At 50.2% G+C, this 285,833-nt stretch overlaps 3 protein-coding genes across 6 annotated transcripts; 2 read left to right on the plus strand and 1 right to left on the minus strand.

Moving 5' to 3' along the window:
• Positions 1-8,886: 8,886 nt before the first annotated feature.
• On the plus strand, positions 8,887-162,111 carry ADCY1 (adenylate cyclase 1). Of its 4 annotated transcripts, XM_058534764.1 has the most exons (20): positions 8,887-9,606; positions 35,520-35,669; positions 54,464-54,582; positions 61,453-61,564; positions 81,202-81,329; positions 89,867-90,025; positions 94,373-94,514; positions 96,344-96,499; positions 113,552-113,743; positions 113,949-114,046; positions 114,986-115,070; positions 122,692-122,781; positions 123,618-123,874; positions 124,162-124,288; positions 139,181-139,297; positions 140,084-140,230; positions 140,843-140,941; positions 146,490-146,604; positions 148,115-148,239; positions 157,162-162,111. In XM_058534764.1, exons 1-20 carry the CDS (start codon positions 8,941-8,943, stop codon positions 157,498-157,500), a joined length of 3,423 nt encoding a protein of 1,140 aa, XP_058390747.1. In that variant the 5' UTR covers positions 8,887-8,940; the 3' UTR covers positions 157,501-162,111. The 4 variants fall into 4 exon arrangements, with proteins under 4 accessions (XP_058390747.1, XP_058390748.1, XP_058390751.1 ...); XM_058534765.1 differs by lacking the exon at positions 89,867-90,025 and having other exon boundaries at positions 8,890-9,606; XM_058534768.1 differs by lacking the exons at positions 148,115-148,239; positions 157,162-162,111 and having other exon boundaries at positions 8,890-9,606; positions 140,824-140,941; positions 146,490-146,543.
• A 29,783-nt stretch (positions 162,112-191,894) lies between these two features.
• IGFBP1 (insulin like growth factor binding protein 1) lies at positions 191,895-196,336 on the plus strand. The gene is made up of 4 exons (XM_058534842.1): positions 191,895-192,252; positions 193,758-193,924; positions 195,124-195,252; positions 196,133-196,336. Exons 1-4 carry the CDS (start codon positions 191,895-191,897, stop codon positions 196,262-196,264), a joined length of 786 nt encoding a protein of 261 aa, XP_058390825.1. The 3' UTR covers positions 196,265-196,336.
• Positions 196,337-204,141: 7,805 nt separating this feature from the next.
• On the minus strand, positions 204,142-212,349 carry IGFBP3 (insulin like growth factor binding protein 3). Its single transcript, XM_058534769.1, has 5 exons — positions 211,857-212,349; positions 208,297-208,526; positions 207,676-207,795; positions 206,416-206,553; positions 204,142-205,536 (listed from the first exon to the last, which is right to left on the minus strand). Exons 1-4 carry the CDS (start codon positions 212,263-212,265, stop codon positions 206,428-206,430), a joined length of 885 nt encoding a protein of 294 aa, XP_058390752.1. The 5' UTR covers positions 212,266-212,349; the 3' UTR covers positions 204,142-205,536; positions 206,416-206,427.
• Positions 212,350-285,833: the final 73,484 nt, after the last annotated feature.

Here is a 285,833-nt window from a genome sequence, read left to right on the forward strand (position 1 = left end):
GCACATGGTCCTGGCAGGGCCAGGAAGGCTCTTGGCAGAGATTCCAAGGAAATGCTGAGACTTTTCACCCTTTCAATGATAAATTTAGAGTAGGCAGGCTAGGGGGTGCTGGGCATCGTCCCTGCCGTGTGACCTGGGAATGACCCAAGGCACAGGGTGACACCCTCCCTTTGTTTTGTTGCTCCTGCTGGTGTCTAGCAAACATGATTGGGGCCTCAGGACCATCAAAAACGTCCATGAACCAACCCTGCTGCTCTGGATCCCACTCCAGTTGCTACTGGAAGGTTTCTGGCTAATGCAATGGATGAGACTCTGCAAGGCAGAGGAGAGTTTTGGAGAGTGCCCAGACATGCAGGGATGGCAGAGAACAGAGAAAGGATCACTAGTGGGAGTTGGGGCGACCAGCACACAGGTGTGTGGGGGGAGGGGCTGGAGTGGGGCTGGAAAGCCAAGGGCTGGGGTGCTGGCCTGCCCAGCCCTGCCCAGAGCACACATGGTACATGTGTTCTGCTAGGCATTCCAAGGTCAAGTTCGTTGAAAGGCTGCATTAAACTAAAATAAGTGGGGTTCTTGCCTGCAGCATCTCTCCAATGCATTCAGACACAGCATCTCTTTTCTTAGGGTTTTCCTCAGCACATGTGCTGTAAAAACATGCTTTGGGGGATGCTCTGAGGCAATAGGAAGCAGCTTTTTTTAGAGCAAGGAATGGATAAGACCCTCTTTACATTTCATGGAAAATGTGCTGGTGACTGAGTGACAGGAGGGTGTGCAGTTCCAGTGGTCCTGGCAGGAAGCGGCGAAGACCTGAATGGAGGCTGCTGCAGTGGGTGTGAGTGGAGAAGCTAGGGAGGAAGCTATTTCAGGCAGATCCTTACGACTTGGAGACAGATTGGAGGGATGTGGAGTGAGGAAGGGAGGTGTGGAGGAGGCGGGGGCAGGCGACGCCTGGAGATCTAGGGAATCCAGTGGGCTGGGGTGGGGTCTGCTCACATTTCCCATGGGCTGATCTGAGCGTTGTCATGAAGAGTGTGACCCAGAGCTGCCACCCCGTTCCCAGCTCTTCAGCACTAGGAAGTGTGGGCTTAGCTGAACCACAGCGGGAAGTGCGGGCCTGTGGGCAGCGCGGATCTGCACCAGCCTCTGCCCTGCGCAAGTGCCGGCTGGGAGCCCCTCTTTCAGGTGCCTTTGTGCCATGGCTGCATGCACAGCAAAGTCCCTTCCCCTCACAGGAGACTCAAAATGCATTTGAAAATCCTTCTGGAGTTTTGGTCTTCCTTTTAATCCCAGATGGCTTTTTCAGCCTCTGGCACCTATATTTAACCTATTTAATGAGATTTCTTTTGCAGTAATTCCTGAAACTGGTAATCTCTAATTGGGTCAGATTCTCTACCCACAAGCCAGCGATTCTATTTTTAGCGCAAATCCTCAGGCTGAAGCTTCCCTGCCTCTCGGGCACAGCTGTCAGAGCCGACTTTCCGCCGAGCTCGCTCACTCTCCCCGGCAGACCGTATTTTCCGTCTTCCCCGGTACGTTTCAGGGGAGCCTGTGAGTCCGGCCCTCTCGCCTCCCCCATCTTCAGCTCCGACCCCCCAGGAGGGTTTACACAAGTCTATTTAATGCTGGTCAGCTCAGGTCCCCTGTGTCACTGTGAATCACAGAGTCGGTTGCCGGCTTTGGGGCGGCACTAGTGCATGCCTCTCCTGCAGCCTTTTGTCCCCATTGTGGACGGTCCCCCAGGGAGAACGGACACTGAGAGCATTGTTTCATGAGTGCAAAGACCCTGAATGTCACCAGGGAATTCATAGAGAATCCCGCCCTTGTCCTCATTTAGCCGGGGGACCACACTCCGCCTCAGCAGACACAGGCACCACTTCCTGCCACTGCCCTCCTGCCGCCTTCAGGTGGGATCCCTTTGTCCACACTGACCCCGGTCCTCTCCAGTGGCGGAGCTGACTGCCTGGACACTGCCTGTGTCCCTGCCTTTCTCCAGCTGGACTGTGAGCTCCTGGTGGGCAGGGTGGGGCCTTTGTCACTGCTGCATCTCTGGAACCCAGCCCCAAGTGTCTCCTAAGGTGGCCCTGCCTGCAGGGGCCTGACCAGATCCCCTGATTGAAGTGCCTGCATCTCTGTTTTGCAGGGCGTGGGAGCTGCTGCTGGGAAGAGGCCCCAGCCATCTCTGGTGTGGATGTGTGTGTCACTGGAGTCCATCCTGCTCATCAGGTCATCATGGACACCCACAGCCAGGAAAGGCTGAGCCCCGTGTCCTTAAAAGCAGGGGAGCTGGGAGAGGGAGACAGGCTCATGGTGGAGACAGAGCAGTGTCTTGGGATTCTTGCTCCTGTCCCCCGATTGCCCTGTCTACTTCTCAGTGGTCTCTGCCAAGCTGCTGTCTTCCTCTGGGCCTCTTCTGAAAGGTTCTGCTGTCTTCCCACCTCCCAGGAACACTCAAGAGGAGGACAGTCAGCCAACGCTCCTCTTCCCCTACCATTCTCAGGTCTGGATGGAGAGGTCATTCCTAAACTCAAACAATTTCCCATTGACAGGCCTTGGTCTGGTTTTGGTCTGGAAAATCGGGACACCCTCTCTGGTTCCTTTCAAGCCCAGCTCCCATATCCAGCTGATTCCAAATATGACCACCAGTGTCCTTACTGAGAAACCATGTTGACGTGGTTCCAAATCAACCAAGAGGTGCTCAGAGGAGCATCAGAGTTGAAGCTGTGTCCTAAACATGCTCTTGGGTGATGCTCCGTCAGGGCGAGGGGCCCGGACACCAGTGCTTCTCTCTCCTGACTCCACATCCCCAGCACCTTCCAGCATCCGTGCCATGGCCGCCAGGGATCGCTGCCCCCTGAAGACACACCCAGGCCAGGACATGTGGTGGAGACTGGCACTATTTGTGAAGTCATTCATTATCCCAGGGACAAGTGAAACCTGTCCAGGGAAACCATACAGTGACTGATATCCCTGAGGGTGAGCCACGCCCTCCTCAGCATGGCACAGACTGGATAGACCTCAGAATCGGGAACCAGCAAAGTCCTGCATGAGACTGACGTCCCTGAGCCCTGGGACATGTGCAGGGCCCGGAAGCCCAGCAAGGACAGAGAGCCACTCCTGAGCATGGCACACAGACTTCAAACGTCCACTGCCGGATGAGAGCTCCCTTCCTTCTCGGAAAATACCCAAGCACACCTGCCCAGAATCTAATTGCTTTTGAATTTAGTAGAAATAAATTGCAGTTTAGAGAGAATAGGAAGGGGATGCACTTGCTTTGGCTTACTGAGGGAGGTGGGGTTACATTCGAGAAGACGGTTCTTCCCTAGAACACCTGAGAGGGTATGGATGGGCTTGAACGAGCTGCTGTCTCCACCAGAGCACATCCACCACGTCCTCTCTCCCAGGGTCATCTGGATCCTTCTACTTGGCCCATGGCCAGCATCCACTCCTTGTGAGGCCGCTTGTCCCACCAGGACAACACAGAACCCTCACAGGGACCCTGGCTCTGTGCAGGGGAGGAGGTCAGCCCCCCACCCACCCCATGTCTGCATCCTTGTCTGGGCACCACAGTGTGCTCTGAGCCTCGAGAGCTTGGGGCACTAGGTCTGCCTGCTGCTGCCAGTAGCCCACCCTCATTGGGGCTCAGGGGCTACCTGCAGAGCCCAGTGTGGCCTGACTCCTCTCCCCCCAACCAGGCGGCTCGCCTGGGGACACATCCTGTGGCTGCATTCTTTGGGAACACTTGCCATGGTGTGGTCACATATTTATCTGTGTGATTACTGGGCTGGCCCTGGCCTCTCCCACCAGCCAGGAGTCCTGCTCTGCTTGATGTTGAATCCTAAGTGACAAAGGCACAAGTGAAAACGGAAAGTGCCTGTCACACAAACCTCCCCCTGCCAGCTGGGTCTTCCTGCAAACCAGGCACAAAGTCAAACCTTATCTGATGCCTGTGACCCTAGGCCACCTGAGACCTGAGCCCAGAGGTCAGGACGCCAAGTCCCCCAGGACTCATGAGCCCATGGTCATGCAGAGAGGAGCGGCAGAGCTGGCTCTGAAGCCCCACTTAGCATTCTCCCCGGCCCACACGGTGCAGGAATAGTGATGCGTTAAGGGGCTGAACCTGGGACCCCAGTTCCTTTGCCTCTGCTGTGTGGCCCAGTGGGTGACATGCTGGTTGTCTGCTCACTGGTCATCCATCCACTCGTCCAGCTCGGCCCCTGCTTTAGCTTGAGCACCCTCTTACCCTCGGTTCCAGCCATCTGGGCCACGCCCCACAGTTCCAGGGGTGGACACCTCCCTCCCGTGGCCTCGGCCAGGCCGGTCAGGGTGCAGCCTCGCCAGGCCTCCGAGCTGTGGGCTAAGACCATAGCCATTCGCTGCTGAGCGTGGTCCTGAGTCAGCTGTCCAGGCTTTCAGTCAGGAGAGTGAACACAGATTAAGGTATTTGGGGTTGGAGTCTTCTGTCCTCGTCTGTATGGAGGGGTCCTAAACAGATCCCCATGACCATTTCTAATCACTGTCCACAAATCGTGTTCCTGGGCCCCGCACTCCCCAAATGACAAGTCCACCAGGAAATATCTGAGAAAGGCTCAGGAAGCGTGCCCACGTAGTGCACCAGAGGAACACTGTGTCGGCCCTAGTGATGGGAGGAGGCTGAGCCCCACATGTCAACTGACTTCAGGCTTTCTCCACTTTAATGGCTAATCGAGCCCGTTGTGTGGGTCATCTGATTACCTAGAAATGGCTGTGACCAAATTAACTTTACTGAATGTAGTTCCCTATTGAGTGTCCACTGCCTCTTTCCTGACCAACCTGCATTTCCACGAGCTGCTCAGAGTCAATCCACCAGAGGTGGGTCTCTTCCCTATAAACCCACAGGCGAAATTCTGTCCCAAAATACAGCGTGGGAGTGGAATAAGAAACACTTGTCTAGAAGCCACATCTCTGGCCAAGTCTGAGGAACTTGGCGCGCTCTCCCCTGAGAGAAGCTGTCTTCGAGCAACTTCCCTGGCTATTGTGGTCTCTGTCCCGAATGCCTGAAATTCATACATTTAGCTCAAAGAGTTTGAATGACGCTTGCCCACTCCTGTGTGCCCAGACGCTGACTTGTTAGAGGCAAAAGCTGTCTGTACTGTGTGCTTATGAAATGCAGGCTCTTTGTGCATTTAGGCCTCTCTTCCCAGTATTACCTTCTGAACCAGCGACTATTACATCCCTAGTCCAGGGAGGAGATGAGGCACAGAGGGATTGAGTATCCTGCCCAGAGTCACTCAGCTGGGAGAGAGGCGCTGGGACACCAGCCTGGCAAGGAGACTCAGGGTCCACACCCTTACCCATGATACCACCCGGCCCCCTGTGGTGGCCATGGTGCTGGACCTGGCTCCAGACTGGGCCCACCCTCCACCACCCCACCCACGATCCAGGGAAATTGGTTTAGTTTCTCCAAGCCAGGGCCCTCAGGCCTGGTGTGAGGTTCAAATGCCAAGATACACACAGTCTTCATAAAGGGTGAAAAGTCAGAGGGAGGCCCAGCGGCGTTACTGCTGCAAGAAGTGCTACGTTTCTGTCTCAGGAGTGGCACCAGCCCTCCGTCCTGAGGTGGGGAGAGGACTGTGAGCCGCACAGGACCGGGGGGCCAGTTATCACGCGTATTTGTTTTATTGAGAGGAAGGCATATGCTTGGTTACCAGGACATAACTGAATGCCTGTCCTCCCAGACCAGCAGGACACAACGTGACTGACTCTGGTGCTCCCCATCTGCCCCCCTCTGACGGGGAGGGGGAGCTCCCCAGAGCAGCAGAATTTCTGGCTGTGACCTGTGCAGGCCCTTTGCTGCTGGTCAATATTTACACTCTCACCATGGAACATTATCCAGGGTAGACCGTATGCTAGGCGTGTTAGTCTGCCAGGGCTGCCGTCACAAAGTACCGCAGACAGGGTCTTAAACAACAGAAATGTATTCTCTCACAGCTGTGGGGGCCAGAAGTCCGAGATGAAGGTGTGGGCAGGGCCACGTCCCTCTGAAGGCGCTGGGGAAGGATCTGTTTCCGGCCTCTCTCCTGCCTTCTGGTGGTTCCGTGGCTTGTGGTAGCATCACTCCAGTCTTCAGGTGTTCTCCCTATGTGTGTCCAAATGTCCCCTTTGCAGAAGGACACCAGTCATATTGGATTAGGACCCACCCTACTCCAGTATAGGCTCATCTTAACTATTTACGTCTGTAATGACCTTGTTTCCAAGTAAGGTCACATTCTGAGGTACTAGGGGTTAGGGCTTCAGCATATGAATTTTGGGGGGACACAATTCAACCAATGACACCCACCGAGAACATGGCGTACGTGCACTTCCCTGTCTCTCAGATAACTTCCCCGTTATCCTTGCCTGCAAACTGCCCATCTGAGGCCTTCTCCTTGCAACCCGGCAAATGGGAAGAGAGAAGATTAACCCATCAGCAGTACAAAGTCCACACGGTGACAGGTGACAGTAACTACCCCTCCCATGGGGTTGGTGTGAGAAAGCCTGAGCTCCCACCGGGCTCTGGCTTGTCCTGTCTCTGTGACTCAGGCAGCGCACAGGCATCTCTAGGCCTCTGCTTCCTCGTCAACAGAATGAGGTGGGTGGTAAACCTTCTTTCCGGGATGCCACAAGGAGCAAATGGGATGATGGACATGAGAGTGACCTGTGAACTGTACCACGAAGCCCTGGATGCTTTGTTAGGACGAGCATGGGTGGCAGTAAGCAAGAGCATTGTGCCCACGTGTGAACGCTTCCCATCAACCCTGATAAAAATTCTCACAGGCTCTTGAGAAAGCAGGTGGGGCCAATCCTGCCTGTCACATTCGTTGGGTGAGAGAAGAGGGCACTATTGACTTGTGAACTTTGCACCCAGATCACTTTATCGTAATTCTTTCATTCTCACGTAGTTTGATCAATTTTTGGATATTATTCAGGTTTCCTTCCATAAAATCATTAGGACATAAAAATACACTGCACTATTTAAAAAGAGAATCTACTGTTGACACTTGAAAAGAAAAATCCTGCAGACTTTGCCAGCATTTGGGGACAGGCAGAGGGCTAGATGACGGAAGGTGGGCACTTCGCCAAGTCATCAAGAACAGTGGGGTCAGGCCATCTTTCCGGGGCCCTCACTGTTCCAGGGGCTACCAGTTCCAAGAGGGGAGGGAGACAGACGACCAGATGACCAGATAAAGTGAGGAGCATGAACTTTAGTGGAGGGGTCATGGAGGCTCCACAGAGGAGGTGCCCTGCATGGGGAGGCAGTTCCAGGAGGAGGGACCCGGTTGCCACCAAGTATTTCCTGATGTGAGCTGCTGGGGTCATGAAAGAGCCTCCGGCCTAAGCAAAGACTGTGAGGCCCCAACCCCACAACGGTCAGAGCTGATACCTGACCACTTGGGACCCTTCACAAAAATGGCAACTTCATACGGCTCAACTAATACTGATTCCAGAAAAACTACAACCCCTTAAATTCTAATCCTTAGGCCCATATAATTTACCCCCATATAACGCAACGTGGTGCCGGGTCTCTCATCCCTAGAGCCCCCTGGAATCCCTGCACCTGGACCACACCAATTACACTGGGTGTCTGGAAGTGGGCCTGGGAAGGACTGCTTGCAGGCCGGCTAGCCTCTTGGTGTCTGTGATTTTCTGGGACGCCAGTTCCTGGTCCACCCATATCGAGCAGTGGCTGAGAAGCAGCGCGGGAGAGTGGCGGGGGTCAGGGGTTCAGCTGGGAGTCCTGACTCCTCTCCATGCCTCCTGGAGCCAGCTGCTTAGTCTGGGATCCTCCTTTGGAAACGGGGACAGAGGCACCGACCGACCCCGGAGGCCATCGTGAGCACCAGTGGAGATAATGCAGGGGAAGCGCCAGCACAAAGCCCCTTCCCTTAGAGTGAATGAGTGCAAGCGGTGGGACGCGAGTCGCTGGGTGGACCCACAGGCCTGTACAACCTTCCCTACATTCGTCCTGCTGGAAGAAAACATCTCCGCCATCACTTCGGTTTCCAGCTTAGGGAAAACTGAGCGCCCCTTCTCCTTTTGTCTCCCACTCCATCCCAGCACAAACAGCCTTACACCTTCTTCCCTAGACGTATCACCGCCAGGACTCCAACCTGGCTCGTTAGGCACCCAGGAAGCTCAGCCCCATGCCCCGCGGCCTCGGCCCCCGGGTGGGGCTCTGCTTGTCGTACCTCACCACCTCGCCACAGCTCCTGCGCCCCCGCACTCGCTCACAGGGTTTGGAGAAGCCAGGGCAGGACTTGCGCACAGCCCGCCGCGTGGAGGGTCCCTCGTGCAGAGAGGCCGGGGGAGGGCAGGCCGCCACCTTCCTCCTGACCCTCGGGATCCTCCGGCATTGCTTCACCTTGCAGGGCCCTGGCCCTGGGTCCACAGTCGAGTGCGGGCCCTACTGAGGGCTTGAATTGGGAGGCTGGTTTTATTGAGGGGGCACACATTGGCAGGGTTAAGCCCCCTCACCCCCACGGGGAATCGCGCAAGATTTCAGCATTTTTAATGCTCCAAGAGACCGCCCAAGAGACGGCATAGTGGGTCGCACTGTGCACTGGTGGGGAAACTGAGGCTCGGACGAGCAAGGCGGGCCCGCAAGGTCACGCGGCCTCCGGGGCGGCGGGGGGCGCGAGTTTCAGAGTTGGGGCGCGGGCCGGGGCGCGCGCGTGGGCGGTGCGCGCCCAGGCCAGCGGCTCGGGGCTCGGCTGTCGCAGCGCGGCCGCCGGAGGGCCGCAGCCGGGCGCGGGCGGCGCCAGTGCGCAGGCGCGGCGGGCAGGAGGGGACGCGCTCGGGGCGCGCGCGCGGGGCAGCCGGCGCCCCATCTCGGCCCGCCGCGCCCCAGCGCCTCGCCGCCCGCCGCCGCCCCGGCGCCCCGGCCGGCGAGGGGCGCGCCCGCGGCCGCGGCCGCTGCATGGCGCTGGGATGGCGGGGGCGCCGCGCGGCCGAGGCGGCGGCGGAGGCGGAGGGGGCGCAAGCGAAGGCGGAGGGGGCGCGGGCGAGCCCGGGGGCGCTGAGCGGGCGGCCCGGCCGGGCGGCCGGCGCAGGCTGCGGGCGTGCGACGAGGAGTTCGCGTGCCCCGAGCTGGAGGCGCTGTTCCGCGGCTACACGCTGCGGCTGGAGCAGGCGGCCACGCTGAAGGCGCTGGCGGTGCTCAGCCTGCTGGCGGGCGCGCTGGCGCTGGCCGAGCTGCTGGGCGCGCCGGGGCCCGCGCCCGGCCTGGCCAAGGGCTCGCACCCCGTGCACTGCGTGCTCTTCCTGGCGCTGCTCGTGGTCACTAACGTCCGCTCGCTGCAGGCGCCCCAGCTGCAGCAGGTCGGCCAGCTCGCGCTGCTCTTTAGCCTCACCTTCGCGCTGCTCTGCTGCCCCTTCGCGCTCGGCGGCCCCGCCGGGGCGCACGCCGGGGCGGCGACGGTGCCGGTGACTGCCGACCAGGGTGTTTGGCAGCTCCTTTTGGTCACCTTCGTGTCCTATGCCCTGCTTCCTGTGCGCAGCCTGCTGGCCATCGGCTTCGGGCTCCTGGTGGCCGCCTCGCACTTGCTGGTCACCGCCACCTTGGTCCCCGCCAAGCGCCCACGTCTCTGGAGGACGGTAAGTGCCGCCGCGCGCCTCCGATCCGGTCTGGGACGCACCTGCCCGGGAGGGAGTGGGGCGCTGGGAGCCAGGCGCAAACCTACCGATTGGGTAGGTGGGGAAACTGAGGCTTCGAATGGGGGTGGACGTTCAAGGTCACTCAGCGAGTTGGGAATGTACTGGCGGCTGGCACCCTGGGGTCGGGCTCTCTTCCGAGTTACAGTCCACATAGTGGCCCTGGATGTGGAGTATGGAGACGGGAGATCGTGGAGAGGGCAAAGATTGGCCCAAGGTCAGGCAGCTGGTGAGCGGTCAAGCGGGGCCAGAGCCGGGTTTCGCCGCTCTTTGGCTGCACCCATCCCCGCAGGAGGGACGGAAAGTGGGCGCGGGGAGCGGCCCCGGGTGGGCAGGGTTCCTCGCCGGCTTGCGCACAGCCCTGGTCTCCTCTCGTTTGCGCCTGGAGCGGGTGCGGGGCTCTCGAGTCCCCCTCCCAGCCCTCCAGCCCCAGGGGATGTGAGGAGGGGGAAAAGACTTTGGTCCCCTCTAGTCGCCCTGGCATCCGTTGTGGACCTGCCTTGGGTCCAGAAGGACAGAGTTTGCCAAGGTCGCACAGGGCTCTGGTCTCTACCGCCCCCGCTCCGCCGCGGCCCTGACCCCAGCTCGCAGCGCCCGAACTTTGTCACTGTCTTGCGGGCCGGGTGGGCGAGACGGTGGCGAGGACAAGGACCAGGCGCTTCCCGCGGCTCCTCCCCGGAGCCTGGAGGCGGATGTCTTTGCCGCGTGGGGCTTTCCGAGCTTCTCGCGCAGCGCAGCCCAGTCCACCCGGCTTGGAGGGCGCTGAGAGAGGGTTTTGTTTCTGCCTCTGGCTGCATTTTGGCAGGAGGGTGGCGGACCCGGATCGGGGAGCGCGGGGGAAGGGAAGGCGGCAGATGAAGGAGATGGGGGCGACAAAGGGAAACTGGACAACTGGGGGGGGTGATGGAAGTAAGACAGCTGGGGTGTGAGGGGACCGAGGGCCCCCACCCAAGGACCGAGGGGCGTACCCCCAGATGGTCATGCCCTGGATGCACATGGTCACAGGGGCCATGGGACACACAGGCCAGAGCCATGGCTAGAGCTGCCTTTTAGGGCCCAGAAAGGCCAGCATGTGCTGGGGGCTGGGAGAGGTGGAGGAAGGAGTGTGTGGAGAGGAGCCAGAGAGGGGCGGCAGAAGAGAGGAAGAGGAGTAGGAGTGAAGGCCAGAGACAGAGATGGACTAGGCAGAGATAAAGGCGGAGAGACAGGGAAAAGGGCCAGCCGGCTGCATGCCCAGGGAGGGGGGCTCACAGGGAAGGGAAGACAGAGGGGGAGGGGAGGGGTCTCTAGCAGGCCTCCTGCTTTGCATCCTGTGAGGGCAGGTGGGCCTTGCTTGACCTTCTGGGTGAGGGGGGGGGGGCCGCTCCTGTACCTCTCCCCCTACAGCCCTCCCATCTGTTGTGTGTTTGGCCCCCACAGCTGGGTCCTCACAGCCAGGACCACCTCCCTACCAGGACCAGTAGGCAGGCCCAGATACCAGGTCAGCTCTGGATGAGAGGGGCCTGAGCTGACCTGGACAGGCTGGGGCGCAGGCAACACTGAGTTCTGGTGTGCCGCGAGTTCAGCTGGTTCAGTGAAAGGCTGTACTATCCTCTTCTTTTTAAATAATGAATGTTGTATGATAGCCTCCAGTTATTCCTTTTAAAGAATTAAAAGATTTAGGGCCGGCCCCATGGCTTAGCGGTTAGGTGCGCGCGCTCCGATGCTGGCGGCCTGGGTTCCGACCCCGGGCGCGCACCGACGTGCCGCTTCTCCGGCCATGCTGAGGCCGCGTCCCACATGCATCAACTGGAAGGATATGCAGCTATGACACAAAACTATCTACTGGGGCTTTGGGGGGAAAAAAAAAAAAGAATTAAAAGATTTAAAGAGAGAGAGGAGAGAGTCTGTACAGGTGCCTTGGGCACAGAGAGCTCGGTCCCCCCCACCCCAGGATAAGATGAGCCCCTGTATTCTAGCGGGAGGGAGCCCATCCTGGGAGAACAGATTCTTAGGGAGCTGATATCTGGGGTTCACTGCTACTAGCTGTGACTCCCTGGGCAATGCAGACCCTTCCCTTGCTGAGCCTCAGTTTCCCCGCCTGAATAAAGGGGGGAAGTGGTGTGGTGAAGATGAAAAGTTCATATGGGAAAAGCACATACTTGAAATCTCCTGCCACTTCTAAATCATTTTGACTTCTTCAGAATGTTCGAATTCAAGTCCACCTGTCGCTATGGGTGGTGGCGATATTGACAGATAGATGGGGATGGATGCAGAGAAACATATGGTGAGGGGACTGGACGACACCTCAGGGATTCTCCCTCTCAATTAGAAAATTCTGGGAGTCTGTGACCCTGTCTTTAATGAGCTCTGCAACTTGGTACTTGACACGAGTGGGGAAGATGGCACCCACATTCACAAAGCATGTCCATTGCTGCCCACTGTTTCACCATCTCCCTGCCTTCCTGCAGTGCAGTCACCTGCTGACAGCGCCAATTCCTCGGGATCCAGTTTGGGGCAGGCAGAAGCTGGTGCAGGGTATGGGGTAGATGCCCAGGAGACACTCAAGGACTGGATGCATGAGGCAGTCTGTGCAGGGGCGTTGCCTTTGCTGCATACGTGCTGTGTGTCATGGGCCCGCTGGAGAAAGCGTGCTCTGGAGGACTGAGACTGGGGTTCGAGTGTGGGCTCCCAGGGCCTCTGCCCCTCCGCAGGGAGGCTCTTGAGGTTTCCTGCATCAATCCCATGCGGCCCTGGTGTGTGGGGTGCTGGGGATGCGGTCCATGTGCTTTGGGGCTCTGTCGCTGGGGCCTGAGAGCACGCAGAAAGCCAGGTGCATGACTGACTGCACGGTTGACATTCAGGAGGTAATGCTCTGCCCTTCCCCAGGAGGGAGAGTGTGCCTGATGCTGTTCTCCTCTAGGGTAGAAAGGGTTTAGGGGAAATGGCCCTATTCCCACCCAGCCCAGCACTGAGGAGCAGCCCCACAAATATAGACCAGACTAGGTCTCCCCTTCCCAGTCCCTTGCTCTCGGTCCACTGGCTGTACCTAAACTAAATACAATAACTCATTTTTATTTAACTGATGTGTCAGAACTGAAGGCATCATGTTCAAGAACACCCAGGCCTGCTCAGAGGCAGCAGCAGGGGGAAGGCCAGGCCAGGGTGGGCCCGAGAGCGTGGTGAGCGCTGCAGCCTGGGGGGCCTGGGGTATGAGATGGGGAGGCAGGAGGGGGAGACGCCAGATACAGGACCTGAGCTCTCTTGTGGTGGCACTCACCGATTTACAGAGCCTTCAGGAGCCCAGCTTGGGGAGCAGGGCACAGGCTCAGGGACTGGGGGCAGTGGTGGGGAAGTAGAGTTGGGGTGCTCATGCGAAGGGAGTGAAGGTCCTTGCTGGGAGTGCTGGTGGAGGAGGGCATCTCTGGAGAAGGGCCACCTGGGCAGCTCACCTGCTGGCTCAGGGTGCCAGCCCACAGGGTGACCCCTCCTGCCCTGCCGCTCGTGTGCCTGGGGTGTGCGGCCTCCGCCAGCCCAGAGCTTCCCCGCTGTGGGGCCTCTCTCCTCACAGCCCCAGATGCCCACTTCTTGGCCAGGGGGGTCAGGATCCCTGTATTTGGACGTAGCAAGGGTCCACTGCAGTGTGTTTCCAATTTGGTTGCCTATCAACGTCAGTGAAATATGTTCCGTTCCTGGAAGTTTGAACCACAGGCAGCATAACAGAAATCACGACTGTTGGGAGGAGTGAGAGCTGCCTGGAATTCCCTGCCCTCCCCCCCCCCCCCCTTGTCTGAGCTCCTGCTGGGAACCCAGCGCTGGCAGGCTGAGAGCAATGTAACCGCTCTCAGAACCACCGGCCAGCTGACGTGCGCCCAGAGCGGGCCCAGGGGTGCGCTGTCCGCGGCTGCCCACCCGGGCTGCGCTCCCCGCCGCCACTCCGCCTGGGCGCTCGCCGTGCCCACCACCCCACTCCTCTCCTCCTCTTCCTGATTCAAGGCGGCCCTATAGAGTCCCTCCGGATAACCTGTGCTCCTCCTCCAGCGCGGCCCTCCCCCTGCTGCCCCGCCCCCAGTCGCCCTCTCCTAGTTCCGGGTGTCTCCCCCACTAACGTCTCCCCCACTGGCCCCCTTCCCTGCTTGCCCTCTGCCCCATCCCCCAGAGGCCCCTCCTCCTCCAGCTGGTTCTTCTCTTGCTGGAGAAGAACCTGGACCCCCTGGGCACGCCCAGCTCCGTCTCCCCGCCGCCCTGCTCCTCAGCCGGCCCCTCTCCCCGCTGGGCTCCTCCTTCTCCGGCAGGGCTCTGCTGGACCCCTCCCCAGGCCGGGCCCCTTCTCTCCCGCTTGCACCTTCCTCCCCCTACCCTGCCCTTCTGGGCTCTGTCACCCTTCTGCTCACCTGCTTATGCGGTCCACCTGCTTGGGCTGACCCACTGCTTCCCTGGTGGACGCTGGAACAGGGAGGGAGACAGGGGTTCCTCCTGGGGCAGGCTGGGCTGTGTGAAGGTGGAGCGTGGGCTTCCCTGCTGTGGTGAGGGGTGACCCTGCATGCAATCTCTTTGTCCTTGGCTGGACACCCTTTCCCTAGGCCTCTGGTCACTGGCAGGGCTCAGCCCCCACCGCTCCTGCTCTTATAGCCTCTGGCTTCCTATCCCACTGCACATTTACAGCCCTGGCTGCTCCCTGAGCTCCAGGTGCATGTCAGGTGCCTCCTCGAGGCCTCCAGGTCCATGTCCAGTGGGCATCCCGCAAGGACCACCTGGTTCCCCGGGACCGGCGCCATCAGCCTCCTGCCTGCCTGGGTGGTTCCCCCAGTTGTCTCCCCACCACCTGGTCATTTCCCTCAGCCTCCTGTCATCCTCCCTCCAAGGCAGCTGGTTCTAATTTTAAAAAGCATCCGGAATCGCCCACATCAGGGCATCAGGACTTAGGATGAGGGGAAATGGGGCCTGGAAGGTCAGGGAGGATTGTTCAGGCATCCCGCGGGCTCCCACCTGCTCTCCTCTGGGAGGTCCTCTGGGCCCGGGCTTCTCTCTGCTGCCCCAGGATGTGCCAGGTAGGAGTTCTGCTCCCACGGTCCCCTGGGCTGTCTGTGTGCTTGGAGTCCAGTCCTGCTGATGGACCTGGCAGAGGGGCTGGGATGAGCTGGAGCAGATATGAAGCATCTGCTTCGTGGCGCCTGTGGCACCTTCTCTGGATAGTTCTGTGATCCACACTGGGGTGCCAGCCCCTGAGCTGGGGGCTGGGGACTGGGGACACAGTGGGACCCTGTCCTCCGGTAAGCTACAGTCTGTGGGGAGACCCCAGTCAACAACTGGGACCGCAGTCTGTGCCTGGGGTAGGGACGTGTGAACCTCAGAGGCGTATATAGGGGCCAAGGCAGATGGGGCTCAGGGCAGCTTCCTGAGGACAAGATGCTCCAGCCAAGATACTGGATGAGGCCCAGGGCTGCTGGGTCTGGGGGGGCATCCCTCAAAGTCCTGGGGGCTGCAGGTGCTGGCTGAGGGCTAAGAGGGGACAGAGAGAGGGAGGAGGGGGTGTTGGGGGGGAGGCCCCTGGATTGCGGGCCACAAGGAGCATTTGCCCTTTCTTCTGAAAACATTGCCAGCGCCCGGAAGGATATTAAGCAGAGGAGGGGTCTGATCAGTCTTCTGATTGGAGGTCCCTGGGGTGCAGTGGGGAGCATGGGTCACACGGAAGCAGAAGAAAGCATGGGGAGGTGACTGCCCTGGGTGGAAGCCTCCTCCCGGCTGGCTGGTGTGGCCAAATGTCTGCTTGCCACTATCCCTACCTGCTGTCAGAGCTGCCGGCCTGCCTTCCGGGGACTCATGATGGTTCTCGGGCCATGTCCTTCTCCTGTCACCTGTCTGAGGTCCAGAAGGCCTGGGTTCAGCTGCTGGTTTGACGGGTAACCTGCACTGTGTTCCTGCAGGCACGGAGCCCAGAAACTTTCTCAGACCATTTTCCTACTCAGGTGGGGATGGGTGGGCTTTTGAGGTTGGTGGAACTCCCAGCGCTGCAGGGGCTCCGCTGCTAGCTGTGGGGCCTTGGGCAGGGGACTCCCTGCCATACCTTGGTTTTCTCCAAGGTTGCTCCCCTGGTCTTGTAGGGGCAGATGCCTCCTTGGGTACCCCTCCCGTCCCCTATTCCCCCGTTACGGGGCCAGCACTCAGCAAAGTGGCAGCCGCCTCTTGTTGTCACTAATTGGTTGTAGCCTGTGACCTATGAGTTTTCTCTGACTCAGGGAACCCATGTCTAGTCGTGGTCAAACGTTGGAAAAGATGCCCCGGATGCTGGTGGCAGGCAGTCTGTCCAGACTGATGTCTTCTGCATGTTTTCCGTCACTTCTGGCCAGTTGTGCTTTTGGGAGCACTACTGTAGCACTGTCCAGCCAGAGGGAGGCCTGTGTCCGTTGGGGAGGCTGGCCTCGGGTGGGGCTCCACTTGTCCATATGCCGGGCTGGGCAGGGGGCATGAGTTTGGACGGGAAAGGCAGCATGGCAGCCCAGCAGCCTGGGTGAGCCTGGTGGGCAAGACCCTGTTCCCCACCCACCAGCTGCAGGCACCTCAGCTTACACGGAGGGGCTGAGCCAGGAAGACGGAAAAGACCTTTCCCGCTCTCAAGTGCTGGCTTCTACCACACCTGAGGATGTGTCACATATGCCCCTCGTCTCTCTCACACACACACATGTTCATTACACACGCATGTGCACACACATACTCTCACATACTCATGTGTGCACACACAAGCACATGCAGACACTCACGTGCTCTCACACACACACACATACACTCACTCTCACACACTTGCAGACACGTTCATGCATGCTTACACAACACACTTTTATTAGTATTACTACTTTTTCAGGTGGACACATTGTCCTCGTCTGAGGGAAATGGGGCTGGGCAAGGGGTGGCAGAGGCCCAGCGTGGGGCCCAGCTTCTGCCCCTCCAGCCCCGAGACCTTGGGCAACCTCAAGACCTGCCCATGAAGTGAGACCAGCCCCAGGCCTTGCCTGGATGGGGAGGTCAGGTGGAGAGGCCGTGCACGTGGGACTGAGAGCTATGGGGATGAGTGATGAGGGCCAGGACTCTCTCTCCTCTCCATCTTCTTTGTGTGTGCAGTCGGGCAGGGCCAGGCCACGCTTCCTCAGGCTCATGTCCGTCACCTCCCCACGTGTGGGGCGCAGGGTGGGGCCAGTACCGCCTACCCCCATCCACGGCAGGTTGCCCCTCACTGCCCGTATCTGTATCCCTCCTGTCCTCGACCTCCCTTCCCTGGATCCTCCTCTGTGCCCTTGAGCCCTTGACCCTGTCTTCCTGGATTGGAAGGCGGCAGGACCTGCTTTGATCTCTGAGCTGCAGTGTTCACGCTGCCTCCAACTCAAGGCTGGGAGGAGAGCTTGGAGTTGGTGGGAGCAGAGCTTTTTTGCTTCTCAGTGCTCTGGGCAGGACTGTGCAGAGCCTGGACATAGTTCTTGGGGTGGGGCCTTTGTGTGTGCACATGCATGTGTGCATGTATATGTGTGCACATGTGTGTGAGCAAGTGTGCATGCATTTGGCTGTGTGTGCATGCCTGTGAGCGTGCATATGTATGTGTACACACACGTGTGCGCATACATGTGAGCACATGTGTATATGTGTGCATGCTCTTGAGAGCATGTATATTTATGCACACGTGCTAATGTGTGTGCATGTGCATGACTGTGGATGTGTGCATGCACATTTGTGCATGTTTATATGTGTGCACAAGTGGTTGCACATGTATATTCATGCATGCACATGTGCATGCATACTTATGTGCATGAGTGTGTTCATGCATGTGTGTGAGTGTCTGTGCATGCGTTGGTAACATTCAGAGGTCCCAGTCCCATCCTAGACGTGCAGTGTCTAGATCTCTGGGTTTGAGGCGTCCCACTGTCCTCTCAGAATCCGGGACAAACCCTGTGCCAGGCTTGGTGCAGGGTCTGTGTCCTGAGGGCTCACAGCCTGGGTAGCAGGGACATAAGCCGGGTGATCTTGTGTCCACGTCTGGAGTGAGGAGCATGCTCTGTGGTGGGCAGTGGGGCTGGGAGGGGAGCCTGTCTGAGTGGGCACAGCCCTTGGCAATCCTATGGGAAGTGGGGCTGCTGTAGGCCCAGACTCAGGGCATCCTGGCCGTGCTACTGAGGGACGCCAGGTGAGGGACCCTGATGTGGGGGAACAGGATGCCCAGGTGAGGGTTTTAGGTGCAGGAAGACAGGACGCTTATCCAGGTGAGGAACCCCAGGGACAGAACTCCTGCCTGTGGTGTAGATTGCTAGGCTCTCCCCTCCTGCCCCCCGCACCCTGCAGAGGGGGATGTCCTTGCCCATGGGATGTTCCGAATCTGAAGGCAACTCTCTGTTTTGGTTCTAAAATACAGAGCAGTTGTATCAGGTCCAGCATCTCTTTTGCTGAAGTGAACTCTTCGGCCTTTTGGAAGTGGCCTCGGCTTGGCCTGAGGAAATGCAGGTGTGCCTGTGAGAGGGCGGGCTCTCATGTCAACTGCTGCAGTGCCTTTCTCTAGGTGACATGGCTCAGCTGGGCACTATCATGTGCGCCACTTATGGTGCACACCTGCTCAGGTGCCCTGGCTTCCTGTGAGCACAGCTGCCTCTGTTGGATGGACAAGGTGTCATTGCTCACACAGTGGCCCATGTGGGGCCTGAGGCGCCACATATCCAAATTTGGGAACATCAGATGTAGCACTCAATGAGGAGAAGGGCCGTCCACAGCAGGGCCTGCCTGTCCACATCAGGCTGTGCCTGGGATCCTGGCGCTCCTCCTACTGTCTGACCTGACCCTGTTCTCAGGCTGGCCCTCCCACTTGGCCTTGTGTCGCTGTATGTGGTCCTGCTAGCTCCTCCCTGGCAGCTGCCCAATAAGCCCATGTGATACTGTTTTTTTCCAAGAGTGCCTCCAACATCTGCACTGGCAGCCTTGTGCCACATCTGAGTGAGGGCATCTGCTCTGGAACATTCTGCTCCTGCTGGGTAAAGGTGATCAAGAGCATTCTGGAGGAGGGGGTGTGGGGTCATCATGAGCCTAGTGCTGGAGTGATGCTGAGTGATGACCTTCTCTGAAATCGTTAGTGTGTATTTCGTGGTGCCTTTGCCTAGTTTCCCTTATGAGAGAAACATTCTTTTGTTAAGAGAATGCGTTGCCTTCCTCAATCAACCATGGCCTCAAAAGGGATCTGAAATGCTTGCTCATTGAACTTGTTTTCTGAGATGGCTGTTTTCTCAAACACTGCATGCCCTGCTGCGTGGATGGCTAGCTCAGTGACCACGTTTTAGAAATCACTGGTTTAGCCTTAGGATTTTGAAACATCCTGATACTTTATTTTAAAACAAATCTTCACTTGCAGATATCACAAATGTTTCCTGGGCATTGACCATGTTGCTGGGGGGACCCCATGGGTGGGACCCTTTTCTAAAGCCCAGTTTGCTCAAGGGTCAGAAATGGGCAATGATGTGAGAGACTGTTTGGGGCTAGAGTCGGTGTCCAGGGTCTAAAGGTGAACGGAGGTGTTGAAACATAGCAGGTACTGTGGATGGGTGGGTGGGGACCCAGAGGCACATTGGTTATGCCGTCCAAGGTGGGCGTGTTTGTGCCCCAACTAGCCTTTCCGGGAGGCACAGACAGTCTCTTCGCCATCGGTCACCCACTGGGCAGGGGCGTGCGTAGCTGCCCGTCGTTGATGGAACTGTCCTGGGTGCTCTGCCGCGTGGGGACTTAATCTGTCTTCCTAACGCCACTGCCCTTGTGTTCCTCTCTCTCTCCTGATGGCATCAGCGTATCAGCCTCTCCGAACATGCTCTCCCCTTGCCCTCTGATCTGAAGAGGGAGAGTCCTGGCTTGCTTGGAGGGGGGCTGTGCCCCAGCAGATGAGTGAGCTGGAGTTGCTGCACGAGGGCCCCGACACCAGGAGGTGCCCTAGAATGAAGATCCAAGGGTTCCATCAGAAATGTCACAGCTCCCCCTGGGAATCTGCCCCCAGGTGTGGTGACCACAGCCTGGGTGGTTCAGCTTCAGGGCGCTGGAAACCCCACGGCAGGAGCTCGTGAGAGCCCGTTGGATTCTTTTTTTTGTTTACAATTTGTTTTTATTTTAATTATGGAAACTTCAGACATACACAAGAGTAGAGAGACCGGCACGATGATTTCTTGGGTACCAGCCCCGAGCTCCAACAGTTATCAACATTCTGCCATTCTTGCAAATGCTGCTGTTCCTAAAACACTTTTATTAATTCGAAAACAGAGAGCTAACAAGCAATTATGTTAATTTAAAAACACACTTGTGAGTGATGTTGAAAAACGAGCCACGCTTTAAAGAATGACATGCTGCACTTCCCAGCCAGCACGCACACTCAGTGGCAGGGCCTGGCGGGCCCCACTCCAGGCGCTGCCCGGGAGGTGAGAGGGAGCCCGGTGGGTCATGGGGCCTGGCCCACAGACCAAACCCACAGAGACTTTGCAAGGCTAGGGGGCCCTGCGTGGATTTACCAACCAGAATGTATGCAGTGAGGTGCGGGGGCAGTTGTGTGCGGGCCTCAGCTCCGTCTTTGTCCTGTGGCCACACTGCTCTCTGTGAGTGTGAGAAGGCCTTCCTCAGAGCACACCTCGTGTCTGCACACCTGTGCACTCCTCCGCAGGAGAGTCTGGTCTGGAAAGCTGTCTCCGGGGCTGGTTCTGTCATTCTTACAGACGTTTTTAATGCTGCCGAGGCTCTGTGCCCTGTGGAGAGGTTTGAGTGCTAAAGAGGGATGGTCTTGGGGTGCTTCAGAACCAGTGGGGGGCCTCCCAGCCCAAGTCAGGGGGTCACGGCGCCCCTGAGTGAAAGAAGGGAAACCCTTGCTGGCAGAGGCAGCAGTGAGAGGGAGTGGTCCCAAGGGAGAGCTGGGGGCTGCATGCACCGCCAGCGCATTTATACGTGTGTGTGCGTGCACATGCGTGTGCACCATGCCGTGCACACGCAGTGGAGGGATGGAGACGGGAGAAGCCAGCTTGGGGAAGTGCGCAGAGCCCAGGGCTTGGCGGGTCTCAGGTCCGCCGTGAAGGTAGACAGTGTCCTGGAGACCCCGGGGGTCTGAGTGCCGTGAGCACATTGTGGGGTGACCAGGCTGGATTATGTCCTACCAGCTGAACCCCATGGAATTAGCTCTAGCGTGGGGTCCCTTAGGGAAGAGGTGCAGGGTGGACCACACTCCTGGGTCCGTGTGGGGACCAGGACCTTGAGCAGCCTCTCAGTCTGGGACCACATGAGTCCCAGTGGTCCTGGTCTTGTCATTCCTGGGAAAATCAGCCTCAGGCAGGGGATCTGCACACTTGTTTTTGCTGGTCACCCATCCTGCATTTGGGGGCACCTGTGTGTCAGCCCCTACCAGTCCTTGGAGCAAAGAAGCCTGCAGGCACGCTCTGGAGGATGGGGTTTCTTTTGGATTGCTGCCTCTCTGTCTCTCCAAGCCAAAAGGCATCTGTTCAGCCAGCGTCCATGGCTCGTGGGTCCCTCAGGAGTGGGGGGCGCTTAGAGATTCCCACCTTGGAGGAGATCCCCTGGGGGGTGCTGAGACGTGGTGCAAGTCTTCCCCAGGGCCAAGTGGAAGTTTCCCACATGGGCCCCCAGGCATACCCCGGGACAGTTACAATGCGTGCCAACTGTGGGCTGCGGTGGGAGCCCCAGGGCCCTCCCTTGGAAGAAGCCTCATCTCACCTGGGCTAGGTGAGGAGTGTTGCTCTCAGCGACCTGCCTCTGTGGCAGGTGATTCTGGCTGGACTGGCTTCTAACTCACCTGGCCCAGGTGCTGTCCTGGAGAGCCTGCCTGATGACCTGCTGCTCTTTCTTTCCTGTGCTGAGCAAAGACTGGCCTAACTGTCCCCATGGACTCACATGAAGTGTGGATGGCCTTGACCCAGCCTCTTCTGAAGATCACTGCTCCAAGTGTGGTTGCAGGCGGGCTGGGGTGGGGTAATGGCTCCTCTACCCCAACTCCTGATCCTGCAGCCTGTGGTGCAGCTCATGGTGACCTCAAGCCTGCCTGTCTCGTCATTTCTGCACGTTTTGGCAGGTGCTAAGCCATGTGGTCACCATCTTCTGTGCAATTCCAGCCACGAATTCAGAGAGCTTCTTGGGAAGAATAGGAACCCTCAATGGGGAAAGCCTTGCGGGTTTGCATCAATAGATGGTGGGTGAGCCCTGGGGGCTCTCAGGGTGGGATGACAGGTGGTTGGCAGACGCCCTCACTTAGTCTTCCTGCAGTGTGCCTGCTGCCCAGCAATCTCATCTCAACCAGTCCCTTAGACGGGTTCTCCTGGGGGCAGCTCCTACTTCACTGGGGACGGGTGGGTTTCCTGCTGGCGTGAATGCAGGTGGCCTGAGCGTGGAGTGGGAGCATCGGCTTGTTTGTGAAGATGCCTCTGAGACATCCTTACTGCAGTTAGTGATGGCCCCGCCTGCAGGACAGATCTGTAGCTCGTAGAAACGAGGTGAGTCACCGGGTGGAGAGGGAGGACAGCTGCTTCCCTCTGAGTGGAGGCTCCAAGGCCATGCAGAGCTGAGTGGGGGACACAGTGGCCGGGGGGTGCGTCCAGAGCACCTCGGTGTTGTGTGCTGTGTGGCAGCGAGGGAGGCCAGTGGCCCTTGGCCCCGCCCACTCTACTTGGTGGCCTAGGACCCTGTCAGATGAGGATGGAGCACCGGCTGGTGGGTCGTCTTGACCAGCTAACGCACCGGCTATTTTGTGCCCCACTTCAACTCCCCGTTCGTGTTTGCAGGCTAACCCCAGAGGTGGGAGAAAGCAAACTAAGATGAGAAAATCTCAAAAGGGAGGTTCCTCTTTTTCTGAATCATAGTTTTTATTTTAGGGGCTAGGGTCCACCTTCCACTTCCTTTACAAGGTGGATCTCAGCCTCCGTGCAGGCCCCTCCTCTGGCCTCGTCAGATCAGCTCTCGTGGCTCCAGCCCCCCTTGCAGTTTGATGGCCTCCCTGCTCTGGCCCTCACCCTTTCCAGACCCCCGTGTCTGGTGGGCGATGGGGGTCTCTGCTGCTGTCTAGATCTTGCATCAGAGTCCATCTGTCTCAGCAGTCTGCTCACATTCTTCTCTGTGCCCTGTGTTGCAGCCACTCCCTGACTCCCCTGTACTCATGTCTGGAATCTGCTTTGCTGCTCCTCCCTTAGTTGTCCCTCCTGTCCCATCCCCTGCCTGGCACTCAGGCACTGACTGGCATTGGGCTCACCTCACACTCAGGCCCCCCCTCACACTCAGGCCCCCCTCACACTCAGCCCCACCTCACACTCAGCCCCACCTCACACTCAGGCCCCACCTCACACTCAGGCCCCCCCCACACTCAGTCCCCACCTCACACTCAGTCCCCACCTCATACTCAGTCCCCACCTCATACTCAGGCCCCCCTCACACTCAGCCCCGCCTCACACTCAGGCCCCATCTCACACTTAGTCCCCACCTTATGCTCAGGCCCCCCTCACACTCAGCCCCACCACACACTCAGGCCCCCCTCACACTCAGGCCCCCCCCACACTCAGGCCCCACCTCACACTCAGTCCCCACCTCATACTCAGTCCCCACCTCACACTCAGGCCCCCCTCACCCTCAGGCCCCCCTCACACTCAGGCCCCCCTCACACTCAGGCCCCACCTCACACTCAGGCCCCACCTTATGCTCAGGCCCCCCTCACGCTCAGCCCCACCTCACACTCAGTCCCCACCTCATACTCAGTCCCCACCTCACACTCAGGCCCCCCTCACCCTCAGGCCCCCCTCACACTCAGGCCCCCCTCACACTCAGGCCCCACCTCACACTCAGGCCCCACCTTATGCTCAGGCCCCCCTCACGCTCAGCCCCACCTCACACTCAGTCTCCACCTCACACTCAGGCCCCCCCTCACACTCAGGCTCACCTCACACTCAGTCCCCACCTCACACTCAGGCCCTACCTCACACTGAGGCCCCCCCTCACACTCAGCCCCACCTCACACTCAGGCCCCACCTCACTCTCAGGCCCCGCCTCACACTCAGGCCCCACTTCACACTCAGGCCTCACCTCACACTCAAGCCCCACCTCACTCTTGGCCCCACCTCATACTCAGGCCTCCCTTCACGCTCAGGCCCCACCTCACATTCATTCCCACCTCACAGTAGACCCCACCTCACACCCTGGCCCCACCTCACTCTCAGGCCCCACCTCACACTCAGGCCTCACCTCACACTCAGGCCCTGCCTCACACTTAGACCCCACCTCACACTTTTCAGGCCTCACTTCACACTTAGGCCCCACCTCACACTTTGGCCTCACCTCACACTCAACCGCACCTCAGAGTAGACCCCACCTCACACCCTGGCCTCACTTCACACTCAGGCCCTGCCTCACACTCAGGCCCTGCCTGACATTGGGCCCGCCTGCCCTGGGCCTCCTCACTCTTAGCCTCTACTCCTGTCCTGTCTGGAGGGCAAGGGGAGGGTGAGGCCACAGCCCTCCCTTTACCAGCCATGTGTCTGGCAGCCCTGGTGGCCACTGCAGCCCACGCAAGGGTCCATGGGTCCTTCAAGGCCCATCCACCTATGCCTGGATCCAGAGATGGTTTCTGTGGTGTGGCTGGCACTGGAGTTACAGCCTGTGTTTGGGACATCGGGGCCACTCCTCGCCTCATGACCTCGGGGAGGTTTAACCTCTCTAAACCTCTGTCTTCTGTCTGTGTGTGGCCTCCAGGCTTGGTTTACATTCTGCCTCTTGGGTGTGGGCGCCCTCCTCCCATAGCCCCCTTGGGGCCCTGCAGTCCTGAACAACTGCCCATGGTGTTCAATAGGTTTTCCCTGGTTAAATTACTTATCTTGAAACCCTTCAGCAATGTAAGATTGACGGCGATGCCTCTCATCGGCGCAGCCCACGTCACGCTGGGGCGTCCATGCAGGGCACATTTCATGTGACAGGTACACGTAGAGAGAGAAGGTGCGTGCATGTGGTGGGGGGACAGTGAGGCTTGTTGTGCAGGCAGTGGAGCCGCTGTGCACTGTGTGGAGCAGGGCATCATGGTGGGGAAAGAGCACCAAGACAGCGTTCAGTAGTTGGTGGAGATTTAGGAGCAGTGTGGGGTCTCTATCTTCCAGGAGGCCTGGGGGGCTGTGCTGGGTGGGCCAGGTGGTGGAGTGGAAGGCACAGCTCTAGAAGGAGCTCAGAGAGGCCAAGGTGAGGTGGTGGGCTAAGGAGGGAGCAGGGACATGGGACGATGAAGTGCAGGCTGCTGTCTAGAATTCCTAGTGTGCGTGAGAGATGCTCATTTGAGAGGCCTCCCAGTCCTGCCTTGGAAATTAGCCAGGAGCTGGGCATGTGCTTCCTTCTCGAGGGCTGTGGGGGCAGTGGGGGCACTGGGCCAGGGCCCCACTGGAGAGCAGTTAGGTGTGTTCCTGAGTGAGGGGCTGACTGTAGGGATGCTAAGGAAGTGACCGTAAATGCCCAGAGATTTACCTCCAGAGATCCTTGCCCTGCATTGTGAGAGTGACAAAATATTGGAAATCACTAAGAATGCCATGGAAAGATCATGGTTATGTGAAAGATACCGTTCTTTGCGGCAGTACGTCCCGCAGTCATTGAAATAGTGACTCTGAACACCTGACAGCCAGAGAGTGTGCGCTCTGTCACACTCCTGGGAGAAGCCAGGTCCTAACTACCTGCTCCAGGATGACAGCCACAGAAAGGCACCACAACGAGAGATGCAAAATGGCCCCAGTTGCTCAGCGGGCCATGGTATGGTGGTGGGTCCTAGGTGACTCACTTTCATGCCTGAGAAGTTGTTGGCAATGTGGCCAGATTACTTTAGTTTTATTTCTTTAAGGGTGTGGACGTTTGGGGTCAGCCTCAGGCCTGGCCTGCTCCGCAGCTCCCCTGCCTGCTGTGAGGGCTGCAGACTGTGGTTCTAGCCCAAGCCCTGGCAGGTCAGAGGCTAGGTAGGTGCAGTGCTGAACCAGCATGTCTCGTTTACAGACAAGGCCTTGGGGAGGTGGAGTGCCAGCTGGGCGGTTATTTCCAAGGCCGAGAGACACTCCCAGGCAGGCTCTCGACGTGAGCAGGGGCCGCGAGCCTGGGCCTGTTTGTCCTCCTTCTGTCTCTGTGCTCTCCACTATCTGCAAGTAGACATTTTCGTGTAATGGGGACTTGTTTCCCCTCAGCTTTAAGGCAGCTGTCAGAAACCGGAAAAGTGAGCCATTTAACGACGTCTAGATCTAAGCATTGAGTCCCAGATGAAAACCACTGGCAATATCGCGACTGCCTTTGAAACTCAGCAGAACACGTATTCGTATATTTAGGTTTTTATGGAGTTCTACGAATGTCACCAGTTGGCCTTTTGTGTCCAGAAAACTCTGTTGTAGTGACCTCTGCCTGTATTTCCCCATGGAAACTTGCAGATGTGAAGGAAGTGGGAGTCAGCAGAGATGCAGGGCTCCAGAACTCCAGCAGCCCGACAGGGGCCTCCCAGGAGTGGCCTGCAGGGTGCAGACGCCCTAAGCCCAGGCCCCGCCTGCCCCCTTGGGGGAGCCGACCTCAGGCACATCGTTTTCTCTGGGCTGCTTCTCCTCCGGAGTGTGTGTTCATGGGGGTGGAGGATGCCACAGCATCGTTCCCCAAATGTGGTTCACCGCTGCACTCCTCCATGGGGAGTGGGCGCCCCTTGGAGGTGTCCATGTGCAAACACTCAGGCTGAGCGCTCTGTTCAAGGCTGCCGGTGTCCTTTCCTGTCCTGCCCTTAGGCTCGGGGTATTCTGGTGGGCACCGTGATCCTCCGAGGGTGGGTCGACAGTGGCAGCTGGAGGACCTGGGGCGTGAAGGAGCCGAGTCACAGGGCAGCGATGACCCCGAGGGGCGCTGACCCTGATGGCCACTGCATGTATTCGGGGTTAGGGGTCTCCCAGAGCGCCAGGGCTCCAGCTCTGGCCGGGGGAGGCTCTGGTGTCGGGTCTGTCCTCACGTGGTGTGCACATGTGTGGGAAGTTGTCAGGCACTGGGCTCATGGCACGGGGTGAGGGAGCCCCCCGACGTGGGTGTGGGGGGCTGGCTGTCTCTGCTGTGGTGAGGTGGGTCCAGCTGGCATGGCTGGCCCTGGTCAGGGCCTGCTGGCTGTGACAAGTGGGGAGCTGGGGAAGTGGCACTGGCTAGGGCAGGAATGTGGGACTCGAGGGCCTGGCAGGCTAGCTTGCCCCCACACAGGCTCTGGCCGGGCAGGGAAGCCAGTTCTCCTGGCTGTCCCCCGCCCGAGGGTGGGCAAGCCTCCAGGGTCCCCACCTGGGCAGGAGCGGCCCAGGCCTGGGGAGGGGTCTCCTGAAGGTGTGTGACTGGGGCTGAGGCAGTCAGGGGTGTTGCCAGGGGGCTTCAGGAGCACAGCCCCCTCTCAGGACCCTTGGAGCACTGGGAGTTCAGGGAGGTCCAGTAGATCATGTCTTGAGCCATGTGGGGCCATCAGACCTTTCTGGTGTTGTCCCACGAGCTCTCCCTCGCCAGTCCCTTGGGCCCTGGGGATGGTGATCCTGGTCCGGACTTTTCCTCTGCTGGCTCTTTAGGCCCAGGCCTTGGTCGGGCTGTACCAGATGCTAGGTCAGTGCACCAGGATGCCTAGTGCACCCTGGGCACATGCATGACTGTCAGAGTGGATGCCTGGGAAGCCCCCGATCCCCAGCGGGGCCAATTGGGGGAGGGGACATAGACATGAGGCGGTTTTATGTTTTTCAATAACTAACCCCCGCACCTTTGCCCTCTAGGTGGTGGCCCTTAACCTCCCTGGCCGAGTCACTGCCAGATGTGGAAATGGCGTCATTGCCACGTGCCAGACCCCCAGTTTGTTTTAAATCCAGTCTCAGACCCTACTCAGAGCTCATTTCCTCCCAGCTCATGAAAGGCTTACCAAGCCCACTGTGTCCTGGAGTGGCTGGGGTGAGAGGGACCTGCCTGCCATGGTGGACATTTGGACCCACCTGCTGCATGGTGCCAGGTCCTCCCCTCTCTGCACCGGCCGTGGGACCCCAGGTACCCACTGTGGGGTGGGGGTCAGCTGCTTGCCCAGTGGACAGGGGGCTGATGAGCGAGCCCAGTCATGCACACCTGTCTGCAGGTGATTCCATCCCATTCTCCACAGTGCCTCTCCCACCAGCTGTGTGCCCAGGTCCACAGGCAATGGTCTGCTTTGAACCATTGCCGCCCCTTCTGGCATCACAGGAGGGGACCTGGGCACCTTTCCCCGCCGCCCTGGCTGTGGATGCCACCTGCCTGCTGTCCACACCCATGTGCCCTGTACCTGGTGGAAGGTCCGAGGTCTGCGTCTCGGCGTCAGTTCTTTATGGAGCCGAGGGGAACGAGGACAGGACTTCCTGCTGGGCCAGCGCGTGGAACAGAGATCACACATTTCCTGTCCTGGGGTTTCTGTTTTCTGAAATCAGGTTGAACGAGGACTGAAAATACTGTTTGAAATGATGTGACCGCTTTCCTGTGGCAGGCATGCTCCTTGGTGTGACGGCTTTGTGAGATGTGGTCAGTCACGGTGAGGCCGATTGCCTGACCAGAGACCACTGGTCTTTTCCCACATCCGTTACTGCTTCAGACGTGTCCTGGATAGTTCCAAGAAGTGTGGGTGTGGTGCCCACACATAAGAACCAGGGGCTCCATGCCGTTCCCGCTCTGCAGTAATTCATGCACGACCTTGCACAAATCACTCTCCTTGGCCTCTGTTTCCATCTGTGAAATGGTCTCGTCTGCAGCAGGCGTTAGGGGCTAGGGCTCGGGAGGAGGCATGTAGGGGACTGGCCTTGCTACTGCACGACTTCTGCCATGCACCCTAGCTCTGTTCCGGGGCTGCGTGACCTGGTCTGCGTGTGCACATGTGTGCACCGTGTCCCATGCCACGCACAGCTCCCGCAAGCCTCAGCCTGCTCCAGAGCCGGTGTCACTTCAGACATGACAGGTCGATGCATTGCCCCTTCTATGCCTGTATCGATCTTGGAAAAGCTGGGGTCCCTCCCACGCGCCCATCTGAGGACGCATGTGAGAGCTGGGAAACAGAATCTCATCAGGCCTCGCCCGAGACAACCTGGAGAGAGAGGTCGGGGAGTGTTGGAAGCAGTAACTGCTATTAAGAACAACAAAAGGAAAGAAAGAAAGAAATAGAACTAAGGGACTAAGGGGAGGATCCCTGAAGTACCTGTGGGGGTTGGTGCATTTTCAGATGTGGTAATCAGGGTACGCTGTTTTGAGAAGGTGACATCTGAGCGGAGCTCCTGGGGGTCAGGCATGAGCCACGTGCTGTCTGGGAAGAGGGCTCCCACCCAGGGACCGCAGGGCAGAGGCCATAAGAAAAGCAGGCCAGGCCAGGGGGACATGAGGAGGTCAGGATGTGTGGGGGCACCGGGCCTGGGCCACAGAGGGCCTTGGGCCCTGGGGGGACTCCGGGCCAGGCCTGTAAAGCAGGGGACAGACCCACTGACCACTAGGCTGCTTGGTCCAGGGGAGCCTGAGGGACAGGAGGAGGACAGGAGTGATGTAGGAGGCAGCTGCCTCGGCCACACAGCAATGGTGGTGGGGTCAGATGCCCCATCTGCTGGAAGGAAGTCCTGCCAGTAGGAATTGCTGATGGTGGAAATGGGCCGCAGGCCTGAGAGGTTTCTAGGGGTCCTGGTTAGCTGAGGTGGGAGAGGCTGCTGGGGTGAGTGTTGGAGGGTGATCAGGGGTCCCACCAGGGCCTGTCCCATGCAGGGGTGAGTAGACAGCCAGCTGGAGTAGCTGAGTGGGCCAGGAGGGGTGTGGCTGGACTGGGGCCAGGCTGAAGGTATTGATTTGGGGTCTTGGGCACGGGGATGGGTCCCAAGTTGAGTGTGGATGAGACACCAGAAGTGAGTGGTGTTAGGGGAGGAGGGGGCCCAGGTGTGAGGCGTGGGTGGACAGACCAGAGGAGGCTGGGGAGGGCCGGGGGAGGGGGCTGGTAGCCCTGAGCAGGTGGGCCAGGCACTGGGGCCGGAGCCTGGGCTCAGGATGCAAAGGCGGCCCTGACCTGGCCACAGACTGCCCAGGGCAGCTGTGGAAGGGAAGGTGGGCTGAAGTGGGGCTAAGTAGGCGTGAGGCCTTGTCGGGAGTTTCACTGTGAAGAGGAGAAACATGGGCAGGGCTGGGGGAGGAAGAGGAGTCAAGAGAGGGGTTTTATTTTCAGGTGAGAAATAATCACACGTTGTAGGTTTGCTGCCAAGGACGATCCTATAGAGAGCGGCAGGTCCCAGCTGGGGGGCAGACGGGAGCCCTGCTGGTGTGGGAGGGGTGAGGGCACTAGCGAGGCGGGCAGAAGGACGTCCCTGAGGGAGGAGGGACAGATGATGACTCCGTTGCAGCTTGAGGAGCATTTGAGGAGCCAGTTGTGCCCTTTAGGAGCCTGCTCGGTGGGGCCGAGGCGTTTCCTTCGCCAGGGCCAGCCGCACACATGGAGCGGGCTTTGACGAGGCGACATTTCCCCAGGTGTTGGACACAGTGGGAGAGGGGCAGGGGACTGTCCTGCTGGGCCCTGGGGTTTCAGCTGGAGAAGGAAGAGAGAGAGCACAGGGCAGGGCGTCGAAGGGCAGGAAAAGGTGGGAGGTTGGGGTCCTGGCAGAGCCCAGGTGTCCAGGGCAGCGTGGGCCATGGGGAGCAGGGGGCAGTGTGGTCCTCAGGGGCCTGTGTGCTGAGGCCAGGTGTGCAGGGCAGGTATCCCAAGGCCAGGTGTGTGGGGCAGGTATCCCGAGGCCTAGACTCCAGGCCGCTGGGCATGTGCCACCCTTGGTAGCTGGGGAGCCTGGCACCTCCCCAGTGCCTGTGTGTCTGGAGAGCCGGGGATGCTAGGGTGGGAGGTAGGACTGGTCACTGCCCAGAAAACCAGTGCGGCTGCCTGCTGTGGGCTCTGGAAGCATTTGCTGGTGGCAGTGGGCAGCGAGAGGCCAGTGCATCCAGCTTGTGCTCGCTGAGACCCCACCTCCAGAATACAGCTGGAGGAGCGTGAGAACAACTGAGGCAGGAGTCTGGTGGGGGAGGAGGGGCCCTGGCGCTCCTGAGGGCGGCATCCCAGGGTGTGACGGCTCAGATTTGCGGTTAGGGAGCAGCAAGCGACAGCTCCCAAGTGGCTGTGGGACCATGAGGAGGGGCCAGGCCTGGTGGCCCTGAGACCCCGAGAACAGGCAGCTGGCACTGGGGGTGCAAAGGGGGGCTGGGTTTCCTCAGAGGGAGGAAGGGAAGAGGGTCCTGGACTTAGGGTGCCACTGCAGCAGGCCGGTCCCCTCGCAACACCGCAAACCCAGAGACCAGGCTGAGGCGTGGGGAGGCCGGGGGGCCACGGGATGCAGCTCCGCCCCGGCCTCACCTCCTGCAGCTCTCAGGGTGCGTGGTGCTCAGCCTCCACCCCAACACATGCCCTTCCCCCAGCTTGGAACCCCCTCAGCTGAGTTTGCCCACTGCTTCTGCCCCTTCTGCTGCCAGCCTGACCCAACACCTGCTCTAGGCCACACCTGTGGGCAGGTGACCTCTGGACACGTGTTCCTGCGCTGTCACCCTCATCACTGATCACTGACTAGGGACCCAGTCGTGAAACATCTCTGTGCCCTGTGGGGGTGTGCCGAGCCTCTTGTCATGGCTGTGACTCGTTGTCATGGCCCTGATCGTGGGGTGTGTGTGGAGGAAGGAGAGGACGGCAGGTGTGCAGGTGGCTTTGCCTTCATGTGGGTGGCCTCCTCTTCTGCCTTGCTGGGGGAAGGTTGGTGGGGCGCATGGAAGCCACCCGGGTGTGTGAACACAGAGGCCCAGGCATGAGGCCCCCCCCCGATGATCTCTGCCCCCCTTCACCTTGCCTGCCATACTCCAACTGTGGGGTGGCCCATGGGGCTCCTTCTCCATGTGAGCAGCTCAAACGGTGTTATTGGGCAGCTGGGTACTCAGGGACCACCCAGTCCGGCCTCAGTTTCCCTGGGGAACCGTCATGGCTAGAGTAAAGGGAAGGTGTGCTGAAGGGGGGTGTGGAGGTGGTGAGGAGATGGGGCTCCTGGGTGGCCCCGCCTGCCTCCACTCTGCTCTCGATTTCTCCCTTGACCAAACTGTCCAGCCTCTGCTGGCCCTGTTGCACCCTCCCCCTGTCTGCCCCTCAGCCCTTCTGACGCACCCAGACCTCAGTGGGGACACCCACCTTCCCTCGTCTCCGCCCTGGGCTGGCCGAGGGCTTGCTTTCTGGAAAAGCCATGTCTGTGGGGCCCATGACCCTGATCTGTGGCATCCTGGCCCCCTGTGCTGAGCTGACCCAGGGTGCCCTGGCCGTTCAGTCGAGTCTCTTGTCCTTCACCCAGCTGTGTGTCCCCCTGAGGAGAGTGACAGCTGAGAGCTCCACTGCAGGGATTCATGGAGGTTGTGGGGGTGCTGGCCCGGGAGGGCATCTCAAGAGGGGTCGTCGCTGCGTCCCAGGAGGATGTGCTGTGTGTTATAGGTTCTAAATGTTCAAAACCTTAAATCGAGGCCAGGAGGGTGCATGTAGAAGCCAAAATGGTTGTGTGACTACTGGGAAGAGAAGCAAGCTTGGTGCGATGACTCACTATTATGTGAATTTTTAGAAATGTGCCCACTACTGTGCCTGTGGGCATGTTAAACACACTCAGTACATGTTTAAATATTGACTACAAAACTGCAATTTGTTATTTCATATATGCTGGTCTTCCCACTGCCACCAGATGAGTGCCTTCGTAAACAGGTTGGCATGAACTGATCTCAAAATACAGCAGACGGTCTGTTAGAGGACAGAAAACACTGGCCTAACCAACGGGGCCCAGCACATGTCCCCTAGGCACAGCCAATGCTGCCATCCATGCCTCGTGAGAGGCTGGTACAGGCGCCACAGAAGCATTTGCTTTCAGCTCTGCACCTGGTTGAAGCATGGAATACTCCAGCTAGGAGAGACCACCCAGATTTAGAGGGACTGGAGATGTTCATGGTTACAGTGAAGAAGTTCAGGGTCACATGGAGATGATCAGGTCACATGGAAATGTTCAGGTCACATGGAGATGGTAGGTCACATGGAGATGATCAGGGTCACATGGAGATGATCAGGTCACATGGAGATGATAGGTCACATGGAGATGATCAGGGTCACATGGAAATGTTCAGGTCACATGGAGATGGTAGGTCACATGGAGATGATCAGGGTCACATGGAGATGTTCAGGTCACATGGAGATGGTAGGTCACATGGAGATGTTCAGGGTCACATGGAGATGTTCAGATCACAGGTCACGTGGAAATGATCAGGGTCACATGGAGATGTTCAGGTCACATGGAGATGGTAGGTCATATGGAGGTGATCAGGGTCACATGGAGATGTTCAGGTCACAGGTCCCATGGAGATGATCAGGTCCCATGGAGATGATCAGGTCACATGGAGATGTTCAAGGTCATAGCGGGCACTGTTTTGATAGGACTTTGGGCCACTCTATCAGATGCCCTCACAGAGGATGTCTGTCCCTCTCTCTGGCGCTCAGAGGTGGCATTTGGGAGGAATGTTTTCCACCCGTGTCTATGTGGATGTAAATGGTGTACCCACACTTCTGTCAGTTGTACATGAGACTAGACTGGCTCTGTTGAGCTTGCTCTCGAGTTCACTCCTCTGTGTTAGGGAGATGACGGCGGTGTACGGGAGCCCTACAGATTCATGTCCCTTGGCTTGGCTCCCTCTCGCCTCCTGTGCGCAGCTTTAATATCTCTAGGTGGACATCACTCCCGACCGCAACCCCATACGTCCATCCTCCCGAGGGCCAGGTGTTTGAGGCTGTCACACACACCTGGAGTCAGGCCAGTCAAACCTCCCCTGTGTGCCCCAGTCTGTCCTCCTCTTCGCCCCACCCCGGCCCAGTCTCTGCCCTCCCACCTGCCCCCGGCCCCCAGTCCATGCCCAGGTGCTGCGGTCTCTGTCCCCATGGCCTCTTGGTGTCCCCTGTCCCTGTCCTGCAGTCAGTGCTCTCCAGCCCGGCTCACCCATCATCTGCTGTAAACTTCCGTCCTGCGTGCCACTGTCTGTGCTGTCCCGTGTGTTGTGTGCAGCACGCAGTCTGTGTGGGGAGTGTTTCTGGTTAATCCATTAGGAGCAGTGACACTTGGAACCTGCAGGAAATGCCTGAGTTTAATCAGATGTAGAAATCCTCCATTTTGCAGTGCCTGAGGGGCAGCTGTTTTGTCCAATGCTTATCAACACCGCAGTCCCAGGGAGGTGAGTGGGCGTCCTCTCTCGCTGTTAGCCGCCTGGGGGCCTCGTGAGATGTGCCGTGGTCCTGCTGGCCTGTGAGAGGTGCCCCTGCCGGGCCCTGGGCCCTGTGGCCACGAGAGGTGGGGACAGACCAGCTGGGGAGGCTGAGTGGGGGAAGTGGTGTCTGATCCTTTCCTGGATCTGCCATGATGTGAGGTCTGCCCCAGGGCAAGTGAGTCCTTCTGCCATCGCTGGTCCCTGTGAAGTCCCCCAAGCTCAGTCCTGGGGGGTGTGGAGTTAAGTTAAGGCCAGTGAAAGCAGGAAGTTGTGAAACACTCTCTTCCTTGTACACCCTACTTTAGCTCATGTGTGTGGCGTCCTTTCCTGGTTGAGCAGATCTGAGCGTCTGAGAGTGGGTCTGAGCTGGCGCCCCAGGAGGAGTCCTTCTCACCTGGGCCCCTTTTTCATTTCTCATCCATAGAAGTGGAGTGAGAACCCAGGGCGCCTGGCAGAGCGCAGGGCTCTGGACGCTGTGTTTTCTTCATCTTCATACATACGTGACAGGTGTTCACTTCATACCCAAATGCCGTCCTTCCTTCTTTTTTTTTTTTTTTTTGTTTTGTGAGGAAGATCAGCCCTGAGCTAACATCCATGCTAATCCTTCTCTTTTTGCTGAGGAAGACCGGCTCTGAGCTAACATCTATTGCCAATCCTCCTCCTTCTTTTCCCCCAAAGCCCCAGTAGATAGTTGTATGTCATAGCTGCACATGCCTCTAGTTGCTGTATGTGGGACGCGGCCTCAGCATGGCCGGAGAAGCGGTGCGTCGGTGCGCGCCCGGGATCCGAACCCGCGCCGCCTGTAGCGGAGTGCGCGCACTTAACCGCTAAGCCACGGGGCCGGCCCTCTTCTTTTTGTTTTTAATCAACTCTCCTTTGCTGCTTCTTTGCAGAGCATTCCATGTAGTCTTTGTGGGAACAACCACTCTCTCTCCACGTTCATATTTTCTAGGTGTAATAGTGTCCTAGGGCTGCCATAACAAATACTGCAGACTGGGCGGCTTAAACAACAGAAATTCATTTTCTCAGTTCTGGATGCTGGGAGTCCGAGATCAAGGTGTGGGCGGGGTTGGTTCCCCCTGGGGCCTCCCTCCTTGACGTGTAGACGGCTGGCTTCTCCCTGTGTCCTCACATGGTCGTCCCTCTCTGTGTGTCTGTGTCCTCATCTCCTCTTGTAAGGACAACAGTCACATTGGATTAGGGCCCATGCTAGTGACCTCATTTTGACTTATTTACCTCTTGAAAGACCGTCTTTCCAAATACAGTCACACTCTGAGGTATTGGGGATTAGGGCTTCCATGTGAATGTTAGGGGGCACACCTTGCATTCTTGCATACTGTTCCATTACCTGACAAGCTTATGGCGTGGATGGGCCCCGCACAGGATGAAGGATGCGCCCGCTGCCTTGGCTCGTGGCCGCGTGAAGCTGACTTTGTGCTGTGGGTCTGGCAGCACGTGCGGCCGCCCTGGACAGCACGGTTATTTTGTGGGCTGGTTGTCGGAGGATGTTTAGGGGCTTCTGCCAAGCTTAGGCCCCCTGTGCATGGTGCTCTGCCTTGTTCTCTCCCTTCCAGCTCGGGGCCAACGCCCTGCTCTTCCTCAGCGTGAACATGTTTGGGGTCTTTGTGAGGATCCTGGCCGAGCGCTCCCAGAGGAAGTCCTTCCTGCAGGCCCGGAACTGCATCGAGGACCGGCTGAGGCTGGAGGACGAGAATGAGAAGCAGGTCGGTGTGGCGGGGTCTCACTCACGGGGACATGGGGAGCACAGAGCGGGGAGCACCAAGCGGCCCAGCCTGGCCTGTCTGGGAGGTGGTGGGGCCTCAGGCCTCGGTTGGCCCCCTCTGCCCTCTGTGGGCTGGCCCTTCCTCTCTCTGGGCTGCATGTGCTTCTGGCCCCCTCGGCAAGTCAGAGGAGATGGGGCAGCTGCGGGAGGATGGTGCCCTGGACATGGAGGTGAAGGAACCGCCACCCTGTCATCCCAGGGCCTCGGTTTACCCATTGGTGACACGAGGTATGGGGCTGTGGAGGAGATGCCAGGAGGCTTTGTGGGACTCGGGTGGAGGCAGAAGCGAGGTGGAGAGCCAGTGCTGCGCGTTTGCTGCCGCTGGAAGGGGCTGAGCTGCTTGAAAGCAACTGACAGTGACATTTGGTTTGCTGGGGGTGGGCATTGGGGCAGGTTGGCCTCCAGATGCAGCCGGAATAGGCTAACTTGGCATTGGTGGCCAACGCGGGTCCTGGCCGGCCTTGGCGCACTGACCTGTGGCCTGAGGGACCCACAGAGGGGCGAGGCTTCTGCTGACCCTGAGCGTGGGGGCGTCTCGGGCACTGTGCCCGTGACCGTGGTTGTCATGGTAGCCCTGCACTAGCAGCTCGGCTGTGAGCCCTCAGAGCACCCTGCCCAGCTCCTGCCATGGTCTGCTGGGGCAGTGGGACTGTCGCCTCCAACCTAAAGGCTGCAGGCTTGGAGGCAGCTGGGCTAGGTTCCCACTGTCCTGAGCCACTGTCAGCCGTCTCCCTGGGCTCATCCCTCGGCACAGTGTTTCCTCATCTGCTGCTGTCCTGGGGCCCAAGAGACTGCTCTGAGAGCTCTGGGCGAGGCCTTTCACTGGGAGAACCTGGGCTCTGCTTCACGACAGTGCTGGTGGCTGAGGCTTATTTTCCTGGGGGTGGGACAGATGGGATTGATTTCTAAATGAGATCCTACCTTGATTGTAGATACAAGGTTAAGTACTGACTGTACATTTAGAAAATGCACACGCATATTTTCATTTATAGATATTATGGTCATACCTAGCATTTACAGTAAAGGTAGGATCTTGCTTAGAAATAGATGGTGTGTGTGGATCTGTGGGGGGGTATGTCTGTGGGAGATATGTGTCTGTGTGTATATTTCTACATTTGTGACATGCATATGTGCAGGTGTGTGTTGTGTGTGCGCATGCATGTGTAGATAGGTGTGCTTTTGTTTGTGCGTGTACACGTGTATGTTTGTGGATATGTGGGGCATGTTTGCAGGTTGTACATGTGCACATGTGCGTATGTGTGCATGTCTCTGTGTGCATGTATATACATGTGTGTGGATTTGCATTCATGTGGACTGTGTGTGTGCATGCCTATGTTTCTGAACGTGTGCGCATGTGTGTATGCTTGTAGATATGTGGGGATATGTGTGTATGTGTGCATGTGTGGGTGCAGATGTGTGTGTATAAGTGTGTGCACACGTGCATGTGTATAAATAGTGCATCTTCTGGGGCTGTGCCCTGCCGCATGTTTTCCAGACCGGGCGTCAGCACTGATGGAGCGTCTCTAGCGCTCTCTGAGAAACACTTGAGCTCAGTGTGATGCTTCCACTCCCAGAAGTGACTCTTTGGAGCCCTCTCCCCTTCACTATACCCCTGAAGGTGACTGGAAAAGTGACTTTTTGGGCCATTGTTATGTGTTTCTGAATCTTCCTTTCCTTTTTCTCCTATTCTCTCTCTCCTTTCTGTCTCCTTTCAAATATCTTCCTTTCCCATCTCCTATTTTTGTCTAATTTCATTTCTTTTCTTGCTGCCTTTCCTGTAGACTACCTCGCTTCCAGCCTTGAAGTATTTTCTAACGCTTGGTGTCCCCTTGTAACTCAAGGTCGGTCCTGTCTGTCAATGCCGGTAGCGATGGTGACGATGCAAGCAATGGCGACGATGCTGGTGATGGCCGTGGGCCACTCTGTGTGCTTGTGTGCTTGTGTGCGAAGATTCTGCAAGGCTGTGTTCTCTCTCTCTGCACCCACGTTCCAGCCCTGGGAATATAGTGGCCACACAGATAGTCCTGCTGTCACGGAGCAGCCACAAGTCTAGCATTTGCGGCTGTATGCATGTCCTTTCACGTGTTTTTACAGCAGCTCCGTGAGCAAGGGTGTGTTTTCTCAGTCCTACAGAGGAGGAAGCCCAGACTCACGGAGGCTCAGAGACATGTCTGAGTTCTTACCACAGAGCTGATGTTCTTAGCATGAAATCTGCAAAATGGTAAATGTCACGCAATCCTGTCAATCCAACTAAATGCTCTGTATTTTCAAGGTTTCACCTTTATGCATATTCTTTTCCCACATCATTGTCATTTTGGTGTATATGTAATTTTATTTCTGCATTTGACTTAACATTTCCCACAGGTATATCCACCCATGTTCTAAACGTAACAGAAGGCAGCTGCTGCTTCTTCCCCTGCACGTGTAACTTGAATGTTTCCAGCATCTGACATTTAGGCATCATGTTTTTAAAAATGTTTTTTCCTCATGAGCGTCTTTATTCACATAGATTTCCTTAGTTACATTTTGAGCAGTGCAAATACAACATTGTTTCTCTCTGTGGGTCCTGGGTATTTTCCAACAAACGTTGTGCTCCATTGTATCTTTATAAGTAATACCTAATTAGGCTCAGCTCTGGGTTGCAGTGGTTCTCTGAGTGGGGCTCAGGGCTGCATCTGATGGGCCTGCCCCTCCCTCCCTGCCTCTCTCTGTCTCTGTCTCTGTCTCTGTCTCTGTCTCTGTCTCTGTCTCTGCTAGGACTTGGTACCTCCTATTTATTCAGATGCTGCTTTCCCTATACTAATGCAGACAGCTGGGTTTTCATGCGTGTTTTCCTCTTGTGTTTCTCTGTGGTGTGCATACTGATCCCTGTGGGTTTGAACGAGCTGCTCACTGTACAGAGGCTGATGCTCCATCAGAGGGATCCCTGTATCCCTGAATCTGTTCCTCTAGCTTTGCTTTTCTTTGTGTAACAATTCAGTCCTTCGTGTTTTCAAACATATCTTTCATTTTCCTATCGAGTTTCATCTGTTGCTTCAAAGCTGAGCAAATGTGTTGGAATATGAAAGTGAGTGAGGTCAGGTCATTTCCATGAGTTCACCTGGTGGGTGAACTTTTTCTGTTGCAGCCTGTGGGGTCACATCACATGACCGCTGTCTCCCTGGGCAGTCTTGTAACTGGCGCTCAGGTCCGTCCCTGCATCTGCTGGCCTGATTTTAGCTTGGGAAGCCTTGTCTCTTTAGGGTGGCAGAGGGGAGTGCTTGGGCTCAGACAGGGCTCAGCCACCTCTTGGGGGCTCTCAAGGCACCAGTGGGCACTCGGTATGTTACAGTTACCCAGGGACTGCCTGGTGAGCCTGGGAGAGCCTTGAGATGGCTGAGGCAACTCTAACCAGCGTGTCAGTGTAAAAACTGCAGTCCCCCGAATTATAGATGAGAGACATCCCGACCATACAGGCTTGTCATGACCTGTCTGCATTTTCATGTTTCAACTCATTAATAAAGGAATTCAATTCAATAGCTGCTTCTAGAGTCTTCTCCAGGCCCTGAAACAGTAACTTGGCACTCTGGGTGATGTGAGGGGATATTGGTGGAGCCACCCCAGTTCTGGGAGCGGATGCTTGGGGTGCACCCCAGTTTTGTGGAGGAGATGCTGGAGATGCACCCAAGTTGTGTGGAGGAGATGCTGGTGAATGCACCCTAGTTATGTGGAGGAGATCTGGGGGTGCACCCGAGTTTAGTGGAGGAGATGCTGGGGTGCACCCCGGTTGTGTGGAGGAGATGCTAGGAGATGTACCCCAGTTGTGTGGAGGAGATGCTGGTGGATGCACTCTAGTTGTGTGGAGGAGATCTGGGGGTACACCCCAGTTTTGTGGAGGAGATCCGGGGGTACACCCCAGTTTTGTGGAGGAGATGCTGGGGTGCACCCCGGTTGTGTGGAGGAGATGCTAGGAGATGTACCCCAGTTGTGTGGAGGAGATGCTGGTGGATGCACTCTAGTTGTGTGGAGGAGATCTGGGGGTACACCCCAGTTGTGTGGAGAAGATCTGGGGGTACACCCCAGTTTTGTGGAGGAGATCTGGGGGATGCACCCCAGTTTTGTGGAGGGGACGCTGAGGAATGCACCCCTGTTCTGGAAGGGGATGCTGGGGGGACACATCCTGATTCTGGGAGGGGACCCAGGGGGAATGAACTCCAGCTCTGGGAGAGGTGCCAGGGGTCTAGCTCTGGAGTGACTACTGTGTGGCGGTAGGTGTGGGCCATCGGCTTCTGCAGAAGTGGGGAGATGTGGACTGGGACTGGAGGGGTTGGGAATGGGGTCATTGAGGGAGGTTGAGTCGGGGGAGGAAAGTGAGCAGAGATGCTGAGCAGGAATGTGCTTGGTGGTTGAGGGGAGCCCTTGAATTTGTTGTGGCCTCAGCGGGAAGGAGACAGGGGAATGTGAGAGAGAGGCCGGGCTTCGCACACTGTGGAAGGTGTGTGCACATGACTGCGTGGTGGGTTTTCCGACATGTATGAGCAGGAAAGAGACCTGGTCAGATGCACATTTGGGGGTCAGTGCAGAGGTAAGGATGTGGAGGTGGGCGGGAGGCAGACGTACTAGGAGTTTGGCGGGTTGTTCTTTCCTCTCTCCCGCGGTGACTATCTACCCAGAGGTGCCAAGGTTGGAGGCTTTGTGAGACAATAGACGATTGTGCTTTAATGCTTGAAGCAGATGTTTCACTTGAGAGACCCAGGAAACATCTCCCTGGGATGTGTCTGTAGGACAGGCTGTGCTGTGCTTGTGTGGCCACCACTGGCCGGTCAGGGTTTGCGGGAGTGGGGTGCAAGAGGCCCTGCTCTGAAATGCAAACACCCAATGTTAGAAGCCTCGTGTCTCCCAGCTGCCCCACCGTTTTGTTCCCGGACAGGAATCAGCAGATGGAAACTGTTGAGAAGCAGCACTGCTCCTGAATCCTGGGCAGTAATGTGTGTGGGGACTCAGGCTCTTCTCCACTGTTTACAAACCTGAGGCCAAAATTGTTTTGGCCCCAGGTCCTTCAGTTACTTTTTGATGCAGATAGTAAGGCATGCTTGACCTCTGATCCTGGGAAGAGTCTGATTGTCTTAGATAAGGATGCCACTGTGAGCTTTCACCACTTACCCTGCTGGGCTAGGACACATCCTGGGCATTTTGTGCCTGTAATCGCTGATTTTGTGGAAACCTATGAAGAAGGTGATAATTGCCCAGTAATCAGGAACGTCCCCTCCCCTCCTATATGGTTTAGAACTAATAGCCCTGCAGTTGCCTGGAGGTAATTTTAAAAGAAGGTACCACCACTTTGTGTGCAAAATCTGAGTTTTCATTAATCTCCTGCCCTGCCCCCAGCTGACGCAGACAGGCGTGGTCTCCCCTGAAAGACCCTCAAAGTCTCAAAGACTAGGGCCTCCTCCAGTGTTTTCACAAGTGGAACTATTAGAACAACTCTCCCCTCCTTCTCAGGGCAGCCCAGAGGGAAGCCAGAGGGGCTGGGAGAGGATGGGCAGGAGGCCTGTCTGCTTCGTTGGACACTTACTGTACTTCTAGAAGATTCTCTGCTATACTTTGAAAAAGCTACCTGAGTAGTCCCTGAGGTTGACTCCTTTGAGAGGGACGTGGATATACTGATGAGACCTCTTCTCCCACCACATCAGAGCAAGCAACGGCCCTTACCCTGTCCCGGGGCTGCCCAACTGTCCTGTCCTTCAAAGTCTTGGCAGAACAGAAGGAAGTGGAGGTCCAAAGGTGTTCTTCCTGTATGAGCTCTTAGATCTTCAAATCTCATTTCAGGCCTGTGCATCATGGGCAAGCATATAAGAACTTGATTCCATTTTATAAATCTGAGAACTGGGGCTGGCTCGGAGAATTTAAATGGCTTAGGAAGGATAATGAAACCAGTGACAAAGTAGCCTTGGCAGAGCGGGGACAGCAGAGGCCGGAACCCAGAATCCCCTCAAACCAGCCGTGACCCACTTTCTCCCTCGACAGTGCCAGGTCTCCTCAGCCATAAAAAGGCTCACACAAGGGTTTTGGGTTTCTGGATTCCCGAGTTAAAATATTCCAAAGGGCTCTGAGGGGCCTTTTAACAGGGCTCTTTCAGTTTCAGAACAAAAATGTCAGAAGTTAGTTCTTTGAAGTAGAAAAGCCTTAGAGAGATCGATGGAGAAGAAATGAGTATTAGGGGTGGGAAAGCCCAGGCTCCAGATAAAGCGGGGTTAAAAACAGATAAGAGGGAAACACTAAGAATGACCTTATGCCAGAATATTTGAAAACTTAGACAAAGTGGACAAAGTCCCAGAAAGGTGTCAGTTACTGAAACTGATTAAAAAAAAAAAAAAAAAAGACGTTGGAACATCCTATGACCATTAAAATATTGACTCAGCAATGAAAAGCTTACCAAAAAGTAATCACCAGGCTCAGATGGTTCTACAGATGAATCATACAAATTTCCAAGGAAAACATCATTTTAATCCAATCTCTATAGGATAGAAACTCCTCTGTGAGCACAGGATACCCTTGCTCCGTGATTATGGAGGACGGAGCTAGGATTCCAGAATCTCAGAAATGCGGGTCAGATGGACACACGGGGAGTGGCCCCTGTCCCCCAGTCCTGTGTTCATGAGCAGAATCAGCCCCAAGGCCCTTTGCCTCTTGGTGCCCGAGTGGGTTGGGAGGGACCCAGCTGCCCACGTGTCTGGTCCCCTTGGCAGTGTCGATGTGTAATGCACAGGGCTCTGGGAGGCGAGGGCCGAGGTGTGTTGCCGGCGAGGGGGTCACTACCCTGTCGTGTCGTCACCCCACAATTGCCAGGACACCATGGAAGCAGAGCTGAGGCCACGGTGCTCAGCCCCAGGCCCCCACAACGGCCTTGGCTCAGGCCGGCCCCAGACCTCCTGTCTCAGGCTGTGGGTCGGAGGCTTGGGAGCACCAGGCGACCTCCATCCCTCTTCCCACGCAGAGCCAGCTCTGGAAGGCAGAGTTGCTCAGCAGTCCTTCTTGCCTTGAATGCAGGGTGCCTCGTGGGGGGTGGTCAGCCTGCGTACAGTGAGACATCACCGCCTTCCAGCTGGTGCTGTATTTCTGTCTACACACACGGCAGACACATCCCACTGGGTTCTTAAAACTCCTCACGTGGCCTCCGCTCAGTGCATGTGAATGGGGAGAGAAATCTCTCTTCCTCTTCTTATAAGAACATCAGTCCTATCAGATTAGGACCCCACCCTTGGACCTCATTAAACCTTAATTACTTCCTAAAAGCCCCATCTCCAGATACAGTCACATTGGAGTTAGGGCTTCAACACACAAGTTTTGGGGAGACACAATTCAGTCCATGGCACCCACCAAACAACATACAATACTCTAGTTCAAGTAGAAGTCAAGTGCATGATTTGAAAGTAAGGAGAAGCTGGCTGCAAGTCCTGGCTGGGTCATGGTTGTGAGGCCTCGCATGTGCACAGGGCTAGGTGGCTCCTGGCCTCTGGGCTCGAGACGTGGCCTCTTTCCTGGGTGGCTGTGTGACATGGAACTCTCCTGCGGTTGGAGGTGGAGAAGCAGCCCCGGGCTGGGGAAAGAGGACCCTCCTGCTGGGCTTCTCCCTTCCTTCTTGCTCTGAGCTGGGGAGGCAGGAGGCTGGAGCAGGTGCCAGGACCAGGTTCTTGGCCTCGTGAATGGGTCGCTGACAACCTCTGGGCCTCACATCCACCAGCTCATGCGCGGCTCTGGGGTTACTGGTGTGATTATGATACATTTATGGCAAAAGGGAGATTATTCAGTGGGTCTGACCTAATCACCCAATCTTTTGAAAGGAGAGTGTTTCCTCCTGCTGCAAGCAGAGAGGAGCTCATGGAGGCTCCAGGCAGAAGTTGAGGGGCCTGAAGGTGAAGGGGCCATGTGCCCAGGAGTGCGGGCAGCCTCGGAGTGCTGAAAGTTGCCCTTGTTGACAGCCAGCAAGGACATGGGATCTCACTCTTCAGACCAAACGTGGCCAGCATCTGCTGAAGCCTGTGTGAGCTGGGAGCAGATTCTCCCTTGGAACCCCCAAGAGAGTGCCAACGCCCGGATCTTGGGACTGAGCGGAGAGCCAGTCATGCCATGCTGGGGTAAGGCCTGGCTGTGTCTTAATTTGCCACGTTTGTGGAGAAGAAATAGGTGCAGCTGAACTTCCTGCTTCAAAGTCAGTGTCCTCTGCAGGGCATGCTCACCCGTACTCTCCTTTCTCCTTGGCTGCTTGGGAGAGCAGAGCCCCCTGGGCAGACAGGAAGCCACATGCAGAAAAGAGCTGGAGGTTCTGCCGCAGGCCTGGTGGTACTTGTCTCTGCAGCACACTCTGGCTTTCTGACCGATATGGACTCCTGACCATGCCAGGCTGCGTTGGCTGCAGCCCAGAAAGAAGCCAAATCAGAGGCCAGATGGACCGTGTTGAACCGAGCCGTGCACATGTGTACAGATGCCTGGTGCATGCAGATCAGCCGAGATAAGAAGTTCATTTCCTACATACTTTCTTCTCTATTTAAGTAGACATTTCTGGGCCTGACAGGTGATGATGTCTTTCAGTTTCTGGCTGACTATCACACATGTTCCCGTTTCACTCCCGAAGCTGCTCTTAGCATATCAGAAATGCACACAAAATGCATCTTTCTGGGCCCGCTTCCTTGTTTCCATCGGGGACACAGAGCCACCGCACCCCAGATAGCGCGTGAGAGCATTTCAATATGGAGAATAGGAAGGTTGAGCTAAGACATCTCATATTGTGAGTTGATTCAGATTCATAAATAAATTCTAAAACTGAAGCAGTTATAAAATTCCTGTGGAGGATGGTCACCCATGACCCAGCACATCTGAGTGCCTGGCCCATGCCAGGCGCTGGAGACACTGAGACAGAGGTCCCAGTCTTCACCCTGCAAGATGTGGTATAACTGTGGATGGGAGACAGAGAGCAGCAGTTGGCCCCCATGGGGTGTGCCATGTGGAGGATGGGGGTGCTGGGATATGGAGGAGTGAGGGGTCCATGGGATGTGCAGTGTGGAGAAGGAGGGTGCATCATGAAACATTTGGCCAGGGCTTTGACGGACATGTGGCAGCTTGCCAGGGAGAGGCTGGCAGGTGAGCAGCAGAAGGTGGCATTCAGGCAGTGGGTGGGAGGTCGCAGGTGTTGTTTTGGAGATAGGGCAGGCAGGTTGGTAAGCTGTAACTCTGTCTTCCCTCAGCTTGGAGAGGGTCAAAATGGGGCTGGAAGGGCCACTCCATGGGTGGTGAAGACCACCTGGGGGCCTCGGGGTGTTCACAGCTCCCCACGGGGTCTAACCATGAGGTCTGAGCCTGTCATAGCTGGAGAGTGTAGGGAAGAGGGCCAGAGGCCTCAGAAGGTCATGCTTAGCTCCTAGGGGGCCTCCTCCCCTGCTGCTCCCCACAGCCCAGCCAGGAAGCCTGGGCTTGCAAGATCCTACCCCTGAGATCAGCTTTCTTGCCCTGAGTGCGGAGGCTGCCGCTCCAAGGGCCCTGCTTTTCCTCAAATGCCATTATTAAGTCATAATTCCAATATAACGTACAGCTGTTTATAAAGCACATCCTCAATTTGTCATTGTAACAAGGTAAATGGGACAATTTTGGTTCCCCATTGCATAAAAAAATTTATCAAGAGGAAGCAAGCTTCAATTTAAGTGATATAGGATGCATTTTTAAAGAGGTCTGGCCTATTCACAGCACCCTTTAACCAGCACAGTTGTTACTTATTTTTTAATTAAAAAAAGCTTTATTGATCTATAGTTTACATACCATAAAACTCAATTTAAAGTTCAAAACAACTAAATGGTTTCCTCATGTTTAGAGCCATGTAACCGTCGCAATAATCTAATTTCAGGATATTTTCATCACTCCTAAAGAAACTTGTGTCTGTTAGCAGTTGCTCCCTATCCCCTCCTCCCAGACCTAGGCACTCAGTTGTCTGTGTTCTCTCTCTATGGATTTGCCCGTTCTGGATGCTTCATATAAATGGAATCATACAATATATGTCCTTTTGTATCTGGCTTCTTCTACTTTGCATAATGTTCTCAAGGTGCATCTGCATTGTAGCACGTGTCAGTGCTTCATTCCTTGTTATGGTTGAAGAGTATTCTACTGTATGGATGAACCACATTCTGTTTATCCATTCGTCAGTTGATGGCCATTTGGGTTGTTTCCACTCTTTGGCTGTTATGAATGATGCTGCTATGAACATTCATGTGCAAGTATTGTGTGGACCAATGTTTTCCTTTCTCTTGGGTAGATATCTGGGAGTGGAGTCTCTGGGTCCTGTGGTAACTCCGTGTTAGCATTTTGAGGAACTGCCAGACTGCCTCGGAAGTGGCTCTACCACTTTACATCCCCACCAGCAATGTATGAGGGTTTTCTCTACATCCAGAATTTGTGTTTTTGCTTAATTCAGCTTTTTATTTTGAGCTAACTGTAGATTCACGTGTAGGTATAAGAAACAATACAGAGAGATCCTGTGTATTCTTCACCCCATTTCCCCAGCAATAACATTATGCAGAACTATTGCACAATGTTGCAGCAGGATATGGACATTGGTACAGCCAAGACATAGAACAGTTCATCACCGCAGGGATGCCTCTTGCTGCCCTTACATGGCCACACCCACTTCCTTCCTCCCCATCTCCAGTCTTAAACCTGGCAACCACTAATCTGTTCTTCATTTCTCTAAGTGTGTCATTTAAGGAATAGCCTGTAAGTGAAATCATGCGGTATGTAGACTTTTGGTATTGGCATTTTCCATAATCCTCTGGAGATCCATCCAGGTTGTTGCTGAATCAATAGCTCATTCCTTTACTTCTGAGTCATGTTCTGTGGTGGGGAGGGACTACTGTTTGCTTACCCACTCACCTGTTGAAGGACATCTTGATCGTTTCCAGTTTGGGGCCAGTATGAACAAAGTTGCTGTGAACCCTCATGTACAGGTTTTTGTGTGAACATACATCTTAATTGCGCTGGCATGAATGTCTAGGAGTGCACTCGCTGGCCTGCATGGTAGGTGTATGTTTAGTTTATTGAGAAATTGTGCAAGTGTTTTCCAGGGTGACTGTACCGTTTTTCATTCCTGACAGCAAAGTATAGGGGACCCCATTTCTCTGCATCCTCGTCAGCATGTGGTGGTGTCACTGTTTTTTATTGAAACGATAGGTATGTAGTAATGTATCATTGTAGTTTTAATTTGCATTTCCCTCATGGCTATGATGTTGAACATCTTTTCATGTGATTATTTCCTATCTTTGTATCTTCTTTGGGGAAATGTCTGTTGATGTCTTTTGCCCATTTTCTAACTGGATCTATCTATTTATCTATCAGAATAGATAGATAATCTATTAGAATAGAGTCTAATAGAATAGAATATCTATTCATCCATCTATCATCTGTCTATTTATCAATCTGTCCATCTAACCATTTATCATCTATCTGTCTGTCTATGTATGTATGTATGTATGTATGTATGCATCCATCTATCTATCATCTATCATCTGTCTTTTACTCTTGAGCTCTGAGAGTTCTTTATATATTTTAGATACTAGTTCTTTGTTGGATATTTGTTTTTCAAACATTTTCTCCCAGTCTGTAGCTTGTCTTTTGATCCTCTTAACAAGGTTTTTGCAGAGCAGATATTTTTAATTTTGATGAAGTTCAGTTTATCAACTTTCCCTTTTATGGATTGTGCTTTTGGTGTCAAGAAGTCTTTGCCTGGCCCTAGATCCCCAAAATTTCTCTTATGTTTTTTCTAATAGTTTTATAATGTTATTATTTACTTTTTTTTTTTTTTTTTGGTGAGGAAGATCAGCCCTGTGCTAACATCTGCCAATCCTCCTCTTTTTTTTTTGCTGAGGAAGACTGGCCCTGGGCTAACATCCATGCCCATGGCCATCTTCCTCGACTTTATATGGGACGCCGCCACAGCATGGCTTGCCAAGCGGTGCGTCGGTGCACGCCCGGGATCCGAACCGGTGAACCCCGGGCTGCCAGCAGTGGAGCGTGTGCACTTAACCGCCTGCGCCACTGGGCCGGCCCCTATTTACTTTTACATATATGATATTTTTTTAATTAATATTTGCATAATGTGTGAGGTTTAGATCAAGGCTTATTTTTTTTGCTTATGGATGTCCAGTTGCTCCAGCACTGTTTGTTGAAAACACTACGCCTCCTCCATTGAATTGCTCTTGTACCTTTGTCAAAAATCAGTGGGCGTTTTTATGTGGGTCTATTTCTGAGTTCTGTGTTCTGTGCAATTGCCCTATGTGTTTATCCTTCCACACAGTCTTGATTATTGTGGCTATATCATAAATCTTGAAATCACATAGAGTGATTCCTCCCACTTTCTTGTTCTTTCTCAGAATGATTTTAGTTATTATTGTTTCTTTGCCTTTCTGTATAAGTTTTAGAATAATCTGGCCTATATCTACCAAAGACTTTGCTGGGATTTTGATAGGATTTTTGTTAAGCCTATCAACTTGGGGAGAATTGACGTCTTGACGATATTGAGTCTTCCAGTCCAAGAAAATGATATGTCTCTCCATTTATTTAGATCTTCTTTGACTCTTTAATCAGTGTTTTGTAGTTCTTAGCATGCAAGCCCTCTGCTTGTTTTGATAGATTTACACCTAAATATTCCATTTTTTGAATGATTTTAAATATTGTATTTTTAATACCAGTGTCCATGTATTCATTGCTAGTGTATAGAAATACAACTGATTTTTGTATGTTGATCTTGTATTCTATAACCTTCTTAACTCAACTATTGTTCTAGAAGTGTTTTTTTTTGGTATTGTTTTGTTTTGATTTTGTAGAGTCCTTTGTATTTCTTATGTAGACCATCATGCCATCTGCAAATAAATACAGTATTATTTCTTCCTTTCCGACGTGGATGCCTTTTATTTTTTTTTCTTAGCTTATTGCATTGACTGGACCTTCTAGTGCCATGTCAAATAAGGGTGGCGAGAGCTGATTTCCTTGCCTTGTTCCTGGTGAAAGTGTTCAGCGTTACACCATAAGTGTAATGTTAGCTGTAGGCTTTTTCTGGATGTTCTTTGTCAAGGTGAGGGGGTTCCCCTCTCTTCCTATTTTTCTGAGACTTTTCATCATTAATGGTTGTTGAATTTTGTCAAATTATTTTTCTGTATTAATTGCTATGTGATTTTATTTTTGTTGATATGGTGATTGATATTTCAATATTGAACTAGCATTGCATCCCCTGATTAAACCTCACTGGTCAGGTGTTTTTATGTATTGCTGAAATGCTAATAATTGTGTTAAGGGTTTTTACATCTGCTTTCTTCAAGGACATTGGTCTGTAGTTTTTCTCTTTTAGTCTTTGTATGGTTTTGGTGTCAGATAATATTAACTTTATAAAATGATTTGGGGTGTGTTTCCTCATCTATTTTATGGAAGATCTTATGTAGAATTAGTGTTAATTCTTCATATTCAGGAAAACTATCTGGATCTAGAGCTTTCTTTTGTATCAGTTTTTAAATAAAGAATTTAATTTTTTAACAGATATAGAGCTATTCAAATATTTTGTTGGTAGTATTTATTTCATGTTGGGTGAGGTGTAGTAGTTTGTGTTTTTCGAGAAATTGGTCCATTTCTTCTACATTGTTAAATTTATGTGTGAAGAATTATTACTATTCCTTTTATCCTTTTGATGTCTGCAGGGTCTGTAGTGATATCTCACTTCATTCCTGCTTTTGTTAATTTATGTCATTTCTCTCTTTCTCTCTAGTTTGTTGGTTTTTCTAGAGGTATGTAAATTTTACTGATATATTTAAAGAACCATCTTTTTAACTCATTGATTTCCTTTATTTATTTATTTTTTCTGTTTTCAGTTTTGTTGATTTCTTTTCATCTTTATTATTTTATTCCTTCTTCTGCTCTTGGCTTATTTTGCTCTTCTTTTTCTAGTTTCTTTAGATGGAATCTTAGATTATTTATTTGATACTTTTCTCTTTTTGAATATATGCATATAGTCTTATAAATTTCCCTCTCAGCACTACATGCCACAACTTTTGATATGTTGTATTTTCACTTTCATTCAGTTGTGTCTATTTAAAAAAATTTGATACAGGATACCTTTGGGATATCCTTTTGACTCATGGATTGTTTAGAAGTATTTTGCTTAATTTCCTAGTGTTTGGAGATTTTTTCTCTTGTTTTCTGCTCTTGATTTCTAGTTTGAGTCCATTATTGTCAGAGAACGTACTCTGTCATTTGAATTCTTTTAAATATGTTGAGGTTTGTTTTATGACCCAGAATATGGCCTACCTTGGTATATGTTCTGTGAGTGCTTAAAAAGAATGTGTATTTTGCACTTCTTGAGTGAGGTGTTCTATAAATGTTGATTAGGTACTGTTGGCTGATGGTGTTCTTGAGTTCTTCTGTATCATTGCTGATTTTTGCCCAGTTATCTGTCATTAATTGATATGGAGTATTTAAGTCTTCGATTGTAATTAGATTTGTCTGTTTCTCCTTTTGGTGCTGTCAGTTTTGGGTTCTCATATTTTGAAGCTGTGTTGTTTGGTGCATTTAGTCTTGCTATATCTTCTTGGTAGATTGACTCTTTTGTCGTTACATAATGTCTCTCTCTGACTTGTAAGTTTTTCCTTTGAAGTCTAGCTTATCTGATAATAATATAGCCACTCCTATTTTCTTTTGATTAATGTCTGCATTATATATTTTTTTCATCTTTTTCCTTCAACCTGCTTATATTATATTTTAAGTGAGTTTCTTGGTGATGCCATATAGTTGGGTCATGCTTTTTTATCCACTCTGCCAATCTCTGTTTTTTAATTTAAGTATTTGGAACATTTATATTTTATGTAATTACTGTTATGATAGACCTTAAGTCTGTCACTTTATTTTTTTTTCTGTTTTTTTCCTCTGTTTTCTTTTTTCTGCTTTCTTGTATGTTACTTGAATATTGTTTTAAAATTCAATTTTGATTAATTATTGTGACCTTGAGTGTATCTTTTTGTATAGTGTTTTTAGTGGTTGCTCTAGGTTTTACATTATGCATACATAACTTACCACATCCTACTGTTGTTAACATTTTACCAGATAGAGTGACGTGTAGAAACTCCACCTCCATCTTTGTCCCTCAAGCTCATTTATGATAAAATTGTGTTAAATATTTCTTCTATGTACATTTAGAGCCACATCAGGCAGTGTTACAGTATTTGCTTTAACCATCAAACAATGGAGAAGGGAAACTATTGTATTTATGCATATATTTGCTCTTACCATGTTCTTTCTTCCTTTTTGATATTCAAAGATCCTTTTCTCGTTTTCCTTCTGTTTAGAGGACTTCCTTTAGCCATTGTTTTAGGGCAAGTCTGCTGGTGACAAACTCTCTCAGTTTCCCTTCACCTAAGAATGTCTTGATTATCCTTCATTCCTAAAGGGTTCTGGGTTGACAGTTCTTTTCTCTCAGCACTTGAAAAATGTTGTGTCACTTTCTTGTGGCCTCTGCAGTTTCTGATGAAAAATCTGCTCTGATTCAAATTGTCTTTCCTGTATAGGTAAGGTATTGTTACTCTCTCACTGCTTTCAAGACTTGTTTTTTGTCTTTAGTTTTCTGAAGCTTGACTATGTTGCATCTTTGTGTGGATTTCTGTGGTTTGCCCTCTTTGGTGTTCTCTCAGTTTCCTGAATGTGTAGATTTGTGCTATTGTCAAATTTGGGAAATTTTCATCCATTATTTCTTTGAATATTTTTTCAGCCACCTTCTTTTTCCTCTTCTGTGACTCCATTGACATGGATGTTAGATCTTTGTTATAGTCCTATGGGTTCCTGTGTTTGTTATTATTTTTTTCAATCTGTTTTCTCTGTGTTCAGTTTAGGCAATTTCTATTGTTCTGCCTTCAAGTTCACTAAGCTTTCCTTTGTTCTTTCCATTCTGCTGTTGAGCGCATCTGTTGAGCTTTTTATTTTATGTTTTTTTTTTTTCAGTTTTACAATTTCCATTTGATTCTTCTTTATATCTTCTATTTCTTTGCTGGAGTTTCTATTTTTTCATTTTTGCAAGTGTGCTTGTGTTTTTTCACTGAATCATTCTTACTATGGCTGCTTTAAGATCCTGTTAGTTACTCTAATTATTCTGTTATCTTGGTGGTGGTGTCTGTTCCTTGATTGCCTTTATTCGTTTGTTGAGATTGTTCCGGTTCTTGGTATGCTGAGTGATTTCCAATTGGAACCTGAACACTTGAAGTATTATGTATGCAGCTCTGTGTCTTATTTGGGCCTTGTGTTTTGGCTGGTTTTCTGTGACTTCACTTGGCAGGGGAAAAGGGGGCCATCACCTGATACTGCCAGCTGGAGATAAAAGTCCAGGATCCACACTGGGCCTCTGTTGGGACTCATGGGGAGGAGGGTTCCTTCTTACTGCCATGCAGGAGAGAGAATTTTGTCTTTCTGACTGGGAGGGAGAAGCAGGCGAGCCCATGGCCTCCACTGACTCTGTGGAACAGGGGGCATGTGTTACCAGCCAGGAAGGCGGGGCTCTTTGTGTGGCCTCTTTGACACTCCATTGTGGGGTTGGTGCCTCCTCACAGCCTGAGGAGTGTGGAAGTTTGCATATTTTTCACTAGTTTGCCTGGAGTAGAGTGATATTGTCTAATAGTTTTCTTCTCGTGAGGCTGCCCCTATCTTGGTGCTTTGGCCAGAGAGAGCTGGCTTTTCTTGGAACTTCCTGTTGTGCCAACTGGCATTCTGGGTTGCTCACATCTCCAGCACTCAGCTGGGGATACACGAGGCAAAAAGAAAAGACCAGGGCTTCACCTCTGTGCCGTTCCTCAGTTCTGATATCTCTGCCTTCTTCTCTCTGCCTTTCAGAACCTTCTGATGACTGTTTTATGTGTAACATCCAGGACTTTTAGTGTACTTTGTAGGAGGAATAGGGAAAAGTACTTCTCCATCTTCCTGGAAGCAGAGTCCTCAGAATTGTTATTTAAATATCTAATGTTTATTAAGAATAGCACATTTATTTTAAGTCACATTTTGATAGTCAAGATAAACGTATTAAGGTTTTTGCATAGCCCTCATAGGATGCTGGGACACTTTGTATGACCCATATTCATAAATTTGTCCCTTTGATTTCCAGCTTTGTATCTTATTTTACTGGCTAGAACTTATCAATGTTGTGTCTGCTCCTGATAATGTTTATTGCTGCCTGGGGCTTTAGGACTGGGTTTGAGATTGGATGTGGGTTTCAGATAGTATCTTTATGATGTCAGTGAGCCGTTTTGTCCCAGGTTGTTTGCTGTTTTTGTTTTTCATCAGGGATGGGTGCTTGATCTCGTCAGATGCCTATTTTGCTCCCTATGGGAAAGGTTATGTACTTTGAGTCTTGGTTATTGATGTGTATTGGCTTTAGGTACTACCACTAATCTTGTGGATGGAGCTAATGTTGAGCCTTTGGTCAGAAATACAGCCTGCCATTAGGAACTTCAAATGACAGTGGCTCTCACAAGAGTGAGAAAGCTCTTTTCCTCTCATATGCACCTTCCAGGCAGGCATTTTATGGTTGATGTGGCAGATCTGATCCATGCAACCCTCACAACCCAGTCTCTATCTACTTAAATGGTTTGCCATTGCTAGTGTGTGGCTTTCATCCTTGTGAACCAAGGTCGTGGGTAGAGATCCAGCCATCATGACTATATCCCCTGCAACAGCAGCAAGGAAGAGAAGAAGAACAAGCTGTCTTTAAGGAATATTCCAGAAGCTCCCACATGATCCTTCAACTTCTGTCTCCTTGGCCACATATAGCTGCACAGGGGGCTGGACAGTGTAGTGTTTATTCCAGGTCACCAAGTCCCCAGATGAGAATAAGGGGCTAGATTGTGGTGCTAGATGTGGAGAAGGGATCCAGGAACAGTGGCTGACTGCCACAGCCATCTCTCCCAGCACCCTGTGCCCCAGCCAGTGTTCCCCTGTGCTGGGGGCTGTGTGCCTGGGCCTCCAGCAGCCTCTTCCCCCGTCCTTTGGGATTGGCACTTGCCAGCCCCCAGTGCTCTCCCATCATCTCTTGAGGTCCAGGCTGGTCAGTGTCCCCTCTGCCTTTCAATCCCTCTTTCTTTCCTGGTGTAGCCCCTTGGTCTGTGACTCTTGGTCTCTCCGTCACCTCAGCTTCCCTGCCCTAACTCCAAATCATGCAGGGAAGCTGAGGTGATGGAGAGACCAAGAGTCCTAAAGGTGTTCCCTCAGATGGGGTCCCCCGCAGGTTGCAGTTCTCTCAGGAAAGTGGTTCCAGGGGTGGTGAGAGAGGGGTGTTTGGAGAATACTGACTGTTAAGGAAGGTGTGAGATAGGCCGTCTTGGGCAATGGGGTGAGGAGTGAGGCTGGAAGGGCCTGGTTGGAGGCAGCAACGTTTCCTCCCTGTGACCTCCTGCTCACTCAGCTGGTGTGCACGGGAAGGCTGGGTGTTCTGCAGGTGATGCCGGCACCTGTCCAGTGCCTCGGGAGTGAGTTGCCTATGGAATGACCATCCAGACTGGGGTGTGGACCCACCTCAGCTCCTGGGGCCAGGCAGGGTCTGCAGGACTGGACTGTGTGCCGGCCATGTGTGAGGAGGGTCTGCATCCCCTCATCCAGGGAAGCTCCTCAGTGCCAATCTCACTGGGGTGGGTGTGTCAAGGAAGTGCAAGGGAGGACCCTGCTGTATCATGCAGGTCCATCTCTCCTGTCCAGGAGCGGCTGCTCATGAGTCTCTTGCCCCGGAATGTCGCCATGGAGATGAAGGAGGACTTCCTGAAGCCCCCCGAGAGGATTTTCCACAAGATTTACATCCAGCGGCATGACAACGTGAGGTAGGGCTGGCGCTGGCCTGGTGGTGGGCCCAGGGAGCTGAGGTGGGAGGTGACGAGTTGGAGGTGATGTTGGAAGTAGAGGTGATGGTAGAGGTAGAGTTGATAAAGGAGATAGAAGTGATGGAGGAAGTGGGGGTGATGGAGGAGGTAGGGGGTGATGGAGAAGGTGAAGGTGATGAAGGAGATGGGGGTGATGAAGGAGATGGGGGTGATGGTAGAGATGGGGGTAATAGAGGAGGTGGGGGTAATGGAGGAGGTAGGGGGTGATGGAGGAGGTGGGAGTGATGGAGGAGGTGGGGGATGATGGTAGAGGTGGGGTAATGGAGGTGGTGGGCATAATGGAGAAGGTAAGGGGTGATGGAGGAGGTGGGGTGGTGGAGGAGGTGGGAGGTCATGGATGGAGGTGGAAGATGATGATAGAGATGAGAGGTGATAGTATAGGTTGGAGGTGATGGCAGAGGTGGGCAGTGGACCCCATTTGTGAGGAGGGGAGGAGGCAGGTGTGAGTCAGGAGGCCCAGGTGAGCACCTGCCATTCAGGGAAGCAGGTCCCACAGGAGGAGTGGGGCTGGTAGCTTCTTGGGAGATGCATGTCACAGCTGCTCTTTCCCATTATTTTAGCACCTTCTATTTTGTATGTTGTCTAGAGAGGGTCAGAACTCTGTCCCTAAGCCAGGTTTGGGCAGTATGACATTCTGGGCTTGGAATTTGCTCGCACTGGGTTAACAGCTGAGCGTTATTCTCGTTGGTGCCAAGATCTGGCAGGCGTCCTCCTTCTCTCTGCTCATCTCATGACATCTCCAGGAGGTAGGGGTTATTGTTCCCGTTTTACACTTGGGGAAACTGAGTCCTCAAAGTGAACCAGCTTGCCCCAGATACTCTGAGGTTTGCTTGTTTGTTTTTAAAGATTCTGTTAAAAACCATTTTATTCTATTAAATCATGCATTCCCTTTCAAAGTACTTGGAATAGCTGAGTGTAGCCTGTTTGGGAATAGCACTTTCCACAAGTGTCTCTCAGGTAGGAGATGGTGGTTTGAAGGACGGAAGTGCTCTCCATTCTTGCTGTTCTTTGCTGACTCTTCTGGGTGTTGGTGTAAGGCCTCCCTCCTCACTGGGCCCCTGCAGACACAAAAGGATAAGAAGAACCTCATTCTGTCTGTGTTGAGTGCTGCAGACTGGGTCTCCATGGCTGGTACTTGTTCATCTGAAATGAGCTGAGGCCTGCTGCTGCCAGCCCCTCCCCGTCAGGATCCCAGCCGTCCCTGTGTGCAAGCCAGTATGGCTAACTGCTGTCTGGTGGGTGCACTCACTCCCACCATCGTGCCTCTTGGTTAGGACCAGTGTCATCCTCCTACAGAGGGGCACAATGAAGTCAGGTGGGGTTAAGGCCCAGTGTGTGGGGTCAGCATTGGAGACCAGGCAGGACAGATCTCCCTGCTGGATACTTGGTTCCATTTAATGTCATCACACTCCTGTGATCCACAGGCACTGTCACCTCCACTTCATAGGTGAGGCAATTGTGGTTCAGCAAAGTGAGGAGAGTGTACAGGATTCCCTGGCCAGTGAGTGGCGGGGCTGGTGCTGGACCTGGGATTGGCTGATGCTGATGTCTGCCTAGACTTTTCCCATTTTCCCACTGCCTCTCCTTGCTGGGTGAGGACATGATACAGTGACCCAGCCTCCTGCTGAGAAAACCAAACCACCAGAATGTTCCAAGAAGTACCTCGGGGGGCAGAGTGTCTGCACACAGCAGATAAGGAATCAGACATGTGGGGCTGCAAATGGAGGTGGGTGCAGTGCATGGGTGCTCAAATGCCTTTTCCCTCCCTCTCCTCTGACCTGGGATAGCAAATACAGATGTGGCAAGTCACCACTTCCCTTGGCTGCTGAAAAATCTACACCCATGTTCCCTGGTGGGAGCCTTGTTCCCAGCAGCTAGGGGGCTGATGTGCTAGCTGCAGGCATGACAGCTCCAAGATAGGAGAGAAAGCTTAGGCTTCCTGTCGCTGATGGTACCTTCTCCACCCTAGCCCTTCTGGCCACCTTCCAGCAGGGGTCAGAAACGTCTTTCTACAACCTAGATACAAACATCTCATTGTGGTCCCTACCATCCTTCAGTGGTTCTCCATCACTCCGGACTTAAAGTTTACACTCAGTACACCATTCACTACTCAACTGGCTAATGCCATTGGAGTAAAGACATCTGAAAATCCTCCCCTTCATAAAAGCAGTGACGACACTGGCAAAAATGGTCAGAATCAACATTGTCAGAACACTGGAAATTAACCAAAGTCTTGCAAGAATTCAAGAATGTTTATTTAAGAAAAACAGGTAAATGTTGGTAAGAACAGTGAGCTTTGTTGAGTTCTAACTTGCCCTGTTCCATCCTCCCATCTCCCCAGCTCCATGATAGCTTTGAAAACCAGTAGCTGCAATCACAGTGAAAACCTGCAGCCTGACAGTCACTGGAGGGGGCAAAACCAGATTGTCGGTCTTTCAAAGCCCCATTCTCAGAGAACTGTCATTATTCAACTGTCTGGAAATTCCCTGGAAAAACCCACTCACAGGCTTGTCTTTATTTGAGCTGACTCAAAGCTTAGTGTGAACAGCCTTTGCCCCAGAAAATTGAAAACAGTCAGTGGCAATTGTTTAACATCAGAGCTGCCTTTGGCAGTGATAACAGTTGAGGCAAATAGCAAGGTAATCAAAAAACTTAAAGGAAAAACTGAGGAATGAGATGTTCATCAGGTGCTTTGAGAGGCTCTGGGAATATTTCTGGGAGTCAGAAGACCACTCACAAGCACAGAGATGTGCACATACTCAGGACAGGCCTCAGAAGGCCCCAGGCTCTCACCTCTGGGTGACCATGAGGCTCTGCGCATGCAGGAAGTGAAGACTACGGCAGAGTTGTAATCTGCCTGTCTGAGTGTTGAAGGCATGCCCCGATATGCACATAGACCCTGTCGTCAGAGACTGAGAGACTTACTGGCTGCAGGCATGTAAGGAAATTTCTGTTCAGTCATTAGCTGACCACTAAGCTAATGAAGCAGAAACTTTAGTGGCTTTGCACAACAAAGAATACAGAGTTTACAGATTTAGTTCAGAAAAGTCACTAAACAACAACATAAACAGCAACAACAACAAATCCTGAGGTGGGGTATCTGATTTTCATAGTTGCCACATTATGTTATCCAGTTTTCATTAAAAATATGTGAGACATCCAAGAAAACAAGAATGTTTGACCTACACTGGAATAAAAAAAGCAATCAATAGAAGCTGTCCCATAAAAGCCCAGACATTGGACTTATTAGACAAAACTTTAAATTAGCTATTTTAAATATGTGTAAAGAACAAACTGTGTTTAAATAAAGGAAAATATGAGAATGATTTCTTTTTTATCAAATAGAGAATACTAATAAAGAAATAGAAATTATAAAAAAAGTAGAAATTTTAAATTTGAAAACTACAATAACTAAAGTGAAAAATTCGTTAGAGGGGCTCAACAGCAGATTTGAGCAGAAGGAATCAGTGGACTTGAAGATAGGTTGATTGAGATTACCCAGTCTGAAGAACAGAATGAAACAAAGGTGAAGAAAAATGAACAGAACCTCAGAGACTTGAGGGACACCATCAAGTGTAGCAACACACTCATAATGAGAGTCCCAGGGGAGAGGAAAGAGAGAAAGGGGCAGAAAGAATATTTGAAAAAACAGTGGCCCAAAATGTTCCAAATGTGATGAAAAACATTAACTTGCACATTGAAGAAGCTCAATTAGGATCAACTCAAGGAGATTCACACCTAGACACATCATAATCAAATTGTGAAAAGCCGCAGACGAGGAGAGAATCTCGAAAGCAGCCAGAGCGAAGCGACTCATCACGTACAAGGCTCCTCAATAAGGTTTTAAGCAGATTTCCCATGAGAAACCATGGAGGCCAGAACGCGGTGGGATGGCATACTCAAGGGCTGAACTAAATAGATGAGAGTTCTGTACCCAGCAAAAGTCACAGCAGCAGCACCTGCTGTGTCTTCTGCCTGGAACCCTCTTCTAGTATCTTCATGGCTTCCTCCCTCCTCCCTTCAGGACTCAAATGTCGCCTGACCAGTCCTAGTTAACATTGCTCACAGCTCCATACCCATCTTCTCTGCTTTATGTTTCTCTATAGTTACTCTTGTCACCTTTGACGTACTGTGAGTGTCTACCTCCCCCAACTGGAATGGAAGCTTTTCGAGGGCACTGATGTTTGAATCTTCTGTTCATTGCTAAACCCCAAGCACCTAGAACAATGCCCAGCACATAAATCCTTCAATAAATATTTGTTGTATTGTAACACTTACAAACTTATAAGTAATTATAAACAATTGTTGAGCTCTTATCAGGTGCAAGGTATTAGTTTAAGTGCTTTATGTTTGTTAATTCATTTAACCTTCACAACTCTGTGAGATGGACTCTAGTCTTGTTCCCATTTTACAGATGAAAGGACTGACATGTGGAAGTGTTGGATAAGTTGCCTGGGGTTCTGTTGTAAATGGTGGAGCTGGACAGTCCCACTGGAGTCTAAGCTCTAACCCCTGCTCCCCTCCTGCCCTTCCTTGGGTGACTCTCGGGAGCCTCTCATCATGGAGACTCGTGCTCTGCTGCTTACTGCTGGTACCATGTTCTGACCAGTCTGCATCTCTTGGCCTTTGACAAGTCATTATATGGTTTCTCACCCACCTTAGTTTTACACATGCCATTTGTACTTCTGAATCAATCCTCCCCCCCTCCCTTCGATCCCTTCCTTCCTTCTTTTCTTCCTCCTTCTCCTTCTTCCCCTCCCTCCCTCCTTCCTTCCTTCCTTTCTGCTGTGTCTGGATAATTCCTGGGTGGCCTCTGGACCTCGCTTTAGCCTAAGTGCATCAACAAAGTGGGTGCCATGCCTTCCTGCAGAATTCTGGCCTTCTCATATCATCGCTTCACTGTACTGTTGAAATTGTTGATGCCTCTGTTCCTCCGTGCTCTGAGCCTTCTACTCCTGGATGTTGAGCTCCTGAGGAGAGGGACCTGGCATGTAAGAGGCCCTCCACACGTGCTTGTCCGTGTGAATGGAGGGTGTCGGGGTGCTTCAGGGGAGGAAGTTACCTACAAGTAGTTGAGGAGGAGGAAAGGCAGGGGGTTGGCAGTGCTTAGTCAGTGTTTGTGGAACAAATGAATGACCAGAGACTGAAAAGCTAGTGGATAGAGAAAGGTGTATGAATGAATTATTAGTTATAAAGTAGAGAAGGAAGGGAACAATGATAGGTTCTCCGAGATGTAAATAAGCCTGAATTTTGTACCAAAACAGAAGGAAAAAAACTGTCCCCCCCCGCCCCTTGCAGTTCCTTTTCTCAGCTCACCAGCATCAGTTAGTGACATTTCTAAGTGACATGTCTAGGATTAGACACCCAGGTTTTACTCATTCATTCATTCATTCATTTGCTCAGAACCCAGACACTGATCCCCCTTGCTCTGTGTTAGACGCTGTGGGATGTACAAGTCAGGGTCTGCATCCTCAAGCTTCTCACAGTCTCAGGGATGCTGTCCTGCAGTTAGGCGATTATGATAGGACATGAGACTTGTCGTGGGGTAAATACAGCAGCTCTCTGCGCATGGGCAGGGCATGGTTGACATGTGGTGGGGTGAGGGTCTCATCAGGGAGAAGCCTCTCTGAGATGTGGGTCCCACTTTCTGCATATGATGTGGGCCCTTGCTTTCTGTATATGATGTGAGTCCCCACTTTCTGTGTATAATGAGGGCCCTCACTTTCTGCCTATGACACTAGTCCTCGCCTCCTGCCTATAACAAGGGCCTCCACTTCCTGCATATGATGTGGGTCCCCACTTTTTGGCAATGAGGTGTTACTGAAAATGCAGATCTGGCATTTCAGGTCTGGAGGGGCACCTGGGTGCTGGTCCAGTGGCTCCGTGATCAGGTCCCTTGGCCTCTCCCATGTGGGTTCAGAGGAGCACCTCATCCTGAGACAGGCCCCTGGTCACATCTCCCTCGTCCATCACACGTATGGGGTCTTGGGCTGCTTGGAGGACTCTTCAGGAAGACCCCAGCTTCTCCCAAGTGTATGGCTCGGGGAGGGCTCTCTGTTTCTCTACAAGCTCTCTGTCCTCCCTCTGTCCTGCCATGTTGCTTCACTATTTAAGACTTTTAAAGTCTTAGTAGTGTCCAGGAAGATGGCTGTGCGCCGTGGGTGGACACTCTGTTGTTTAGAGTGACCCAGGCTCTGTAGTAAATGGATGCCTGGCATAGAGAGCCTTCGACCCCAGAGAGGTGGGCCCCTGCCCTCGTAGCAGATGGAGGGGCAGCCCCTCCACGCCGTGCAGTAATCCTTTGTGAGCTCTGACCGTGCCCCGGCCTTGTGTCACCTGCATCAGCTGGCAGGAGGGGAAAAGAGAGTGCAGAGGGCCCCTCACTTCTTAAAAGCATGTCACTTCTGCTCACGTGCCACTAGCCACGACCCTGTCAGGGGGCCACCTCACAAAGAGGGGCAAGTCTAGTGGACATGGAGCTGCTCCCCCATGTCCTGGGAGGGGTCATTGTGGGTCACCGAGCTGCTCCCTCCTGTCCTGGGAGGGGTCATCGGGAGCTCTGAATGGCTCCAGTGTTTACTCCCTCTCTGACCATGAGGGACTCCCATAGCTTCTCCCAGCCTCAGTCTTCTCACCTGTAAAATGGGAACAAAGAAGCCTTCATTTCCAGCCTGTGTTGAGGAATAAATGGGGAGATCTATTTTAAGGTGACTTGTAAATGTCTATACAACCCCAGGGGGTTGTAATTTGTCTAAGAGGCTGGCTCCTGTCTGCCTGTGGAGGGCAGCCTGGCACCCCTTTCTCTTGCAGCATCCTCTTCGCAGACATTGTGGGCTTCACGGGCTTGGCTTCGCAGTGCACGGCCCAGGAGCTGGTGAAACTCCTCAACGAGCTCTTCGGCAAGTTTGATGAATTAGCCACGGTAAGCGCAACCTCCCACTTTGTTCAAGTGTAATTTGAATTGCTTCTGGGGTAAGGATGTGCCAGGTGGATTCCTGTGTTGGAGATGTGGCCTGGACTGATTGTGAAACGGTTTGGCCCAGCACGGCTGTTAGTCACCCATTGTTTCAGCCTCACTGTTCATTGATTCGCTTCCTGGGACCTGAGCGTTGCATTTGCAGATAAGAAAATGCTTGCACTAGCACACTCAGCGCCTCCAATAAAGGGTTCCAGGCAGGAGGCCCTGGCTGTGTTGTGAGGCTGTGTGCGGGTAAGGATGCCTGCAGGCCACCTCGCTGCCTTCTGCCCCCATGGCAGACGTCGCTGGCCATCACAGCTCCTGGCCCGAGGTCTGCCTCGGTGGAGGGCCCTGCGGAGGCAGGTCTGCACTGGCCCTCGCTCCGGGCCCGCCACTACCTGGACTTGAAACTTGCCTGCTGCGGGCCAGTTGGTGATGGCTCACGATGCCAGGACCCCTCGCCATGGCAGGCTGATGGTTGGGGTTTTGAGACCTTCCTGGGACAGGTCACATCTAAGTCCTGCAGAGGTCAAGCGAAGGCCGGACTAACAGCTTTGGCTTGCAGTGTGCAGGCCTCTGACGGCCTGGGTTTCCCTGGATCCCAACACCCGCCTTCCCTGCCCTGGGAGGACATGGGGGACATAAGGACATGGAGCCAAGTTCACCTTCCCGTCTAGCCCCGCCCAAGGTGATGCAGAGGGGCCCTGAGTGGGTGGTTGTGAGAGGGCGGGAGGGAGCCGCAAACTGTCCAGTGAGAACCTTTCTCAGAGGAGGTGGCAGTAGAGATCTTGGAAGAAAGAGTGGACGTGCCCCGATGAAGATAAGGAGGGGACCCCCAGCTGGGCCTGGCTCATGCAGTGGCCAGAAGTGGTGAGGAAAGTACCACCTGTGTCAGGGCTGGGTGAGGGGTACCACGCAGGCCACAGACTCAGGCTGGCCCTTGGGCAGGGCACAGAACGCCAGGCCCCAGAATTGGCCCTTGACCTGTATGTGGAGTGGCAGTGGTCACACTGGGCCGAGGACGGCCAGGTTGGCTGTACCTGGCAGTAGTCTAGGGGACTGAGGGCAGGTGGGAGAACACTGGGCAGCCGACTGCAGGCTCCTGGGTAAGCAAAGGAGACAGGTAGGATGGAGAGGGGGCGTGCGGGATTGTGGACGCTGCCCCGCAACCCCCGCGATTCCCTGGGGGTAGTAGGGGTCCTGAGATGTCCGGTTGCAAGGTCCCTGCCTGCTCCTGAGTGGATGAGTGTCGGAACTGTTTCTCGCGTGGTGCCCCATGGGTAGCCCGGGCCAGTGTTCTGTGGGAGCCCGTTAGGGAAGGCTACTTTGTCTTCCTGAGGATGAAAGCAGGAAGCTAGCTCTCCGCTCGGGACGGGTGTCCCTTCTGGCTGTAGTGGCGTTTTGCGGGGTGCGGGGCCGCCTGTCCCGTACTGCTCTGGCAGCCACTGGGCCTGTTCCTGGAGCGCAGCTGTGACTCGGTCCAAACAGATGCACCTGCCCTCCCGGGAGCAAGCCTCCTGGGTCTTCCTCCCTACCAGAGAGACTCCCGTGCTTTCGGGGGAAGCGTGAGGTAGGAGCGAAGGGTGTGAGCGTGGCCGGTGCCCGGATGTGCGGCTCGCTGTTACAGCGTGGGCTCTAGCCCCTTCCGCATTTGGGTTCAGACGTGTGTTTTGTCTGATGCCGGGTGGATCCGGGGGTGGTTGTGACTGGCCGAGGGCTCTAACAGCGCACGCAGGAGCTTTCCCAGGCCTGGCCTTTCCTCCCACCCCCTCACGAGGAAGCTTCTGGATGAGGGTCCCCCTTGGCCCACGGGGGCCTTTTCTCTGGGCACATGCTGCCGACAGGAGGTTCTGCGCTCTTTGCCCCGTTGTCCATCTGTCTTCCCAGCAGCTGGAGGTCAGCATTATGGTCCCTGAGGGGTCGGGCCTCCTTTGATCAGTGACTCGGTGGTAAGCAGTGCCACCAGGCTGCCCCTCCACTGTCCCCAGGAGACCCCCTCACAGCTCCAGGTCTCTAACAGCAGCACTTGGCCCCCTACCCCCCAAGAAGGTACAGGAGTCTTTATAGATCCTCCATTCATCCTGTGTCAGATATCCAATTTGCAAACATTTTCTCCCCAGCTTTGGCCCGTTTGTTTATTTTCTTAACAGTGTGGTAGGAAGGGCAGTGTCTTAGTTTTTATGAAGTCTAGTTATCTGTCTCTTCTTTTCCGGATGGTAGCGTTCCCAGCATGGGCACTCTGCTGGCCCACCCGTGTCTGCTTGTGCTCTCAGAGCAGATGCAGGGCCCACCCACTTCCAGGGGCTTCAGAGATGGACCCTCCCCTCGATGGGAGAGCATGGGGCGGAGATGTGGGCCCCGGGAAAACACAGTGTGAAACGGTGACCCGGACATTCCCTGTCCTGTCCTCTTCCTTCTTCATTAGCTTTGAATACAACTTCAGATGTCTCTTTGCCTCTTTCTTTTTACAGCGGCTGCTGGCATGGCTCCTTGAGCGCCACCTGATGCTCGAGGCCTGTGCCCTCACCCCAGCCCAGCTGTGACATCTACTGTTACTTTCTATCTGCAACGCCACCCGGGGCACACAGCTGGGGGTCCACTGGGCCTGTTCTGGGGATATCACATGCTCCCTCAAAATGTCAGTGTTCCAAGCATCTCCTCAAATCGGAAGATTTACCTTCTTTTTTTTGGTTAAATTTATTGCTGGGTATTCTGTTCTTTTTGATGCAATTTTAAATGGTATTGTTTTCTTTATTTCTCTTCCTGATAGTTTATTATTAGTGTGTAGAAACACAACAGATTTCTGTCTGTTAATTTTGTATCCTGTAACTTTACTGAATTCATTTATTAGTTCTAACAGTTTTTGTTATGGAGTCTCTAGGGTTTTCTGTATATAATATCATGTCATCTGCAAATAGAGACAGTTTTACTTTTTCCTTTCCAATTTGGATGCCTTTTGTTTCTTTTGCCGAATTGCTGTGACTGGGGCTTCCAGCACTACGTTAAATAAGAGTGGTGAGAGTGGGCATCCTTGTCTTGTTCCTGATCTTAGAGAAAAAGCTTTCTTTCGTCTTTTCACCATTGACTCTGATGTTAGCTGTGGGCTTGTCATGCCTTTATTATGTTGAGGTACGTTTCCTCCATACCTGCTTGTTAAGAGTTTTTATCATAGATGGATGTTGAATTTTGTCAAATTCTTTTTCTGCATCTCTTGAGATGATCATATGATTTTTATCTTTCATTTTGTTAATGTGGTGTATCACGTTGCTTGATTTGCAGATACTTAACAAACCTTCCATCCCTGGAGTAAATCCCACTTGGTCAAGGTATATGATTCTTTTAATGTACAGTTGAATTCAGTTTATTAATATTTTGTTGAGGATTTTTGCATCTGTGTTCATCAGGAATATTGTCCTATAATTTTCTTTTCTTGTTGCATCCTGTCAGGCTTGGTATCAGGGTAATGCTGGCCTCATAAAATGAGTCTGGAAGTGTTCTCTCCTCTTCTATTTTTGGAAGAGTTGGAGAAGGATTGGTTCTTCTTTAAATGTTTGGTAGGATTCACCAGTGAAGCCATCTGGTCCCGGACTTTTCTGTGTTTGGAGATTTTTGATTACTGATTCAATCTCCTTACTAATAGTTGGTCTGTTCAGATTTTCTGTTTCTTCATGATTCAGTCTTGATAGGTTATATATTTCTAGGCATGTATCCATTTCTTCTAGGTTGTTCAATTTGTTGGCATATAAGATATTTCCATTTTTATTCACTGCTTGGTTCTTCACCAGGACACTTGCTTGTGTTTGGGACACTGGATTAAATACTTTTATCAAGAGAAGTACACGCACTCCACAGAGCAGGTGCTGCACACATTGGAGCCGTGTGGTGGGTTGGCTGGAGTAAGAGATGTGTTTGGGTGTGTGTATGTGTACATGTATGTGAGTGTGTACGTGAGTGTGTGTACATGTGTGTATATGTATGTGAGTGTGTATGTGTACGTGTGAGTGCATTGTGTACACATAAGAGACTTGTGTACATGTATGCAACCGTATACATGTACATGCATGCATGTACACATGTTAATATGAGTGTGTAGGTGTACATGTGTGAATGTGTACATGTGTGCTAACATTTTGTTTAGATTTTTTTCCTTGTGTTTCTGAAGGATATTAGTCCTTGGCTTTCTCTTCTATGTTGTCTTTATGTGATATCAAAGTAATGCTGATCTCACAGAAGAGTTTGGGAGTAGCTCCTCCTCTTCAGTTTTCTGGAAAAGTTTGCATAGAATTGGTATTATTTCATTCTTCAGTGTGTGACAGACTTTACTGGTGAATCCATCTGGACAAGGAGTTGTCTCTGTGGAAGTTTTAACTACAAATTCAATTTCTTTAAATACAGCTAATCAAGTTATCTTTTTTGTTCCTTGAATGAGCTTGGTCGTATTTTTTTTTTTTCTGGCTGAGGAAGATTTGCCCTTAGCTAACATCTGTTGACAGTCCTCCTCTTTTTTTTTGCTTGAGGAAGATTAGCCCTGAGCTAACGTCTGTGCCAGTCTTCCTCTATTTTTGTATGTGGGACACTGCCACAGCATGGCTGGTGAGTGGAGTAGGTCTGTGCCCAGGATCCAACCCCGCGAACCCGGGCTGCCGAAGTGTAGCATGTGGAAATTTAGCCACTGAGCCACAGGGCTGTGCCCAGGTTGGTGTTTTTTAATATTTCAAGGAATCTGTCCATTTAATCTGAGTTGTCAAAATTATTAAAGTTCACAGTATTTCCTTGTTATCCTTTTAACATCTCTAGTGATGTCACCTCTCCCATTCCTGATTTGGGTAATTTGTGTCTTCCCTTTTTTCCTGATTATACTGGCTAGAGGTTTATCAATTTTATTGATTTTCTTAAAGAACTTTTTTTTGGTTTCATTGATTTCTCTATTTTCCTTTCTGATTTTTATTATTTTTTCTTTTGTTTATTTTGGTTTTAATTTGACTTTTGTTTTGTAGTTCCTTAAGGTAGAAGCTAAGGCCCTTGATTTGAGACCTTTTTTCCTTTTCTAATATAAGCATTTAACTTTGTGAACTTCCTCTGAAGTACTTTAGCAGCATCCAAAAATTACTGGTATGTTGTGTTTTCACTTTTATTCAGTTCCAAATTCTTTCTCATTTCCCTTTCCATTTTTCTTAGACCCATGGATTATTTAGAAGTATTTTTTTGAGGTATTTTGCAAAGATCTTTCTGTTTTTGACTTCAAATCTAATTCTATTTTGGTCAGAGGACATACTTTTAAAATTTGAATCTTCTTAAATTTGTGGCCCACAAATAGTCTACTTTGGTAAATGACTCATGTACCCTTGAAAGTAATGTGTATCCTGCTCTTGTAGAGGTCTTGTGCTCTGGAGTGTTCTATAAATATCTATTAGGCCAGTTGGTTGATAGGGTTGTTCATATCTTCTATATCTTTACTGATTTTCTGGCTACTTGTTCTCTCAATTATTGAGAGAGGGGTATTGAACTCTCCAATATAATTATAGATTTTTCTGTTTCTCCTTTCAGTTGTCTCAGTTTTTGCTTCGTGTATTCTCATGCTCTGTTATTCGATATGTCAACTTTTAAGATTGTTAGGTCCTCTTGATAAATTAACTCTTTTATCATTCAGAAAGAACACTCTTTATCCTGGTAATCTAATTTTTCTGATATTAATAAAGCCTTTCCAGCTTTCCTTTGATTATTGTCAGAAGGCATGTCTTTTTCCATCCTTCTATTTTTAATCTGTTTGCATCTTTTTATTTAAAGTGTTTTCTTTTTTTTTAATCAATCTGACAATCTCTGCTTCTACCTGGGGTGTTTAGCCTATCTGCACTATTAACGTGGTTAGGTTTATGTCTGTCATCTTGCTGTTTGCTCTTGTTTTGTCCCATCTGTTCTTTGTTTTTTTTTTTTTTTCCTGCCATTTTAAGGTTTACTGAGTATGTTCTGTGGCTCCTTCTTACCTCCTTTGTTGGCTTGTTGGTTATAGCTGTTTGTTTTGTGATTTTCGCGGTTGCTCCAGGTCTCTAGAAGGTCTCTTTCACTTATAACGGTCTGCATCCCAGGATTTATCGCACCACATCACTCACAGCTCACAAGCTCACGTGACATGCCTCCAGTTCTCTCTTCTTGGCCTTTGTGAAATTGTTGCTGTACGTTTTACTCTTTCTTGTTATAAACTCCATTCTACACTGTTATTATTTTTGTTTACACAGTCAGTTCTCTTTTAAAGAGTTATAAATAACAATCAAATACTTTATGTGTTAACTCACGTTGTTCTGTTTCCGTTGGTCTTCATTCATTTAGGTGGCACACATGTAGCATAGTTCCATATGTGCTTATTTTTTTTTGCCTGAAGAACTTCCTCTGATGTTTCTTGTAGTGTGGGCCTGCTGATGACAAAACCTTTCAGTTTTCGTATTTCTGAAAAAACTACTTTGCCTTTATTTTTTGGAATTTCTTTCACTGGGTATAAAATTCTAGCTTGACAGTTTTTCCCCCCTAGAACTTTAAAGTTGTTGCTCTGTTGTCTCTTGTATGTTTTCAACAAGAAGTCTGCTGTCAATTGCTTGTTCCTCTGTACGAAATGTGTCTTGTTTCTCTGTCTGCTTTTACGATTTTCTCTTCATCACCGTTTTTAAGCAATTTGAGTTCGATGTGCCTTGGTGTAGTTTTCTTCACATTTCTCGTGCTTGCAGTTTATTGAAAAAGCTTCTTGCATCTGTAGGTTTATAGTTTCACCATATTTGGGGAAAAAACCTCAGTCACTCCTTTTCAGATACTTTTTATGCCGCTCCCCTCTTTCTTCAGGGACGCCGGTTCCCGCCATGTCAGGATCTTGAAGTTGCCCCACATCTCACTGATGATCGTTTTTAGTTTTTTTGGGTTTTTTTTCTTTTTATTTCATTTTGGATGGTTTCTACTGCTGTGCCTTCAAGTTCACTAGTCTTTGCTCCTGCAGTGTGTGACCTGCCACTTACCCACCCAGTATAGCTTCCGTCCCAGACATTGTATTTTCATCTCTTGAAGTTCAGTTTGGATCCTTTTTCCACTTGTTGAGGTGACTGCTAGGAAGCTCAAAATTAAAATGGCCTCATTTTTTTCTTACTCATTGCTTTTTATCTTTTTTCTTTTGTGCAATGGTGGTGTTGTGTATTTTTTTAAATATATTTTTACTCTAATCTGCTTGAGTCCTGTTTTGAGGAGCCCATGGGACGTGTTTTCCTCCCACATGCTTGTCTTGTATCTGAGGCTGGGTGTGGAGGATGCGCTGACCCCCATGAATGCAGGCTCAGAAAATCACACACAGCTGCAGTCCAAACACATCTTTCTTGATGAAGGTCTCTGCCAGGCAGCTAGACAAACACAGAGCGTGAGCTTGTTTGCTTTAGTTTCCACTAGCTGGCGGTTTGTTTACCCCTTATCCACAGCTGATGGCCACAGATGTGCACAATATTTTTGACCTTTCTCCCATTTATTGGATCCATTTTGGATTTGTGTTTGCTCTGATGTCCGTGTGTATTTGGGAAACTGGCCACATCCCTTTGAATTGATGGAGAGACACCTGTCCTGGGGCTCAGTCTTGCTCTACCACCACCTGTCATGGACGGGGCTCTTCTCTGGAGGTCAGTTTTCTCAGTGGAAAAGTGAACTCGCTGGATGAAGCGGACGTCCCCTGGCTGGTTCCAGGAGGCCGTGGATAGTGCTCGGTGTGCTGGCTGTGGAGACAAGCCTGAGTTCCAGCTTGGCCTCTTATCAGCCAGGCTGCGTGGGCTGGTCCTGGCCCCATTCCTCAGAGGTGATAGGTGATGAGAACACAGTCCTTAGTTCTGGTCAGGACCCCAGCAATCCTCCAGGGACTGTTTCCAGTGAAAGCTCATTTCACTGGTGTAGCTTCTCAGCCCCAGTGTGGCCATTGCCTGGCACAGGACAGGGTTCACAGTGGATTTAGGATGGTGGAGGGGGTGCACTGAGGAATGGCAGCTGATTTTCATGCGTAATTGGGGTGGACAAGTGCAGGAGGCACTTCCTCTCCAGGTCTGAGCATTCCTGGGGGGTTTGCTGACTCTGCTGATTGGGGACACCCACCCTTGGGTTTTGCGGTCTGCATTGTCTCTGAACACGGACACCCCAGGAGCCTTTCTGACCCACGAGGACCCAGCATCAGGAGCACTTGGACAAGATGTAATGAGTGTTTCCGTCAGGACCGTGAGGGAACACAGGAGACTTGTGGTGCCACAGGTGGAATCTTCTTGATGCTGACACGGCCAGGCTTCTGGCCACAGATGGCAGGACAAGCACGTGCAGCGTCACTGTGCAGTCTGACCATTTTGTTCAACCTTTAATTGCTGAAAGATGACTCCTATGACCTATGTTAGTGAGGGCATTATTTCTTAGTTATTTGTGTTACTCCACGTGTTTCCAAAAGGGACCCATAGAAGCCAGTCTGAGGGCCGCAGCTCCCCCCGCTGAGTCCCGAGCTCACAGGGGTATGTGTTCACTTCCACCCTTCCTGCCCCGTCCTTTCTCCTCCCCAGGGAGGCTTTCCTTAGGCTTGATTCCGGGGCTGGGCCTCTCCAGGCAGCTGTGAGGACTTGCCACACCATCCTCACTTCTTGTGCCTCGGTTTCCCAGCCTGTGAGATGTGAGGAGGAGACCAGAGGGCCCCCCGCCCGTCCTGCTCCGACTCCCCAGGCCTGTGAGCCGCTCGGCTGGCCACATTGCAGGCTGGAGTGTGCTTGTCGGGTAGCTGTGGCTCACAGTGGTCCTTCAGCAAATGTGCGCTCCGTGTCGGCGAGGACCGTGCTGGGGTCGAAAGACGGACCTCAGCCTGGGAGCTTACAGCCCCGGAGGGGAGACCTGGAGCTAATAACTTTGTGAACCCAGGATTCTGCTGAACGAGGTGTTTGATAGAGTGTGGTCAGGACATCAACTGGACAGCATGAGCGCAGCCTGGAGAGAGAGGCAGTGAGGTGTACACCCCATGCTCAGCTTGAAAAACTGACCCAAGGCTACGATTTGAAGTGGTAAGAGGCGTCTGTAAAATAGTACATAGAGTCCCAATTTTCAGAATATGTGTGTGTGTAAACTTAATTTCGTAGAGAGAAGGCTGGAATGAAATATTCCATATTACTGTGGTTGTTGCTGAGTCATGAGGTAGGATTTTTAGTTTTCTGAGCTTTCTGCGTTCTTAAGAGGAGCCTTGATTTCTTTAATTATTCTTTAATTATCATGAAATAAATATTGTTTCTTAAAAACCAGTAGATGTTTGGAATTCTAATGACCCTGTCGTTTGTATTGAGGCCACTTGTAGAAACTTGCTCCCACCCCACCCGAGAGGGTGAAGTCCCTGGAGAGCCAGGAGCTGGGCAGCACGGAGGGGCTGGCAACTCACTCGGTCCTCGCGGAAGAAAATGCCTTGTGAGGTGGCCATCGTCCTGTTCCAGGGCGCTGTTTCCTTGGGCAGAGGCTGTGCATTTACTGTAGGTGGCCGGGGCTGGCTGAACACCCACAGGCCACACGGGGTTAATGGGGTGGACATGGGACTGTGACCCAGGGATACAGGATGCCTGGACAACTGACAACAGTTAGGGAGAGAATCTGTCCTTTCTGTGTTGCTAAAGGTGCGGCCCAGAGCAGATGGCTGTTGGCTTGTCCTTTTTGGGAGAAGATTCCATGCTCTCTCTGGAGTGTGACCATTGCTGCCCAGACTGCAGATGTTCGCAGGGAGCTCGATGCCCTTCTTGCCAGCTACTTGTATGGATGCTCCTGCTGCACCTGCTTCTGTCTGCAGAGAAAACGTAGGGTGCAGTGTGTGCCTTCACATTAATTCCCAGTCGACTTCTATCATTCAGGAAGGAAACTTTATTCAGCAGCTGTGGTGGCTCAGAGCTGTAGCCTGGCTCCTTCATGAAGAGATGTGATCCGGGCAGAGGGGAGAGGGTGAGGGGGAGCCTGTCTCCTTCATGGAGAGACGTAATCCAGGCAGAGGGGAGGGAGGGAGGGAGAGCCTGGCTCCTTCATGGGGAGAAGTGATCCGGGCAGAGGGGAGAGGGTGAGGGGGAGCCTGTCTCCTTCATGGAGAGACGTAATCCAGGCAGAGGGGAGGGAGGGAGGGAGAGCCTGGCTCCTTCATGGGGAGATGTGATCCGAGCAGAGGGGAGTGGGTGAAGGGGAGCCTGGCTCCTTCATGGGGAGACGTGATCCGGGCGGAGGGGAGTCGGTGAGGGGGAGCCTGGCTCCTTCATGGGGAAACATGATCCGGGCAGAGGGGAGTGGGTGAGGGAGAGCCTGGCTCCTTCATGGGGAGAAGTGATCCGGGCAGAGGGGAGTGGGTGAGGGAGAGCCTGGCTTCTTTGTGGGGAGACGTGATCCGGGCAGAGGGGAGTGGGTGAGGGGGAGCCTGGCTCCTTCATGGGGAGAAGTGATCCGGGCAGAGGGGAGTGGGTGAGGGAGAGCCTGGCTTCTTTGTGGGGAGACGTGATCCGGGCAGAGGGGAGTGGGTGAGGGGGAGCCTGGCTCCTTCATGGAGAGACGTAATCCAGGCAGAGGGGAGGGAGGGAGGGAGAGCCTGGCTCCTTCATGGGGAGAAGTGATCCGGGCAGAGGGGAGAGGGTGAGGGGGAGCCTGTCTCCTTCATGGAGAGACGTAATCCAGGCAGAGGGGAGGGAGGGAGGGAGAGCCTGGCTCCTTCATGGGGAGATGTGATCCGAGCAGAGGGGAGTGGGTGAGGGAGAGCCTGGCTCCTTCATGGGGAGAAGTGATCCGAGCAGAGGGGAGTGGGTGAGGGAGAGCCTGGCTCCTTCATGGGGAGATGTGATCCGAGCAGAGGGGAGTGGGTGAAGGGGAGCCTGGCTCCTTCATGGGGAGACGTGATCCGGGCGGAGGGGAGTCGGTGAGGGGGAGCCTGGCTCCTTCATGGGGAAACATGATCCGGGCAGAGGGGAGTGGGTGAGGGGGAGCCTGGCTCCTTCATGGGGAGAAGTGATCCGGGCAGAGGGGAGTGGGTGAGGGAGAGCCTGGCTTCTTTGTGGGGAGACGTGATCCGGGCAGAGGGGTGTGGGTGAGGGGGAGCCTGGCTCCTTCATGGGGAGAAGTGATCCGGGCAGAGGGGAGTGGGTGAGGGAGAGCCTGGCTTCTTTGTGGGGAGACGTGATCCGGGCAGAGGGGAGTGGGTGAGGGAGAGCCTGGCTTCTTTGTGGGGAGACGTGATCCGGGCAGAGGGGAGTGGGTGAGGGGGAGCCTGGCTCCTTCATGGAGAGACGTAATCCAGGCAGAGGGGAGGGAGGGAGGGAGAGCCTGGCTCCTTCATGGGGAGAAGTGATCCGGGCAGAGGGGAGAGGGTGAGGGGGAGCCTGTCTCCTTCATGGAGAGACGTAATCCAGGCAGAGGGGAGGGAGGGAGGGAGAGCCTGGCTCCTTCATGGGGAGATGTGATCCGAGCAGAGGGGAGTGGGTGAGGGAGAGCCTGGCTCCTTCATGGGGAGAAGTGATCCGAGCAGAGGGGAGTGGGTGAGGGAGAGCCTGGCTCCTTCATGGGGAGATGTGATCCGAGCAGAGGGGAGTGGGTGAAGGGGAGCCTGGCTCCTTCATGGGGAGACGTGATCCGGGCGGAGGGGAGTCGGTGAGGGGGAGCCTGGCTCCTTCATGGGGAAACATGATCCGGGCAGAGGGGAGTGGGTGAGGGGGAGCCTGGCTCCTTCATGGGGAGAAGTGATCCGGGCAGAGGGGAGTGGGTGAGGGAGAGCCTGGCTTCTTTGTGGGGAGACGTGATCCGGGCAGAGGGGAGTGGGTGAGGGGGAGCCTGGCTCCTTCATGGGGAGACGTGATCCGGGCGGAGGGGAGTCGGTGAGGGGGAGCCTGGCTCCTTCATGGGGAAACATGATCCGGGCAGAGGGGAGTGGGTGAGGGAGAGCCTGGCTCCTTCATGGGGAGAAGTGATCCGGGCAGAGGGGAGTGGGTGAGGGAGAGCCTGGCTTCTTTGTGGGGAGACGTGATCCGGGCAGAGGGGAGTGGGTGAGGGGGAGCCTGGCTCCTTCATGGGGAGAAGTGATCCGGGCAGAGGGGAGTGGGTGAGGGGGAGCCTGGCTCCTTCATGGGGAGATGTGATCCGGGCAGAGGGGAGTGGGTGAGGGGGAGCCTGGCTCCTTCATGGGGAGACGTGATCCGGGCGGAGGGGAGTCGGTGAGGGGGAGCCTGGCTCCTTCATGGGGAAACATGATCCGGGCAGAGGGGAGTGGGTGAGGGAGAGCCTGGCTCCTTCATGGGGAGAAGTGATCCGGGCAGAGGGGAGTGGGTGAGGGAGAGCCTGGCTTCTTTGTGGGGAGACGTGATCCGGGCAGAGGGGAGTGGGTGAGGGGGAGCCTGGCTCCTTCATGGGGAGAAGTGATCCGGGCAGAGGGGAGTGGGTGAGGGAGAGCCTGGCTCCTTCATGGGGAGACGTGATCCGGGCAGAGGGGAGTGGGTGAGGGGGAGCCTGGCTCCTTCATGGGGAGAAGTGATCCGGGCAGAGGGGAGTGGGTGAGGGAGAGCCTGGCTCCTTTGTGGGGAGACGTGATCCGGGCAGAGGGGAGTGGGTGAGGGGGAGCCTGGCTCACTTGAGGCCTGAGTACACAGCTCATGGGGGAATTTGGAGGTGAGAGAAGGTTGTCTAGACTGGGACTGGAGGGCCACGAGTGCCACACAGAGGGGGAGGCTGTGGTCCTTCATTCGACAGCGAGGAGACACGTGTTCACAGTTGGTTCATCCATGAGAAAGCTATGGCCAAGTCCCTACTGTGTGCAGAACTGTCCCAGGGGTCATGAGCAAGTCAGACAACCTGCCCTTGAGGGTTTTAAAACTCGTTTTTTGAAAACTTCACATGTGCACAAAAGTAGAGACAATATCATAACACCCCCAGGCACCGCAAACCCCCCTCAACAGTAGCCAGTGTCTGGCCAGTCTCATGTGGTCAGCACGCTCTCCTCCCTGGAGCCTAGACATCGCTCACTGTGTCCTTACGCCGGTGGTGAGGAGCTCTTTCGTTGCACACCTCCCGGCCAGCCCACCTGACGCCTCTGTCGCACCTACCAACCTGACCACGGGTGCAGTGTTTCTAACTCCCTCTCTGGCTCAGTCACCCTGCTTGTCTCATGAATGTCTCCTCACCACAGCTGGTCTATTCCAGTCAGGATACCAATGAGATGGGCCCTCGTCGGATTGGACCTGTGGGTTTTAATTTATGGAGGGGACTGAGCGATGACACAGAGGCCAGTGCCATTGATGGAAGGTTTATCACTCACAGTCCCCAGAATGCCAGGCGCAGAGGCAGAGGAGGTGGAGAGTGTGGCCGGCTTTGTTGGGGTTCCCATGGGAAGGAAGGGGCAAGGCAGGCACGGGGCTGGCCTGTCTGCATAATGGGGGCTCTGGGCTGTGGGGGACCCCCATTGTCTGGCCCCTGCCTGGTAACTGGGGGGGATAGTGGCCGGGAGTGTGAGAATCAGATAGAGGAGGTGGAGGGGCGTGGAGTCTAAATCAGCTTGTGGGAATAAGAAGGAGCTGTTTACTGTCTCCAGGAATTAGCCAACCCTGGGAGGGGCCGTCCCTCCCTGCCAGCAAGGCCTTGAGACATCAAACTGTCATAGAATACAGAAAACAGAGAACAAGATGAATGCACACGTCGCGCCCAGTGGATAAACGACGTTTCTTGTTTTTGTTTCTTTCTGTGTAATCTTTCCAGGTGCCCCTGCCCTTTGTGGCGGCTTACCCTGGCGGTGGTTGTGCGTGTGCTCCTCCCGCCCCTGCACCTCCCCTGAACCCGCAGACCTTGGAGACCTGACTTAGGTCCCCAGTTTGTTCACTTGTGTTACTGACCCTTCCCTGGATCACCGGGCGCCTCCTGGTGCTTCTCCCCGGTGCCCACGTCCACCCTCCGGCCTCCTCCCGCCAGGTTCCGGGGAGCAGTGGTTCAGGTGCTGGTGGCAGGACCTGCCCATTACCCCTTCCCATGACGTCGCGCCGAGGCTTTCACAGCGGCTGCCTTGAGGCCCATTGGTATTTCACTTGGGTTTGCACAATGGTGGTTTTCTGATTCTGTCATTTCTTCTGCATTTATTAGCTTGTGATTCTTTTAAAAAGAAGAGCATTTACTCATCAGCTCTTTTGTTATTCTCAAAAACAGTAAATGCTTGATTCTTTTCATTTATTGATCAGTTTTCAGAGTAAGGAGTTGATGCCCTAGAACCCTCCAAGGGGGTGGTCTCTGAGGTTGACACGGTGTGTCGCCTCTGAGCACGTCTTTAGGGACAGTGGGATGTTCCTGCCTCACAGACTCGGCATTTTCCAGAAGCTCTAGTTTCCTTCAGGGGGAAATGTTCTCCAGCCCATAATCTGGGTTGTCCTTGGTCCTGAGACTTTATAGCAGACAGAGATGAGAGATTTTTTAGAAAAAGAAAAACAAATTCTGATTTCCAATTCTCTTAACTTCACTCCTTTGATTTTTATATTTGTGTCTCTTTTCCTTGATGCTGGAAATCCTAATGACAGTAATATAATTTATTTGTTTTATCCTTTTATGTACAGTCAGTTCAAAATAACATTGCCAACATTATACACAGTCAGACCACCGAATGCAATTTAAGATTCCTCTAGTTGTTTCTTGGATTGTTTTGTCTTTGGATCCCAAAGACATCCCCCTACATAGACAGTCAAGATACGTGTTTTCACGTCGCTTGGAACAATTCTCCTCTGTGTGGTCATGTTACCAATGTGGTCACAGTTAGGTTTATTTCATTTTGGTTTTGATTTTTTGGCATTGCTGTTTCCAATTTGATTTTTCTCTTTAAGTACATAAGATATTTGCATGGCTTCGTCCCTCAGTGCAGACCCTAAGACAAGCTACACTGGGAGACGGCTCCCTGCCCACCGTCTCCCCCCGCCCCATGCGTCAGGCATGTGCGCTCAGGTTGGGGTTGCCCCTTCGTTGTTCCCTTTGGGTACCAGCAGCAAATGTGTACTATGTGTGACTGTTTATTTCTGGAGAGCGTGCCTCGACGGCACGTTGACTTCTCTTGGGCCTGACTGAGGCTGGAGAGACTTCTGGTGCTGGGTTGAGCTGACGGTCCCTGTTGCAGGACAGACGTCTGCAGGGTTCTTGGGGCCCAGCTTTGCTGCTCCTGTGTGGTCCCTCCTCATGAGCGGGAAGTTCCAGGAGCACGGGGGCTGGCACATGGGGGGGGCTCAGTAAAAGGGACTGTGCAAGAATGATTTATGAAAATTGAAGTTGAAATGATTATTTCTCCTACCTTCCAGTGATAGCCACGGCTTCTATGTCGATGCATTTCTTTTCAACTTTGTAGGGAGGCAGCAGGTGAAACACGTACATCGTAATTGTCGAGACGGACGTGCAGAAATATAGCTGTCTAAAATTTTTTATTCCGTTTCCCCGCTGATAGCCCCGCAGCTAATCTTACAAAGTTAATATGACTTGGCCAGTTGGGTTTTGGATGCAGCCACTCGGGGCACAAACTGGGTCAATGCAAGCTCTCCCTCTGCACCTGCCCTTCCCCTCGTGGTGCCCCCAGTCCCAGCAGCTGACCTGCCTTCCCCGAATCCAGGCCCACATGTCGACCTTGGGCCCCACTGGACCCCACTGTTTCAGAGCTGTGCTCAGGAGGGCTTGGGCGTCTTCGGGTTCTGGAATTGCAGTGAGTCTTCCTGATGCCAGTGAATTCTCTGCTTCTTCCTAAGCCTGGGTGGGTCTGGGAGGGCCGGGTAGGAGGGCGTAGGAGCGAGTTGGTCTCTGCCGTCCGAGGCCCTCACCACGGCTGCCCATGTAGACAGGGCCAGGTGGGTCCAGAGTTCATCTGTGAGCCTGCAGATCACACCTGGGAAGCAAAACATGAGACCCTCCTAGCTGGATCCTCCTGCAGCCCCCTGGGGCTCTGAGAGGGCTTCTGTCGTCATGTTCTGCCATGCTTGTCCCTTCCCAGTGAGCCCCTCCAACCCCTCCTCCTCGTTTTTCTTCCTTTCTTTGGTTGGGAAACAGCTGTTCAGGCATCATAAATGCTCCTTGAAGGGCAACTCCAGGTGCTGGCTTTCAATATTTACAGGGCACATTTTAAAATCGAAAACACTGAAACCAATGAAAAACACTTTTTTGGTCTCTTAAGCTTGCTAACAAAAGCCGGGACATTTGAGATTTAGAAAAACAGGACGATGAGTCAGCATTTTACAGCCACGATTTCTTCTGGGCAGCGTTGGCTGCCTTGCAGTGGAGCCGGCCAGGGAGGGACATGGCTTCGCATCTCAGGACAGTCGCCAAGGACACATCTGCCGCTGAAGGGCTGTAGTTATGCGCCCAAACGTGTGTGTGCTGACGGGTCCTGCTGAGGATGGCTGTTTTTTCAGAAACTTCCCGGAATGCAGGGGACCTCGTCTACCCGTGAGGTCTGCCGAGCACCCTCGGCCCCTGGGCGGCGCCTGCTGGATGCCTTTGCCTTTGGTCCTTACTCAGAGATCGGCCATGCAGGGTACTAATGGTCACACCTAAGGCTCTCCAGGGGTGTCTGCCTGCCTTCCTCACAGCCCTCTGTTTACACCTCCTTCTTCCAACGGCACCTGTCATGTGGGGCCTGTTGTAGGACTTCCCTTTTCTGTGGCGGCCAGCCCGAGTCTCTGTGTCATGGGGTGAGGGTGTTTGGGGCAGCGCCCCCCGTGGCCCCTGATTCACCTTTGAATCTGATGGCACTACCGCCCCTTACAAGCTGCCCATCAATTCAATGGCCTGTTCACTCACACACACCTGCCTGTTCAGAGGCCTCGTACTGAGTGAGCACCTGCTCGTTTCAGGGACAGCCTTGTGGGGGACACGCAGAGATGAACAGAAGGCCATGAGGTCATGAGTCTTGGAGACAGCCAGGAACACCGCAGAGCCAGCTGGGGGGCACAGGGACGCCTGCAGTCACCCATGCTCATGCCCCAAGGCGATGCTGATGCACGAGGACACACGTCACCTTTGAGGTCCCCAGAATTGGGCTTGGTGACCCTCCCGAAATTGTCTGCAAGAATAGCGCCCACGTGCCAGTAGGTGCTGTCGCTTCCATGCGCTCCCTGGAGGGAGAGGTCTGGAACCTCCAGATGGACCACTGAGAGGAGAGCCTGAGGAGGCGGGCCATCATAGGTCAGGAGTTTGCACAGGGTCTCTGTGCTTGGGCAGGAGATAGGAGGGAGAGGTCGACGCCTGGTAGTGGTCTCTTGTCTTGTCCCTGGGCCTGTGGGTCTGGTGAAGGTGGCCCGAGTGTGAAGAAAGGGAGAGGATGGGGGAGGAGCTGCCCTCCTGGCCTGCACGGAGTGTCCTGACCTGCTTCTGAGTGTTGGGGATGGAGGACACCCCGGCCACAGGACAGTGATGATAGGGGCAGGGGGGATGGACATTCTAGAGGTGCCAGGAGAGAACCCGGTGCTGCCTGCTGGCCTGAAGGCTTGTATGAGTGTGGCCTGGAGAAGCTAGCTGGCTGCTTTCCAGGGGCCCAGACCTCAGCTCTGTAGGGTGGGCACCTGGACCCGGCCGTCTGGCTCTAGGCTCCCAGAGTCTGTCACAGGACAGATCAACACCGAGCATAGCCCGCCTGAGGGACACCGAGAGAACCCCTTCCACAGACAAGGAGGCCACTGTCCTAACGGTTAAGCCGTTGGTCGTTCAGAGGCTGAGTGGCCAGACCCTGGGCCTGCCTGTGGCCAGCTCCCTGTCCACGGGGGAAGCCTGTGGGGCTCTGGGTGGCACAGGCCCCGTTGCTGGGCTTTCTGAGGGGCCTCCTGACAGGTGGAAGCACTTGCTTCACCTGCATGTCCCGGCATCCCCACGCTGAGGGAGGCCCAGGGCTGGGAAGAGCTGGGCCCCGAGCCGTCCACATGGAGGGTACCCTTCCCTCTGCCACGGGGCAGTGGCCTGGGCCTGTAGAGAGCCTTGTGCAGAAGTCGGGAGCGTGTGTGAGCGCGTGGGGAATGAGAGCCGAGAGCTCTCATCCCAAATGCACTTGCACTAACTCGTAGCATTCCATACAACGGCAGGATTCAGCTCATTTGTAAGAAACCGGAGGGCAGAATGAAATATAAGTTATGGAGTGTGTTCTCAGAGTGGGGTCCACAGAAATCTGGGCTGTACGAGACTGTCTTGGGGTCTGTGAGGTCCTCCTCATCCCAGGACGTGCCGTGAGGCCGATCCCTTCACAGACGTGGCACACACAGGAAGCACGACCGAGTGAACGGTAGACCAGAGGATCCAGCTGTCTCTGCAGAAGTGAGAACAATGCCACACTTCTCACCAATTGTTTTTGTGTCGGAAAATGTCATAATTTTTCATAAAATATGTTACTTATGTTAACATGTAGTGGATTTGCTATTGTTGTCTTTGAATGCATTAATACATTTTTAAGAATTTCTCAGTTGTAGCTTCTTATTGGTAAACATCCATAGCTATAACCCACTTACAGGGGAGTTTTTTGTGAGGTCCTCAATTATTTTAAGAGGGTAAAGGAGTGCTGAAACTGAAACGTTCTAGAATTGCTGTTTTAGTGCTTTCCTTGGAATAAAACCGCAGCCACAGGGGCCGGCCCCGTGGCGTATCAGTTAAGTGCGCGCGCTCCGCTGCTGGCAGCCCGGGTTCGGATCCCGGGTGTGCACCGACGCACCACTTATCAGGCCACGTCCCATATAAAGTGGAGAAAGATGGGCACAGATGTTAGCCCAGGGCCAGTCTTCCTCAGCAAAAAGAACATTGGCATGGATGTTAGCTTAGGGCTGATCTTCCTCACAAAACAAAACAAAACAAAAACTGCAGCCACGGTCATGATCACAGGTGACACGAGTGGGTTGGCACATGACAGGTGGTGGTAAGCATCTGACATTTCTCTCTCCATCCCCCCAAATGATGGCGAGGTGGGTGCTGACATTCTGACCGTTGTATAAATGTGAGAGTGGACATTCTGTGGTGCTGGATGCCTTCCGAGGTGTCCCTGTGGGTGGGGAGGTCAGGGCTGAGACCCTGGCAGTCCCCTTGGGGGCTCAGGCCCTGGCAGGTGATTCTTTGGGGACAGCCGCTCCCAGGTCCTCTGAACCTCGACTCAGGGCTAAAACCACGTGCGTGGGGACACTCAGGTGCGTGTGGCAGGCCCTTCCTGGGGCTAGTGTGTGTGTGGGTGGGAGTCTAGTACTTTCCAGAAGGGCCGTCACGTGGTGATCTGCCATGGTGGTCAAGAGGGGCCTTGTGCTAGCCCTTGTGGGAGAGGAGCCCCTCCTTAGCAGAGGACCTGTCTCCCCAGGCTTGGGCAGCTTCCCTACATTGAAGGTTCCGTGGGTTGGCCAGGTGAGCTGAGGGATGGGAGGAGTGGACATCTGCTCTCAGGAACAGGTCTGCGTGCAGCATAGTGGAAGCATGGATGCCCCAGGACGACCCTAATCACAACCATGGGACTGCCCCTGGCTTGGGGCGTGGGGCCCTGGCGTGAGATATGCTCCTGGGTCATCGGCATCCAGTGGTGGCGAAGGTGCAGGTGCCTGGCCCCAGGTGCGTCACAAACGTGCGCTTTCCCTCTCTCCCTGAAGGAGAACCACTGCCGCCGCATCAAGATCCTCGGAGACTGTTACTACTGTGTGTCCGGCCTCACCCAGCCCAAGACGGACCATGCCCATTGCTGCGTGGAGATGGGCCTGGACATGATCGACACCATCACGTGAGTGCCCGAGGGACCCCATCCACATCAGGCGTGGACACTCACCCCCTTTCATCCCAGAAGGGCCCCCTGTAGGCCTGCATTGTCCTGGCCAGTCTGTCCGAGGTGGGCCACCTGTTCCATGGTTGCAGAGAACTGACGCCATGTGGCGAGGTGCTGGGTGGAGTAGGTCCCACTGGCTCTGTGGAGCTGGGCCTCTGTGATCCCTCCTTTGCATGTTATTGAGACTGCATTTCTTCATCCATGTAACCCCAGGTAGTGTCAGATATGCATTAGTCGTGCAAAAGGAAATTACCGTGATAGCTTAGCCAGATAAGACATTCAGGGAATCGACTGGGGAAAGTTTGGCTCAAATCCAGCAATTTCACATGAAAAGGAGCTGTGTATGCTGTCTTCATGTGGGCAGGTGACCAGGTCTCAGGTGCTCTCTGTGGAGAGAGGGTTGGGTGGAGCAGGTGAGTATTCTGGAACATAGTGGGCCTGGCCTGCCCTTGTCTTGGCCAGCCTTGTCTCATCACGGTCCTTGTCACTGACTGGGATGAGGAATTAAGGGGCCTCTATCTAGTTAGGGAAGGTGTGGAGCTCGGAGATTGAGTGATGGACGGAGCATAGATCCACATTCTGATCCCTCAGCATCATGGACAGATGGGTACGGTCCAGGGAGATTGGGCTAATGGGCTGGTGTAAACTTCCACATGCCAGAGCAGAGAAGTAATAGCACAAGAATCCTATGAGGAAGATGTGGCGACAGAATGCACAGAGCATATCCAAACAAAAAGGCTTTAGATATAGGGGTAAACAGCAGGCTCACTGTGCCATCCGTGTGAGGTGGACCTCAGCAAACCATGCACCTGCAGACTGTGTGTAGAAACAGGACATTCAGGAGGAGGGAGGCAGCACCTCGCCAGCACACTCAGCCTGGTACCCCACTTCCCAGGGAGATGTGAGCGAAGCAGAGCCCTGCGGAGCAGTGGTTCTTCAGCGTGCTGCATGTCAGCTCGCCCAGGAGAATCGAATCCCCAATACCTGGTCTGCCCTGAGAGCCTGTGTGGCTGGTCTGGGCTGTAGTCTAGGATTGGGGGGTGGTAAAGCCCCTCAGGTGATTTCAATGTGCAGCCAAACATGAGAGCCTCTCCTCTAGGTAATGAAGTGGGCTGGAGGATAGGCTGGTCAGAATCAAGGAGGAAGGCAAGATGCCTGGCTTGGGGACAACTTAGAAACTCAATGACATCTTCTGTTCTCTGAAAGGGTGTCATATATCACATCATGTCATCTATCACATCATGTCATATATCACATCATATATCACATCATAGCACAATACATCATTTATCACATGTATGCTGTATCACTTCACATCAGATCATGTCATATATCACAGTATATATCATGCATTATATCATATATCATATCACATCATATGTCATACATATGCTGTATCATTTCACAATTTCACACAGCATATCATATATCACATCATATGTCATATAATATACTGTATCACACATCATATATATCTTATCGTATATCACATATAACATCACATCAATTGTCTATCATCATATTGTATATCATATCATGTCATATCACTTTACATCATATATATCACATCTTATATCATGTCACGTCACATCATATTATGTGGTACATCATCACATCACATCATATATCATTTCATATATCATATTACTGAGTATAGTATACATCATATGTCACCTCACATCTTGTTTTGTGTAATCTCCTTGGGGTAAAGTGAGGTTCCATAGGTGGCAGCTATAAGGAGACAGATGTCACCTCATTCATTAGTGTTTGTGAAAGCCCCTGCTCTGTGCAGGCACAGAGGCAGTTAAGAGTTGGCTGGTGCGTGTAGGATCCCGAGTCCCTGACACAGGCCTGACCAGGCTACAGCAGGTGGCTCATGGAGTTGAACCAGGTGGCCTTCTTCCCCTGGAGGTGGGTGATGCTGGTTGGGGTCCTCCTGGAGGAACCTGGTGCTCATCTGCCCCTGAGCCTCCCTGCCTGGCCGGGCCCCCAGACATCGCCGCCCAGGCCCCACTGCAGTTACGACGCCTCGTTTCTCACCTGGGGCTCTGGGCCTTCCTGGTGCTGCCTCGTCTTTTGTTCTCATGTCTGTCTTGCTCGATCACGCTTTTCATGGATTAGGACATGTTTCTGTGGGGTGCCCTTTCCTGCTCCTGCCTGGAGGCCGGCATCTGCCCTTTGGGTTTGCACCTGGCACTGAGTTGTGTGGAGCTTCACTGACCCACCTGCCTTCCTCTGCTCCATGGTTCCCCTGCTCCGAGAAACAGGGTCCCCTCGACTGTGTCTCCTGGCCTTTCAGCTGTTGGCTTCCGGTCCCTGGGGTCCTGCCAGGCCCTGAGACCCTCGTCTCCTAGTCTTGTTATCTGAGGTGGTCAGTCCAGGGCTGAGTGAGTGTCTTGCTTGGCCTCCCAAGGCTGCTCTCTGCTTCAGCTCCTGATTCCCAGAGAATTCCAGGGCCTCGGGGCCCCTAGTCTTTGTCTCTACAAATCTGTTGGGCCAAGTTCCTGGCCCTGGACAGGAAGGAAGGCCACCAAAGAGACAGCTCCAACGTGGCCTCCCTCCCAACCAAGCCGTCCTTCCCTCCTCTGACTGCCACAGAGCAGGGCACCGTCAGTGTGCGTTCTGTGTGGATGGCCTTCAAAAGGGGACCGATTCCTGGGAAGGCCACTCCTGGCACTCCAAAGGCCCTCCTTGCTGGCTGCACTGGGCCTGGTGTCCCCGTCTTACACACAGAAACACATGCAGAACAAATTTTGTTTCTCAGAAGGCAGGGCCCATCCAGACAGAGGTGAGTATTTGTGTATTTCTTTTCCGCCTATCTTGGAGTGGAGTTTCTGACTTGGAACTTTGGAAACACGAGACTTCCTGGAGAAGAACTGAGGAGGACGAGGGCCGTGCCCAGAGTGAGTGTCCGGCTGTGTGTGCTGCCTGGGGAGCGAGGTCTGTGTCCTCAGCTGCCTTCTGTCTCGAGCCTGTTTCTCCTCCATCTCCCTTCTCCACAGGAGCAGGCCATCCCTGTGGGGCTGGATTCTGGTGACTGTTCACCGACCTTTGTGGAAAGGCCCTGAGGTGGCCCTGGGTGTCTGGCACAGTGCCGTGGGTGACCAGCAAGGTGATGGAGCTGTGATGCAGCGCTCTCCCTTGCCAGGGCCACAGAGAGGTCTGCTCTAGGGTTGGGGACCTCTGATTAGACAGAGGAAATCCAGAGGCAGAAGAGATGGTTTGGGCTGGTTATGAGATTCTTGAAGCATCTTGTGCAGACCACGTGTGTGGTTCTGGGGGTGCTCAGGATTGGGGGGCGTTGGATCACTGTCGTCAGCTCTCTCTTCAGGCTGATGCTTCACTGGCAGCACATCCACCAAGATCCCTCGCTTATGAAACCACAGTCCATCCCAACACAGGATGGACTTATGAGGGTCAGGGCATTTGCTGCCGCTGGTCAGAGGGGAACTGCGTAAGGTAACCATAAAAACCGAGAAAGAAACTTCTGCAGGGGCAGGAGCGAGCAGGCGTGCAGCCAGACTGGGATCTGACCTTTCTTGAGGCTGAGGAGTCGAGGTCCTTTCCCTTGTCAAGCAAGTGAGGAATGATCTTGTTTTCTACTTGGTAGGAAGTTCATTCCTATGGGAAAAACGGGTGGAAACATTTACATGTTCCATATAAAAGACAATGCAAAGAATGCTGACTTGGAAGTGGAGGCCCAGGGCTCTTACCCTTTAGGGGGAGTCTCAATGCCTCGAGGCTGGGGGCTCTCCTGGGTGGCCTGAGTTCCTGGGCTCCTGCAGCCAGCCCTGGGGAGTCTGGACCCAGCCCTCACCGCTCAGATCAGACCCTTTTCTCAAACCTGTGGACCTAATTAAGGTATTCGGAAAGCTCTTTTAAAAAATCAACACACACTAATATTTATTGGTGTGATTTTTAATAATTATATAAAGTCATACATGTTCTCGGTTTGGGCCAGACGGCTCCTGCCTGTCGGAGGAGTGGAGACAGGGGGAAGTGCCCTGCCTGCCCAGCGAGTTTGGTGACTGGCGTGGTTTTGCCCCTGCAGAGCTATCTGTACAGAGCTGTACAAATAGCTGTGGATACATCACTTGTTCCTGAACGGCCGGGGGCCTCTACTGAGGAAGCAGGCCGGCCCCTGGATTCCTGGCTCCCCATCTTTGAGGTGCTGCTTGAGGTCCTCGAATCCCTGATTTTCTCTGCTGTAAAAAGAGAACGGAGTTTGCACACCTGAGCTGTTATGAGGGTTAAATGGGATCTCAGCTTAAATGGTCTGGCACAGAAATCCCTGGGTCCCCAGGCACTGCGGGCGTCGATTCATCAGTCCCTGGAAAAGGAGCCGACGCAGCAGGGAGCGAGCGGGTCCCTGCTCTGCACGCTCCCCTCGGGGCTCTGATGCGACAGCCTTCTGTGCACTTAGAGGAACGGGACTTTGTCTGTCCGCTCCACAGGGGAAGGCCTCGTCTGTCACAGGCCTGAGCAAATCCTGAATTAGACCCCTAAGCATGTGAGGCGCCATTTTGCTAAATAGACTTGGTCTAGAAGTGGCTCTGCCGGTGGCCTGGGTGTTTTTGGTTTACTCTCTTGAATTAAGGAGAAGTAAATGGCATGTGCTCTTCCTTCCCTGACCCTCCGTGTGCTGTGGTCATTGGTAGACCCCAGTCTACGCAGGCTGGGGCGGCCCAAGCCTAGAGGTCGAATGAGAAGGGGTGGTTAAGTGAGAGGAGTCATTTCTGATGGTTCTGGAGGCCCAGCCCCCTCCCGTTTTCTCTGTTCTTGGCAAATGCTGCTCGGTGAGAACAGTTTTGATGCACGATTTATTTAGAAGGGACTGTCCAGTTAACTGCACATCCACAGGTACCAGAATTGAGATATCTGAGGCAGAACCTGCTGAAAGAGATGACAGATGGAGCATATTGGCGGAGAATGTTCTGGGCTTCAGGGTTTGGTTGGAGGCTGGCCGGGGTGCTATACTCCGGGAAGCGGACAGCCTGCTGGAGGAGGGTGGACATGGGTCCCAGAAGGCCCCGAGCCCTTTGCCCTTTCATGACTACAGAAGTAGGAATGCTGAAAATGCACACAAACACCATTTGTAGGTTTGCTTATTTGCATTTCCCCATACTCATTTCCTTTTGTGAATTTTGAAAAAAAAAAATTTTTTTTTAACTTTGGTTTTCTTGTTTCAGTACGTCTAACTGGAGATTGGCAAATGACTGAAAAAAAGTTAAAATTGAAAGAAAATACATTCAAAATGTATAAAACTAAATAGGTATTAAAGATACGTCCACAGTCAAACTTCCGGATAACCTTTATTGTAAATCTGTGGCACGTGGACTTCTGAGGTTAGCAAAGCTGAACACCCTAGGGTGTGTCTGATTCTAGGCTCTGGCCTCTTGTACTCAGGCCGGTGAGGCTTGGTGGGGAGGCAGTGTCTCGGCATGTTTGCGGGGCCCTCGTGTGCTGTGGTTTTGGGGGACAGGCCCTCCCGTGGCTGAAGTGGGCAGTGATGGGCAGAGCTGCTCCTGTTTAGAGGACGGGCCGGGAGGGGTTTGAGTGGAGCCGCTTGAGGGCGTGGGGGTGGCTTGGCTGGCGGGAAGCCCCGGCAGGAAGCGGACGGGCAGTCTGCGAATGGAAGCTGTGGTGGCGCCAAGCTGGGCAGAGGGCAGACGCCATCCTCGCAGGCGGGCGGGTCCAGCGAGCCTCACACGTCTCGTGCTGTTGCGGACAAACGCGGCATCCGGAGGGCTCAGTGACGAGGCTCCTGGAAGGGGTGTGGAGCGAGGTGGAGGGCAGTGGGGGCTGAGCAGGTTTGACGCAGTTGGCTCTCCTGTCTGTTTCCTCGTGGAGCCTCGGTTGGTGTTTCGCACCTGGTGGAAAGAGCAGGATGTTGGCTGGCTCCCTTGAGCATCGAGGTGCACCGGGGTAGGGTTTGAACTCTTCCAGAGTTTGTCAGGGCTCATTCAGCCCGACCCAGGATGACATATAGGGAAACTGAGGCTTGGAGAGGGCAGAGGTCATCGTGGTCCAAGTCGCCAGGCTGGATGGGACTTCCTCAGAAACCCTCATTTCTCTCAGTGGTTGCTCCGCCTCTGCTGGGCTCCTCCGGATGCTCTGTCCTCCGTCCCTGCTCATTGTCCCCTACCCCATCCTTCTCCTAGCCGCTGCCTCCAATCCTTGATCCGAGGACCAGACATTCGCACTGAGACCTGCAGCCCAGTGTGTGTTAGGGAGGGTCAGGGGGCTGGAGCTTGTGGGGCCCGGCCCGTGGTGTGCTCGGGTACAAGTGGTCCCTTTTCTAACGCTGTCGCCCCGGTTATAGTGATGGCTAAATCAGGATCACCATAAACGTGTTGTGCATCATTAACCCACTATCAAGTTATCACCGGATAGTTTTCAGAACCGTGGGATCTATTATAGGCTCTTTCAGCCTTGCCCTTCTTGTGGGAATCCTGGCTCTGTCATCTCTCCTGCTGGACAGAATGGTCTCTTTGACCTGTCTGAGGCTTGCCAAGCCCCAGCTTTAGGACTTTCTTTCTCTTCCATTCTTCTCCCCAGCCCCCTGTGATGTCGTTGACTTAAGTCATGTCCTTGTCATATTCATTATGTTTCAGATGAAAGAGTCCCAATCTCCTTATTTCATTGTGATGTGAAGCCGCTTGTCTTCCTTAACTCTTTTTAATTAAGATTTTTTAAGGAGCCTGGAACACCACCAAGTCTCTGGTCAATGTGGGTCAGCCTGGCACATGGCCACGTGGAGACTGGCCCAGCAGTCAGGGGGGCATGGAGCAGTCTCCTCTGGTGGACTCTGACCCAGCTGTCCTGCCAGGACCAGAGTGACAAGGGCTGTGGTGGACGTGAGTGGATTTACTGTGGTGAAGAATCTGGGAGAGCTTCCAGGAGGCAGCACTGGGGCTGGGCCTACATCGTATTTGGAACAAAGTGGGGGCACATGAATCAACCCCAAGTCTTGGAGCAGGAGTGAGATTTTGCCGCGAGCTCATAGGCTCGGAATGCCTGCTGTATTGGGTGTGGGGGTCTAGATGTGGTGGGCCGCGGGGCGCCTGCTGCGGGGAGGGGGCTGACGGTGGGTTGGCTCTGCAGGGCGGCCTGAGGGTGGGGGTGGTGTGGCCTGTGCACCTGTTGTCTCCCTTCCCTCTCACGACGGATGGCCTAATCACGGGGCTGCCATGTCCCTGAGCCTTGGCTCAGCCTCCCGGCCCTTCTTGGGGTGGAGCTTTGCCCCTGACGGAGGGAGGCCTGTCTGACACACTTGCCAACCGGGGCCGCCTAGTCAGGCCCAGGCTGGGGAAGGGCCAGGGTGCCATGGCTGACCCCTCTCCCCTCCTGCACAGCCTCCCTACGCTTCTGGCCCTTGGAGCACACCAAACAGGCCTGATATTGCTTCCTCAATAACAGGCTTGAGAGTTGTTTTTAATAAAATAATTTCTGCCCTTTGGGGAAATGTAGAAAATACAGAAAAATAGCATCAGAGGGCCTCACCACGTACGGGGGCCACCGTGGGTTCCTTCTGCTCTGACCGTGCCATCGCAGGTGCATCATGCACCTCCTGCATTGACGTTAGTGTGAGCATCATAGAGTTGGAGAAACTGTGCACGGCGCCTGCGTGGGCCGCTGAGAGGACTTCTGAGTGCGCCACCTACACGACTGCAGGGAATCTCCTTATCCAAGGAGCATTTAAAGCCACCCTGGATTGCATTGCTCAGCGTTTCCGGCAACGCTGCCGCCACCTCCGAGGGCCGGCCTGCAGCAGCCTTAGGGACTCACGCTGTCTGCCAGGGGCTGGAGCTTAGAGACACGAGCGACTTGCCCGCAGTCAGTCACGGGCGGGGGAGGTGGAGTGTGCACCTGGGCCCTTAGTCTGATTTCAGTGTCCACACGTTTTGTCTTGTTTTTTCCCACGAGTTGACTGAAGCATAATTTACATCCCATAAAGCCTGCCCGTTGTTCGGGCCAGGCCACAGGCCTCCCGCAGGCCAGGTGTGGAGCCCATTCTCTCAGTCATGGAGCTTGGGGTCAAACCCTGTCTGTTCCCAGGGCTTCTAGGCTGTGGAGACTGTCAGGTGTTCCTGGTGGGTAATCAGGCTGGCCTCTGGCCACCAAGCCTGCATGAGCTGTCCTGACTGGGTCAGTGAGACACAGAGCAGGATGGGGGTCCTGGGTTTGGGATCCCAGGCTCATTTCCCTTTGGTGGCTGCCCTAGGTGGGGAGGGAGTGAGGGGAGGTTCACCACTGTGTGAGATGCCCAATGGCTGGGGAGCTGGGGGACCTGGCCTGGAGCGGCCCCTGCCCACCTGGGGCCACAGCTTGGGGGTCAGGCTGACTAGGTCAGGAGACCCCCAACTCCTGCTCATTTTGGCACCTCGAAAGACCCTGCAGCAGGGATGGTGCAGGGCCTGGCTCCCCCGGCGCTCATGGCCTTGTGGGAGTGGACAACGGGGCCCCGGCCCACACTATGTGCCTGTGTGTTGCAGGTCTGTGGCCGAGGCCACTGAGGTGGACCTGAACATGCGTGTGGGGCTGCACACTGGCAGGGTCCTCTGCGGGGTCCTGGGCCTGCGCAAGTGGCAGTATGACGTGTGGTCCAACGATGTGACCCTGGCCAATGTCATGGAGGCCGCCGGCCTGCCGGGGTAAGTCGGGGCGAGGTGGGGGCCCCACCCTGGGCACTGAGGGTAGGTGCGTGGGATTCCATTTGACCCTCCACGTCGGGACCCCAATCGGGGGGAGGCCCATCCTATCTCAGCCCGCTGCCAGCATGGGAGGGATTTGTGCTTGGCTGGCTCTGGTGCCTAGCCCCTCCCAGCTCTGAGCCTCTGTGCACCCCAAAGAAAGCCGGCACTGAGCTGAAGACCGAATGCAGCAGACGTCGGCCGGGGGCTCGGGCTGTCCTAAGTGCTGACTGTGGCGTCTCATTTTGCTTTCTTTCTTTTCATTTTCTCAGACTGATACATGCACAGTGCTGTGGCTTTAGAGCCCCACTAGGGAAGTTGCAGAGTTCCTTCTAGAAAGGGGATGCGTTTCCATTGGTTCTTGCACTTCAAATGCCTTCCAATTACAGTCTCCTCCTCTGGTCTCATTTTTCTTCAAACCCTTCCACAAAGCGAAGGCGCAATAGTCTATAAAAAATTAACTGGAGAATGGATGGGAGTTTTCCCCTCCTCCCCTAGCGGTGGGCGGCAGGAGAGCGACGTGATCCCGCCGTCCCGTGTTCTTCCTATGGAGGGCTTGGCGCATATGCCTGCAAGGACCGGCTGTGGTTCCCAGAGCTGGAGTTGAGCCTTATAGGCCCGCACAGCTGTGTCTGCTTCTGCACGCGCTGTGTGGACCTCAGGGCGAACCTCTGACCCTCACTGCTGCCTGCCCTCTCCTGCCCCTCAGGAGCCCGCTCTCACCCTGGAGGCCTGGCGTCCTCCGGGCCGCGTCTTCCCCTCCCTCCTGGCCCACCCCAGGGAGGTGGTTGGAACAGGTGGCACCTTTCCCTGTACTGAGGCCCTGCGTGTGGCATGGGCCACCGGTCTTCCACAGGCTGCTCGCTCGGGGGAGCGGCTGCGAAATCACACAACAGGAAGATTTACAGGGCACGCGTAAATAGCAAGCACGGAACTTAGAAACCAACGAATGAAGAGAGGGAGGTGGGGGCAGAGACGTGTGCTGGCAACCTTCCTCAAAGCCATGGCTGAGCGGGCCACAGGACGAAGCCATGGCATTTCTAAGCAAGCTCAAAGACCCCCCTCATTGTCTTCTGTGACCCAGGCTGCCTCTGAGCACCTCCCTCCGGGTGGACCTCACTGCCACCGACCTTCCCCCCACACCCCCTTCCCTCCAGCCCTCCTGCAGCCCCTGCTGTCCCCTCACCAAGTCCAGACCCTTAGCCAGGCCAGGTGGTGGCATGAGCTGCCCACTGCCGTCCTACACATTACACCTGCCCTGGGCAGCTCTATGTTTTAGAACAAGCACAAATGCCACCATCAGGGGCCCTTCTCTGGGCTCCTGCACCTGGCCAGAGCCTCCTCCCTCCTCCCTGCTGACCTGTCACCTTCCTCTCCTTGCTCCACGGGTCAGACACAGTGCTGGTGGGCCACTTGAAGAGGGGCCTCATCCTCCCTGCCCCTCTCTCTTACTCCTTCCTTCCCCCCTCCCCTCCTCCACTCCCCCTCTCTGAGATATCTCCTCCCAAAGAAATACGGCCAACCTATAGCATAATGTTTGCAGAGCGCCTGATGTGTGCACATCGATGGGGAGCAGACAAAGCCCCAGGCTCCTGTGGAGTTCTTGTTCTTGGGGGACCATGGCGAGCACCATGCGGAACTTGGAAGACAGGGACAGGGGTTCATTTTCTCCTGTCACTCCGGGTCTCCCCTGGCGCTGGGGTGAGAGGTCGATTAGGGGCTAGGCAGGGGTCTCAGCTGGAGGTTGAGTCTGGGGGTCACAGGCACTTGGGGACACTGAAATCCCAAGACTTGATCCCAACCCACAAGAAGGAGAGAAGGTGATGAAAGCCCATGCCTGGCCCCCAACTCCGAGTTCCTAAAAGAAGGGGAGCAGGGAGGCAGAAAGAAGAGTGAGGGGGGCTGTTCCGGCAGCCAGGTGGAGTGTGCTGAGGGGAGGAGGGGCGGGCTGTGTCCAGAGCTGCTACTCGTTGAGCAAGAGGAGGACTGGACACCGGATCAGGGCACATGCAGCCAATGGAGGCCTCAGCAGAAGGTTCAGGGCACAGGGAGGGCAGAGGTGTGGCTGCCCAGGGGGCAGAGTGGTGCAGCTCTCTCCAGGGGCTTTCTGCAGAGGAGGGCAGGGAAGAGTCAGGAACGGGAGGAGGCCGGGCCGGGGAGGGGTCCCCAGAAAAGAAAGCTGCTTGGTGAGTGGGGACCAGGAGCTGCCGGCCAGCCCTACCCAGTGCCTCTCGGGGCCTGGTGCCTGCGGTGTGGTGTGTGTACCCCTCGGGGTCCTGCCCTGTCCGTGGGAGGGTGATGGGGCTTTCTCGGTAACCTCCTGAGATTCCTGGGCTCCTGGAGATGGTTCTCACCCTGGGGCGTCACTGCATTTCCTCTCTTTAGGTCCCATCTTTCTTGTATTATTCGTAATTTGATTCCTTCTTTTGCTTTCTTCATCCATCCATCCATCCACTCATCCATCCATTCAGCAGACATTTACCTTCTACTCACTGGGCATTCAGAGAGTGTGGCCAGACAGACAAATGAATGGACAGATGGACAGATGGATGGATGGGAGGATGCACGGATGGATGGATGGATGGATGGATGGATGGATGGATGGATGGATGGGAGGAATGAATCATTGAATGTCTTTCCCCCAACATTTCATGCCGGGACCCCTACGGCTTGGTTCCTGGGCTCCTTCCCAAGGCTGTATGCCCTGAGTGGTTGCCTTGGAGAGGCCAAGGCCAGGGAGGGGTGGAACACCCGTCTGCTCCTTGCACTGGTGATCTCCAGCTTCATGGCTGGCGGGAGGCCACACATAGACTGCTCTGTTGCCTTGGAGCACACACAGCTCCTGGTCTAGAAATGATCCTTTAAAAAATTCTGCCCAGTGGTGTCATCTCTTCCCAAAATTGATGTTCTGGGTGCATGTTCCAGGCTGCCTCGAAGCAAGCAACATTGAGTCCTGAGCACACTGCCCCTTGCCCCAGGGCCCCAGGGGAACCACAGTTGAGTCATCTGCATCTCTCACTCAGCTCCAGGATGTGGCAGGGACCACCTGCCCTGGGCCCCGCATTCCCTCGGCCCTGCCATCTTAGGACAGTCTCATGCATGACTGGGCCTCTGGTCCCGCAGGCCTTAGAGATGCCGGACATTGGGGACCCCCATCCTGCATCTCCAGGGAAGGAGCTCACGTGGCTCCTTTGTGATGTCAGGCGAGCGATCGTCCAGCGTGAGTGACAGGTGCACTTGCTAGTGAAGGCGGCTCTGTCTCCCTTAGTGGCCTTGCCGCTCAGGGCCTCCAGGCCTCTGATTTCTCCCACGGCCCACACCCTGGCTAGGACCCTGCGTGTCGTCCATCCTACCGTGTGCTTCTAGGGCACCTGCACGGAGACCCTTCTCTGTTCCAGAGCTGGGAACGCTCTGCGCTGAGAGCAGTTGATAACATTTGTTTCTCCCCGCTGGCCGCTCAGCTCAGCGACAGGGCTGCATTGTCTGTCTCCATTATTGAATGAATGAATGAATGAAGGACCAGTGAATGCGTGAGTGGATGTGCATGCATTTCTAGGGATTGTTGGTGCCCAGGCATCCCTTTGCAGTTCAGGACCAGGCTGGCGGGTGACTGTCCTGGGTGTTCTGGGGCCAGCAGTGGGGGGACGCTCACTCTTGCATAGATGTCCTGTGTTCCCTGCAAGGAATCTAGGAGCTTGTGCGGTACTGTGAGGACTCCGGGCTTCAGGGGAGGGTTTGCTTGCTGGGCCATTTGCTTTGTGCCCGAAGACGCGAGTGCTCAGGGCTTTGTTGGGAGCGGAAGCTCAGGCTGTGTCTGGGTTGGGGAGGGGCTGCTGTGCATTTTCAGTCTTGCCTTTTCTGCTCAGGTTGCACTGAGGGCTCCTCTTCCTCTCACCAAGAAACTCACTTGGGCGAGCGTGAGCACTGCCCCTACCCCTCCACTCCCGTGGTGCTGTTCCCACCTGCCCTGCCCACCCTAAGACTGTTTGGGAAGGGGCCCTGGTTTCTCCCTCGCCTCTGGCCGTAAACCCCCTACCCCCTATCCCTGCTCTCAGCCCCCCTTTACACGCTTCCCCTCTCTGCTGGGGTCCCTCCCCTGCCTCTGCCCCACCCCCTTCTTTCCTGGTGACTGTGCATATGACACAGGGAACCTGGATGTTCCTCTTGGAGCTTGCGATGGCGATGGGACGCATTTGCCACGACCCCACAGGGCCTCGGGCCTCAGGCCTCGCAGGCGGGCCCGCCTTGACTCTGAGCAGCAGCGGTCGGTCACTGCTCCGTTCCAAACCTCTGCCTCCTCTTGTGCAGGAAGGTTCATATCACGAAGACAACCCTGGCGTGCTTGAATGGTGACTACGAGGTGGAGCCAGGTCATGGACACGAGAGGAACAGTTTTCTGAAAACTCACAACATCGAGACCTTTTTTATTGTGCCGTCGCATCGGCGGAAGGTAGGTACCAGGCCCGCCCTATGTAGAGCCTTCTCAAAGACTAGTGGTCCTGCCCCCTCCTCAGATCACTGCTTCTCCAGGCCTCGAGGTCTGCGCAGGGGAGGGTGTCCCCATTACCCTCTGCCCTGGGCCTGGCCTTTTGTGCATGTCAGGAAAGGCAGTTGGCAAGGGGAGGGGCCTGGAACTCAGAGTCTGAGCCCTGGGGTCCTCAGCGGCAGGGCCATCCTGCGTCTTCCGGCACCTCCCAGGCCTTCACTGCTTCCATTGCAGGGGTTGGGGATAGGGGTGCTCTGTGGATGGACTGAGGGGTGCTCTGCACACAAGAGGGCTGTGACCATCGTATGTAGGGCACTCGAGGTCACTCTGCCCAGGAAACATGATCTGGACATGATCGAGGATGACCGAGCTGCTTCCGGGGCGCAGGTGAGGGGCGCAGAGCACAGGTGAAGGGTGAAGGGCTCAGGTGAGGGGTGCGGGGTACTGGTGAGGGGTGGAGGGCTCAGATGGCCACAGGGCTCAGGTGAGGGGTGCAGGACACAGGTGAGGGGCACAAGTCTCAGGTGAGGAGCGCAGGGCTCAGATGGCCACAGGGCACAGGTAGGGGCACAGGACACAGGTGAGGGGCACAGGTCTCAGGGGAGGGGCGCAGGGCTCAGATGGGCACAGGACTCAGGTGAGGGGTACAGGGCTCAGATGGGCACAGGGCTCAGGTGAGGGGTACAGGGCACAAGTGAGGGGCACAGGGCTCAGGTGAGGGGCGCAGGGCACAGGTGAGGGGTGCAGGGCACAGGTGAGGGGTGCAGGGCTCAGGTGAGGGGTGCAGGGCACAGGTGAGGGGCGCGGGGCTCAGGTGAGGGGTGCAGAGCTCAGGTGAGGGGCAGAGACCCAGCTGGCCCCAGTACTCCTTCAGGACACAAGCAGGTCGGATATGAGGGAGAGCTCTGAGGTTCACTGTCCTGGTGTGTCCATTGGCCCGGGCTCTCCAGGCCCTGGGGTACGGCAATCTCCTTGTGCTTTGGGTGACGTAGGTGGGAGTGGCTCAGGCTGGGTATGGTGAGCTGACTCCCGAAGAAGGGGGGTGAGTGTGCGGGAGAAGTGCAGGTGTTGGCATGGCGTGGGGGAGGGCCAGGTGAGAGGTGAGGAACATGGGAGCACAGGGCAAGGCCTGAGGAGGGAGGCCTGCCAGCTGCAGGGACCCAGGAGGATCTGATCCAGGGGAACCAGCCTCTGTGCCCTGCGTGGATGTGGCCTGGTCTGCATGCAGACTCAAACAATGGCATCAGGCGTGGTCACAGAGGGCAAGCGAGAGTGAGGAGGTGGGTACACCAAGCAGCCCCCTTGGAGAAAGTTGGGATGAGAGGGAGAGAAAAAGGCAAAAGGCAGCAGGGGCATCTCAGGGTTTTAAGGAGTCGAGGAGATTTGAGTGTATTTGTAGGAGCCACTGAAGACAGAGGTGAGAGGTCTGCAGGAGGGTCTCCTGGGTGCCAGTGGGTGATATTCAACAGCCAAGCACTGACCCAGCCAGGTAACATTCAGGGCCCCGGGATCTCTCCCCGACCTGGCCCCTAAACCTTACCTCTGCTGCGCCCCAGGAATCGAGTGCCTCGCTCTGGTTCAGAGGTGGTGGGTGCAGTTGAGAGCCGAGCGTTTTGGAACCAGGTTGCCAGTTCTGTTCACTGCTGACTCCCAGCACATCCCCAACGCCTGGCGCGTAGTAGGCCTTGAGCAAACGGGCTTGTGACCTCCCTGTCCCTGTCACATTCATGCTCCCCGCCCGAGAGGCAGGATGTGCCACTCACAGCCTTTCTCTTTGCCGCGTGTCTGCACAGATATTTCCAGGGCTGATTCTCTCAGACATAAAGCCGGCCAAAAGGATGAAGTTCAAGACCGTGTGCTACCTGCTGGTGCAGCTCATGCACTGCCGGAAGATGTTCAAGGCCGAGATCCCCTTCTCCAACGTCATGACCTGCGAGGATGACGACAAGGTAGGACGGCCGCTTGTGACTCTGAGTCCCGTCCGTCCTCTGAATGCAGTCCTGTTTTGATTTGGCGACATCAGCCCTCACCCCTCACCTGTCGTAATCTTGTAAATGCTGTTCTGAGCTGGGCTGCTTTGCTTTCCTTCAAAAATCCTTTTATCATCTTGCATTTTTTGGGTAACTTGGCATTGCTGTATTTGTTGGTCAGTTCACACTAAGATTCCCCTGGCGTTGTCTGAGTCTGCCCTCAGGAGATTCACGCGCTCGGGTGTTCCGCAGCCTCAGGCCTGCCTCTGTCCAGCCTGCCTGCAGCCTTGGGCATATCTTCACCCCAGGCTTGCCCTTCGCCTCCGTGGGGAGCTGGGGAGCGTGGGGAGCTGGAGCATCTCCGGCCTCGTGTCTCTCGTATCAGCGGCCCCTGCTGCTTGGTTGAGTCCCTCAAGTTGATGGAGCACGGCCACCAGCACTTGACTGAGGCTTCCTCTGTGGGCGTTCCTGCAGGGTGGCCTGGGTGCGGGATTTTTGACCTTTTTGGGTTGGTTAGAGTCACCTTCAAATCTTCTGGTCTTCTGCTGGGGTCATGCGGGGGCCTGGGTGAACGTGTGGAGATGAGTGAGGGGAGCACTATGGGAGGGTCCGCAGCATCTCTTCAGTCACACAGGCCTTGTGTCTGTAATCCTGGGCCAGAGACCCCAATCCCATCCAGGGAAGACCTCCAGTCCTCTGGGGCAGGAGGGCTGTGTCCTGGGAGCCTGGGGTGAAGTCTGGCGCTTCACCACTTCCTAAGCAGCTTTGAGCGTCCTCCCCATGGTGTCATGTCCTTGGCCCTCTGTTCCTGCTGCCACCCACGACTGCCCCTCCTGAACATTCTCGCTTTCTCCACCGCCAGCGTTCTTGGGTCGCCTCTGTCAGTGACCAATTTCCTGTGTCCTGAGGCTGCCTTGCTGTCTTCTCCACTCTTGTTTGCTCTGCCTTTGTGGGTTTTGTGCCTTTAAAAGGAATTTCAGGGGCTGGCCCGGTGGCTTAGCGGTTGGGTGCGCGCGCTCTGCTGCTGGTGGCCCGGGTTCGGATCCTGGGCGCTCACCGATGAGCCACTTCTCTGGCCATGCTGAGGCCGCATACCACATGCAGCAGCTGGAAGGATGTGCAACTACGACATACAACTATCTATTGGGGCTTTGGGGAAGAAAAAAAGGAGGAATATTGGCAATAGATGTTAGCTCAGAGCCGGTCTTCCTCAGCAAAAAGAGGAGGATTAGCACAGATGTTAGCTCAGGGCTGATCTCCCTCACAAAAAAAAAAAAAAACAAAAGGAATTTCATCACTGAAGTTTTAGAGGCTTTTCAGGAAGAAGCAAAATTCTGCTGACTCTCACTCCTGGTGGCTTATTGCCTCAAGGATGTTTTGTGGTTTTGGATGTGAGCTCGTATTTGTGAGAACTTCATCTGGAAATTCCTGAAGAGCCCTATGGATGGTAAATTCCATTGAGAAGAGTGGCACCCATGGGGATTTACACTAAATGCTTGGCTCGTGGCTTTCAGATGTTCCAGGTAGTGTGAACGCTGGCCCCAGGCAGCAGGTGTCTGCACACGCATTCCCTGGGCCCTTGGTGCAGAGCTGGGTCGCAGGCAGGTCAGCTTCTTCACCGTCCCCCACTGCACGGTCTTCCCAGCTCGATGTTTGCTGATGGAGCCTCTCGGGACCTGGGGCCTCAGTCGAGGGCTTGCAGCTCACTGCCCACCTCGCTGGCCCTGGTTTCCTGGGATTGCCTCATGGAGACAAAGTTCTTTAGAAACTGGGTCTCCTCAGACTGCAGCGGCCCGGGGCAGCCGCACATCAGCTTCCCAGCCTGGATTCCCACCTTCCTGATGTTTCTGGCCTCTGGTCATTTTGCTCACTTTCTGGCCAGCTCACTTGTGCGTTTTGAGGTGTGTGTGTTAGTACATTTATCCAAAATTTGTAACGGGGGAGTTTGCAGGCCCTCTTGTTTGCTGTGTTGCCCAGCAGAAACTCATTTATTTGCTCTCTTCTTCTCGCTGTGCCCGCCCCCAGACTCAAATCAATGCGCTGGGGCTGGGGGGCAGAGCGAGGTGCCCACTTTGGGCTCGCAATTTAAGTGTGTGCCCCAAACTAAGTATCAGGATAAATGATACTTGATGCAATGTTTTTAACAATCAAATTTAATCTGAAAGAATCCACAGTGAACAAAAAATCAAAGTTTTAGATGAAGGCGGGACCATGCAGAGCTGTTTTGGGGTGGGAGGCAGGGACTGATGTCCCCCAGGGCTCTGCAGAGAGAGGAGCGGGTAGGGAGAGGGAGGGAGCGGGGTCATTCCTGGTCATTGCCCAGGGGCCGGCTGAAGAAGACCTAGGAGCCCAGACAGTGTCCTGGGCAGACGAGCTGACTTGGGAGAGAAACCTGTGACTTCTGGATTCCGACTGCACTTGAGGAGCCCACACAGTTAGTGTCATGTCTCACTCGCGGGGAGGAGCGACCTCGAGCCGTGTGGGCCCAGGGACCATCCCCACTCAGACCTCAGAGCACCAGAAATCCCTCTACAGCGGCTCCTTAGGTTCAGGAGGAATCACACACCTGGGCTCGCTGGCCACCTTCTCTGGCCGCCAGCAGCCCCCTCCTGACCCTGGTGCCCCAGGAACCTGCAGGAGCCCTGCCTGCCCCATCCCCTCATCCTGCACCGCCTCTGGGCTGCAGGGCCTTCCCTCTCTCCTTTCACACCTGCCTTTGGAGTTGCCACTGGATTCCTCACCACCGGTGTCCTCCAAAGTCCCTGGGGAGTATGGAGCCCTGATGTTCCTGGGCTTCGTCCTCATCTCCTATGGGTCTCCCCCATGTGCTCAGGGTCCCCCAGATCCCGGGTCCATCTCCGACACCCCCAGACATCTCTGATGCTCAGGTCACCTCCACCACTGCCTGGCCGGCCTCACATTGACGAGACCTACAGATCAGGTTTATGCTCTGCTCTCAAGCACCCTCCTGCCTCGAGCACCCTTCTCTCTCCATCAGGCTGCCTCCGTCAGACTCTGGTCCTTTCTCTGTGTTTTCTGTGGCCGATGCCGGGCCCTGGCCCCCCAGCCACCTGCAGGTGAGCTGTGCCCTGCTGCTGGCCCCTTCCCGCCATGGGCAGAGTCTGCTGCCTCCTGCTGAGCCACTTGCCTTAGCATGGTGCGTGCACCTCAGGGTCTGCATCCGCCACCGTTGTACCTCTCACCTTGCGCCCTCACTCCAGGGTCCGAGGCCGTGCGCCCCATCCATCGTGCAGTTTCAGGGCCCCCTATTTGCACACAGCTCCCTGCCAGGAGAGGGTCCCCCGTGCATCCCTGGTTAGCAGCTGGCAGTACGTTCAGACTCGGCCAAACATTGCCGTCTCTGTGCCCCCGTGCCTCGGTCTCCATCTCTGACCCCTCGTCAGAGATGCCCGATTCTGGCCTCTTTGCCCCGTAGGCAGTCTCCCTGCTGGAGAGCCGAGAGACGGCCCAGCCCCTGTGGGAGGGTGCTGCGAGCTCCGCTTGTGTCCTTTCCTCACTGTCTGCCTTGCGACTAGTGAAGACAAGTCCAAAATGGGAGGGGGCGGCGGGGGTTGGCAGTGTCTGCACTATGAGAGGATATCAAAGGGGGAAGACAGGGCAGGGACAAGGTGGGTGGCCTGAGGGGTGGCCATGGTGGTCCTGGAGGAATGGAGTGGAGAGGCACACACAGGCGGGGCCAGCGCATGAGCTTGGGCCTTTGGGGAGGAGGCCCTGAGTGACCTGTTGAGTGACCCTGCACAGAGCAGCCGCCTCTGCCTGTGGCCGTTCTCCCGGGGGCGTCCCAGAGCCTGCCTCGCCTCAGGATGAAGTCTGTCTCACACGGTCCTGTCTTCGTCTATCCGCACCGCCAGGCCTGCAGCATGTACAGGCACCCTCAGTGTGTGATGGAGGCAACCCTGGAGTTGGGGAGCTGGCGGGATCAGGACAGTTCGTTCCACTGCAAGCCGTGGACTTAGTGCGGTGTTTGTGAGCAATTTTGTCTGGAGTTCTGGGGAGTAACTCACAAATATCTGTGGTCAGCCTGAGACCACTGTCCTGCTTGGGTTCCGGTGTTTTCCGGGCTCTCCTGGTTCAGGGGTGTGGTGGGAGCTCAGAGCTGGTGCCGGCCTCCAGGTGGTGTTACCTTGCAGGGCACCTCTGGGTGGGGAGCCTGGGCTTTGGGGGTTTGGTCTCCCCACTTGTGCTTTCCCGCAGCCACGCAGCCCACGCCAGGCTCCAGGTCATGCCCAAAGAATGGCTCTCATGAATACGCAGGGACAAGGACCTCCAGTGACGACGCCCCATGGCTTCCACTCGCTCTAGGTCTTCTTTCAATATGCCTTTCTGATTATAAAGATAGTGTACTGTAGAGAATGTGGAAAAACGCAAGAATGCACAAGGAAGACAAGGAAAAGCATCCATGTGTAATCCGACCACCCCACAAACAACTTACTGTTAACATTTCAGTCCTTCCACTTTCTTAAGTGTGTGCATATACACATTTTTTAATAAAATTGATGGGGTGATGTATAAGCAGTTGTTATTTTTACTTGCCATTATATCTTCATAAACATTTCCTTATATGATTAAATGTCCCTCAAAATTATGATTCTTTACTTATTGTGTAGAATTCCAGCCTAAGGAGAGACCATTTACTTAGTCAACCTTTGTTGATATTTAGGGCATTTCTGCTTTTTCTTAAATCAAAGTAAATAATTCACAGCGCTTTTGCTCATGAAAGTGCGTTTACATCTCTGATCGCTTTGTGAAACGAAATCCTGTGAGCCAGGAGTCTGTGAGCGGGTGGCGTGTCGCTGGTTGGAGGCCAGCGTTACCTGGAACCACAGGCGGGAGACCTGCCCTCCCTCCCAGCCCGGCCGGCGTGCGGACACGTCCTCCATCTAGTCTCCTGATACTGACGGTAGATTTGGTCCTTCTGGAATGGACTCCCGGCTCCCAGTTCTTTCTCTCCTTTTTTAAAAAGGCTGCTTCTGTCCTTCTCTTCATATTTAAAACTACTAAGCATGTTAATTTTAAGAAACAAGAGTAGCATGTACGCATGATACACAAATCAAATCCCCAAACTGTTTGCCATTTGGTGTTTCCACCCAGAAAAATTTGGTCGTGTGCCGGAAGGTGAATGCAAACAGGAACTTACTAATCTGTCCCAGAACTCTGTCTTTTCCCTCAGCGTCAGACCTCGGAGATCCTGGGGTCTGGACAAATCCTAATCATTGTAAAGTGGCCGAACACTCTCCACCTGCAGACACAAGTCTTGCTTCCCAGTGCTGAGTTGATGCATGGGGACTTCTAGATTTTGTTCTCCTGGACACCGGTGCCGAGAACACCGTGTCTTCTGTATGTCTTATGAACTTTACATGGATAGCCTAGGATAACCTCTTTTTAGTAAAATTGCCAGGTTAAATGGTGTGTGTATTTTAATTTTTTTTCTTTTTTGGTGAGGAGGATTGGCCCTGAGGTAACATCTGTTGCCAGTCTTCTTCTTTTTGCTTGAAGAAGATTGTCCCTGAACCAATATCTGTGCCAATCTCCTTCCATTTTATATATAGGATGCTGGCACAGCCATGGCTTGATGAGTGGTGTACAGGTCCACGCCCGGGGTCCGAACCTGTGAACCCTGGGCCACAAAGCAGAGTGCATGAACCTAACCACTATGCCACCAGGCCAGCCCCTGTATTTTAATTTTTGATGGCTGTTGCCAAGTTGTTCTCGCTCACTGTTTGGGGGGCTCACTCCCATGACAGCGTCTGTGAGCACTTGCCTCCTGCCCGACCCGCACTCTCAGCACACGGGAAGTATTGCCGATCGCGTTATGGAGCATCACTCCTGTTTCAGGTCCACTGAGGGCCGCTCCTGCCCCATCATCAAGCTTTTTGTTTTAAACATGGCTAGGAATCTTTTAAAAATATAATTTCCACCATGTCAATCTGAATTTAATAAAGATAAAATTTCAGCTTATGTTTGATCCATACTTATTGAAACTGATCCTAATAACTTTTTACTTAATTCCCTTGGGTTTCGTTGGTATACAGTAATATCTATTTCAAATAGTGATAATTTTGGTTCCTCTTTTCCATCCTTTTTGAAATGATAGTGTTGAGTGGTATTCTTCTTCATTCTGGCTTTAATTAGTTAAAACAAATAGAGTTTTCTCATTAGTTGTGATGCTTTGTGTTGCAAGTGATAATAGATGCTTATTATTTCAAGAAAGTAGCCTACATGAGGGAGTGTTTGCACTTTTCTAACGAGAAGTGGATGTTGAATTTTAGGAAACACTGTTCAGCGTCTATGGAGGTGATCGGTCTGGCGGGTTTTCTTCTCTCCTACGTGGTGAGTGAGATACAGGATGCTCCAGTGTTTCACTTGCTTTCTGTGCCTGCTGAATCGGGAAGCCCCAAGTTTATCGTCAGGTACCTGTCTTCACTTGCTGCAAAGGACAGCGGATGGCTCCCCTGCCTGTCACCAGAGCCATGTGTGTAACACTCGTTGTGGCTTTTAGTTGCTGCAGGAGGAGACTGTGAACCCTGAGGTGACAGGCTGACCTGAGGTGGACCCGTGTCCATGCGCCCTGGACGTCAGACCAGGGCACAGTCGCCATCGGCCACTTAGCTTCTGAGCATCTGCAGCTCGGGCAGACGCCCGCTGATCACAGGGGAGCCTCAGGCCAGGTCTGCTCCCCTGGGGACCGCCAGCACTGGTCTTGGGAAGGCCTCTGGGCAGAGCAGACTCGCTGGGCTGCGTCTGAGCCTGGCGTCCTCATTTCTCAGGCCTCGGAAAGAATTTTGTGGCCGCAGGTTGGTTTCCGGGAGAACGTGGGGTTTCTTACCTGGGACTGCCCTTACTGAGCTGTCCCTGCTGGCCCAGCTGGAGAGCTCCAGGCCCGCAGCCGCTCCTCTGCTCCTTGGGCTCAGCCCTTCTGCTGACCCTTCTCCCTCCCAGGCTCCAGTGGGTTCGGCAAGAGATCTCTTCCTCCTTGCTCCCCATAGCTGTGTCCTCGAAGTGGATTAAAGCCAGATCCATCAGCCTTGACGATTCAGCCAATGCACCCAAATTACCAGAGTCCCCGGGGAGCAAGGGGCATCATGCAGATCCTAAGACGTTAGTAGTGAAAGGTAAGATGGCAGCTTTACAAAACGCTTCACAGTTTAGATGAAATGGACAAATTCCTGGTAAAACACAAAAGAGCAAAAAGAGGAAATGGAAATTTGTTGCTCCTTTGTCTGTTAGGAGCTTGGATCTCATTAAAGTCCTTCCCACAGAGGGAACTCCCTGCGCGTGGGTCCCTGTCATTGAAGGAGGGATAATGCCACCTCGAATATGTATTCTTGCAGAGAAGAGAAAGGAGGGAACTCTTTGCAGCTGCTTCGCTGAGGCTGCGGGCACCCAGCCTGACGAGGATGCACTTGGCCCACCTCCCGCAGCCCCCCGCCCCCAGCCAGCCTGGCCTGCTGCTCCCTGTCCCTGGTGGAAAAGCCCTCTGGGAAAGGTTCAGACAACGGCTTCTCTGTGGAAAGGAGTGGAAGAAAGTTCTTAGGATGATGAGTCATCCCTAGACAGACGTCTCTGAAGTGATGCCATCAGCCGGGGGCCTCGGGCCCTGGGTGTCCCTTCAGCGTGTGAGGGTTGACGGCAGGGCTGCCGAGCAGGCCTATGGGGAGTGTGTAGGGAGGGGGATACGACCTGCAGGCCCGCTGTACCCTGGAGGGGCTGACGCTGGGCAGAGGCCGTTTCTCAGAACGTGGTCTTTGCCAGGTGTCGAGCGTGAAAGGCGATCTAAAACCCGCTCTGCGCTGCAGATGTGGGGACGTTTCTACTGATCTCTGCTGCTTGTCTGCCTCAGAAGCGCGGTGTCCAGGCTCAGCCCCAGGGAGGGCACTACCGCCGAGTCTTTCCCAGGCCGAGGCCTCAACTCCCCACTGCCGGAGTGCCCCATCTTCCCTGTCCCCCAGCTCCTTGCCTCCTGTTACTGTGACAACCACACCCTATGGCAGGTAGGGAGCAGACTGGGATTGGAGGAACCAACTGGCCATAGCACCCAAGGACGCCACTTCACAGATGTGTGTTCTCAGGGCTCCTGCTACTCAGGAGTGGGTTTCATGGCCTATGAAGAAAAATCCCAATCATGGTGACTTGAAGAAAAGATAAAGTAAATCCAGAGAGCAGGTCAGGGCTAACGTGGTGACTTCACAAGCATTTTGACCAGACCCCATCTATTTCACTATTCTGGCTTGCCTGGTATGTCACCTAATGGTGCAAGATAAATGCTGGGGCTCCAATCATTGCATCCACACTCCAGCCAGCAAAAAGGAGGCAAGGCAGGCGAAAAGCACACCTACCTCCCATGGGGATTCTCCTGAGCATTCCCAAACAGTTCTTCTGCCTATAGCTCATTGGCCAGAACTCAGGCACGTGGCCACACCTGGCTGCCAGGGGATGGAGGGAAAGGCAGTTAATTGGCTGAGACCACTACCTTTACAGAAGAAGAACACAGGGTCTGTGACCAAGGGAGCATGGATGTGGGGGAGACTGCCACACAGTCACGTCTGAGACCCCAGCATCAGTCGGTCCACGGAAATGTCCTGATGTGGATTGCGGCCCTGTGGCTCTCTCAGCGACAGGTATAATTCAACCCCTAACTGGCTTTTGTAGATGAGAACTACCTGGTCTGTTAAAAATAGGAAAGTAGTAACACAGTGCTTCTCAAACTCGGGCCTGCATCAGGGGCCCTGGAGGTCCGGCCACTGCAGAGCGCTGGGTGCCCCCTGAATCAGCAGCCCTGGGAGGCCCAAGCATGTGCACGCCCAACTGGTTCTCTCTGGAGACCACACTGGAGACCTGTGGCCGTGAAGGACTCAGGCTCAGAGGAGTGGCCCGGGTGGATGAGGAGACTGGAACATCCTGACCCCCGGAGTGCTAGGTGCATCTGAGCCAGCAGAGTAGGGGGAAGAGAGGCAGGGCGGCTTGCAGCTCCACACCCGCTGCTTGGCCTGCCCAGCGCCCTGCCCGCTCTCCACCTCCCTGCTCATGTCCTGCTGGGGACCAGAGGGGCATTCGTCTCTCCAGCGGTGGAGCTGAGCTTGCTGCGGTTCTCCCAGGCCCTGCGCTGCAATCTAGCTGTTTTCCTGCAGGGAGCCTGAAGTTTCCGGCTTGTCTGCCTTGCCCGGGACACCGCGCTGGATGGGGCTCTGGAGGCTGGAGAGCCGCTCCTAACCAGTCCATGGCCTTTGGTGCTCACTTTGACTCCATGGCAGTCATGGGGGAGCCATCCTTCTGCGGCCACTGAAGACGGCGATGGCCAGTGCCAGGACTCGCTCCGGACCAGGCGGCTTTCCTGCTGTTTCCGAGCATGACTGGTCCAGATCCTCACGAGAGTGCCACGAAGTGGCCACTGTTGTTCTATTTTACACGCAAGGAAATTGGAACACAGAGAAGTTAAGCAGCTCACTCAAGGTTGCAGAGCCCCTGGTTCTCGGATCCCTGCACTTAAACTGCTGTCCTTCCTTTGGTGAGAAAAGAGAGACGCTCAGAGAGCCAAATTCCACGTCAAAACGAGCAACAAGTTTTCTTAACCTTGATTGTCATTCATTTTTCAAGGAAGTATATGTTTGTTCTGGGAAAGTAGAGAAAAGAATAAAAGAGGGAAAAAATCTGTAGTCCCACCACCAAGAAGTGGCCATGGTATCATTCTGTCCTGTTGAGGGAACCGCAGTTTGATAATCAGAAAAGCGTCGCTGGGGAGGGAGGTGAGTGCGGCAGACGCTGCAGAACGGAGACGGCAGGACTGGGCATCCGGGTGTCCTGAAGGACTCGATGAGCCAGCGCATCTCTCAGTCCCCCTGTCCAGCCACCTGAGTGCCAAGGGCGACGTCGGTCCCCAGAAGTCAGTCCTGCTTGGCGTTTGCCTCTGCAGACCCTGAGCCCGTGGACAGAGCGGCTCCCTGCAATGACTCAGCCCTGCAGTCCGGTGACGATGGTCCCTGCAGCCTTTGCTGGACCCTCAGGGCAGCAGAGCCAGCTCTCCGTCTCACAGACACAACCTCAGGGGTGGTGGTGGTTTAACGTTTACAAATGTGTCATGTCCCAGGGGCAGAAAGAAGTCGAGGATCACAGGACACCAGCATGTTAACTCAAGGCAGGTTCACAGCTCCTCGCTCCTGCTCCCTGCGCTTGTTTTTAGGCCCAGAAAGCGAGCAGGCGTCCTGTGGAACGGGAAGTGTGATCCCGTGACGTGGAGAAGGCACGGTCACAGGCTGGCATTTCCTCAGGGAAAAGTCTGGAGGGATGTGCTGCAAAATATCAATGGTTGATTTCCAGGCAGAGATTGCGGGTGACTTAGGTTTTGTTCATTTACTTATTTAGTATTCTTCCTGTGCTCTGGAGGTCGCCCTGCATAGTCCCCATTGCACACAGGTAGGCTGTGGAGTGAAGCAGCCTGTACTGGGGTGCTGGTGCCCCTCACCCAGTTTCCTCTTGCGTAACTATGGTACAATATCCAAACTAGGAAGTGGACTTTGGTGTGTGGTGTGTGTGTAGTTCTGTAGTTTCATCACGTGCTAGGTTCGTGTAACCACCAGCGTATCCCGAATCAGAACATTTCGGTCACCACCAAGGTCTCTCCCCTTCATGGTCGCAGCACCCCAACCCCCACAACCATCCCTAAACCCTTGGCTCCCGCTAATCCATTCTCCATCCCCAGAACTGCCTCACTTGAGAATGTTGTATACATGGAATCATACAGATGTGACCTTTGAACCTGGCTTTTTCTTCACTCAGCTCTATGCCCTTGAGATCCTTCCAGATTGTTTTGGGTATCAATAGCTCCTACCCTTTCGTGGCCGGCTGATGTTCTGTGGTTGGGATGGACCACCATTTGTTCAACCACTCACCTGTTGAAGGACATTTTGGTTGTTTCCAATTTTCACTATTACAAATAAAACTGCTATAAACTTTCAGGTACAGATTTTTGTGTGGACATAAATGCTCGTTTTCGTGGATAGATGTCCAGGTGTGCTATTAATGGGTCATGTTCCTTTTTTTTTTTTTTTTAGAAACTGCCAAACTGGTTTCCAGACTGTCTATACCATTTCACATCCCCCCAGCAGTGTGTCAGTGATCCAGTTTCTTGGTGCTGTCACTATTTTTTTAATTAAATTTTAGCTGTTCTAGAAAGTGTGTAGTGATATCTTGTGATTTTACTTTGCATTTCCCTGATGGCTAATGATGTTGAGCATCTTTTCAGGTGCTTGTTTTCTATCCATATTTTCTTTTCCTCTTTGGTGAAATGTCTCTTTTGTCTGCTTTTATAATGGGATTACTTGATTTTTTTCTACTGGTAACTTTTGAGAGTTCTTGATAAATTCTAGATATGATTCTTTTGTCAGATATGGGCTTTGCAAATATTTTTCTCCCAGTCCGTAGCTTGTCTTTCATCCTCTTAGCAGGGTCTTTCACAGAGCGGATGTTTTTAATTTTGAAGACATCCAATTTATTGAGATTTTTTCTTTTATGAATTGTGGTTTTGGTGTCATGTCTAAGAACCTTTTACATAGCCCACGTCCCAAAGATTTTTACATGTGTTCTTCTAAGAGTTTGATACTTATGTGTTTTATAGTTAAATCTATGACCTGTTTTGAGTTAATTTTTTTAATAAACTGTGAGGTTTAGGTCAAGGTTCATTCTTTTGCTTGTAGATGTCCGATTGCTCCAGCACTGCTTGTTGAAAAGCTCTCCTTCTAGCATTGAATTGCTTTTGCGCTTATGTCAAAAGTCATTTGACCATATCTGTGTGAGGCTGTTTCTGGGCTCTCAGTTGTGTTCCAGAGATCTGTGTGTCTGTCCCTCTGCCAACACTACTTTGTCTTGACTGGTGTAGTTATATAATAAGTCTTAAAATTGGGTAGAGTGATTCCTCTTACTTTATTCTTTTTAAGAAAAATGAGCCATTCTAGTCCCTTTGCCTTTCCATTTATTGTTTAGAATAATCTTGTCTATCTACAAGAAAAATCCTGCTGGATTTGACGGGAATTGCATTAAACCTGTGTATGTCAATATGGGGAGAATTGGCATCCGTGCTGTGTGTAGTCTTCTAATCCATGAGTGTGGTATGTCTCTCCATTGACTTAGATCTTTGATTTCTATCATCAGAATTGTAGAGTTTTCAGCATACAAGTTCTGTGCATGTTTTGTTAGATTTATACCTAGTATTTCATTTTTCCTGGTGACTGTAAATGATACTGTATTTTAATTTCATTCTTCACATGCTCATTGCTAGTATAAAGAGATACCATTGTTTTTCTTTTCATGTTTATCTTGTATCTGTGACCTTGTGGGCCTCACTTATTTGTTCTAGAAGGTTTTCTGGTTTTGTGTTGTTTTGTTTGCTTTTGGTATGTTCCTTGGGATTTTCTATGTAGACCATTATGTCATCTGCGAATAGAGATGGTTTTCTTTCCAATCTGCCTTGTGTGTCCTTTTCATGCCTCATTGCACTGGCTGGGGTTTCTAGCACTGTGTGTATAGGAGGGTGAGAGCAGACCTCCCTGCCTTACTGCAGATCCTGGAGGGAAAGCATTCAGTCTTTCACCATCCAGGATGATGTTAGCTGTAGGTGTTCTCTAGATGTTTTTACCAATTGGGGAAGTTCCCCTCCAGTCTTAGTTTTCTGATCATTTTATCACAAATGGGTATTGAATTTTCGCAAATGATTTTTCTGTATCAATTGATAAGTTCATGGGATTTTTCTTCTTTAACCTGTTAATATGATGGATTACATTGACATTCAGATATTTAAACAGACTTGCATCTCTAGAGGTGGTTATGGTGTGTAATTCTATTTATGTATTGCTGAATTCTATTTGCTAATATTTTAAGGATATTTGCATTGATATTCATGAAGTATATGGCCTGTAGTTTTCCTTTTTTGTACTGTCTTTGTCTGGTTTTGGTATCAGGATAATATTGACTTTATAAAGTGAGTTGCAAAGTGTTGCCTCCTCTTCTATTTTCTGGAAGAGATTGTGTAGAATTGATGTTAATTCTTTAAACGTTTGGTAGAATTCTCAAGTGAAACCATCTGGGCACGGAGATTACTTTTTCAGAAATTTTGATTTTCTTATTTTAGCCCCCAAAATGTAACTATTTTAGTTTATTAATCATTTGTAATCCTAATCTAGATGCAAATTTTAACAATATATTAGAAGAATTTCCCATGTTGCCAAATTTTTTTCAATTGGGGTATAATTGACATGTAACATTATGTTAGTTTCAAGTGTACAACATAATGATTCTGTATTTGTATACATTGCAAAATGATAACCACACTAAGTCTAGTTAAAATCTGTCACCGTGCTTAGTTACAAAAAATTTTTTTTTCTTTTGATGAGAACTTTTAAGATCTACTATCTTAGCAACTTTCAAATATGCAATACAGTGTTATTAACTGTAGTCACTATGCTATACATCCCCAGGACTTATTTATTTTATAGCTGGAAGTTTGTGCCTTTTGACCCCATTCACTCATTTTGCCCAAACCCCACCCCCACCTCTGGCAACCATCAGTCCGTTCTCTGTATCTATGAGGCTGGTTATTTTGTGTTTTAAATTCTTCATATAGGTGAGATCGTACAGTATTTGTCTTTCTCTGTCTAACTTATTTCACTTAGCACAATGCCCTCAAGGTCCAGCCATGTGATTGCAAATGGCAAGATTTCACTCTTTTTTATGGCTGAATAATATTCCACTGTGTATATGTGCACCACATTCTCTTTATCCATTCATCCATTGATGGACATTTAGGTTGTTTCCATAGCTTATCTATTATAAATAATGCTGTAATGAACATGGGGGTGCGTATATCCTTTAGAGTCAGTATTTTTGTTTTCTTGAGATAAATACCCAGAAGTGGTATTGCTAGATCATATGGTAGTTCTATTTTTAATTTTTTGAGGAACCTCCATACTGTTTTCCGTAGTGGCTGCACCAATTTAAAATCCCACCAACAGTGCACAAGGGTTCTCTTTTCTCCACATCCTTGCCAACACTTGTTATTTCTTGTCTTTTTTTTGATAATAGCCATTCTAACAGGTGTGAGGTGGTAGCTCATTGTGGTTTTGATTTGCATTTCCCTGATGATTAGTGATATTGATCATCTTTTCACATACCTGTTGGCCATCTGTATATCTTCTTTGGAGAAATGTCTGTTAAGGTCCTCTGCCCATTTTGTAATCAGGTTATTTGTTTTTTTGCTATTGAGTTGTATAAGTGCTTTATATTTTGTATGTTAACTTCTTACCAGATATATGATTTGCAAATATTTTCTCCCATTCCGTAAAGTTGCCTTTTCATTTTGTTGATAGTTTCCTTTGCTATGCAGAAGCTTTTTAGTTTGATGTAGTCCTGCTTGTTTATTTTTGCTTTTGTTGCCTTTACTTTTGGTGTCAAATCCAAAAAATCATCGCCAAGACCAAGTCAAGGAGCTTTTTCCTGTTTTCTTCTAGGAATTTTATGGTTTCAGGTCTTGCATTCCAGTCTTTAATCCATTTTGAGTTAATTTTTGTGTCTGGTGTAAGCTAGGGGTCCAGTTTCATTCTTTTGCATATGGCTGTCCAGTTTTCCCAACACAATTTATGGAAGAGACTATCCTTTTCCCATTGTGTATTTTTGGTTCTTTTGTCTTAAATTAATTGACCATATATGTGTGCTTTATTTTTGGGCTCTCTGTTCCATTGATCTATGGGTCTGTTTTTATGCCAACACCATACTGTTTTGATGACTATAGCTTTGTAATGTAGTTTGAAATCAGGGAGCATGATACCTCCAGCTTTAGTCTTCTTTCTCAAGATGATTTTGGCTATTTGGGGTCTTTTGTGGTTCCATACAAATTTTAGGTTTGTTTGGTCTATTTCTGTGAAAAATGACATTGGAATTATTTATTTATTTATTTATTTTTTATTGGTGAGGAAGATTAGCCCTGAACTAACATCTGTTGCCAATCCTCCACTTTTTGCTGAGGACGATTGGCCCTGGGCTAACATTTGTGCCCATCTTCTTCCACTTTATATGTGGGATGCCTGCCACAGCATGGCTTGATAAATGGTGCATAGGTCTGCACCTGGGATCCAGACCTGTGAACCTTGGGCCACCAAAGCGGAGCACGCGAACCTACCCACTACGCCATCAGGGCTGGCCCCATGCCATTGGAATTTTGATAGGGATTGCATTGAATCTGTAGATTGCTTTGGGTAGTAAGGACATTTTAACAATATTAGTTCTTTCAGTTTATGAGCACAGAATATCTTTCCATTATTTGGTTCTTCTTCAATTTCTTTCATTAATGTCTTATAGTTTTCGGTGTATAGGTCTTTCATCTCCTTGGTTAAATTTGTTCCTGGGTATTTTATTATTTTTGATCCAATTGTAAATGGGATTTTTAAAAAACTTCTTTCTTATAGTTCATTATTAGTGTATAGATGTGCAACAGATTTTTTTTTTTTTTAATTTTAGGGAGTTTATTTTATTTTATTTTATTTTTTGTGAGGAAGACCAGCCCTGAGCTAACATCCATGCCAATCCTCCTCTCTTTTGCTGAGGAAGACTGGCCCTGGGTTCACATCCATGCCCGTCTTCCTCTACTTTATATGGGACGCCGCCACAGCATGGCTTGCCAAGCGGTACGTCGGTGCGCGCCCAGGATACAAACCGGCAAACCCCGGGCCGCTGCAGCAGAGCACACGCACTTAACTGCTTGCGCCACTGGGCCGGCCCCGAAATGCAACAGATTTTTGCATGTTGATTTTGTATCTTACTACTTTATTGAAGTCATTTATTCTAATGGTTTTTTGGTGGAGTCTTTAGGGTTTTCTATATATAATATCATTTCATCTGCAAATAGAGGCAGTTTTACATCTTCCTTTCCCATTTGGGTGACTTTTGTTTCTTTTCCTTGCCTCATCGTTCTGAGTAGAACTTCAGCACTGTGTTGAATGAAAGTGATGAGAGTAGGTATCTTTTTTTTTTTTCCTGATCTTAGAGGAAAAGCTTTTAGCTTTTCACCGTTAAGCATAATGTTAGCTGTGGGTTCGTCATGTATGGTCTTTATTATGTTGAGGTATGTTCCCTCTATACCCATTTTGTTGAGAATTTTTATCATAAGTAGATGTTTAATTTTGTCAAATACTTTTTCTGCATCTATTGGGAAGATCATATGATTTTTATCCTTCATTTTGTTAATGTGGTATATTACGTTGATTGATTTGCAGATGTGGAACCATCCTTGCATTGCTGGAATATATCTCACTTGATCATGGTATATGGTCCTTTTAATGTATTGTTGAATTCGTGTAGTATCGGTGTTAATTCTTTAAACATTTTGTAGACTTCTCAAGTGAAACCATCTGGGTGTGCAATTAGTTTTTCAGGAATTTTTAAATTCTGAACTCAATTTCTTTGGTAATTATAGGGCTATTATCTTTCACGTTGGGTGAGTTGTAGTAGTTTGTGTGTTTCGAGGTATAGTTCGTTGATCTATGTTGTCAAATTTACGTGTGTAGAGTTGTTCATAGTATTTCCTTATTGATGTCTGCATTGTCTGTAGTAAAATTGCATTTCATTCCTAAATTTGTTAGTATCTTTTCTCTCTTTTTCTTTGTTACACTTGCTAGAAATTTGTTGATTTTATTGATATTTTCAAAGAACTAGCTTTTTGCATTGCTCTGTGCTGGCACTGTCCCCCACTGCACACATGTGGGGTCCTCTAACCCTCCACACAGTGCTGCCACATAAGTGCCATGTGACCCCCACTTACAGACATGGGAACCCCAACACCAATGATAAGATAACTTGCCTGAGATCTCACTGCCAGCAGGTGGTGGAGCCACGACTGCATCTCCGGTCCCCAAACCTGGCCCCAGGCTCTGCCTTGGGTGGGGATACAGGCTGGAGGGAGCATAAGAATTCTTTTCTTCAATAAGTGGAGAATCTGATGATATTCCTTTCTTTCCACGATGGCTGCAGCGGAGGGCGTTGAGAACGGCCTCGGAAAAACTCAGAAACCGCTCGTCTTTCTCTGCAAACGTGTACACCACCCCGGGCACACGCGTCAACAGGTACATCAGCCGCCTCCTAGAAGCCCGCCAGCCAGAGCTGGAGATGGCGGACCTGAACTTCTTCACCCTGAAGTACAAGCAAGCTGAGCGAGAGCGAAAGGTAGGTGACCAGGGCTCCAGAGTGGCTGGCAGTCCCCGGGGCTCCTCAGACGCAGCCGCACGCGCACGGCCCTCCTCCTGGTCTCCGTGGGCACGGCGCTGTCCTTCTCCACGCTGCGATGGCTCCCGGCGTCCCGGCTGCCCTAGAAAGACGCTGCGCGTCTCCCGGAGCCGCCACCTCTGACTGGTGGGTTTCCGTCTCCTAGTACCACCAGCTCCAGGATGAGTACTTCACCAGCGCGGTCGTGCTCGCCCTCACCCTGGCCGCCCTCTTCAGCCTCGTCTACCTTCTGATCATCCCTCAGTAAGTGTTGTCCCCGTGTCCCTCAGTGGGAGGACAAGGTCACCAGGCGTTCTCTTGTGCATGTTCATGTTCGGCTCCTGCGCTTACTCTCCCATCACGCGCGACATTTAGCGACAACAGGGCCACACACCAGTTCTCCATTAACTCAAGTGACTAGCTTAGCAGGCTTTATGGCAAGCCGTGGGCCTGCTCACTCTCAGTTTTTAACTTTCAATTTACACAGCTCTTAGACACCCTGTATTTTCAGTGTCTCTGTCTACAAACATGCACCAGTGACTTCATGACAAGCCTCTGAGGGAGAAAATGTGCATTGGTTTCTAGGTGTCTGTCATTTTCAGAAATTTTAAATGAGAAAAAGTGCCATCTGGAAAGGAAGAAAAGTATAGTGATTTTAATAACATTTAATCATCATAAGTCAAAGAGATTTTGGCAGTTTTTGTTTTTTGGAAAGGAAGACCCCAGAAAACCTCTACTTTTCTTCCAAATATACCGCTTTCTTAATAAAACCTCCTGAGTGCAGTAGTTGTCTTGTGGTTTTCCAGAAAACACCTAGAAGCCCCCCCTTCCCGACACTGTGAACACACGGTGACCACCAGGACGGCCCTAACTGGGGCTCAAGCTTTTTCTAGAAAAGCTGTTCCTGACGCAGCCCAGTAGGAGGGCAGTGCCCAGCAGCCAAGTCTGTGCAACTACAGTCTTGCCTGCAGGAGGGAAGCACCCCTCAGGAACTCTCAGGACTGGAGAGATCCTGGGGGGGTGGGTAGAAGTTGGGGAGCCCTAGGGGCCCTCCCTTAGAAGAGGATCAGCGTGGGCAGGTCCCCAGAGACAACTGCTTCTTCCTGGGGGCCGGGGGACTTGGTGGGGGAGCGGGGTGGATTCCCAGGCACCTCTCGGCCCTCTCCTTGCCCGGTCCACAGTGACCACATCTTCTGTCCCTAGGAACTTGGCCGTCCTGCTCCTGCTGGTGTTCTGCATCTGCTTCCTGGTGGCCTGTGTCCTATACCTGCACATCACCCGGGTCCAGGTACGTGAGTGTGTATCCTGTACCTGCACGTCACCCGGGTCCAGGTACGTGAGTGTGTGTGTCCTGTACCTGCACGTCACCTGGGTCCAGGTTCGTGATTGTGTGTGTCCTGTACTGCACGTCACCTGGACAGGCATGTGCGCGGCCTCCCCCTGACGCTTGGCAGGACAAGTAGGGTGGTGGAGGCAGTTCGTCCCCTCACCCTCCTGGCAGGTAGAAAGAGTTGCCATGTAGCAGGAGCTCATTACCCCTCATCGTGTGCTGGATGCTATTTGGAGTTTGGGGAGCGTGCCCCATGGACGCAGTGGCCGGAGACCGATGGCAATTGAATACATGAACCCAAGGTGCAGTGCTGTTCTCCGGAGTGGGGAGTCCCGTGGGGACAGGAGAGCAATGGCTTGTTGTGCGCGCCTGTGTAGACTGGGGTGTTCACGCTCTCGAGGGTCCTTCGCTGGCTTGCTCTTGCTGGCGTGCACTCTTGGAGCCGGGGATTGAGCTCGCAGCCCCGTGCTGCCTGTGGCTCCTGGGAGAGGACTGTTTGTTCTAGTCCTGCGTTCCTGTCCCATCCTGAGCCTTCATTTCCAAATGTCCCATCTCCCCACTGCACCCCCAGTTGTCACGTCTGGCAGGCCCAGTGTTATTTTTGCATAATTGTTGGAAACAGCAACTTCTTGAGAAGATTAAATCTAGTTTTATTTGTTTAACTTCTTCATTATTCACAGGTAACATCTTTTATTTAAGTAAAAAAAAATGCTATTTATTCAAACCACATTCCCAGCTCTTTGACTTCCACAGACAGAGTGACATTTAGTTTGGTAACCCTTGACATATCCCACTTCAGATAAGACTTCTTTATTCACATAATTTCAAGTGAAAGCATGACAGATGGATGCTAATTTCTAAAGCTTGCCACACTGTCCCCAGGGCTGGGAACCTGTGTGCCTGATCGTGGACACAGTTCCCTCTGCAGAGGCAGCGCCAGGCTCCACCAGCCCCTTTCTTTCTGAGCGTCCACTCTCCCCCTCGCCCTCCTTGTGGGCCTGAGCGTTTTTCCTAAGTGTGTGATTTTGAAGCGTCAGGTCTTCCTGGGAGCTGCAGTGGGCGGGCTCGGGGCCGATGGGCAGGAAGCAGAGTGGGGGGAGCACGCACGGTTCTGACAGCAGGTGGCTTAGGTTCACTCACCAGTGTGCCCGTCAGGGTCTGACCCTCAGCTCTCACACTTACTCGGCAGGCCATGCGCTCGGCTCTGTGTTCACCATGGGGGCTTGTGCAGAAGATTGCAGGGCAGAGATGGCGGGATCTGGCTGGGGAGGAGTGGGGGCCCAGCAGGCGGGGGCAAGCAGAGGCCCAGCGTGGGCCAAGGAAGGGAGACACAGCCGCACATGCAGGTGGGATCAGCTCCATTGCAGCGGCGCATCCCCGAGAAAGCCTGGGAGGCAACTGGACAGAGTGCTGTCCTCTCTGACATGGAAGGAGGCCACAACCTGGGTGCCTGGGCAGGTGTGGCAACTCCGTGGCCACCTGGGACCTCTGCCTACCCGATTGGCTTGCCCATCGCTAGGGGCTGCCAGCTCTGGGGCCTCAGTGTCTCTGTGACACGGGGTGGGGTTGGGAATAGAAGCCGACATTCATGAAGCACTGGGAGCAGGGTCTGGCACACAGTAGGCTCAACTGAAACCCTTGTTCTTAGAGCAGGAGGAGAGGCTGGAAAAGCCAAGGGACTGGTCAGCAGGGCCTAATCCCGTCAATTCTGAGGCCACGGGGCCTGGACGGGGGAGGGGGTGCTCCACAGGCTGCGACGGCACGTGAGGGTCTGCAGTGAGGGCTAGAAAGGGGCAGAGCTGGACCAGCTGGACATGAGGACCCATGTGAGACTGCGCTGCTGGCCGAGGCCATTTCTGCAGCAGTGCTGGCCCTGGGTGGGCGCGATGGGTCCAGGGCTGCCATGGGCCGGGCCAGGAGGAGGAGTGCTGGGAAAGGATAGAGGGAGATGTGCACTGGACCGGTCACTGGGCATCTGCAGGTTTGGGGTGCGCTTCGCTCTCTTGGGCTCCACACCTCCCAGGGCTCGCTGGTTCCGGGGACGTGAGTGCGACGTGGCCTGGAAGGTGGCCAGCATGTGCCTTGGACAGGCACCCTCATTCTTCCCACCCGAGCCTGGTGCCAACGGTCGCTCTTCAGCCTCGTGTTTCCGTCCTCCTCCCTGGAGCTGGAATCCGCTGCCCTAGTCGTGCCGTAGCGGTCCTCTGGGCACGCGGGGACCCCTCAGGAGAGTGGGGTCCGGGCCTTGGGCTTTCTCCCCTCCCTGCTGCTACCCAGCAGGGCCTGCCTGGGGAGAGGCAGTGTCCCAGTGTCCCGTCCTGCCCAGACCCAGACTGCCTGCAGGGTGGGGAAGGGCCAGGACGCTTGCCTGCCACGGCTGGGCTTCAAACTGTGAAGTCGTTTTCTGTGAGGTGTGAACAGAAATGAATGGAAACGTCCTCCTGCACCAAACGTCGTCAGGTTTCAGCTGTGTGTCTGTGGGCCGGGATATAAAACAGGTTTTTTAATTTGCCACCTGGGCAAAGGCTCTGGAGACCCTGCTCCCCTGCAAGGGCGTTTTCTGCGGAGCCGGAGCACGTCCCATGGTGCTGAGAATAAAGCCAGGAGCACGGGGCTGAGGGGAGAGGTCTATGGTTGTGTGGTTGTCCCATTTGCCTAAGGGGTTTAAACTCCGCAGCCACGTGGCTCAGGCGCAGTGGGGTCATCGGCAGAGCGTCGCTCACGTTAGGACTGATTGTCCACGGTGCTGGGCAGCTGCTCTCCTCCCGCCGTCCTTCTGTGCACACTGAGCTTCCCTCCGTATGTTGTCCTGGGCATGGCTTATTGCTTGGCTTCTCCTCTCTGCAGAGCACACATGTCTTGCTCCAGATTTGCACAGCATCCCCAGTGCCGCTTTGTGGCCTTGCCACACTGCTGGGGGCCTGCGTGAAATTCAGCTCATGCTGTGAACAGCCCTTCTTGCTGTGGCTTTCAGGGTGCTCACACTCACCACTGCTGTAGAGTCACTTTCTGAAACAGTGTCGTTGTTTGTGGCTGTGTGGGCAGTGTGCTTTGAGGATGTTCTAACAACCAACAACCAACTGGGCCACGTCTGACTAATTGTAGATCGTGTTCCGGGAGAATTTTGCATTGGTTATGTCAGATCAGCTTTTTCCTGTAGTATGATAGACTATTTTTCATGCTGTTTTTTGTCTGTGGATAAATATATATATATATATATATATATATATATATAGCTCATGAAAGAGAACTGATAAGCATTACCCAAATTAACTATAAAAAAAGTAGGCCATCAGGCTTCAGAATTACAGACAACTCTCCTTAAAATTTGTGTGTTTCTGCTCCTCTAAGAGCTCACAGCAAACAAGCTCCAACTCCATGTTGGTCCATATGATCGTCATTGCTCGACTTTCAGATGTGTTTGATCAAACACATTTGTAGGATCAGGTGTGTAGCACTGACTGAGGAAGATCTTAGTACTCCATGGCCAGTAGTCAGAGATCCCTCACTGGGGTGTGATCCGGGTGGCACGCCTCCCCTCTCTGGAAGAATATTATTTTGCAAGTAACCAAATAGCTAGCTCAAACAATCTTAAATGATAAAGGGAATTTATTGGTTCATGTATTCAGAAAAACCAAAGGGGAAGAAAGGGAGGGAGGGACAGGGAGGTAGGGAGGGAGGGCCCAGGGTTGGTTTTGGTTTTATCCAATGACTCCATTCTGCCACCTGAGACCTATTTCTCTCTGGGTCCTCTCCCTGCCCATACAGGCCTGGCCCCAGCCCAAGGCTGGCCTCCCTTGGAGTGGCCCAAAGACATCAGCAGCCCAGCTGTACATCCACCCACCACATCCACGACCACCCACCACGTCCAGAGTGGGGAGGATGCCTCTCTGGCACCTCCCTCAAAAGAACCCAAACGCTTCCTCTCAGTGGCCCCAGCAAACCTGGCCTCTGTCAGTCAGAGTCCCTCAGAGAAGCAGCACCTCACCAAGAGGGTGTCCGTGCATTCCTCCCGCATAGAAAGTGTTCCTTGTAGGGATTTGCCCTTCTACCATTGCAGAGCTGGTTTCAGCCTCTGGTGGAGTTTGAAATCCCTGGGGCAGGAGAGGAGAGCACGTGGGTGTAAAGAGGGAGCCCACGAGGACACACTTTCTCTGTCCTGCTCCTCAGGGTTCCCACACCTCCCCCATGCCCTGATTCTAAGGCTGCCCCACCATGGCCACTTTGTTCTTGAGCCCATTGGGGGATGACAGGGGTGGCTGGGGAAAGAGGCTGACTGGTATCCACAGAACAGGTCATCCTATCCACTTGATTATTAAAGTCTCCTCTGCTGAGGTCACCCTTTAGGGAACATTCACATGAGGCATAACTATCTTCAATTTTTTGCCTATTTAAAGAGGTCTATCCACATATTTCTCCTGCAAATTTCCTTGTTACCAATTTTCTAATCATGTTCCTTCCAAGTCCCTGACCATCCAGCCAAACCATTGGCCACCGCCCATGAATCCTTATACAATCACATGTCTGGCCATTTCTCCTTCTAAGCAAAGTGCACAGCCTGGTGCACTGGGAGGACTTCTCCTTCAGGGGTGTCCCAGAGAGAGGCTGCCTTGCTGTAGCCGTGCATTTCTGGGTGGGGCCTGCATATCATACAGATCCACTCGAGTCTTCTCTTCCTCTGTCGACTGATGGTAGGGAACTCCTCGTGAGGCTACAGGTGCAGGCTGGGGGAGAGAAGGCAGTGTGGCAGGAGTGGGGACCGTGGGCCTTTGGGTCACTTCTTCATGTAACTTTCTCGTGCCTTCAGGGCCTGCTCGGGCCTGATCATATATGTGCCACTTCCATTTGATGAAGGAGTGCTGCTGTGCGCACCCCACTTTATGGCTCGGTGGGTCAGACAACCCCAGCTCGTGTTGGTCAGCTCAGGTCTCATGCCAACTTGGTGGCCCGTGGTCGAGTGTTTGGTCTTGAGTGAGGCCCAGTAGCAGGCCAAGAGCTGTTTCTCAGCAGGAGAGTAGTCGCCTCCAGAGAAGGACAGCGCTTGCTCCAAACTCTATTCCGGGCCTGAGTTGTGGTTCACATATCGGAGCGGCCAGCAGTTCCTACCCACCACGGAACTCCTGCAGTGGTGGGAGCCGGTGAAACAGCTGTGTGAGGCTGTGGTGGAGCTCGCAGTGCCTGGGGCAGGCAGTGGAGAGGGGAGATGGGGGTTGAGAGAGGTGAGCAGGAACAAGCTAGATCCTGTGAGTCTGAGCTGGCTGGGGCCCACGTCTCCGTTCTCACGTGTTGGGAGTCCTGGAGCTGAGCACACAGCTGGCTGGGGGTCAGGGACCCTGAATCAAGGCCCAGGAGAAGGGTGACTAAATCCTGCAAAGCCTCAGCCCCCTGCATTCTTGTAGGCCCACGTCACATCCCCGACCATGCTCTTGTAACCCGGAGAGGCACTGTGCCTATGGGTGCATTAAATGGGGCCCCTGTGAGGCAGGGTGGGGTCAGCAGCCCCTAAAGTATGGAGTTTTGTGAAAAGAGCGGATACCTGAATGAAATTCTGAGTGCTGTTGGCAGGATGGGTGGGGGAAGTCAATGCTTGGGGGCAGCTAAGTGCCCACTCCATCCAGAGAAAGCAATGCTTCCTGGCTGCCTCCACGGTGTGGGGATGTAACGTGAAACGAGGTGATGCTTGAGAAAACTGTAAATTACTCTAGACCCAGATGCTGACGGTTCGTTGGCATTCTTGTTCCAGAGACCATTAACGTAGCGCTGGTACTCAGTGGGCAGGAAACAAATCCGTAAGTGTTGAATGAATTAATCCACGATTCAATAAATAACCATCTATAAATAACCGATTGTGTGAGCGGTTAAAATTTGCCTTCTTTGGTGTTGAATCAATAGAGCTGAAAGAGAGCAATGGGCCCACAGAATGCACATGGGCGGTTGTACGTCCTAGATGTGAAATATCCATGGGAACCTGCCACCGTTTGGCCATTTAGACCACACAAGTGGGAGTGGCGGGTTCACCCTGGTAGGCCTCAAGCATTTTGGCACCCCTGAGCCTTGCATAGCTGCCCTGACCTGGTCCTGGCAGGCCCCTCCTCCGGCGTTGCAGACCTGGCCCCAGGCAGCCTCCATCTGCAGCCTCTGTGCACCCCGGGCAGGCCTGTCTGGCCTTGGCCCTCCACTCACCGCCTCCCAGGAGACTTTTGTTCTGTTTTCGTCTTCCCGCAGCATCGGGGGCCACACCCCACTCACGGTGCTGCCCCAGGGCTCCTGCAGCTTGCCTGGCCAGGAGGAGCTCCTCCAGTGCTTGCTGAAGGAACCAATGACCTCAGCTGGCTGGGGGCCCAAGTCTCGTGGCCTGCATCCATGTCTTATCTTGGAGATAAGACTGGGAGGGAAGTGAGATAGATCAGGTCAATAAGAAGACTGGCCCCACACAGAATAGCTCTTCTTTCTGAGAAGAGCAGAGGAAGCCAGTGTTTCAGCAAACACAACAGCGTTGGGGCCTAGGGAACCTAGAACTGGGACCCAGATCCATAACCACCACTGTGTGAACTGGAGCAGCCCTCTCGGTGTCCCAGTCTGTAGGGCGAGTGGTGTAGGCTGGTGCTGTCTGGGCTGAGCTTCCTCACCTGTAGAGCGGGGACAGCAATGATCCCGACCTCACAGGATAGGATGATGAGAGGGACAGCCGTGTAGACGGCCCAGGGTACCCTGGCTGGGCCAGGGTCTCATTAGTGTTTTCTGTAAGGTCCCTGTGTCCTTATTTTTATTTTTATTTCTAATTTCAGGAGTGTGAATCTAAAAAGAACTTCTGACTTTTATCCGTGAAATCATTTGTTGAGTATTGCAAAATGTATTTAAGTAGATTTAAAATAAAATTTCTAATAATGTAACAAAAATTATATTAAACCTGTGTGAAGAAAATGATAAAACTTAGTTAAAGGAGATAAAAGAAGACAGAAATAAATGGAAATTCTTACCATTTCTGAGACAAAAGGATTCGATATTATGCAAGTGTCAAGTTAATCTATTCAGTTAATTTCAGTACCAATCAAAGTCACAGTGCAGGGGCAGGGGGGAGGTGTTGCTCTTTTTACTTTAAAGACTTCAGTTCATTTTTTTAATTTTGGGAATTATTTCACCTAGGATATTAAATATGTGAAAACAACCAAGAAATTTGTGTGGAGGATGAATAGTGGGTGAGAATCTAACAGTATTCAGATTGCCCTGTGCATTCTGTAATGTGAATGATTTACTGTGAACAGGAACAACTTTGTAGTAACATGCTACTTTTAAAATGATGCTTTACGGGGCCGGCCTGGTGGTGTAGTGGTTAAGGTTCCCGTGCTCCACTTTGGCGGCCCGGGGTTCGCAGGTTTGGATCCCGGGCGTGGACCTATGCACTGCTTATCAAGCCGTGCTGTGGCAGGTGTCCCACATATAAAGTAGAGGAGGATAGGCATGGATATTAGCCCAGGGCCAATCTTCCTCAGCAAAAAGAGGAGAATTGGCAACAGATGTTAGCTCAGGGCTAATCTTCCTCACAAAAAATAAAATAAAATAATGCTTTATTGTTCAGTGTTTTCCAGGGTGCCTGACGATCCAGATTCGCACTGTCCTGTGTATTTTCATAGTGGTCTTAATCTACTCTGTGGCCCAGGGATGTGTGGTGAGCATCTCTGACTTGCAGCAAGGGCTGGGTGTGGCAAGAGAGTGAGGTGCAGGGATGACAAAGCACCTACAGGAGCCGTGCTGGAGGGCTTGGCCCAGAGACGAGGAGGAGGCAAGGGAGTCAGAGACAGGCCTGGGGGTGCCCAAGGAAGCCAGGGGAGGGGACTGCATCCAGCAGAAGAAATGAAACCTCCCGGTAAAGGAAGACCTGCCCCTTCATAGTGTGCGGAGGACAGAAGTTGGGGCAGAGTAATAGGACAGAGCGAGGGCAGGAGTAACAAGGTGGAAGTAGGGCAGGAGTAACAGGATGGAGGTAAGGTGTGAGTAACAAGGTAGAGGTAGGGAAGGAGTAACAGGATAGAGGTGGGGCAGGAGTAACAGGATGGAGGTAGGGTGGGAGTGACAGGGTGGAGGTGAGGTGAGAGTAACAGGATGGAGCTGGGGCAGGAGTAACAGGATGGAGGAGGGTGTGGGAGTAACAGGGTGGAGGTGGGTTGAGAGTAACAAGATGGAGGTGGGGTGAGAGTAACAAGATGGAGGTGGGGTGGGAGTCACACGGTAGAGGTGGGTTGAGAGTAATAGGATGGAACTGACAGGTTTTGAGGAGGCTAGCAGGGGTCTCGTGGCCCTGACCTAGCTCCTAGGGCCCCTGCTCCCCCTCTGGCAGTGAGGGGCCTTGAAGTCTGTGAGCACGTGGGAGTGTCTTAGGCCCCACTGGTGGCACTTGGGGCAGTGAGTCAGAGTGGGAGACTGCAGGGAATTCGGGGAGGATGGCCAGCTGCCTGTCCTGAGCAGGGCCTCTCCTATGTTCCTTGCCCCTCCATACCCCTTCAGGTGGGCTGCCTGCCCTGGGCCTGGAGCTCCAGTCCCAATGGGTCCCTGGTGTTCCTGTCGTCTGGCAGGCGGATTCCAGTGCTGCCTGCCCCGCCCTGCGAGTCTGCACCCCACGCCCTGCTCTGCGGCCTGGTGGGCACCCTCCCACTGGCCATATTCCTGCGAGTCTCCTCCTTGCCCAAGATGATCCTGCTGTCCGTGCTCACGGCGTCCTACATCCTGGTCCTGGAGCTCAGCGGGTACACCAAGGCCATGGGGTAGGTGTGTGGCTTCTGCTGGAACAGACCCGCATGGATGTTGTGAACATGTGCGCAGTGCTGTGGTCCACTTTGCTGATTAGGAAGCTCATTGGTTTCGTGATTTCTCCCTTTCAGCCCAAATTCCAGCAAGGCCTTGGGTTTCCTGGCGAGACGTGGCTCTCAGCCTGGGTCAGTCCCAGGTGCCACTGTAGGTGTCACGTCTGAGGGGCACTCTGTGGACGGGTCTCATGTTCAATGACAAAGTCTTCACAGTGACATGGATTTTCTTCCTCATCTTCCCCAAGGGGCGGCACCGTCTCCGGGCACAGCTTCGAGCCGATTGTGGCCATCCTGCTGTTCTCGTGCACGCTGGCCCTGCATGCCCGGCAGGTGGACGTCAAGCTGCGGCTGGACTACCTCTGGGCCGTGCAGGCAAGATGCGCCCTTTCTACTTGGGGGGTTGACAAAGTAGCCCCTTGGGAGTGGGTGTCAGGTGGGGGCTTCCTGCTGGACCCTGGCGAGCTGTGTGGGAGGGCACTGTGGGCTGGGCAAGGAGTGGGAGCGGGGCTGATGGGAAGCCAGCACAGGAGGGCTGGAGGGACTGGTTGATGAACCCTGTGTGATGGTCACAGTTTCGTGATTATGAGAGCAGTGAGCTCGCTGTCCCCAGAGGTGTTCCAGCAGAGGGGTGGTGGTACAGAGGGGCTCAGCCTCTGCTGGGCTGGATGTGACACCGGGTCTCGTCAGGGTCGTGGGAAACTCCAGAAAATGCCGAATCTCACACAGCCCACCCCAGATTTAGTAGGCTTGTAGGTGGGGGCAGGAATCTATATTTTCAACGAGTACACTGGGAAATTCTGACACAAGAGGTGTATGGGAGGCTGAGGAGTAATGGACATGTGAGCTGTCCCGGGCCTTGACCCCCGAGGAGGCAGGCGGTGACCGGCAGAGCCCTGCCCACCTGCCATGTAGAGGCACACTGGGCATAGCCCAGGTCCACTTCTGGGCTCCCACAAAGAGTGGGAGCAGGGCCGATGGGAAGCCACCAGGCCATGTGGTGTGGTGTCTCTGTGCGCCCCCTCATCACTGGCTCTGTGTCCCTGGCTCTGGGAGCTGAGGCTGACCAGGTTTCACACCCAGGCTTCTGGCATTCAAACTTCGTCTGCTCACCTTGCAAACTTCTTGACCCTGAGCAAATGGCTGCCCTTTGGTTTCCTGGTCTAACGATGGGGAGGGGCGTGCAGTAGAATGCAGGCTGATGAATGTTAGCGTAAGAGAGTCTTTTTTTTTTGACACATGAAGAAGCAACATTTAATTCTATTTAGTCCTCATGGCAACCCTGCCCAGGAGGTAGGATTACAGATGGGGAATGAGGCATGGACGTAACGAACCCAGGGCCTGAACCATCATGACCGGGGTCCGAGCAGGTCTGAGGCAGGTGGGAGAGTCCTCATACCAGGGGCCTCAGCAGGGTGTCTGACACCGGATGGGCACAGCCCACAGGGCACGGGGAGGAGCTGGTGACCAGTGGCACACAGGTGGCCAGGTGCACCCCACCGTCACCCCACAGACTCTCCCAGCCGTGGGACAGGCTCAGACACACCTGGTGGGGGCCAGGCTACTCCTGTGCTGCCTGCTGGCGTCCTTGCTCCAGGAAGATGGATGAGGCCTGACGATTTGATGTACACGTTCCTGGGGCTGAATGGGTGGTGGATGGGCAGTGGCTGAGGTCCCGGTTAGCTGCTTCGGGCAGGCAGGCGGGGGTTGGGCCTGGAGTTAGATGGTCCTCATCCTGAATCTCAGCCACTCACTTTGGGTCTATGTGACTCTGCTCCCCGGCCAGCAATAAATTGAGGTGTCAGCCCTAATCCAGTGTGTGAGCGTGCTGGTCAGGTTCTGCAGAGAAACAACCAATCGGATATAGAAAGAAAGAGAAGAGAAAATTTATGACAAGGATTGGCTCTTGCGATTAGGGAGGCCGAGAAGCCCCGCCATCTGCAATCTGCAGTCAGAGACCAGGACAGCCGAGGGTGCAGTTCAGTCTGAGTCCAAATGTCAGAGAATCAGGAACGCTGATGTCCGAGGGGAAGATGGACGTCCCAGCTCAGGCAGAGAGCCAGTTCTCCCTTCTGCAGCCTTTTTGTTCTATTTGGGCCCCGAGGGATTGGATGGTGTCCACCCACACCTGGGGGAGGGCCATCTGCTTTAGTCGGTCCATCAGTTCGTATGCTGATCTCTCCATAGACACCCGCACAGACACACCCAGCAATAACATGCACCAGCCATCCGGGCACCCCTTAGTCGGTTCAGGTGGACACAGAACATTTACTGTCGCATGAGCAGTAATTGCAGCTTCCCTCTCCTCCTGCTCGGCCGCGGGCCTGGTGCTCAGGAGGTGCTCGGCACGCCTGAGCAGCCTGCAGACACTGTGTTACCACGTCTGGCAGTCCCACCCTTTGGGCAAATGACCACTCTGACAAAAACCATGAAAATTGTTGTTTTCCCTCTAGTTTAATTAACCTGGAAAACACAGAAGCCAAATAAGCAGGTTTCTGTCAGCACATGAGGGTGGGTTGTATATTCAAGGTCACAAGGAACTATTCTGTCACTCTGGGTAAACAAAAGGAAGAAAATGTGTGTGCACATGTGTGTGTGTATTCCAGGTATATACGTATATCTGTCTATATACATAAACATACCTGTCTACCTATATGCACACACAGATGTGTTAGGAGAAAATCATGGTTTGTTTATTCTTTATTTATGTAACAGCTTTACTGAGCTATAATTCACATCCCACACAGTCCACCCATATAAAGTGTACAATGAGATGGTTTTCAGTGTATTCACAGAGCTGTGCAACCATCACCACAATCAATTAGAGAACCCTGTCCCCGTTAGCAGGGGCTCCCCATTTCTCCCCACCCCCAGCCCTAAGCAACCACTAGTCTACTTTCTGCCCCTGTGGATTTGCCTATTTCATTTATTTTTCAACCTGTTTGCTAAGTTAGTGCCTGTTCTGTGCAAACCCCCACCTGGTGTGTGGCCAGGGAGACCCCTGATTCTAAGGGGCCTGCAGCCCAGCACTGTCATCACTCCACACCTGGATTCTGGATTCCAGGCGGGCGGGGGCCGCTGAGATCTGGGCCCCTGGGCTCCCTCTCCACGGAGCAGGGACACCCAAGATGGGTTTTCTGGACAGCGTGGGCCCCAATTCCCGCTGCAGACTGGGCGGGGCCTCTGGTGCAGGCATGCACATGGAAACATCCTCCTCTCCTCAAGAGAGATGGGCTGCCGCAGGCATCACTCATGAGAGCCCACCACTAACCGTGAAGCCCCCAGGGCTTCTTGAGGCCTCCTGGATGCTAGAGACTCGACTGTGGGAGGATGAGGGGCTGGTGTTGAGGGAAGGGGACAAGGCCTGGGGCAGGAAGGGAACCTTCACAGAGACCCCAAGTGGAGAGGTGGCATGGAGGCTGTTGAGGGGTCACAGCCTCAGTCCTCCGTGGACAGGGCTGATGGACTGCCTTAGAGCCAGGACGGCAGGATCCTATCCCCATCTCTAGAAGGCAGCCTGGCAGTGGAGCCAGACAGAGCCAGGGGGCAGTGGAGGCACCCTGGGGGAAGCACCCACACAGCCACAAAGGCTGCCAGGAGGGTGCCTTGGAAGTGGCCCTATGGGGCCTAGCCATGGTTGGGCATCAGGCAAGGGGGCCGTGGTAGAGGTGGGAGTGGTCTCAGGCACGTGTCACTCAGTCTGGGCAGAGGGCATGCTCCAGTCGGGTGAGGTCGAGAGAGCTGGTGGCATGTGGACCATCTGAAAGGTGGGCGGGTGTAGGGCAACCCCAGGCTGGTGCAGTGGTGGGGGCACCACAGTGGAGCATCCCTGTCCCGGAACTTGGAGGCAAGGTGGGCCACCAGACAGGATTCACGAACTTCGGCCAAGGGACATGGCCAGACTGCAGTGACCATGCCAGGAGGGACCCAGCATGCTCTCCTCCCTCACTCCCTACTCCTGCTGGCCCCCCACACTGGCTGAACCAAACTGGAAGCAGGCGGCAGGGGGGCCTGTTGGTGGAGTCTTCAGCTGGGCCCCGGTCAGAGCAGATGCCAGTGGAAGAGGCCAGTACACACACTAGTTCCTGGACAGGAGTCTGGACGCTGCAGTTAGCCAAAGCCACTCCAGGTCACGGAGAGCAGCCTCTTTGTGGCTGGCTGTGCTCAGGAGTTTGGTCTTGCCCAGCTGTGGCTGGCTATCCAGGGAGACCAGGCTGGCTGGTCCCTGAGATGTGTCCACATGCCGTCAGCTGGCCCCTCTGGTTTAAGGACTTTCAGTTAGGATTACCTGCTCAGAGCTTGACAAGAGCGGACTTAGGATGAGCCGGGAAGAGCCGGGCTGGCCTGGAGGTGTGCAAGACTCGGGTCTCCGACTCGATGACTCGGTGCCTGCCCTGCACTTCTCACTCACAGGGTCACCGAGGCCCTGGCCGTTGGCTCTTGGGAGGGCATTTTCTCTTATCTGGGTTGGCATTGGTGTCCCTCTAAATGTCATTAAGCGCACTGGTTGCCTGACACTGCCCTGGGATTCTCCACCAACGACACCCCTCACCATATCCTGCCCCACTGTGAGGTGAGCTTTCCAGCGAGGTCAGTGCGAGAGAGCCCCTGTTTGTCACCGGGGAAGGGGGCCTGCACGGGACACACGGACGTGTTGTTCCAAGGGTATGTAGCAGGAAGCGCCGCTGCGCTTTCCCGTAATCCCAGCAAAACAAGGATGTTTCTAGACTTTGCCCGTTTGCCCTCTGGATATTTCAGCATGTTGTACAGACATCAGAGTGCCTCAAACTGTTGCACAATTGCCAGGCCACGGACTTGCCGGGGTAATTATTTACTGAGACCAAGTTGGTCGTGTAAACCTACACAAACAGACAGGCTTTTCCCTCGTGACGACGTCCTCAGCCTCCTGATCCGTAGCTACCGGAATGCTTCTGTTCCCGTGAGATGTTTTCCTTTGAACTCTGGAGATAATCCCGATGCTGTTATGTTATAATTTCGATTATAATAAAACAACTTCTCTTTCTACCAGTGACTCCTTGATCCGAGGGTCACTCCCATTCGTGCAGCTGCCCTCACGGCGTTCGGAGGGACGGCTGGCACAGACGGAGCTCCTGGCGGTGGAGCCCCGCCAGAGGCCTGCCCCGCCTCCACTCACGTCCCCTCTCCGTTCTCCTCTCCTGTGACAGTGACATGGTCCCCGGGTTTGTGGGGGAGTTCTCGCTACACAAGCCACGGCCCCATCAGCCCTGGGTGGGTGATTGCACTGACGCCTCCCCTTGGGGACCTGCTCTTGCCGGATCAGGGAAGGCCCGGGGAGTAACATCCGTGAGGGCACCGAATCCCTGCAGGGTGGGGAAGCTGCCACGCATCTACCTGGCACAATCCACTTGGTTTCAGCACCATCGAGACTTCACATGGCCTCGTGTTGGAGGGCTTCTCTCAGGACTCCGTCTGGGTTGGAAGAAGGACCCAGGAAAACCTTTATGCAGAAGGAGAGCACCGGCGGTCCGGGAGCTGCCGTGTGCCCACAGCGTTGGCCCGGCCTCTGTGGGGAGCAGTGTGATGGACCTGACACTCCCGCCCTGGATGGACGAGAAGGTGGCTGTCCTCCAACCCCGAGCACGAGCCGTCCACCCGCAGGCCCTCAGCTCACGCGCAGCCTGACGGGCTTCCATCCCGCTAATGGGTGCCTCTTATCTTCCTCCTGAGTATGGAAATTTTCACCTCGCTGCCTGCCTGGTTCAAAAGAGTAGCAAAATGCTGGTAGCCTCAGTTTTGTGACTGGAAAATGGGGCCTCCCGCTTCGAGGCACTAGTGACCCTCTGAAGCCGCAGACCCTCTCACCCGAAACGTCACTTGGGTGTCTCGCCATCATGGGCCGCCCGCTTCTCCTTTTGCTGTGTGTATGTGCAGTGAAAATTCTCGATGTTCTGCAACAGACTCTATTATACCTACAATCACAAAGACGCACGTTTCTAAGCACAGTTAGTGGAGTGTCGCCACCACCTGTGCCAGGCCAGCGGTGTGGAAAGAGGGAGCGTGAGTCTGGGCCTCTGGCAGGCCTTTCACCCCGTGTCTGCTCCCCAGCGGGCCCATCCTCGCTCCCCGAAGCGGGAGTGCGCCCTGGGCGGCAACACGGCGCTGGCTTCTCCTCCTCCACTCTGGGGCCTGTGCTCCTGTCCCGGGCTCTGCTGCCCACTGGAGGTGAGTCCGCATGGACCCTGCCCACGGGCTGCTTTTGGTCAAGGGAGGAGAAGAGAGAGGTCTCTGGAAGGAATAAGAGAATATGAGATAGAAGCTGTGAGGGCCCAGGCAGTGCTGTGCAGCCTGGAAAGGAGCCATTCGCTCTAACCAAGGGCTGAGGAGGGCTTCCTGGAGGAGGGGACATCTGACCTGGTCTTTCCACCCTGGCAGGAAATGCTGACTTTTCTCTGAAAAGGGTAATTCTTGGGCTTGGCTTCCTGATGTTTTCGCCTAGGCTGAACGTTCAGGTCCTGAGGCTGAGCCTGATGAGCGCCCAGCACGCCGTATGTTGGTATGAATGTAAACTCAAGGCTCGGAAGAAGGATCTCGTGATTCTGTCCGCGGAACTTCCATAGAGCGGGTGAGCTCTGTCTTCCTGGCCTCAGTTGCCCTCAGTGCGCAGTGAAGGGTGGACGGTGCGAGGCAGGTGAGAACAGATCTCCCGGACGCAGCCTCGCAGCCTTACCCTCATCCTGAGCCTGTTTACCTTTAAAATAGGAGCCCTGTCTCATCCTGTCTGAAACTCCGAGCACATCCCTGCCTCCGCTTACCTCACTGGCCTCGCCCTAGACGTGAGGCCCAGCCGAGCAGCTAACCCGGATGAGGCTTCCTTAGGGTCAGGTCTCTGTTGTCCAGAGGCAGACCTGCCCCTCCCACTCACCGAGCCGATCCGGCCACTCTGTCTGGGCGGCCACGTTGGAAGTCTCAGTGTGTCTGAGCTTCCTGTGTGCTCGTCAGCACAGGGACCCCAGGCCCGTGGCTGGGTGCTGGCCCCTGGCTGCGACATCGCCATAGCCTCGTTTACGCTGGGGACCCTGAGCCGGGGGAAACTCGCAAGAGTGTTTGTTGTCTTTTCGTTTTCTGGAGGGAGTGGAGCAGCAAGATGCTAAGTCTTTATAGAGAGCCACACGCACGCACTCACACTGTCACCACACATGCACACTTACACTCTCACACGCACTCACTCCCCAGGGCAGTGCAGAAGACACACCCACGTACCTGCGCCCATAGAGCCTAACTGCAACCTTTGAACATTCACTCTCAACTTCTGATGAAGGTCAGGGGCAGCATTTTTAATACATCAGATTCTTCTTATTTAAACTTAAGATGTCATCTCATAGCATAAGGATGAAAACACGTATGTCAGAAACAGGCCTTCCCTGGACTGCCTTCTGATTTGGGAAGCTGTGGGACTCTGTCCTTGGTTCTGAGCTGAGGGAGGAGACGCGGATCTGCGGGCAGGCAGAGGGGCCGGGACAGGCGGCAGGGATCGAGAGCGGTCAGCCGTCATGTCAGCAAGGACTCGATGGGTCGGAAGTGCTGAGCTGGGAGCAGGGGGGACAAGGTGCTGAGCGGTCGGGAGGAAAGCCTTTGTGCACGGTCAACCTGTCACAGAGTGTAGCGTCCTCGGCAGAGGCTGGAGGAGCACCTGGGGGACATGCAGACCAACGGTTCGTAATTACACACGCCCAGGTGCCTGCCCCGGGGCCCAGACCCTCCAACGCACCTTGCCCAGCCCTTCTTTCGTTGGTCATTTCCCTGCATCGCCGTGGTCCTGTAGTTTGGGAAGGGCATGAAGCTGAGAGCCAGCATCAGAGTGACCGCTGTTAGGTCCAGGATCTGAGCTAATGGCAGCATGCTGGATCGATGGACCACACTGGGCAAGGTAGAACTGAGAAGAAATTCTGCTTTTAAACACAGTCCTTTTCGAGCACAGGGCAGAGGCAGCCACTTAGTGATGAGGAGAGAGGCCTGGGCAAGCTGGTTGGGAGGTGTGCACTTGGCTCAAGCCCTGGTCCAGGTCAGTGTCCTGCCTGCCGGGCTGCGCTCTGGGCATCCCAGCGTGAAGGTGTGGGCGCCCTGTGTGAGGTGTCTGGGAAGGTGGTGACTACTTGAGGAGCTGGTCTAGATGGATGCGTTAATCACCTTGGAGGCAGGATGACCTGCTAAATGAAATGCCTCTTGAAATGCTGATATTTGGGGGAACAGCCTTCAGACTAGCCCAGGAAGACCTCGGTATCAGGTCTCACTGCAGACAAGGTTGGAGACAAGGTCGTGCACCTCCCACGGGTGGAGGGGTGCACATTAGGGACCTAACCTGCAAGGAGAGAAGGCAAGGGGAAAGGCAGGAAAATCCCGGAGTCAGCCCTTTAGAATCAGTGTCTACACCCGGCATTCTGGGGCTCAGCCCAGTTGTACTGCAGCAACAAACACCCCAGAATGTCAGCATTCATCGTGGATCTGCAGAGGTGGATTCCTCTTTCCTCTGCGTGCCGGGTGCAGTTTAGTGAGGGGACCACGTCATTCTATCCCTTGGGGGTCAGACTGGTAGACACAAGCATCCTCAATCTTTGTGGCCCAGGGAGGGGGTGAGGGCTCTTGCCCAGAGGTGATGCGTGCGTCTCCCTTCCCGTGGCAGTGGCCAGGTGCGGCATGTGGGCTTGCGCAGTCCCCTTGGTCCTTGAGTGGAGGAAGCCAGAGAGTGGAGAATGTCAGGAAGGTCTGCCCCAGAGCCCTTGGTGGGGTGGAGGGAACTGCAGGTGCTCGGGCGTGGGGTCTGACTCCACCCCCCCTCACGCTTCACCCTCCTGACGCCGGGTGGGGCTCCTCTGGACATGTGTGCTCTGTGTGGCCTGATTGGCCTGGTCCACCCAAATCTCCACACTTGTCCTCGCTGCGGGGCAGCAGATCTATGTGGAGACGTGCACCATGGTTGATCCACCTGCTCGGCTGCTGCGTGTAGGTGAGCCATGTCTTACAGAGTATCTTATTCTTAAGTGAAAATAAATCATCAAAGGGATGCAGCATGGAGCAATTCAGCCCCAAAGTTAGAGACTAAGTTCTTCTATCCTGGGGGCTGACGACCCTGTGTCTCAGCCGCTCTGCGTGCTTGGGGAGGTTCGGTCTCTGCACTTCCCCAGAAGGAGGTGTGTTTTGTGTCAGTTCTCAGCCCGTGGATAGTCATGCTGTGGGGTGAGAATGCCTGAGGCGCTTGCCTGGGCCTGCACTGTGTGTGTTGAGCCCCCACAGACGTTTCCCCAACCGGAGCCAGTGCTGCTGCTGGACCGCCCTTGTGATCCTTACTGTGGCCACAGGACGCACTGTAGCAAAGACCATCGGGGAGGCTTGAGGAAACAGGTTTATTACTCACAGGTTCTGGAGGGTACACAGCACATCTAGGGCCACACAGCGAGCTTGCAGGTAGAGAGAGAGAGCACGGACCTGGTGTTCTGCCTTTGTTGGGGTCAAAGGTAGGGGCCTAGGATTTCTTGGTGAATTCACTCTTTATTGGTGAATAATTGGAAAGGAAAAGCAGGGTCATCGAGCAGTCAGTTGTCTAGGTCACCCAGGACTTCCTAAAAGGGGAACGTCGTGGTGGGCAGCTGGCTCCTTATCCAGCTGTGCAGCTAGTAGCTGTGTTGTGTGTTGATTCACGATGGATGTCTTCCAAATGGATGCCTTGGTAATCAAAAGCTAGTTGTCAGGCACTCGCACTACAAGGTGGTTTCCAGAGCTGGGTGTCCTCAGAGATGGGTGTGTGCAACCTGAAAGGCATGTGAGACAGCAGAGTGGGGTTTGGGAAGAAGCCATCTGTGATGATTAGTTTATGTGTCAACTTGACTGGATCATGAAGTGCCCAGGTGTTTGTCCAAACATTATCCTGGGTGTGTCTGGGGGGTTGTTTCTGGGTGAGATTAACAGTTGAATTGGTGGACTCAGTAAAGCAGATTGCCCCCTTCAGTGTAGTGGGCCTCATCCAATCAGTTGAAGGTCTGAGTAGAACAAAAGGTGGATGAAGGAGGATTCAGCCCCTACTGTCTGAGCTCAAGCTGGGACATCATCCTCTGCCACCAGTGCTCCCAGTTCCAGCCTTTGGGCTAGACTGAGCTACACCACTGGTTCTCTTGGGTCTTCCTGCAGGTGGCAGATGGTGGGACCTGTCAGCTCCATAATTGCGTGAGCCAATTCCTCATGATAAATCTCTTCCTATACATCTGTATATGTCCTACTGCTTCTTTTTCTCTGGAGAATCCTAAAGAATACAACATCAGAAGGTCTATATCTAGTGAGTGTTCTGAAAATTAAAAAGTGCACTTTCCTGATATTTGAAGAATGAGCTGGCCAGTGGTGGTCTGACTCCGGCCAGATGTCACTTCCAGGACAGAGTCAGGGATGTCACTTCCCAGGCAGAGTGAGGCCAGCACCACCCTTACTCGGTTGTTCATTTTTAGTGAGCATGTCCTTGATTCCAGGTGCCGGGTCAGGGGACTGCTGGTTTGGTGGGTTAGACTGAAAACCCCCACAGCCCTTTGCAGGGGTCACCATGAGAGTCACTATGTCACAGAGGCTCACTGGTCACCTGACATCAACATAGTGAGCAGTTGTCAATTAAGCTATTTTTTGTTTTGTTCTGTTCTGTTTACCAAAAGACAGCTGCTCTCAGGCTGCGAACACTTCTCAGAAGCCACGTAACTGTCAACAGATGCACCTGGTAAATAATTTCTGAAACGTAAGCTCCCATAATCTATCCCTTAAAGTCAGAGGTCAGATTTTTGACACGTGAGAAAGGAAATACCTTTTGAAAGAAACTATGCCATAGAGAGAACATTTTGAAAACATGTATTGATGTGTCTCTGTCATGTGATTTTGTTGGCAGGAATAATGTATGTCACCCACAACAACTCTTTCTTACCAATACTTAGAGTTTCCTGGGTGGTTGGAAAATCTTACAAAAAGAGAATTTCAGTGGATTTTATCTTATTTATTAAAAATATAACAGTACAACTCCTTCTGCTTAGTGTGTAAGAAGATAGGCATTTATCAGTCAAATTTCAACACAAAGCTTTTCTGTGGATGGATTAAAAAATAGATGATGATTTAGGAAGAGAGTTAATCTGATTGCTCATAAATCTAGGTAAATTGTAAATAAATTGAAATAAACTGAATTTAGAACCAGAACTTTTCATCACAAAGTGATAAAACAAGATTCTTTCTAAAAAGTTGAGGCATATTCAGTACATTTCTTTTATTAAAATATTATTAACATTAACAGTATTTTGGAGAGAGCAAAATTTTTATGCCATTAATAAATATAAAACTGTTAGATTCACTGCAGTCCTGACATTTTTCGTGGAAATAGAACAAAGAATACTAAAATTTATACAGAATAACAAAAGACCCCCAATAGCCAAAGCAATCCTGAGAAAAAAGAACAAAGCTGGAGGTATCACACTCCCTGACTTCAAAATGTACTACAAAGCTATAGTAATCAAAATAACATGGTACTGGCACAAAAACAGACACATAGATCCATGGAACAGAATTGAATGCCCAGAAATAAACCCACACATCTATGGACAGCTAATCTTCAACAAAGGAGGCAAGAACATACAATGGAGAACATACAATGATGAAGTCTCTTCAATAAATGGTGCTGGGAAAACTGGACAGCCACATGCAAAAGAATGAAAGTAGACTGTTATCTTATCCCACTTACACAAAAACTAACTCAAAATGAGTTAAAGACTTGAAGGTAAGACCTGAAACCATAAAACTCCTAGAAGAAAACAGAGAAAGTGTGCTCTTTGACATTGTTCTTAGCAGTATCTTTTCGAATACTGTCTCTCCTCAGGCAAGGGAAACAAAAGAAAAAATAAACAAATGGGACTACATCAGACTAAAAATCTTCTGCACAGCAAAGGAAACCATCAACAAAATGAAAAGACAACCCACCAGGTGGGAGAAAATATTTGCAAATCACATAACAAGAGGTTAATTTCCAAAATATGTAAAGAACTCATACAACTCAACAACAACAAAATGAACAAACTGATCAAAAAGTGGGCAGAGGATCTGAACAGACATTTTTCCAAAGAAGATACACAGATGGCCAACAGGCACATGAAAAGATGTTCAACATCACTACTTATTAGGGAAATGCAAATCAAAACTACAGTTAGATACCACCTCACGCCCATCAGAATGGCTATAATTAACAAGATAAGAAATAACAACTGTTGGAGAAGATGTGGAGAAAAGGGAACCCTCATACACTACTGGTGAGAATGCAAACTGGTGCAGCCACTATGGAAAACATTATGGAGATTTCTCAAAAAATTAAAACTAGAAATACCATATGATCCAGGTATTCCACTTCTGGGCATTTATCCAAAGAACACAAAAACACTAATTCAAAAAGATGTATGCACCCCTATGTTCATGGCAGCATTATTCACAATAGCCAAGACATGGAACCAACCCTTGTGCCCATCAACAGATGAATGGATAAAGGAGATGTGACATATGTATATACAATGGAATACTGCTCAGCCATAACAAAAAGACAAAATTGTGCTATTTGCAACAACGTGGATGGACCTTGAGGGTATTATGCTGAGTGGAATAAGTCAGACAGAGAAAGACAAACACCGTATGATTTCACTCATATGTGGAAGATAGATAAACACATGGATGAGGAGAACAGATTGGTGGTTATCAAAGGAGAAGGGAGGGGGGAGGGGGAAAGGGGTAAAGGGACGTGTATGTATGGTGACAGATAAAAACTGGACTGTTGGTGATGAACATGATGCAGTCTATATAGAAACTGAAATGTAGTGATGTACACTTGGAATTGACACAATGTTGTATGCCAATATGACCTCAACAAAACAATTAAAATAAATTAAATAAATAAATAAATATAAAACTGTTATTTTAAAAATACTATTTACTTCCTCTTTATCTTGTCCTTCAAAAAACTTTCTTTTGTGTAAGTGAGCGCACACGTGTTAGCAGGTAATTGGCTATATGTGTCATGGAGAGCTCCCTGGCTCCCTTCTGATCCTTTCCTCTTCCCAACCACTGTATCTGCTGATCCACGTTGACCTTGCCCTCGGCTGCAGCCTCCCATCTGCAGAGCCCCTACTCGTCTGTGCAGGATCTTGTAGTTCCTGTGCTCCTTCTCTTGTGCTCACCTGCTGCTTCTGTCCCTGCCTTAAGGAGCAGGATGAAACCTCTTGTGTGGTCAGTCTCCTTGATAACTAATGGCCCCTGGGGACCTCCCGGGGTTGTTTTCCCAGAACATGTCCTGGAGGAGGCCGGGAGCCAGGGTCCCTCATCCTAGCCTCCCTGTCCCCAGTGCTCAAAGGCGTGCTCATGCCTGGCTTCTGCGGCCGCCTGTGGGGATCTCCACTTCTCGCTTCTAACTGGTAGAATCACTACATGACATCAGCAGCTTGTAACCAGCCGGCTCAGCTGTTGTTGTTAGTAGAATGACACCACAAAGAGGAGCTGCTTTTCCAGGCTTACTAGGTGGCAAGCGCTCTCCTAACCCCTTGATAAGTAGGAATAGTGTCTCTAAAAATGGATATTTTATACTCATTTTATGTTGAGGAAACCAAAGCACGTCACCATCCACGAAGTGGGACACAAACCAGGCTCGCTGACCTCCAGGCCGCAGCTTTGATGGCCAGGCCACAGGCCACCAATGAGGCGTCCCTGCACCACTGTTATGACATTCAAGAGTCTGATGCCCCCGTAATGCTGACACACACCCAGAGATGTTCCCCAAGCTGAGCTCCTTTTACTGGTGGGGTTTGTGCCATGTGCGGAAGCCAGGGTGAGTGAACAACAGTGATCCCTGAGTGAACAATGGCGACCCTGATGGCTTCTGTGTCTGAGGGTTGGTGCCTGACCACGGGCTGTTGTTGGCACCTTGCCAGCAGTGCCTCGCGCCCTCACAGTGGCCAATGAGTGAGGCCAATGCTGTTGGTTTCATTGGTCTCTGCAAGGTCCAGGAGGTCAGAGGTTTGCCAGCTGGGACTCGGGCCGTGCCTGCTGTCTGCTCTGCCGAGTCCTCCTGGTGGGACCCACTGGCCTCTACCCCTGCTCTGGGGAGTCGGCACCGGGCTGAACTCCTTTTGGCGGTGGATCTGCCCCTACCCCAGGTCCCTGCAGCTTTCTATTTGTCTCGGCGCCAAGAGAGACTGAGTCCTGGTGAAGGGGGAGAGGTTCTAGAGCGAATAGGAGCTTGGGGAGGCGTGCGCTGCCTGGCTTTGGGCATTCTGAGTGAGCGAGGCAGGCGGCAGAGCCACTGGTGGTGCTCTGAGGGCACGTCGGAGGCCACCTGGGGGCTGGTGTGACCTGGGAGCAGGCATGTGCCTTGGAAAGAGCTGCTGTAGGCATCTGGTCCTCAGAAGGTAGCCAGGGGCAGACGCTGGAAACGGGGATGAAGCCTGCCATCGTCTGTCCTTTGAAAGTTCCAGCTGATTGGGGTGGTGACTTATCTAGAAAGTCATGGGTCCTCTGGGCGCTGTAGTGATCTGGTCAGTCTGCCTGGTGGGGGATGGAGAAGAGCCTGCGTGGGCCGTCAGCGCAGCTGGAGCTGTAGTGATCTGGTCAGTCTGCCTGGTGGGGGATGGAGAAGAGCCTGTGTGGGCCGTCAGCGCAGCTGGAGCTTAGTTTGGATGATTAGAAAGAAGCGCGTGTTAAAGGAGAACTGATTCATGAGTCTCTTTCAAGATGGTAAGGCAGACGTTATTCAGGATGGTTGTCATAGGTGCTGGGGCCACTGCAGCAGGGGAGAGAGATGGGGCTCAGCCCCGAATACAGCGTGGGCAAGTGGGGATTCATAGCCAAGGAGCAGGATGGGGGGTCAGTGAATGGAAAATTACTGAGAGGAGACATCAGGGGTGAGGGGGCTTCTGGCTAAACCAATCTAACAGGATTCTTGCTGAAGGCAGGCCGGGGTGATGAGACATCATCTGGGGGCGGCTGGGGGATGAGGAACCCGATCAGACATCGGGGTGATCAGTTGTCAAGGATGGGGAGTCTGGTTAAGCTGACTACGCAGGGTTCTTGCTGAAATTGGACAGTGCAGAGATGCACATGGACGCCCCGCAGTCAGGGCCCGGTTGGGAAGAGGGTTCAGAGTCTGGTGCGGGAGAGAATCTGTCACGTGGGGGTTGAGTGAGCGAAGGCAACAGGAGTGGGTGGGGAGTGACTAACAGGGTCCACCGTCCCCAGGCAGAGGAGGAGCGAGACGACATGGAGCGAGTGAAGCTGGACAATAAGAGGATTCTCTTCAACCTCCTGCCGGCCCACGTCGCCCAGCACTTCCTCATGTCCAACCCCCGGAACATGGTGAGCATGCGGCCCGCATGGCACCTGCTTCCGGGCGCTGAGGCCTTGCAGGGCATCAAGTCTGGCGGGTCTGGCGGGGTCACAGGCCTGCAGCTGGAGATCCAACCCTGAGTGACCCTTCCATTACTTCTCTGCTTAAATTGCAGTGGCCGTTTCTGAACCCTCAGCCCACCTCAAGGGTGAGTGGGCCTCTCTGCCCACCCCCAAGGTCGGGTCAGGGCTGGGCCGCCAGGAGGCTCCTGGGACGTCGGGTAGACCAACGCCCCAGAATTAGTGTGTGCTCCCCTTTGAGCCCAGGAGAGAACACAGCACCCACATCTGTGAGGCAGGAGAGCAGCCTCAGTGCAGCCTGGGGGCTCAGAACTTCCTGACTGCCGTGTCCTGCTGAGCAAGCTCCTGATCCAGCACAGAGCAGGACTTACAAGTGCTGATTCAAAAGTAAAGAGGCTCCGGTCAGCTTTTTAGGTCCTAGGGGCACAACCCCCAGGTTCAGCTTGACCGACTTTGGCTTGAGGTAGCTTCCAGGACTCATTTTTCATCCAGCTGGTCCTTGGGGCCGAGCAGAGTGCATTGTTTTCCTAAAACCCTGTGTCCCTATCTGCACCCCCTCACCTTGCTGTGCACAAGAGCTGGACACTGGCTGCAGAGGGCTCTGCACCGACCTGTGAGCTGGATGACACCACAGGGTCCTAGAGCCCTCTGAGCCCCTCCTCCTCTGTACTGGGGGTCCCAGAGCCAGCCCTGAAGGCTGCTCCAGCCACTCTGACCCGACTTTTTGACCCGCAGGACCTCTACTATCAGTCGTACTCACAGGTAGGCGTCATGTTCGCCTCCATCCCCAACTTCAATGACTTCTACATCGAGCTGGACGGCAACAACATGGGGGTGGAGTGCCTGCGCCTCCTCAACGAGATCATCGCTGACTTTGACGAGGTAAGGGCCGCCTCGGCGTCCTGGCTCCCTCGGGACGGGGCAGGGCCGAGAACGACCCTCCTCCTAACCGAGTCCTGGATCCTGCTGGTGATACATCCCGTTCCCTACAATGGAATGGGGAGAAAGCACATCCATTTGTCTCCTTGAGAATCCCACCCACCGTGACAGTTGAGGAAGGGTCTTTGCCTTAGGATGGGGAGGAGGGCCGAGGGGCGGGCCCTGGGCTCCGCATGCTGGCGCTGGCACGTGTCCCCTACCTTGTAAATGCCGGGCTTGGGCTGGGCGGCCTCGTCTCCTGAATGGGCAGGTGACCAGTCCTGCTTCCCTCCCACTGGGACCTGTTCTCTTGGCTGATGGTGAACTTGGCTGCTGGAGGGTGGGGATGTGGTCTTCACGTTCCCCTTGGCTCCTCTTTCAAACGCCTTCACCCACTCCCCTCAGGCCTGCATTTCTCAGTTCAGCCCCAGATCTTGTCTCATGCCCACTTCAAAGAAGACATATTGCTTTCCAGAATGTGCTGCTCCGTTCTGTGGTTGCTCCTAGTGGGTGATCGCTGCGGTGACTTGTCTAAAATGTTATGTAACTTTTAACAGTTTTGTGTTTTAAACAAAGCTCATGGACAAAGACTTTTACAAGGACCTGGAGAAGATCAAGACCATTGGCAGCACCTATATGGCCGCGGTGGGACTGGCGCCCACAGCCGGAGCCAAGGTGAGTGCTGTCTAGGGGAGCTGTGCTCAGGGACTGGGTCCCAGCTCTGCCCCCAGCTGCCCTGGGAACCTGGACAGGTTCCTGGCTCGGGGCCCCGTTTGCCTTCTGCATTGGATTAGGGCAGCGGCCTGTGGGCTATCTTGTCAGTGACCGGTTCTCTCCAGACACAATCTCCTATGGACAGTCAACACAAGGGCCAGTCACATGGGCATCCTCTATCCCCACCAACCCCACCCTGCTGGCCACACCCCAATCCTGCCAGCCTGGCGTCACTGAGTATTCCCCTTTCCTGATGCAAAACTGTGAATAAAGTCCTCAGGTTGCCCCTAAAAGAAAAGGCAGAAAAAGAGAGGAAGTTGTAAAAAAATATGTAATGAATGGAAAAGTTATAAATATGGTAGATACTAATCCAACTGTATCGATAACTGTTTGAGATGTGAATGGTAAATACACCAATTAAAAGACAGAGACAGATAGAGTGGCTAAAAAACAAGACCCAACTAGGTTTTCTGCAAGAAACACACTTTAAATATAAAGACACAGATACATTAAAAATAAAAGGATGAAGAAAGGGATATGATGCTAGCACTAATAAATAAAATTCACATAGCGATCTTAATTTCAGACAAAGCAAACTTCAGGTTAAGGAAAATTATCATAGATAAAGAAGGGCATTACACAGTGATAAAGGTGTCAGTTCTCCAAGAAGACATAACAATCTGTAATGTTTATGTACTTAATAACAGAGCATCAAAGTATGTGAGGTGAAAACTGATAGAACTGCAAGGAGAAATAGATGAATCCACTACTATAGTTGGACACTTCAACACCCCTCTCTCAGTAATTGGTAGATCCAACGGGCTGAAAATCAGTAAAGATAGTTGAAAATTGAACAGCACCCTCAATCAACTGGATATAATAGACTCTATAGAAAGTCCATCAACAACTGCAGAACATACTTCTTCTGAAGCTCAGATGGATCATTTACCAAGCTAGACCACATTCTGGGCCATAAAACACACCTTAACAAATTTAAAAGAATGTTCTCAGGCTAGAATGGGATGAAATTAGAAATCAGTAATAGGAAATAATTGGAAAATTCCAAAGTATTTGGAGATTAAGCAACATACTTCTAAATGACACCGGGGTCAAAGATGAAGTCTCAAGAGGAATTTAAAAAATACTTTGAACTAAATAAAATAAAAATGCAGTTTGTCAAAATTTTTGGGGTGTGGCAAAAGCAGTGCTTAAAGAGAAATTTATATCATTGAATTCATATACAGACACACCTTGGCGATACTGCAGGTTTGGTTCCAGACCATTGCAATAAAGTGAATATTGCAATATAGTGAGTCACACAAGTTTTTCAGTTTTCCAGTGCAGATAAAGGTTATGTTTGCACTGTACTATAGTCTAAGTGTGCAATAGCATTATGTCTAAAAAACAATGTACATACCTTAATTAACAAATACTTTATTGCTAAAAAATGCTAACCATCATCTGAGCCTTCAGCGAGTCTTGATCTTTTCGCGGGTGGAGGGTCTTGTAAAAAGTGCAGTATCTGCGAAGCTCAGTAAAGTGAGGTGCAATAACACAAGGTATGCCTGTGGTAGAAAAGAATAACAATACAAAATCAATACTCTAAGCGTTCACCTTGGGAAACTAGAGAAAGAAGAGCAGTGTAAACCCAAAGCAAGCAGAAGAAAAAATAATAAAATTAGAGCAGAACTCAATGAAACTGAAAACAGGTAAGCAGTAAAGAAAATCAATGAAATCAAAAGCTGGCTCTTTGAGAAGAGCAATAAAATTGATAATCTCTAGCCATGCTAGCCAAGAAAAAAAGAGAAAACACAAACTACTAATATGAGAAATGAAAGAGGGGCCATTTGTACTGAACTGATGGACATTAAAAAGATAATAAAAGTATATTATGAATAACTATATGCCCACAAATTTGATAACTTAGATTGCTTGAAAGACACAATCTACTAAAACTCACACAAGGGGAAATAAATAATCTTAATAGACATATAGCTGTTAAAGAAATTGAATCAATAGTTAATAACCTTCCAAAGCAGAAAGCACTGCCCAGATGGGTTCACTGGTGAACTCCACTGAACATTTAGGGAAGAAATTATACTGATTTTCTAAAATTTCTCCCAGAATATCGAAGTAGAGGAAATACATCCTAACTCATTCTGTGAGTACAGCATTACAATAATAACAAAACCAGATAAAGAAATTACAAGAAAAGAAAATTACAGGCCAGTATTTCTCATGAATATAGATGTATAAATCCCCAATAAATATTAGCCAGTTGAATCCAACAATGTATGAAGAGAATTATGCACCACAAACAAGTTGGATTTACTCCAGATATGCACGGCTGGCTCAATATTTCAAGATGAATTAATGAAATTCCCCAAATCGACGGGATAAAGAAGAGAAATCATATGATCATAGCAATTGATGCAGAAAAATCGTTTGACAACATCCAACATCCATTCCTGATTTAAAAAAAAAAAGCTCTCAGCAAACTCTAGGAATAGAGGGAAACTTTCTCAACTCGATAAAGAACATCCTCAAAAACGCTGTAGCTTAACATCATACTTAATTATGAGAAAAAAAATGCCTCCCGCTAAGATGAGGAGCAGGGCAGGATGCCCCCCTCACTGCTGCTATTCGGCATTCATACTGGAAGTCTTAGTTAATGCAGTAAGACAAGAAAAGGAAATAAAAGGTATACAGATGGGAAGGAAGAACTAAAACTATCTTTGTTCACAGATGACATGATTGTCTTTGTAGATAATAAAAAAGAATCAACAAAATAGTTATAATGAGCAGTTACGTCAAGGTTGCAGGATACAAGCTTAAAATACAAAAGTCAATTGCTTTCCTGTATACCAGCAATGAACAAGTGGAATTTGAAATTGGAAACACAATGCCATTTACATTAGCACTCCCCAAAATTAAATACTATGTACAAAATTAACAAAGTGTATACAATATCTCTATGAGGAAAACTATAAAACTCTGATGAAAGAAATCAAAGAAATATAAATAAGTGGAGAGATACTTAATGTTCCTGTATAGGAAGACTCAGTATTGTTAAGATGTCGGTTATTCCCAACTTGAGCTGAAGATTGAACACGATCTCAGTGAAAAGTCCAGCAGGTGATTTGTGATATGGACCGACTGCTCTGAGTTTACATGGAGAGGCAAAAGACGCAGAGTAGTTAGCAATTTAGCAGAAGCAGAACAAAGTTGGAGGGCTGCCACTACCCCACTTCAAGACTTACTGTAAAGCTGCAGTAATCAATGCAGCATAGTATTGGCAAGAGAATAGTCAAATAGATCAGTGGAACAGAATAGAGAGCCCAGAAATAGACTTACATAAATATAGTCAACTGATCTTTGACAAAAGGGCAAAGACAATACAACGGAGCAAAGGAGGTCTTCAGCAAATGGTGCTGGAACAACTGGACATCTCTGTTTTTTTAGAAATGAATCTGGATATAGCCCTTACACACTTCACAAAAATTAACTCGAAGTGGATCACTGACCTAAACGTAAAATGCAAAACTATAAAACATCTAAAAGATAACGTAGGAGAAAATCTAGGTGACCTTGGATTTGGTGATGAGTTTTTCTGTACAACACCAAAAGCACAATCCATGAAAAAAACATTGGTAAGTTGGATCTAATTAAATTTTAAAATTCTACTCTGTGAAATATACTATAATGAAAAGACAATCCATAGACCTGGAGAAAATCTTTGCAAACTATCTATCTAATAAAGAACTTGTATCTAAAATATACAAAGAACTCTTAAAACTCGAGAATAAGAAAACAAATAACCCAATGAAAAAGTGGGCAAAAGATCCAAACAGACACCTCACCGAAGAAGATATACAGATGGCAAATTAGCACATGAAAAATTGTTCTACATCGTATGTCATCAGGAAAATGCAAATGAAAACAGCAATGAGATACCACTACAAATCTATTAAAATGGCCAAAATCCAGAATTCTGACAACACCAAATGCTGACAAGGCTGGGGAATAACAGGAACTCTCATTCGTTGCTGGTGGGAATGCAAAATGGTGCAGCCACTTGGGAAGACAGTTGAGAGGTTTCCTATGAAACTAAACGTATTTTTACCGTACGATCCAGCTGTCCCCGTCCTTGTCATTTACCCAGAGGAGTTGAAAACTTACGTCCTGCACAAAAACCTGCGCACAGATGTTTATAGCAGCTTTATTCATAATTGCAAAAACCTGAAAGTAACCCAAGATGTCTTTCAGTAGGTGAATGGGTAAATAAACTGTTGTTCATCCAAACAATGGACTATTACTCAGTGCTAAAATGAAATGAGCTACCAAGCCACAAAAAGACATGTAGGAACCTTAAATGCATATTAGCAAGTGAAAGAAGCCAGTCTGAAAAGGCTACATACTGTATGATTCCAACCATATGACATTCTAGAAAAGGCAAAACTATGGAGACAGTGAAAGGATCAGGGGTTGAGAGGTGACTAGGTGGAGCGTGGGGGATTTGAGGAACAGTGAAACTATTCTGTGTTATACTACAGTTGTGGATACATGAAATTCTACGTTTGTCAAAACCCATAGGATGTACAATACACAGAGTGAACCTAATGTGAACTGTGGACTTTAGTTAATAATAATAATGAATCATTGTAGGTGCATCAGTAGTAACAAATGTACCACACCTAAAGCCAGGTATTAATAATGGGGGAAACTGTGTGGGGGGCAGTATATGGGAACTCTCTATACTATCCGCTCAATTTACCTGTAAACCTAAAACTGTTCTAAAAATATTGTCAGTTAATTTTTTTAAAAAACATTAGTTCCCCAACTTTGAGGACTAGTAAAATATCCCTAAATAAATAAAAATGAGACATTTTGGTATCATTAAAAAAAAATGTATGTTGTCATTGTTTCACAAAAGAGAGGATCTTTTAACACTACCAAACAATGAAAGATAGTTTCCATGTGAGGAAGGAGCCTTGGAACTGCTCCCTGACATGTGAACGCTTGTGCAAACCCACTGCACTGCACTTGTTTGCGTGTTTACCATGGGCCTCTGACAACGTTGTCCCAGCAGGGCTTGGGACATCTGGTCTCCCACTCACAGGAGCCACCCCCTAGTGCCTGCAGAAGGGTTCTGCTTGGGCTCAGACAGCCTTGGGGTGAGTCCAGTCTCTGCTCTCGGGAGCCAGGAGCCTTGGGCAGCACTGCCCCTCTATCTCAGGCTCCTACCTGTAGAATGGGATGATAAACGCACCGTAGCATGTGGAGTGCTATAGAGTGCCACACAATCCCTGTTGTAGACCATCCAAGCCAGCCCCAGCTGGGCACAGAGAGTGCCTACAGTCAGCAGGGCTGCTGTGTTGTTGATGTGGGATTAAGTCCCTGATCCCACTAGTACAGGCTGTCCCCCGGGGCAGGTCACCTGCTGAGTGTCCCTGGCCACCTCTGCCCTTGCACCCTCCAAACGTAATAATGCGTGTCTTCTCACATCCAGGCTAAGAAGTGCATCTCCTCCCACCTCAGCACGCTGGCGGATTTTGCCATTGAGATGTTCGACGTCCTGGATGAGATCAACTACCAGTCTTACAACGACTTCGTGCTCCGTGTCGGTACGTGGCTCCAAGCCGTCCCATCGCTTGGGCGAGTGTGCTGACACTCTTCCTGCACCCACCCTGGAGGCTGGTGGCCTGGGCCATCTCCCTAAGAGTGGGGGCCAGCGGGCGAGGTCCCCTGGTCTTGCAGGAAGGAGAGTGGTGCCACCCGGATGAGTGCTTGGGGACGCAGGGACAGCTGCCTCTGAAAGCTGGGCGTCAGTGGCTTAGGACCTGGGAGAGTTGTTGTCCAGCTCACAAAACACATGGGAAATCTGTTGTCATAGAGACTTTCATATGCACCTCTGAGTCCATACACAACTGGAGAAAAAGGCTCCGAAAATGGTTGTTGATGGTTGTTTTACAATTCAAACGTTTAGTGGCCTTCAGAGCAGACCTGAGAGCTGTGTTGGAGCATGAGGGTGGGAGTGGGTGGAGTTCGGATGTGCTTAGACGTGAGCTCTGTTGTGGGCCTGGTACTGGCCTGAGGGATGTGCCTTACCCCCAGCCTTCAAGCCTCCTCCTCTGGGCCAGGGACTCTGATTACTAGATGTGGTGACGTGACAGGAAAGAGATCTAAGGCTCCATTGGGGAAATTCTATTTCTCGCTCTGCTATGGGGACATGGCAGGTGAGCCCGGCCTTTGTGCCGGGAGGGCTGGTCACACAGGGATCTGGATGCTGGCTCAGTCTCGTCCACATGGTCTGGGGCATCCAGGTTGGCTGGGGCTGCTCTCCACATCCCACCAGCCAACGAGGAGTTGGCCCCTTTGGGGCTTCTCTTCGGTTCCTTGGTCCACCTGGCCCACAGCAGAGCTCTCCCCAGCTCATACCATCAAGTTCCACCCGGCACGCTCCTCTTGCACCCACCTACACCCTATTGCCCAGGCTTTGGGGGACCGAGTAGGCCAGTGGCTGAAATGTTACTAACATCCTTGGCTAAGCTCAGACAAATCAACGCACGAGTATAGAATGGGAAGATATGGCGTGGCCTTAGCCCCAGCCAGGAAGCCCCAGTTGCTGACACAGCTGCAGAGGCGATTCGGGGCACCCAGGCCTCGTGGGCCTCTCTAGGCCAGTCGGACTCTGAGCCACGTAAAGAGAAGGGGGCCTCCATTCCCCCCTTCAGAGTGTCCTGAAATACTGTGATCAGTTCTGGCTCCCCCACCCTAAGAGTCCATGGGGTCCCATCCAGTGAAACAGAAGCCGTGGTTCTTTCTGGAAAAGGGAGCTGCGGTGGGGGACACACTGTGGTCCTACAGACTGAAGGTCAGCCTTCTTAGTGGCAGGACTCAGCATGGGGTCACTGTTCCAGGAAATGGAACTCTTGCTTGGGATCAGGATGGTGCCGCGCCGGGGGGGCGGTGTGCAAGCAGGGGCTGGGAGCCACCTCCCGCGATGTGGTGGGTCCCTGCTTTAGGAAGGGGCATTGCGCTAGGTGACCCCAGGAATCCATGACCCCACAAGGGGCAGCTCCTGCCCTCGGGAGCTCTCCTCACTAACGACACCATGCCCTGGCTGTTTTTCAGGCATCAACGTTGGCCCCGTGGTGGCCGGGGTGATTGGGGCTCGCAGGCCGCAGTATGACATCTGGGGAAACACTGTCAACGTGGCCAGTCGGATGGACAGCACCGGGGTCCAGGGAAGAATCCAGGTCAGCACTCAGGAGTCCCCAGGCGCAGGCACCCATCCTGTAGGCTGGAGACTGAGGTGGAGAGGGAAGGGCCGGTGGGGACAGGATTGGGCCGGACTCCCAGCTCCGCAGACGCACCTGCCCCCTTTCCTGCCTTTTCTGGGTAGGGACACAAAGCCACCGCGTGGTGCAGTGTGTCTGTAGCATGCAGGGCGGGCCAGAGCCCAGCGGCTGTATTTGCTGTTTGGTTTGCCGTGGGGTCCTGGGGGTTGTGCTGTTGAGGGTCATGGTGAGTGACAGGGTCCCAGTCGGCCTGGCTGCTCCAGCCCCTCCATGCACCCCCAGGACCCTGCCTACCTGCCCGGCTGCCTGAGGTGGGAAAGGGGCTTCCTCAGGTATTTAAAGAGCAGGGTGCCGTGGGTCCCCCTGATCTGGGAACCTGTGAGCAGCTTGCATGGAATGAGCCTGGTGCCGTGACATCAGCTAAGAGACATCCAGAGATTGAGAAGACAGTGGCTGCTGCTTTTTGTCGGAAGGTGGCAGTGTGATCCGGCTCTTGGGATTTCCCTTAGAACACACGTGAAACTGGGCCTGCCGGCCACCCTGCCTGGGCACTGCAGGCCTCTGGGAGCCTTGGAGGGAAGGAGCCTGTCCATGTGTGTGGCTGCAGCTGGCCTCTGGGGACCTGTGGGGATGGGGCCATGAACGCAGGGCATTCAGAGAACAGGGGCACTTCCCTCCTGCTGTGGCCAGGCCACGGGGCGGCTTGTCTGGGCCTCCATGCCCAGTGCTGGCCACCACCACGTTGTGTTAGCACTGGTCCTTCCACACTACCATAAAGTCTCACTCAGTCCTCTGCAGACCCTGTGAGATATATGCATTCACCCCAGGTTTTTAAAATTTTTTAATTTTATTGAGGTCACATTGGTTCATAACATCATGTCAGTTTCAGGTGTACATCATTTTATTTCAACTTCTGTATAGACTGCATCGTGTTGACCACCAAAACTCTAGTTTCCATCCGTCACCATACACGTATGCCCCTTTACCCCTTTCATCCTTCCCCCACCCCCTTCCCTCTGGTAACCATCAATCTGTTCTCTGTATCTATGCGTTAGTTTGTTTGCTTATCTTCTGCATATGAGTGAAGTCATATGGTAATTGTCTTTCTCCATCTAACTTATTTCGCTTAGCATAATACCCTGAAGGTCCATCCATGTTGTCGCAAATAGCACAATTTTGTCTTTTTTTTATGGCTGAACAGTATTCCATTGTATATATATATGTCACATCTCCTTTATCCATTCGTCTGTTGATGGGCACGTGGGTTGTTTCCATGTCTTGGCTATTGTGAATAATGCTGCCATGAACATAGGGGTGCATACATCTTTTTGAATTAGTGTTTTTGTGTTCTTTGGATAAATGCCCAGAAGTGGAATATCTGGATCATATGGTATTTCTAGTTTTAATTTTTTGAGAAATCTCCATACTGTTTTCCATAGTGGCTGTTCCAGTTTGCATTCCCACCAGTAGTGTATGAGGGTTCCCTTTTCTCCACATCTTCTCCAACAGTTGTTATTTCTTATCTTGTTAATTATAGCCATTCTGGTGGGCATAAGGTGGTATCTAATTGTAGTTTTGATTTGCGTTTCCCTAATAAGTAGTGACGTTGAACATCTTTTCATGTGCCTGTTGGTCATCTCTATATTGTCGGGAAAGAGGGAGAATCCCCCTCTGCCCTTTCCCTTGAGGTTCTTATGGCTGGCCAAATAATTAAAAGACAGGTTAGGAGGAGAAAATATTACCAAGTTTAATAACATGTATACGTGGGAGAAACCAGGGAAACTGAGTTTCTCAACACAGTAGCAGCAATTCTCATCTTAAATACCATCTTCAGCTAAAGACAAAGGAGGATGTTGTGGGTGGGGAGGGAGACAGAAGGGAGACAGAAATTACAGTAATCAGGAGTATGCAGATTTAAGGCCTCATGCTCCACACTGATAAGTTTCTAGAGAGGCCATCCCTCCTACCCCCCAGGACAGAGAGGGAGATACCTCTACAAATGGAGATTTCCCTTATAAATGTAAATGTTTGTCTGGCAACTCTTTACAGGGCCACCTAGAGAATGTGGCCAGAGAGAGACAGAATTTTTGATAAGATGGGCTTGTTGGTGCCTTTCCTATTGTAACATCTATTTTACATTATATTACAGCCATCCTATGATAGTAACTCCTTCCTGAAACAGGCTTTCTACGTTAAATTTTTTAGGCAGTTTGGGGGAGGTCAGATGTCTGTCAGAGAAGATAATCAAGGTAAAGAGATATATTTCAGGGTCACCAATTTTTGATCTCCCACAATATCTTCTTTGGAAAAATGTCTGTTCATATCCTTTGCCCATTTTTTGATCAGGTTGGTTTTTTTTCTTATTTAGTTGTATGAGTTCTTTATATATTTTGGAAATTAACCCCTTATTGGCTATGTGATTTACAAATACTTTCTCCCAGTTGCTAGGTTGTCTTTTCATTTTATTGATGGTTTCTTTTGCCTTGCAGAAGCTTTTTAGTTTGATGTAGTCCCATTTGTTTATTTTTTCTTTTGTTTCCCTTGCCTGAGGAGACATGATATTCAAAAAGATACTGCTGAGACTAATGTCAAAGAGCATACTGCCTCTGTTTTCTTCTAGTAGTTTTATGGTTTCAGATCTTACCTTCAAGTCTTTAATCCATTTTGAGTTAATTTTTGTGTATGGTGTAAGATAGAGGTCTACTTTCATTCCTTTGCATGTGGCTGTCCAGTTTTCCCAACATCATTTATTGAAGAGACTTTCCTTTCTCCATTGTATGTTCTTGGCTCCTTGTTGAAAATTAGCTGTCCATAGATGTATGGGTTTATTTCTCAGGCTTTCAGTTCTGTTCCATGGGTCTGTGTGTCTGTTTTTGTGCCAGTACCATGCTATTTTGATTACTATAGCTTTGTAGCATATTTTGAGATCAGGGAGTGTGATACCTCCAGCTTTGTTCTTTTTCTCAGGATTGCTTTGGCTATTGGGGGTCTTTTGTTGTTTGAATAAATTTTAGGGTTCTTTATTCTATTTCATGGAAAATGTCATTGGGATTCTAATTGGGATTGCATTGAATCTGTACATTGCTTTAGGTAATATGGACGTTTTAACTATGTTCATTCTTCCAATCAATGAGCACGGAATATCTTTCCATTTCTTTATGTCTTCTTCAGTTTCTTTCAATAATGTCTTATGATTTTCAGTGTATAGGTCTTTCATCTCCTTGGTAAAATTTATTCCTAGGTATTTTATTCTTTTTGTTGAGATTATCCATGGGATTGTATTCTTGATTTCTCTTTCTTCTAGTTTGTTGTTAGTGTATAGAAATGCAACTGACTTTTGTATGTTGATTTTGTACTATGCAAATTTACTGTATTTATTAATTATTTCTAATAGCTTTTTGCTGGGTTCTTTAGAGTTTTCTATATATAGAATCATGTCATCCATAAATAGTGACAATTTTATTTCTTCCTTTCCAATTTGGATCCCTTTTATTTCTTTTTCTTGCCTCATTGCTCTGGCTAGGACTGCCAATACTATGTTGAATAAGAGTGGCAAGAGTGGGCATCCTTGTCTTGTTCCTGTTCTTAGAGGGATAGCTTTCAGTTTTTCACCATTGAGTATGATGTTGGCTGTGGGTTTTGAAAAGCTATAGGCCAACAAGTTGGATAACCTGGAAGAAATGGATAAATTCTTAGAATCATACAACCTCCTGAAACTGAATCAAGAAGAAATAGAGACTCTGAATAGACTAGTCAGTAGTAAGAAGATTGAAACAGTAATTAAAAACCTCCCAAAAAACAAAAGTCCAGGACCAGATGGCTTCTCTGGTGAATTCTACCAAACATTCAAAGAAGATTTAATACCTATCCTTCTCAAACTCTTCCAAAAAAATTGGAGAGGACGGGATGCTTCCTAACTCATTTTACAAAGCCTACATTATCCTGATAACAAAACCAGACAAAGACAACACAAGAAAGGAAAATTACAGGCCAATATTGCTGATGAATATGGGTGCAAAAATCCTCAACAAAATATTAGCAAATCAAACACGATAATACATTAAAAGGATGATACACCACGATCAAGTGGGATTTATTCCAGAGACACAGGGATGGTTCAGTATCTGCAAATCAATCAATGTGATAAACCACGTTAACAAAATAAAGGATAAAAATCACACATTATCTTCTCAATAGATGCAGAAAAACCTTTGACAAAATTCAACATCCGTTTATGATAAAAACTCTCAATAAAATGGGTATAGAAGGAAAGTACCTCAACATAATGGAGGCCATAGATGAAAAACACCCCAGGTTTTGAGAAAGGCACCGAGACGCAGTCACCTGCAGGACATGGTGCAGATGAGAAGGTTGTCAGCCTGGGGCTCCCCGCGTCCTGACTTCAGTTCACGTGCCCACACCCAGCATTTGTTGGTGGGTCCTTTGGATTCTTCAGTTGAAAAGACAGGGAGACCAAACTCTTCACAGCACACTCCTGCTGCTCAGAACTTAGGCAGGGTCTCCTCACAGCATCTGTGCATGTCTGCATCTTTTTTTAAAACTTCTTTTATTGTGGTGAAATATATATAACGTGAAGTTGACCGTCTTAGCTATTTTTCAGTGCACAGCTCAGTGGTGTGAATGTATCCACAGTGTCCTGTTGCTGTCACCGCCGGCCGTCCCAGGATGTCATGCTCCTTTTCCAATATGATCCTTCACCCATGCTCCTCGAAGCCTTCCCCAGGAGCTCGTTATGCCCCAGGGGATGCTAGCAGAAGCCCCATCCACTCTCCGGCCTGTCCACTGTCCCAAGTCAACATCTCATTTCTAAGTTTCTGAAATTAGATCTGAGTCAGCCACACCCCTGCTCAGAACTGTCTCTGTCCCCTCAGCCCCTGGGCAGGCCATTTCCCTGTGGCCTCCTCTTCCCACTGGGCCTGCCCCCGCTGCTGGGCTGCCCCAAGATGTTGCCCACTTGGGGCATCTGTCCCCTGTGCCTGCTCTATCTGTCCTCCCTTCCATGCTCAAGCCTGTTGGCGCCACACTTTGGGGTCACCCTTCCTTGGCCCGGCCCCTGGATGACGGGGCTGCTTACCCCCACCCCCGCCAGTGGGCAGGGTCACTGCGTGGAGCTCAGAGCAGATCCGCAGGGAGAACCACAGCCCTGTGTGCCACCAGCACTGCCAGGTCCTAATGTCTCACCCAAGTACTCACCTTGTGGGGTCCCCTCTGGGTGGCTTGCCTGGGCCCCAGCAAGCCCTGTGACCCCCTTCAGGGATGCCAAGGGGCTCTCTCAAGGCTACTCCCAGCTGTGGGGGCAGAATTCTTCCCATGCCCCTCATGGTCACCTCCCAGAACATCTGTGTCTGGACTCCCTACAGGGCGACGTGTCCTGCTGTCTGCAGTGAGCCCCCATCCCTCCACACGGACCTCCTTAAAGGACCCGCCTCAAGGGAGGTCTTTGCAGACCAAGGCCTCTCGCCTCCCTCCATCCGGCCTGGTGTCAGCCCCCATGCGCTGGGACAGGGTAGCACTGGGGCAGGGCTCTACTGACTTTAGAGTCAACTTGAGTGAAGCCAGCGGAGTCCCTCTGTCCACCCGTGGCACCGTCCATCTCCTGGCCACGTGACCATCTCCTTTGCCGGAGTTCATCACACACTCCTCTGCCCTGTTTAAGGGAGAAATGTGCTCCACTGTCACATCATTCTTTTAGGGGTTCTTGGCCACAGTCCAGGAGAAATACCCTTCTTTGCCGGGTTTAAATTAAACGTTTGGTTCTTTCCTTGAAGAAGTGGATGAGAGACTCAGATATTAATGATAAAGGTTTGTAAAGAAGTCTCTTACTTTTTCCTGAAGATAATATCTAATCAGATATTACCCACGCCAGCCCTAATTCCTTAGCCCTCTGCTGGGAACCTTCCTTCTTTTGTGTCAAAATTCCAAAAAAGGAGACCCCCTCCTCGAGCCTCTGTCCCAGGAGAGGCAGACCACAGCCTCCAGGACATCTCAGGGCCCGTTTTCCCAGGAGTAAGGGCGACCAGGGAAGGCTGAGCACAAGGATATCAGGTTCCCCTCTGCCATCAACTTGGGGACTGAGCAGACACTTACCTGGAAATGCCGCCTGGGCGCCCAGCACGCCCTCAGACAGGGTGAGGGAGGTCCTTCCCCCCCGGGGGCCACGCAGAGACTCTAGGGAGAGTTCCCAGCCCGCCGCTGTGGAGACACAAGGGACCGTCATGCAGATGGCCAAGAATTGGACTTCTCGGGGGACTCTGGCGTGACTGCTCTCTCGGCGTCTTGGGGGCCTGGTGTCTCTGAGCTCCTGCCCTGGCCCCTCGCCAGGACCCACCATGGTAACGTTGTGACGCCCTGACTCACTGCCTGGGACTTCTGGTTTAACATCTCCAGGCTGAGAGGGCACGGGGTCTGCGGCCCAGCTCCCAGGCGGCCAGCCAGACCCCCTACCCGTCCCTGCCCACGTTCAGACGGTGGCCCTGCTGCATGTGGTGCCCTTGTGGTCAGCGTGGGATGGCGCGTCATTTTACCTCCAGCGTTGCTTTGTGCAGCCACCTGGGTATTTTATTACCTCTCATCCTTCCAAAAACAAGAGAAAACAGTGAAAGGAAGGGGCCCTCCCGAACGGCAAGACTCACAGGTCCCTCAGTGTGATGTGTCAGGGCTCAAGCTGGACATCGTGGGCCAGGAAGCACAGATCTCTCTGAACCGGTGGATTGTGGGTTCAGTTGTGAAAGGAAAGAACACACAGAGACTCGTACTGCAGTACATTATGCCACCTTGTGTCCAAGAGGCCACATCTGAGTCGGATGTTTGTGACCATGGCGTCTCCCTTTATAACCGGCCAGTCTATTGCTCAGTTCCACACAGGGCTTTAGGGGCACCCTGAGCCCTGCTGGGGGACTGAGTGTGGCTGAAGGCCCTGGCTGCAGCCCTGGTGTGGCCCTGATCCGGGTCTTTGGCAGCTTTGGGGCTAGCTCGCCAGCACCCTGGGGAGTCCGGCAACCCCCGTTTTCTCTTGACCGTCTTGAGGGGAGTGAGCCATGTCCAAGTCTTGTGAGTGTAACATTCCACATCAAGCTGACCAGGGTTCACTTCCTCTACATGGATGGCGTTCTTCTCATTTACAAGTTCTGGGAGGGAGGCTGAGGGCTGGACACTGAGGGATAGAGTGGACAGGGCGAGGGTCCAGGCCCCAGGCACCCACCTGTCCCTGCTGGGCCGTCCTGACTCCCCAAGCTCTGTCCCGATGAGTGGGCAGCAGCAGGCCCAACAAGGAGCCACAGAACTTGCTCCAGAATGCCATGCAACCCCCGGCCCACCTGCAAGGGCACCAGCCAGTGCCTCACTGATGAACAGCCACAGGAATTGCTGGTGTTAACTAATTCGTGGGAATAATAGCATCCTTCGCCTCCTTCTGAAGGTCAAGCCTGCTCTGTTCCTTCCTCTCCTGTCTACACTTGTGGATCAGCCAGATTTGTCTGTTTTTTCCGTGGGGGAGCCTCGGGTCCTCTCCCCAGCACTTTTGGATCCGTCGGCACATGTCACTGCCCTGGGAGCTGTCCAGGTTCTGATGCTTTGTGGTTATTTTTGTTTTCTGTGCTGCTCTGGACAGGTTCCCAGCAGGCGTCGGTTGCCCTTGCTCACTCATTCCTTCCTTCCTTCCTTCCTTCATTTGTTCCTGCCTTTTTTCATTCATCAAGCGCTTACGAATACCTGCCGCGTGTTTCAGCAGCCGTGGTGAGACAGACCAGGTGTGCCTGGAGACACTAACTGTGCGTGAGGGATTAGACAGCGTGTGTGCAAGGAAGCAGGCCGATTGTCAGTGAGTGCAAGAGCCACGTCGAAAACGGCAGTGTGCAAGCACAGCGGGCAGGGTAGAGAGTGGGTCCTGCTGCCCAGCTGTATGGGGACTGACATGCCCTGGGGAGGGGACGTGAGGGCATAGGCCCAGGATGGATTGAGTTGTTTTAACAGAAGATGCCAGAGATGGGCGACCGCATGAGGGAGGGAGACTGGGAGACAGGGAGGGAGGTTCTCTCCTCCTCCAACATAAAGGGGCAAAGTGAGGAGAAACCAAACAATCGTGTCCTCTTCATTTACAGAACTTTGTTAGAAAGTGCTTTCTCGTCCTTGAGCTTTTCTCTCACTTGGTGACACAAGAATTCTTCTAACTGAAATATGGACTGGGAACCTGGGAATCAAGGGAGTGAGCCATGCCCTGTTGTCTCCGGGAAACGTGCCCCCACCCTCTGTGCCGGTGGCGCCACGCCAGGGCCCTCCGAGGCCGGGCTGGCGATTTGCACCCCCACCCCCGGCACTGAGGCTCTGTGCCAGCAATGGGGATGGAAGCCAGGCGCTGCCCCGACCCCACTCTCTGCTGTCCCCTCCAGCTGAGCTGGTAGCTGTCAGTCCGCCGACCCTGCAAAACGTCTGAATACCGAGACCCCTGGCCCTGAGCCAGTCCTGTGACCTGTCTGTCCATGGCTGGAGCTGGGTCCTGTCCAGCCATCTGGCTAGAGCAGCAGGCGGCCATGCAGCTCACCCCCAGCCCTTGGTGCCAGACTGGGTGGGCTCTGTCCACCCACCTGCCAGCTCAGGGCACTCCCATGGTGAACACTGCCTTCTCCTGCTTGTCCAAGGCCAACGGGCAGGCCTCTCTGAGTCCCCTGGGCTCTCTACAGGTTCACGTCCTCACAGAGTCAGCAGAGTGACTATGGGAGGAGCAGAGGCCCTGGCCGGAGAGGCCGGAGCCCAGCGACTGGGGGGTGGACCATGGTGGGTGGAGGAGGGAACCTTCCACGGGCTCCCACTCTGAGGTCCTCCCCTGTTGGCCGTGAGTGATGCCCACTTTCCCCGCTGCAGGTGACAGAGGAGGTGCACCGGCTGCTGCGGCGGGGCGCGTACCGCTTCGTGTGCCGAGGCAAGGTCAGCGTCAAGGGCAAGGGCGAGATGCTGACGTACTTCCTGGAAGGCAGGACCGACGGAAACGGCTCTCAAACTAGATTCCTGAACTCAGAGCGGAAAATGTGTCCTTATGGCAGAGCCGGCCTCCAGACCAGACAGGCCACGGGCCGTCCCCCAGTGCCCCCCGTGGCTGGCTTCCCGGTCACAGCCGGGCTGGCAGCTCTGCAGGGCTCGGGGCTCACCGCCCAGCCCCCTGGCCCACACCTGCCCCCTGGAGCAGCTGGGAAGGAGGCTTAGCAGAGCCCACGCTGGCCGTTGGGGACACAGGGCATGAATGCTCGGGGTGTCGGGCCCGTCAGGGCTCCAACAAGGACCAGCCCGGCCAGCAGAGCAGGGCCGGGGGCCAGCAGCCAGATTGGGAAGGGGGCGCTGTCCAGGCGGGACCCAAAGCAGCTGGGCGGTGACTCAGGTGAGGGGAGAACCCCGTCCACACGGACATGAGGCCTTCACGGCAGCCGTACTTGCTCCATCCTCTCCTTGGCAGCAGAGGGAGCAGGCTGCCCTGGGGTTGGCCAGGTCAGCATCAGGCGTTGGGACCTTCAGAACATCCACCAGAGCTGCAGCAAGAGCTGTCGAGGTCTGCCTGGCTGGTCTTGAGCCCTGAGACGGATCCGCATCAGTCCAGCAGTGGCATCTCCAGCCCTGGGCAGTGGCCTGCAGGAGCCTGGAGAAGGGGGCAGGCCTTGACTGGCAGGGCCATGAGGGCTGGGACCAGACCTAGAGCTGGCGGGGCCATAGACAGACGGTTCGGGGAGAATTGAGAAGCCCCTGTCCCACTACACAGATGGTGGTGGCCGCTGGCTTTCTTGAAGAGCAATTTTTTGCTAAGAGCCAGAGACGGGTCTTCTGGAATTCTCCAGGGCCCTGCAGCCACATCTCTGAATCATGACCAGCATCAGTTCCTTTTCTGCCTGTGCGCTCTCCACCTACCCCACCTGAGGGCATTGGCTCCTGTAAACCTGGGCATTCCCCTTCTCTGCCTGCGTCACTGGGTTTGTTCAAAGGAGAAAAAGCGGTTGGCGTCATTTCTTACCTTTCCTTTCGGCCATGGCGTCTTGGGTTCCTGAATGTTGAATAGCAGTGCAAGGCTGCATTGATTTTGAAAACAAGTGAACTTCACAACCATGAGAAAGTCTCCTTGACGGAAGATGTTTCTGTGGCGGAACCAGTTCCTTCCGGACTTAGCATTTTGGAGTGAGTTTATGGCTGTAAATCCAGGTGTCCCTGCTCTGATTTGCAGGGAAAGTGACTGCAGGTCATTCTGTGGATTATCCCACGTGCGCTTCTCCACCATCGCCGTGGAGATGGAGACTGAGGACACGCCACGATGTGCTGTTGAGGGGACAAGGGTCCGGGAGAGCCAGTGGGAAGGGACTGGCCAGAAATAGTCAGATGAGGCCTGGTATGTGGAGACCTCAGGTCTCGACTGCAGGAAGGAAGGCAGCTTGAAACTGGAGGGAAGGTTCTGGGCAAGTCAGTAGGGAGACGGACGCTGAGACCCACAGCTCCGATGCGCAGCCAGGAGGGTTCTGTGGGCTGCAACTGAGTCCTGCTCAGTCAAAGACAGCAGGCCTGAGGGGCCCACCCCTCACTGATCCTCAGGGGTCCACCCCCTCCCTGGGGGTCCTGACCTTTCAGGACAGGAACAGGGGCTCACTCTGGACTGAGCCCCATGGGAGTGGCTGGTGGCATCCCCGGGGAGCTCCCATCGTGGGCGTATGAGGTGTGGATCGACTCCTGCCCAGATGTGTACTGTGTGGGGCAGCAGCCCACAGGCAGCAGGGGCTTGGCTGTCCCTGGGGGAGGCCAGCCCAGGGGCTCTGCAGGGTAGCCAGCATGGCTGGCCACGAGGTCCTGTGGACGGGCAGTGATGTGGACTCGGGCTAGAGGTGGACAGGTGAACGGTCTTCATCAGACATGTTCTGGTTCAGCATCATGGCGCCTCCATCCTGAGAACCGGCCCTATGCTGGGCCAGTGACAGCCCTGGCTCCGTTGAGAAGGACTCAGTGGCCAAATTTCCCCACCTCCCCTTAGGGAAGTGGCAAGATTCCTTCAGGGGAAACTGAGTCATCTCAGGAGCCCTGAGGAGCCCAGTGCCTGCTCTTGGTTCTGCCCGTGGGTGCCTGCGTCTACACTCGGTGGCAGAGCTGAGGCCTTTGCCAGGGCCCTGCTGCTGCCTGCTCATTGTAGCTGAGCTCCCAGCCCAGGGCAGTGCGGGGGTCGGGTGAGCAGGAAAGGGGCCCAGCCCTTTGAATATGCTCTGTCACATGGCAAATGGGGCTTTGCAGAGGGAATTAAGGGCCTGGGCTGTAAGCTGGGGAGAGGATCCTGCACTATCCTGGTGGGCTCAGTGTAACCTCATGGCCCCTTAGAAGTGGACGAGGGAGGGAGGGCAGTCAGCACGATTCACAGCATGAGATCTCTGGTTTAAAGATGGGGGGCCGTGGTTGGTCGAGGGTGAGGACGCCTCAGCCAACAGCCAGCAAGGAACTGGGTCGTCACTCCCACAACCGCAGGCGCTGAATTCAGCACCAACTCAAGTGATCCAGAGGCAGGTGGAGCCCGAGTCTCTGGGGGGGAGAGCCCCGCCAGTGACCCCAGACTTCCCGGGAGACTCTTGGCCGTCAGCCCAGCCTCGCTGTGCCTGGCCCTCGGGTCCACAGAACCAAGAGACCATGCGCGTGCGTTGTGCAAGGCCGCCTGTTACGGCAGCAGTGGGAAGCCATCCCATCTGGGCCTCGACTGTTCGGAAACAGCGAGGTTTCTGCTTCAGTGAGCGATACCACCTTCATCATCAGCAATTCCAAACCCTACTTGCTGCCTGTGGGCAGGAGCCGGGTTTAGCCATAATGTTCCTTGGGTTTGGTGAACACCACTTCCTTTCATTTGTGATAAGACTGTATGATATTGCCTTATTTATTTTTAATCTTGTACAATACTCATGTACAAACGTTAGAGCCCTCTGAGTAGGATTCTCTCTAAGTTATTTATTTTGAGATGCTCTGTAAATAGTGCACCAGTTACAGGTGCCGCCTGTTCCCTCCTACCAAAACAGGGAAAAGCCCAACCCTGTGTGCACAGCGCACAGGAGCCCGGTGTGTGATGTCCTCATGCATCGATTCCTGCTTGGCGATGCTGCTGCCCTATAGAATGACCCTGTGTGTCCCTTTGTGACCTTTGCATGCCTCTTGTGCCCAACCTCAGTAGAGTAGAATGCAGCCCAAACTTCCAAATGCTTCCACAGACCACCGACCCTGGACTGGTCCACTCTGCAGGGGTCTGTGTCCTGCAGAGTGGACGCCCCCCACAGACCCAGCCAACTGGAGCCTGCCGTGTTTATCAGACTCAGAAGCCACCAGGGCTTCCAGACACCTTCTGTCACTAGAAGCAATAATTCTAACTCTGAACTGTAGAGACAAGTCTGGTCCAAAGCCGGTCCAAAGTTCAGACACAAGCCACGTGTGCAAGTTTGCCTGAATTGAACGGCACTATTGGGGGCTGGCACCCCCAGGAACCCCGACCTGTGGGGTTTGTTGTCAGCACCCCGGGATCAGCAGCAGAGGCCCAGCTTCTGCCCTTGTCAGGTCATCCTTGGGGTGAGGAAGGAGGGAGGCAGGGGCACCCCCAGGTCTGTGCAGATCCGTGACTCTCATTACAGTGAGTCCACGGCGCTGTCCCAGTGGGAGCCGAGCCCTCTGGCCAGGACGCCCGTCTTCTGTGGGAGATCGTGGTTCATGTGTGGGCTCTGGGCTTGGACAGGATCCAGCCAGCCTTCAGAGACACCATGTTCTGTTTCTGCCTGGTGGGAATACTGTGCTGTCGTCCCAATAGCAACCTAGAAATAGCATTTAAATCCCTGCTTTCACCTGCCGCTTGAGAAGGAAGGGTTGGGTTGGCCTGTCAGCCCCATGTTTAGGTTTTCTCCCGGGCAGGTGGACCCGTCTCTACACGGCATGTTCCTGTGATCCCCTGGGTCATGGGATCCTACTGGTCTCTACCTGTGTGGCAGGCCCTGCCGGCGACACACATGCACGCACTTATAAGGTAGACATTGCCGTGCGCCTGCCATGCCGGTGCGGGTCACAGGGAATGAAGTTCACGTGCACACACAAGCCGTGCATCGAGCAGCACTGTGATGAGGGTGGGTCACAGAATCGCTGTTAGTACTTTTAATTCTGAAATGTGCAGAGCTGTGGGCTGTGTATAAAGAAACGCCGGGAAACTGACTTGTCGCCGGTTGTGTAATGGCTTCAATTAAAAAACAACAAAGCAGAAAACAAAAAAATCAACCTTCTTAGAGACAATTGGTTTCAAGATGTTTGCTTTGGTGAAATAAATCAGGGGTGAGCCGTGGTGGCTAGAAGCTGGACGCATGGCAGTATCCCTGGGCCCGGACATCCTGCCTTCCCAGCTGCAATTGGCTTTGAAAGTTCATGTTGGAAGTTGAAGGCAGCATCCCCTGGTTCTCCTTTAGAACTCCAGGTTCTGTGGCGAGTGGATGAAGACAAGTGTGATGTTTCCTCACACTACCAGTTTCGTGGGGTTTGTGTTTGTTTTCATGGGTCCTTAGGCTGGATGTCGGTTTAAATCAGATTCAGGATGGGCCGAGGGCTATGGTGGGGGCCCCAGAGGTCAGCTGGCAGGACCAGGGGCCCACACTGGGCCGGCCTGGGTGTCAGGAGGCCAATTGTGGTGGCTCAGGCCTCCAAGTTGAGTTCAGGAGACAAGAAAGAGGCAGGTCTTACGCAAGGAATGCTGATACCACAGTACCCATCACTGCAGGACGCATGCCATGATGAAAGGCCATGGCCAGGTGTCCACAGTTAGCCAAGTAGACAGGAAATGGAGTCACTGTGGGGGCCAGGGCCCCCCACTGTATACACCAAGTCACACCCAAGTGGATGGGCTGAGGCCAGTCTCTCAGCCCAGACCCTCAACTGCAGCTGGAGCCAGCCCCAAGCCAGAGGCTGTGGGGTGGGGAGGCCTTGAGGAACCCCTTCCTGGAGGGCAGAGTGGGGATGAGGCCAAGGGCATTTGTTCAGGAAGGCTCCATCTGGCTCAGCTGGAGGGAGAACAGTCTCCCAGTTTCGAGTGATCCGAGGATGGACTCGGGAGCTAGGGGCTGGTCCAAGGCCTGCGCTGGCGGCGGCCCAGAGGAGTGCTGACAGGCTGTTCCCCCTGCCAGTGGGGAGAATGTCTGTGATTCTTTGTGCACTCATGGTGAGGAGCTGAATGCAGGCCCCGTGCCTGAGACAGTGTGGCCCCGGAGCAGCTGAATGTCGGAATGTAGGAGTTTATGGTGCAGAGGGGCACCTGGAGCGGATGGTTCCAGGGCTGGTGTGGCCAGCAGCAGGACACAGGATGGCCAGTCAACCCAGACACAGCTCCTTAGCTCCTCACTGCCGGCCCAGCCCCTGCGGCTGGAACCCTGAGCTTGATTTTCCCTCTCAAGGGGTCAGGTCGCCGTGGGACAAGCCCAGGGGGCCACGCCTAGGGCGCGAGCCCTCCCACAGAGGCTTCACCTGTGGAAGGCCGAGGAGACACTCTGGGGAAGAATCGGGGGGTTTCCATCGTCTCCTGTTTGTCACACGCACTGGAGGAGGTCCTGTGATGGGATGAGGAAATTTGTCACCTCCATTGTCCATTTCATAAAAACAATAAGCCCCATTTCAGGTGCCCCATTTTGGGCCTAGATCTCCCTTGGCAACTTGACTTCATGGTAACAAACTCAGACGTTTGTATTCCTTAATTCCCTGAAAATACAATCCATCTGTTCCACATCAAATCTGTTCACTAAGATAAAAAATAATTACTCTGCCAGAGGCCACGCTTACTTCACGTCTGTGTGTGTGTGTCTGCATGGCGTGGCATAAGCAGAATTAAAATCAATTATTTGTTCCTGGAATTAGGATGGATTAGTATAAAGAACAAAATTATCTTGGAATCCAGCCTGATGTTGCCCCCAGGGCATTTGACGAAATGAGCCTGAATGCTCTGCCTTGTCTCCCCTGAGAAATCCTGACCCTGGGAGGAGGGGTAGGGCAGGGACTGCAGCTTCCCAGATGCTCTGGCAGGTGCCCCAACCCCTCCCCCGCCAGGGGTCTGCATGGTGCTTGAGCCTCTGTCTCCAACCACTGCTCGAGGCTTGGGCATCTGTCTCCAACCACTGCTTGAGAGAAAGTCTCTCTTTAATTTTTTTAAATTAAATGTCAGTACTGAAGTCCAGAGGCTTAGAGACACTAAATTGGTTCTATTTTATATTGTTTGTGTGGTTTTCATTTTTGTTTTATTTGGGTTTTTGATATACATGGAGGTCTGTGGAGAGAACCTCAGGTGGGTGTGGGTGTGGGAGGGAGGGAGGAGTCAGCCACTCCCTTCCACCTCCCTCCCTGGATCCCCGGAGCCATTTGGAGGCTGGCTTTCCCCACGAGCATTTGTCAGCTTCAGTCTCTGGACTGTGCAGTGGGAAGAGAAAACAGTAGACAGGTGGTCTTCTTGGGTGTGGTTCACAACTGTCTGGAAGAACACTTTGGCAATCAGAAAGCCGCCCACAGTGGCAGCCACCTGTCCTACTGCTGCCGCAGCAACAGCAGGGTTTCTTCAGCTCCCGATGGGTGACAGTCAATTTAGATACAGTCCTTCCTTCCTCTGTGAAATCAGTGAGTCCCTTCCTACACTTCACGAGATTCAGTATGTTCTGCACTAATAACCACAGGGAAAGACCAAGAGTCACTCTTCTGTCTAGTTAAAATATGTCCCCAGTGGACTTTTTCATGTGACCACAAACTAAGGAAACAACTAAGACCCAAATCTAGCTCGAGCACCTTACCTGAGCTTCACTCCCCTCCCCTCCAAATGGCCCGTGGATGGAGGTGTGGTCACAATGCCCACATAGTCGGTGAGGAGTCTGAGGCTCAGAGAAGCTACAGACTTGGGCAAAGTCACACAGCGCTGCGTGGCAGGGTGAGGATTTATCCTGTCCTGTCCATTCCAGCCCCTGGGTTTTCCGTTATCTCCAGTGGCTCTTTGTTGACGGTGAAATTGGCAACACTGTGTTGGTTTTGATGGAGCCTCTAGCTTGTCCGCACGCAAGCGCCCGCCATGGTGCGTGCACCTGGGTGTTGGTTCTGAGCACCTGGGCCGGTCCCAGCAGGCAGGTTTGCCTGGGATGTGCCCCAGGCATGGCAGCGGCCTCGCCTGGACCTCGCCTGGTGAGATGAGTACACTGAATGTCCTCTTGGCTAAACTCTGTCTCTCCTTTAACAGCTGACCTTGCAAGGACATAAAATGTTGGGCGTGAAAAATCCCCACCTTGTCTTATCCTACTTTCTTCCTAAAACTGCATTGCAGCACAACCTGTCATTGTGTCTAAGAAAACAGACTCGCCTGTAGCAAGGAGAATGGCTCTTTCTGTAAGGCCTCTCGAATATCAGACATGGGAGAACTAGGGGCCCCCAGACGCCCCCAAACCACACATGCTTCTTCACTTACATGGAGCCAACCCGGCTCCCAAGTCCTGGTCAGAGTCATCCAAAGTCATTGTCATGCCACTGGCATGGTGTAGGCGATCAGTTTTCCTTCCTGGGGATTAGAGAATGTCCAAGAGCAGATTTCACTTGGAGTGTTCAGAAGGCCAGACAGGGATCAGGATGGAGGGTGAGAAGTTGGTGACCACAGAGTACACGCGTCCTGGCTCTCCCCCAGGCCCTGCCTCCTGCCATACCGAGCAGCACAGGCTTCAGATGGGTTGTTTTCCAAAACAGCCAGCAGTAACTTACTGAAAATTGATGTTAAATGGAGAGGATATCCTAGACTAACCCCTGAGAGATCTATCCAACCTCTTGGGCTTAACAACTATGTGTGGGACATTCTGCAAGAATAGCCATTCAGAGTGCCATGTCCATGGGTTCTCGCCTCCCATGGTGCGTGCAGTGGGCAGTTGGCCCACCAGCAGCCAGAACTTGTTTCTTGCCCCCACCAGCAACCACCACCCAACTCCAGGCCCTGGGCACAAAGCACACATCTCAGGGGACCATTCCCTGGTTCTGGGGATCCTGAGAAGCCCGTTCTGCCTCTTGCACACACCGGGCGCGCCGGCATTCCCCGGGCATCAGTCCTGAAGAGGCGCGCGGTCTTGCCTTCATCCCTGTTAAAACTGTGGACACACAGCCATTTGCACTCGGAATCGCATGCCGTGGAGTCCCTAGTTGTGTGGAACCTAGTTTGAACTCGAAAACACGCAGCATACACAACGGGACAGGCCCGCCTTGGGCCATCTGCCGGCTGGCCGCAGAGCGTCCCTGCCACATGGCGGGTCCCGGAGCCTAAGCCTGTGTAGCTCCTGCACTAATTATGCAGCGTCTCCCTCAGCCCCAACACCCCTCCCTTGCTCGTCTCTCATCCACACTGATTGCACACCACCTTGCACAAGCAAAGACGATGTAACGATTATGACCATCTCTTAGTGATAGATTCCATTCTCATTTAGGTAAACCCAAAGTCCACTCTTGGATTTTCTTTACTTGATGGGAAAGGTTGTGTAAACCCCTAAGCTCTCCGGTGTCCAGCTGGATGTGGCTGTGTCTCTCCATGGGACGCAGAGGGGGTGGGCATGGGGACACGTTCTCCCACCAGTGGAGCTCGCTGAGAATGCTTCTTTAGACATGAAAACAAGGTGACTGTATCAGAATGGCAACAACTCAACATCACTGGGTAACTTCTCATGATAGATTTGTATAATCAATACGGGTCTATTTTTACATCAACTGAACACTGTAGAGTTCCAGTCTTTTCCAAGATTGTTAAATTGAGACAAGTAATTGAATAATTTGTCCTATTTTTATTTAAAAACAAAGTGAATGGACCGAAATGTTAAATGTGAATGTACATTTCTTAATTGCAACTTTTCTACTGAGTGTTTGCACTATACTTTCTGGAATCTTATTTAACAAAAATAAAAGGAAAAAATTGCTTGACTAAACTCTGTGGCCATCTCAATTGAAAAACAAATGGCTGTGTGGATGTTGTAAAGACACTCCTGCCTGTTCCACTTACCCTGCAGGGGGTACTTTCTGTAATTTCCTAAAACATCATCCACACCATCCTTCCTCGGCCGCGGCATGGGCTCTGCTCCTCCTCTGATGAGAAAGCCCTATTGCGTGCCAGCTGGGAGCAGTGCATGGACACACTGCGGCTCTCGATGTTTGCTCCTAAGCAAGAGATTCCAAGGGAAGATAATTTGCATTATTTGCCCTTCCCCACGACGAGTCTCTCTCTGATGAACAAGTGTTCTGTTATTTTGATCTTTTATAAAAGAATAGGAAAAAATCTTGTCTGCCCCAAATAAAATATGAAAGTTGGAGTTCACTCTCTCTATCGATCTGCCATGTATCCTTGCAGACCTAGTGAGTGGAGGGGACCTGGGGCTAAGCCACCTGGACAGGTGGGGATGGCCACCTCCAGGCAGAGGTCACCCCTGATCAGGGCACAGCTCAGGGCTGCCGGGGAAAGCATTTAGTAGGAGCCAGTGATGTCTGTCATGATTTAGGAAAAAATCCATCCCACACCCGAGCAGAGGAGGGTCTTCCCTAATTGTGGTGGATTCTACATCTCCTGCATCCTCAGAAAAGTCCGTGGACCCTGGCTCCCCGTGCTGGGGCCTCCTTGAGAGCGGGTTAAGTTGCATCCCTGACCTGGACCTTCCAAAGCCTCAGGCCCAAGAAGGCTGTAGGGTGGTGTGTAGAGTGGTTGGGAGAGGGGCACAGTCACCACGGAGAGCTGAGATCTGCTGGTAGGGAGCCTGGACCACTATGGAAGCCACAGGCAGAGAAGGGTGCGGGAGATTCTGGGAGAATGGGCAGGAGGAGAGCTGGGGTGCGTGGGCGCGGTGCTCTGGACGTGCTGGGACATCTCACTGGTTCTGTGATGTGTGGGTGCGTGGCAGCTTGGGGAAGTGCTGTCTGAGGGGGGACAGAAGTCTGCACCACCCACCCTAGTGACAGAGGGTGTAAGTCTGGATCCATTTGTGCCGTAACAGCCATGTTGCAAGCTCCGTGGTGCTGCTAGTGAAGAGAAATTATTCACTGGATGTTTTCCAAAAACAGCAAAGAAGACTTTATTCAAGGCTAGCGCAGAAGGGGAGAGAGGTTGGACTCCACTCTGAATACGGCAGGGACAGCCGGGATTCTCAGCCACTGGCAGAGGATGGAAAATTAAGAAGAGGACCTCGGTCAGATGTCCAGGGTGGGGATTCTTGCTGAAGGGCAGGCCAAGGACTTGGACATCAGGAGTGGGGGCTGAGGAACTTGATCAGCTATCAAGGGTAGGGACCCTCCACCAACAGGCTTTGCAGGATTGTTTGCTAAAACTGGGCTCAGCAGGCCAAGGTCAGGCCCAGCAGAGAATCAGCCCCAAGGGACCTGACCAGAGTGATCAGGGAGGGTTTGCTACTGGCCACGGTGACCAGGACACACCTAATGCCACCCTCAGCTGAAGCCCATCATACCCCTGAATTAGGAGGGCAAGAGAACAAGTGTTGTTGCAGAGAGATATCCAGAGGGTGATGGGGTGGGAAGGGACAGGGGCAGAGAGTGGACGGCTGGGGCCAGACCCTTGAGACCACCAGAGTGGGGCTGAGGTGTCGGCACATCCCTTAGAGCCAGGAGACCCTCTCAGCTGGGGTGGGGGGCTTTGGAAGGCCTCTAACTGGCGCTGGGAGGTGGCTACCCGACTCAGCGTCTGCGCTCTCCGTCGACACGCATACCCTCGGCCCCTCTCCAGCCAGATGTGCCCCTGAGCTCTAGGCCTCATTTCTAATCCCCATTCGCTGGGAGTCTCTCCTCAGAGGTCTGGCAGACATCTCAAAATGAGCACACTCATCCTGATTGCCCCCAAAACCTGCTCTGCCCACAGTCTTCCCCTGTCCATCTGGACGGCAGCCCTGCTGTTTTGAATGCGCAGGGTGAAGGCTGGAGAAGTCCTGACTGTCTCTCAGAATCCAGTCCCTTAGGACATTCTGTCTTCCCAGCGTTGGCTGCCCCTCACCTCCACTGGTCCCATCCTCATCCAGCCTGTCGTCCCTCACCCGGGTTACAGGTTATGGCAGGAGCCCCCTGAGCATTCTGGTCACTGAATCTCCCTACCCAGTCTGTTCTCAAAGTGATTCTTCTAAATGCCAGTCGGGTCACAATTTCTCTGCTCAAAGCCTGTGTGGGGTTTACACGACCCCCAGCTCGTGTAAACAGTGGGGGTCTGCCCAGTGGCCCATCAGGTGTTCCCTGGACTGATGCTGCCCCTGTTCTCCACTGTGTAGGCCCCTCCATCCATATGGACTCCCGGCTGCCCCCAGACACCTCAGACACGCCCCCGAGTGGGATCGATGGGTCTGTCTGCAGGATACGCCTCCACAGCCCCCACAGGGCTCACTCGCTTCTCCAAGTCTTTGCTCAAGTGTCGGCTTCCCCAAGGGGCCCCTTCACTCCCATATTTAAAACTAGCCTACAGCCCTGCCTGCTTTGCTCTCCCCGGCCATCTCCTCCTCCTAAAACACCCAGAATGCCTGGGTTTTGTCTGGATAGCTCCCTGACTCCTTGCTGGACCGTAAACTCCTGAGGGCAGGGATGCTGTTCTTTTCATTCATCTACTCCATAGAAATTCACCAAATGAATTAATGAACGAACAGGGTGACCACTTAGCTAATTGTATTAGTCTTCTGGGGCTCCTGTAAAAAAGTACCCCAAACAGGGGGGCTTAAAACAACAGAAATTTATCCTCACATTTCTGGAGACCAGAAGTCTGAAGTCAAGGTGCTGGCAAGGCCATGCTTCCCTCAGAGGCTCTAGCACAGGGGCCCTCCTTGTCTCTTCCAGCTTTAGGTGTCTCCAGGTGTCCTGGGCTTGTGGCTGCATCACCCCAGTCTCTGCCGCTGTCTTCACGTGGCTTCTCCTCCATGTCTGTGTCTTCTTCACCAGGTCGTTGGATTTAGGGCCCACCTTAATTTTATCTTCCGATGCTGCTATGGAATTATTAGTTTCTTTTATAGTTTTAATTTCTAAGACATCATTTATTTGGTGGGTATTTCTTTGTGTGGCACCCTATTATTTCACAATTACTCCCTGAAGACACTATTTCAGTCTCTGGTTCTCTGGCATCTTCCCGTGGATGCAACACGCTCACAATATATGCTGTTTTATTTGTGAAATAGCCAAGAGAATTGCATCTTAAACACTTTAACTAGAGGGTCTACGGATACTTGCATACACTCCATTGTATAAATATAAGCATTTTGTTAATACATGAGAGAAAATGCAACATAAATATCTAGGAAATTATCTTACCTGTAAGACTTTCTCCCTAGTGCCTGTAATTCCCAATCTTTCAAGAAGTTCCCCAAAGTCACTACATTACCTTTCTTCCTCCCTGGACTCATTCTGAATCTGGACTTTTTAAGGTGTGAAACAAGACAGAGAGAGAAGTCACTTTGCACCAAACACAGACTTTGGAAATAGTTCTCATAAAACAGTTTATTTTTAATAATAAAGATGAGATGGAATTACACTGAAGTATTTCTCTCCACGTTATGTGATTATAGGCAGTTTTTCTGCATCTTTATCTTTTTATTTGAAAAATTAAACTTATTTTTAAAATCTGATAATTATAACAAAGGAAAAAGCAAGTTGATAGTCAGCTTATAAAGGAAGAACTAGCTCATACAACTTACAAATGTTGAAACACACCACCTAGTCAGTAAATTCTTACCACACCTATAGAATATCAGCACAGGGAATGTGAAGTAACCATCCCAATAACTGCAGCCCTCAGCCTGCATCTAACCCTCTTGTGAAGAATTTCATCATTCCTTCTTTACTGGAAACCTCTCAAGAAATGTAGATGTGCCCTCAGGGAGAACCAATTCTTGATCTGGAGTTTTCTGCCCACCCTGAGGCTCAAGAGTAAGACTCCACCCGTCCCTTAGAGCATCCTCGACTTCACCCGCCCATAGAACCACCCGGGTCCTGTGGTTTCCATCCAGCCTGAGATTCTGTTGAGGGATGCCCTGTTTTAGGAGTACCCTGTTTGATTCTGCTCCAGCGATAAGCTTTATCCACATCCCTGAGAAGTCAGGCTGCCACCAACAGCCCTGGAGGGGGGGCCATGGAGGTGGCACAGGATGGGACTGGCAGCGTAAGCATTCTTGGTTTGTAGAAGGAAAAAAACCCACACATTTGTAGATAAAGCAGGAATGAAAACATTCACGAGATGAAATCTCACTCTGTATCTGTAACCATGACGTGCCCAGAAAAAGACGTGTCTGAGGTGCCTGGACCTGGGAGGTTTGATGTTGGTTTTCTGAGTTAACTGAAGTCCCTGGGCACCCCGTTTCTTCTTCCTGATAGTACAGGGTCATCAGCACCTCCATCCTATCAGTGGGATCTTGATCTCAAGCAGTGAGCTAACCATTGGAGAGGAGAGGGCAGGAGACAGTCGCACGCCACTGCAGGAGGTTAAATCCCTCTAGCCCCCTACTAAACAAAACCAGCGCCCACAACCCCCCAGAGCGCCCTCTGCTTGAGGGTCACAGCTTCAGGCCTTTCCTGCAGTGGCAGCCGAAAGCCCGCCGGTGTGAAGCCCCAGGCCTTGCCAGTGGGTGGGTGGGTCTCTGCAAAACATCATCCTGTTCCCTATGTCTTCGTGTCATTCCCGAGTCGAAGGCTCACCTAGATGCACTGGGAACACGGGCAGGGTGGGTGGGGTTACGTCACATTTCTGGGTACCCTGGGGGTGGCACTGTGGGTTTCCACCTCACCTGTCTGCACCTGCGCCCCCCGTCCCCTCGTCTCAGTTGATGGCTCTGAGAGCCACATCTAGGATCTGAGTGAGGAGATCTTCAACCAGTTCCTCCCACCCCACTCGAGAGGCACACAGAGGTCCAGGCTGGACGTGGGGCAAGCCCTGAGGATGGCCTGGTGTTTGCAGACAGAAGAGTCCGTCCGTCAGGCCGAGGAGGGGCTCCTGTGCATGTTCGCTTCCTGGTCCCCATGACAGATGCTCAGTCGTCATCGATGGTGAGTTCGTGCTGCACGGCTTCCTCAATGTTCTGAAGGAGGCGGATTTCCCACTGCCTCACTCGCTCCATCTGTTGGAGGAAAAGCATCTCTGAGACTCTGCAGGAGCGCTCGCCTCTGCTAGAGATGAGCTGCAGAGGGAAAGTGGATGCCCACCCAGGGCTACAGACCCTCACGCTGGTCAGGCTCTTGGGCACCATCTGGGCCTCGCAAGCCGGCCTGGCCAGTCCTGCATGGTTCTGCCTCCACATGCCGGACACCGTGACTCCAAAACAGGGCCAGCAACAGCCTAGAGGGCCGAGTCTCAGTGTGGGGACAGATGGGTATGCAAGTGGATGGGGTTAGGACCTGAGGGGCTGGGTCTGACAACGGCACAGAGAGGTTGCTGGGGAGGGCACAGGGACAAGCACATGCCAGGAACACGAGGGCTGCACAGGAGGGGTCCCTGCGGATGGAACGTCTGTGTGAGGCGACTTTCCAACTGTGTTCTCTGGTGCCCCCTCTTCCAGGGGCTACTCAAGGAAGAAAGGAAGGGTAGCCCCCAGGATACTGTGGGGAAGATAGGGTGGGATGACCCTGCTGCTAAACAAGATGAGGGCTCAGGCTCATCGGAACTGGAGCGCGGGGGACAGGTTGCTCGTATGAGGTGGGGTGTGTGCCGGCCTGGGTCTCAGAGGATGAGGTGGGAGGTGGAAGGGAAGAAGGCTGGGGTCTGCCAGCCACTGTTGGTGGGCCCGTTGTGGAGCAGCGTGCTCCTAACAGCCCGAAAGTGTACCAGTAGAAGCAAAGCCACAGGGTAAGAGGAGGAGCTGGAGAAGCTGGTGTGATGGAGGATTCACACATCTGTCCCAGCAACTGAGGAAGGTGGTCTCTGGTCTGCACAGAGGGGCCATGTGGGCCCAGGGACGGCACTGTCTCTAAGGACCCAGGCCCAGCTGGGCGCAGGTGTGGTTGTGTGACAACCTCCACCCACCGTGAGACTTGCAGGCCCCTTCTCTTCCTCAGCTCTAGAATATTCCAGCCAGGCTCATGCCTCTGCTGGCAGCAGGTGGGAACATTAGCCCCATGGGGAAACTGATCAGCAACAAAAGGCAGGTGTCCTGCAGCGGAGAGGCAGCCGAGGCCTGGGGCAGCCCCCGCACCAGGACCCCCCCAGGAACACACATGGAGCTTCCCATCAGCTCTGCAAGGCCTTGCTCCCACCTAGGACCAGGCACAGCTATAGAATACAGCAGGGCATGAAGGCCGGCATCAGGACCCGCCATGAGCAATGCCCCCAGGAAGGTGAGCGAAGCCAAGCAGAGAGGGGGGAAAAGGCCCCAAAGGAAACTTAAGGGGATGAGCGTTCCTGGAAAGTTAACTCATCCTGCTGTAACCTGGGAAGGCAGGGCCAGATGACCCTCCGAAGAAGAGGAATGAAAAGGCAAGGGAGGAAAGAGAAAAGAAAGCACTGGAAACAGAAGACAACATGAAAAGTGAAAAGATAGTCCATGCTCATGGATTGGTGGAATTAATACTGTTAAAATGTCCATACACCCAAAGCAATCTACAGATTCAGTACAATCCCTATCAAAACTCCAATGGCATTTTTCACAGAAGTAGAAAAAGCAATCCTAAAATTTGTATGGAATCATACAAGACCCTGAATAACCAAAGCAATCTTGAGAAAAAACAAAGCGGGAAGCATCACACTTCCTGATTTCTACTTATAACACAAAGCTATAGTCATCAAAAAAGTGTGGTATTGGCATAAAAATAGATACATAGACCAATGGAACAGAACAGGGAGCTCAGAAATAAACCCATGCATGTATGGTCAATTACTTTACAGACAACGGAGCCAAGAATATTCAGTGGGGAAAGGACAGTCTCTTCAATAAATGGTGCTGGGAAACCTGAACAGCCACATGCAAAGAAGGAAATTAGACCACTATCTTACACCAGACACAAAACTATATCAAAATGGATTAAAGACTTGAATGTAAGACTTGAAACCATCAAACTCTTAGAAGAAAACAGAGGACAAAATGTCCTTGATGTTGGTCTTGACGATGATTTTTTGGATTTGACACCAAAAGCAAAGGCAACAAAAGCAAAAATCAAGTGGGACCACATTAAACTAAAAAGCTTCTGCACAGCAAAGGAAACCATCAACAAAATGAAAAGGCAAGCTAGGGAACGGGAGAAAACATCTGCAAATTATGTATCTGATAAGGGGTTAATATTCAAAATATTCTGACATCAGAAAGGTCCCAGGCCCATCAGCGAGGGAAGGGTGGTGCTTGCTCTCCCAACTGTCATGAGGCTGTCTCCTCGCAGGGTCTTGGCCGGGGACCCAGAGCTCGCAGGGGGACGGGGACAGGGTCGGGGCCTACCGCGGCTGCCAGCTTCCTTGGGTCCCGACGCCTCTTCCTGGCTGTGTATGGGATCCCAGGCAGTCCCAAGTTTCGTGGCCAGCTCCTTGCTCCGGGGGACTCCCTCTGTTCATGCTGCTGGGTGGCTGAGGCTGGCTCAAATAGGTCCTCCCCAGGATCCCAGGGGTCCAAGTTGGGCTCTAGCCGCCCACTGGACTCCCCGGAGGCCCAGACGGTGGAAAGCCGCCTCTTTGGGAGGGTGGCTGGGGGGGACGGCAGGTCCCAGGAAGAGCGTGCAGGCAATGGGGACCCACCCGCAGAGCCCCTTCCTGGCCAGTAAGGGACCTGGCCCGATGGCCTCTTGCGCCTGCTCAGGGCAGTGCTATGCTTTAGGAGGGTTCTGGAGGACTGCCGGCGTGTCACTGAAGGAGGGCTCCCATCTTCAGAAGGGCTCGACTCAGGGACCTGTCAAGACAAAGCACCGAGGTTGTCCTAGAAGGTCGCAGGGAGCCGAGCCTGGCCAGGCACTAACCCCAGCAGGCATGTTCACCTCGAGGTAGACCACCTAGAGCAGACCCTCCAGTTGTGAGCCTGCGGGGAGCCTGGGGCCCAGGAACTCCAGCGCGGGGCTAGACACCGCCTGCTGTGCCTGCTTTCCCACTAGGTTTGTCTTTTTTTTGGTTGAAACTTTAAGCATCCGTCAAAAATCTGTTTTATAAGGATAGGATTGAAGAACAGATGACTCGCAGGTAAAAATATTTTTTTGAAAAGAAAAGTGCACAACATTGTCAATGACATCATCTTAACATTATACTCAACATAAAAAAGCAAAACCCTTGGCGAACATGGCAGTTTTTTGTACATAGTGAAGTTGTGCTGACGGGGGTGGGGAGTGGGGGGAACGATGCTTTTGGAAAACTCACTATCCCCAACCCCATGACAGCTTGTAGCAACTCCAACACAGCCAATTTTTTTTCTTCCAAAATAAAGCTTTGATTAAACCATTTCCACTCTTGTACTCACAGCCTTTTTTCAGATGCTGATCAACTATACTTGGCAAATCTTTTTATTGTCATCATAAGGTGTTGGTCTCTGCAGTGCTCCCTCAGGTTTTCATGTGAAAATAATTTGGCAGCAGATTTAGCAGTTCAATTGTTTGTTTGTAAGGAGCTCCCATCTGTCTTTTAAACACGTGTTAATCCACGCTGCTAATTAATTCTGCAGTGCATCCAGTCAATTCACTACCAAGTGAGGTCACTGTCAAAGTTATATTGGACTTTTAACTTTATGTTGAATCCCACCTGTGGAATGGGGGAAAATAAGTGCAAACCACAAATCTCATAAGAGGATAATGTCCAAAATATACAAGGAACTCATACAACCGAACAGCAAAAAAATAATCCAATTAAAAATGGGCAAAGTGCCTGAATAGATATTTCTCTAACGATGACATACAAATGGCCAAGGGTACATGAAAAGCTGTTCAACATTACTCATCATCAGGGAAATGCAAATCAAAACCACAATGAGATATCACCTCACACCTTTTACAATGGCTATCATCAAAAAGACAAGAGATAACAAGTGGTGGTGAGGATGTGGGGAAAAGGGAACTCTTGTGCACTGCTGGTGGGAATGTAAATTGGTGTAGCCACTATGGAAAACAGTATGGATTTTCCTCAAAAAATTAAAAATAGAACTACCATATGATCCAGCTATCCCACTTCTGGGTCTACATCCATAGGCCCTGAAAGCAGGGTCTCAGCAAGATCTGTACCCCATGTTCACTGCAGCTTTCCTCACAGTAGCCAGGATACGTTGAATCCCACTCTCATGAGACAACCTCACGCATTTGGTGTTTGGTAGCAGGTGTAACAGTTTCCTGTTACAATGTCCATTTGAAGCAAAGACACCCAAAACTGTTCAGAAAGAACCGGAACTTTTCTAAAAGAACAAGAGAATAAAATGTTCGAAATGGAACGATTCTGACCTTTCCTGAAGCCTGCTCACGCTGGAGGAGCAGCGACTGCGCGCAGAAGTCGACAAGAACCAGAACTTACATGAGGAAGCTCAGGAAAAGCACATGCACGCTTGACCACAGGCCCCTCCAAGGTCAAGGCCTGAGGGTTGCGTCCTCCAGGGGCCGTCTGCCCAGGACTGGCTTCTGCTCCGGGTGACGACACTGCTGCTTTGTTTTCTTTGAATTCTTGCTACATATTTGTGCATGAAGAGATTATCTGGTAGTGAATTTTGGGGGAAGCACAGCTGAAAAGTATATTAATGATGTCGATGTGATAAAGAGCTCAACTCCTCTTAGAACAAAGAATACATGGAATGTTTGACCCAAGGCAGTGGGAAAGTGTATTAGTTATCATTTGCTATGTAACAAATCACACTGAGGTGTAGTGGCCTAAAATAAACATTTGTGATCTCAGTTTCTGTGGGTCAGGAGTTTGGGAGCAACTTGCTGGGCAGTTCCATCTTGGAGTCTCCCCTGGGGTCACCGTCAGGCTTTGGCTGCAGTCACCTGGAGGCTCGACTGAGGCTGGAGGGTCTGCATCCGAGGTGGCTCACGACTCATAGGCCTGGCAGGTCGTAGTGATTAAATGTTGGTAATTTGATATGTTTTTTGATAAAATAATATTGTAACATATTGAAAGCTTCTAGATAAAACAAATTGTTTTACAAATATATACTCGGAACAGATGAGCTAGACATACTATGGGAAAAGATGGGACTTCAAATGAGTAGGGAAGAGAGTTTCTCTCTCTCATTACATGTTGTTCTGACTGGTTGGTCATTTGGGGAAAAAAACCCAAAACAATAGTAAAGCCACATTCCTACCTCATGTCTTATACTAAAATAAATGACAAGTGATTCAATATTCTACTCTTTAAAAATTCGTAGATTAATAGAAAAAAACAGAATAATTTTTAAAAATCTGAAACCAAGTTGGATTCTTATATCACATCATTCACCAAGATAAATTCCAAATGGATAAGATTTAAATGTAAGAAACAAAGCTACAAAAGCATTGGAAGGAAATATGTGTGGGTTCCTCTGTAAACTTGTCAGAAGTGAGGCTTTCTAATGATAACTCACAACACAGAAACTATAAAAGAATAAGTTAAATAGAATGTTTTTAAACTTCTGCAAAGCAAAAAAAAGTGACATACTAAGTGAAAAAAGGTAAACCACAATTCCTACAAAAGACGAACAAGGGGCTACTCTTCCTAAAGTCGAGGAAAAGCCAACAACCTAATGGATAAATGTGAAAGGACCCTCAACAGTTCTTTACACACAAATGCTTTTTTAGTGTATACTGATGAAGAAAGATCACTATATTTTGGGTAGAGACTTTTTGTGCAAACTGAGGAAAAACAAGAATCTAAAGTTCTAGAAGAAGCTAAAAATGATGTCTACTTATGGCGGGGGTGCTGGGCAGAGAGGAGCAGGGGTCACTGTGAACCTGTTTGTGTTTTACTTTGAAACCATGGGAAGGTATTACCTATTTACAAATGAAAAAGAGAATCTTGATGCCTCTGATGAAGAGACCCAGGCACAAGGAGACTCAGGCAGTGGCCCAAGACCCCCTGATTGGGGGCAAGTGGTTGAGGGGTCCCCACACACTGGGTGCCCCGGGAGCTACAGAGCAGGGTTATGAAGGTCAGGATTTGAACTTCACCTGGGGACCGACCGTTACTAATTCCACACACTCATATTCATCTCGCAGCTGGAGGTGGGCATCCACGGGCCCGCTCAGCCACCACGCCCTGGGGCCGCTGGTCCCCCTCGGCCTTCAGGCTTTCCCCTGAAAGGCCTGAGACCCAGGACTGTGGGCAGAAGATAGGGGGAGGAGGGGCGGGGTGCCGGGTGCCTGGGTAGGCGCTGGATCCCCTCTGATGTCTCTGGGATGGCACTGTGGGCCTAGGGCTCAGGTGCGCCCGGCCTCGAACACAGGGCATGGGCGGGGAGGGGGCGTGGGGCTCGAGGCGCAGCCAGGGAGGGTGGGCAGGGGACGCCGGACAAGGGGAGTCCTTTAGCGACTCGGGCAAGGACCAGGAGGCTCCCGGGTGCCAGCACGAGGCCTGTCCGCCCCGGAGCGCAGGCAGCCCTGGTGGCTGCTCTGCTCTAGCAGGGAGCCCACTGGGCCTCTCCCCCTGAAGCGCCCCTCCCGCCTTACCTGAGCCTTAGTCTGCGGCCACGCCACCCCCCCGCCCCAGGCACATGTCAGACACCTCCGCCCCATGGCTCCACCTGGACCCTCTCCACCTACCTGCGCCCGGGGCTCCATCCCGCTCCCCGCGGTGACTAGTCGCATGGAAAGCTGCTGTGTCAGGTGAGCCCCAGCGCCTTGAAGTACCCCTGTGGCATCACAACCACGGGCTGGGGCAGGTGTGCAAGAGCCCGCCTGTGCTTGGCCTCCACCTGCTGACCCCATGGCCGCGCAGGCGCAGGGACCCGCACAGGGCAGGCTGAGTCCTGAGGGTCTCCACCTGGCGGGTTCCTCCCTGTGCACCTGAATGTGTGCATGTTCGGCCTTTGGGAAGTCAGAGGCCCTGGGCGCCTGTGGATTCCCAAACAGTGAACCATTCCTGGTGCACTCACTACGTGCCAAGTGGTTACCTGCCTCATCACCCCAACTTCGTCCCCAAGGCCCCTGAGACCAGAGACATTCCATGTCATGTCCTGAGGGCAGAGTCAAAGGGTAGGAAAGCTGAGAGTCACCCACAGCTTTCGGACTCCAAAGTCCCTTCTGCTGCTGAGAAATCCTTAGCAGCCTTCATTCCGTGGTTCTCAAACTTGAGCTGATAAGAACGCCCCTGTGGCTCCTATTGGAGCCCCGCCATGGACCCAGCCTGAGTTTCTGAGGAGCAGCTCTGCATGGGGACTCAGAATTGACATTTCTAACAACTGCCAGGTGATGCTTTATCAATGAATGGTAATACTACCACAGACTATTGGTAACTTTTTTGTAGTTAGTGCCATTGAGTTGATTCTGACTCCTAGATCCCCTGTGTACCACAGAGTGGAACCCTGCCCGGTCTTTTCGCTCTGTCCTTTCACCTTCCAGCGCTGTATCAGACAATGCTCTGCTGCTATTCATAGGGTTTTCGTGGCCAATTTTTTCAGAAGCAGGTGGCCAGGTCCTTCTTCCTAGTCTCTCTGAGTCTGGAAGCTCTGCTGAAACCTGTCCACCGTGGGTGACCCTGCTGGTATTTGAAATACTGATGGCAGAGCTTTCAGCATCACAGCAATCTGCAGCTATCACAATATGACAACAGACAGACAGGTGGTGTGGTTCCCTGACCGGAAACAAGCCCGGACCAAGGCAATGAGAGTGCCGAATCTCAACCCCTAGACCACCAGAACTGGCTACTGGTAACTTAATCTGTCAGCCTTAAGCATTTGTGGGTGTGGGACTAAAGAGAGACAACAATAGAGAAGCTAGCACCACTGCCAACCTGAATGCACTCTCTGTGAGTGTTCTTAGACATGCTCTCAACCTCGCAAGGACCCCAAAGCAACGTGTTTATTGCCCCCATTTCAGTGAGGGGAAGACTGACCCCAGAGATGTGGGGTAATTGCTCAAGGTCGTTTAGTGGTGCTTAGCAGAACCAAGACAAGAACCTCAGACTGACTCCAAAATCGGTGCTCTTTGCTGCCCTTCTAGTATTTAGAAAAAGTGTTATTCATCTGAACTTTGCACTAAGTCACTGTGTGATTTCGGTTGAATGGATTTTGTCACTTGTTCTCTCCTTTCTCTGTAAATTGAGGCAATATCCTAAACCTTTGAGATCCCTGAATCCTGGGAGCCTGATCGAGGCTCAGAAGAGTGTTGAAAGCGATTGTCAGAGGCAGGGGGCCTCTACGGGACCCATCCCCGTCCTGTTAGCACAGGCCGTCTAAGCCGGAGAAATGCTCCAGGTTCAAGTGCTGCGGGCGCTGGACAGGAGCCCTCTGCGCCCTGCTCCTGGGGCTCTCGCAGGGCACAGCCCTCTGGAAGGCAAGTCGGCCTTAGTGCAAGACACCTGAGAGCAGGCAGGGCCTGTGAAGGAGCAAGCCCACTTACAGGAATGACCAGGAGATAGACCAAGCCGGCACTCATTTCCTGTTATGACATCCATGGGGCGTCATCTTTGATAGCCCCAACAGAAACAGTGCACATAGCTGGGAAAAGGACACTGACTCAATCAGGGCATGTCTAAGGACACCACACTCTGCAGCCAACAATCTGCGTGTAAACACGTGTATGTACGTGTGCATGCGTGTACTCATACATATGCGTGTGTACGTAAACACACACTACAGACAATGTTCATAAAACATTAAGGGAATGTTTTATGAGAAAAGGCTGTGGAACAGACAGTATAGTGTGATCCCACTTCAGATATTACATATACACACACACATCCACACACACATGTCCCAAAAGGGGTTCATGGAAATGCTAACATTGGTAATATTTAGGTAGCAGAATGCTGGGTAAATTTTAATGTCACTTAAATCTGTTTCACTTTTTCTAAAAAGAACATGTAATTAGTAAACAATTTTAGAAAATAAAGCTCACCTGATACAGTCCCCCATTTTTCCGATGGGGAAGCCGAGAGCGGCAGAAGGGGAGAGTCTGTCCAAAGGCTCGGGGCCAGTCACGTGGGAGCTGCCTGGACACCGTACTGTCCCAGTGTCCTGATGTTTTTCCCTGCACCAAGCCACCCCCAGGATCCCCTGACCTCATGACCCCCAGGGTTCCCCTGACTTCCTGGCACTTAGGCACACTGCTTTGAGCACAGCATAAGGCTCTTCTGTTTGTGTTTGTGAATAAAAACATTGTGAAATCTGCAGTGTGTGTCTAGAGTCACGTAAGTCTGGCAGGCAGTGTCACCTGTCACCAGTGCCCTTCCCCAGCACATTGGGCAGCCCTCTGGGGAGAAGTGTGGGGGTCTGGGGGAGGGGCCCTGCGGGGGCTCCAGGCCAGAACTGGCCCCACAACCTGCAAGCTCAGGTCCCTGCTGAGAGCCCAGTGCACATTCCATTCCTCGCACTGATCCTCAGAGGCTCTGCACCACGGAATCCAAATTCCCCTCACTGTGCAGGCGAAGACCTGGAGAGGCTGAATCCTAGATGATTCAAATCCAAGATGCAGGTACGCACATGCCCACTAGCCTGCCACGCTGACACCTGTGTTCCTGTCACAAATAATCCTCCTGGCGCAGGAGGAGCTGCTTCAGAACCTACCTCTTGTCGTTTTGAAAATGCAGGCCCTGGACAATGAGCCATCTCACCGAGCTTTATGATCACGTGTAGGAGATCTTCAGTGTGACGCTTAGTACGAGGTCAACACTCAGCAACTCAGGGCACCTGCTTCCCACGCTGCTCCAGGCACCGTCCTCTACCAGCCTTTCCCAGTCCCGCCTCATGCTGTGTCTTTTCTGAACTCCAGCAAGGTGAATTACTTGTTGTTTCTGTGGTATATACATTTTTCTGTATATTATGATGTTTTGGCATCTTAAAACCTTTCTGGCTGGGGAGAGACCGCTCCTCCTGGGCCAGCCAGCCCTTGGAGACAGCAAGGGGCCCAGCGGGAGCACACCTGTGATATGCAATCTGACCAACCCAGAGCCAGGCCTCCTCTCTCTGGCCTGTGCCCCCAAGAGGCAATATTCCTCTGCCTTAGTCACCCCAGGGCAGGTGCCAGGCAACTAGAGACTGCTGCTATAGCTTAGAGCCCTCCAGAGTTGTTCAAACTAGCCAATCCTAAACTGTTCACCCTGCCCTCCCTTTTCTGTGGAAACCTTAATAAGTTTAATAAGTTTCCACAGAAAACCTTAATAAGTTTCCACAGAAAAGGGAGGGCAGGGTGAACAGTTGGCTTGGCTCTCCTCCCACACCTGTTTTATATCTCCTAACCACTCAGGAGCTTCTCTATATGGCCCTGCATGGCATGCTGTGCCTCCTATCTCTAGGACCTGGGAGTGTAACAGCCTTTTTTCCTTTAAGCCTCATTCTCATCTACTCCTGTGGCCCATCGACTTTATAATCCCATATCCAACATGTATGTTCTCAGCACAGTTTTGACACAGCCCATATGCTCAAGGTTGCCTTTAACCCCAGGTCATAAATAAGAGGCTAATGGTCGGTACTGCTTGTCAAATACCACAGAGAACAAACCTATAAACTTCATTAATAATCAAATAGGTGCAAAATGTCACAGCACAAGTACTTCTTTAAAATTATTAAAATTTGCAAAGATGAACTGTCACAATACCTTTCAAAACAGAAACACCAGGTCCACATAGTTCACTGGTGAATCCTACTAAACATTTAAGGAAGAAATTATACCAATTATCCGTAAACTTCCAGGATATAGAAGCAGAGGAAATAATTTCTAACCCATTCTATGAGACCAGCACTACCAAATACCAAAATCACATGAAGACATTACAAGAAAGGCAAACTACACACCAATATCTCTCATGAACATAGATGCAAAAATACTCAGCAAAATATTAGCAAATTGAATCCAACAAAGTATAAGAAGAAATATATGCCGTGACCAAGTGGGATTTACCCCAGGTATACAAGGCTGGTTCAACACTCAAAAATCAATTAATGTAATCCATCACATCAACAGGTTAAGGAAATATCCCTTGATCATATCAATAGATGCAGAAAAAGCATTTGACAAAATCCAACCCCAACTAATGATAAAAAAAATTCTCAGTAAACTAGAAATAGAGGAGAACTTCCCCAACTTGATAAAGAACATCTACAAGAAAACTACAACTAAATCATGCTTAATGGTGAGAAGCTTGAAGCTCTGCCAATAAGATCAGGAACAAGGCAAGGATGTCCCCTCTCACCACTGCTTTTCAACATTGTAGTGGAAGTCCTAGCTATTGCAATGAGACAGGAAAAGGAAATAGAAGATATACGGATTGGGAAAGAAGAAATCAAACTGTGTTTATTTGCAGATGACATAACAGTCTATGTAAAAAATCTGGAAGAATCTGGGGCCGGCCTGGTGGTGCAGTGGTTAAGTGTGTACTCTGCTTCAGTGGCCCGGGGTTCGCAGGTTCGGATCCCAGGTGTGCATTGATGCACCGCTTGTCAAGCCATGCTGTGGTGGCATCCCATATAAAATAGAGGAAGATGGCCACGGATGTTAGCCCAGGGCAAATCTTCCTCAGCAAAAAATAGGAGGATTGGCATCAGATGTTAGCTCAGGGCTGGTCTTCCTCACACACACAAAAAGAATCTGGAAGAATCAACCAAAAGAATCCTGGAACCAACAGCAAGGTTGCAGGATACAAGGTTAATATACAAAAGTCAATTCCTTTTGAATATACCATCAATGAATAAGTGGCATTTGAAATTAAAAACACAGCACCATTTACATTAGCATTCCCCCAAAATGAAATACTTGTATAAAAATGTAACAAAATATGTACAAGATCTATATGAGGAAAACTACAAAACTCTGATGAAAGATATCAAATAAGAACTAAATAAATGGAGATATATCCCATGTTCATGAACAGGAAGACTCAATATTGTTGAGATGTCAGTTCTTCCCAACTTGATCTATAGATTCAATACATTCCTGATTAAAATTTAGTAACTTATATTGTAGATATTGACAAACTGATTCTAAAGTTTCTATGGAGAGATGAAGACCCAGAACAGCTGACACAAGATTGACAAAGAACAAAGATGAAGAACTGACGTCACATGAATTCAAGATTTACTATAATTCCATAGTAGATAGATAATAATACATAAGTATAATATATATTATATAGCATCTACTGTTATACATGTTATATTTAATATATATTCAATCTTAATATATATATCTATAACACAGAATGTGGAATTGGCAAATTAATAGACAAATAGAGCAATGGAACAGTTTAGGGAGCCCAGAAATAGACTCCCATAAATATAGTCAACTGGCCTTGGGTAAAGAAATGAAGATAATACAATGCAGTAAGATAGTTTTTTCAACAAATGGTGCTAGAACAACTAGACATCCACGAGCAAAAATTATGAATCTAGACACAGAACTTACACTTTTCACAAAAATTAACTCAAAATGGATCACAGACCTAAATGTAAAATGAAAAATCGTAAGTTCTTAGAAAATAACCTAGGAGAAAACCTAGATGACCTCGGATATGCTGATGACTTTTTATTTTTTATTTATTTACTTATTTTTGAACTTTGCTTAAAAAGTTTGTTTTTATCTTAACTGTATGGACCACTATAAAGTTGTTGATGACTTTTTAGATATAACACCAAACACATGATCCATGAAAACAAAAATTTATTAGCTGGACTTTAATAAAATTAAAAACTTCTAATCTGTGAAAGAAAATGTAAAGAGAATGAGAAGAAAAGACACAGACCGGCAGAAAATATTTGCAAAAGACAAATCTAAGTTACTGTTAGCTAAAATGTTGAAAGAACACTTAAAACTCAAAAATAAGAAAACAACCTGATTAATAAATGGCCAAAGTCCATAACAGACACAACCCCAAAGAATATAAACAGATGGCAAATAAGCACATAAAAAAAAATGCTGCACATCGTATGTCATCTGGGAAAAGCAAGTTAAAGCAAAGAGATACAAGCACACAGCTATTAGAATGGTCAAAATCCAGACACTGACAATACCAAATGATGAAGAGGGTTTGGAGCAAAAGGAACTCTCCTGTATTCCTGGTGACTGCACCCACGTGATGTCCACACTGTGATGTAGGTGAGAGCCCCCCCGCATGATGTACACACTGTGATGTAGAAGAGAGCATCTCCATGTGATGTACACACTGTGATGCAGTTGAGAACACCTCACACAATGTACACACTGTGATGGAGGTGAGAGCATCCCCATGTGATGTACACCCTGCGATGTAAGTGACAGCACCCCATGTGATGTACACACTGTGATGTAGAAGAGAGCATCCTCATGTGATGTGCACACTGTGATGCAGGTGAGAGCACCTCACGTGATGTACACACTGTGATGTAGGTGACAGCACTCCCATGTGATGTACACACTGTGATGTAGATGACAGCACTCCCATATGGTGTATACACTGTGATATAGGTGAGAGCATCCCCATGTGATGTACACACTGTGATGTAGGTGAGAGCATCCCCATGTGATGTACACACTGTGATGTAGGTGAGAGCATCCCCATGTGATGTACACACTGTGATGCAGGTGAGAACCCCCCATGTGACAGACCAGCGACAGTCATATAGGAGACTGTCTCCCACTTTTTGGCCCAGGGTCCTTGTCCTTTGCCCAGGTCAGAGAGTTAGCAGGGTTGTGTAACCTCATGCCTGGCGGGCATGAGTACAATACATCATTGCCACATTCTGTGGGTGGGAGAGATGCCGCTGCCCCGTGGGTGGGTTCGATGGGGCATGGTGAGGGAGATCTTGGATGTCTGAGGTTGACTGAGGGGCCAATGATATGTTAAGGTCTCTGTGTGCAGAGAGCTGGGGAGGGTGGACCTCCTGGGGAAATCAGGGGGCCAATCTGGTGCAGTATTTTTTCTCCTCATCAAAGTCATAAACACTTTTAACCGTCTAATGAAACTACAGACCTCATCTCCAAGAAATTATCAATCAACACTTAATCAAACAACATTATGCCTAACACAGTAGAGAGATCACGGGTTTCCTGCAGCCCATGCAGGGACCCAGGGCAGATTCTTCTTCTGGTTACGACTTTATATACGGGGTAGCGAAGACTCCAAGTGGAATGACTCGCACAAGTTCATCTGGGGGTGAGAAGCAGAATGGAGTCCAGAGTGCTCATGTCTCTTGGCTCCTCCAGAGTTCTCTCCATCACCCATGGAGCCCACCATACCCAACCATAGCAATGACTGTTCTATCCATTACCCCCACCCCTGAATTCTCCTACCCTAGCTTCTTTTTTTTGCTGAGGAAGATTGGCTCTGAGCTAACATCTGTGCCCATCTTCCTCTATTTTGTATATGGTATGCCTCCACAGCATGGCTTGATGAGCGGTGCATCAGTCTGCCCCCAGGATTCGAACCTGCAAACCCTGGGCCGCCGAAGTGGAGTGAGCGAACTTAACCACGATGCCACCAGGCCGGCCCTCCATCGCTAGCTTCTTATAGGGTGGTTTATGAGCAAGAGTGGGATCGAGATGGTTTTCTACACCAGGGGACTCAAACTTGAACCAGCATGAAGATCCCTTGGAGAGCCTGGGGAACACAGCAGGCTTGGCATCCCCCCAGAGGTTCTGGGTCTGGGGTCCAGATGGGGCCCGAGAATGTGCATTTCTACATGGGCCCCGGGTGATGTGAGGCCAGTGTAAACCATGACACTTGGTGCCCACAGCTCACATGGCCTCTGATGCCAGAGGACAGGAAATGAATACAGTTGAGCACCGTCCATGTGCCAACTCCCATGGCACCCCGAATGTGAGTGCAGGGTGGGTGGCCTGCCATCACAGAGATGACAGCCCTGGTCTTTCCACAGGGCCCCTCGGGCACGGGCCCCGCCCAGGCACGCCGTTTGAGCTGCTGTGTTTAGGATCTGGGCTGTGTTGACGTGACAAGAGTGAGGTTACTTTTCCACTTAGATTGCAGGGATGTGGGCGTGCCTTCAGTTTGCAGAGCGGTGCCCTTCATCGCTCAGGAGACAGGGCAGGAGGCCAGGCCTTTGCATGGATTTGCATCATCCCCCATGTCAATCAGGGAACATAGCAGGACAGCTTTTTGTTTTTACTCCTCCCTTAAAAACAGCTTCCCTTCGGAGGGTCCTCTGGATTGCAGTATTCTCTCCTTTGAAAGTTTGACTTCGCCCTTGACCCTAGCATTGTTTTTCAGAGCACAGATTGCCTAATTTTCTGGGGCTGGTGAGTGAGCAGCATGCTGCGTGAAGGCAGAATTGGAAACACTGGGTGATGGAAGGCCCCGTGCGGTTTCATCATCCAGAGATCCCCCAGCCTCTGCCCATGAAAGCCATGGGAACGCACGCTGCAGCTAAGCGTGGTGGTAACAGCTCAGCCCCGGTATTCCGGGCTGACTGTGCCAGCCACTGCATCATCGTCATTTCACATGAGGAAACTGAGCCCCGGGGAGGTTATAAAATGTGCCAGGCAGGATGTGGAAATCCAAGGTGCCAACACAGGCAGTCTTGCTGGGGAGCCACAGTGCTGTTGGGATGACCAAGCTTCCACGACCTGCCCTTTAGGGGCTGATGAAACTCTCCGAGCCGAGTTCTTCTGATGCAGCAAGAGGCACTTGTACCTGCAGGTCCTGCAACCAAGTGTCATGCAAGATGGCAAAGGCGCTGTGTGTGGCGCCATTTTTGTCACGCCCCCTGGGATTGCACAGGGGGGCTGTCTAGATTATGTGCTGCTGCCCTGCTTTTCTGAAATGGGAACAGTGGTCTCCTTTACCGCAAAGGCAGAGAGTTTACAAGGAGAGGAGGTGGCGGGCATCTCCCATGGTGCTGGGACTTCACAAGCTTAACACTCTTTCTTGCCTGGTTGATGGAATGCAGATTCCACATCTGGCACTGAAAACTTCCCATATGTACCACCAAATTACCTTTCAACCTTGCCCCCCCAAAACCCCTAACTGCTCCTGAACTCTCAGACAATTTTGGCCTACCCTACATCAGATGCCCACAGGCTTTGATTCGGGCAAAGCTGACTTCACCCCCGGCTGGTGATGATAAGCTCTACCTCGCAAGATCCTGGGGAGGGTCCTCTGGCAACTTTAATGAGAGCAGCTTGGCACCGGGTACACACACTATGTGTTTAGGAAAGCCTGGCTCCCCATTCCCCCACCATCCCCTGCTCTGCATGCCCTGCGTCCAGGCGCTCCTGGCCCTTGGAGTCTACATTCATTGGTCAGATTCATTCATGGGCCAGGGCGCCCATCTGTGTCATATGCTTGGTGCTGGGGCAGGGGCAACTGTGAGCCTGGCCCCTGCCCACTCAACCTGGCAGGAGACACACGAGTAAATGCTGGTTTATGTAGCTCTTCAGTGTGACTCTAATCCAGCATGTGACATGCTTCAGGAACACAGAAGGGGCACCCCAGTCTACCTGGGAGCCACCAGAAAGGCTTCTCAGAGGATAGGACATGCAGGTGGGTCCTGAGGGATGGAGAAGGGGCAGAGGGAGTTCTGGGTGTCCGAAAGAGCAGGACCAATGTCATGCAGACATGGCAGAGCCTCGGAAAGGGCCCTGAGCCTTTGGGTTGTCACAGGCCCCTTGGAGACGCTGATGAAACCGTGGCACTGCTTCCCAGGGAGCACTCAGAGACACATGGTTGTGCAGGTGACTCCAGAAGTCCTGGATCCTTGAGCAGACCCATGGCCCTCATCGAAGATGCCCCAGCCTTCACTCTGACTCCACTGCAGCTGTTTCGTGTCCTCCCCCTGACCTCTGACAGTTCTGGGCATGCAGAGACCGTCGCATCTACAGCGTCTGTCAGCATCCCTGCCTCGGCTGCCCTATCCTTCCTCATGGCATTCATCACAAGCCGCACTGCATTTGTGAAAGTATTTGTTGATTGTTTTTCTCCCTCTAGATCCTCGAGGCAGGGCTACACCTTGTGTGTGGCTGACCCTCGGCTCTGTCCAGTGTCTGGCCGGTGGATAGTGACTGGCCTGAAGGGTGCTGGAAGGAGGGTCTCAGAACTGGTCTCCGGTCTCCAGGCCTGCTGCCCGGTGATCCTTCCAGTGCTCCCTCCTGACCACTGCACTCTCAGCCCTGCCTAAGCGCCTCCAGTGGTGGCTCGCTGCCTTAACAACAGCCCCAAACCTCTTCGTCCCACACCGGGGGCCTTTTCCTCGCTGCTCCGCCTGCTGCGTTATTCCAGCTTCCAGGCAGGGAGAACTGCTGATCATTCCCTGAACACACCACCCTCTTCCCAGTTCTCTGCCTCACCCCGCTGCTGTCTTCTGTTCTCCCACTGCGGCTCCCATCCTCGGCTGCTTGGGGAAGTCCCAGTTTCCCTCCCAGACCTGCCTTGGCTGGCACCTTCTCTGGGACGTGCCCAGGCATGGCTTGGCACCCTTTCTCCTGCTGTGCACCACCCCCCTCTGGACTTCCTACTAAAGTATTTATCATAAGGACCAGATTATAATTAGCCCTCAACAGAGCATGCCTCCCACTAGACTGTGCATCGTGATGGGTTTGGGGCACTGTTAGCCCTCTCCCCATACCTATCTCTGTACCTGCAGCACACCAAGGGAAGAGCTCCCCTCACTCTGCGTGTCCTCTGCTGGGAAAAGAACAGGATGCAAGATGGGAGTTCATGACACACACTGTGGGGTAGGGCTGAAAGAAAGGAGAGGTGGCTGTGGAAGGAGGATCAGGATAGAGCCCTAGAAGAGTGAGGTTAAGAGATGGATGGAGAGATGATGGAGTAGAGAGATGTGGATGATAGAGAGACGTAGATGATTAATAGCGATGTGGATGATAGAAATATGTGGATGGTAGAGAGATGTGGATGATAGAGAGATGATGGGGTAGAGAGATGTGCATAATAGAGAGATGGGGACGATAGAAAGGTACATAATAGAGAGATGATGGAGTAGAGAGATGTGGATGGTAGGGTGAAGTGGATGATGGAGAGATGTAGATGATTGATAGGGATGTGGATGAATGGAAATTCATACACGGAGAACAAGAAGAAGAAAGTCATGGAGATATGACAGTGATTTTTTTTCTGGAGTTGGGGAGAGGGGACGTTAAGGCTGGAAAATGTGCGGGAGTCTGCAGGGCCAGGATTAGGGGAGGCGAGTGAGGCTCTGAGGGTACAACAGGTGAGGAGGGGCTCCCTCTTGGGCCCACCCTGCACCTTGGTGCCAGCAGAGAGTGCTCCTTCACCCTCTCAGGGGCCGGCCCTGAGAGTTAGACCATGGTGGTGGTGGGGGGCACAGAAGGCCAAGGGCGGCTGTGGATGCCCACCAGTGGGCAGTGGGGCCTGGGATTCACGCTGCACCCAGAAATGACCTCAAGAGCAGCCACCTTGCTGTGACTCAGCCTGCCAAGGGGAGGGCTTCTCACCCCACAGGACAGTGGGGCAGACAGACAGGCACCCCACACCGGCCTCCAGGAAGGGCCCGGCTCCATTTGTGTTGATGAGGTCAGAGAAGGAGAAAGCTCTCTTGGGTTTGATGGCTGTTTGGTTTACTGCTGCTATGAGGCAAGCAATGGAAACATTTGGGAAATCGATCCGTAGAGGAACTTCCATTACGTGCAGGGTGAGCGGGACCTCGGAGAGGGAGGGATGGAGGGACATTCCTGGGCAAGTGCACAACTGGGTGACCCGTCCAGGGCTGGCAAACTGCCGGGCACATGGTAGGCGGGTCCCAAATATTTACCAGATGATTCTCTTGTTCGTGTGTCATTAATAAAGCATTTCAGGTGGGCACGCCAATTCTAAGGTGAGGAGATCAGAGAGAAAATTCAGAGCACAAATTCTTCTTTTGGAAATGAAATCTTTTAGGAACCTACATCAAAAACAATGTTAAACAAGTCAAAACCATTGATCAGTTCCTTAACCAGACACACAACTTTACTCTGTAAAAATAATGACGGACATGACCGTGAACTTTCAACTGCAATTATTTTCACTGCCCTTGTTTTGACTGTAGCTGAGGAGATGCACAAGCTGTGGCTATTTATTGATATAGTCCAGCCGGAACTAAAGGCCAGTGACTGGCCCAAGGCCACAGAGCCGGTGAAGTGGCTAGAAAAGGAGTTAGTAAATGAACTTTCATTTGGTTATTCTTGAGATAAGTAATATAACAGACAATGTAAGTATCTGAGAATACTAAATAATGTAGTGTTTACTAGATAATGTCAATCCAGAAGGATAAAAAAGAGTGCACAGGGAAAACCAGCCTGGCTCAGTCACCTAATTTCACCACCTTCAAGCAAGCACCAGATTGGTTTCTCGTGCCTTCTTCTCAAGATAGTCAATAAATTTAGAATTACACTGACACGTATTCAGTTACTTTTTTGTACACAAACAACAGCATATTGTGTACTTTCTCATTTTTTCTTCACTGGGGAATTTTACTTCACTTGCACAACTTGACTAATCTTGGAGATGTTTCCTCATCAGTAAATATAGAGCTGCCTTGTTCTTGTTAACGGCTGCCTAGTTTCCAGGGACGGGGTGTGGCCAGAGCACCTGCAGGTCCTGGGGTTGGACAGGCCGGTTTCTCACTGTCTTTCAAGGTACAGTGACATTTTTCTTGTGACTCAAGAGAATATCCAAGAAATACAAATTTTAACTAAAGAGAAAGCCTCAGTAATTGACTCCTGATAAAAATGTGTTCTGAGGCAGAATGTGAGAGGAAGCTGGAGTCCGCAGCAGTGCCCTGTCTCTAACTGGGCTCTGATCCCCTCTCTGTGGAAGCTCAGTTAACAAGGTTGGTCTCTGGGGGCTGCAGTGAGACTGGGGCGCTTGGCATCAGCCATGGCAGGAACTGTTTGCTTTCCTCCTTCCTCCCTCCTGGGAAAGGCTGTGAAGAGGCAGTTAGGGGGCTGGGGGCCTTCTTCCTGCAGAGGGAGAAGCGGTTCTGGGCTTTGCCGCTGAGCCCCGGCCAGCGCTTGCGGAGACCGGGGTGCTAAGCCAGTCCTCCCTTCCTCTCCCTGGGCGGTGGTTTCCCCATTTGAAAACAGGTGGGTGGGCTGGCCTTGCCCAGCTGGCTTCTCTGCTTTCCCTGGGTCAGCCTAGGAGAGCTGGTAGGTTGGCATCAGGATGCCCTTTGAACAAAACAAGCGAGGGTTATCCTCTACCTGACTGTGCGCTCCTGGTTACAACTGCACTTTGGCTCCAGGTCGGAAGCCATAAAAACAGGACAAACACAGTGGGAAACCTGGACCGTTTACCCTCCTTCCACCCACGGTTTGCGCAGGGCCTTGGGCATACGAGCAAAACAAACATTTTGAACACCTGCCTTCGAGCGCGCAGCGCTGCCAATCATTAACCTCAGGGTTCAGGCGGCGCGGCCCGCGCCTTTCATAAGGCGTGCAAGGCGCCCAGCGAGCATCCACCTCCAGGCGAGCATCGGCTACCGCCACCAGACCAGGGAGCATCGGCCAGTGCGCCACCGCCCAGCGAGCACCAGCCACCGCGCCACCGCCGCCGCCGCCACCGCTCAGCGAGCATCGGCCGCTGTCCGCCACCCCGCCCGGCGATGCCCGAGGTCCCCGCAGCTCGCGCCTGGCCTCTCCTGCTCCTGCTGGCTGTCCAGCTCGGCACAGCCGCCGGCGCTCCTCAGCCGTGGCACTGCGCTCCCTGCTCCGCTGAGAGGCTTGCGCTCTGCCCGCCCGTGCCTGCCTCGTGCCCGGAACCCTCCCGGCCCGCCGGCTGCGGCTGCTGCCCGACGTGCGCCCTGCCGCTGGGCGCCGCATGCGGCGTGGCCACTGCGCGCTGCGCCCGCGGGCTCAGCTGCCGCGCGCTGCCTGGGGAGCCGCGGCCCCTGCACGCCCTCACCCGCGGCCAGGGCGCCTGCATGCTCGTGCCCGACGCCGTGCCCAGCGCCGAGGCCACAGGTACCACGATCCACCCACCTGGTCCCCTCCCCTGGGACAGATGAGCGGGCCTGGGGCGGGCAGGGGCAGGGGCTCCGCCAAAGCCTACAGCAAGTGGGGACCAAACTCGCCTAGGCCCAGAGCTCGCAGCCAAAGCCGGTAAGAGGATAGGATCTTAGGTCACCCAGATGAGCCCGATCATAGCATGGTCCTCAGGAGGTGCCCAGGAGAGGGGAGGAGAGGCCCAAGGGCAGGCACAACTTGGTGGGAAAGCTGGGCAGAGAGCCCAGCCCCGACCTCGCAGCCCACTGGTCTATAGATACTCAGACGGTGAGAGAGGAGGGGGGCCGTTCGGGTGCCCCTGGCCCTCCTTTCTGCTGATGAGTGGGCAGCCCCAGTGGCTGGAGCCTCTGGGAAGGCCTGGGATGGAAATTCCTCCTACTGGCCTCCAGGGAAGTGTTTGGAATGTCATTTGTAATTTACGTCCTGTGGAGCCAGTATGTGCTTCCCAGTAGTTTACAGAACAGAATGTGCGAGTTTAGGCTGAAAACTCCACTCGCATTCATTGCCATAGAAAAACAGTTTGATGTGTATGTTGCCTCCTAAGAACTTGACGATCAGGCTCTTTCTTGAATTTAGCATGATTTATTTGTAGTGGGAAGCAGAGGAAATGCGTCTCCTTCTACCCCTTCTCTCTACCTCCCCATGGGGCCAGCTGCGTGTCCACTGTGATTCCTGGAGAAATTTGTGGTTCCATAACCTGTGAGGAATGCACTGGAGCTCGTGGCCCTTCCAAGGAGGGGACGAGGTTTTCCTGTTGGGTTCTCTGCCTTCAGAGTCAATGAAATGGAGTCATCTCCATGATCCTCAAAGGAGATGGCTTCCCCTAGGGTCCTTCAGGAGAGGCAGTTCTCTATGATTCTGTTCATGCATCGAATCCAAACACTAGGACTGTCTGCAAGATATCTGGTGACCACTCCCCTCCTCTTCCAGGAGTTGCAAAGAAGTCACTCAGTCTGTGGGAAGGCAGAGCCCCTGGAGTAGAAGGGGAGAGCTACATCTAGACCCCACTTCTAAATGAACCCTACCACCTGTTCATAGGGTACTACTAAACTGCCCATTTTATGGATGGGAAAGCTGAGGTTCCAAGGCTCCTACTAATGGGGTGAGGAACTGAACCGTAATTCCTGGCTTTTTCAGGGCTCTTCCCAGGCCTTGACAAATGTGCACGTGGCTTCCATCCCCTGCTACTTTAGAAGCAAAAACACAGGGCACCCTTGCCAGACCCCAAAATTACTATTTGCCCAGAACAGAACTGGTAATGCTATTGGGGCAGCACTCTTCCCGGAAGCTGTCAGAAGCTCCTTTACAGAGGGAGTAGGCAAAACTCGGGGTCAGGGTGACCTTCCTAATGTCCCAGCCCGGATTTGCAGGAAAGGAAACAGCTTCAAGGGGGACAGTGCAGACGCTTTGGGAGGGCTCATGGGTTTGTGGCGTTCAAATTTCAGATGCAAAGGGCCCGGCAGCCCCTGACAGCGTGCCCCCTGAGAGCACAGAGATGACCCAGGAGCAGCTCCTAGACAGTTTCCACTTGATGGCCCCATCCAGCGAGGACCTGCCCATCATCTGGAACGCCATCAGTAATTACCGGAACATGAGGTCTCGTGAGATCTCTGACATCAAAAAGTGGAAGGTGAGGCCCTGGGGCAGGTGGAGCCTCTAGCTTGCACCTGCTGTGCCGGGGAGCTGGGTGGGCTTCTCCCTAGTCCTGAGCCCTGGAGATAAACACTTTTCATCCTAAAGCCTAATAGACATTTCTCAGCTTGGCTTTGCCAAGCTTTTAAGACAAGGGCCTTCAGCAGAGGAGCCTGCTGGATGGAAAGAAAATGCAGTTCCTGCTGTGCAACTTTAGATACCTTACTTCACGTCTCTGAGCTCATCTCTAAGATAAAGACAATGTCTAAAGAGCATTGAGCTATACTATTCTAAAGCTTGGCACAAAGGCTTTACACCCTCTCCCCCATTACTTCTCCCCCACTCTTTTAAAATTGTGGTAAAATATACATAACATAAAATTTATTATTTTAACCATTTTAAAGTATAAAGGTCTGTGGCCTTAAGCACATTCACATTATTCTGCAACCATCACCAGTGTCCATCTCCAGAACTTTTTCCTTTTCCCAGACTGAAACTCTGTCCCCATTAAACGCTGACTTCCCTGTAGCATCTTAATTGACATCCATTTTTAATTCTACCACTTGAGGGCGACAAAGAATCAAAGTTGGAGTGACTTGGGCTGATTTGTGAAAAAAAGAAAGAAAATCGCCTTCACAAACATGCACACCCAAGAAAGTGGAGGTTGGACCCATTTTCTAGACACGTCGGAATTTCATCTGGAAATGATGACAACTGGAGAAAAGTGTATTCTTATCTCAAATTATCCAGATGAATGCCTTACTCCTCACTGGATTTGCCTTACGTGAAATAACCTTGTAGATGAAAGAGGAAAGTTGTTAAAAATTTAGACGTGTCTGCTGCTAAATTCTCGGTTCAGAGAGCTGTGACCATTCTCCTTTCAACCAGATGACTGGTGCCAAAATTACCAATTGGGGGCAAGAGGAGTAGGAGAGAGCTCCTGGAGGTGGGAAGCTCTTGTCTCCTGTAGGTGTTTAGAGAATGTTCAGTGAGGGAGGGCATGGCCTTCCCATCTTTTGTCTCAACAGCGCAAGACAGAGACCCACACCCTCCTTTTACAGGGGAGAGATGGAGGCCCAGAGAGGGCACAACAGGCCTGTCCTCAGAGCCCATACAGAACGTCTTCCACCAGCTGTCCTTCAGGCTGATAATTCACTTTTTCTTGTCATTTATCCCAATGTCAAATTACTCTTTCAGGAGCCCTGCCAACGAGAACTCTACAAAGTGCTGGACAGATTAGCCAAGGAGCAGCAGAAGGCAGGGGATGAACTTTACAAGTTTTATCTGCCGAACTGCAACAAGAATGGATTCTATCACCCCAAACAGGTATGTGCCTTCACGGAGCCCGCCGCTGCTGCCCACACCCCTGCAACACTCCTCAACCCCCACACTCCTCACACAGGAGGTCCAGTCCCATGCGTGCTCCATAAAACCCTATCCCCGATCATATTAAGATCCACTCCTCTGGGACTAGGAGCAGATAGCTCCCAGTAGCTTGAAGACCAGCTCAGTGCTCATGGCCAGAGGAGGACACGCTGTCACTGTGCCAGACTGAACAGGGGGGCTTTCACAGGCCCCTCGCAGTCTGAATCTCAGTTTCTCCTCTGTAACACAAGAGGGAGGGAACAATCTCCTTAGGAATGCTAAGTATTTATTTGGACATCTGTTATTTTCTTTCTCCCCACAAAAGGAAATGAACTCTATAATTAAACACATTAGTTTTTTCCGGCTCACAATAAATAAGATCAGACGAACCAAGACTTGGTTTTGAGGAACCTTTAGGACTCAGTGAAGCACAGGTTCTGTGGATATTACTGGGGGAAGCTGAGGGCCAGGCAGAGCTTTATAGCAGATGAGGAATTTGTTGAGGAATACGAGGCAGTGTTGGCCACCCACGGGACATGCCCCCTCGAGGCTCAGCATCTCTACCATCAGGGCCATGAAGCAGACATCTGTGCACATAATACACCATGTGACACACAAGACATCCTCATCTCAGTGGACATGACCTTAGCCTCCATTTTACGAGGAGAACCAGGAGGGTGTTGGATTTTGCCCTTGGTCACGGTCATGGCTAGTTGGTGGTGCCCCTGGCCTGGGCTCTTAGCCTCCCCCCGTGTTCTCCGAGTGGTGCTGGGTGGCATGGAGCTCCACCGCCCCCCGGCTTCACGTGGGCTGTTCTTCACCTTGCGTCTTGTCTTTGCAGTGTGAGACGTCCCTGGAGGGAGAGGTGGGGCTCTGCTGGTGTGTCTACCCTTGGAGCGGGAAGAAGATCCCAGGGTCTGTGGAGATCAGAGGAGACCCCAAATGCCATCAGTATTTCAACATACAGAACTGAGAACAGGTGCAATATGATCTATTCCTTCACATGAAATATTTAAGTATATAGTATATTTATACAGTAGCATACACACACACTTTTATATATATATATGTATATGTATATATATATACATATATAGGAACTACTTTTTATACTCCACATATTACTTGACATATAAAGCTGTAGTTTATTTATTCACTCTAAGTTTATTTTTTTCTACACAGTAACTTGTGCTATATTAATTTATATATCACGAAATACTTCACATCACCTTGTATGTAAATATTTGTATTTTAGCTCTTCAAAGGTTCATGCTTCTGTTTTTAAAGAGCATGGGAAAATAGTGCCTAGAAAATAAAAAAATCAAATGTGTAGCAGTGATTTTTTCAAGTGGCTTAACAGAAGATGGTTAAGCCAAGCTTAAGAATGATTCAGTCTGTATATTCCATGGATCTGAGTTTGGGGTAAATTTCAAGGGAAAGTTAGATGTTGATTATGTAATCAAAGCTAGATGTGGTGATGTTGCTACATGTTAAAATATGCATTGGATATATCGTCAAACACACTTGCACAATGTAAACATATTCAGAATAAATATTCCGCGTGGGAACATTTTTTCTGCTGTAGACATTTATTGAACATACCATCGTCTTTGTTTCTGAAACTCCTCCATCCGTCACCCTCCCTTCCTCACACATCTTAGGTGTTTCAAGTCTGCAGGTTCCTCGTCCCCACTGCTGGCAGTTGCCCTGCCCACCAAGGGCTCCTATTGCCCAGTGGAGTCGGGCCGCCGGCAGGGCTGGGCACCCCCATTTCCTTGGGCCCTAGGCTCTCTACTTGCCCCTTCCCTTCCTCTTGTAAATAGGCCCAAGTTTCCCCCATCTTAAATGCAGACAGAAACACTTCCTTAATTTCCCCCTTGCCCCTCTCCTTTCTGCCTCCCCTCAGCCCCTATCCTCCCCAGGGCTCTGAGTAGAGTTCTCCAGCTCAGCTCCCTGCTTGACTCTTCTGTTTGCGTGACTCAGCCCTGAGCACAAGGGTCCTCTCTGCTCCTAGGATTCCTTCTTCCTTAAACTGTCGTCTGCTTGCTTTTCCTGACACTGCCCCAGATTCCCACCTGCCCTGCTGACTGCTCCTTCGGCATCTCTCCCTGGATGGGTATCTGGTCCATCTCAGCAGATCCCTCCGGGGCCCTCCTGGCTGCCTCCAGCCCTGTCTCCTGGATGCCCCCTGACCCTTGACCATGGGAAAAGCAGGAGCCTCTTGTCACCCCAGGCCACCTCTCTCCTCTCACACCTCCTGGCTCCTCCCTGGTCTGGGATCCAGCTCCCTGGGGGGCTTGGGTCTCCCCCTTCATCCTCCACTGCATGGCTGGCATCCTACCCCTGCCAAATCCCCAGGAGCAATCTGTGAATTCAGTGTTCAATATCATAATATCTTAAGAATATGGACACAAAATCCTCAACAAAGTGCTAGCAAACTGAATCCAGCAACATATTAAAATAGTCGTTCACCATGACCAAGTGGGATTTATATCAGAAATGCAAGCTTGTTTTAACAACATAAAATCGATTAATGTAATAAATCATATCAATAGAACAAAAAACAAAAATCACACGATCCTCTCAATAGACTCAGAAAAAGCATTTGATAATATCCAACATCTCGCATGGATTTAAAAAAAAACTAAACAGACTAGGAATAGAAGTTTCCTTCTGTTTTTCCTTCTATTTTTGTCAGTTTTGTCAAGCTGACAAAAGGTACCTAGAAAAACCCCACAGCTAACATCATAGTTAGTGGTGAAAGTCTGTATGTATTCCCCCTAAGATCAGAAGCAAGACACGTGTGTCTACTTCCACCACTTCTATTCAACATTGTACTAGAGGTTCTAGCCAAGGAAATTAGGCACGAAAAAGAAATGAAAGGTATTCAAACAAAGGAAGAAGTAGAACTGTATCCATCTGAAGATGACATGAGCTTTTATATGGAAATCCTGGGTAATCCACTAGAAGATTATTAGAACTAATAAACGAGTACAACAACACTGCAGGATACAAGGTCAATATATAAAAACCAACTGTATTTCTATATGCTTGCAATGAACAATCCAAAAATGAAATTAAGAAGACGGTTTCACCCACAATAGCAACAAAAAAAATTAAATACTTAGTGATACATTTAACAAAAGAAGTACAAAATGTATACTCTGAAAACTGCAAAATCTTGTTGAAAGAAATTAAAGAAGATCTAAATAAAATGGCAAACATACCATGTTCATGGATCAGAAGACTTGACATTGTAAACATGGCAATACACCCTAAACTGACCTACAGATTAAACACGATTCTTTCCAGAATCTCAGCTGACTTCTTTGTATAAAGTGACAAGCTGATTTTAAAATTCGTATGGAATTGCAAGGGGCCCAGAATAGCCAAAACAATCCTGAAAAAGAAGAACAAAGTAGGAGGACTCACACGGCCTGATTTCAGAACTTACTGAAAAGCAATGGTAACCAAACAATGTGTTACTGGAACAAGGATAGACATAGAGACCAATGGAATAGAATTGAGAGACTATTCCTAAATCCATACATTGATGGTCCGCTGATTTTCAATGAGAGTGGAAAGACCATTTAATGGAGATAAAAAAGTTTTTTCAACAGAAGGGGCGGAGACAACTGGATAGTCACATGCAAAAGAATGAAGTTGAACCCCTACAAAAATTAACTCAAAATAAATTAAAGGTCTAAATGTAAGAGCTAAAAATATGAAACTCTTAGAAGAAAACATAGCAGTAAATTTCATGACCTTGGATTTGGCAAAGGATTCTTAGATATCAAACCAAAAACACAAGCAACAAAACTAAAAAAGACAAATCAGACTCTATCAAAATTAAAAAGTTATGTTCTTCAAAGACTACCATCAAGAAAGTGAAAAAACAACCCACAGATTGGGAGAAAGTATTTCCAAATTACATATCTGAGAATATACTGGTATCTAGAATGTATAAGGAACTCTTACAATTCAATAACATGAAGTCAAATAACCCAATTAAAAAATAGGCAAAGGATGTGAACTGACATTTCTCCAGAGAAGACATACGAATGGTCAATAAGCACATGAAAAGATGCTCAACGTTGTCAGTCACCAAGGAAAATGCATATCAAAACCACAATGAGATACCACTCCACATTCAGTAGGGTGACTTTAATCAAAACAAGTCAAATAACAAGTGTGGGCAAGGATGTGGAGAAATTGGAACCCTCATACAGTGTTGGTGGGAATGTAAAGTGGGGCAACCACTTTGGAAAACAGTCTGGCAGTTCCCTAAATGATTAAACATAGATTTACCATATGACCCAGCCATTCTACTTCTAGGTATAGATCCAAGATAAATGAAAATATACGTCCATGCAAAAACTTGCACACAAATGTTCATAGAAGCATTATTTGTAATAGCCCAAAAGTGGAAGTAATCCAAATGTTCATCAATAGATGAGTGGATACACAAAATATGGTATATCCATACAATGAAATATTATTTAGTCATAAAGAGGAATGAAGTGCTGATACGTGCTACAATATGGATGGACCTTGAAAACAGTATGCTCACTGAAAGAAGCCAGTCATAAATGACCTCACGTTATATGATTCCATTCATACAGAAGTCTGGAACAGGGAAATTTATAGAGACAGAAAGTAATTAGTGGTTGCTTAGAGCTGGGGAGGGGGATGGCAGATGATAGCTAAAGGGTACCGGGGTTCTTATTGAAGTGATGAAAATGTTCGAAAACTGACTGTGATGATGGTTACACATGTTTGTGACTACCGCAAAAACCACTGAATTGTACACTTTAAATGGGTGAATCATATAGTATGGAAATTGTATCTTGATAAAGCTGTTAAAAAATATTTTCTGGTTGGAATGACACTGTTAGGATTGAGCTAGTGGAAGAAGACTCCGGAGGCAGTGGTTATGATGGATTCAAGGAGAAGATGAAGGAGGCTAGCAGATGGTACACGGAGGCTGCAGGTGCTGAAGATCGGGGGAAGCAGATTGGGGCATACAAGGGACAGAGAATCAACTTCTGGAAAGAGTCACCTGCTTGCTGGCTCCAGCTTCTCTCCTTCCATTCGTTTTTGAACCCATTCCAATCAATTGCAAAGATTCATCATAATCCCTGGTTTATAACACACACTCATTATTTGGTCCTCGCTTGGCACTCTCTTATTATTTGCTCTATTTTTAATAATGTAATAGGGATCTGTGGTCTCACCATCCAACTTGAAAACTAGAATTCTGGCAATAACCATTCATTGCTTCACTTTGGATATAGTTTTATCTTATCTATACCTATTTTTAAAAATATGTTTTAGTTCAGATTATTTTAGTAATTTTTTTAACTTCATAAGAAGTGTACCAGGCAGCATGTGTGTACCACACAGTGTGTAATCATTAGGGACTTGGTTTTTAAACTTGATGCTACAGAGCTATGCATCACCTGCATGGTTGCATCAACTGCAGTTCATTCATTTAGGGTTCTACAGGGTACCCCCTGTTGCAAATACACCACCGTTTATTCATCCAGGTTCCTGTTGATGGGAGTTAGGTTATTTCTGGGTTTTTAAAAATTGCTAAAAATTTATATTCTCTGAGACTATTTTACATGAAGTCTTCTTGAAATTATATTTGATTGTGTGTTGCTAGGGTATTGAAATTAAATTCATTTGTGTGTATTGTTATATCCAGCCATATTGCTAAATACTCTTATTATTTATAATAATTTGTCTGTAGATTCTCTTATGATTTCCATGTAAATGGTCATGACATCTGTAAATTGTGACAGTGTTTTCCAAATGTTAAGCCTCTATTTTTTTTTTGGTCTTATTTTATAAGCTCAGTTCTCTCACACCATGTTGGCTGGAAATCGCGAGAGTGGGTATCCTTGTCTAGTTCAGTTTTCAAAGAGACTGCTTCTAATGTTTCCCCATTTAGGATGATGCTTGCTAGGTTCTTGTTTTTTTAATATTTACATGTTATCAGATAATGGAAGTTCTCTTACATTTTTAATTTATTAACAGTTGTATTGTGTTGAATTTTTCAAACTGTTATTACTGTATCCATTTTTTCTCTTTAATATACTAATGTGATTAATTATATTTACTATATTTATAGATTTTCTAATATTAAATTTTTTTTTATGCCTGGAATGAACTCAAGTTGGTAATGGTAGAATAACTTTTATATGGATTGTGGGACTCAATTTACTAACAATTTTCCTGGGATTTTTACATTGATGAGCACAAGGGTCCTGTACGTTTTTTTTCTTTGTGTGGTTTAAGCTTTGGGGTTGTACTGGTTTTGTAGGATGAATCCAGGTGTAGTCTTCTCTTTTATACCTTCTTAAAAAGTTTTTATTGAATGGGACAATGTGTTTTTCAAGCATGTGGTAGAACTCGTCAAACCATTTGGACTTGGTGTTTTCTTTATGGGAATATTTTAAACTATTTCTTTAAATGCTATCACAATTACAGGAATATTCAGGCTTTTGATTTGTTCTTTAAAATTATAATTTCTAAATTGGTAATATATAGTGTTGATAGTGTTTTCTTATAATCTCTTTATTTTCTGCTTTATCTGTTATATTCCTTCTCTCATTCATAATATTAGTTGCAACTTTTCCTTTTTGTTCTTTATAGTCATTCTAGGTGTTTGCCTATTTTGTTAGATTTTTCAAAGAAAAGATAGGCAGATTCAATTGCTAAAAACCAAGATATATCTTATTACATGATCATATTTGTTGGGTTAAGTTTGCTAGTTTTAAAACAAAGTTCCAGATATTCTAAATCCCTGCTGATTTTTTTTTCTTGGTCTGTTTAATAATGAAGAGAGGGTAATTATGTTAATTTTCAAATAAATAGTTTAAAGACATTTTAAAAACATACAAGAGAAGAAGTAATAAAAATAAGAGTAGAAAGCAATGACAGAAAAAAGGTACAGTATTTTATTAGGTGCACATATGTTTAGAATGGCTAACTATTCATGGTTCATTTACTCTCCTGCTAGCTTGTAGAGACTTTTTCTCTCTGTAATAAAACATTGTCTTAAAATCTATCTTGTCTGATATTCATCGCTACTCTAGCTTTGTTTTGGATCGATTTTGTCTATATTTTTTCCATCCTTTTACTTTCAATCCTTGTCAGTTGTAATACAATATATCTTGAGTTTTACCAGTTGAATCTGCCTATCTTTATTTTAACTGGCAAATTTTAACATCTGCTTAAATTAGGGTTTCTCCGTCTCGGCGTTATTGACATTTTGGGTGGGATAATTCTTTGTGGTGGGGGCTGTCCTGTGCCTTGCAGGAAGTTTAGCAGGATCCCTGGCCTCCACCCACTAGATGCCAGTAACACCCTCCATTGTGACACCAAAAATGTCTCCAGACTTTGCCAGATGTCCTTGGGTGGGGGAAGAATTGTCACCACACCCTCGTCAAGGTCGGTGACTGTTATTCGTCAAGTGTGTCGATGCGTTATTCAAACCCTGGTGAGCGGTGGCTGCAGCATCTGTGTGGCCTTGACCCAGTGACTCGAGCGCCCTTGCTCGCTCATTTCTGTGTGTCTAGGGGATGGTGGCTGGGGACACACGGTATTTGGGGATGAGCCTGGGAGGGCAGAGGAGCTCCAAGTGTCTAGCTGGGTGGCCGAGGGTGGAGCGACAGGGGAGAGGAGAGCCAGGTGGATGCAACATCACGTGTTTACCAGACATGATAGGAGAACACTTAGAAGGAAAGGTGATCAAAGGTGTGGACAGGGCAGAAGTTGGAGGCTAAGGAGAGTGAGGACAAGAAAGGGCACATGATTCAGTGCTTCCATGAAGGCAAGTCCTGTAGGCTTATAGAGCCGGCATCCTGTGTGTAGCTCACAGCTGACAGTGGCTGCAAAGGGCTTGCCGAGCTCCCGTCTGGGCTTCCTAGACACTGGCCAGCTGCTGAAGTGCCCATAGTTGACCCCAAGAACCCCATGTCCTGTTGGCACCTGCTGTCCCCATGAGCTTGCTCTGCTGGCCAGCTCCGTCCCTCCAGCCTCAGGACTTTGCAGGCACCTCAACACCCCAGAACCTGCCCTCTCCTTTTCCTGGCTTCCCATGTGCTCTCCCGATGACCAACCCTACACCCCAGTTCTTGGAACACTTACCGAGCTCACCACTCAGCACACACAACTCTGTGATGAGGAACCCATCTTAGATGTATTATTAATGGGTCAGTTATGGCTCTAAACAGCTGATTCCCTGACATGCAGTTTATCCTTCGATGCCTGGAAGTAGCAGGCTCAGAACTTTGCCTGAAGTGGCTCTGTGACAAGGGGCAATTGTCCCAAGGCTGCAGAGAGGGGACCGAGACCCCAGACCTGCACCCCCCAGCATCTCCCTGAGTCTCCCTCCCCCTCCTGCCTGGTCCACTCTCTTCTCCAGAGGGTGGGGTGAGAGGGCCACAAAATCATCCTGCATGTGTTCCGTGCCTGGTCCCCTCGGTTGTGAAGGCTGCCCTGGGTGGTGACAGATAGGACAATGGGGGACAAAACCTAAAGGCAAAGACAGCCAGTCATGAGGTGTGTCTGCTGATCTGTTCCCACCTGCCCACTTCTGTGACAGGACCGGGGTCAACACCCCGGCCTCCCGGACCTGGAGGCTCACAGCAGACAAGACCCAGTGTCTCCATGGGGCCAGCGGAGGCTTCCAGGCGGTCTCCTTGGGTTCTCTTGCCGGAGGCAGAAGCAAACAAAGGCATTTGTCTAAGAAGTCTTCTACCGCAGCCAGAACATCCTACTCTCTCTGGATGATTTCATTAGTAACCCACCATCCGGAGCCAGTCACCAACAAGGGGAAAAGGATTTCTTTATGGTAAAAACTTTATTTACTATTTATAAATACATTGCAAGACAAACTTTCCAAAAATACTTTTTTTCTTCAAAAACTTAATTAAAAAAATAAAGAAAAGCTAATAGGTAGGCAGAATGTCTCGAGACCCCTTTGTGTTCTCAAGGAGGGCTGTGCATAGCATGTGTCCACCCCAGAGGCTGGGCGGGCAGCACGGGGCCTCCTCGGCGCTAACCCCGCCAACCTCGAGGGCTGGCCTCCGGGGGAGCCGGCCCTGCACAGGCTCCTCTCCTCGGTCCTGGCCATAGTTATGTTCTCTAGCATGGCTAACGTCTCATCTAGCATTATCTAGTGTGGGTCCTAGCATATCTGGATGATGACGTATATAACGTTAACAGGTCATGAAGAACGTGTTTTCTCTGCGTATATGTGTGAGTTAGAAAGAAAAGCAGGATGATGCCAAGTGCAGCCAGCACGGGCATTCTGTGTGCTCCCAGGGTCCTCGCTGGGCTCTCCAACAAGCCATTCATCTTTCCTGGTTAGATAAAATTATTATTGTTATGTTTACACTGTGCCAAGGAGGACAGAGGTGAGAGATGAAAATAAACCTCCTTTCCCTTTAAGGAGCTTATCCTCAAAAATCAACTTGGTCATGAACTGTTGAATAGGAAAACACTATTTTCTATGGTCATTGAAGGATCGTGCTATTATTTGTGATGCCTTTTGCTGTCCCACTGCCCCCCTGCCCTGTGGGGCCACCAGGAAAGGCTGTGTCTTCAGGGAGCTGCTGACAAAGAAGGGTCAGAAATACCTGCCTTTATAGGTTCCCAGAGTTCCCTAGAACATCCTTGGTCATGTTTTTTTACAAGTAAGACTCTATCTTATTCTCTCCACTAGTTCCCAAGCAGCACAGGTCACTTGAAGACAGGAAATAGCTTCTTGGTCGAGGGACCCAGGCCCTTGCTTCAAAGATGTAAGCTGCAGGCGGTGCGTGGGGATGTCAGACACCAGAGGGCAGGGGGTCCTGTTCCCGACAAGCCTGTGCTCATTTCACAGGGTGGGGAGGAGGCGTTCGTCTGCAGAAGCAACACAGTCGCTGCGGCACGAAGCAGAGGCGGAGCTCCCAGACGGTGTGAGGTCCGGCCGCACTGCGCTTGAGTTTACAAGTATTTTTATAGGAAGCAACAAGAAAAACCACACTGCGTTTCACTGATGACTGGGAAGTAGAAAGATGCTCAAGTTCACCATTAGAAGAACCCTAGGCATTTCAAACATCTCTTTCTAAACTTTGGTTTTAAAAAAAGTCAGATCACCACAAAAAGAAATATAAATCGAGGCTGTAGCCAGCTGCTGATCATGTCGTTGGCAGTCTTTTGTGCAAAATAAGGCGTATTTCAGCTCCACATGAACTAAAACAAAGAGAAAAAGAAACATATTGAAATAACTGCCCCTTGAATCGAGAGGGTTCAAGTCCTGCCTGGGACGATCAGGTCAACACCCGGGCACTCGGCGGCTGGGGCTCCCCTACACTTTGTAACAAAGCAAAGAACACCGTAAGGGGCTTGCAGGGTTCACTGTCACAGTCACCCTGAGACTAGAATGATTTTTTTTCAACTTGCAAGGAAACAAAATTTATCACTAAAAATGAAAATTTCTTCCGTTTACTTAAACTTGTCTTGAGTAGACGAAAGGAAATACATATTTATTTTTTTCCCCACTAGCACTCTCATATATTAAAAGAAAGAAAAATATTGAATGTGATAGCATTCTTCAAAATGATAGTTTAAAATTTCATTTTTGTATTAGATTTAAATAAACTTTATTACAATTATATTAATCAAAGACTATCAGAACAGCCATAATATATTTTACAGAAAAACAAATAGCCACACCCTTTAGAAACACGTTCCTTTAACAAGTTCTTTCAGATTAAAACAGTTTACCTGTGAAGATAAATGAACCATCAAAGCTGAACTCTGAAAATCTCACATTATATGTGTATGAATATTTACAGGTTCTAAGTTCTTTAAAATGAAGGGAAGCATCTTTGAGGCCACCTGGCTACAGACCCTCTTTCCCTGAGTTGTTCAGCTGGGTTGGGGGGCCTCCTTGCACCTTCCTGAGGGGTCTGTCCTATATATCTGTCCTCTAGCTGCAGCCCCTGAGTCACCAGCCCCAGGGCAGCCCGCGGCCTGCAGACCCTCCCTCCCACCCCAGCCCTTCTGGGAGGCAGAGGCCCAGGGCCAGGAGGCTGCGGCCCCTTGAGCCACTCAGGTCCCAGGGCTTACGTGGCCGCGGGTCTACTTGCTCTCCATGCTGTAGCACTGCACGTCGCCTTTGCCCTTGGCGTCGTAGCCCGGGAGGGGCTGCCCGTACTTGTCCACACACCAGCAGAAGCCCCGCTTCCGGCCTTTGGAAGGACGGCACTGTGGGCAGAGCACAGAAGATGGAGCGATAGTGAACCCCGGGAGGCCCCCACAGTGGGGGTCCTGATGACAGGGGCAGGTGCCCATGGCCAAAGGTGGAGCAGGCTGTCAGGGCCCAGGGTGGTCTCCCAGCACGGCCTCTGCTATGCTGAGAGGCACCACGGAGAGGCCAGGCAGAGCCCCGTGTGCACAGCGTGGCGGCATGCTCTTTGTGCGGGTGGGATTCTCTAGAAAAGCAGCAGGCAGGGCAGGTCTGTGTCCCTCAGGGTCTCAGAAGACCCTGGACCTTCTGCCCCGCAGGCCTATCTGCTGAACGAGGGAATGAGAACGTCCCTCGTGCCCCGCTCGTGTCACGTCTGTGTCTTTCAGAGCATGCCCAGGCCGCACACATGGTAACTTCTCAGTGCACGCTTGCTGAATAAGCGACGGAAAGAACCACACGAACAAAAGACCTGACTAGAATGATCGCCTGCTGAATAGTGACTGGTGGAAGACAGGCATGAGAGGAGGCCAAGGAGACTAGTGGCCACTGAGGGAGATGGGCCCTCTGACCAAGGCCACCACCAGGAACACTCTGGAGGAGGCCACACTGTTCTGTGGCTAATCCTGCAGATGCCACGGTAGGAACTGTCCAGTTGGGAAGCTGACTGAAATGCTGCCATAACATACTCGTAATCCAAGGAGGCGCATTTATTGTGGCTTAAAATAACCACCTCTCCAACAGGTTTGATCTTTTATAGCCTGTCGTTCTCTGGAAGGCACGAGTGTGCAAGGGACCAACACGGGACCTCAGGGTAAGCTTCTGGTCCTGTGACCTCATGTCAGCCTTCTTGGAAATTCTCTACAATAGTTATTCAAAATGTCAGTGCAATGCAAGTGCCAGTGTGTCTGCGTCCCTTTATGGTTCACAAAGGGCTCCTGGGTGGCACTGCTTTGCTCTGTGGGTCGGGAGGGAGACAACCAGGGTTTCGGGTTTTAGAGAAAGCAGCCCTGGGTCGGTCTCTGGTGCTGTCATGGGCCAGGAGCTAGGGCTGCGGCCAGCGCTGGGGGTTGGCAAAGCAAGCCTCTCCTCTGCACTGGGGACAGAGGGAGAGAAAGGAAACATGCGAGGACACCGCTTACCTGCTTCTTCTTGTAGAAGCCCTTCTTGTCGCAGTTGGGGATGTGGACGCCCCTGGGGCTGAGCATGTTCAGGAACTTGAGGTGGTTCAGCGTGTCCTCCATTTCCCGGCGGCAGGGCCCCTGGGGAGGAGGCCGTGTTACTCGGGAGCTCGCACTACCTCATAAAATCCCGGACGCCCATCAAGCCCTCCCGAGTGGACCTGCAATGTGCTCCTCAAATGTCTTTTGCCTGAGTTAGTTGTCGACATTCCTAGAAGGACGCCGACTGCGGCTCCTGTCTTCCTCGTGAAATCCCCAGAACAAGGCACAGAGGCGAGGACAGAGTCCCCACAGGCCAGGACACACAGAGACCAAGGGAACGAAATAAAGTGGCCTTGGGAGCACATTTCTCTGTACCACAGAGGCCTGGAGAGCACACGATGCGCTTTTATGGATGTTATTTCTCCTCGACCTCGGGAGATCTCCGAGATCGGGAAGGGTCACATCCTTTACGTCAGGAGGGGCTCGAAGCTGCCCACGGCATCAGCTGGACCACTGGGATTTACCGACGGGGCTCTCGAGTAAAGAGTGACTCTGGCGTCCCTCCTCTGCCCCCTCCTCCCCAGGAGGAAAAGCTCTTACATATTCTGTCTCCCGCTTGGACTCGGAGGAGAAGTTCTGGGTGTCTGTGCTCTGGGACTCGTAGTCCACCTTGTAGCGCTGGCTGTCCTTGGCATGGCCTTTCTTGATGACGTCCATCTTGGTGTGGAGGGTGTGGAATTTGGGGTCTGGCACTCGGTGTGTGCTGGGGAGGGCCTGGTTGTCCATACTCCCGGCACTGTGGTGGTCCTCCTCCGACTCACTGCTGTTTCCTTGAAAAGCATAAGAGACACAAAGATGGTTGTGGACATTTAACAACATTCTTCTCAAAATCTTAATACTGCGACCAAGTCACATCTAAGCAGAAATGTTATTCAACAATTCCAAATATGTTTAAAAAAACACCTTGATAACGTATTGTTCCGTAACACTAGCAGAAGCAGCCACCTTTTAGGAATGAAACACGACATGTGCTTTTAGGAAGCAGGAGCAGCTGAAGGAAACTCTTTTCACCTCTCAGCTTTCAAGTGTCTCTCATCCTCCACCAGCAGGGGTCAGACCCGAGCCAGGGAAGGCTCTGCGGGCGATTCAGATATGTTCAGGGCTGCTCCAATGCGGGCCTCCCACGTGTGCGACTCGGTGGATATACACCTTCTCCGCTACACCCGGCCCTGCTGGGGGACGATGGCAGCAATCTGGGTGCCAACAAGCCCTGGAGGGGTTCCGACGCTCACTCAGGTTTAACCAGCACTGGCCTAAGTGCTACCAGGCAAAAGGCTCCAGGGGATCTCTGCCGGCTCAGACAGGGAAACTGAATTCCTCTCCACAAAGCGCCTTTGCCGCATGTCCCCAGACTCACGCAGGCATGTCTGGTGGTGCTTTATAGGTCCTGCCATTACATCTCTAACACTCAATGCCCACTCAGGGTCTGGGACGCCCAGAAGAGCTGCACAGACCCTGCACATCCTGGGGCACTTTCCTGGGGAGGCCCTTCATCCCATTTGCACAGGAGCAAACAGGACCCTGACATCACCAAAGCTCTGCTCAAGGCTTACATTCCTTAGTGCCAAAGAACTTTCACTCCCTGAAAAGGAAGCACCTCCTGTGGATCCCTCAGGGGAATCAACATGCTAATAGACACAGACTTGACATTGACGTGGGAATGTCCACAATGTCCCTGAGATTTCAAGGATACTGACTAAATGTGTGGCTGATGTATACCTAGAATGCTCTCTCTGTTCCCCTTCCTCTTGCCTGACTCTATGCAGCCAGGTAACTGTCATGCGATCATTTCACTTGACAAGCCACGCCCTGATGCCTCCCTCCCAGGAGGGGCTCCTTTCGCCATCTGGTCCTGAATCTACTATGCCTGGGATGCCAAGTGCCCTGCTCCAGCTGAAGCCTCCTGGGAACACGCCTGTCACAGTGGTAGCCCGCCCACCTGCCTGGAAGCCAGCCAAGGCCTCCGGCTCTGGGCTCCGAGGCGCAAGAGCCTAGCTCGGAGAATGCCCCCGGCGGGCTAAGCGCTGCTGAAGGACACAAAGCTTCTGTTGCAGATGCTCCACTCTCTCCTGGAGGCCCGAGGGCAGGTGCACTCACGGGGGTGTTTGGGGAAGCCCCTCTCCCCTCTGGGTCTCGAGTTCTTCACTCAGAAAACAGTCTCATGGCAAGGAGGAGTTGCAAAGTTCTCAAGGGGTCCGGTGTCTGGGGAAGCACAAATTCCTCTAGCCCAGAGCCTGCTGGAGTAAGATCTTAATTGGTAGGATTTGGTTTCAATTTCCTTTCACCTTAGTGTTTTCTTTTCTTTTTCAGGGAAGTACTGGGGCAAAGGAGATGCTAAGAATATGTAAATACACATATTTGCATTTCTTTTCCAAGAACTCTGAGTAATTTCTTAAACTTCCTTGGTTTGTTTCTAATGCCTGCTGACTTAGAGATGAAGGGAAACCTTTCCATTTAAGCAACAGATAATTTTGACTTTTGACTGTCATTTAAATTTACCTATCCCTCCTCCCAAGTGGATTTTAGAGGTCACTTAGATCTTTTCATAATCTTATAATAAGCCACATCAATCTACACTATGGAGCTACTCGTAACAGTAGTAATCATAATGTGTGTTATAGTCTAACTAAAAGAGACAATGTTTATAAGAACTTCTAAGATCACTTTTTGAATGTCCAAAAAAATGCCCTAGAACCATAAAGTACATACACAGCAAACGACATAACTTTGCCCTGGGTCTAAGGATTTTAAGCCTGTCTACTAGTATAAAACAGTGTATGTTTTAGGCAATTGGAATTTTGCCTTTCCACCAATCCTGGAGTGGTGTTTCTCTGGAATAAATAGAGCCATCCCTGCCTAGCAAGGAAACAGCCCCACCGGGGAGTGGAAATCTGCAGGTGTGAAAATTACAAGGGGACTTCCCTCTGCTGGTCCTAGATGGGAGCTTGCCCACTGCACTCCGTCCAGCTGGTGGCGGGAGGTGGAGGCAGAATTCTCCTAGCCTTCAGCTATGTGGGAACTTCATTCATAACTAAGCGAGGCTGGCAAAGCCTGCTTGAAATTTAGAGGAACAGCTGCCAACAGCATTTAGACTTCTTTCCTAAGGGAACGATGTGATGTCCTTCACAGAGTCGCGGGCCTGGTAGTGGCAGAGACAGCGGAGCAACTCTGCCAAACACTAGGAATTTTTTGTCTTCAGGGCTCCTGTGAACTGGACCGCATTCCTTCCACTTCTGACTGAGATGGCACATAGTCCCGGAGTTTATTCCAACTCTCTTCGCTGACACTGACGTCCGTGCGTCCACACTCCCGGCAGTCTCCGCACCTGGGGTTTGTCTGAGGGCCACACAGGTACCAGGGCGGGTGGGGTGCACAAGGGGAACGATCCAGTAAGCGGCATAGGCAGTTCAGCCCTCACTATCCTCCCTGCCTCTGGGGGACCCTGGTGAGTCACTTCTTTCTGAACGTCAGTTTGTCCAACGGAAAACGATACTATTACCAGATTCCCACCTCGCTGGTTTTGGACACTCCGGGAGGTGACAGTGCTTTGCAAACCGTAAGTCTGTGCAAATGTTAGTATTTTTAAAGACAGGTACAATTTCCTACAACGTGCCTGCCCACCTTCCCCAGTCGCCTCCCTGCGCCCTCGGCCCCCACAGCAGCCTCGGCACAGGCACGCTCGCTCCCAGTTCGTGGGAAACAGACCGAGTTCCAGGGTTGGGCCGCACAGTCCACGCCCATGTTCCCGCGCTACGCGGGCGCACAGGCCGGAGAATCTCTGTCCTGGATATTTCCATTGGCTGCGCTAATAGTGGAACCCGCTCCCTCCCTCCCCATGAAATCTTTGACCCATTTTCACCGAAAGCGCTGTGCAATTTACAAGCACTCTGCACTCAGAGAGCGGAGCTAGTATACGGCCGGCTGCAGAGGGTCCCTCGGGCAAGCACCCTCGCCTCGCGGGGCCTCAGTTTCCCCACGTAAAACCCTTGCGGGGGGAAGAGCAGCGGAGTTTCCGCAGCCGCACCATCCCACCCCCGGCCTTGGCGATGGGGCGCCGGGCCCGGGATGCTGCGGCAGAGCACCTGGCGCGGGCGGCTCACCTGGCGCGGATGGCGCGGGCAGCAAGTAGGCACGCAGGCGGCCGGCGGCGCTGGCGTTGGTGCAGAGCCCGCGGCCATCCAGCAGCGCCTGCAGCGGGCGCGGCTCGCCGGGTGGCGGCTGGCAGCGGAGGCCGGCGCCGCAGCGCTCGGTGTAGACGCCGCAGGGCTGGCCCTCGCGCAGCGCGCACGTCAGGCAGCAGCCGCAGCCCGGCTCGCGCACCAGCTCGGCGCACGCGGACGCAGCGGGCGGCGGCGGGCACTGGGCCAGCGCGCGCGCGTCGCACGGCTCGCAGCGCACCACGGGGCCCGCGCCCGCCAAGCCCGCGCCGGCTCGCGCCGCCGGCGGCCCACGGAGCAGCGACAGCGCGGTCAGCGCCGCGGCCCAGAGCACGGGGCGCGCCCGCTGCATGGCGCCCGCCGCGGGGGCCCGCTACTTGGCCGGCCGGGGCGCGCGGGGACGGGGCGACAGCGCGCGGCGCGAGGCTGCGGGAGCAGGGTAGGGAGCCGCCAGTCCTCAGCGCTGCGCTGCCGCGCTCGCATCTGGGCGGCCCGGGCGCGCCGGCTGCTATATAGAAGCCGGGGTGGCCGAGGACACGCCCCGGAACGGCGCGCCAGTGGTGGTGGTGGGGGGGGGGGCAGCGGGGGCGGGCCAGAGCGAACCAGGCTCCGGGGGCCCGCGCCTCGCCATGGGCAGCCGGGCAGAATACGGGGCTGCGCAGCGCTAGGACGGCCGGGCACCTGCTCCCCGCGCACATGCCTGGCGCCCCCGGTACCCTGCCGTCCCCGGGGCCTCTGGTGTCTCCCCGCCCCAGGCCACCCCAGCGCCGCCGACTGCCCTCGGCCACCCCGATGCCTACGCCCTTCTCCCTCTGCACCCTAAGGTGACGTCGCCCCACGGCGAGCCAGCGTAGGGGAAACTGGCGTGTGCTGCTCCTCACTCGTGTGTACTTTGCAAAGCTTTCCAAAATTTAAGTCCTTGGGTCTAGGAAGTCGTGGGACGTTTCTGAATGAAAATACCCGATTCGCTTCGGAGTCTCGGCGAGCCAAGGCACTCGAGGTTTTATCTGCACCCGCTGGGCCTTTGGCACCCTCAGCCTCCCCCTCCACCCCCCGACCCAACAAAAGCGCATCTGCAGGTGCGTACTTGGCTTTCGCCCTTTCTAGGTTCCCTTCTCAAAGCGCTGGAGGCTCACGCTTGCCTTTTCACTTCAAGTCCTAGTTGGCAGAGTGGGCCGGCGGAGAATGTGTCCTTAGGACGGCTTGTCAAAGATTTGACGTCACGACTGTTCTTGTTTTAGGTATCCTCCCTGATAACGTTTTCAGATAGAGTTTACATGCACAACCGAACAATAATGAAAACAATAAAGCGGGCACCGCTGAAGCGTAATTAATAACCGAATAGTCCTCAACATTGGTAATTTTCACTATCAGTTTTTCAGGCCACTTTGTATCCCTGTACTAAGTTCTCTCCGGTGCGTTGAAATGGAGATTTTGTGACTCGCGCTCATCTGTGAAATCTGAATACTTTGCACTAGGGTGCAAGTCCGAGGGCGCAATTGCGCCCTTGAGGTCGCGGTGAACCGGGCTGGCCTGCTCCGTGCGGGTCCTTTCAACGGTGTCTGCGTGCCCCTCTCCCAGGCGACCAACAGAGGACGCCAGTGGTCCAGGATTGAGTGGAGAATTACACTTCCCAAGGCTCTTTTATGAAGAGCTTGTGCTTCTGCAGTGGGAACCGGTCAGACCATCGTGGGAATGGACTTTCCTGGACGCTGTTGAAAATAGATACTTGCCCTAGGAGGTGGATAGGTGTCTTGGAGAAGCCTTTTGCAGTTTCCGGTAGAAACAGCAAACTTGCGTTTCCCCCTCCACCCCGGCCAGCCCGCTAGGCAGCCATGGGTGAGGTTAACATCCATCCACTGTCTTTCCCACCTCTCTCTCTGTGTGTACATGTGTATGTATGTGTATGTGTATATATCTTCTTCCCTTAGAATGGGAAGACCAATTTACTCATACCAAATAAGTCATAAATAAAATATAGTAATAAGTGAGGATCTACAATGGAGAAGAGATCAAAGACACACCGAGGGGGCCTGTCCGTCAGCCTGGCAAAGGCGCAGCCCCTGAGGCCCTTGTCGGCTCCTGCAGTCTAGCGCTCAGCTGTGGGAGACCCGCCCTGTTTACCCTCAAGTACACCATAACCGTCCTTGAGGTCCCTCTCCTGTCTCCCTCCTTGTATGTTCTCTGCTTTGACAGCCAAGAACAGGGTCTCCGATTTCATTGGAAAATTAAAGGAAACAAAACAAATCCCTCAGGGTTACATTTGTTCCTGAAATAACCATGGACACTGGACTCTGAAATTAGAGCAGGGTTTTGTATCAAGATTCTTGAGGTTGCAGGTCCGCCTTTGTCTAGTACAGTGTCGTACACGGGGCTGTTCTGGTCATTGGTCAGTGTGGCACTTTTTACTAGCGTTGTCTTCTGAGCAGTGGACAGGGGAAGCCCAGGGAGAATATCCAAGTCCGACCCCTCGGTGCTCCTGCTTTTCAGACGGCGGAGCCCGGGCCTGGGCAGCTGGAGAAAAGGCTCCTGTTCCGCGCGGAGTCCCTAGGGGGCGCCGAAGCGCCAGGGTGTCCCGGAAGAAGCCTGAGAGCACGGAACGCCGAAGGTTACGTTGTAACTCTCGATGGATATTCCATAGCAACGTTTTATATAGGCTGTCATCGCCTTTCTCGTGAAATCTTGCAGCAGCGACGTAGGGAGAATTGTATTTCATTATTTAGCCATTCTTGTTTGACAAAACTGCAGGGAAACCCCTCCAGAATCTAATTGTTGCAGGCAGGACTTGGATAGGATAAAACTTAATTTTGTGGCATGCTAGTTAATTTTGTCAGACTTTCGATTAATCTGGCGTTTGTGGTTTTTGACATAAACTAGAGTGGTTAGTGGGAAAGATGTTTTTCCCTGGACGAAGGTACTTGGTATACAATTGCTTAATAATTGTAGTGTTCAACCATTGGAATAACAGACAGGAGACGGGATATATCCCTTTTCACTAACAAAATTCAGTTGGGCTGATTATGATTCATGATTGCTGGGGTCAGCCTGGTCATCCTAACCAGGTGACATAAGCCACTCATTTCTTTGAGCCCACTGCCGCACCTGACAGGCTCCTTGTCTCCATGTGACATCGGCTACTTTGCTTCGCTTAGGCTTTCCCTGGACCCGCCACCTAGGGTCTCTCTCCCTGCCCTGAGCAGCAAGCTCTCTCTTTCATGTCCTCAGAAGTATGTGTCAGGTTTACTTACCACAGTAGACTTCGAACAGAAAGGTCCAAACTCCTAGAGGCAAGTGATGCTGGGACCTCATTTTAGGACTCAGTGGCACTTTCCCTAAATAAAGCCTCAGCGTTTCCTGCTAGGGGAGGTCTGCATGGGGACAGGGAACCTAATTTCCCCTTCATCAGATCGCCTGCTAGGTAAGCCTCCCAGTTATGTATTTTGGGTTTAGGAGTGCATTAAGACATCACTGCTGATAAAAACTAGCAATGACTGTAACCTACAAATGACACCATCAGAATTTGTCTGTCCATTTAGCCCACAAACTGAGCATGTACACGTGCCCAGTCTTCTTAGCCAGCCTGTGAGACCCTATGGCAGCTTCCCAGATAGTGATGGGCAGTGTGACCATGGGAAACACAGAGGGGTTTACAGTGTGTTTGTGACCCAGGGAAGGGGGCAGCAGACCCTGCCTATGTGGTCAGAAGAAGCTTCAGAGAGGTGGTGGCATTTCAGTTGAGTTGTAAGGGGTGTGGAAGAGTCCAGCTGAGGGAGGAAGGCAGAGGAAGGACTGTTGCTCTGGAAGGACTGTGTGCCTGGAGGGAGGGGGGTCCTTGTAAGGGATGGCATTGGTATTGGCACGTGTCCTTTGGGGAAGGTGGAATTCTGAGGTTTGGAAGAAAACAGAAGGAAACGTGAAAAGGTGAGTTGGAAAGGTGGTAACGATGGCATTGGAGCCAGGGACTTCAGACTTGGTGCTGCCCTGTTTGGTCAGCAGTTTGGAGATAGATGAAGGGCTTCCAGAGAAAGAGCTTGGGTGCGTTCTGAACAGAAGACAAGCCCTCCTGCCCCTACACCCCCAGAGGAAGGCAGGTTCCGTTCAGCACAATGATGCCCTGTCTATGGCCTTTTCTCTCACGGTGGCGTGGCTTTTCACATGGGCACCCACACCCATGCCCACATAGTCAGTAATTTACAGGAAAAGGGCTGTTTCTCTGTCCTAGTCATTCTCACAGGGGCAATTCCTGTGTCTGTCTCAGAGCCAGCTTTTGTTCAAGGCCGAAACTTCAGGAACAATGAGGAAGATCGGGGCCTTGAACACAAGAGACCTAAGTGGATGCCCACCTGCTTGCTGGCTTCTCCCCTTCTGAACCTCGATTCCAGGACCAGGTAGGGGCACTGGAACATATCTCACAGCATCGACGGAAGGATTAGCTCTTGGACACTGTTGCCTTGGATATGAGAAGGCGCAGTTCGTTCCAGTCTTCACAGAGCCAACTGAACAAACCTTAAATTAGAGGTTTTATTCTGAAATGGATTCCAGCGTACAGTCCAGACTCCTCCTGGGGGCCTGTCGCCTCAGTTCAAAGGTTAGCATGTTGACAGTGGATGCTCTCTTTGGGGATGGTGTGCAGTCTTCAAACTGGCCGTGAGAGTAACAGGTTCTTTCCCTGGCAAATAGGAAACAAGGAAGATTTAGGGGCATTTTTGATTTAGCTGGTTTGCTCCTGGCACCAATGTCAACCTGTTCCCTCCCCAAGGGCACCTATGGTGCCACATCTTTCTTATTGTCCAGCTTTGCAAAGCTGGGTGGGAAGGGAAAGATTCCCACTAGCTCTTCCCTCATGGGTAGAAGGATCCTGGTGGTGCTATTATATCTCTCGTTTACCGGAAATGAGGTAATGCAATCCCTCTTTCATCCTTGGCTGGATTTCCTAGGGCACAATCTACAGATTCCTCCCTCCTTATATATCTACCTCTGTCTCCCTGTCGATAGATCAATATAGATGGGTAGATTTTTTTCTCTTTTCCTGAGGTATAATTGACATACAGTTGACTACGCAGATTTGAATACGCAATTTGATAAGTTTTGACATTTGTCCTCTAAGGGTTTTATAATTTGGCTTTTACATTTAGGCCTATGGTTCACTTTGAGTTAATTTTCAGATGTGGTGTGAGGGATGGATTGAAGTTATATGGATATCCTACTTCCAGCATCATTTTCTGCGAAGACTGTCCTTCTCCACTGATTGCCTTCATGCCTTTGTTGGGAATCAGTTGACTATATAGATGTGGGTGCATTTCTGGGTTCTCTCTTCTTTCCCTTTATTTCTTTTTCTTGCCTTATTACACTGGCTAGAACTTCTAGTGTAATGCTTAATTGTAATAGTAAAAGAGGACATCCTTAGTTTGTTTCTGGTCTTAGGGGAAAAGCATCCAGACTTTTACGATCAAGGATGATATTAGCTGTGGTTTTGCGTGGATGACATTTATCAGGATGAGAAAGTTCTTCTCTCTTCCTTTTTAATTTCCTTTAGGGAGCATTTTACTAAGAATGGATGCTGACTTTTGTTGAATGGCTTTGTCTATTGAAATAATCATATAGCTTTTCTTTCTTAGATTATTAATTTGGTGAATTACATAGAATGATTTTCAAATGTTAAACCAGCCTTGCATTCTTGGGATAGCCCTCCTTCCCCCAGTGTCTTGGTCATGGTGTATTATTCTTTTTATATATTGCTCAACTTGGTTTGCTAAAATGTTTTTTTTTCAGAATTTTTGCATGTATGTTTGTGAGGCATATTGATCTGTAGTTTTTTTTTTTTTTCCTTGAAATATCTTATTTCTGGAAGAGTTTGTATAGCATTAATGTTATTTATTCCTTCTTTATATATTTGATAGAGTTTACCAGTGAAGCTGTCTGGGCTTGAAGTTCTCTTTATAGGAAGTTTTTGATTTGTTTTGATTTGATTTCCTCTCTGCAGGCCCACAAGGTGGAGTATCAAGCAACAGAGGATCATTGTCGGGCCCTGAGACCCATGGAATTTGCCTTGCTGGGTTTCAGACTTGCTTGGGACCCATGGCCCTTTTATTCCTTCCAATTTCTCCCTTTTGGAAGAGGAATGCCTGTCCTCTGCCTGTCCCCTCATTGTGTTTTGGAAGCAGATAACATGTTTTCTATTTTAAAAGGTCTACACGTGGAGAGGAATTTTGTTTAGGGATGGATCATAACCACAATATCAGCTGTTTGGACCATTTAGACAGTTGGATGATGAGATTTGCAACTTTTGGAACTGATCATATTTAGACGAGATTTGGGATTTAGAGTAAATTCTGGAATGGAGGATATTGAGATGAGGTGAATGAATTTTGTATGTGGGACAGATGTCAGTTTTTGGAGGCCGGAGGGTGAACCGTACTGGATTGAATAGTGTCACCCAAAATTCACGTACACATGGAACCTCAGAATGTGAACTTATTTTTAAATAAGTTCTTTGCAGATGTAATGAGCTAAGAGGAGGTCATATAGGGTTAGAGCGGGCCCCAAATCCAATGACTGGTGTCTGTATAAGAGGAGAGAGATAGAGACACACACAGAAGGGAGAAGGCCACACGAAGAGAGAGGCAGAAATTGGAGTGGTGTAGCTATGAGCCAAGGAATGCCAAGGATTGCCTGCACCACCGTAAGCTGGGAGAGGCAAGAAAATATTCTACCAAGAGTCTCAGAGGGAGCGTGGCCCTGCTGACACCTTCCTTTCAGACTTCTGGCCTCCAGAACTGGGAGAGAATAAATTTCTATCATTTTAAGCCACCCAATTTGTGGTAATTTGTTAGGAAGCCTTAAGAAACGAATATATTTTGTATTTTAAACAATGAGATTGTATGACATTACCAAAGCAGTGAGTGAGGTCATGATGAACAGAGGACCAACACTAAGCCTGAGACTTTAGAGGTCAGGAAAAAAAAAAAGGAGGAACAATTAAAAAAAAAGGGGGCTGAATGATCAGTGAGGAAGGGGAAAAACCAGAATAAGTATGGAGTGAGAGGAGCAGAGGGCAAGCAGAGATCTGGAAGCGCGAGAGAGGGAACGGCTGGGAAGATGGAGCAGGATTGCTGGCAGCATTCAGGACTCGCTGGAATGTCATGAATCTAAAATGAGACTAATGAGCATGGCTGTGTCCTGTTCTCCAGCTATATTCAGCGACAGGTGCAGGCAAAGGACAGGCAGAGAGTTGGACTTAACCCCATGTGATTTTCCCAAGAGAGTGAGCTGAAGGGAGCAGGACCAGGAATCAAGACGGGCGGGCTGTGAGGGGCCAGAGAATTTAGGCTCTAAAATCAATTCTCCTTTGGGTCTGATCAGCTTTGCTTCGTGTATTGTGAGGCTCTGAATTCTGCATACACACGTATTTCTATGTGTTCTGGGTGAATTGAGCCTTTTGTCAGCATGTCACGTTCCTCCTTGCCCTGTTACTTGTCTTGCCCCTGAAATATACTCATTTGATGTTAGCCCAAACACTCTAGTTTCTTTTGATTATGGTTTGCCTGCTATGTCTTTTCCTATCCTTTTATTTTTTTTAACTGGCCCACTTTACTTAAGAATTAGACAATTCTTTTAGAAGAATTTGAGAATTAGACAATGAAGTCATTCTTTAAAAATTATGGGATCTGTTTTCAAAGAATAATCCCAGATACTTAATTCATCCAAGCAATTTTCTACTGTCAGCAATCAGACTTGTTAAATCCTCACTTAGTGTTCACCGAAAGATTGATCAATGCCATATGAAAGGTGAACTCTCGTGGATATTCGTGTCCGTTTTATCATCAGAGGCAATTTGTGCTGAAGTTTTTTTTTTATGGAAGATAACCTGCTTATATATGGATAATTTGCCTCAAAGAACTTCTGAGAAACGCAGTATAAACATTTATACTATAGACAGAGTCCACTGTCTCCACTGGGACTCCGCAGAGTCAACAGATTTGCTTGAAAGCCAGTACAAAGTGACCTCAGCACGAGATTCGATTGTGTGACTGCCTCCTAAAAAAAGAGCATGCTTGGTTTATACATGGCTTTTAACCTTGAACTACAATTAGGCTGCAAATCGCCACCCTCCCAACCTCTAGTCAGCTGTGTGGAGATGTGCAGGTTCTCGGAACATCATCTAGACTCTGGTTTCCAGGCTTTGATGGAGACCTCAGAGGCATTCAGAAGTCCATGTGCTTACGTGCAGGGTGGGGTGAACCTGAAAATTCCACTTTCCTCCATTAGTGACTGGCCGCATGTCTCAAAGTATGCATGCAAACATCTGGATGACCATCTGGTCACCTGGCAGACCTCCTTTTATTTTTAATCCATAGCTGTCTTTCTAACCTGTTTATGCCTCCCTGCTTCTGAGGGAAAATCCTCAGTTATTGACATCTTTACTCCTTTTTATGTAATGTGTCACATTATCTAGCTCATTAATTTTTTTCTTTATCTTTTGTTTTCTGAAGTTTGATTATGAAGTGTTTGGGTGTGGTTTTATTTGAGTTTATCATCTTTAATATTTCTCACTTCTTGAGTCTGTAAATTCCTGTTATTCACCAATTTGGGGAAGTTTTCAGCTATTATTTTTTCAAATTATTTTTTCTGTGCCAATCCTTTCCTCCGTATTATGTTGATATCATCACGTACGTCGATGGCACAACTCACATCATGTTTTTTTGATCTTTTTTTCTCTCTGTTCTTCAGATTGGGTAATTTCTATGAATCTATTTTCAAGTTCATTAACTCTTTCCTCCATGGTGTCCATTTTGTTATTGAGTCGATCCAGTGAATTTTTATTTCATATATTGTATCTTTCTCTTCTAAAATTTTCATTGGGTTATTTTTTACATTTCCTTTCTCTGTTGAGAACTTCAGTCTTTTCTTTCACTTCAAATTTGTTTTCTTTGGCCTCATGGATCGAGGTTATAGTAGCCACCTTAAGTCTCTGTCTGATCATTTCTACATCTGGGCTGTCTGGAGGCTGGCCTTTATTGACTGCCTTTTCTCTCGAGGATTATTCATACTATCCTGATTTTATGGACTGTGTCCTCCACACGAGGAATGTTCTATTCCTCAGACTCTAGGCTCAGGGTCCTTCTGGAGAATGCTGATGCTTTTGTTTGTTTATTTGTTTGTTTGTTTTCGCAGGATATCAACTTGGTTAGGTCTAAACACAAGTTCTATTTCACTGTCTGTCTGTGGCCAGTGGTTCTAATTTCAGTCCTGCTTTTAAAATTTTTCAATGCTGCTGTGGTTCTGCCCCGTGCCTGAATCACAGGTTATTCTGTGACCTGGGCTGTGGTCTAAATCTCAGTTCAGCTCTCAAAGCATTTGCAATGCTACTTTGGGTTGTGCCGTTCACGTGCCATTTGGGGTGAGCCTGGGACTTGTGGAGGTCCCCACACAGAGTTAGCCAGGCCCTTCACCAGCTGTCTTTGCTCTGGGATTAATTCACGTTCTCTGGCCTGCAGAGGTCCCTTTTCCTGGTTTCTCTGGCCAGAAGCGTGGTGGCTTCACCTGGAGGATTGGTCATGCTGTAGCTGTGGCTCCAGGGCTGGGCGTGCCTTCAGGGCAAAGCTTGGGAGAAAAGAATGGGAAAAATACCAGGCAATTCCCCTCTATGCTCTTAGCCTCAGGGGCCCTTTCTCTTGGTTCCTCTGGCCAGAGGGGCTGCCCTTGGATCAACATCTTGAGAGAAAAGAGAAAATTTAAATCAGGAAATAGCCCTCCTGGGCTACTTTTCCATGCTTTCATTCCCCTCCACAATTGGCTGGCTTTTGCTTTCTAGATGTTTTCCTTGTAGTCAGCAGGCAGTACATCTGTGGATGTCTCCCTCCATCTTAGAAAGTAGAGTTCCTAGCTGGTTACTTTTCATCGTTTTGTTTTTACTTCTTCCTACTAGTTTTGAAGGCATTCTTTAGTCATTTTGTAGTACTGCCTAGAAATTACAACATGTCTTCTTGATTTATAAAATTCTAGTGTTAGTTAATATTTTATTCTATTTCTGTGTAATGAAAGCACAGTCAGATATTTTAGTTCTATTTGTACCCTCCCTGATTTCTATGCTGTTGTTATGGTGTATTTTAATTCTATCTGTATATTCTAAACCCCAGAAAATGTTATTGTTTTTGTTTTAATACAGTTGGAGTTCATTTACACAGTGTCATCTGTATTCCTTCCTGTGTCTTCAATTGTCCATCTGCCATAATGCTCCTTCTACCAGAAGTACACCCTTCAGCATTTTCTAGTATTGTATTCTATTGACAAACGTTCCCAGCTTTTATCCGAAAATTTCTTTATGATCCTTTATTTTATTTTTTTTTTTTGTGAGGAGATCAGCCCTGTGCTAACATCCGCCAATCCTCCTCTTTTTTTGCTGAGGAAGACGGCCCTGGGCTAACATCTGTGCCCATCTTCCTCCACTCTATATGGGACGCCGCCACAGCATGGCTTGCCAAGCAGTGCGTCGGTGCGCGCCCGGGATCCGAACCAGCGAACCCCGGGCCGCCGCAGCGGAGCGCGCGCACCCAACCGCTTGCGCCACCCGGCCGGCCCCCTATGATCCTTTATTTTTTGTTTACAAATTCTGTCAGATGATCTGCTTAAGAATGAAAAACTTGCATTGATTGTTGTAGTTTCTGGCTAACGCCACATGCATGAATGTAAGGTCATTTTATTTTTTCTGTGGAGCAATCCTCAGCCTATATTTTGATCTTTTAAGCTTTGTTGCAGGAGTTGGATGATGTGATCTGTATGTTTCTGCTCTGTGTATACATTGACCTACCCAATTATTTAAGCACTCTAGCCCTCCTTTTGCCTTCTCACTTTGTCTTATTTCATAAAATAGATATTATTTTCAATTCTTCTGGAGCAAAGTCAACACCATGATTCAATTGTTTCCATCACTAAATCATTTTCAGCATTTGCTGGTTCTCCATGGCTTGCATGCTGCAAAGCTTCCTCCTTGGCAACGCATTTTCTGTTTCCTTGTCTCTTAAATGTGTAGGCTTCTCGTTGGGTGCGGTATTGTCGCACGGACAGTGAGCACTGTCTTCACGGATGGATCTCCTTGTTTTCTCTTCTCTTGTCTCCGTGGATCTGAGGGTCGAAGGCTTGATACCAGTGTTGTGGAAGGAGGCAACTGCAGCTGAGAACAGTTTTTTCAAAGGGACTTTACTTCTCTGCCTGTGTCTTTTCTGCTCTGGGTTTAGCCCAGCTCCTTTTTTGGGTCCAGACCAGGTGTGGCTGGATCCCATTCCTGGTGGGGGAGCGTGTTCCTTTTTCTCTTTGGAGAGAGGTGAGCTCTCCATCTCACGGGCCTGAGTGTCCCATGACCTGCTCTCTGCTTGAACGAAGATCTTAAAGTCCTGGGGCCCAGGCTTGGAGGCCAAGCTGCCCAGGCCTGTGCCTTCTTGTGATGCCCGGTTCCACCGCCACAGCCATCAGGGCTTCCTCGGGTGCAATTTTCTCACCAGTTTCGAGGCCTCCTCTCCAATGAGGGTGCTTTGGGATCCTCAGATCTTCTCCATTTGGATCCTGTGGGTCTGTGTGGTTTCCTCAGCGAAGTTTCAGAATTTCCCAGGAGTTCTTATTAAACCTGGTCCCATTTCCACTGTTCCTAATAGAAACTCTTTTGAGTTCCTGGAGTGTTTTGGCTTCCAGTCTTATCTTTTCAGGTTGCAGTTTTTCCCATGGGTTTTATATTTCTATATAATTTCTGTTCCGTGTGGAGGTGAGAGAGTAATACTCATCTCCTCAACTTACTCTCTCTTCCAAATACCTTCTTTTAGGTGACTTTTAAAAATTCTCTTTCTCTCCTTTTATGTTTTTATTTCATTTATTTTTCCTGATCGTCAAGGAATTCATGCTTATGTGACCCAATTTAGAAAGTCAGAAAAAGTGTAAATCAGGAAACATCCCTTAGACTTTGCCTGGTCTTTGTCCCAGTTCCTGGGAGGGAACCTCCAAACCCCTGGGGTTTTCTGAGTCATAGGAGTGTCTTTTCTTCGTGGTGGCCTCTGGATAGCTGCAGGCTGAGGCCTGGCCACACCAGAAAGACCAACCATGGGCTTAGAGAGTTAGGGCTTTGAGCCACTGATATCAGCCCAACCTCCAGGGAGAGGGGCTGGAGATGTCATGGTTAATGGTTCAATCAATCATGCCTATCTAGTGAAACTCCAATAAAAACTCTGGGCACCTGAAGCTCAGATGAGCTTCCTGGTTAGTGGCACCCATTGATGTGACCTGAGGGTGACCTGCCCTGATTCTGTGGGGACATGGGAGGCATGGGATCTCCCTGTCTGGGTCTCTCTCAGATCTCATCCTGTGCATCTCTTCTTTTGGCTGCTCCTGGTTTATATCCTTTATTTCCTGTAATAAAACTGTAATCATAGGTGCAACACTTTCCTAAGTTCTGTGTATTAAGTCCAGTGAATTATTGAACCTCAAGGGTTGTGGGAATTCCTGAATTTGTGGCCAGTTGGTCAGAAGTGAGGCTGGCCGGGGAACCCCTGAGCTTGTGGCTGGTATCTGATGGGAGGGCAGTCTTGTTGGAGGCTATGCCCTTAACCTGTGGAGTCTGACCTCACTCCAGGTGGTCTGTGTCAGGATTGCATTGCAGAACCCCACCCCTCAGATGCCCTGCCTACTCACTTGTGCATAAATTTTATTCTTCTTTATAGTTGAGATTATCCTATTTATATAATATTTTATCTCTTTTTTTGGTTACACGAGACATCCAATTTGAGATTTTAGCTCTACCTTCCTGATGTTACATTTGCAAGTTAAGTATTGCTCCTACTGCTAAAACTTCTTTCTTTACTTATCCTTTTTGGCTACATAGAATCTCATTTTTCCAGTATACTGAATGTCTTTTGTTATTTCTTTATTGCTTGACATTTATGTTGTTCTCAGTGTAATTATGCCATGAGATTATTACTCCCAACTTCTTTGTAAATAAAGCTTTGATCACATTTTGAATTTTCTCAATAGATACCTAGAAATAGAACTACTACTATATTACAAGATATGTCAATTTTAAAGCTCTTTGCCAAGATTTTTGTTTTAATTTGAAAATTTGTTTTTGAGGTAAAATATACATACAGTGAAACACGTCTAAATGTATAGTTTGAGGGATTTTGACCAATGTATACACTTGTTTAACTGTAACCTACCCTCTATCGAGATACAGAATATTCCCGTCACTATAGAAACCTCCCTTTCCAATCGATACCCACCTCTCATGCCCTAGAAGGAAGCTCCATTCTGATTTCTATCATCATAGGTTAGTTTTTGGCTGTTCTAGGATATTATGATCATTATAAATAAAGCTGATAAGAACCTTCTTGTACAAATCTTTTCACAGAGATGTCCTTTCTTTCTTCTTGGGTCTCTTTTAATCTATAAGTTCCTTCTCTAGTTTTTTATTGAGTTACTTTTTGGAGACCCTGGACCCTTTGTTCTGTAGAGAGCCCCACAGTCTGGTCTTTGCCTCTTGTACCTCTGAGGCTTTGTATAACATGTTCCTCCATCCCTTGTATTTCCGTAAGTCAGTAATTAGACCAAGAGATATTTCATTCAGTTTTTTGGCAAGAATTCTTTATAGGTGATAATATTTCTATCCGGAGGCATAATATTGCAGGTTGTCTCCTTTTTGAGGTGTAAGTTGCCCTTTATGAACATTGCTTAGAACCGCTAATTCATGCCCACTTACAAAGTGGTGGTATTTAAATTCTGTTTTCTTAATTTATTAGCCAGAATACCCCAATGAAGAAAACCTCCTAAGGCATCATCTGCCTGAGAGACACCAGGGCAGGTGACCGCCAGCAAGTGGGACCCAGCAGCCCAGTCCTGGAGGCCTCCTTGACCCAAATGGCCTGAGACTCTCCTCCCTGATGGCCCGGCTGGGGAGCTCCACTCTCCCTGTAAGCATCAGGGACCAATAAGATCTGCAGCAACACAAAATCTACCAAGCAAGCAAAAACAAAACCACAAAGACTTGGGACATTAAATTGTCATTCAAACTGTAGCCCACAAAATAGGCCAGGACCTGTGTGCTAGATGTAGAGGTGACTGACTACTGAAATACAAGACTTGAATAGGACTTACTGCCTCCAAAAGTTTATATGCAGTATGATTCCATTTATGATATATCTTTGAGATAAAATTTTAGAAGTAGAGAGCAGATTAGTGGCTGCCAAGGGTTAGGGACAGGGTAGGGGACAACAGGAGGGAGACAAGTATGGTTATGAAAGGGCAGCAGGAGGAGGGAACCTTGTGTTGATGGGACTGTTCTGTATCTTCACTGTGGTGTATACACAAATCCACACTCATGATTAAATTTTATAGAACTAAACACACACACAAATTATTACAATTAAAACTGGGACAACCCACCTGAATACATTCAATGGATCCATGTCAATGTTTTGGTTGTGATATTGTACTAAAATTTTGTAAAACGTTACCATTAGGGGAAACTGCCTAAAAGGTACATGGGGTCTTTCTGTATTGTTTCTTACAAGTGCATGTGGAACTGCAATTATCTCAATAAAAATTTCCATTAAGTATATCAATGCAACCAAAACTTAGTTCCTGGAAAAAAATAAATAACACCAATAAAGCTTTGGCTAGATCAATCAAGACAGAAAGAGAAAACACAAATTGGGAATATCAAGAATGAACAAGGGGACATCATTACAGATCCTACAGACCTTAAAAAAACGTTATAAGAGAACATTATGTACTATTTTATGCAATCAATTCAACTACTTAGATGAAGAGAATAAATTTTTTGAAAGACACAAATTACTGAAGTTGACACAAAGGAACATATAAAAGTGACATAAAAATTCAAGTCCTAGGTATATATACCCTGTTTGCCTCTTGCATTATTTCCAGGATTTATAGTTGCATTTTGCAGGGGAAGAGCAGGGAAAAATGAGTCTGTGCTATCTTTCAGATCAGAAGTTGTTTTATTGATTTTTTCACTACTGTATGTTTTCTCATTCATTGATTCCTATTCTCTATTATTTCTCTCCTTTTACTAACTTTAGGTTTAATTTGTTTCTTCTCAAACCTCTTAAGGTGTAAACTTAGATCATAGATTTAACTTTTTCCCGTTCTAATTTAAACATTTTAAGCCGCAAATTTCACTCTAATCACTTCTTTAGCTGCTTCCTCCCAAATGGAGCCAACAGCCTCTCCCTGCTTGCCTGTATGGGAACTGCCTACGGTCCCTGCTTGCCGTCTGGGTATGAGGAGGGGAAGCTGCAGCAGTTCCAGACCGTGGAACCATCTGCATGGACTCCCTGGGTGCCTGGAGCTAGCAGTACAATGAGAACAAAATTACAATGCCCAACAAGGCGGCAAGTTATCCACTTGTTTTCCCTTGATTGTTATTTCAACAATTTGTATTGATCTGGAAGACATTTTATTTCAGCCAAGCACACACACAGACCATCGAGAGGGGTTCGCCACAGTGATATGCCCACTGTGAATGCCTTGGGGGTTGCAGCCATGTATGGTTGGGAGGGTCCAGTCATCCCGAGTTCTGTGGAGAAGATCTCCTGTGTGTGAGGTCTTGGGCTAAACCTGGAACCTGGGTTTAGAGAAAGCCTGGGAGAATGAGAAGAGGAGGGTGTTCTGGGCAAATATTTCAAATCAGAGACTAAAAAAATAACAACTTCCCCTGGTGTGTGGGCATGTCAGCCGCTTTTAAAGAGTCAGGTGGGAGCCGGCCCCGTAACTTAGCGGTTAAGTGCGCGCGCTCCGCTACTGGCAGCCCGGGTTCGGATCCCAGGCGTGCACCCGACGCACCGCTTGTCCGGCCATGCTGAGGCCGCGTCCCACATACAGCAACTAGAAGGATGTGCAACTATGACATACAACTATCTACTGGGGCTTTGGGGAAAAAAAAAAGGAGGAGGATTAGCAATAGATGTTAGCTCAGAGCAGGTCTTCCTCAGCAAAAAGAGGAGGATTGGCATGAATGTTAGCTCAGGGCTGAACTTCCTCAAAAAAAAAAAAAAATAAATAAAGAGTCGGGTGGAATATTTATTGCTGGACAAGATTCCATTCTCAGTGAGGCAATGTAAAAGATTTCTGATCTGAGATACTTTCCTCTTCCATTTAAAATAGCCTCCTCCAAGGATTGTATATATATATATGTGTGTGTGTTTGTGCATGTGTGTGAGCATGTGCATGCACATATGTAAGTGTGTAGATATATGCATGAGTGTGTGTATGTGAGTGTGAGATTTTGTGAGTATATGCGTCTGCGAGTGTATAGGCACACATGTGAGTGTGCAAATATATGCATGAGTATGAGTGTATGTGACTGAGAGTTTGTGTGTGTGCTTTTGTGTGGGTAGATGAGTGCATGTGAATGTGTGTATGCCTGTGTGAGGGAGAAACAAATCCACATTTTCTGATGTGTTTTTAGTTTAACAAAATATTAGTTGAAGCCATCATGAAGCAATCTTATCGAGACTGCAAAAGTACAAGCATCAATTCAAGTTGAAAACAAATTTAATGGCCAAAGTTAGCTTGTATTTTTTTGAAATTCAGAAAATAATTTTCATTAATTTTAGGTTGAGGGAGTTAAAAAAAATAAAACCTGTGTAAAGACCTCTCATTGTGATCCCCTCGCTTTTTGCTAAAGTGACCAGATAATATGGGATTTATTTAAAACGTGGTCAATTGTTAGCTTCACAAATTCAGCGGCTTCTGAATGCGCAGAGAAACACATTGAAATATATAAAATAAATGAGGTGTAAGAGGAAGTAACTCCTCTAACAAACTACAACAAATGAACAAATTCCCAGTCCAACAGGCAGGCTGGATGGAGGGACCCTGCCCTCCCGTGTGAGCTTCACAGAACGCGGATCCACCAGATTACAGCGCCGGGGTTTGGAGGAGCCCCCAAACCTTGCCTCAATTCCAAATCTGGGGGCTTTCTGGATTCTGGTTAGCTTGATGAGGAAAAAGTAATTAGGCGTATCCAAATCCTCACTGCTTTGAAGACTAAGTTTTACTTTAAAACTTACCAAGCGTGCGAGACCCCCAAATCCAAATCCTGGAACATGGCCTCTCCTGGGGGCAGGCCCAGACTGGGGCAGGTGCCCCATGTGGAACTTCCCTGCCAGTGGTAGTGCTGATGTGGTCCCCCAACCCGGACACAGCAGGTTTGGGGCCCTAATCACAGCACCCCACTTCCCCACAGGGATTCAAAATAAAAATAACGCTGAGGTAAGTGTGACGAAACCTGGAGATGGGGTGATCATTTGAATGGTGACTCCCTTTGCCACAAGAGCTCAGTAGGAGTTGGGAGGCTTGTTGGTGGGAGCAGTTTGCTTTGCTCATCCAGACTGAGCCCACCAGCCCGGGGGCACAGGTGGGGTCCAGGCTGGCCCAGGCACAGGAAGCGAAGGTGGAGTCTCAGAGCCTGGCACCCATGTCGGGGGCCGGGAGGGGCCAGGTCTGGTCTTTCCTCTTCTCCCCTGCTCTGCCCTGTGTGGCGGGACCTCAGGGTGTTTCCATCTCCTCTCACCCAGTTCAGGTGGCTCTGGAGGTGCATCTCATTGGGACTTCACACCTGGCCCACCTGTGCTGGGCCTGGGTCCTGGTTCCCATGGGAGGCCCTGTGTGGCTGGTGCCCAGTTGGCCAGTGGGATCTGATCCCTGGGATGGCCAAGTTGGCAAGCCTCTGTGTGGGCCTCAGGGATGACGTTCTTCTCCATTGGGACAGGTTCATGGCCATGCAGGGCTCCCTAAAGTGAAGACACACTATCCCCACGTTTGCTTTCATGCTGAAAGACCTGGTGTGCTTCTGTCAGGAGAAGGCTTTTTCCCTGAAGTTATGAACCTGCACCAGCCTTGAGGACATCAGTCCTGGGGGGGTTGTTTCCCTTCGAGTCCTGGGACATCCTTTATTATCAGGGCCTGCATGGCCTGTGAGGAATGCTTAGTTACACTGGCAAGTCTTAGAGCAGAGCTCCATCCCCCGGTCTGTCCCTAGACCAGAGCACCATCTCTCTGGTCTGTTCCTAGAGCAGAGCTCCATCTCCCTGGTCTGTCCCTAGACCAGAGCACGGTCTCCCTGGTATCTCCTAGACCAGAGTACCATCTCCCGGTCTGTCCCTAGAGCAGAGCTCCATCCCCTGGTCTGTCCTTAGAGCAGAGCTCCATCTCCCTGGTCTGTCCCTAGACCAGAGCTCCATCCCCTGGTCTGTCCCTAGACCAGAGCTCCGTCTCCCTGGTCTGTCCCTAGAGCAAAGCTCCGTCTCCCTGGTCTGTCCTTAGAGCAGAGTTCCATCTCCCTGGTCTGTCCCTAGACCAGAGCTCCGTCTCCCTGGTCTGTCCCTAGAGCAGAGTTCCGTCTCCCTGGTCTGTCCCTAGACCAGAGCTCCGTCTCCCTGGTCTGTCCCTAGAGCACAGCTCCGTCTCCCTGGTCTGTCCCTAGAGCACAGCTCTGTCTCCCTGGTCTGTCCCTCTGCTGCAGGCACCTTGTGAGCCAGGGTGCTCACGACCTCGAGATTTCTATCTGTGCAGGCTTATGCCATCAGGTCATAAAAGTCATCATGGTGGCCCTGTAATACTCATCCAGCTAACCGTTTTGAAGAAAAAAGTACTCTAAGGAAAAGTTATTCTATAATTAGTAACCTATGTTGTTGATATTTTTCAGTTAAAAAAGTCATCAATATGTTAATTAATATGTTAATGCCAATTAATGTTAATCAGTATGTAGGATTCTGATACCATCTCCACTTCTGATCACCAAATCTGATGTTGGCAGTGTTTCCCACACCAGCCAATTTTCTAACATTAGTTGGGTGTCTTACAATTTAACTCAGTTCTGACACTATTTACCCGGAAATAGCATTTGATCCCATGTGTTAAGGGCTCAGTCCCAAAGGAGTGCCCCCCCTCTTTCTGATGCCAATCACAAGTCCAGGTTGTCACCTGTGCTTCTCACTGACTGGCTATAAATTAGCGTTCCCACGACCCCTCCTTGGGTTCGATTAATTTGCTAGAGTGGCTCACAGAACTCACAGAACATTTTCCTTACTAAATTACTGGTTTATTATAAAAGGATGTAACTCAGAAACAGCCAGATGAGATGCATAGAGCTAGGTATAAGAGTGCCACTCTCCTCGAATCTCCACATGTTCACCAACCCACAAGCTCTCTGAACCTCGTCCTCTTGGGTTTTACGGAGTCTTCATTACAGAGGCAGGATTGATGAAATCATTGGCTCTTGGTGATCAAACTCAATCTCCAGCCCCTCTCTGCTTCCTGGAGGTCTAGGGACGGGACTGAAAGTTCCAATCCTCTTGTCACACGGCTGTTTCCACTGGCAACCAGCCCCCATCCTTAGGTGAGGTCCAAAAGTCAGCTCACTAACATAATAAAAGACACCTTTATCACTCATCACAGAAAATTCCAAAGGTTTTAAGAGCTGTGAGCCAAAGACCAAATATATCTTTTTTATTGCAAATCACAGTATCACAATATGTTAATTAGTATGTTAATCGAGTCCACACAAAACTAGTTTCAGAACACCTTGTTTTGTCCAGTGGAAGGGTGCCTTCTCTTTAACCCTTTGCAGTCAGAACCTGGCATATTCCCTCTGCTCGCAGGGAGTGGTTGGAGACGAGCATATTTTAGCTCCTCAACCCCTTTGTAAGGTTAAGATCCCCCACAGAGGTCTTAAACGTGGTTCTTGGAAGACAGACAGTTCTGCTCACAACCAAACCTGCTAAATTCTCGGTAAGTGGGTACAACTTTGTCTTCTGCAGCAACTATTTCCAAGGAGGGCTATCAGCAGTGGGTTGAAACCCACCAGAGAATCCACTCTGAAGGGATTTCTGGCTTTACAAGAATCAGGAAGCCACAGAAATCTCCTAAGTAGAGTCTGCCTGCTGCAATCTGGCCGACTAAGCTGGTTAACGCTTTGGCTGTGGTTTGAGAATCTAAAAGCTTTGGATGAAGGAATGGAGTTTTGTCCCTCGTCACTGATGGCTGCCAGTTTGAAATGAAGAATGAGAACTGTAAAGGAATGCACAGATGCTGTCACAGGCTTAAACAATGAGCAGAAACAACAGAACAGGGCTTTTCCCCTCTTAAAAATGAGTACCTTCCAGTGGTCCTATAGCAGACATGGAAATGCAATGATTTGGAAATATCAAATACCATGTAATGACACGGGTTCAACGCAAGGAAATTAAAATGCTGATGTACTCTTAAGAAAATTTAGGAAAAAATAATAAGTATAATTACACATAATCGTTTTTATATTGTAACTGAGCAAAAAGGGGTTTGTTCTGCCCGCTGCAATCCAGTGCCCATCAATTGCAAACGAGTCGGTGGTTGAGAAAGGAAAATTTATACGATTAACTGGCACAATCAGAAGATGGTGGACTAGTGTCCTAAAGAACCATCTTAAAGTCATACAGAATCTTGAGGCAGTTATATAGGGGAAATGGGCAGGGAAGGAGGGGGTTTAGGGATGTCCATCATCTGGTGTGACGTACTTCAAGGAGTCTCATTATCTCTTTCTTCTGTCATTTGTGATGGGTACCAACACAGAGCTTTTCTCTCTGGAGGTCATCATGTTCCTGGGGAACTGAGAGAACAAAGTTATCCCTATCACAGCTGGGAGATATATGTGAGCAAGAGTCACAGAAATAGCAGATCATGTATTTTGCAAAAATGAGAGGTGCTTAATCATCTAGGCTACGTGCAGGCTAGAGTGCATTCTCAGAGACTGGTGAGTCAGGATTACAGTTGCAATATTGCCTCCTTTCCCTAAGATGGCTTCCCTCATGCTAACCTAAGATCTAGCTGTTACAATACCAAAGTAGATATTTCCAGAGGGTAATTGGCTCCTGTGATCATAGATTTCCCAAGGTATTAACTGTTCTTGGACTCACTTGAGTCTCTTGCTTAGTATCTTGCCGCAGTGGAGTGGACACCCGTTCCCTTCTATGTCAGTGCTGTGAACTTCATCTTCTCAGTCCTAAAGGGCAGCATTATTGCTGTTATAGCTACTTTTCTTATTACAGAAGCTTTTTGAAGGATAAATGTGTTTTAGTTAGATTGAACGTAAGAAAGAGAACTCAGCACAGGTGGCTAAGCCGTGGGGCTGGATGCAGCTGGTGGTCCAGGGAGAGCAGGTGGTCCAGGGTATCGGGGAGACAAGTGCTCAAGTTTCATGATTTAGGCCTCCTTTAGGGTGTTGCTCTTCTCAACGATGTTGGGATTTCTCCCAGACCATGGTCCCTGTCCTGCGCGCCTCACTTCTGTGCAGGCCCATTGGCAGGGACAGAGGCCGTGGCTGCACCGCGCTGCCAAAGGGCTGGGTGGCATGAGGCCTGCCCAAGTTCAGGGGTTTCTATGACCAAAAAGAGGGCTCACAATCCAGTTTTCCATGGACAAAGCGGACACACCTTTGGGCCTCCTGTCAGCCTCTGCCTGAATCCTTTTTTTTTTTTTTAAACTGGGGTATAGTTCTTTACTTCACAAAGATCCTTTGAATGCATGTAGAGAGAGGGATTTGCCAAGTTAGTCTTTCTTCTGACATGAGTGCCTTCACCGCCCAAATCCTCCGTGATCTGAGGCAGTGCCAATTGAGCATCTCAGTTGCATTTGGATTTGGCTATTTGCTGCTTCAAAGCCTCTTCTGGGGCTGTGCTGGGATTTGGCACCAGAGAAGATGTTTCGGGCTGTGCTGGGCCAGGGCTGATCAAAGGCGTGTCCTCTTGCCGGAGGAGAAGGGAGCTCTGGCCCATGGCCACTGGCAGAAGCAAATAAAAATCCTGTGTCCGGGGACGTACCCTCAACTTAACATCACAGACTTGTGACGAAGCCTGGCTGAGCATCCGTTCTAATTCCAAAATTACAAAACACACAAGAAAAGAAGCCACCATGAGTGTGAGTCAGCTGAACTCACAGGACTCCTGAGACCTTCAGGAAATGGGATCAGAACCATTCAGGAAAAGTACTCTGCTTGGAGTGAGCTTTTATTTCAAAAGTAGCAGAATTTCATCATCCGCACCTCTTTTGTACATGGCTCTTCTGGACAAGGAAATTCCAGTGTTTACCTCTGTTATGACTTCCAGTGACCAAGAATCTGGAAAATTCTCCAGTCAGGTGAGAGTTGAGGGGAATAGGTTTTCTTGTGATATTCTGGAGCAGTTTGATATTATGTGTGGGGTCATAATTAAGGTGGAGTTGTGGGACAGAAATGGTCCCTCTCCAAATGAGCATGCAATTTTCTGTTAGGATTTTACTCACATCTTCTTAATATATTAATTACTCAATCTCATTTGCCAAACCACAATTTTTGGATTGGAGGACGTTATTTGATAAGCGAAGGTCAGGCAAGAACAAGAAATGTTGGTGTTTAGAAAGAATTCGGGCAGAGTCCTGCGATGGTGGTTATAGGATGGGTGGAGTTGGGGAGAACAGAGGAAGGTGCTCCCATGTTCAGGGTGGCTGGGGCTGTGGGGACGGGGTGTTATCCCTGCCTCACTGGGCCCCATCTGCCCTCACCTGCTTTCATCTGCCCTCACCTGCTTTCATCTGCCCTCACCTCCCTCACTTGGCTTCACCTGGCCTCACCTGGCCTCATCTGCCCTCACCTGTCCTCAACTTCTCCCCCTCTCTCCTCCCAGAGGTGGATGTGGCCGTCGATTGGCAGTGTGCTTCAGGTCCTCCCCATGCTCTTCTATGTTGTGTGGAATTTGAACAGGATCGTGATGTCCCTGTGGTGGTGTGAGCAACTTGTTTCCTACAGCACTCTGTCTCCAGCTCCTCCTCTGCCAGCAACCACACATCATTTCATCCTTTTAATGGCCAGGGGCATTTCATATGGTGGATGCGCCTTCAGATATTAAACGTCTCCCCTTACCCAGGCGAGGAAGTGTTCAATGACTAAACCGTATGCAATAGGTTGGGGTGTTAAGCTTTTAATTAGCTAAAAATCAACATGGCTGATGCTGGAAATCAACAGCCACCCATTGTATGCTAAGCTTCCCAAGTGAGGTTTTCCTTCTCTTCTGACTCACTTCTTTTTCTGATAAAAGCGAAAACATAAGGAAAACAACTCTCTTTGGATGAAGAATCTCATTAACTGAGAGGCGTTCAGGTGAACATTTTGGGAATTTAGTTGCAGAGACAGAAGGATGTTTCATGTTCTGTATTTTACTTTTCTCCTTTTGTGTCCTTTCCCACCATTCATGGAGCTCCCCTCCCTTCCCCAAAGGCTTTGTGAGGAGGAACCCCGAGCATTTTGGAGAAGCCTCTGAAGTCACTGCAGATCCTTCCTACCTCCCTGAGCACGCGTATTTTGTGATACATCAGACTAGGCTGTTAACTCCAGGAGGACCATACATATTGCAAATGTGTGTCAGTCGTTAACATTCTGACTGTATCTGCCTGTCTTCATCCTACGCATAACAAAATATTTTATTCCAGGGAGGACTGGAACTTTCATGGCATAGGGAGAGAGGTTTCTAAAGCATCACCCATGCTGGTCAGTTATGTCCCCAGTCACTGCAGGGGAAGCCATGAAGTCTGTGTGGATGTTTGCCACCTCTGGGGCCAGCAGTCTCTTGCTACCTTCCTGGGCCGTTGAAGGAGAGGCATCCAATGAGGAGCAAGGAGGTGCCTTATCAGATAAGCCAGGTGGTGGAAGTTTTATCAGTTAATACTTGGCCACCTTCCTGCAAATCCACAGAAACGTCCCAATCTGTGGAGGAAACTTCCACTTCTAGAATCTGCTGTTTCTGTGGCAGCAGACATTGGCCGTTTCTTCCCACTTTGTTTCTGAGGTTGACGTGGCTTTGTGCTGTTCCGGTGATTGACGAGGAGACTTCCAGCCCCTTGGGAATGCGTTCTCGGAGCCCAGCGCTGTTGTTTAGACACTGTCCAGAATGAATTGATTTCCAGGTGCTGTGTTCATTTTCAGATAGCTTTTGGCAGCAGGAGAAGGTGTGGTTTGGAGCCCTTGGCCTTTTTGAGTTGTTTTTGGAATGAAAAATGACCTCTGAGCAGTTCTCTTTGTGCCGGAGGCCTTGTATCAATCGCCAAACAGGTATCTGACATTTATTGAGCCCGGAGAGCATGGGACGCCAGGCCAGAGGCTGGGTGCAGAGCAGCGGGGAGGGGCCCACGTCCAGAAGGGTCACGGGCACTGCGGACATGACTTCAGGGCAGGGGAGGCCTCTGTGGCTGCTCCTGCCTGGGGCGTGGGGGAGGCAGGCATTTGCCTGCAGGAGACCGGGAGAGAGTGGAGGTGGGGAAAGCCCAGAGAGGCCACCGTTTGGACCGGGGAAGAATTCTGTGAGGTCGAGGAGCGGCAGGAGGCAAGTTTGAGTGGGCGCTCTGGGACCAGAGGGTGGGTGGCTCCTGTGTGGCCTGCACTGCATTTGACCCTCATTTTCATACCCTGCTGCCATGAATTTTGATATTATTGGCTTTTGTTTCATTTTGGCAGGACACTTTGATGGGCTTCTAAAAACGGACAGGACTGTTGTTCTTGCACTTGGTGCTAAAAATGTGAGGCCCTGGCCTGTGTTGCCCTCGCAGGCTTCCTCCTCGGGGGCCGTTTCTGTTTCTGTTTCCAGAATTGATGACTCTGCAGAAGCCTGCATAAGCCGGGAGGACACTCCTGCCTGAATCCAAGTCTGCCACCTCAGAATGTGCTGGAAAAGCTAATGGGGTTTGGGTTGCTGTGTGGATTCCTCATCCTGTTCAGAAGGAGAGAGGTTGGACGTGGATTGCAGTACCTCTGTTAGTTTGAAGCACTCGGGTCTTGTGCAGGGAAATAACCGAGACCTGGTGATGATCTGGTTGCTGACATAGGACAGAAGCCACTGCAAGTGCCTGCTGATGTCAACAGTGACCCCGAGGGCGCCATGCTCCTTCTCTTGTCCGTGGTCTCGCCTTGGAACTGGAGGTCTTCTCCCTCCAGTTCTGTTCACTGTGCCTTTTATTTCACTTCCTTTGTCCTGTCTGCTTCTCTTATTTCTGAGATGGCATCTTGGTCCACCTCTCATGTAACTTGAGTGACAGCTGTGTGCCTGCCGCCTCTCTGCTGCTGTGAAGGCTGTCCTCTTGGGGACTGGGCACCCTGTCCCCTGCTCTCGGTTTCATCAGGACTTCTGGTGGTTTCATAGTGTCATCTCACAGAAAAACAGCCTCTTTCTTTTGAGAGACCGATTCTCCTCGTCTCCCGGAGCGTGGTTTTCAGTGGGGACTGGCAATTGCAGCCCTCAGTCAGACGCCCCGGGCAGATGGATTTGTCTGGGAATGGGCCTATGACCCAACTCGAGCCCACAGGACCCCTTCCTGGGAGTGTTCTGTGTGGAGCTAGCAGAGAAGGCATAACGTTTCCTCTGAGGTCAGTGCTGTGGGAGCCCACCTGTCCAGGCCCACTTGGCCCTCATCCCCCAGGGTGGGCACAGAAGCTGCTGGCTGAGTGTGTGAATGGGCGCAAGGATGGGTGGGTTTCTCCCTGGATCCTACTGTCCCTGAAGCGAGCTGGCTCTGATTCTTCCAACGCCTTCTCACGTGTGCCCTCAGGGCTCCGATGCTGTCTTTTCCTTGTGACACCATGTTTCACTGCCCCAAAAGGTGGGTTAAATTCAGTGAAATTGGGGGGCATTGTCCTTGGCCTGGGCCCCGCAGGGAACGTGTAATTTGGGCCCAGGACATGTCCAGAGTAGGGTGTGCCTGAGGCCTCGAAGCTGAGTCATCCCCAGGGCCCAGGCTAAATATCCAGTCTTAGGAAAGGACTTCCAGACATGCCATCCTCATTAGTGCCCCTCCAACCATGCTGTGGCAGTGTCAGGGAGCCCGCCCTGGATGGCACAAGTCCTCACTAGGGGGCGGGCTTCGGTCATTGGGTTGTGGGGCCCTGAGGAGCTGTGGGGGCAGGTGAGGGTGTGGACATGTTCGTTTGGAGACGATGTCTCCAGGTGCGGGGTGAGAGGTGTGGAGGAGCCAGGGGGCAGGCTGTGGCCTCCGTCAGAGTCCATGTGAGAACCAAGTGGACACCCCATGCCAAGGCCAGTCCCCCAGGCAGGACCCAGAGCCATTTCAGAGGTGAGACCTGGGAAGAGGATGCGAGCATGGGTGAGCCAGAGGAAGGAACTCACCCGCTTCCTAAAATAGCTGCAGGATCCCGTTTCTCCTCCAGCTCTTCCCAACCTGTGCAGGTGCACCTGCTCCCATTTAGGAGACAGGGCCCCTCTGAACGCAGGTCCCTAGGCTAAAGGTGCTCAGGGGCCTTGAGACACACAGTGCAGCCTCTGCGGTCCTGGGCTCCCTCACCCCAGCAGCTCACCAGCCTCGTGGAAGTCTGAGCTGCACACAGAATGTTCTGGAATGCTCCCTGCACACCCTGGGTGAGGGGACACAGAGCTGGAATGCTCACGATCCATCTTAAAAATGGATGCTCACTTTGTATACTACTCCATAATATGTCTTTTTATTTAAGGTAAATGTGATGTTTTAGATTATTTACTATGAAGGAAATTTAATGCTGCAGTATCTTGTTTAATCCACACTGAAGCATCTTAAGGTGGGTTGTTATTGCAACTGAAACTTCCACTTACATTGGAAGGGTTGAGGGAGGCTAGAATGTTAGGGCCCATCAGTAATCATGCCGTGTGTCCCTGGAGCCAAACCGTGGGCTCCCAGCCAGGCGGGAATAAAAACAGCCAGCAGTTCCCGAAGGCAGGGGCCTGTGGGTGCCCACGGCATGGTTGTTTCTTTCATCTTCCCAACAATGACCACCCTGTGTCCTGAAAGGGGAATTGACCACCTAAGGGTGGAGAGGCTGCTGAGGTCGTGCACCCCACACCTTCAGGGCCACGTTTCGGGCAGCCATGCCGCAGTGGTCTTCTCCTGGTTGGCTCTTTAGGATCTCCCTGGTCTCAGGGCAGAAGGCCAGGCCTCGAGGGACCAGCTACCCCCTTGCCCTTGCCATCCCTCTGTGGTCATTTGTTAGTTGTGCTTTCCTTTCCCAAAGTCAAAGGAACAAAGCACAAAGGCCCTTTCATTCTGCAGAGCCCTTTACTTGTTTAAATCAAGCCTTCATGGTGGAGGCCGCAGGCTGGGAGGGGGCAGCCCTGACTCCGCCCCTTCCTTCTGCTGCCTGCCAGCCTCCGGCAGGAAGTGAAACTGTGTGAAGCACACAGTTCCCATCTCCATTGGTGGGTTGGACCAGCTGTCAGCCTCCTGAGCTGGGGGTGTCCGCTCCCGGGGTCTCCAAACGATAGGCGGTCGGTTAGTATCAATGGGCTTTCCTTCCCGGGTTTCCTTAGCAGATGGTGTTCTAACACCCTGTGCACGGGCTGAATTTTCCTGCCCTACAAACTCATATGTCAAAGCCTGAATCCCCAGTGGGATAGTGTTAGAAGGTGGGGCCTCTGAGAGGTGGTGAGGGTCAAATGAGGTCACTAGGGTGGGGCCCCATGGTGGGATTAGTGCCCTTAGAAGAAGAGGAAGAGACCAGAGCTTGCTCTCTCTCCCCCATGTGAGGACACAGGGAGAAAGCTGCTGTCTGCAAGTCTAGAAGAGTCTCCTCACCAGGAACTGACCCTGCTGGCACCCTGGTCGCAGACTTCTAGCCTCCAGAACGGTGAGCAATCAGTGTTTAAGTCCCAGCCTGTGGGATTTTGTTATGGCGTCCAAGCTCACCAAGACACCTTGGTCCCTCACCTGTCATGGTCCATCATGCTCAATGTGTGGGGGCACCCCAAGGGGGATGGGGGAACCTGGATGTGTCCTTTGGAGAAGTCTTTTCTCCTGGAGTTCTGATGGGGCATCTGTGCTGCGTGGGGAGTCATGAAGCAACCCGAGCTTAAATCCAGAGCCCAGCACACCTGGGCAGGTCCTGCTGTCTGCCTTCAGGAAAGGGACGAGTTTCCATGGGTTTTCAGGGTCTCCTCCATGCTCTCCGAGGTTGGGTCCTGAGGATGAAAGCTCATACCTGGTGGAAAGGGTGCCCACAGCTGTCCCTCCAGAGCCTGGTGAAGCTGTCTGCAGGGAGGGTGCAGCGCAAGACGTGGGTCACATGGGCCTCGGACTGACCCTTGAGGTGTCACTCCCCAGGGAAGGACTCTTGTGGGGCGCCGTGGGCGGAGGCCGGAGATTCCGGTTGCTCTGGAAACATGGATCTTGGTAACACATGGACAGCTTTGCAAATTTGCCAGCAGCAGGCACCTTCGATAACTCACACAGGCAGAGCCAAGGGTTTGACCTCTTCCAGAAGCAATGGCAGCGGTCTCGTAGACCCACCATGCTCACCGCCAGAAGGCACATCTGACAGGTCTAAACCTGCATTATGCATTCTCACTCTTGAAGACATCCTTGGAAGTGGGCATTATTGACACTCAGAGATTCAATACCATTTCTGCAGATACTCAGCTAAGCAAGTCGATGGCAGAACTGGGGTTCAGAGCTGGCAAGGGCCCCCGGGACCTGCCTTTGCTCTCTGAGCCTGATTCCTCTATGCAGGAGGGGTCTTTCTCCTCAGGGACTGACATTTTAGTGAATGGAGGTGGTGAGGGTGGGGTACAATGGAACACTGATGCAAAAGCTCTGTCCCAAATAGAGTGTGCTCCACGCCAACCAGGGACTACCCCACGGGAGGGTCCCTGCCCTGCAGGAGGGCCCACACTCCAGCTGGGATACTGAGTTTGCAAGGGTCAGTGGGATGCCCAGGCCTTGTCTCCAGCTTCCCTATAATGTAGAGAGGTAGACGTCACTGCCACCTCCACTTCCCTCAGACGCTGAGACCTTGAGGACCAGGCCAAAAGGCACACAGCTCACAGAGGTTCACAGAAGTAGGGTGGGGTGTGCTCTAGGAATCCTGAGGGCCAGGCCGTCTCCCCAGCAGGGCTAGGTACTGGGGATGCGGGGAATGCTCTGGGAGGGGCGTCTAGCCTTAGGGGGTCAGGCTCCATGGGTGCCCCAGGAGAACGTTCCAACTAGGCAAGCCCCATGGGCCACGACCCTGCTGTCTTCCCTGGAAGTGGGGGGGCTGGGGGGTGTGGGCAGGAGGAGGCCAGGGACCTGGTGGGCACCCACAAAAGTGTGCAGATTTCACGTCTGAGTTTCCAGCAGGTCTGAGTCTAGGCCTTGAGGGGAGGTTGCAGAGGGCAGCATATCCCCAGTGGGGGCCTCCTATGTCTGGGGGCAGAGGCTGGAGATGGGCCGGGGGCCCTGGGGCCGGGGGCCAGGGAGGCCGAGTGTCAAAGAGAAGAACGGAACTGAAATTCAAGGCTCCTATGTCTGGATGGAAAAACCAGCTGCACCTCCTCATTCCATTGTGCGAGGATCTTAACAACACAGGGTAATTCATTCCTGGAGCAGCCCCCGGGGCCAGGCGTGGGAGAGGCCCTGTAGGAGCAGTGATGGGTGGGGTTTCAGGAGGGCCTTAGAGAACCAGCTAATTCAATCCCATGTAACTGATGGGAATTAAGGTCCCCGGAGGGGAAGTGAGGAGCGGGTGTTACGGACACAAGCAGGCATGGGAATCACCTCCAGTAGCCTGTGAAGTGAGCTCTGAGTGTCAGTCCCTTGTTCTCCAGCCTGCCCTCCTGTTCTGCAACATCACTCTCTCCCAGACACCCAGTGCCTCCCAGGTGCGCCCCCTACTCCCCTGGGCTCCCTTGTCAGGCCTGGTGGAGGCGGGAGGTGTGGTTCCTGTTGGGGGCCATGGCGTCCAGAGCTGCCTCAGCATCAGCGCTTGCTGCCCTTCTCGCCAGCCTCTCGGGTCAGCTCCAGCCAGCCCAGCCAAAGGAGACTGGCTCATCCCACACGTAGCTTACTGATTCTGTGCAGGGACCCTCAGGAGCACAGACTCTCTCTCCTTGCAGCTCCATCCCCAGCACAAGCCATGTGCTCCCACAAATGTTAGGGGACTTGAACCAACTGGAGGCAAACTCTGCCAGGTGCGCTGAGCAGGCCGGGTGTCTTCTCTGGGTTCCCTTTGTAGGACTGGGAACATGGGAAATGAGCTTCTTGGTAGAGGGTGGAGTGGCGCAGCTCCCTAAGACACTGGCCCTTGAGAGGCTGCCCATAGGGCCCGTGTGGCTCTCCCTGAGGCCTCGGTTCCTGCAGGGGTAACACTTTACTTGAATGTTCCTCTTTGAAGTTGACATCTCTGCACATGTGACTTCTTCTTATCTTATCTTATCTTCTTCTTCTTATCTTCACACAGCATTTCCAGCTGTGTGAATTTCCAGCATTCCAAGGGTTTCTACAAGCCCCATTTTCTGCTGCTGAGAAAGACACAGGATCCCCCTGGGGGCAGCCCTTAGTCCAGACCAGTGGATGTGTGGTGGAAGGGGGTGAGGCTGCAATAGTGACATTCACTGTCCCCTTCCATTGTCACAGTTCTTCGTGATCTGTGACTCCAAATTTGAGTGATGGTGCTGGGTCCAAAGGATGGTGCATCCAACGCCTTCTGGAGGAGCTCTCCAAGGCTACCCTGACCATTACAAGTGAGGGGTCGGACAAGACTGCACAGCAGAGTGGCCAGAGGACCCATTAACCATGCTCAGGAGAGCTCGTGTCCAGAGACCTGCGGAGAGGCGCTGACTCCTTTCACTGAGGGGCAGCACTTTACTGGGAATCCCACAGCGAGCCCCAGTCTGGGCTCTGTTGGTTTTCTGTACATCTTGGGCAAGTGTCTCCTTTGGCCCTTTGTAAAGGGAATAGTGGGAAGTCCTACCATCCTGTGGCCATGGCTTCTTATGAGGCTGGAAATAAGCAGGGCCTGAGACAATCTTTCACAATCTGCAAATTGCGCCAATGGGGTGTTGATGTATTTGTCTATAAGAGTTATTTCTTCAAAGAATATCACAAGGATCATGGTTTGGCTCAGCTCAGCCCTCAGATCATTATTTTGGCCTATATCAAAGAAAAGACAAGAATGTGAGTCTTTAGGATGAGCTGGCATTTTCAGTTCTCACCTCTTCACACAGTGATGCTGTCTGCTGGCCCCAAAGGCACTGAGTTTGCTGTCCTGGCCCTGAGTCCATCAGAGCCTGCTGTGGCTGGGGCCAGAGGGCAAGAGGCTGGGGGCCTGGGGCCAGGGGATGGAGGCTGGAGGCTAGGGGCTAGCTGAAGAACCTGAGCATACTGGTCCAAGTCGGTTAACATTCTGCCTGCAGAAAAGGCATGGGCTCAACTCAGAATGAATCCCCTCCTACGCATTTTGCATTTCAGCCCCTCTGACACTTCAGCAGTTTCTGATATTTAATGTCCTCATTTTGTTTCAGAAAGAGGAGAATGCCGCGTCCCTGAGTAGTGGGACATGTCTGAGTGGCTGGGGACAATTTGGTTACCCTGGCAACGGAAATGGTTACCCACACAAACGTTTGGGGTACAATCTGAGTGTCCAGCAAGTGGGGACTTTTGCTGTGAGCACTCTCACATCCACCTGGTCCTGTTCTGACTCACAGTGCAGCTCCGATCATGGAGAAGCTCAGAGAAATTCCAGGCTCCCAGGAATCTGGAACAGCACTCTGGCACATTTCTGACTGTAGTCAGGTTCCTTAAAACAGAAGGTGCTGTAGGAAGTGTTCAAACTCCTTTCCTGTCACAGTCTGCAGAGTCTGCAAAGTGGCAACTTGGTGTCTCTGAGGTGCCCAAATGCTCTTTCAACCAGGAGGAGAGGCACGCAGGGTTTTATGCCTGCTGAATTCTGGGCAGCAACAATGGGGCCCTAGAAGAGGCCTGTGTTTCTGCGAGATGGATATCAACCCAGAGTCTGTGGGGTCTGAGGCCAGGTGGGGGATGAAGCCAGGCTGGGGGCTCCCCTGGGCCTGGCAGGTCCCATCCAGCCCCTGAGGCGGCTGAGGGGCTGTTCCTTCCTCCCTGCTCCATGGGCACCTGAGGCCTGGCACTGTGATGGGGGTCACAGCTCAGCCATGGTCTGCCTCAGCCATCTGTGCCCTCCTGGGGCAGGACCCATGTCTGGTAGTCTGTGTCCCTCCTGCACTGGTGATGTTGCAGCCGAGGAGCTAAGGTGAAGGGTGGGGCAGGTGTTTGGCAGCACAGGTTGGGGCAGACCTGGTGGATGACCTTGGGCCTGAGTTTTCCCATCCTTAAGACGTAAGACAGGTTTGCGAGGGGCACAGTGGCCTGGCACTGTGGTCGGCTGGCTGGGCGGTGTTACGGCTCATGACAGGGAAGAACTGAATTGAGAGTAAGTGCCTGGGAACGTTTACAGCAAACTAACAGAGGAATTTTATGTCTGTTGAATCTAACAAAAATTGGGATTCGTTTTTTGCATGTATTTATTTCATTTCATTTTTTAAGAAACTGATTTTCATTTTATTTATTTTTATTATTTTATTTTTGGTGAGGAAGATTGGCCTTGAGCTACATCTGTTGCCAATCTTCCTCTTTTTGCTTGAGGAAGATTGTCCCTGAGCTAGCATCTGCGCCAATCTTTCTCTATTTTGTATATGGGATGCTGCCACAGCATGGATCTATGAGCAGTGCCTATGTCCGCGCCTGGGCTCCAAACCCGAGAACCCCAGGCCACCGGAGCGGAGTGTGCGAACTTAACCACTACGCCACCAGGCCAGCCTTGTATTTCATTTCACCTTTTTTAAGAAACTTTTTTTCATTTTATTTTACAAAAGGAATAGTTCCCAAAGGATTGGAAGGTAAAACACATACTGGGGTTCCTTCACCACGGGTGCTGTGGGAGCAGTGCGCTAACTCAGGGCTAGCTCAGGTACCTCCGGTCACTCCTGGCAGGGAGCTAACACACGCCACTCAGGGAACACAGGTGATCAGGGTGGTAACCTAACACAGAGAACTCAGAATAGTGACCTAACACAGGTAGCTCAGGTAACTCAGGTAACACAGGTAACACAGGTAAATCAAGGCAGTGACCTAATACAGGTAACTCAGGGCAGTGAGCTAACACAAAGAACACGGGGAACAAAGGTAACTCAGAATGGTGACCCAACACAGGTAACACAGGTAACTCAGGGAAGTGACGCAACACAAGTAACTCAGGTCACTCAGAACCATGAGGCTCCAGTTCTGAAGAATGTGTGTACTTGTTTTTAATAATGTTTAATATAGATTTTGACTCAGTGAATTAATCCAGGGAAACCACTGCTCATGTGTGAAGCAAACCTAAGCCACTGTGTTTAATCTGGAGCCTGGTGACAGTAGTGGTGGGTGCTCTGCTTACTTCCCACAGAAGCCTCCGGAGCTGCCATCTCGGGGGCATGGTCATATGCCCTGGAATCCGTCAGGTGGCAGAATGTGAGGGCCTGAAACATGACCAGCTCAGCGTTCTCCAAATTTCCTTAGCAACACAAATATTCTTTCACAAACAAAATCTTGTATGGAACCCCAATATATAAAATTCTATAACGATGAGGACAGTGTTTTATAGATTTCCTTTATAATTTCAAATTGATAATGTATATTATTTCTGATGAGGCCAATCAACAAACACTTGAAGACTCTTTTGATGAACCCAAATATTTTCAGTTGTTTTAATGCTTCCCCTGTAATGAGTTACATGGTACCAAAAAAACAAATAATCCAAATTCCTAAAAGTAAATAGCAGTATAAGAATTTTTAAACTTTTTCCTGAAGTTATTTGTTCATTCTTGAATTTGAGGAAAATAAAAGAACCTTATGGTTAAAGACGTGCTTAAAAGAATTTGAAATATATTTGTATTGCATAATGCAAGAAGTATTTTTCTTGAATTGTGGTAAAATTCACATAACATAAAATTTACCATTTTAACCATTTTAAAGTGCAAAATCAGTGGCTTTTGGTACGTTCATAATGTGCAGCCATGACCCCTATCTAATTGCAGAACGTTTTCATCACCCCGAAAAGAACCCTATCTCCCTTAGCAGTTGTTCCCATCCCCTACCCACCCCACTCCAGCCCCTGGCAGCCACTGATCTGCTTTCTGTCTCTATGGAGTCCCAGGTCTGCACAAAACGAATTTTCTTGGCCATGAAGAACACGTCAAGGGGTTCCTGGGTGCTGATAGTCAGCATACAACACATTTAAGTAGGCACGTTTTCACTAAAGTTTTTAAAATAGTTAAAACACATTTAAATGAAGTGGAAGCAACTATTTGAAGTTCACAGAAGCACCTCTGCAGACACACTGGGTTCCAGGGAGTGGAGTTTGAGAACCACAGTGCGAATCTGCTACTCCTGTTTCGCATGTGGAGAACGTCAGCTGCAAAGAAAGGAAGGGACCTGGAGGTGGTTGTGGGGAGGACGGGCCCGAGTCCTTGTCCCCAGCTCCTTAAACGTCCCGGCAGCTGCTGTAGGGACGTAGCCTGATGTTCTCGCATCCAAAAGACATGGCTTGGGGGCGGGGGACAACGTGGGCTGCCTCGAGATTCTCTGAAGATGCCATGAGACAGGGCCATCGCCTGCTTCTCTGTGGTCACAGATGCATGGACTTAGGGCCAGGACGGAGAAGTGACAAGGAGAGAGATTGGCTCAGTCTAAAGAAAACGTTCTGCCCCAAATATGTCCTGTCCCACCCTGCAGGGCTGTGTCTCCCCATGACCGTGTGACACCCAGAGACGGGTACGCTCTCGACAAGAATGCCTGGGATCCAAGCCTCGGGCGTGTGGGCAGCCACGTAACCCCGAACAGGCCTTCTGACTCCAAATGTGTGTGTTGTGTTGGAGTTCAACCTTCCCCCCGGCCTCGAGGTCAGGGATCCCTGACAGGAATGAGGACTAGTGAGTCACTAGTCCGTGCCCGCTGGACCATGCGGACTTGCTGGCAGTGCCTTACTTCAGCCTCACAGAAACCCTCAGAGGCAGGTATGTTAGCCCCATTTTATAAGGATTAAGGACGTATCCAAGGTCACAGCTAGGAGAGAGCCGAGCAGAATTGAAACCCCTGAAGCCTCTAGTCTTTCTGTCCTGCCACGGGCCTCCGTCTTTGCCCAACCTCTGGGACAGTCTGGCTCAGGACACCAGACAGTGACCCAAGCGCGTGTGGGGTGCCGCTCTGGGGGCTGGAGGTAGCAACATTCCAGACCTGGGGTTTCTTCTGTCCCTAGATTGTGTCCCCAGGTCTTGTGGCTCCTTCTCATCGCCCAGGCCCTCAGAGAGCCTTTCCTGACCTCTGGGTCAAGCAGCCTCCTCCCGCCCCTCGCTGCCTGACCCTCTGGTCTCCCCAGCACCAGAATGCCGGCTTCCTAAAGAGGGCGCTGTCCGCTCGCTCACTCCTGGAACGCTGCCCAGCACAGAGGAAGCACTCAGCAACGATGTGTGGAATGGGTGCGGGAAACAGGGAGGAGCAGGTCAGGGCCTCATTTTCAAGGAGTTTACTTCCTAACGGGGGTGGAGTGGGCGGACACAACGAACAAACCAAAATGACCGAGACTACTTTAGGTTGTGACAGATGAAGGTGAAGTGATGATGACAAGGGGGCCTGTCCAAAGATTGACACTTGATTTAAGACTGACAAGGTGAAGGTGTCAGCCAGGAGAAGAGCAAAGGAAGGAGCTGGAGGCAGGAAAGAGCCTGCACAAAGGCCCTGGGGCAGGAACGAACTCAGTAGGTCTGAATACAGAGATGAGGCCTATGTGCTTGGAAGGGAATGAACCAGGGAGAATGGAGGAGCCAGGGTGGGCTCCAGGGCCCGGGTGCCCTTTCAAACCCCCTGAATCACTGGCCTGAGGTGGGCCCAGCCACAGTCGCTGCCAAGCTCTGCAAGTGCTCCTAGTGAGAAGCCAGGACATACATATCTGACGTGTGGCCCAGAGGCCGGGAGGTCATGCCGAAGGATCTGGGTAGTTGATCCTCAAAAATGATCTGTGAGGGCACCCACTGCACACTCAGGCGTTCAGCTGGGCTCCTTTTCAGTCCATGTATTCCACAGCTTTTAAATGTTCCTTCCTGGGCCGGCCCTGTGGCTTGGTGGTTAAGTGCGCGCGCTGCGATGCTGGTGGCCCGGGTTCGGATCCCGGGTGTGCATCGAGGCACCACTTCTCCGTTCATCCTGAGGCCGAGTCCCACATACAGCAACTAGAAGGATGTGCAGCTACGACATACAACTATCCACTGGGGCTTTGGGGGGGAAAAAATAAAATAAATAAAATCTTTAAAAAAAAAAAAAAATGTTCCTTCCTGACAGTATGAATCTTGATTTCATGACACCAAGAAGAATCATCAAGAAAACAAAGCTATGCGGCTGAAACGTTGCTATCGTGTTGAGTCATCAGCAGTTACCGAAGAAAAAGAAAAAAAATCCCGCTACCTCTCTGCTAACTATTTTACAGCAACTTAAAAGATTCTACGAAGTGCATGTGTTTTAAAACAATTAGTGACCGTGAGAACAGCAGGCAGCTGGTGAGGAGGCCGTTGTCTACACAGCCCGCCCTCCCCTAGGTCAGGGACCTGTCTGTGCTGTTTCCTCCAAGCCTCTTAGTTGCACATGTCGGTTGTTCTTGACTGATTGACAAAGATAAGCTTAATGATACCCTGAGATGGGAACTCAGGGATTCAGGCCCATCTGATGCACGCAGACCTAAGGCTCTTGGGTCTAAATAACGGGAATTTGGATTTTGCCTTGGCTGTCCACCGCCAGAAATTGGGGGACCTCTGAAAAGGAAACCGCACAGCCTCTAGCTGTCCAGGTGCCATTGGCCAGAAATGGCTCCAGGGAGATTTTACTTAAGAAAAAATGGCTGGCTGTGCGGGGTCAGCCCTGGACCGACAAGCCTGCAGCTGTCCAGCATGGCCCGGGGGCCGATGCAATGGGTGCTGAAGCGGACTTGGTGGAACCTGCCCGTGAGGGGGAAGCAGGGCCCCGATCCCTATCCAGGGAGCAGGGCAGGCACCAGATGGGCCTGTGGCGAGGAGGTGCGGGGCCTCAGAGCAGCTGCCCTGCTCACACACTGCTGGCTGCAGGCTCAGGGATCAGACGAGAGCATCACAGTCTGTCCACACTGGACAGCTTGCTTCTTTGAGCCTAGTTTTCTCATCAGAGAGGGGCATGAGTAGAGTGCCTGCTTCCTAATCTATTTTGGTGCACTTGCCTCCTCTCTGGCCAGGTCTCTGGGGTGGCAAGGTAGGAAGCAACCTGGCCCCCACCTGGTAACCCGCACAGCGGGCCGTTGGCCGGCTGTCCTCCCCTCCAGGGCGGGTGAACCTGTGGGTCTCTGATGGCTGCCAGCCCCTGCCCAGGCCTGGCCCTCTCTCTCGGTGCCTCAGGGCTCCCTGGCTCTTCTTCCAGGACAGCAGTCCCCGGGGAGGTTCTAAGAATAGCATCCTCTCCAAGACTCTCACTTCCCAAGTCTGACCTGACTTTGCAGTACTAAATAAATATTGAACAAAGTTGACCCTCTCTCTCCTGCCAAAAACTACAGCTTTTTCTAAAATCTATGTTAACAGCTTCCCAAAACTTTCCCCTGTAAGAATACTTGCTGAAAAGCTGGTATCTCATAAAATAACATACGTTAAACTCCAAGGAACTTAGGAAGTCCAACGTAGTCTGGGAAAAATCATAACCCAGGAAGAAAATCTTCAAAAATATTTTTTTTCTTAGCTTCTTGAGTAATGGAGTTTAGTCCAGAGTTTAAACAAAGCCAAATTTAAAATCTGTTATTTAGCATTATTTAACAACAAAAAAATCTGCCCTCCCTCTTAAGCGATGATTTGAATATTCCTTCTCTTCAAAGAGCTTTCGGCTCACAATAAAAATAACAGTCAAACCTAGCGCCAGCTTGATGAGGTGATTATTTTGCTTCAAACCCTGAGGGATCCCGCTGCCCTTTGGAAGAAATCCCAGGCCCTGAACTAGGCTCTCACCATTCAGCCTTGCTGTTTACCACTCTCTCTACATGCCTCCACCCAGCGCCTCCTCCCCCGGAAGGGATCAGCTCCTTCAGGGGACTCTTCTATCCTTCACGTGCCCACAGAGGCCACAGAGGAGGACTAGAGCTGCAGCTGAATGCAAGTCTTTACAGAATGCCTTGTGGTCCTCCCAGACCCTGGGATCGATCATGAAGGCCTGTGAAGAACTATCATTTCTAAGTCTCTTCCCTGGGTCCAGGAGCCTGTCATGTGAGTTTCCTACCACCTCCTGGGTTCTGAGCAGGTGTGAGGCCTTCCGTCTGCCTCAGTTCAGGCTCAGCTGCAGGAGACAGAATTGCTTCCCTGCAGCGTGGCAAGGCGTTCCATCACTACCACGGCTGTCCTCTGGCCCCCTTTCTGCACCCCCCGACACAAGGAGCTGGGGAGCTGGCACCTTCAGCTTCCCTTCCTTCTGCCGTCTTTGCACATGATAAACTGTCTGAACCCGAGGGGACCTCACCGTTTCTCTGTCTGCTGAATGAGTCGTGTCAGGCTGCCTTGTGCTCAACACCCCCTCTACCCCCCACCTCGCCCCAAGATTCAAGCCGCTGTTTGGGGCTTTCTATAGGAAAAATGTAGCTTTTGGAGTCAATTGAAATGACAAAATGCTGAAGGCTGGCATGTGCTGGGCACGAGCGGCATGTCACAGTGTTGCTCACATGAGTCCTTCTCCTCGCGTTTCGGAAGGGACGGCCTTGTCCCACCTGAAGAGAGGAAAGTGGGCTGGGAGGGTACCGTCCCGTGGCCGAGTTGCACAAGCATTGGTGGCAGGGCTCTGACGGGCGACCACGGTCCCCCCAGTCTCCGAAGGACTTTGCCGCACTCTGATGGCACGGATAGTAACCAGGATGCTCTAACTGTTGGCACGTGCATAGTTTTTTATAGCTTTCAAAACTCTGCCCAGTATTGCTGCCTTGGATCTCAACCTAAACCAGTTGACAAGACTAGCCTAGCATCCCGCAGATGAGGAGCAAGCCCACAAGAAGGTGGCTTGTCCAGTCTTGTGCGTGGCCGTGGACCACTTTCCAGGGCAGAGGCATGTTAAAGCGGCCGCAGGAACCTGGGATTGGGACTGGCGGGGCCGCAGAGGGGCCCAGTGCCAAACAGGACTGAGAATCGTGGCCAGTACAGGCAGGATGGCGCGTGCTGGCGGGAGGGCAGCTGGGGTGGCCGCCCAGGGCACAGGGGTGGGCAGGCAGCTGGAGCTGGTTGCACAGCTGGAAGGCCACAGGGACCTTAATGCCGGTGCAGAGGCAAGGCCATCGCAGAACTGGCGGGTGGGCCTGCATGCATTTGCCATCCGGGTTCCGCTGAAGAGGACCCATCAAACCAACCCCTCGGGTTTCCCGTCACACGGCCCGGCTTCTGGCAAGCATCAGGGTGAGCCGCAGGCAGAGGGCTGGGGCAGAGGAGCGAGTGAGGAAGCTGCTCAGGCAGGGGGGGCCCATGGCGGGAGATGAGGCTGAGGAGGTGACACAGCCCCCAGGGGTGCTGCTTTCTCCTCGGTCCCAGAGGACTCAGAGCCGTGAACCTGAGGGCCTGGGAGACCTGGCCTGTTGTGCTGTGGCCCCTCGCAGCATGTGGCCACGTCCTCCTGCACCATGAGGGGCTGTGAGGGAAGAGCTGGGGCTGTGGAGACACTGGGGTGGGGGCTCCAGGATGCACGCGTTAGCCCTCACTTGTCCTAAGTTTTATACCCTAGATCCTCCTGAGGCATTTCAGAAACCACCCCCAGAGTCTAACCATGGAAGTGGAAAGCAGAAGTGGCCACACGCATGTGCCTCCGAGTGGGAGCTGCTCTTGGTGTAGAAACTCTCGTCTCCTCTCTCCACGGCCACCCCAACCTGGAGCAGCAGCCCCTACAGGCGTTCTCCCCAAGTTCCCCACCCAAACTGGGGCTGAGTCGGGTCCCAGGAGCACTCTGGCTGGAAAGATAAAGCTATTCTTACTCCCGTGAAATTCTGTAGGTTGGAAGGCGGGTGACGCATGGGTAAAGGCTTTAGACAACGCAAGGCCAGAAAGTTTAACAGCGAGTCTGCAGCCCAACAGGCGTCACCCACGGTCCCCGGGCCAGGTGAGAGCAGGTGTGCTGACTTTTGGTGTTGGGGGCACACAGGCTGCAGAAGTTTCTTGTCATCTACAAGACATGTTCAAACCCTGAAGGTGTGTAGGCCCCGTGGGGTCTTCCTGGTTTAGACATGTTATGCTGTCGGAAGCAACAGCTGCTGCCCCAGTGTAACTGGGAAAATGCACGTTCCTTAAGGACTCCCCAAGGAGGGGCCTGGACATTCTCAAGCACTTTTGGTTGTTCTCAAAGCCACTTTGACTCAGGACTTGCCAACATGCCAAGGGACACACTCACCCTCACGTGCCACAGAGCTGGGACCAGATTCTCCAGAGACGTGACTATTCAGTCCTTTTAACAAACACCTACTAGCACTTTCCAAGCCTGCCCAGTGATGAGGATTCAGAATCCACACTCCTGGGCCTGGGCGGGGCGTGCACACACTGTGTGTGCCAGGTGAACGTTCTGCCCTCGAGGAGGAGGAGCACACTCCTCCCCAGGTGTGGGACACACAGCGACTTCCCTCCAAAGAGCAGGGTGTGGAAAGGCCAAAGGAGGGACTTCATGGTGGAGAAGCCTGACACGCACAACTCAGCCAGGAGACCAAGGTCCCATCCCGGGGTGAGCCAGGTGGCAGCCTGCAGCCTGGAAAGCATGTGCTCAGAAGGGTACTATACCCCTCTGGTCTTCCTCCCCAGACCTGTCGTTCTAAGGTCATCATGAGAAAAACGTCAGAAGAATCTCAGTTGAGGGACAGTCTCCAAAATCCCTGACCAGCAATCCTCAACACTGTCCAGGTCACTGAAAACAAGGAAAAGTCTGAGAACCCGCCACAGCCCAGAGGAGCTGGAGGAGACAGGACAACTAAATGTCACGTGGTGTCCTGGAACGGGACAAGGACTTTACATTACAACTGAGGAAACCTGAGTAATGTGTGGGTGTTCGTTAGTAATCACTTACCAGCATTGGTCATTGTTTGTGACAAATGTGCCATACCAATGTAAGATGTTAGTAACGGGAAATGGGGTGTGGGGCAGTGAGAACTCTCTTTATTCACAATTTTTCCTTACTCTGTTCACCACTTTTTCAGCCCAAACTGTTCTGAAATAAAAAGTTCATTTAAGAAAAACAAGATGATCCCGCCCAGTAGGCATTCACAGGTGTCCCACCAACAGGACGGGGCTGGTGGATGCCTGCAGACAACTGCGATGACCAGCGGCCAAGTGGCTGCTCAGTGGACGATGACAGATCCATTTAAGACACAGTGTCCCAGGTGACCGGATGTGATGCCCCAGGGACCGGGGCCTTGACAGAGGCCGCGGTCCTGCAGGAGCAGCTGGGTGAGGAGCAGTGAGATAGGGGTCACGACAGACTCTCTGACCCCATCAGTGACCACAGGCTGTGAGATCAGCAGGGCCTGAGTGGACAGACATGGAGACTGACACTGAGAAGGCAAAGAGAGGAGCCAAGGCCACGCCGAGATCAGCGCTCACATCCAACAGGTAATGACACACGAGGGCCTCAAGCCTCGCACCAGATGAGGGGCTGTGTCCAGTGCATCAGTGGTACAGACCCCACGAGGCACATAGCCCAGGATACCACAGGTCTTGAAAATGAATTCCATGTACGTGTCTATTTTTCCTCATTCTGGTAAGACTGCCCTCATTTTGATTTGAGGAGTCACCTCTCCCAGGCCTCACCGATCAACATATTTTCTCCTCAGGCACAGGAATCCAAACCAGTCCACCAAAACCAGTCCCAGACACGAGGAGAGGGTCCCCTTGGAGCCTGGAATGAAACCAAAATAGAAGTTGGCAAAACAAACGTTGAAGAGAGAGAGACCAAAGCTTGATCTCCTGGATCCAGCTGCTCCTGAAGTCCACACCTGAGCCCTACATTTTGCTTGTCATTCTGCTTAAGCCAGTTTGAGTTGGATTTATGCTCTTTTAGAGTCCTTATGAATCAACTACTCCTGAGAAATATCACAGCATGGTGAATACATCTGTCCCCAGGGGCCCACGCTGGGAGACAGTTTGTGAAAGGGGAGTGGATGAAGTGGTATTATCTGGAGTCCAATCAAGGTGAACAGGGTGTGAAAAAGGACAGAAGGCCACAGCCAGCCAGCCTCATAACGGCACTGTAGGCACAAAATACCAGAGTTTTTTTCTCTAAAGCCCCAGTGCATAGCTGTGTATCCTAGTTGTAGGTCTTTCTAGCTCTTCTATTTGGGACCCTGCCTCAGCGTGGTTGATGAGCGGTGAGTAGGTCCATGCCCAGGATCCAAACCAGCAAACTCTGGGCCGCCTAAGCGGAGCATGCAAACTTAACTGATACACCACCTGGCCGGCCCCAGAATACCAGCATTTATCCATGGGTTTGCATCATGACTAAAGTTGCTGTTCTGTCATCATGACAGAAGGAGTGTCTTCCTGAGACCTAAGGAAGGAAGGAACAGAGGAAGCTGACTCCAGGCGGCCCACTTGCTTCTGCCGGCAGGAGACACCCGCAAGAAGTGGAACTTCAGCAAGTCCCAGATCAAGGTGGAAAATCTTCGAGAAGCTGCAGCTCCTTTTTCTAATCCTAACAACAACTTCCTGAGCTGTGTGATGGTTAATTTGGGGTGAAGAGGATGGAAACATTGTTATACAGAGAATAAACAGGAGGGTGTTCCTTTTAACCTTGGAACTTGACGATCTGTGCTGATCTAGCACATTCTCCTCCGGAGCGCCTCGGTTGCTGAGCTGGGGTCACCATCTGCAGGCAGGCGGATCCGTCCGTTTTGGGGGAGACTGGTTAGTGCGAGCCCACAGGGGCTTATGGCCTTGGGGAGCCTGAGGAAGGCTGGATTTATGGACCTGAAAATGAAGTTTAAGTTCCCAAATAACGTGTCTAATTAACCAATGTAACATTGAAAATAACAATCTCACAGGAAAATGCCAGCAATTTCTGATTTCCTGTCTAGTAAAACCTTCATGAAGGATGTTGGATTTCTAAATAGAACTAAGGTTGAACGTGCCAGTGGCAGTGCATGGTGATGAGAGATGTAACTGGGCATGAGAGGTCGGGTGGGCAAGGAGAGGAGGGCAGAGCTCACTTGGGGACATGAGCAAAGGAGAAAAAGCAACAGGACCAAACAGAGCAGTGTGAGGAGTGGCAGTCAGCTCCCCCGGAAGACACCCACCCACCCTTTAGGGAGCCTAGTGACCCTGGGCAGCACCCCCGAGGCCTCTGCTTTGTCATTTAGAGCTGTCTTCTGGCTGTGGAGATGCATTTCCTGACCTAGGGTGTTCCAGCTCACCTCCAACTCCGCTTCCAGTCTGTGTTTTGAGAAGTGGTAATGCAGCTCTTGAAAATTTCTCTTTCTTGCAAAGTCATCCAGTTCATGAGTTAATGAGGGCCGGTCAGCCAAAGGATTGCCAAGCGCAGAGCATTACCAATCGATAGAAGTGTAATCAAGGGGGGAAATGCAGACACACGCAGACTGGTGGCTTTGAGTGGCTGCTCTGAGTCCAGCCCCGGGGGGCGCCAAGCCAGCCGGACTTGACTTGCAGTAGGGAGCTTGTCAACGTCTTGAGGAGCTCCACCATCTGACTGCCCGTTGACAGCATCACTTGGGCTACGTGTTGAGAATGGACTTGAGCGGACAAGGTTGAATAGATAGAGAGCAGTGAGGAGTATGTCCCAGGTGGCCAAGTGCGGGGCGGGGATGGAGGTGACGGGGACGACTTAAGAGAGCCCTCAAGACGGCACTGCCGTCAGCTGAGACAGGAGCTCTGCGCGTGGAGGGTCTGGAGGAGAGAGAGGGGTCAGGTTTGGCCATGTTGAGTCTGAGGAGTGGATCAGTCACATGTGGGGAGGGGTGAGGGTAAGTATCCGAGTCTGAGCTCTGTGTGGAGCCTCTGTCTCCTGCCTTCCCTGCCTCTCCCCTGCAAGGACCGACTACTAGATCTTCAGTGGCTCTCAGGCTCTGGGCAGACCCCAAGTGCAGCACTTTTATTGAGATGTCTTTTATATACCAGGGTGCCATATAGTTCACCCATTTAAATTGGACAATTCAGTGGATTTTAATATACTCATAGTTATGCAACCATCACCATAATATAATTCTAGAACATTTTTCATCACCCCAAAAAGAAACCCTGCATCCATTAGCAGACACTCTCCATTTCCTAGTGTGGCACTTCTAAATATTAATTATTCCTATTTTTTAAGCCTGTCTGTAAGTCCCTTAATGATAAAGAACCCCATGGTATTTGTTTTTGCCTCACTAGCCTATAAAAATTACTCAAAAATAACTTTTGCAGGAATGAACTAACTTTTAAATATAAAACGTTTTTAAAAAATGACCCAGGAATTGTGCGTCTTTAAGAGAGCAGGGCCCCTTTGCATTTCTGTGTCATTTGTGTGGCTGCTGCAGGATTTTTCAGATCTTCCTGAGAAACTGATGGGAGGCTATGGAGATAAACAACGACGACTTTTTTCTTTCTTGGCTATATTTCTGTAGCATCTATTGTAAACAAAACAGAGAAAAGAGTCTTCCTAAACCTAATGCAAATATCTCAAATGCAAGGAAGCCAATGGTGAAAAATGTAATGTCAAAGTTCAGATTATTATAAATACATGGCATAAATCACATCTGCTCATTAAACTTAATTCCAAGGAACAATAACAAAAGCAAAGGGATGTTGTAAAGTTTCTCGGGAGAAATAAAGTAGTTGATAAATTCTTGGTTTTAACGGTTTTATGTTATGATGCTCTGTCTCATTTTGGCCAAGTGTTTATGGACCCAGATGACACACTTGGAGCTGGAAGAAACCACAACAGAAACCTCTTCTGACGCCTTCACCTAGGAGTCGAGAACTAGAGAGTGGTGCCCTGGGACCTCCCCCGGGTTAGTGGCAGGGCTTGCCCCAAGCAGGGGGCCACAGTGTATTAACTCAAACCAGTAGGAATTATGTACTAACTGGGTCTGTAGGGTAGACCAATCGTTTTCAAATGCTATTTTAAGGCTCAGGAAGGTTTTGTCAAATGAAGTGTTTTGTGGATCAACAGTAAGAAAGGATTAGGGCAGAATCATTCTGCTGGGGCTGGGGGTGGCCTGGCTTCCCTGGTGCTGTAGTGCTGACTCGGGTTAGTGAGTCCTGAGAACACCCCTCTCCTGTGCTCATCCGAAACATGGGGCTCACCCCCTGAATACAGTCGTTGGTTTGCTTGTTTTTCTTCGCTTCCAATGGTGGACTCTCTGAACAAAATGATTGTGCCTCTCATGAAACTGTATATCTCCACTCACGACCTCCGGGAAGAGTAACTTAGCTCTCCTGCCTGCCAGGTACTGTTCCAGGTACTGGAGATCCAGACCTGAGGAGAACAGTCGTCTCGTCCTCGTGGCGCTAATATCCTGTCGCATAAGAATCAAATAAAGAAACAGCGATATGACACGTTGTGGGGACGAGTGCTGTGGAGAAAAAGCAGCAGAAGGAGGGGGACAGGAAGTACCAGGGAAGCTGGGGTTTTCAGAGGCAGTCAGAGAAGGCATCCCTAATAAAGTGACATTTACCTAGATACATAAAGAAGTGAGGGAGGGACATGCATATCAGGGGGCACAAGTGCAAAGGCCCTGAGGCAGAAGCCTGTATGGTAAGTTAGAGGAACAGCAATGAGTCCAGCATGGAACGGAGCTCGAACAGAGTGAAGGCGTGGACAGAAAGGGCTCAATGAGCCAGATTATGCAGGGCTCTGCAGGCCACTGTACGGATTTGGGGTGGGGACACTGGAACAGAGGAGTGATATAATCTGATTCAGCTTTTAAAAGGCTCACTCTGGCTGCTCTATTGAGAATAGATGATAGAAATCTGAATGTGGAAGCAGGGAGACCCACCAGGAGGCTCCTGCAGGAATCCAGCCCAGTAACGGCAAATCCATCTTTCCAGTTCATCAGGACTCTCAGCTCCACAGTTTTCATGACCTACATTCCAATCCATCTGAAAATCCTTTTGGCTGTACCTTCTAAATGTTCCTGCTTCTTATCCTCCACTGCTCCTGGTCCAAGGCACCCTCACGTCTCGTCTCATTATTGCAGTTGGCTTCCCGGCTTTGGTCCTCCTGATAGTCTCCTCTTGATGGAGCAGTCAGTGGATCTTTTAAAGTGTAAGTCAGGGGAGTGATGTCATGGAAGTTGGCAGAGTAGGGAACTCCAAAACTCTGTCCCTTTACTAAAACAACAAGCAAGCTGACAAAAACTGTCAGAATCAACTTTTCCAAATTTTAGAATCTAATAAAAAATTGACAACCAAGAGAATGCTTCATGAATGAAGAAGCTCCTAAATTTCAGTATGAGAGCCCTGTGGCATTTTAACTTGCCTGCCTGCAACCCTCCACCTCCAGCTCCGTGGTAGCTATGGGGATGTTGCCCTGTGTTCCTAGTGTGACTTGCTGGTGCCAGAGGGGGCAATATAGACCTTGGTCTCAAAGGATTATGGTTGTGTGTCTGTCTGGTGGCTCCCTGAGGGACTGGTCTGGGGCTGGCCTTTGTTTCATTTGCCTAGGAATTTTCTTAAGGCTGGAGCAGCCTCCTGGGTGGCATTTGTCAAAGCATTTAAAGGCAAATACATTAGCTGCAGCTGCCTGAAGCAAGGGATAACACATGAGATGAGCAGCACACAGACTGGAAGGCTTAGGAAGACGCTGGAGAAGAATAACAACGAAGGAATGAGGCTTTGATAAAGCTTCCACATATGCTGGGGAATCTAGGAGGCCATACACATGCCCAGGCCTGGATGCATACTCAGAAAAGACTGGAGAAGACCCTGAACTTTCATCTCTGGCTGATCTTTAGGCTCTGCTCAAGCTGGGAGTGAATGCTAAGGCAAAGTTGTGAATGGCCTAGCTAAGCATTGAAGGAGTGTCCAAACACAGGACCATTTGCAGACTGGGAGAGGACTTTATTATGTCAGCTTCAGGGATGTAAGGAAATCTCTGTTAAATTGCTGGCTGACCACTAAGCTAACAGAAGTGAGACTTTAGTGACCGCACATGACAAAGAGTGGTCTTTACAGAAAGAGTTTAGAAGAGTCACTAAATAAACAACTACAATCCACAAAAAGCAGCAATAACAAACACTGAGGAGACAGAGACTATGATTTCCAGAGTTCACATTATAATATTAAAAATGTCCAGTTTCCAACCAAAAATTACAACACAAGCAAAGAAACAAGAAAGTATAGCCCACTCACAGGAGAAAATAAATGAGCAGAAATTGTCCCTGAGGAAGCCCTGACATTGGATTTACTATTAAGAGACTTTGAATCAATGATCCTAAATCTGCTCAGAGAGCTAATAGACAACTAAAAGAAGCCAGGAAAATAATATCTACACAAATAGAGAATGCAGTCATGAGCTGTATAAAGATGTTTCAGTCAATGATGGACCACATATGCAACAGTGGTCTCAAAAAATTAGTACCATACAGCCTAGGTGTGTAGTAAGCTATACCATCTAGGTTTGTGTAAATACGCTCTATGATGTTCGCACAACAACGAAATTGCCTAACAACGTATTTCTCAGAATGGATCCTCATTGTTAAGTGATGCGTGACTGCATTAACAAAGAGATAGAAAATATAAAAATAAACCAAATAGAAATTCTGAAGCTTAAAAGTACAATATCTGAAATAAAAAATTCACTACAGGGATTCAACAGCAAATTTGATGAGGAAGAAGAAAGAATCAGCAAACTTGGAGAGCTCAATTTAGATTATCCAGTCTGAGAGACAGAAAGGAAAAAGAATGATGAAAAATGAACAGATCCTAAGAGACCTGTAGGACACCATCAAGTGTAACATTGTATGTAATGCGAGTCCCAGAAGAAGAAAAGGGAGAAAAAGGGGCAAAAAAAATATTTAAAGAAACAACATCCAAAAATTCTGCAAATTTGATGAATTCATGAACCCACGCATTCAAGAATCTCAGTAAACTCCAAATAGGATAAACACAAAGTGATCCATACCATGACACATTATAATTAGACTTTCAAAAGACAAAGGGAAAGAAAAAATCTTGAAAGCAGCAAGTGAGAGGCAACTTCTCATGTTCATGTACAAGGGATCCAAAATAAGAATAACAGCCAATTTTTCATTAGCAAGCGTGGAGGCTAGAAGGAAGTGGAATAACATATTCAAAGTGCTGATAGAAATAATCTTTAATAAAGAATGCTATGTCTCACAAAACTGTCCTTCAAGAATGAAGGAGAAATTAAGACATTCCCAGTTAAACGAAAGCTGAGGGAGTTAATTGCAAGTAGGCTTGACCTACAAGAAATGCTGAAAGGACTCCTGCAGGCTGAAGTGAAGGGACACTAGCCAGTAACTCAAAACCAGGTGAAGAAATAAAGAAGTTCAGTAAAGCTAAATACAGGGGTAAATATAAAAGCTAGTATTACTGTATTTCTGGCTTGCAACTTTTCTTTCTTTTTCCTATACGGTTTAAAATTCAAATGCATAAAACAATAATGAAATTTATGTTCATGGGAACTCAATGTATAAAGATGTAATCTGTGATGATAATTGCATAAAGAGATGGATGGGGCTGTATAGTGGCAGCATTTTGTATACAATTGAAGCTAAGTTGGTACTGTTCAAGCTCATTGTTATGAAGTTAAGATGTTAATTGTAACCTCCAGATTATGAAGGAGGAAATAACTAAAGATTTAGTTAAGAAAACAACTAAAAACTCTACAGAAAAGAAAATGAGAATGGAATCAAAATGGTACACTAGAAAAAATCAATTAAACACAGGACAAGGTAGTGATGGACGAATTGAGAAACAAAAAAAAGATATAACACATATAGAATATAAATATACATATTTACATAGTGAAAGGGCGAAAGCAAGCCCTTCTTTGACAGTAATTACTTTAACTTTAAGTGGATTAAACTACCCACTTAAAAGGCAGATATTTGCAGCATGTGTTAAAAAAAAACATGATCCAACGATATGCTGTCTACGAGTGACCTGTTTTAGGTACAAAGACACGAAAATGCTGAAAGTAAAAGGATGGCTAAGCAATTCCATGCAGATATTAACCAAAAGGTAAATTGGAGGGGAAAAGGGCCTGTAAAGATGGAAGCAGAGAGTGGAGTGATGTGGCCAGTTGCCAAGGATTGCCACAGTATCTAGAAGTGAAGGAATCAAGGAACAGATTCTCTTCTGGAGCTTCCTGAAGGAACTAGCTGTGCTGACACCTTGATTTTAGCCCCTGAAGACATATTTTTGACTCTTGCTCTCCAGAACTTTAAGAGAATACATATGTGTTGACTTAAGCCACTAAATTTGTGATAATTTGTTATGGCAGCAACAGGAAACAAATATATCGTCTCAGTGAAAGCAGGTCTTTTTGTCTTTTTTTTTTCCCCTTTCACTGCAGAATTTCTAGCTCTTAAAGTAGTCTTCAATAAATATATTTGTTGAGTGAAATGAATGAAGTCTAATTTTACGGTCCAGATTTAGGTAGGTGGGGTAAATGTTGTAAGAGAACAAGTTGAAGTTCTCTTGGCATTGCTTTTGCTTGCATGGGGAAGCACTGTCATCAGCCAAGAATGAGAGTGAAGGGGTTGGTGTCGGTTTGAAAGGAAAAGAAGGTGTGAGAATCTCCCAAGCACAGTGGGAGTTGATCTGGACTAGGTGCTTGGTCATTAAAGAACATAAATTGAGATTGTCAGCGTGGTTGTGTGTTTTTCTCCAAGTAGAGCTGTGAGGAGGCGTGGAGTTGGTAGAGTCATACATTTAACTAGTCTTGGGAATTTTCCAGGGTAATATGATAGAGGCAGAGTGGGCAAGGGAGCTGGGTGTTTGCAAGAGAGTTATATAGTGACAAACCCTGCAGTCTAAGCTTGGTCAGGAGGAAATGAGGACATGGAGTAAAACGTTGCCCAAATCAATGGATTAGAATTCATAGCAGGAATCAACGTCTTGTTGGAGTAACAGTACCAGAGGGAATGAGCTCAAATGATGTCAGGAGATGGAAGGGTGCAATGTTTGAAATAAAGTGGATGGAGGAGCTGTGGTCATTAGTGATGTCAAGATCTGGGGGTGGCTATGGGGGTGGCTGAGGCTGAGTAGAAGACCAACTCTTTGCAGAAGAGGAAATTAAGGAAGGGAAGAGCCAGACACAGAGAGGATCTCTGTTGTGCGTATTAAAGAGAGATTGGAGAGATCATGGTGATCCAGGCGCTAAAACTACCAAAGAGTGCAGAGGAAGGACCAGTCTAGAGATTACTGTAATGAATGACAACCATTCAATAAAAAACAACTGAATGTGCCACGTGCCAGGCACTTACGGGTAGGGTCTTACGGGAGACTGTAGGGAGGAGGGGTGAAGAATAATCTCAAAGTGTCAGTGAGCAAGGAGGATTCCTACCCTACCCGCAAGCCCAGCAGATTGGGGGCAGTGGGGAAAACAGTAGACGCCTGAGAGGCGCCCAGGGGCAGCAGAGCAAGCACAGGGTCAGTTGGAGCACACCCACGAAGAAGGACAGGAGAAGAGAAGCGCGTATTTTCTGATGAAAGACTGCAGGCTTTGAAGGGTTGGGAAGGGGTGTGAGCTGGAGTCAGAAAGGGGGATGCACGGGAGAGTCTGGGGGGTGAGGGGTGACCAGGGGCGCTGGACTTCCTGTGTTCGCTCATGGACACCCAGCACCTGGCTAAAAGCACCATAGTTAAGTGCTTGGAGGAATGGATGGACACATAATTAATGAACGGACTGGAAAGATGGCTGAATGATTCCACCAACTTTGCCTCGGGCCCTATTTAGAATCAGAACTGATCTGTTCTTTCTTTCAATAACTGCAAAAATGGCGACGATTTTATTCTTTCTAAGTGACTTCCTTTCAAAATCAGGCGAGGATCTTGGCAGATGTGTGGGGTGTCCTTGAGAACCTGCAAGCATACAGGAAAGTGATATGAAAGCATGAAGCTCCCTATTTGGACCAGAAGCCAAGTGTGGTCACGTTGCGCCTGGGTTGATCAGGTCCTGGACCTGGTGCACTGCTTGAATTTCGGGTTATTCACGCAGTTGCCTTTTGACCTCTCATGTCTGTGCAGCTTCCCTTTTGGGGAGGACTGTGGTAAGTATTTGGGGAGGTGTCCTGTATTTTCTGCAAGGAGAAACTAGGTAGTTTATACCTATGTATGAGCTTTAACACAAACTTCATACAAATGTGTCCACTTTCAGGAGCTACAGTGCTGAGCCCCACTGTCTCAGGGAGGGCTTGCTTGCTCCATTATTTCGGAGCTGGGAGGGAGCGCTGGGATCCATGACCAGAGGCATAGTCTGAGCTTTGTCCCTTTGTAGCCGGGAGCTGAGAGCAGCTGTCTGTGTTTATAAAATGAAGCCATCTACTTTTTTAGTCTGATCCCCAAATTGTTCCCTTTTAGATACCCCACAATCCAAGATCAGAAAATGCCAGATTGTCGAAGCACCTTCTTGTCAAGTTGGCAGTTTCCCAGGAGTTTGATGAGCAAATATATATCTGCTCTCTTTTTCAAGGGGAAAGGGAGAAAAGTGGAAAGAGTGATTAGAACATACTTTGAATTTCTTCCTCCCCTGCCCTACACACCAGATACCACAAGATCTAATATGAGTCAAATGACTGGAATAAAACTTCATCTGATTATAGAGGACACAATATTGGGCACAGGTGCTAATCATTAGAGAACGACAGGGGACCCTGGAAGAATGAAGATCACGGCAAGAGACCGCACCTCAAGGAATTTGCATTGAAACCCAAGCAGAAAATGTCTGACTTGGTGTCTGGACACCTCAAGATGGCCTTAGGGAGATGCTGTGATGGTGTAAGCAGGTGTGGCTTTCTCGCCCAGGTTTGGGGTCAGCTCTCTCCCCTTCCCCATGGCAGGTGTCTCAGTTTTCACCCAAATGTCCAGGTTGCCCCTCTCAGCCTCATACCCTTTTATGGACTGAAGATTTGTGTCCGCTGAAAATTCATACATTGAAGCCCTAACCCCAAGTGTGATGGTATTTGGAGGTGGGGCCTTTGGGAAATGATTAGGGTTAGATGAGGTCATGAGGGTGGGGTCCCCTGGATTAGTGTCATTGTAAGAAGAGACGCCAGAGAGCTTCCTCTCTGTCTCTCTCTCTCTCTCTCTCTCACTCTTCCATGTGAGAAGATGACCATCTATAAGCCTGGAAGAAACTCTCACCAGGAACAGAACTGGCACCTTGATCTTGGACTTCTCTTCTCCAGAACTGTGAGAAGATAAATGTCTGTGGTTGAAGTCTCCAGCCTGTGGTACTTTGTCATAGCAGCCGGGCTGATGAAGACATGCCCCTCTTAGCACCTGAGCCAGGAAGACTGGCATACAGACTTTGAGGCAGAGAGACCTGGGCTCACCTGCTCTTCGTCACCTACCTTGCTCCGTGGTCCTGCAACACCCCCATCTGGATTAGAAAGCCCTCCACATACCACATCTGTTCCTTGTCCTGTGGGTGCTTCCCTCCTTGGTCTCTAGGCCATCAGCTCTTCAGGTGCTCATGCAACAGCCCAAGTGGCCCTGGCTCCTCCCCTCCCGGTGGCCGCGGTCATTGAGAGCCACATCACCACGTGGTTCATCTTTCCTCTCATGGTCCTCGGCCCACCCACTATCACATGCCGTTTGTACTGAACCCTTGTAAGGCTGTGTTATGGGCTGAATCGTGTCCCTCAAATTCATATGTTGGTGTTCTAATCCCCAGGATCTCAGAATGTGACCATATCTGGAGACAGGATCCTTAAAGAGGTGATTAAGTTAAAATAAGGTCGCTAGGGTAGACCTTCACCCAATGTGACAGGTGTCCTTGTAAGAAGAGGAGATTAGGACACAGACATATCCAGAGGGACGACCATGTGAAGACACTGGGAGAAGATGGCTGTCTACATGCCAAGAAGAGAGGCCTTAGGAGAAACCAATCTGCTGACACCTTGGTCTCAGATTTCTAGCATCCAGAACTGTCAGGAATAAATGTCTGTTGTTTAAGCTGCCCTGACTGTGGAGTTTTATTATGGCCGCCACGCTAACTCTGGCTTTCACCTCTCTGGGCGTCACCTGCACGTCTCCCCAGGATGGCCTTTCTTTGATCTCCATGGGGGCTAACTCCTATCCTTTTCTGGGATTTCGCTCAGGCATTTTGAGGGGTTCAGGAAGCCTTCTCTACACCACCCAGCTAGGCTGTTCCCCTGGGGCACCCCAGCTCCCTGGCGGGCCTCCCTCATAGGGCTTATTCTGGTGTTCTTCCAGTCTCCTCCTTGACCACGGAGTCCTCCAGCGTCCAGTTGTCATCTTCCAATTCTGCGTTATCAGTGCACTGTATCGTCTGGGGTATGAGACAAGCTCAATAAACGTGTGCGGAATGAGGGAGCAAATGCATTGCAGCGGTAAACCAATGTGGAAATGGAATAATTATTTGTCACAAAACCACAGGGTCTATTTTAGTCAGACGCAGCCATGCTATGGGTGCTGCCTTGGCCTTTTGGTTTGAATCAACTAGTAATCGCCTTGATGGTCCAGTTCACTTTGTATTCCTGATGTGACTATGATGTCAGTCAGAGATAAATAGATCCACCTTTAGGGAAGACTTATTTGAACTGAGGCAAGGAGAGTGACATTCTCTTGTTTTTGATACCTATTGAAATGTCATATTGGCTTTTTCCAGAAAGCCAAGATGACATCATAGCCTCTTGAAAGAGTGTTATTTCTGATTTCCAAGGAGCACATGGAATTGTTTTCCTTTTTACTAAGTGGGAGAACAGCTTTTTCATTATAGTACAACTTTTTAGGGAAAAAGCATTCCCTGGCTGGTGTTTCATTTTAAAATTAAAAAGGCAAAAACAGATTACAGAAGCTAAATGCCACAGAGGTGGAAGGTAGTCTATGAAGTCGTGTTTGAACCCACCCTCCCTGCCTCTTGGGGGCTGACCCCTGTTACACCAGCGCCTGCGGAGCTGGGGCTGCTGCCTGGCCCTCACTCCTCCTGGTCTGGGAGGAGCCCACTCTCCTGCCAGGCTTGGTGGGCCGGACTGCCCTGTAGCCTCTTCATGATCTTCCAGCCCCACGATGCTGTAAAACAACTCTGCTTTTAAGTTTTAGGCTCCACTTGGAGTTTGTACATAGAGGGAATTTGGAAGAATAAATCCACATAAAACTGTTTTTACCCAGCCCTATGTGACGCCTGTTGTTCCTAATTCTTGGAACCTGTGTGGAGCTTTTTACGATAATTAGTTGCTTAAGATTTTATTTCCTCGTCCTTTGTCTTAATGTTTACTGTCTGTTTTCCAGGATACTGACAAGAAAATGAAACGAAAAGGGCCTTGACATGCCCTTTATGTGGTCTCCATAGTTGTGGTTGGCAGAGGGGTCTCAGGTTCACAGCAGGAAAGCAGAGGTCCGAGTGGCCAGTTTGGTTTCTTGGCTGCATTTTCGTGTAAACTTCCCTCCATCTCTACCTGGGCTGTGCCTTGTCTCCGGGGTGCCTGAGATTGCTGGACATGTTGAAAACAAAGGCGAGGATGTGCCCAGTGAGGTGTTGTTGTTATAGAGAATGGTTCTCGGGAGCGCGAACGGCTTTCCCGGTGGCACCTCATCTTATTGTCATGGAACACTAGTGTGGAATGGTTGAGCTCTGTGTGGATTTCCCAAATTGGAAATACCATGGCTAGCAAAGATGTGCCACCAATGAGAACAGTCCAGGAGCTTTCTTAACCTCTCCAGACCTCAGTTTCTCCATCTGCAGCAGAGAGGGAAGAGAGAGTGGAAGGGGGTCCTGAAGCTGGCACTCAGTCATGTGTGTGAGGCGGTCGGGGTGCAGCAAGGGGTAGTTCCCCCACACCTTCGTGCTTCCTCATCTTTGCATCTGGAATCCACATTCTGCACAGTGGGGAGGTTGCTACCTTCAGAGTCACACAGCCTGAGTTTGGACGTGGGTCTTTCTTGCCATTACTGTCTTTGGGAAGACTATCTCACCTTTCCAAGTCTCAGCTTCCTCTTCTTTAAGAGGGCAAAAACACCTATCTTGTTGGGCTGTTTTGAGGGTAAAAAATACTATGAAGCATTGAACATGTTCCTAGAACATCAGGTATGCTCAATTCATGGTAACTGTTATTATTTTTAAAATAAAATACCTCCAAACTACAGGACTGCCTGAAACATATCGATATATATATTTTTTATTTCTAGAACCATCATATGCCAAATGCTCTTGGGATCTAGAATTCTAATTTCCTGGAAATAAATTAGTGAGTTGAATGGTTGGCAAGAAAGAAATGTTTTATGTTGTTTTTTATTCTTTTATTCTCTTCTCACAAAGTAAGAAATTGATCATTAGCAAGCTTAATTTAAAATAATGCTAAACAGAAAGTATGTGTGACAGTGCTTATTTATTCTAGGGCTCTAAAACTACGCATAGTGAAAAAAGTCCTAGAACAGAGGCCAGCAAGCTTTTCCTGAAAAGGACCAGATGGTAAATATTTTAGACTCTGCAGGCCACACTGTCTCTGTTGCAAATACTCCACTCTGTCATTTTGTGCAAAAGCAGCTGTAAATACTACAAAATGCTTTGAGTGTGGCTACAGACCAGTAAAAATTTACTTACAAAACAGACACAGGGCTGGATTGGGCCTGTGGGCTGTAGTTTGCCAACTCCAATCCTAGATCTAAGGGAGGGTCAGCTTCTTACTAGCTGTGTGACACTGGCCTGTCATGTTCCCTTCCGTATCTCACTTTCCTCATTTTAAATGAAGGGCCAGTCTGAAGATTCTAAACAATATACACAAATGTACGCAGCCCAATGCCAGGTGTGAACTAATGGAACTCACTCTGGCCTTTTTTGCCTTGGGACCACAATCCATGCTTCTGTTCACGATTAATTTAATTCTGGAGTAGTGAAGGCATTTTGTGTCTCATCTATTTGTAGGGACTGGGCACTGTGTTGAGAAGGATGCTGAGACCATTCGGGCTTGGCTGGGAGGCATGTGCTGATGGTCCATTCTTAGACTGCACTGTTTCTTTTTTTCTTGTTATGTTCCCTGTACTTCTCTTATTCAGCCATTTTCTTCTGCCTTATTTAGTCTGCTTGTTCCTTCTTCTTATCTCACAGCATCGCTTGGCTTTGTTTGCATTGGGAAGTGGTTGATATTTATAATGCTGGAGTGAGAGGAGATGTCAGCCTGACTATTTCTTTGGAAAGTCTAAACTCTAATTTTAATCTGATGATTAATTGAAACATGCTTTTCGTGGATTAGTATTTTCTTAAGAAAAAAGGATAAAAATATTTCTACATGTATGTTCGTAAGTGGGAGATGTTGTCAAACTTATCTTAGGCACGACTTTTTTCATTTTCTAAGATTCATTTATTCTTTTCTTGTCCCCAGAATTATGATAGTGGATTAATTTCTGCCATTCAGAGTGGGATGCAGATGATGAGACCACATCATTCTCCGCAGCCTTCCTCATGTGCCCTGTGACCTAAGGGTGGACGCCATCTACACAGATCAAGGAGGGCTGGGCCAGTTCTACAGAGGCTTTATGTGCAGGCAAGTGTTTCTGGAAAGATTCTTTTTCTGTGTTTGTAAAATTAGGGAGCAATCCATAAGACTGCATTCTGACACCAATGCAGAGTTCAGGAGTTCTCAAGACCCTCCCCCCAGATAATTCACTAGATAATAGTGATAATTCACTAGGAGAATTCATAGAACTCATTGAAAGCTGCTATACTTGTGATCATGGTTTGCTACAGTGAAAGGACACAGACTGAATTCAGCCAAGGGAAGAGATGCAGGGGGCAGAGTCGAGAAAGTTTCCAAACTCAGAGCTTCCACCTGTTCACTCCTGGTGGAGTCTTGGACAGTGTTAACTCCTGCTGCTAATGATGTGTGACAATACTCACTCAATATTGCCAACCAGGGAAGCTTGCCTGAGCCTTGTGCCCAAAGTTTCTACTGGTGCTTGATCACGTAGGCAAGGTTCATCACCCATGAGGCTGACCTTTAGTCTCCAGCCCCTCCAGAGAAAGAATGGATGCTGCATGACCCAAAGCCCCCATAATAAATCTCATTGGTGGACTGCCCGGAGGCAAGCCCCTAGGGCACAGATGAGCTTTCTGGTTGGAAATACTCTGTGTGTGTTGTCACATATCTTTGCTGGGAGGAACTGGTGCTCCCCTTGGCTCCACTTGGAAAGAACAACTGGAAGCTCTGCATTAGAACACTCCTGGGCTCTGCTCCAGCTCTCTCATCCCTTGTCTGATTTTAATCTGTATTCTTTTACTGTAATAAACTGTGGACTTGAGTATAACAGCTTTCAATCAGTTACATGAGTTTTTCCAGTGAATTATCAAACCTAAGGGTGATCTTGGGAACTCCCAAACTCTGTGGTTGGTGTCAGATGTGAGGGTGATCTGGTGAATTGCCCTTCTGACTTTATAGTTGGTGTCAAAAGTGGGATTAGATAGCCTCACTCTGACTCACAGAAACATGTGGTTTTGGAAGAATAAAGATGAGGCAGTTGGAATTGATGAACATTTTATTCCTGGAAGTCTACAGGGTCACCCATGGTATGAAAATGCAGCTGTGGTTGCCATTGGTTACAGGAGGTAAAAGTTACTGATGGAATTTAAAAATGATAGATCCAACTCCTGAGCAGTTAGCTCACTGGATGCATAAAGAAATGCAAACTAATAGGAAATAAGCCAAATATACAACCCTTTGGTTATTGTTATTTGTAATAGCTAAAATGAAAGTAAAATAAAGTGTTGAAGAAGATCCTGATGCTGGGCCAAGCTTGGATTCCAGCCAGTCTGAGCTATATCTGGTGGTCTTAGGGCTGCCACAAAAGGGAAAAGTCATACTGAAATGTCAGATAGCCAAGAAAGTTAGCATGATTTGTAAGAAAATGGAGTGAAAAAAGTGAACATTGATGGGGAAAACAAAGGTCTTTATGCAGCACTTTCAGAGGTTGGGTGGACAGATGGAAGCCCCTACTGGTCCCCCAACGTGGAAGAGTCCTAAACAAATCTGCCATATTTACCCTAGTTTAGAGGAATATAAAAAACCAGAAGGCTCAGACAACAATGGAAACTTGGTCTTGAATTGCCTTGCGTGATGGTCCCACAAACTAATCAGTGTAAGCATTGACTAAAGGACCAGGGTACCTTGGCCTGACTCCTGGTAGGGGATTGAAAGCTATATGCACGTGAACGGGTAAAGTGGTCAGGGGTGGAGAGAGTCTTTTCTTGTGACTTGGTCATGTGGGAGTCCAATGCACTGTTAACTGAAAACCTGTTGATGAAGTCCAAACAGGATCTATAGTTGAACTGAAAAGATATGGGGATACAATGAAGGTGACAGTTTGGATGAAAACTGGGATGTTTGGACAGACTTTATACGAAGTGGTTGCATCTCTTTTATCTGAATATATTGTGAGAATGGATGTTACTCCTGAATGGGAACAGTCTTCTATCTAGCACTGTAAAACAGAAGGCATGTAAGTATGCCCTTCAGACAATACTGATTGGACATATCAAACAGGAATGAGTACTATTGCCTAAGTCCACACAGGCTATTAATTTAAAGCAGTATAGGACACCTGGTAGACAAAAAGAGATTCTGTACAATAGCCCTGTGTGGACAGCTGATTGGGGCTTAGGGCAAAATCTGTGATGTCAGACCACTGAGATTTTGGATCAGAAAATTTCCACTTGGGACAAATTACTAGCTTGGTATTGGACATTAATTGAAACTACCCTTATGATTGAAGGGCATAATCTTGAAACCTGAAATACCCAAAACATCTTGGACAATGCTGGACAAATGCTCTAATGGGAGGGGTAGTGCCAAGAAGAATTCCATAACAAAACAGAAATGGTTTGCACTGCTGGGGGGCATGAAAGGAGATATTCATTGCATTCATGAGCAGGGAGCCCTTTTTCCCCTAGAGCTGGCTTGGAACCCCTTGAGGATCTTATGGCCACTTGGTTGGTGCCCTATGAATAACTCTTGCTTGACTGACAAAGACCTGCTTGGTTTATGGATGACAGTTCCAAGGTGAATTCATAGCATCCTGTTTGGAAGGCTGCCACTCTGGCTAAAGAAGGTAAAAACAAACCATCTCAGTGGGCTGAACAGTATGCTGTTTGGTCTTATGTGTGGGTTTTTATCAACTCATGGAGAGTTGCCAATGGCTGGTCATGTGATTGGGCAGATGGGCCTGATGGGGAAAATTGGCTTATTAAAGAGATGTGTGTATGGCTACAGTCCCATAAATCACTATGGGGATTTGAGAGGTGCGTTAAATTAGGACATACTGATACCCATCAGAAGAACTCTCTTCCGGGATCAGAATGTGATTGGAATTAGCAAATGGAAATCCTGGTTTACTCACCTGAGGTGGCCACCTGGGTCCATGAAATGAATGAAGATGGGGACACTGCATCAATGCAGAAATGGACGGAACATAGACACATTCCTCTTGCACTCTCTGAGGACAAAATACCAACAAGAACTGTTCTGTCTGCCAGTGAGAAAGAGAGAGAGAGAGAGAGAGAGAGAGAGAGAAACTGCAGATGGCTTTGGGGCAGATTTCCTTTAGGGAAGGCCCTGCACACAGCTGGCCAGTCAGACTGATGCCTGTGGCCCCAGGAAGCTAGAAATGGTCATGACAGGAATAGGCACTTACTTCGGACTGGGCTTTGCATACCCAGTAGTGATGCAAATACTCAAGATACTAGAAAGTGACTGGAGGAGAAGACACTATCAACTTGGACCACTGAGTGACACTTTTTTAGATTCAGGAACAATCTTCATAGATCACAGTCTCCAACAATGGATGAAGAGATACCACATCACATGGGCATATCATGTTGCATGTCATCCTCTGAGTAATGGTTTTCCAGAAAAGTGGAGCTGGCAGTTGAAACATTTGTTGTCTAAAACAGGGTGAGAGAAAGGCATGAAGGGCTGGCTCATAGACCTTCACAAGTATGTGCTCACACTCAGCACGAGGGGGGCCAACAACAGTCCCTGCTACATAGATTCTTCCACTTTACTGGGCGGCTGGTGGAGAGCAGGAGGAGAAGGCTGGGCAACTGTAAAATCCTCCCACATCACCTCAGGTTTCTCTTTTCCTACCTGATGCACTGGTCCCAGGACCAGGGCTGCAATGGTAGGTGCTGAGAGCAGGCATCATTCCTCAATGAGAAACTATAAATTTATCTTTGAATCTTATGTCAGAATTCCTAAGGGATTCTTTCTTTCAACCTCTCTGTGAAAATTAGAGAAATCTCTATCTGGAAAAATTGGGCCTGACACTGAATGCAGCTGTTTGCCTAGAGGTTGAGATAGCCCACTACTTCTGCACCTTATGACCCTGCGCTACCAGAGCAGGAGTGGACTGAGTGGGAGGCAATTGCTAGAATAGTATTGTTGCCTGCAGACTGGACCAGCACAGTGGCCAAAGCTAAAGTCCCTTCAAAAGGTGGAAAAGTCCAGGTAAAATAAATGACAAATGGAGAGAAGGAGACAGAGTAGCTGAGGGTAAAGGAATGAAGAAACAGGTTATGCCCCAAGAGAAATCCAATATTACGTTGGTGCCTTGAGAGAGGCTCAGAGCAAGAGATGGTATTGTCTCCTAGCTCAGTTACACTGGCTGTCTGAAAGGGTGAAGGTATGTATTGCCAAGACCACTCCCACTTTTGGAACCTGACAAGGTCAAATGGAAACCTGCAAATCTAAATGGCATCACTCTGGGAGACAGTTGGTCATTTGGTTATACGTTGTGATGATGAACTGGACCAACTGTTAATGACTGAATGGGACTGAAGTAACACACCAGTATCTTTCAACTCATTTTTCAGGTTACATCTGGTACTGTCTTGTGATGAGGGTGACACTGGTCTTATTGGTAAGACTCAACTACCTTATATGAACAAGTCTATGATGATACTGACATTGATGATCAGCTGTATTGAGAGACTGGGTTATGGTTATAATACCAATGAAAAATGACAGAAAGAAGGAAGATTTGGAGTTGGCTAACCATCAGTTAACTCCCATGCAAATAGTTCTGCACAAGTTTATAACAATGTACAAATAGCTATAGGTCAGGTTGGCAGGGGTGGGGGGAGAGCAGCCAAGTTAGTAGGAAAATATGAAAGATGTGTGGAACGGCTTTATAGGATGGATTTAAATCTATCCCTACCCCACACTGGCTCTTCCACTTTAGGCGCATTCATACTGATACTCTTGGTATATCTGCCACAGAAATGCTATACAAAATGTAGGTGTTCAGTTAAATATGAACATTTAGCTGTCAGAGCTTTGAGCATTGCCAACCACGAAAGCTCACCAGAGCACTGTCTCCAGAGTTTCTGTTGGGGCTGGGTCACATAGACATGGTTGACTGCCCATGCGACTGTTAGTCTCCAGCCCCTCCAGAGGTCAAGCTGACACTGTATGGTCAAAAGGCTCCACCATAAATCACTTTGTTAGACTTTCCAATGTGGGTCAAAGCCCCAGGTAAACAGACACTCTTATCAAGCAGGACCTGCCAAGTCCTAGATGTCACTCCCCAAAGCCAGGCTTATTCCTCTTTGGGAAGGTTAACTCCTCGCTCCATAGGGTCAGTCAGTGGAACAGGATCCAGAGCATACGCACAGTTCAGTATTTAATAGAGCAGAAAGTCTAGTGGGCATGAAGTTGACATGTACATATGGCTATTCTAAAATTCTGCAGGTTCTAGTGGAGAGTTTGTTGAGCTATTTATCACGCAATTACAAAAGTGTTGAGGTATGCAGGATTTCTGACCACGATTGGTTGTCAATCCAGAATTGGTTAAACAGATGTTGGAGGAGTAAAAAGACAAAAGAGGAACACTGAAATAGTACAGGAAAAATCAGGTTTGCAGAGGTTATATGGGCTTGGATCTGAGAGATGAACGTGTAATATCCAGCACACACCTTTTAATAACAGGCATTTCTCCTACATTCAGGGCTTGCTTCCATTCTCACATACTGAATCTCCAAGGGGAAAGGAAGGCTTGTGGGACCTGATCTTTGATGTCCCCTCCCACTCCTTGCTCTGCCCTCAAGAGCTCCCTGTTCCTCTTGCAGCCCTTCAGATGCCCCTTCTGTGCTACACAATGAGTCTATCAGGCCCCTCACCATCCCATCACCAAATGGCCACTGTCACTTTTCCAATGTGATGCCCGCAGAGTGCACCTGGTGGGCTTTGCCTAGCGCAGACACAACAGCCCTGTGCCCGTAAGTTTGTGCAAATTAGGTTATTCAGTAGCCGTTCTGCAACTCTGACTTTGGGAAGAGTACATACAGACTGTTTATTTGTCCAAATATTTCTTCATTTCTTCATTCATTCACTCTGCATTTTCGGAGGACCTATAATGCAGGGAACTAGGCACTTTTGCTATGAAAGAGTATAATTGATTATTTAAATAATTCCAATGCACTTCTTATCTGTCTCCGCTTAGACTTAGGGTGAAGAAGAAGTTCCACTCAGGCTGTTTGACCCTGACTGGACTTTATATGCATTGAGTTTGTACTTTCAGGTAGTCCAGGACCTTCAAAATGAGAATTAACAGAAACACAGCACTCCTGAACCTCTCAGAAGTAGCCAGTGCAAAAACTTCTCTGGAGTTTAGGACACACAGAATTCTCACAGAAAAACTAGCCTTGCTAAAAATCAACTCACCATAAAGGATTTCAAAAATACACCAAGGAACTTGCAGTTTTACCTCCAACATGCAGAGCTTGGGAGTCATGACTGACATCCTTATAACAAGAAAAGGAAAGAAAAATCAACAACCTTTCTCAGACCCATCAAAGAAGTGAGGTCACAGGGCAAACTACCCCCCTGAAATCTGGAGAGGCAGGCACACCCAGAAAGATGCAGCATCTGAGATCTGTTTACTTGGAGCAGAAACTGCTTGATGCCATAAACTCGTAGAAACACTTAGCTAGTAACTTTCACTAATTTTGGAGGTTGAAGGTAGACTAACCATGAGAGTGAAGATGGCCCTGGCGCCACAGCAATTGGGGCACCCACATTTTTGCGTACGTTTCTTCTAGGAACCTATATTAGTTTCCTAGGGTTGCTATAACAAAATGCCACAAACTGAGTGGCTTAAAACAACAGAAATTTACGGTCTTAAGTTCTGGAGATGAAATATCTGAAATCAAGGTGTTGATATGATTGGTTCTTTCTGAGGGTTGTGCCTACAACAAACATTAAAAGCATTCCAACTCCTAGCCAGATAATCTCTACAATAAAGGTCTATTTACCTCAATACCTATTACCCTATGCAACATGTCTGGCTTGCAATAAAAAATTTACAAGATATGCCAAAAGGTGAAACAAAATGAACAACCAAAAAAACCAGGCATTATGAAGAGACAAAACAATCATCAGAACCAGACTCCTGTATGACACAGATATTGGGATTATTAGACAGGGAATTTAAAGTAACTATGTGAAGAGTTAAAAAAAAAAAAGAAAATATGCAAGGCCAGATGGGTAATGTCAGAAAAGAAATGGATACTATAAAAATGTATCAAGGGGCTGGCCTGGTGGCGTAGTGGTTAAGTTTGGACGCTCCACATTGGTGGCTTGGGGTTCACAGGTTCATATCCTGGGCACGGACCTACACACCGCTCATCAAGCTAAGCTGTGGCAGTGTCCCACATACAAAATAAAGGAAGATTGTTACAGATGTTAGCTCAGGGACAATCTTCCTCAAGCAAAAAGAAGATTAAGAATAGCAATTATCTATAAAGCAAGCAGAAAAAAAGAAACTAAAAATTAGAGCAGAAATCAATGAACAGGAAAACAATAGAGAAAATTAATGTAACAAAAATATGATTATTTGAAAAGTTCAATGAAATTGATAAACCTCTAGCCAGGCTAACCTGTAAAAAGAGAATATACAAATTACCAATATTGAGAATGAAAGAGGAATGATCACTACTGACCCATGGTCATTAAAAGGATAATAAGGGAATACTGCAAACAGCTGTATGTCCATATATTTTATAACTGAAGTGAAATAGACAAATTGCTTGAAAGACACAAACTATAAAAATCCACTCAAGGAGGAATAGATAACCTGACTGTCCCTATATCTACTAAAGAAATTGAATTGGTCGTCAAAACATTCTAAACAAGAAGATATCAATTCCTGGGGCCGGCCTGGTGGCACAGATGGTTAAGTGCACGTGCTCCTCTGTGGCAGCCCGGGGTTCGCCGGTTCGGATCCCAGGCCCGCACCGATGCACCGCTTGTCAGGCCACGCTGTGGCAGCATCCCATATAAAGTGGAGGAAGACGAGCATGGATGTTAGCCCAGGGCCAGTCTTCCTTAGCAAAAGGAGGAGGATTGGCAGATGTTAGCTCAGGGCTGATCTTCCTCACACACACACAAAAAAGATATCAATTCCTGATGGTTTCACTGGTGAATTCTGTCAAATATTCAAAGACATAATACCCACTCTACACGATATCATCCAGAAATACAAAAGGAAGGGACACTTCTGAACTCATTTTATAAGACCAGCATTACCCTAATTACCAAAATCAGATAAAGATATTATAAAAAAACTGTGGACAAATATCTCTCACTAACATCAATGTGAAAAAATGCTTAACAAATATTACCAAATCAAATTCTGCACTATATATAAGAGGATAATACATTACAGTCAAGTGGAGTTCATTACAGGAATGCAAGGTTGGTTCAACATTCACAAATCAATAAAGATAATGTATTATATTTTCAGACTAAATGAGAAAAGTCACAAGAACATATTATATGCAGAAAAAGTATTTTATAAAATTCAACACCAACTCATGGTAAAAACTCTCAAAAATCTAGGAATATAAAAGAATATCCTTAACCTAATAAAGGATATACATATAGGAAAATTACTACAGTTGTATCTCACATAATGACAGTTCAGTCAGCAATGAAAAAAACCTATGATGGTGGTCCCATAAGATTAGCATCATATAGCCTAGGTATGTAGTAGGCTATATCTAGGTTTGTGTAAGTACGCTCTGTAGTACTCGCACAATGACAAAATTTCCTAATAATGCGTTTCTCAGAATGTATCCCCATCATTAAGCGATGTACTAATTTTAGTACTAATTTAATCCCAACTGTAATAAAATGATTAATCTCCTTCTAGGATTGAGAACAAACCAAAGCTGTCCTCTCTCATCACTCCTATTCAATATCTTACCGAAGGCCCTAGCTAGTGCAATAAGACTAGAAAAAGAACTAAAAGATATACAAATTAGGAAGGCTGAAATTGAATAGCTTTTATTTGAAGATGACGTGCTTTTCTATGTAGAAAGAATCTACCAAAAACCTCTTGGAACTAATAAGCAAGTTTAGCAAGATCCAGGAATAAGTTAAATATACAAAACACATATACCTGCAATGAACAATTGGAATAAGAAATTAAAAACAACTACCATTTACAATAGAACCAATACAAATGAAGTTCTTGGGTAGAAATCTAACAAAATATGTATAGGATCTGTGTGGGGAAAGCTAAAAAGCACTGAAGAAAGAAATCACAAAAGATCTAAATAAGTGGAAAGATATTTTGTATTCTTGGATTGGAAGAATCAATATTGTTAAAATGTCAATTCTTTCTAATTTCACCTGTAGTTTCAATGCAATCTCAATAAAACTTCCAGCAACATTTTCTGTAGAAACAGGTGAACTTATTCTAAAATTTATGTGAAAAGGCACACGTGCTAGAATAGCCAACACATTGCTGAAAAAGAAGAACAAAGTTGGAGGATTCACACTACCAGGTTTCAAGACACACTGCAGAGCTATGTTAATCAAGTCAGTAGAGTATTGGTGAAAGAACAGACACATAGATCAATGGAACTAAATAGAGAGCCCAGAAATAAACCTATACAAATACAGTCAACTCATTTTTTACAAGGACATAAAAGCAATTTAATGAAGAAAAGAGAGTCTTTTCAACAAATGGTGTTGCTACATTAGATATCCACATGCAAAAATGAACTCCAACACAGACCTCACACCTTACACAAATATCAACTCAAGATGGATCATAAACCTAAGTATAAACACAAAACTATAAAACTTCTATTAAACAGAGGATAAAATTAGCATGACCTTGGACTTGTTGATGAGTTTTTAGATGCAATACCAAAAACTTGAACCCTGAAAAAAAATTTGCAAGTAGGCTTTATCAAAATTTAACACTTTTCCTTTGTTTTAGACACTATGGAGAGAATGAAAAGACCACAATAAACTGGGAGAAAACATTTCAAACCATATTTGATAAGGAACTTTTATCCAGAACAGAACAATACAGGCACTCAACAATACAGAAATAAACATCCCAATTAAAAAGTGGTCAAAAGATCTGATGAGACACCTCACCAAAGAAGATACACAGGTTTCAAATAAGCATATGAAAAGACGCTCAGCGTTATTTGTTATTAGCTAAATGCAAATTAAAATAAATAATACTACTGGTTTTAGAGTGGCTAAAAACCAAAAACAAAACAACACTGTCAATACCAACTACTGGTGAGGATGTGGGGTGGGAGGAACTCTCATTCATTGCTGGTGAGAGTGCAAAATGTTACAGCCACTTTGGAAGACAATTTGGTAGTTTATTACAAAGCTAAAAATAGCCTTACCATATCATTAGCAATTGTGCTCCTAGGCATTTACTCAAGTGATTTGAAAACATATGTCTACACAAAACTGGACTCAAATGTTTATAGCAGTTTTATTCATAATTGCCCAAACTGGAAGTAACAAAGATGTCCTTCAGTAGATGAATGGATAAACAAACTGTAGTACATTTATACTATGGAATACTATTCAGTGATCAAAAGGAACAAGATATTAATCCATGTCACAACATAGTTGTACCTTCAATGCATGTAGCTAAGTGAAAGAAGCCAGTCGGAGAAGGCTACATACTGTATGATTCCATTTACTATATGACATTCTGGAAAAGGCGAAGCTATAGGGATGGAAAATAAATCATTCGTTACCAGGGGTTAGGTGACGATAAGGAATTTCTTGAGATTGTGAAACTGTTCTGTATGGTATTGCACTTGTGGATGCATGACACTATCCATCTGAACTTGACAGCACAAAGAATGAATATTAATGTATGCAAATTAAAGAAATCAACTAGGAAGGTGGAAGACCCCAGGACTGAATGCAGACTATGACTACAGAACCTTAGTGTATTACATATGATATGTGCTGTGACATAACCTCACTGAAGGAGTTGAGAAAAAAGAGGTGCAAAGTACCTATGTAACGTTGAAAGTGACTGGAAATGATAAGACTAAAGACTAAAGACAAAAGGAACAGTATGTAGCACTGAACTTCAGTTGGTAAAGGTGATTCGCACCAGAATACAGATTAACAATTCTCAAACCACCATCCATGTACACTGGAACTGAACAAATCAGTCAGTGGATGGAGGATGGTGAGAACTGTGCCCACTGTTGCAGTAGAGATTAAAGACAAGCTGAAGGAGGCTAGAAGGAACCATGTGAGCCTGGACCAGAGTCCAAGACATCATAATGAACTCTTTTCCAGCTCACCATAGATGCTGATGGATAAATATAAAAATAATTACACATTAGTACACACACATTTATTTCTCAGCTCTGTTCACTGTGAGGGCTGGAAGCAATGACGCTCCAGTCCAAAGGACACACTCAGCACTTAGATCTTGATTTCTAATGCCATTCTCCAATTAAAGAAGCCATGACTTCTTGGAGAAATGGCTGACTTTAGGGCTAATGAAGGAAACACACAAGATGAGCCTGGAACACCTTGTGGTGCCAGAAAGTAAGGAAGTGCTCAAAACAAAACAAAACAAAACAAAGCAATGCTGGCGGCGTGTCAAAGGGACACAGAAGCCAACTGAAAGAACTCCCTATGGCCAAAGATGGTACAATTTGAGTTATAAAATAAATAATGCTGTATTAAATTATAACCAAAATTTAAAATAAATATCCATGGGTCCATACTGATACAAATAAGTGATTGAGTGGTAAATATGTCAGGGAGAAGAAACAAATCTCTGTACAAAGGAATTCCAAACAATATATGTGCACACTCCCCCTTCAAGGAAATGGAGCTTGACTCCCCATCTCTTAAATGTGATCTGTCCTCAGGGAGTTTTTTCTGTAGAGTACAGTATGAAAAGAAGAGAAGGAGAGGAAACTTACAGTTGAGGAACCTTGGAACACTACCTTAACCAGGTAACCAGTATAACATCATTGGTGTTATGGTGTGTTGTGATGTGTTAAGGGTAACAACACACCCCTGACATGGTGTATTTGGCATTTCGTCTCTGTTCCTCCTTTTAAAAACCCATGATCTCAGTCTAATCATGAGGAAAATATCAGATAAACTCAAATTTAGGGATAGTCTACAGAATATCTGACCAGTACTCTTCAGAACTATCAAGGTCATCAAAAGTAAGAAATGTCCGAGAAAGTGTCACAGCCAAGAGAAGCCTAAGGAAATGACTGAATATACTATGGCATCCTGGAACAGAAAAAAGGACATTAGGACAAAACTAGTAAAATCTAAGTAAACTGTGGATTTATTTAATAGTAATGTACAAATATAAGATGTTAATGATAGGAGAAAATGAGTGTTGAATATACGGAACTCTCTGTACTGTCTGTGCAATTTTATTTGTAAATCTAAAACTATTCTAAAATGAAAAAGTTTATTTAAATACAAAAAGTATATGAAGAAAAATTAATCTACCCTGAGTGAATCAGCAGATGTAGTCACCAATAAAATTAGAATTCCCAACACTAGAGATAACAAAATGACACTCTGAAAGCTAATATAAAACAAGTATGTTTAAAATGCTTCAAATAAGAATTTGAATCTTTAAGGATACATACAGTCAGCCCTCTGTATCAGCAGGTTCTGCATCTGTGGATTCAACCAATGTGGATTGAAAGGCCTACAATGGTTGCTTCTGGTCTGAACATGTACAGACTTTTTTTTCTTGTCATTATTCCCTAAACAATACAGTATAACAACTATTTACATAACATTTACATTGTATTAGGTGTTTTAAGTTATCTAGAGATGATTTAATGTATGCAGGAGGATGTGCAGTGGTCATATGCAAATACTACACCATTTTATATAAAAGACTTGAGCATCTGTGGATTTTGGCATCTGCCAGGAGTCCTGGAACCAATATGTATAGTCATATTCTTATGCATATATATATATATATATATACATATATATATATAGAGAGAGGCATATTTTAAAAAGAATCAAAAGAGTTTCTAAAATCAAAAAACAGAGTAATAAATATTAAAATCTCTAGATATGTTTAACTACAGATTGGAAGCAACTGAAGAGAAGTTTACATAATTAGAAGTTAGATATGAAGAAATTGTTCTGAAAGAAGTTGAAAGAGATAAAGGTATGGAAAATATGAAAGAGTTTAAGAGACTTAAAGTATATTTTGAGAACTTTCAACACAGGACTGGAAGAGTTAAGAAAAAGAGGAGAGGTCCTGGGAAGGGCAACATGTGACTACAACGGCTAAACACTTTCCATAACTGATGGAAAATGTGATTTCTGTCTGAAGAAGCACAGTAAGTGCTAAGCTGGTGTAGTGGGTTGAACGGTGTCCTCAGAAAATTCGTGTTTGCCCAGAACCTTAGAATCTGATCTTATTTGGAAACAGATTCTTTGGAGATGGAGTTAGTTAAGGATCTTGAGACAAAGTATCCTTGGAATTAGAGTGGACCCTCAATTCAATTACTGATGTCCTTATAAGAAGAGGAGAGGACATACAGAGACACACACAGAGATGATGGCCATGTGAAGATGGAGGCAGGGATGGAAGTTATGCTGTCACAAGTCAAAGACTTGGGGCCCCCCGGGGCCCCCAGAAACTAATCAAGGCAAGGAAGTACTTGTCACTAGAGACTTTACAGGGATCATGGCCCACCTGCACCTTGATTTCAGGCTTCTGGCCTCCAGAACTGTGACAACCAATTTCTGTTGTTTTAAGCAACCCAGCTTCTGGTACTTTGACATAGCAGCCCTAGGAAACTAATACAGGAGGATTTAAAAAATCCTTAGATTCCTTCTGGTGAAATCAAAGTCAAGGAGAATAGCTGAAGAGCTACAGGAAAAAACAGATGAACTACGCTGAAGAGCTATTAGATTGACAGTAACAGGGGAGCTTAGAAGACAATGGAGAAATGTCTACAAATGTTAGTGGACACTAGATATTGATCTAGAAGTCTATGTCCAAAACATTTTCACTGAACAATGCAAGTGAAATAAAGGCATTTTCAGACAAAAATAATTGCTCCTGCCTGACATGTCTGCTCAAGGACATAATCTAGGAAGAAGCAACCTGAACCTAAAAGGAGGAGTGGAATGCAAAATGCTGTAATGACAAAAATTGGTAAGTAACTCTATATAACTGTATAATATAAGTAACTCTAAATAAACATTGATGGTACTCAGGGCTAATGACTTTCTAAAACAAGGTTGGGCTGCAATAGTAGGTCAGACAAGAGAATGAGATCAGGGTTAAAGGGTTGCAAGGTCCTTCATGATCCAGAAGTAGAGTGGAGGTATTTATTAATTTTATATTTTATTTAGTCAAGGTTTATTATTGAAAATTTAGGAGTAACCATTAATATAATATAAATAAAATAGAACTTCCAAACCACTAAAAGGAAAATGAAGAAAATAGAGAAAGCTTGATGAAGTGAAGCAAAGACAAAGTAAATAGAATATATAAATTCATATGATACAAATTTAAAAAATGAGTTAAGAAATTACATGTGAATGACACTCATCAGTTAAAACACAGAGAGATTTAAAAAAAAATCCATCTGTATGTTCACTTCAAAGAGATACAGTTAAAGAAGCAGAAAGAAGGAAGGAAGAGAGAGAGAAAAATGTACCGTGAAATTCTTAGTCAAACAAGCTGGGACATATTTATTTTAGAGAAATTACCCAGTAAGGCAAAGAAAATGTATTATTAGGTATAAGTACACAGTCACCACTTAGTGATAAAAGAAACACTTTCCTATGAGCAAAACTGACATGGTTGTAAAGAGCAGTTGACAAATACACAATCATAATGAAAAACTCTAACATATCTCTCACATTATTTGATAGATTGGATAACGTATAAAAGATTTAGATAATGAACTTCACAAACTTGAAGTAGTATAGAATCCTGCCCAACAACTCAACTAGAGAATTCCTGTAAAAAATATAAGTACATGTAGAACATTTACAAATTTGACCATAATTTTGGCCACAAAATAAATTTCAATAAATAGCAAAAATGAATAATAGAGGCTATTAGAAATTAGAAATCAACATTTCATTTATTTATTATTTTTTATTTAAATTTTAATTGAGGTAAAATTGTTTTAAAACATTATGCAAATTTCAGCTGTACGTCATTATATTTTGATTTCTGTGTCGACTACCCAAGGTCTAATTGCCATTGGTTACCACACACATGTGCCCTATTATCCCTTTTGCCCTACCCCTCCCCCCTTCCTCTCTGGTAACTTCCAATCTGTTCTCTGTATCTATGTGATTGTTTGTTGTTGTTGCTTTTTATCTTCCACATATGAGTGATATCATATGGTGTGTGGCTTTCTCTGTCTTCCTTATTTTGTTTAGCATAATACCATTAAGGTTTGTCCATGTTTTTGCAATGGAAAGATTTCATCTTTTTTATGGCTGAATAGTATTCCATTGGATGTATATACCACATCTTCTTTATGCATTCATCCATTGATGGGCACTTATGTTATTTCCAAGAACGGCTATTGGAAATAATGCTACAATGAACAGAGGGGAGGATGTACCTTTTTAAATTAGTGTTTTCATGTTCTTTAGATAAATACCCAGAGGTGAAATAGCTGGATCACAAGGTATTTCTATTCTTAATTTTTTGAGGAATCTACATACTATTTTCCATAGTGGCTGCACCAGTTTGGATTCCCACCAACAGTGGAAACGGTTTCCTTTCCTCCACATCCTCTACAACACTTGTTATTTCTTGTCTTTTTAGTAATAGCCATTCTGACAAGTATGACGTGATATCTCATTGTAGTTTCAATTTGCGTTTCTCTAATAATTAGTGATGTACATTTTTTCATGTGTCTGTTGGCCATTTGTATATCTTCTTTGGAAAAATGTCTGTTCAGATCATTTGCCCATTTTTTAATTGTTTTTGTTGTTGTCATTGAGATGTATGAATTCTTTATATATTTTGAACATCAACCCCTTCTCAGATGTGTGGTTTGCAAATATATTCTCCCAATTGTTAGGTTGTCTTTTTGTTTTGTTGATGGTTTCCTTTGCTGTGCAGAAGATTTTTAGTTTGATGTAGTCACATATGTTAATTTATTCTTTTGTTTCCCTTACCTGAGGAGATATGACATTCAAAAAGATACTGCTAAGACTGATGTCAAAGAGCATACTGCCTATATTTTCTTCTAGGACTTTTATGGTTTTGGATGTTACATTTAAGTCTTTAATCCATTTAGAGTTAATTTTTGTGTATGGTGTAAGATAGTGGTCTACTTTCATTCTTTTGATTGTGGCAGTCCAGTTTCCCCAACACCATTTATTGAAGAGATTATACTTTCTCAGTTATATGTTCTCGGCTCCATTGTAGAAAATTAGCTGTCCATAGATGTGTAGGTTTATTTCTGGGTTCTTGATTCTATACCATTGATGTGTGTGCCGTTTTTGTGCCAGTACCATGCAATTTTGAATACTATATCTTTGTAGTATATTTTGAAATCAGGGACCTCCAACTTTATTTTTTTTCCTCAGGATTGCTTTGGTTATTGGAGATCTTTTGTTGTTCCAAATAAATTTTAGAATTCTTTGTTCCATTTCCATAAAAAATGTCACTGGGACTTTGAGAGGGATTGCATTGAATCTGTAGATTATTTTAGGAAGTATGGACAGTTTAACTATGTTAATTCTTCCAATCCATGAGCATGGAATATCTTTCCATTTCTTGTGTCTTCTTTGATTTCTTTCAATAATATTTTATAGTTTTCAGTGTACAGGTCTTTCATCTCTTTGGTTAAGCCTATTCTTTGATATTTTATTATTTCTGTTGGGAATGCAAATGGGATTGTATTCTTGATTTCTCTTTTTCCCATTTTTTTGTTGGTATATAAAAATGCAACTGATTTTTGTATGTTGATTTTATACTCTGAAACTTTACTGTATTTGTTTATTATTTTTAATAGTTTTTTGTATATTCTTTAGGGTTTTCTATGTACAAAATCATGTCATCTGCAAACAGTGATAGTTTTACTTCTTCCTTTCCAATTTGGATACATTTTATTTCTTTTTCTTGCCTAATTGCTCTGTCTAGGACTTCCAATACTATGTTAAATACGAGTAATGAAAGTAATCATCCTTGTCTTGTTGCTGTTCTTTGAGGGATAGATTTCAGTTTTTCACCATTGAGTATGATGTTAGCTGTGGGTTGGTCATATACAGCTTTTATTACGTTGAGGTACTTTCCTTCTATACCCATTTTATTCAGAGTTTTAATCATAAATGGATGCGGTATCTTGTCAAATACTTTCTCTGTATCTATTGAGATGATCATGTGATTTTTATTCTTCATTTTGTTAATGTGGAATATCACATTGATTTGTGATATACCATATATATCATCCTTGCATCCCTGGAATAAATCCCCCCTTGATCATGGTGTATGATTCTTTTAAAGTATTGTATTTGATTTGCTCAGATTTTTTTTGGGGGGGGGATGAGGAAGATTGACCCTGAGCTAACTTCTGTTGCCAATCTTCCTCTTT

Source organism: Diceros bicornis, chromosome 41 (genome assembly GCF_020826845.1).
Source record: "Diceros bicornis minor isolate mBicDic1 chromosome 41, mDicBic1.mat.cur, whole genome shotgun sequence".
NCBI classification, from domain to species: domain Eukaryota; kingdom Metazoa; phylum Chordata; class Mammalia; order Perissodactyla; family Rhinocerotidae; genus Diceros; species Diceros bicornis.

Excerpts from the sequence above, each read along its gene's own strand:
- ADCY1 (XM_058534764.1), top strand. The coding sequence starts at position 8,941 with ATGGCGGGGGCGCCGCGCGGCCGAGGCGGCGGCGGAGGCGGAGGGGGC. Across the intron at positions 61,565-81,201 it reads AGTTTGATGAATTAGCCACG|GAGAACCACTGCCGCCGCAT; the intron begins GTAAGCGCAACC and ends CTCTCCCTGAAG. Across the intron at positions 94,515-96,343 it reads TGCCGTCGCATCGGCGGAAG|ATATTTCCAGGGCTGATTCT; the intron begins GTAGGTACCAGG and ends GTGTCTGCACAG.
- IGFBP1 (XM_058534842.1), top strand. The coding sequence starts at position 191,895 with ATGCCCGAGGTCCCCGCAGCTCGCGCCTGGCCTCTCCTGCTCCTGCTG. Across the intron at positions 193,925-195,123 it reads CTGACATCAAAAAGTGGAAG|GAGCCCTGCCAACGAGAACT; the intron begins GTGAGGCCCTGG and ends TTACTCTTTCAG. Across the intron at positions 195,253-196,132 it reads GATTCTATCACCCCAAACAG|TGTGAGACGTCCCTGGAGGG; the intron begins GTATGTGCCTTC and ends TTGTCTTTGCAG.
- IGFBP3 (XM_058534769.1), bottom strand. The coding sequence starts at position 212,265 with ATGCAGCGGGCGCGCCCCGTGCTCTGGGCCGCGGCGCTGACCGCGCTG. Across the intron at positions 208,527-211,856 it reads GCCCGCGCCATCCGCGCCAG|GAAACAGCAGTGAGTCGGAG; the intron begins GTGAGCCGCCCG and ends ATGCTTTTCAAG. Across the intron at positions 207,796-208,296 it reads CCAAGCGGGAGACAGAATAT|GGGCCCTGCCGCCGGGAAAT; the intron begins GTAAGAGCTTTT and ends CCTCCTCCCCAG.